This window comes from Microcebus murinus, chromosome 3, assembly GCF_040939455.1.
Source record: "Microcebus murinus isolate Inina chromosome 3, M.murinus_Inina_mat1.0, whole genome shotgun sequence".
NCBI lineage: Eukaryota > Metazoa > Chordata > Mammalia > Primates > Cheirogaleidae > Microcebus > Microcebus murinus.
This window is the reverse complement of record NC_134106.1, coordinates 87,604,970-87,893,327: the sequence shown is the minus strand read 5'-3', so window position 1 is coordinate 87,893,327 and position 288,358 is coordinate 87,604,970. Positions and strand designations below refer to the sequence as shown.

At 40.9% G+C, this 288,358-nt stretch overlaps 2 protein-coding genes across 3 annotated transcripts; both read left to right on the top strand.

The window, feature by feature from the left end:
* The first annotated feature begins 114,462 nt into the window (after positions 1 to 114,462).
* Positions 114,463 to 219,437, top strand: CLNK (cytokine dependent hematopoietic cell linker). The gene is made up of 19 exons (XM_076000455.1): positions 114,463 to 114,591; positions 117,397 to 117,548; positions 120,425 to 120,496; positions 130,598 to 130,626; positions 141,535 to 141,572; positions 144,950 to 145,094; positions 146,325 to 146,431; positions 158,059 to 158,104; positions 173,698 to 173,723; positions 174,275 to 174,294; positions 175,504 to 175,590; positions 187,255 to 187,282; positions 191,059 to 191,077; positions 193,208 to 193,289; positions 196,956 to 196,996; positions 202,508 to 202,641; positions 206,209 to 206,286; positions 210,581 to 210,736; positions 219,210 to 219,437. The coding sequence occupies exons 1-19, from the start codon at positions 114,463 to 114,465 to the stop codon at positions 219,354 to 219,356; spliced, it is 1,536 nt and encodes a 511-aa protein (XP_075856570.1). The 3' UTR covers positions 219,357 to 219,437.
* Positions 219,438 to 244,883: 25,446 nt separating this feature from the next.
* On the top strand, positions 244,884 to 268,693 carry ZNF518B (zinc finger protein 518B). Of its 2 annotated transcripts, XM_012737593.3 has the most exons (3): positions 244,884 to 245,007; positions 247,318 to 247,704; positions 256,372 to 268,693. In XM_012737593.3, exon 3 carries the CDS (start codon positions 256,568 to 256,570, stop codon positions 259,829 to 259,831), a length of 3,264 nt encoding a protein of 1,087 aa, XP_012593047.2. In that variant the 5' UTR covers positions 244,884 to 245,007; positions 247,318 to 247,704; positions 256,372 to 256,567; the 3' UTR covers positions 259,832 to 268,693. The 2 variants fall into 2 exon arrangements, with proteins under 2 accessions (XP_012593047.2, XP_012593050.2); XM_012737596.3 differs by lacking the exon at positions 247,318 to 247,704.
* Positions 268,694 to 288,358: the final 19,665 nt, after the last annotated feature.

Genomic DNA, 288,358 nt, shown 5'->3' with positions numbered 1-288,358 from the left:
AGATGCTTACTGTGTAGTATGTGTGTCTTACCAATACTCTGAAAAAAGCTTTATATAGACTTTGTAAAGTTGGGATTATTCTCTTTGTTTTGTAGATGAGGAATTAGGTGCTCAGAGAGTCTGTGACACTTGGCCAAGGTCATTCAGCTGGGCAAGACCTGAACTGTTCCGAATGAACACTGAGGCATAGGCTGGGGACATTCACGTGATAGACATTCATGAAAGGAGCAGGGGTGGTACTGACAATCAGTAGATAGTAGAAACACACACATTATTCCTCAATGAGACAGACAAGATTTCACGGATGCTGTGTTAGCCAAAACTGGAGCACAGAGGTTAGCTCACCAGTTAGGTATGATTGTGAGTCCAGGATGGTAGCTCTGGAACTACTGAAATCCCCCTTTCCTGGCTCAATTCTAAAAGCTCTGGCTATGGTGAGGAGGAGACCCAGAGCAGGGAGCAGGCAAAGCTGCCAAGTTCCTCCCACGCTGCCAGGAGGCCTATCCGGCCCTTGTTGCTCACTTATCCTGTGTGACATGCTGGGGCTGCTTAACCCCTCATGGCAGAGCCAGCTTTTTTTCAAAATCTTGTAGACGCAACAGGCGTGGTGAGGATTTAGACCCAGCCATCTGAAGTGGTGCAGTCTGTGCCCCTTCACTCTGCTGAGGTGCTGGCAACACACTAGCTGCAAGTTCTGAGTGTCAGGTCAGCCGACCTTCCATCAGGTGTGGACACAGCTTCCTCCTCAACTGCAAGGCAGTCTGCCCTCATCCTGGGCCAGGATGGCCCCCAAACCCAGTCTCTTTCCCTCCTCTTGTGATTGGCAATCAGATTGCTGCCCTAACCCTTGGGCCTGAGGCTCTTTTAAAACCCATTATTCGGGGCCAGGCGCGGTGGCTCATGCCTGGAATCCTAGCACTCTGGGAGGCCCAGGCTGGCGGATCGCTTGAGGTCAGAAGTTCAAAACTAGCCTGAGCGAGACCCCATCTCTACTAAAATTAGAAAGAAATGAATTGACCAACTAAAAATATATATAGGAAAAATTAGCCAGGCATGGTGGCACATGCCTATAGTCCCAGCTACTTGGGAGGCTGAGGCAGCAGGATTGCTTGAGCCCAGGAGATTGAGGTTGCTGTGAGCTAGGCTGACGCCACGGCACTCACTCTAGCCTGGGGAACAAAGTAAGACTCTGTCTCAAAAAATAAATAAATAAATAAAAAATAAACCTTATTATGCCCATCATCCCCAATCTTTCAAAGTCTGAGTGCTCGCCTTTCTTTCCCAGCTACCCTTCTATCCTCAAATAGGAGCTTCCATTAAAGCCAAATGTGTCACCTAAGCCCAGCTCCTTAATGAGACAGCTGACACTATTACCTGCCCACCTGCTAATTTCTAAGCCTTTCCTGCCTCATATTCCTGTTACTGTCTTTCCCATATGTCAAGCCTTATTTTATTATCTTACACAATTCAACCCTGATTAATAAACAGCACCAAAGCCTGGTACTTTATAACCTGCAGAATGAAGTTTCAACTTTTTAACACAGAGAGAGTATGCTCACATGACATGGACTTCAGCACCCTCTCCAGCCCCACTGCCTCTCACCACCTGCTGTATCTGGGATGACCCAGGCCCACCAAACTGCTTGGACTTCCATGAGCACACCTTGCTTTTCCTACCTCTGCCATTTACATTTTTGGAGATGTTCTTTTTTCATTAAAAAAAAAAAAACAACTTTATTGAGGTTTAATTGATATCCAACAAACTCATGCATTTAATATATACAATTTTATGATTTTAAACATATGCATATACCTGTGAAACCATCACCACAATATCAAGGCAATAGACATATCCATCACCTCCAAAAATTTCCTCGTATCTTTTGTTTTTATTTTATTTGTTAATTTGTTTGGTAAGAACACGTAACATGAGACCTATCCTCATACCAAACTTTTAAGTCCCTAGTACAGTACTGTTGACTACAGGCACTGTCTCGTCCAACAAATACCTAGAATGTATTCATCTCAAATAATTAAAACCTCATACAATTTTTTTTCTACTTGTTAAGCTCTTATCTGTCCTTCAAATCTAGAGCTTACTTCACCTTTCCTAGGTAGGTGAAACTTGCCTTGAGGGATAATGTGTGTGTATCTACTATCTACTGATAGTCAGTACTACCTTGCTCCTTTCATGAATGTTTGTCATGTTATTTGCCTTTCTGGAGAGTTCTACCCAGTGGGTGCACTGCCAGGCATGGGAGCTGAAACCCATTTGACTGGTTAGCTAGCTTATTCCAGGGCTATAAAATGACAGTCCTGGGGGTCTCCGTGGTTGTCAGACATCTCTAATCCATCATGGTGCTCTTCCCTACTGAGCCAGGCCATGATCTCAGAACACTTTGTAAAGTAATGCTCCCGGCAACCACCACCAATCAATATGAAATGAAATATGAACTTCTGTTTATCAAAAGATACCATGAGAGCAGTGAGAATGCAAGCCCCATCCTGGGAGAAGATATCTGCAATGTGCATAACAAAGGATCAGCATCCTAATCTTATATAGAATACTGACATATTAAAAAAGAAAAGAAATAGCACAGCACATTCACCACATTTGGTCTAGGAAGATTCTTGGGGGCAAAAAAAAAAAAAAAAAAAAAACAAAAAACACCTTGAGTTTCCAGAGCTCAGGGTTTACCTTGATGGAATAAAGAACAGGCACCATGGGAACTGTTTGATGTCAACAGCAGGTGTGAGTCAAGCCTGTGGCCCTCCTCTGCCCACCTGCTTTGTTTCAGAGCCAGCAGAGTTCCAGCTCGTGCTGGCAACTTCATGTCCCCGTGAGTAGCAGGCAGGGGCTTGCATCCCGTCTGGCTCTCCTTCCCCACTGTATTCATTCATCAAATAGACCAAGACCCTTAGAGCCCAAGATCCTTACAAGGGAGCCAGGAGAGAATGAGCTTCTGAACAAGCATCGATGTAAATATTAGGCCTTTTGACAGCAAAGAAATGTTCATTACGACAGCTGGGATTTGGCCATAATCTAGAAGTTGCATGGTGAATGCAGTTGCAAGTCATTTAGCCATATGTCTTACTAAACTGCTACGCCTTCAATGGTAAGTCTGTTAAACTTTTCTTTTGTTATATTTCCCTTAACTACAAAAAGGACTAAATTGTCAACAGACTGACTCCAATAAAAGGGACCTGAATTATTTAGCAAAGAGGAGGGAAAGATTGGGCTGGGTAATGCCTAGATTCTCTCACTGGACAGCACAATGTTACTGGCCTTGCTGTAATGTTGAAAAAGGTGATAAGTGTTGCCCACAACCCGGAATGGAGAACTGTAAGACCATCAGTAGCTTTATAGCATCGCATGCAACGAAATGCCCAGGTTTTAGTATCAGTCGGGCCAGATTCAGGCTTTGCAAATCCTTGAATTGGGAACCATTTCTTAATTTCTCTGACCTTTAGCCAATGCGATTATAAAACCCAGGTGAAGGATGCCTCTTCATATGGTTGTTTTAAGGAAAAAGATGAGATAATGACTATAAAACTGCACTGAAGCTCATAGTAGATGCTTATTGAGTAGCAGTTTGTCTCTCCTCCTTATTACCACTACTAAAAAAAAGAATGAAAAAGAAAGAGAGATGTTTATCTAATGGGCTAGTAAGCCATAGACTAACTTTACAAATGCACTCAATGGAAGTAAGCATTGGCAATACACATTGAGAACGGACTATTCAGGAGAACGGCACCTACGTGCGGTGCACAGGCAGGAGTATCAGCTCTCTGGGGGCAGGGACATCTCAGTGTATTCTCTGTAGATCTCTAGCACTTAGCTCAGCAGCAACACAGAACTAATATCTCTGAAAAGTGATAAAAGCATCTCTGGACAAACTGTAGCAGGCACTGAGTGAATAGTTCCTGTGAACTACAGCCAGCAAGAGAAGGTGACTGCCTGGTGCCTGACATATGACAGATGCTCAGAATGAATAAATTAGCAGGTTTTTGAAAAATACATAGATACATGGCAGACCAGGTAGCGCATAAAAATAATAATCCCAGAAAGTAGTATGTTATCATTCCTTGATTGTGCTAGGTGTTTTAAAACACTTGTTTCTTCAATGAATGCCTAACCTAGAAAAAAATATTAGGATTCTAATCCCCATTTTATACACCAAGAAACTAAGGCCCATGGAGGTTCCTTAACTTACCAAGTGTAACATGGTTAATATATAATGAAACAGAAATCTGACTATCTTCAAAGCTATTTTTCTTAAGGCTAACTCCATCCAGGACTGATGGGGACAGAGTCTGCATGTGCAGTAAAAGGGAGAAGGTGGGCTGTGGTCAGGAATGACCAGAGCAGTGGTGGCCTGAAGGGTTTGGTGACCAAGGGTTGGGTTGTGGCACAGGGTTCATGGGCAGACACGAGGGCTATAGTGGCATCAGGGCTTCTGCTCCAAAGGAGGTCAGAGCACACGCTGGCAGACACACCCCAGACACAGGCAGCTGGGGAGTCAGGAAGCTGTGGATAAAACCTGGCACATAGAGAGAGGCATAGATGCCATGGCCACAATGGCAGCCATAAACAAAAGTGGGGTTTGGGATGGCTGGTGGATTATTTTCCCTCCTATTTGGAGCTTCTCATTAGTCTTCCTAATCCTGGGTAGTGCTCTCTGAAATCTCTTGCACAACGAGTTGCCTAAAGTAAAATGTTGCAGCATTTACTGTTCTAATCACTCCTGCCAAAAGGGAGTGGTATAAATAATTCACATTGTCCTCTTTAGGATCACGTTGGCAAAAATAAATTAGCAGATATAATTGTCTGACACTTCGAGGAAGTGATACTTCAAAAATAGGAGCCCCGAGGAGGGAGAAAGAGAGAGAGAAAAATCACCTGACTCATTTTGCTTCCTGTGGCTATTCATTTTAAAGATAAGGCTTTTTCTTTGTCCTTAAGTTGCTGGCATATTTATATATTTACTTATAATGTGCATGACACCATTTCCAGGTTCTTAATTCATCAGTCCTCATCTCTTTTGCCTGTCCTCTAAAACTTCAGTCTTTCTTTCACTATCACGGAACTTCAGAGTCGGAAGGATTGTAAAGGGCATCTATTCCCCATTCTGAGAGTGAATCTTTCTCAGTGTGTGTTTGCTCACACACAAACAAAACCACACAGTGACATCAGGAAACGCCCCTTCTCCACAACAGGACTTTCCCAAGTATGGTCTGATCATTTCATCTTACATTTATTTTTGCGTTGTTTGCGTTTTTTTCTTTTTTTTTTTTTCTTTTTTTATTTCAGCATATTACAGGGGTACAAATGTTTAGGTTACATATATTGCCTTTGCCCCACCCAAGTTAGAGCTTCAAGCATGTCCATCCCCCAGACAGTGCGCACCGCACCATTAGGTGTCAATTTACCCATCCCCTCCTTCCCCCTCTCATCTGCTCAGCACCTAATGAATGTTACTACTATATGTGCACTTAAGTGTTGATCAGTTAATACCAACTTGATGGTGAGTATATGTGGTCCTTGTTTTTCCATTCTTGTGATATTTCACTTAATAGAATGGGCTCCAGCTCTATCCAGGATAATACAAGAGGTGCTAAATCACCATTGTTTTTTGTGGCTGAGTGGAACTCCATGGTATACATATACTACATTTTCTTAATCCACTCATGTATTGATGGGCACGTGGCTGTTTCCATATCTTTGCAATTGTGAATTGTGCTGTTATAATAAACATTCTAGTGCAGAAGTCTTTTTTACAGATGTCTTTTTTTCTCCTTTGGGTAGATGCCCAGTAATGGGACTGCTGGATCAAATGGTAGATCTACTTATAGTTCTTTGAGGTATCGCAACATTGCTTTCCACAGAGGTTGTACTAGTTTGTAGTCCCACCAGCAGTGTAGGAGTGTTCCTATATCTCCACATCCACGCCAACATTGATTGTTTTGGGACTTTTTAATAAAAGCCATTCTCACTGGAGTTAAGTGATATCTTATTGTGGTTTTTATTTGCATTTCTCTGATGACTAGAGATGTTGAGCATTTTTTATATGTTTGTTGGCCATTATCTTCTTTTGAAAAGTTTCTGTTCATGTCCTTTATCCACTTTTTGATAGGGTTGTTTGATGTTTTTCTTGCTGATTTTTCTGAGTTCTATATAGATTCTAGTTATCAGCCTTTATTGGATGTGTAGCATGCAAATATTTTCTCCCATTCTGTAGGTTGTCTGTTTGTTCTTGTGATAGTTTCCTTGGCTGTGCAGAAGCTTTTTAATTTGATCAGGTTTCACTTATTAATTTTTGCTGTTGCCATGATTGCCTTTGGGGTCTTCTTCATAAATTCTTTGCCTAGGCCAAGGTATATAAGAGTTTTCTAACATTTTCTTCTGGAATTTCTATAGTTTCAGGCCTTGGGTTTAAGTCTGTTATTCACCATGAGTTGATTTTTGTGAGAGGTGAAAGGTGTGGATCCTGTTTCAGTCTTCTACATGTGACTACTATCCAATTTTCCCAGCACCATTTATTGAATAAGGATTCTTTTCCCCAGTGTAGGTTTTGTTTGCTTTGTCAAAGATAAGATGACTATATGAGGATGGTTTCATATCTGGGTTCTCAGTTCTATTTCATTGCATTTATAAACCTATAGATTATTCACTTGTTATTAAGATGAAGAGCGGAAAGCTGTAACATCTTCGGCAATCTCCCTCTCACCACAGAGCCTTTGCACATGCTGCTACCACTGTGTCCCCCAAACTTTGTTAAATCCACTCAATCTTCAGTGGTGTGCTGGATACAGGTTTAATGGGTTCAGAAGGACTGACTTAAATTTTCATGAATTGTATCAGCTGATTGTTAAACAGTTATTATTAAAAATGAAATTATATAATCTCATGAATTATATATTCATTATATTTAAATATAATTATATATTCATTATATTTAATGATTAACAATTATATTTAAATATAATGAATATATTTAAATTTTATATAAATTTTAATATAATGAATATGTTTAAAATCATATTAAAACTAAAGTAATAAATACTCAAAACTCATTACTTACTAATTATTTTCGCTATATTGTATTATATGCTCCTGATGTCATTTCTGTATGGTAGAAATGCTATATAATGGTGCCTACTGTACCTGTCTTCCCAACTCCACATTCAGACTTGCCACGTTAGCTTGAAATTGGCCACAGTGGGAACATTTACACCAAGGAAATTCGTGAATACTACACATCAGGGCTTGTCCCCCGTCCCCACCTCCCAGAGACACCTGTTAAACCTTTAGCAGCACACCACTGCTTCAAACTCACCAAACTTCAAACTTCAGATTTGTATGTGATGTGATTGCATAGGACTGAATTCCTTTCTTGCAAAGACTTCTCTTTTTGCAATTGTACAGTAACAGTAGATGACACTACTAAATATGTAGATTCTATATTCTATGAGAATAGAATTATTGCTGAGTTTTGTACATAATCATGATGTCCCTAACAACACAATGATTCCTAGCTTATAATTTCTCAATAAATAACTGCAGGGTAAACATCAAACTCAAATTATTGGAAACATTTAACCTGAGTTAAAATCTCCAGCCCCTTTTAAGGGATAATAATAATAATATATTATCCCTACAGACAAAGGAGAGCTCCTCTTAGGAAGAATCTGTCTGCTTTGGGAGTAGCATTTATAAGCTTAGGTTAAAAAGAAGGCTGAAGACTGACTGGCTTTAGTGGAAGTGAAGACACAAAGGATATGGCTAAAAACCTTGGCATGAGAGAAGAGGAATGGGTGGCCCAATGGCATGAGGCTGGGGGACCAGGAGCCCTAAATTATCCAGTGAAAACCCCCCTGTGGTGGCATTAACAGAAAGTGTTTAAGAAAAATATTGTCTGTTATATCATTTGAAGTTTTTGTTGATGAAAAGAAAATGATTATTTTTTAAAATGAATATGTAATGATTTTACAAATTTCTGGAGAAGTTGGTAAATGGGTACAAAAATACAGTTAGATAGAAGGAGTAAGTTCTAGTGTTTGATAGCACAGTAGGTGACTATAGTTAACAATAGTTTATTGCATATTTGAAAGTAGCTAGAAGAGAAGGTTTGGAATGTTCCAAGCACAAAGAAATGATACAATGTTTGAGGTGATAGATATCCCAATTAACCTGATTTAATCATTATACTATGTGTGCATGTATCAAAATATCACATGTACCCTAGAAATTTGAAGCTTTCTTTCCTAGCTAACCCTTAGTAAAGTCCAGATACAACAAGATGTGTGTATGTGAGTGTGTGTGCACATGAGTGTAAATTAATCAAAAGACTACATTTCATGCTTGGATTAATGCCATGTGGAATAGATACAGAATGCATATGATGACAAAAAAATCATAAACTGAAATGGTTAAACATATATAGGATCTGTGGGCTAGAGGTGACCATAATCAAGTAAAGATAGACATGTACAGAAATCTTAGTGGTTCTGAATTTCTGGTTTGTGAGATATGTAGGATTTTGTTGTTATTTTTTCCTCAGATCTTAAGGTGCTAGGAGAATGGGAACATCTATTTCAGTGGCGGTCCTATTTCTAAACCTACAGAACAGGACATACTTTATTTGTGGCTGAAAGTATCTTTTGAGGTAGGGGAAAGGGAAATTTTGGAGCCAGCCAGAACTGCATTCAAATGCAAGATTAAGGCCAGAATACTGGCTCATCTCAGTGCTTTTGGAGGACGAGAGAGGAGGATCACTTGAGTCCAGGAATTCTAGCCTGGGCAACAAAGCTAGACCCTGTCTCTATGAAGAAAGAAAGAAAGAAAGAAAGAAAGAAAGAAAGAAAGAAAGAAAGAAAGAAAGAAAGAAAGAAAGAAAGAAAGAAAGAAAGAAAGAAAGAAAGAAAGAAAGAAAGAAAGAAAGAAAGAAAGAAAGAAAGAAAGAAAGAAAGAAAGAAAGAAAGAAAGAAAGAAAGAAAGAAAGAAAAAGAAAGAAAGAAAGAAAGAAAGAAAGAAAGAAAGAAAGGAAGGAAGGAAGGAAGGAAGGAAGGAAGGAAGGAAGGAAGGAAGGAAGGAAGGAAGGAAGGAAGGAAGGAAGGAAGGAAGGAAGGAAGGAAGGAAGGAAGGAAGGAAGGAAGGAAGGAAGGAAGGAGAAAAAGTAAAAATGCATTATCTCAGTTCAAGGTCAAGTATATTCATCCAGTGAGAGATGATGGAAGCTGAACGGAATAAGTAGCGGGGAGAGAGGCGTGGGCACATTTTCAGATATATTTTTGAGGTAGTACCATGAGTAAGACTTGTCAATAAACCAGTATTAAGGTGAGTGAAACAGAAGCCATGCAATGGCTCTCAGATTTGAGGGGCTGGCAATATCACTTAGTCAAATGGGGCAAAACAGCAGGAGTATCACAGCGCAGAATGAGAGTCTAATGTTAAGTCCCATGGTACAACGATGAGCTTCTATTAATACTAGAGCAAGGATGGCCATGGATGATGGCTGTGCAGACCTCTCACTTAGCAGGTGGGTACCTAGAAATACTCTTGGTGACGTGGCGTGACTAGTGTCCCACAGCCACTGCCAACACACCCACTGACCATCTCTGCTGGTTTCTGCTCTTCAACTCATATCGTGGGGCTCAGCATCTTGTTAGTTTACTTGGATAAACTGAGAGGTTTGAGTCACATTAATAAGTGTCTATATTACAAATCTATTTGTTTTTCAAAAACAAATGGAAGTAAAAAATATTGACTTGAGACTGGATGTAGTAACTATTCTTCTGGGAAATTTCCAACATGTATCTTTCATGCTTTATTTATGTAACCTTTCTTACTTGCAAAGACTATAACTTAAACAGAGAATGAAACATCATCACATCAAGTAAATATCATGAGGAAAAAGGGGCAGAGTGGGCAGGTAATTGTATTTGGATTATCCTTTTTCAAAAGTGTAACATTGTTCCTCAGAGTCCAGAGGTTTGATGGACATCAAAAGCAAACCATGGCACCAGGAAAATACAATCCAGATGTGACCCAAAAGAAGCTACAGAGACACCTGAATTAAAAGGTCCAGAGTGCCAAACAGGACACAAAGAGACAAACTCAGAAGATAGAGCAATCGTTCTCATTTATCAATGACTCAAAGATCAGAGTGTGAGATTCTAACAATAATTATGAACTGTCAGGAAACAAACAGAAAGCATAATATGTAATGTGCATGTGGGTTGAGGTTTATGGCAAAAAAACAATATGGTTCCACAGAATAATTAATTGCTGAATTAAGTGATGAAACTTGGATATGTTTAGTTTACAATAAGTCAAGAATAATATCATATGTATATGCTGTAATTATAAGAAAGAATATATCACAGATCAGTGACCACTGAGTAGAAAGCAAACCTGTGGCAATTAGTTGGTACCCAGGTGCCTGTTGGCCAAGGTGAAACCTGGACATTTTGGTTTAGGCATCAGGTCAAGTTACTTGTCAATACTAAGGTCAACTATACAGATGCTTTTAGTTATGAACACACACACACTTAAGGACAAGATGTTTTTTCATTAATATTTGTTCTCCAAACAGAACAACAGAACACCTAATTATAATATTCACCAATTCTTCTAAACACAGCTTGACAAATACTGATTTAGGGGACATGAGAGTGGTTTTGTGAAGGAGAGGCATCAGGCTTCTCAGTGTCATTGCTACTGACACTTGGAGCTGGAGGATTCCTTGTCGTACAGTGCTGTCCTGCTCACTGTAGGGCGCTCAGACGTGTCCAGGCTTCCCTCAGTAGATGCCATTAGACCTTCCCCAGTTGTCTCGACCAAACATGTCCCCAGACATTGTGAAATATACACTGGAGGGCCATAATCTCTTTAACTTAAGACTATGAAGTTTTAATGTCTATTCTTGTGTGCCTCTAATGTGGCAGTTCTCAACCTTGAGCATAGATCAGAATCCCCTAGAGGGCTTGTTAAAACAGATCATTGGGCTCCAACCCCAGATTTTGTGACTCACTGGAACTAGAGTGGGGCCTGTGGATTTGCATTTCTAATCAGTCATCAGGTGATGCTGACACCTGCTGCTGCTGGTCCTGGTACCACAGTTTGAGAACCACGGTTGTAATTCATTTCTTCTAGCAGCGGTCTGCTGTCCCCCATTTGCATCCTCAGTGTTTCATTCATTCGTTCTTCTAGTGATGCACAGCCTGGCTGTCTCCGTTGCCCTCTTCCTACAAATGATGCTGCGTCAGTGTTCTTATGCGTGTCCCCTCCCCCGACTGGCGTGTGACTTTCTCTGGCTCTATACCCAGAAATGGCATCGCTGGCCCGTAGGATGCTCATGTGCTTTCTATCAGTGAGCGCTGCCTGAGCACGCTACACTCCACTCCGGAGTAGCTGAGCCCAGTTTACACTCCCCCCAGCTATGCGTAAATAGCTTTATCCCCATGTAACAAAGCAGGAAACTATAAGTCAGGAAGTTAATTAAACTGACCCTCTCTGACCCCAACCATTAACACAGTTAGTGAGATAAGTGTCTGCAAACCTCGGTCCGGCTCCACCCTGCTGGTGTCTTATAAAACGGTCTTTCAGAGGGTTTGAGCTCCAGCCCACAATTTCCCAAGCTGACCTTTGGTGTTCACTCCACCTGTAAAGTGTGCTCGTTTACGCTCCTTGGGCCTCATGTTTTTAAGCTGGCAAAAAAGACCAATCACTTTGCTGAGAATTTTGCCGGTGAAAGAGTAAAGGCACTTGCTCTTTCTGAGCTCTGCACGGAGTTGGTTGGATTTCCTGGGTCAAATTTCAATTTTTTTCATGGCCTGCAGATCAATTGTTGCCATGCGCCACAGGCCTACTTGTAGGGTCTCAGCCTCCTGCCTGGGCCTCCACAGAGAAGGGTGACAGGGACAGTGCTGTCTGAGGACTTGCTGTGGTGCTCCACAGATAGCCTATATTTGCCTGTCACTTGCTATGTTGACCACTTACCAACCCTCTAGCCCCGCTGCCCCCGCTAGGTAATGCCAAGCAGGTGTCATCATGCCCGTGTGAAGGAAGAGCTTTGCAACAAGACATTGAAGCATCTCTGGGCTTCAGCTTTGCCTTTATAAAATCAGAAAGTTAAAGAGGTTGTTTTTAATCTTCAACAATAATGACTTTATAATTGAAATCCTAGTTGTATCCAGTGTGGGTGGGATTGTATCCCTCAAAATTCGTACGTTGATGTCCTAACCTCCAGGACCTCAGAATGTGGCCTTACCTGGGAATCAGCCCATTGCAGGTGCAGTTAGTTACAATGAAGTCACAGTGGAGTAGGTTGGCTCTCTTATCCAAAACAATTGGTGTCCTTATCAGGAAAGGGACATAAGAGAGGAAATTTAGACACAGATACACACACGGGGAAAAGCCATGTGATGGTGAAGGCAGAGATCTGGGGTGACACGTAGCAGAAGCCGAGGAGCACCAAAGATGGCCAGAGGACCCCCAGAGGCCTGTGGAGGCCTGAATGGATTCTCCTTCACAGCCCTGAGAAGGAACCAACCCTGCCACACCTTGATTTCAGCCTTCCAGCCGTGAGACAATATATTTCTATTGGTTAAGCCACTCGGTTTGTGGTATTTGAGTACGACAGCCCTAGCAAACTAATGCACACCCTAATGTGTCCACAATACCACATGTGGTAGGCCCCTCCGATTAAATTTTAGTTCCTAAATGTTCTACAGACCGTCTTTTTAGCTGGGTGGGGACAGGGAATGAGGGTGAGGGTGGAGCTTTCTCTTTCTACAACCAGGATTCATCTGGGGTTAGTCGCTTCTCATTGCCAAGGAGCCAGCACAGGTGTCTTTGCAGGTGGCATCCAGGCCAAGATGATGGGGGCACAGGTGATCTCTTCTCCTGTTCCAGACACATCTTGTTCACCCACCTTTGCCTTGAATTCATGCTGCACCCAAATGAAGGAGGGTGTCCATGCAGCCTGGCACACTTACCACGTGGCAACAGGGAGGTGTGAGCCTTGGCACGATGCAAAGCCCGGGGAGTGGGGATCCTGAAAAGTGGAGAAGGTGCACCCCATAAAGGTGTTATTAATAGAATTGAATGTTCTTTACAAAGAATGCCTCGCCCCACCAGCTACAGTGAGTCAGCCCTGGACAGTCAGGCCTTTACCAAAAGGATGCTGTCCTCACGGTGTTACGGGGCCTGGAGAAGATTATGTCCCTTGTATAGTTCCCTGGCTCTTGTCCTGCACAAGGGAGTCAGGCTGTGAGCTCAGTGGATAGAGGCTCAGAGATGCACCACGTGTGCCCCTCTCAGACCTCACCCACAAGCCTCTCCCCTGATCCCTTCTCTGCCGGTGTCCTGGACTCCTCCTTCCTCCCCAGAACCCACCAACCCTCAGAAATAAGACCCATCACTTCTCCCATGACTGGCCTCCTGGGTCTTGGAATTTTTCAATCTTTGACAATTATGTTTGAACGGGCTTTCTCTTCTCCCTATCACTAAGCCTCCACTGAGGTCTGCTGGGTCATCAGGAGAAGTGGAGAGGTTCCCTTCCTGCAAGGGGGTAGGGGTTTAGGGCAGAAAGAATGGGACAACCTGAGCCCAGGGCTGTATCTGACCGTGCTCTTAGGAGGATCTCCAGGCAAATCCTCTTTGTCCTAAAAGCTATTTCTTCCCCAAAGCCACATCTAATTTATTCTCTTGTTCACCCAATTTGGGGCACATACTGGGTTCCAGGCACTGTTGTAAGCACTTAGCATACAGCAGCTCCACGATCAGGAAAAGGTAGAGCAAAAAAGAGGAGGATTAGAGTTCTTGCAACAGAGAGGACAGGTTGTAGAATCAAACAGGGTGGCAGGATAAGCCTCTTCAAGAGGGTGACATTTGACCAAAGACTTGAGGGATGAGGTAAAGGAGTTATCCCTGCAGGTGTCAGGCAGAGAGCATTCTGGGCATATGACATAGTGGGTATGAAGGTCAAAGATGGGGCAGTGACACATATATTGTATACATTATATATATATATATATTATATATACATATATTTATATAGTTATAGAGCTATATATAATTTTAAATATACATAATGCATAAGCCTTTGTACAGTTCTCTTCCTAATAATAAGAAATTATGCTGAGAGCGTCCCCCAACCCCACAGCCCCCTGTTCTGAAATATCTCACAAAGCATCCTACGCTGTCTTGACAAGGAAGAGCTCCATGTTCAAATGGCTGCTTATTAATTCCTGGGCAAACTCATATATCCCACTCACATATAAAAATAACCAAAGCCACACTGCCTTACCTCCTTTCTCTCTCTCTGTCTCTCGCTCTCTCTCTCTTTCTGACCCCTCTGATATCCTCAAACCTCTCCAGAGAGCACTAGAATTTCAATGAACATAGATTAATGCGATCTAACTGGAAGAGACACAAGAAGTCCTGCAATCTAGTGATTTCCAAATAAGATGTTTCACCAAACATTTATTATCTACTATGTACCAGTAAGTAATACGTTGCATGCCAGGGGTGATTATCATTAGTAACATCGTTATTACTGCACAAGGGTCTCAATGAACAAGAAATAGTCCTGCCTCAAGTGATAAAGGAAGTGGATGGAAATACAAAAAGGGTTTCCCATAATGCCATAAGAGCTAGCATTTCCTCAGTGCTACCTACATTCCAGGCAGTTTTCTAAACGTTTCCCATGTGTTATTTCTCTTAATCCACACATCAGTTCTGAGACAGGAGCCTACTTCCAAGGAGACCTTGCAAGCTTCCCTGAGTTAATACAATTAGCAAATGGGAAAATCGGAATTCAGTCTCTATCCATTTGATTCCTGAGCTTCTTGGTACAATCTCCTGGCATGTGACTAGAACCTTAACAATACCTATTCATTGGCCCAGTGGGATCAGAGAGGAACAGGTATGTTATTCTGCGGAGTAACAGAAAGTCATAAAAGCCACGTAATAGAGGGGTCATTAGGTTTACAAGTGGGGCAAGGACATTCCTGTGGATGACTCGGTGGGAAAATGTGCGGAGAAAATGGAAAGTGCAAGGAACCCACCTGAACTACCAGGAAATGGGTGGAGAGGGGAGGCTGGAGCCGTGCTGGTGAGAGCCTCTTGCATCCTATTTAGGAGCATAAGAGCTTGGATTCTGCACTGGGGGTAATCGAAATTCAATCTCAGTGAAGCTGTGATTTGACATGTCCCTCTGCACAGAACTCATAATTGCCCCCTTCCCTATTCCATGTCTACCTTATCTTATTTCCTGGCTTGTTAAAAGGTTGCTGATTTGACACCAACTTCATGCTTCCCTTAGGGAGTCTATAGCTGTTACAAAAGTAAAGACATGATTATTCATATTTTTTATGCCAAGCAGTATGGCTAGCTTTGGGGATATAGTAGGCACCTGTCAACATTAGTAGGTTGGTTGGTTGGTTGGTTGGGTTGGTTAGGTTGGCAGTGTACGTGGTTGACAAAATACATAAATAAATTACTGTGAGCTCTCTAAACTCAGAGGTCCTGTCATGCTCCTTGCATTCTCCCAGTGATTAATACAATACCTAATACACAGTTTGATAATTATGTTTGAATGAGAGTAAGCAAGTGAGTGAATACGTTTATCAATGAATGAATGTATGAGCATCTAAATGAGTGGAAGAATTGATTGCATCAACAAATGAATGGAAAAGAATGTGTCAACGTTCCACCCTCTCTATGTCTTTCCCTACAAGGAGTAGAGATTTTACCTGCACATCCATACACTGTCTACACTACTTTCCACTGTAACACAACTCAGAAGTAGCCGATATTCCTGGAGAGAGGAGTATGCCAATGTGTTCTTTTTAATTAAACTTAAATTTTAGATGAATGTAGAGTGTCATGCAGTGGTAATAAGTAAAAGACAGCCCTGGTGTGCCCTTTGTGGCAATACTTGCAACGCTATTGTACAGTATCACAATCAGGATGTGGATACAGTGAAGATGCAGAGCACTCCCATCAACTCCAGGATACCTCTTGTGCCCTTTTTTAGAGCCTCGCCCACCTCCCTCCAGCCCCTTCTCCCTCCTCCATCCCTGGCAACCACTTGTCTGTTGGCCGTTTCTATAATTTTCTCATTTCCAGAATGTTATATTAATGGAATCATATAGTAACTAAGCTTTTTCTGTTGGCTTTTTCCACTCACCATAACACTCTGGAGATTCATCCAAGTTGTGTGTGCGTATCAATAATTCATTCTTTTTTATCGCTGAGAAGTATGTAACGATACAACTGTACCATGGTTTGTTTAATCATCCGCCAAGTGAAGGACATTTGTGCTGTTTCCGGTTTGGGGCTATTATGAATAATTTGTGTAACGGTTTCGGTGTAAAGATAAGTTTTCATTTCTCTGGGATAAATGCCCAGGAGTGCAATTGTTAGTTATTAGTATTTTAAGAAAGTGCCAAACTGTTTTCCAGAGGCTCTGCAGAACATTCCACCAGCAATGTGTGCCTGGTGCCTGATCCAGTCTCTCCACATCCTTCTCAGCATTTGGCATTGTCACTACTTTTTTTTTATGTTTATTTTTGCACAGTTCTTTATTTTCAGCTCTCCCTTGGTTCTCGTGTACTTAATTACATTTTTATGGTATATTATCAAGTAAATTTGACAGGGCTTTTTAATATTTTAGCTATTCTAATAGGTATGTAGTGATACCTCATTGTAGTGTATATTTGCATTGTCCTAGTGGCTAACGGTGTTAAACATCTTTCCATGTGATTACTTACTTTCTGTGTATCCTATTCTGGCGAATGTCTGTTCATAACTTTAGCCTATTTTTTAATTAATTTTGTTTTTCCTTTTTGTTCCATTGAGTTCTGTACTTGTTCTTTGTCAGATACGTGGTTTGCAAATATTTCCTCCCTGTCTGTAGCTTGCCTTTCATCCTTTTAACTGACTGGGTCTTTTGTAGAGAAAAACTTCTGAATTTTGATGAAGTCAATTTTTTTTTCTCTCATGAATCATGTTTTTGGTGTCAAGTTTAAAAACTCTTTACATAGTTCTTGATCCTGAACTATTGATTCAAATGTTTGCTAAAAGTATTATAGTTTTAAGTTTTACATTTAAGTCCATAACAAAATTTCACATACAGTGTGAGACTTAGTTGAGATTTTTGTCTGTTCGTTTTGTTTTTGCCTCAGTGTGTCCAGTTCCTCCAGCACCATCTGTTGAGATTGCTATCTTTCCTCCATTGTTTCACTTCTGCACCTTTTTCAAAAGTCAGTTGGGTATATTGTGTGTATCTATTTCTAGGTTCTGTCTTCTGTTCCATTATCCTCTGTTTCTATCCTTCTGCCAACACAGTCTTGATTACTATACCTATATAATATGTCTTATAATTAGACAAATTGATTCCTACATTTTTTTCTCTTTTTTCCTCCACAATTGTTTTTACTATTCTATTTCCTTTGCCTTTATATTTATATTTTAGAATAATCTGGTCTATGTCTATAAAAAAATTTTTGGAGGATCTTGAAAATGAGTGTGTTAAACCTGCATATCAAATTGGAAAGAACTAAAGTCTTTACTACATTGAATCTTGTAATTCATGAACAAAGTATGTCTGTACATTTATTTAGATCTTCTTTGAATTTTTTCATCAGCATTTTGTAGCTGATGAAAGTCCTGCACATGTTTTCTTAGATTTACACCTAAGCATTCTTTTATTTTTATAATGATTTTTAAATGGTATTTTAATTTATGTCCATGTGTTCATTGCTAGTGTGTAGAATATGATTTTTATGTTTATCTTGTGTGCTAGGACCTTGCTAAACTCATTTATTAGTTCTAGGAATTTTTTGGTAGATTTTTTGGGTTTTCTGTATAAACAATCATGTCATCTGCACATAGGTACAGTTTTACTTCTTCCTCTTTGATCTGTATGACTTTTTTTTTTTTTTTTTTTGGCATATTATGGGGGTACAGATTTTAAGGTTTCAATAAATGCCCATTTCCCCCCCTCCCCCCAAAAGTCTGAGTCTCCATCATGACCATCCCCCAGATGGTGCACATCTCACTCACTATGTATGTATATACCCGCCCCCCTCCCCCCTCCCACCTGCCCAATACCCTATTACTGTAGCACCTATGTGTCTACTTAGGTGCTACTCAGTTAATACCAGTTTGCTGGAGAATATATCTGGTGCTTGTTTTTCCATTCTTGGGATACTTCACTTAGTAGTATGGGTTCCAGCTCTAACCAGGAAAATATAAGGTGTGCTATATCACCATTGTTTCTTAGAGCTGAATAGTACTCCATGGTGTACATATACCACATTTTATTAATCCATTCTTGGATTGATGGGCACTTGGGCTGTTTCCACAGCCTTGCAATTATGAATTGTGCTGCTATAAACATTCGAGTGCAGGTGTCTTTTTTGTAGAGTGTCACTGGATCATTTGGGTAGATGCCCAGCAATGGGATTGCTGGATCAAATGGTAGATTCACTTGGATCGCTTTAAGGTATCTCCATATTGCTTTCCACAGAGGTTGAACTAGTTTGCAGTCCCACCAGCAGTGTAGGAGTGTTCCTCTCTCTCCGCAACCACGCCAGCATTTATTGTTTGGAGATTTTTTGATAAAGGCCATTCTCACTGGGGTTAAGTGATATCTCATTGTGGTTTTGATTTGCATTTCCCTGATGATTAGAGATGTTGAGCATTTCTTCATATGTTTGTTGGCCATTCTTCTGTCTTCTTTAGAAAAATTTCTGTTCAAGTCCTTTGCCCACTTTTTAATGGGGTTATTTGATTTTTTCTTCCTAATTTTCGTGAGTTCTAAGTATATTCTAGTTATCAGTCCCTTATCGGATGCATAGGATGCAAAAATTTTCTCCCATTCTGTAGGCTGTCTGTTTACTTTCATGACTATTTCTTTGGCTGTGCAGAAGCTTTGTAGTTTGATCATGTCCCATTTATTTATTTTTGTTGCTGCTGCGATTGCCTTTGGGGACTTCTTCATAAACTCTTTGCCCAGGCCGATGTCTAGGAGAGTGTTTCCAACTTTTTCCTCTAGAGTTCTAATAGTTTCATATCTTAGGTTTAAGTCTGTTATCCAGCGTGAGTTGGTTTTTGTGAGAGGTGAAAGGTGTGGGTCCTGTTTTAGCCTTCTACAGGTGGCTATCCAGTTTTCCCAGCACCATTTATTGAAGAGAGATTCTTTTCCCCAGCGTATGTTTTTGTCTGCTTTGTCAAAGATGAGATGGCTATATGAGGATGGTTTTATATCAGGATTCTCACATCTGTTCCACTGGTCAATATTCCTGTTTTTGTGCCAATACCATATTGTTTTAATTACTACAGCTTTGTAGTATAGTTTGATATCTGGCATATTAATGCCTCCCATTTTGTTTTTGTTGCCTAGAATTGCTCTTGATATTCGGGGTCTTCTTTGGTTCCATACGAAGCGTAAAATTATTTTTTCTATATCTGTGAAGAATGCTGATGGGATTTTAATAGGTATTGCATTGAATCTGTAGATCAGTTTGGGTAGTATAGACATTTTGATGATATTGAGTCTGCCGATCCACGAGCATGGTATGGATTTCCATCTGTTTACATCCTCTGCTATTTCCTTCCTCAGTGTTTCATAGTTCTCCCTGTAGAGGTCTTTTACCTCTTTGGTTAAATATATTCCTAGGTACTTTAATTTCTTTGTTGCTATTGTGAAGGGAATTGAGTCTTTGATTTGGTTCTCAATTAGATTGTTGTTGGCGTATATGAATGCCTCTGATTTCTGTGTATTAATTTTGTATCCTGAGACTTTACTAAATTCATTGATCAGTTCCAGGAGTTTCTTGGTTGAATCCTTGGGGTTTTCTAGATACAATATCATATCATCAGCAAACAGTGAAAGTTTGATCTCTTCTGCCCCTATTTGGATACCTTTGATTCCATTTTCTTGTCTGATTGCTGTAGCCAAGACTTCTAGCACTATGTTGAACAGAAGTGGAGATAGTGGGCAGCCTTGTCTGGTTCCAGTTCTAAGTGGGAATGATTTCAATCTTTCCCCATTCAGTATGATGTTGGCTATGGGTCTGTCATATATGGCTTGTATCATTTTTAGGTATGTCCCTTCTATGCCTATTTTCTTAAGTGTTCGTATCATGAAAGGGTGTTGAATTTTGTCAAAAGCTTTTTCTGCATCTATTGAAAGGATCATGTGGTCTTTGTTTTTGCTTCTGTTTATGTGGTGAATTGCATTTATAGATTTACGTATGTTGAACCATCCCTGCATCCCTGGGATGAAGCCCACTTGGTCGTGGTGGATTATTTTTTTGATAAGTGTCTGTATTCGGTTAGCTAAGATTTTGTTGAAAATTTTTGCATCTATATTCATTAGGGATATTGGTCTGTAGTTTTCTTTTTTTGTTGCATCCTTTCCTGGTTTTGGTATCAGGGTAATATTCGCTTCATAAAAGGTGTCGGGGAGGTTTCCGTTCTTCTCGATGTTGTGGAATAGTTTCTGCAAGATAGGTACTAGTTCTTCTTTGTAAATATGGTAAAATTCAGGTGTGAAGCCATCTGGACCGGGACTTTTCTTTTTAGGGAGATTTTTAATTGCTGTTTCTATTTCAGCTGTTGAGATTGGTCTGTTCAGGGAATCTATTTCTTCCTGGTTGAGCCTAGGGAGGCTGTGTGTTTCTAGAAATTTGTCCATTTCCTCCACATTTTCCAGTTTGTGTGCATAAAGATTTTTGTAGTATTCATAAATTGTATCTTGTATCTCTTTGGGATCAGTTGTGATATCTCCTTTTTTATTCCTGATGGAGCTTATTAGAGATTTCTCTTTTCTGCTTTTCGTTAGCTTAGCCAACGGCGTGTCAATCTTGTTTATTTTTTCAAAGAACCAACTTTTTGTTTTATTAATCTCCTGAATAGCTTTCCTGTTTTCAATTTCGTTTAGTTCTGATTTGATCTTGTTGATTTCACTTCTTCTGCTGGGTTTGGGGTTGGTCTGTTCTTCTTTTTCCAGCTCTTTGAGTCGTTTCATTAGATTGTCTATTTGTGATCTTCTTGCCTTTTGGTTATAGGCATTTATGGAGATAAACTTTCCTCTCAGAACTGCTTTAGCTGTGTCCCAGAGGAGTTGATAACTTGTCTCTCCATTGTCGTTTTCTTCATAGAAGTTTTTTATTTCCGTCTTGATTTCTTCATTTACGAAGTAATCATTTAGTAGGAGGTTGTTTAATTTCCACGTTTTTGTGTAGAAATGTGAGTTTCTGTTAGGGTTGATTTCTAGTTTTATTCCACTGTGATCTGAGAAGGTACATGGTATGATTTCTATTTTTTTAAATTTCTTGAGATTTTCTTTGTGTCCTAGGATATGGTCAATCTTAGAGAATGTCCCGTGAGCTGATGAGAAGAACGTATATTCAGTGGATTTTGGGTAGAATGTTCTGTAGATGTCTGTCAGACCCAATTGTTCTAGAGTTTTGTTTAAGTCCATTATTTCTTTATTAATTTTCTGTTTGGAGGATCTGTCTCGTGCCGTCAGTGGGGTGTTGAAATCCCCGGCGATTATGGAGTTGCTATTAATCCATTTGCTTAGCTCCAGTAAGGTTTGCTTTATGAATCTGGGTGCACCTAAGTTGGGTGCATATATATTTAAAATTGTTATCTCTTCTTGTTGGACTGTGCCCTTCACCATTATATAATGACCCTCTTTGTCTTTTACTACTTTTGTTGGTTTAAAAACTAAATCGTCTGAAATTAGAACTGCCACACCAGCCTTCTTTTGGCTTCTATTTGCTTGGAATATTGATCTCCACCCTTTTATTTTTAGTCTATGTGCATCCTTGCAGGTTAAATGTGTTTCCTGAAGACAGCATATACTTGGCCTGTATTTTCTTATCCATTCAGCCAGCCTATGTCTCTTGAGTGGAGAGTTTAAGCCATTCACATTTATTGAGAGAACTGATAGGTAAGGTAGATTACTGATCATTCTGTTGGGTTGGATGTTGTTGCTATGATTTCTGTCTTGAGCCATTGTAATATCTGGCCTTTAATATCTTTGGGTTTTGGTTGTTTTTATATCCGTGGATTATTATTATGATGTTCCGCGCATAACGCTGTTTTAAGTACTTCTTGTAGGGCTGGTCTTGTCTTGGTGAATTCTCTGAGCCTTTGCTTGTCTGCGAATGTTTTTATTTCTCCTTCATATATGAAGCTTAGTTTTGCAGGGAATAATATTCTAGGCTGGGCATTGTTTTGTTTCAAAAGAGTGAGAATGGGGCCCCAGTCTCTCCTTGCTTGTAAAGTCTCATTAGAGAAGTCTGATGTTATTCGAATTGGCTTTCCCTTGTATGTCACTTGCTTCTTTTGTCTTACAGCTCTTAGAAGGTCCTCTTTAGTTGATACTTTGGTCAGTCTGATGACTGCATGACGTGACGTCTTCCTGTTTGCATTGAATCTCCCAGGGGTCCTCTGGGCTTCTTGAACTTGTATATCGAGATTTTGAGCAAGGCCTGGGAAATTTTCCTCTATTATATCTTCAAAAAGCTTGTCCAGCCCTTGAGTGTTGTCTTCCTCCCCTTCGGCTAAACCTATGACCCTCACGTTAGGTTTTTTCACATAATCCCACAGCTCTTGTAGACTTTGGTCTTTTCTCTTGTTTCTCTGCTGTATTTCTGTGACTGATTTATTTAATTGGAAGGTGTTATCTTCAAGCTCTGAGATTCTTTCTTCTGCTTGATCTACCCTGTTCTTGAGACTTTCCACAGTATTTTGTAGTTCTCTGAGTTGATTCTTCATCTCCAGGACTTCGGTTAAAGTTTTCTTCACTGTGTCAATCTCTTTGTTGAACCTTTGTTCCATTTCTTGGAGGTTTTTTGTGTTTTCTTGGTGTTGGTTATTGAGTTGTTGCTGCAGCTGGGTGAGTGTTCTTATGATCCACATACGAAATTCCTTTTCTGTCATATCGGTTGCCTGATTTTGGTCGGTGTCCGTTTCTAGGGGGCTGGTGCTCCTCCTTGGGGGTGTGTTTTCCGTTTGGTTCTTCATATTTCCTGAGTTCTTTCGCTGATTTCTTCCCATGTCGATCAGTTGTTGTTTCTTTCCTTAGGTTATTGTTTGGGTATTCACACACCTTGTTTAGTTTCTGAGGCGTTAGGTGTTGCCTGTGGGTGAAATTGGACCACTCCCTGTATATTGAGTCAGTGGGTGCCGTGGAAAGGCTGTGCAAGATGCCGTCCCTGTCAGTAGGTGGTGTTTGCTTGGAGGAACAGGCTATGGTGTTGATTTTGAGTCCTGTTATCAGCTCTCGTTCTGGGCGGAGCTGGGTTGGGTAAGCCTGCCCTCAGGCCGTTAGCAGGGGTCAAAGTTCTGTTCTCTGCTGTCAGGGCGGGGCTGGAATGGTCCCGCTCAGCCAGAAAGTCTGGGTGTGGGGGTGGGGCTGTCTGAGACCCACAGTCTGCAGCAGGCCTCGCTTCTTTCCACCCTCCCCAACTCCGCAGCTACTCCTGGGCCTCTGCCGGCAGGCCAGACCACAAGCCACCAGGCCTCCCCGGACTGTGATGCCGGCAGGGAGGTTCCCTGCACAGGAATGCCACCTGGGTTGGGCACACGGCCTCCTCCTGGGAGGAGGGTGGCCCTCTAGGACGCCGATCCGCCCCTGGAGGCACACAGACCTCAGTAGGCTGTTCACGTATAATCCCTCTGTGCCCCGGGCAATGCTAGCCCTTGGTGCAGGGGATCTGGTCTGCAGGTCCGACCTCTGGGTCCCAGAGTTCAAACTGTATTCCCACCAGGGAGAGGGTTTCCGGTCCTAATTCACCCACAGGGAGCCCAAGCTGGGTCTATGTCTCTCAGCCTCTGAGTCGGCACCGTTTTCCTGGGAACACGGTGCCAGCAGCACCTGGGAGGGCGGGCGGGGTCCCAAACGGGAAGGTCCCGTTCCCTGGAGGTGCCTCCGGCTGGTGGCTGTATTGTCTCTCTGGGCAGCCGCGGGTAGGGTCGGCGGAGGGGGGGAGGAGGCAATATGGCGCCTGCCACGCGGCTCTCCGTGCACACGGAGGTGCCCGGAGGAAGTTGGGAACCTGGTGCCACGTCTGCTACAGGCTCACCGTTGGCAGGCGGCGGCAGTCTCTGGGCTGATGTCCGCAGGTCTCTCCACCCGCTGGGGAGCCCACCAGCAGTCCCGAATGCAGGGGAGGGGTAACAGCAGATCCACCTACCCTTGCCGCTGGTCTCCGGGCTGCTCCGGTGGTCTCAGCCTCCAGTTCTCCTCCGCAGCCTCCTCCCGTGGAGTCTCCCGGGGTCTCAGGTACCCCTCCTTCCGGCCCTTGTCCGCTGTATGCTCGTCTTCTTGCTTCTTTCCTCTAGTTTCTGCTAGAATCGGTCTTTTCTGCAGAGACCCTCTGTCTGGCGGTGTTATTCGTCCGCCATCTTGCTCCGCCCCCCCCTGTATGACTTTTATTTCTTTTCCTTGCCCTATTGAGCTGGCTAAAATTTCCAGCACTATGCTGAATAAGGGTGGTGTGAACAGATATATTTGCTTTGCTCATGATCCTAGGGAGTAGTTTTTTGTTTGGTTAGTTGGCTGTTCTTTTTCTTTTCTCTCTGTCCTTTTTTTTCTTTTTTGTAGATATGCTTCATTAACTTGAGGAAGTTCTCCTCTACTTCTATTTTTCAGAGAGTTTTTATCATAAATGGATGTTGAATTTTGTCAAATTTTTTTCTACAAATAATTGATATAATTGGATGATTTTGTTTCTTTAGATTGTTAATATGGTTGGTTAAATAAATTGATTTTTAAATATTAAATCATCCTTATACTCCTGGAATAAACCCTACAAGGTCATGGTATATAATTCTTTTTAAATATTACTGAATTTTATTTGCTAATATTTTGTTGAAGATTTTTGCACCTACATTCATAACGGATATTCATCTGTTGTTTTCTTATTTTTTATGATGTGTGTCTGGTTTTGGTATCAGGATAACACAGGATAGGACTGGTTTCATAAACTGAATTGGAATGCTTTTCCTCCTCTTCCATTTTCTGAATGAAATTGTGTAGAGTTGGTATAAATTCTTCTTTAATGTTTGATGGGGTTCACTAGTGAAACCATTTGGGCCTGTAGAGTTCTCTTATGGGAGTTTTAAAATTACATAACTACAGTTGTAATTTTCTGAATATTTATATGGCTATTCAAATGATCTGTTTCATATGGAGTGAAATTTTTCACTTTTTTAGGAATTGGTTCATTTTTTCTAGGTTATCAGATCTACGTATGTAGAGTTGTTTATAATATTCCCCTATTATCAAAAGGAGTTTGTAGTGATATTCCCTCTTTCATTCCTAATAATAGTAATCTGTTCTTTTTTTCTTTGTCAGTCTGTCTAAAGAAATTTGTAAATTTTATTGATTTTTTGACATAAACAGCTCTTTTCCATTGATTTTCTCTAATGTATTTTTTATATTTTTATTCTTTGGTATCTGCTTTTTATTATTTCCATTCTGCTTTCTTTGGGTTGATTTTGCTCTTCTTTTTCTGGGTTCTTGAGATGTGATATTATAATAGATTATTGGTTTGAGATCCTATTTTTTTAACATATGCAGTCAGTGCTGTGAATTTGCTCCTCAGCATTTAGTTATGTCCTATAAAATTTTTATATATATTATAAATTATATAAATTTTTACATATATTGTCATTCTCATTCAGTCAATGTATTTTTTTTTAATTTCCCTTGAGACTTCCTCTTTGATTCATGGGTTATTTAGAAGGGTGTAGTTTCATTTTCAAGTGTTGAGATATTTTTCTTTTATCTTTGTTACTGATTTCCAGTTTGATTCCACATGGGCTCTGTATGATTTTAAGTATTTTAAATTCATTGAGGTTTGTTTTAGGCCCAAGATGTGGTCTGTCTTGACTATATATAGTTTATGGACACTTGAAAAAAATGTGTGTCTTGCCATTGTTGGATGGCATGTTCTACAAATGTTGATTAGATCCTGTTGTTGATGGTATGGAGTCCTTCCTTTTCCTGGAAGATTTTCTGCCTGATTGTTCTACCAATTGCTGAGAGAAGAGTATTGAACACAAATTGTGAATTTTTCTACTTTTTAAAAATTTTGGTTACTTTATTTTTACTTCCAAAATTTCCATTTGGTTCTTTATATATTCTATTTATTTGCTGAAACATTACATTTCTTTGCTAAGACTTATTTTTTGTCATTTGTTTTAAGCATGTTCTTCATTATTCATTGAAGCATTTTTGTGATAGTTCTTTAAAATCTTTACCAGATAATTCTAGTATCTCTTGTCATTTCTGTGTTGGCATCTATTGACTGTCTTTTTCTCATCAACCAAAACTTGTTCTTGCTATGATAACTGATTTTTGGTTGAAAACTATACATTCTAGATATTATGTTATGAGACCCTGAACTTATTTAAACCTAATGTTTTTTGCTGTCTTCCCCTAACACCATTCTGACAAGGGAAGGGTAGATGCTTCCATGTTACTCCCAGGGGTAGTGGAAATGTAGGGGTCTACATTCCCAACTTGGCTCCATTGATACCTCCATGTTTGAGAGGGGTGGGATTGCCTCGTACCACTCCCCACTAGGTCTCCTCTGATGCCACCCCAATGAGGCAGGAGAGAGAGACATCTCATTACTGATCAATGAAATTGGAAGGCTGGGTACCCCGAGGAGTGGTCTCTACAGACACTGCCACGGGGTGAGGCTCACGATTGCATGGCAATAAGGGAAGTCTAGCTTCCTATGCAGCTTCCTCTGACACTATCCTAGCAGGGTGTTTGGGGTCCCTGCTTACAACCTAGCAAGGTAGAAATCTACACTTCCCACACAGCCTTAGCCAGTGTGGCTGGGCCAATTTTTTCACAGTGTTTGGCTACAGTGGAGCAGTTATTTTCTAAAAGTTATCTGTCTTGTTAGCCTACCTCTTTCCTGTACCCTTGAATAAAGACAGCAAAGCTTTTGTTAAGGCTTTTTTTTCCATCTGCACCTATTGGCATTTCCAGGTTACAGGCTTCTTGAGCTTCAAGTTTAAGACATGTAAAACAGAAAGAAAATTTAGGGAACTTACCACATTATTGTTCTTTGGGTCTAGAGGTCCCTAGCCAGTCTTCTACTATCTCCCCATATTTTAGAGCTTTCTTATTATTTTTAATATAATGTCCAGGGTTTTTAGATGTAATTAGTGGAAAGAATAGGTAAAATTACATATATTCCATCTTCCTGGAAGCAGAAGTCTCAATGTGTTCCTTATGGTTCTCCTTTAGAAATATTAAATTACTAACACACCTGCCTCAACCGAGACATACATGTATTTATTATTAACCTATTTACTTAATCTTACCAGAATCCTAAACCTTAAAGCCAAAAAAAGTAAAAAAACAAAGAAAAAGAAAAAAAAAGTATACAAATTTTCCTGGACTAGGAGAGTTAATGTTGTCACTTCTAAAGAAGAAACCTCTTGAGAATTAATTCAGCTAGAAACTGCTTATTGTTGATTTAATATTGCTGAAACCTCGATTCTGTGGCATTCACTCAGAAATCCCAATTTTAAAAATAATCTTGTATGTTCAACTTTTGGTTAGATATTAAAAACTTCCCTACCTTGTTAAACAGCAGAGGCTCAGGAAAAGAATTCAGCTCATCTTGATGACTCAGATCCGCAGTCTAAGCAGCCAGGGCAGTTTGCTTTCTCTTTGCCCTGCAGCTGCAAACCCATAATGCATTTTCCCTGCAGCTGCCCAGCCTGCATCCCTAACTCCTGTTCATAATGTTCTTGGGCCCTAAAAATGAGATAACCATGTATAAAAAAGTCGTGGGCAAATTAAAAGCCAAATGCGTGGGCTAAGGACACAAGGCTTCTCCTACCAACCAACAAGTAGAGAATTAGACATAGGTGATTTTGATAATAATTGCAGTAATACTAAGGTAATAGCAACCTAATTCAATATTCTTAGTTGTAATCCAGGTAGCTGAAGTTGCCAAACAAGTAGATGTTGAAGAAGAAGAAGAGAAAAAAAGAGAATAAAAGAAGGAAAAAAGAATTGTCCTGTTGGAAATAACATTTGTAGAGTATTCGTATGAGTGAAGAGAGTACAATGGATCCACTATAGATAATATTATTTTGAATAAGTTCCACTTTGCAGAGTTGTGGTAGAGAATATTACCCATATTTTGAAAATGTGAGAACTACGCTGGGAATTTAAGTAAATTGCCCAAGGTCACGTATATTACAATCAAAATAGCTAGATTAAACCCAATCCTGCTCTTATCCATTCCACCATGATGGGACACAGGTAGGAAACACAAGGTCTAATTAAACACACAGACAATAAACCCCATGCTAAATGTCACAGAGCTGCCTAATAGTGTGCTTCTCAATCTCTATAATCCCCAGACTACTTCCATGTCACTAGGTCTAGAGAAGGCCTTGGGGCTCTGTATTTCTAACAAGGACTCCAATTTTTCTGATACTGCTGGTCTACAGACTATAGTGTAAATAGCAAGGATCTAAAAGATCCACTTTGCTAATATGTAAAGGATAGTAATTTGATCTTTAATTGAAGATATTTGGGAAAATTCATTATTTTTTTCCCTTTCAAAAGAAAATATAGTCATGAAATTACATGGTTGTACGATTACCGGTGCTGAAACCAAAAAAGGATGTTGATTTAACGCAGAAAAAAAAAAAAAAAACCTTAAGGTACATAAATAAATTAAAAAATTAAAAGCAAAATATCTGATTATAAAAAGAAAAAACTAAACCCTTACCTCTCCCAGCAGCTCTAGCTATATTAATCATAACTCCTGAATCAAAAGTCAAAATATATAATTTGATAGTTTGAAAAAGGACTAAAAAATGAAATCAGGATTTTATTAAATAGGATGAATTTTCCATTAATATCTGAAATACTCTAATTGTCATGGAATAAACATTAAAATAAATCACACACACATAATTCTATGGATTTATTATCTAAAATATTTAAGACTAAAAGAGATCTAAGGACCAGACAATGCGTGTATATATGTATATATATATATCAGCTTCTGTCCTGATTTTTGGATCTTCTATTTGTTTAAATCAAACCATAACCCTCTGCATATTTATCTAAAAGAAAACATTTAGTTAACTGAACAACATATACCTAAGTATGTTCAAAATGATTCTATTTTTTTTCTGGCATATGAATTGGTCTTCTGTGATAAAAAGAAGTTTGTAGAGAAATAAGTTTGGAAAACCCAGGTCAAAATTAGCAAGCTTCTTCGCTGGAGAACTTTTTAGAGCATAAGTTGCTGGATGTGAGCACAAAACAAGTTTATGTTTTCCCCACTGTTTAAATTTCTCCTGGGGGCTAGTTTTTTCCCTGCCCCCATCTCTCTTACGGAACACAAAATATTTCACTCAGTTTAAGCCACAAGCACAATCTTGCTTTACTGTTTAGTTTGTTACCATTAAAAAGGCAAAATCCCAGCCTTGGTTTAGAGTCTCGGCCTCTCTCTTCCTGGGGGAGATCTATGATTTGTGGAGCCAACAGTAAAGGAAGGGGGCTCTGGATGGTGTTTGCTCTGTCTGCTCCCCAGCACTTCCCCTGAACAGCGGCTGTCTCTCCAGCTTTGCAGCAGCCTGTGAAGAAATAAGAAAGGGAAAGAATAACAGGAAAGTTCGTGTTTGGCCACTAATGTGGGCTGTGCCTGGGTTTGGCAGCTGTAGACAGCCCATGAAGTGCCTAAAAGAGAATCAATGTCAGAGACCCCTCTCCAATCCCAGGTCTTTCCCTGCAACATTCTGATGTGGTGATGCCCTCACCTCCCCTTGGTCCTTCCTCTACCTTCTCCGCCTCCTCTTGGCTGAGGTCTTTCTCCCCTCCCTCCCAGCGCCATCTTGGGCAGGAGGAAAGACGACTCTACACCTGCTCTCTTTGGCTCACGGCACTAATTTTGTCCATGAAAAGGGCTCACTCACACATCCTTTTCCCAGAGACATTCTTGGAGTGCAGACACTCAACACTCCTGCCTCCTACCCACTCCAGTGTATCTGCACACAGCTGGTCAGCTCATTGCTTACTCTGCATTTGTCAGGGAAGACTCAGATTCCAGAACACTCTGACCCCCACCCCGCCCCTCTGCAGGAGACTTACACAAAATTCCGTCAGGGATGATCCCCACCCCACCCCTCTGCAGGAGACTTACACAAAATTCCTTGAGGGATGACCCCCACTCCCACCATCACCAGGCACCTCCTCTCTTCCCTCATTGTGAGATGCAAGAATCCCACGGAAGAGCAATATCTTCTCCAAAAATACGTATTCAGAAAAATTCTCCTTCCCATCCACTCTGCTGGCCCTTTTGCTACCCTGGGCAAGGGTGAAACATCTAACTAGTTTTTGATCACCTACTTTGAACCTTTTGTATATGATCTAACACCCCCTTTGAAATGCTATATCCGTTGTCTCCTGGTGTCTCGGCCAATATTCCTATGTTCACATTCTGTTAAATATGCTAATGGACCTCCGGAATTCTCACGAGTATTTCTGAAATTTCTCTCAACTTCAAACCTTCTTTTCATGGTGCAAATCACAGGACTAGTTTGGAACGCTTCTTGTAAATACTTCAGTAGGATATTAGCATTGGACAAAACTTAAGATATAATCTATTTCGATTCCTTCCTTTAGCAGAGAGGCAGACAGGGGTCTTAGAAAGTTTCTTGATAAAGTCAAGTCACCCAAGTTCGCAGTGAGAGAGCTAGAACAAGGCCAGCTACCCTGAATTGTAGACCCTCCAACACTAAGATCTGGGAAACGACAGAGGTTTCAATATTTGAATTTTTTAAAAAATTGAGGTAGAATAAAAATATCTTCTCTTTTTTAAGTGGCACAAAACCAGTCTTTCAAAACAAAAAGACTCAGTGAAGAAAATATGAACAGTATGTGTTTCTAAAACTCTCTGTTCCAGTGTTCTCTGAGACATTTTGTTTTATGGATTCATATATACTTTTTATATTTCAAAATTATTTGGCAGTTATTTTTGGGAGAGAATGTTCTGTGACTCAGCACCATTAGGCCAGAAGGTCTTCTATGAGGTTGAAGACTCAACTTAGAAAGTACTTGTTCTTGCAAACAGAAATTGATGTTTTCTGTGCTCATATTGGATACCAGACCCTGCATGGCATGAAGAAAGAACTTCAGAGACCTCTGTTCCTAACGCCATTGACGTCAGTACAATGAAGCAGCTAAGAGCAGGTATGCTTTAGTGTCCCAGTCGTAGGTTTGGCCACCTGCTCCCACATTTGGAGAGAGAAAAGCATGTTGCCCACAAGTTCTGAATTTGTCACACTGACCTGCAGATTTTTCTCTTCGCTAAGATGCTGAGACCATCACACCTTGATCATGAAGCCAAGTGAGACCCTGGAGCTATAAATAGCACTCATCTCATGCTGAGAATCAAAGACCTCAAGCCCAGAAGGTAACAGTCTTACAGCATTGGGTTTTAAATTCAATTCTCCTACCTATGATGTTCTCTTCATGGAATCATCCATTTGGCTTTTGTAGAGAGCAGGTAATATGTAAAGAGGACAGAACTTGAGCACGAGGAGGGGACAATACATATTCAGAAATGGAAATACATATTCAGTCAATGGAAACACAGACAGAACCAAAACATGATCAGACAATGCCTATAGTGGTAATTGCCCTCATCTAGCAGGAATTACTCTAAGTATCTGGGAGACACCATGGCGGTTCAGGAGACAGACAAACTCTGACTTTGGAGTTAAACACTCACAGCTCTGTTTCCAATGACGCGCTTCCTCAATCAAGATCCTTTGCCTTCAAAGCAACAGTCTCCTCGGCTATAAAATGAGGACAAGAACAGTGCTGGCCCCAAGGAGTGGTCGCGAGGATGAAATGAGTCCGTGCTTTCAAATGAGCCACAGCCGTGTCTGGCGTATAATCAGCGCTTGAAGAACTTTAGCTCTTATTAGTAGACAAGGCTATGATGAGAAACACATGCCAAAACAGCACACATAAAGGCTGGTGTCCTTTCATTTTTTTAAACTAATGTTTCCTTAGCCCACTTTTTTCATCTTTTACATTTTAATTATGACCCAGATGCCCAGCCTCACTTCTGCCCTCCTCCCAAGAGGCTGGATTTCCTTCCACCCCCACTGCCCAGCTCTGGCTGGTCTTTCTGGGTCCTGTTCCTCTTCGTCACTCATCCAGACTGACAAGTACAGAGCACCAACCACTATCACTGCCTCACTCCTCTGCTCAGAAATCCATAGGGCTTGCCACTGCCCGGAGCCCAGATCTGCAGTTTTCTAAGTTGGGACCCCCCAAGAGAGGGCGACCTGGGGTAGTTCTCTTTGCCTGGTTTGTGTACTTATCAATAGAGCCCCTTTTTCCCTTTCCTGAGTGTTCCAGTCTGCATAATCAATCAAACGATTGTCATATCAGTTAGCAATAATGCTGCCTAACAACCCCAAAACCAGAGATTGAAAACACTAAGCAGGTGTTGAGCTTGTGACTTTGAGGGCAGGCTGGGCAGTTCTCATGGTCTGGTCCAGGCTGCACTGATTTCAGCTGCCATCACACCTGCATCTGTGATGTGACAGGGATGTCGGCTGATGATGGAGTGACCTATGATGGCCTCACATGTCTGCAGCTGTCAGCTGGGATGATGAGGCTACGTGCAGGGCCATGAGCCTCCCATCTTCCACCAGTCTAGCCTGGTGTTTTTACTTGGTGAGTTAACAGGGTTCCAAGAGAACCAAGAAAAGTGTGCATGGACTCTTGAGGCCTGGGCTTGAAACGGGCACAGCCTCCTTTCTGCCACATTCTACTGGCCGGAGCAAGTCACAGGCAGCTCAGATTCGAAGAATGGGGAAGTAGATTTCACCTATTGATGAGAAGATCTATGAAATCTTACCAAAAGTACCTGACTGCAGAGAGGAATAAAGAGTTATAGCCATTTGGGCTATCAATGTACTGATGTCATCAGACCTGAAGAACCAAAATAAGAGTTTTAGAATCAGAAGATGCATGTTTAAAATTAGTTGTAAAATCTTGGAAAAATGACTTAACCTCCCTGAGACTTTGTTTCCCACTCCCTTAAAATGGGGCTAATAATCACATCAACCTTGCTGATGATTAAACAAGGACATTGCTATGAGAGTAGTATCGGGACATATTCACTATTCGACCACTTGACAGGGATAGCTATGGGGTATCAGAGGTGATCAACACATATGAGATTTATACATATTCTATATAAATTACCTTCCAGTGAAAAACTTACTTGAGTCTTTCAAGTGCTGTATTTTACAGGTGAGAATATAGAGTCAGTAGAAAAATGGGTCAGAAACACAAGATTCTTAATTCCTGTCTCACACCATACTGCTGTCTGTGATTAATGGAATCTGATTAATATGAAGCTGTATTTACTAAAACAATTAAGTGGGTCTCCTCGCTTAGGTAGAGTATTTCAGTGCTATTTTGTGTGTTCATCCAAACTGATTTGTTAAGCCAAGCTTTTCAACAGACCTTGTTCATTTTGCAGAAAATCCCTGGGTTAAAAGAAAAAAAAGTCTTTTTTTAATAGAAGTAGCCTCCTTGGCATTTCCATGGCAGAACCCCTTGACAGTTCCAAGTTGAATCCTGGTCTCTCTTTCTTTACAATCTGTGATTCTTCTGTGATCCTGTAAATGCTATGAATAAAGGGTCTTGAATTCCTTTCAATATACATAAACTGTTCTCCAATATCCTTCAAACAGAATGTTCTGCCACCCTGCCACCTGAATGATCATCCTAGAATGAAAATCTGACCATGTCCTGCCCAACCTTCCTTGAGCTCGCAATGGCCTGTGGCAGGGGTCCTCAAACTATGGCCCGCAGGCCACATGCAGCCTGCCAAGGACATTTATCCTGCCCGCTGGGTGTTTTTGCCCCGGCTGCCTGTCCTGCTTAGCAGCCGACTAGTCCCAGGCCCACAGTGCGCATGTGTGGAATGTGCACTGCACTCTCCAACAGCCCTCCAACTCCCCCTGTTTAAAAAAGTTTGAGGACCCTTGGTTGTGGGATGAAAGACAAGTAGAGCCCTCGCCATCTGCTCAACAGCGCCCCCTCTGCCCTACTGCATGCTCTGCATGTGCTAACTGCACACACCGGGTGGGAGCTGCTTCTGGATTCCAGCTCTGCCACACACTAGCGTGTAACACTGGACAAGTTCCTTACATTTCTCCATTCAGGTTTCTCATTTGTAAAATAGGCAGAATAATAGTGTTTACCACCAACAGTTGAGAAGATTAAACAAGCTAATATGTATGAAGCACTTAGAATAGTATGTAGAAATACTAAAGATTATACTACTCTTCTTATTGTTATTCCATATGATCATCATGAAAGTCTTTTGATGCCAAACTCATATTCCTGTTTCTGGATGTGAAAAGCTGGTCTCTGAAAGGTTAAGTAGCAGCAGGAAGTGACACAGTTGGGTCCTTCAGGCCTGAGCATCATCGAGTGCTGTTCACTATTCCAGGCTTTCTCCTGCCACTCCCTCCTATCACAGGGAACCACTCACAGTTCTCTGGAAGTACCAAGGCACCTCAACTCTGTGCGTCCTGTCTCAGGCCAGTAAAGGCCTACTTTGCCTTCAGCATTCAGGACACTTCTAACCACTCCCCACTGGCTCAGGTGACATCTTCAGGTCTGAGACATCCCCTGCACTTCCGTGCCCTGTGACCCTTGCCGCACCTACCCTTATCACTTCTCTGCCGCTCTGCTGTGAGATGTGTAACAGTGGCTGCCAGGGCTTGTTTACTCTCCTGTCCTCTTAGTGAAGGAATGGAGGAATGAATGAACCTCACTTGTGCCCTAAGGAAGCCTGTGTTCCCCCCAGTAGGAGAAGGGATAGATCAGAGACCCCATGCAGGGAAGGCGACGCATGGTGGCTCGGCCTGTTCAAATGTCCAGCTGGGTGGGCCAGGCTTCATTTCACCCATACAGAGGACATCATAGGACTCTTCCTGTATACATGCCAAGATGTGGAGGAGGGATTGAATGAGGAAAATACATGGGACAGTCAGGACACTCCACCCATAAGTGATGTATACAGATGACATGTACATATTTTCTCTTCTCTGAAGTACCCTCAGCTAATATCAAACAGACGCTAGATGTCTTCTGAAATTGCCTTGGGAAGAGTTGAAATGAAGTCTGTCCCTTGCCCAGTGAACTCCTAGTGTTTACTTTGGCATCTCTGCTAGTACACCAGGGAACCCAGGCATGTGGCCCTCCACTGGGAACTTCAGTGTGGAGTCAGCTGAGCACAAAAATAAATCCTAGTACTGTCTCAACATTTCCCCCAATGAGTCCCCTTAACCTTGAATTTACAGTAATAGTAGCACAGCCCCTGGGAAGACACTAGAGGATTGGCAGTTCAGACTGCATGTGACACCTTCTATAGAGGGCCAAATTGAGAATCACTAACAGGGTGTCTTGCCCAAAGATGCTCTGAGATCTCTGAGATCCTGGGACAGTTGGTCTTCCCACCGTACCTGAGACAGGTGGGTTTTACACTGTACCTATTTCCTACTTTCTTCCCTGTTAGAGGGTGATACCTAGAATTTCTTTGTAAACATGCAAGTATGTCGCTCCAGCTAAAGAACAGAGCAAGGCATCAACACAGACCCATGCTAGTTCTTTCTGCTTCTTCTTTCCCCCTCCCCAGTTAGTTCTGTCATCAGATGGGGCTGCTGACTTGCAGGTGAAGAAACAGAGCACGGTCAAATAAAATGGCTTACCAGGACCACACACGTTTAAGTGATGGTGCTGCAACCAAAGGCTGTGGCTTCTCAGACTAGTCTAGCGCCTTACACCTTTCCTGTGCCCCTTACCCATTATACACATTACGTTTGCTTTTGTGCAGTCGTGCCTGTGGAAGGCAGAATAACATCCCCCAAAGATGTTCATTTATGTCCTAAATCCTGGACCCTATGGATGTGTTGCTACACGACAAAGGGGAATTAAGGTTGCAGATGGATTCAAAGTTGGCTAATTAGCCGACCTTGAAATAGAGAAATTATCCTGGCTTATCTGAGTGAATGCAGTACGGTCTTGAGGGTCCTTAAATGTGGATGAAGGGAGCAGCAGAGGACGTCAGAGCAGTGCAACAGGAGAAAGATTCTCAGTGCTGGGGTTGAGGGTGAAGGGAGGAGCCAGGAGCCAAGGAACACAGGTGGCCATCACAAGCTGGAGACAGCAAGGAGGAAGTGGATGGGCCACCAGACTCCCCAAAGGGGAACCCAGCCCTGCTGACAGCTGGATTTCAGCACAGGGACACCCATCTTGGAGTTCTGACCTCCAAAACCATGCGATTAAAAAAGTTGTTGTTTAAGCCATTAAATGTCTGGCAATTTGTTATAGCAGCAAATAGAAAAATAATGTCGTGCCTGAGTGTAACTAGGTCTCTCGAGGTCACACCAATTGGTGAAGACAAATTGGCTCTCACAGCGTAAATGTGTGTTTTGTTTCCTCTCTCGTGCCACTTACTGCAAGAGTACAGCCTGCAGACCCTATTATTTCTGGCAGTTCCCACAGAGTGTTTTGCATGAGCTTCTATGTAAATGCTCATGAGGCCTCACACAAATCCCCCCATGCAATTCTGACCCTGGACTGGCGCCTGCTCCACAGACCACCCCTCCTTCTTTGGAAAGCGCCCCTCTTGCACCTGCTCCTCTCACTCGGGCCACACCATTGGCCTTTCTGCACTCAGATGTCGCACTGGCCACACTGGTCCCATTGGACGCATATAGGACTGCATTTGAAAGAGGAAGAGGAAGAGGTCAAGTTTGCAGTAACCAGGTCTGATCTGATGTGTAAATGCTGCAAGCCTACTGGGTGCAGGGCATTTTACCAGACACTTTAGATAATGGTGTCATTTATTTTTCCTGGTTCAGGGCTCTGAGCTTCGAAACATGCCTGGAATATCATGCACTTGAGACTTGACCCTGTGGGCAGAAAGTCTCCGTCAGCACCAGCTGCCCTGGGCAGAGGTATCATGTCTTGGGTCCAGGGGCTCTGTGCTGTCCCAGCAGCTCCACCCTGCCCAACCTGGGGGTGCAGACATGGGCGTCCCCCGGCATATGGCTGATAGGAGTGGAGCGAGGAAAGAAGCTGAAGGCAGCACCCCCACACCCAGGGCTCAGCGTAGGCAGCTGGGATCAGCCAGCATGAAAAAAATACATTTTTTAAATGGCAAAAGAAAAATTAAACTTGCAGTTCCATTGTTTCCTATAAAAAAATCAAGAATGAAAATAAAAATGGTTCTAAGTTATTTTATTCTGAATTTATTTTCAATGCCAATGACAACAAAAAAGCTCTTTTGCATGAGTCATTTTACAAAATAGAAAACATTATTTCCTGAAATGGCATTTTACAGAAGCTTAAAAGAAACTACTATTTTACATGAAAAAGATGGAATGCAACTGACTCTGTTCACTTGGTCTCTCTCTGTGTGTCTGTCTCTTGCTCTCTCACTCTCTCCCTCCCTAGAATCTTTTCCTGTCTCTGTTCTCTAGCTACCTCTCATTCTTTCTGCAAATCTCATTTAAACTATTACTTCATTAGTGAGGTCTTCCCTGATCACCCCTTCATTTTAAATAAGGCCCTCCTGCTATACACTTAAGAATATTGTGCTATTTCTACATAGTACTTAATGAAATTATGGTAATTATTCTGTATGTGTTTACATGACAGGTGCTTAGGATATGATGAAGTATAGTTATGCATCCCTTAACAAGGTTTTGGTCAATAATGGACCACATACAAGATGGTGGTTCCATAAAATTATAATATCGTATCTTTACTGTGCCTTTTCTTGTTTAGATACACAAATACTTACCATTGTGTTATAATTGTGTGCAATATTCAGTACAGTAACGTGCTATACAGGTTTGCATCCCAGGAGCAATAGGCTATACCATATAGCCTAAGTATGTAGTAGGCTAGACCATACAGATTGTGTAAGTACAAACTGAGCAATGACAAAATCATCTAATGAGGTACATTTCTCAGCACATATACCTGTTGTTAGGTGACATGTGACTGTGTAGACCCAGGCAAGATCCTACTTTCTGGAGCTTACGACCTAATTGGGGAGCGAGATAGTTTCTGTGTCTGTCTCGGTTATATAGTAAGGAATGCAGAATCCCAGCCAACGAATGGCCTTGAGGCAAGAAACATGAGCGAGCCCAGCAGGGGACATAGGAAAATCATGCTTAGATGTTAAACAAACACTTAGACAGCCAGATTCATGTCTCTCCTTGGAGACATTGTCTGTTCTGTTCATTCTATGTTCCCACCAGTTGATTCAGTATTGAATTGCATTAGAATGCAGCCCATTTCTGGCAGGTGGACAAATAGTGTAGGCAATACCTCTGGCTCCAGGTTCAGATTTGAACCCAACAAGTCTAAAAGGTAGACATTTACACTGTGATCACCAGTGATCCCCAAAGCACATGGCTACTCCCATCCTTCACGTGGGTACCAAAGCTGATTAATCATTTTTCACCTTTCACCTTAATTGTCCTTTGGCCTGAATGCTTCTGTGTTGACACCTTCTGCTTAAAGAAACACACCTATGTGGCATGAGGTTCAGCTGGAGTTCCTCTTCATATCTGCGTAGTCCTTGTCACCATTGTCCTCAGATGTTTCTAAGATGCTGGAGCTCCTGGGGTGTCTCTCTCTGTCCTTCTGCCCAAGACCAGCACACACCAAGTGAAAAGGAAAAGCTCAGCTTCCATCTCAATGGGGGTTCATTTGCTTGTTTTACTTGTTTAACAAACACTTGTACATGCTAAGCACTATTCTAGGTGGTTTATAAATAAGTAATATTAATAATTCATTTAAGGCTGATCACTTCCACAACTTAGAGGAGAAGCCTGGCTGGAGACCGAAATCCAGACTCCTGTCCACAAAAATGGCAGCAGGTTAGTGAGGGACTGCAGTCCAGGGGACTCTGGCTGCCCCACAACCTCCTCCAGCACCTTATTCCTTGATAAATAGTCAAATGTCCATCTGGCTATTCTATAAGCAGAGCTGTGAGAAGCCCTCTGTTAGTGTTTCCATGCAGATTTGTTGCTTCCACCAAAGCTGCCGGGTCTGCAGCCCCCACTGTATCCATCCATGATGTGTGTGCATCATTCCAGTCAGCTCTCCCAGCCCTAAATATCTCAAATAGCACTGACATCATCCTCCTCTGCTTGAGCTTAGATGTTTCTGTCGACCCCTCCAACCTGGCCAGGGTTCTCAGCACCTCCCTCTTCTTCTCTTGCACAGCCTGTTAATTTTGTCTACTTCTTGAATTCCCAATCCGTCTCAGGCTTTCTGTGATGTCTTTCGGTTCCTTGGTATCTGAACAATTGTGACAACCTCACAGCACAGCACATCGCCTTCCTTTCTTCAGGTATTCACCCACAAATTTGCTTTTCTGTGCCTCCTCCCAATGACCTGATGTATAATGAAAATTGGCCCATGCCATTCCTCTGTGTAAAATCCTTCAATGGCTTCTCATTGTCTTCAGAATAAAGTAGGAAAGTGTTTACCGTAAGGGCAAGGTATGTATGCTGACCTCTCTAGCCTCACCTCTTGGCTTCTGTGTGTGCACACCTGTGTGTCGCAGGCATTCCAAGCCAGAGGTCTCCACCTCCGCCTGGTCTTCTCAGTCCCTTTGCTGTGGACAGGCAGCTCTATCTGTATGGAATGTGCTTCCCACTTCCTCTGACTGCTTAGCCACTTCTCCCATTGACCACTGCTGCCGTGATACAGGAGTGCAGCTAAGAGCAGGGGCTCTGGTGCCAGTCTACCTGGATTTCACTCTCAGCAGATGTACTTGTTTGCTGACCTCATGTCACCTCACCCTTCTGTGCCTCAGTTTCCCCATCTATAAAATGGGAATGATACAACCTACCTCACAGAGTAGTAGTAAGGACCAAATGAGCTCATATATGTGAAGCCCTTACTATGGTGGCCTGTGCAAGACTTGTGTGAGTGTTTACTGTGATCAACCCCTGCATGTCACCAGGCTCATTCCCAGACCCCTTTATGCATATCTCTATCTTTCCATTCACCAAGCAACTTCTATGTTTATTTTCAGTCTCTTGCCACACAGCAATCTCCTTGAGATTAAGGACTGTGTTTTATTTGTCCCTCCAGCATCTACCATAGAACATGGCCACGGCTAGGAGTTGAGTGAAAGTTTGTGGTAGCAGCAAGTGATGCTGGTTTTCAACTGTGTTCTCACACACCCAGCCTAATACAGAGAGGCCAGGACATCCATGTTTAGTGGGGCCTCCAACCACACTGGCCAGGAGAGAGGCAAGAGAGGGAGTGTTTCTAAGAAAGGCATTTTGTTTTATGCTCACAGGCAATAGATGCAACCAACCCTGAAATAGACAATGTCTGTTTGCAAAATCTCTAGCACAATTTTAAGCATTTCCTTGTCAAAATATTAGCAAAGAAATAAAACACATACCTCATTTGTGGCCTGGAAAGTTGGAGGGTGATAGCCCCATGAACATCTTTGTAGAAGAAATGGAAGAAGTGGCTGAGGGCTTAGAGAAACTTCCACTAAGCAAAGGTTAGAGAGCTCGTACAGCTTTTGTGGGTGGAGAAGGTGAGCACCATTTTCCACCAAGTTGAAAATGTCACAATTTGCTGAAATATTTCAAGCAGTAAAACAGGAATAGTTTTATTTGTGAAGACAAAGCCTCAGAGTAGTTACATGAGAGTCATTACACACACACACACACACACACACACACACATACTCTACAATGGCACTTGCTTATCAGTTTGCCATTGTTTACACAAAACCATGTTTCTTTCCTTTATAAAAGACACAGGGAGTTTTGCAGGTAATTTACCCCACCCATGCTTGTGGCCTTACTGGTTTACATAAGAATCTAAACTCCTCCAAGGACAAACTCTGCTGAACAAAGGGGGAAGTGGGAGGCTTGGAGTCAGAGGGCCTGTGCTCAGACGTGACAGGTGCATTAAAGCTGCAGCGCTAACAAATCACTTCCCTTTTCCAAGTCGCAAGCTTCCTTTCTACCTTATTTGTAAAATTAAAATCGAAACCTACATCACAAGTTGGGTTCTGAGAAGTGAATGAGGTCATCAGTGTTAAATACTTGGAAACTGTGAAGCCCCGTGAATGTACACTAGGATCTCATTTAAGTCTTTCATGCAAAATAACAGATAATTTCAGAGTCTCTATAAAGTCAGCTTGAACATTTATTTGTTTAGTTTTTGAGTTAGAAGGGCTTTGATGCCAGTTCATTTTCCACACACCTGAACCACATTTGGTGACCTTGGGTTTCTTGTAGACTAATCCTATCAATCTCATAGCATTTACTGGATATCTATGGTGTTGGAAATATTCTGTATACTATCTCATTTCATCGTCATCGCAATTGTCACCTTCTTTCCACCGAAAGTCATCACCTTCACCTCCTTCTCTTTATGCCTTGCTCCATAGCTGGCAGTTCTTCCCTTTGCCACCCCTGTTTCCTCTCTGATTTCTACTGAAATGCAAAAACTTTGGGACAGGAGTATAGCAGGGTTTTCCACACGAACAGAACTAATAAAAGCTACACAACCACCCCATTGTTACACACAGAGTTGTGCCTGTGTATCTGCAGATTCCACAAACCACAGATGAAAAATATTCAAGAAAAAATATGACAATAATAAATGATACAAACAAAAAAATATAGTATAACCCCTATTAATATAGTATTTGCATTGTATTAGGCATTATAAATAGTCTAGAGATGATCTAAAGTACATGAAAGAATGTATGTAGGTTATATACAAATACTGTGCCATTTTATAGAAGAGACTTAAACATTAGTGAATTTTGGTATCCCATGTCCCATGGCTACTAATGTATGTGTATGGTATGTGTGTGTTTGTGTATACATATGAGAGAGAGAGAGAGAGAGATTATAAGGAGTTGACTCATATGATAATGGAGGCCAAGAAAAGGACCAAGGTGTGCTGTCAGCAAGCTGGATGTGTAGTTCCAGTCTGAGTCCAAAGGCCTGAAAACCAGGAGAGTCAATGGTGTAAATTCTAGTCCAAAAGCTGACAGCCTAGAGACCTAAAAAGAGTCAAAGTTTCAGCCTGTGTCTGAAGGCTGGAAAAATACCAGCATCTCAACTCAAGACAAAGTGTCAGACAAAGAGTTCCCTCCTACTCAGCCCTTTCCTTCCATTCAGCTGCTCAATGTATTGGCTGAGGCTCACCCTCCCACACTGGGCCTGCAATCTGCTTTACCCAGTGCACCCATTCAAATGTTTTTTCCTTTCTTTTTTTTTTTTTTTATTTGATGATACCTTCCTTTTTTATTTCAGCATATTACAGGAGTACCAATGTTTAGGTTACATATATGACCTTTGTCCCACCTGAGTCAGAGCTTCTAGCATGTTCCAAATGTTAATCACGTTCAGAAACGCCCTCACGGGCACACCTAGAGTGAGGTTTGGCCAAGTGCCTGTGCTCTGGTGGCCTAGTCAAGTTGGTACATACAAGGATACTCTGTGACCTTTCTTTGCAGATTTTGGTTGGAGGGTGAAAATATCTGAGAAATACGAGGGTTTGGGGAGAAGTTCTATCAAGAGACAGAAGGGACAAGTGGATCTGAGTATGGAAGGAAAAGGCAGAGAACACCAAGAACAAAATTAGCTTCCCAGATTTTCAGAAATATGACCAAACCTGTTGTAGACATATTGTCACATTTTAATTTTCCATTAGTCATCCTTTTATTTATGCATGTATTCACTTAGCAACTCACATTTGCTGACGGTACTATGATGGTCTAGGTGCCACACCAGGTACAAAGGCCAAAGAATCAACCACAGTATGGACCTTGCCCTCAGAGTGTCCCTAGAAACTTACCCATGTTTATAAATGTATTCAGAATGATGTTTCTGAATCCCTAGAAATGCTGATCTGGAAGTTGCCTTCAGTGCTATTTACTCTAACCCACCTCCATCAAGGATACCCCTGTCACCTCCATGGGTTTCCAATCCACAGTCATGTGCCTACATAGACAAGGAATCACGAATCACTTCCAGAGTTCATATTCTATTGTCATTCAGTGCTGATAAAGATCTTAATTCTAGACTAAAATCTGCCTCTTGTAGCTTTTCCCTCCACAGTCCTATTTATGTCACAGAAATCAACACAAAATTATCAACGCTGCCATAGACACACACCTCGTCCCTGTCTTTGGTCCAGTTTGATGATCATGATGAAGAAGATGATGAGGAAGCTTATCTATAATTCTTTTAATTCATATTATATGCCATAATGCTTTTATAATCAGCCTCATTTTATTCTCACGATTCCCAAAAGCTGAAGCAAGGTGCCCATTGTCCAAATCTGAGTGAGTGCAGTTTGTTCAATGTCCCCAAGATAGTGAGGAGCCAAGCTAGGTTTTGAAGCCATTTCTGTGTGACCCACTAGTCCATTCTCCATCTACCTCATGAGCCAGCTTCACCAAAGAGGGGCCAGCAGAGAGAAAATTAAAAGCAAATCTATTCTTCACACCCCCGGGGTCTCCTAACTACGTGAAGAATGTGCTCAGGTATGAGAAGCCATTCTGGTTGTACCCTTGAACTTAGGGAGTGAATTATTTTGAGGAAAGGAGGTAATAATTATTTTCTCTCTCACATTGTCATCCACTGCCATAATATTGTTTTCACTGCACTTCCACTGGCAAGTACCACAAGTGACTTCTTTTGCTCACCGAGAGAGATGATGGATTGGAATTCCTTGGAAATCCCAACACTGACTCCAGAAGGGTCTTCCTAATTAAGCCAGTCACGCAGACTCTTACAACACTGTCTTAGTTCTAAAGGAGCCCCTGCCTGCTCAGGCATGTGTGTCTCTGAACTCCAGACATTAAATGAACCACACCAAGGCTCAGCAATTCCTCATGGGTACCTTCAGGGTGGGAGCAGAATTGAGCTCATCGAGATCACCGCCTTGAATTACCATGGCATCCCCTGGTGACTCCAGGTGCACAACTGACTTTTCTTGAAAGAACTTTAAGATTTCTTTTGCAATCATGCATGTCTGGAATCATTCACCTGTGGCAGAATATACAGCCTAGGTTGAGGGATGGATGACAGGTGGGTTTTCTAGTCATAGTTAGATATTTCTCCATTGTTCCAGCAAATAGGATGTCAAAGGTTGACCACATACCCTGCCCTTCCTCCTCAGTCTACCCTAGACTAAACCACTAGTCCTCAGGCTGTAATGTGCAGAAGAGTCACCAGGAGTACTTATTTAAAATGCACAGCTCTATACTTGAAACCCAGACATTCTAATCATTGGCAGGGGTGGGACCCTGGAATCTGCATTTTAACAAGTGCCCTGGTTGATCCGTAGAGAATAATGTAAACACAACCATAGAATGAGCTTGTTTTAGCCTGGGTTTCCCAGAAAACAGAATCTAAAGCATTTATGGTTGACTACTTCATTAGAGAATGCAGTCCTCTAGCTGCTAGGATGGGGACAAATGGTGTGTGGCAGGCTGGGAAGGAGAGCCAGCATGAGCTGGTGACACTGAGCTGGCCAAGTGCTTTAATTATACTATCTCACTGTCTCATGGTGCTATCTTCCTAGGGGCCTTACAACTCACCATGCTCTAGAGAGTCTCTCTGGAGGTTGAAAGGGCAAAGAGTTTGTCTGCCAGCTCATACCTCCCAATGTCAAAGTTAAAACCCACGGGGTTTTAACTCCCCGACACTTCCAGGTGGCTCATGCATGGGCTCCAAGCAAGTCCTGCAGCATTTCACGCCTCAGCAGCATCTGAGATGCTCAGTGCTGGACACAACAGGCTCAAGGTGTGGATGTCAGGCCCGGTGCTGGCATAATGTAAAGTACACATGGAGGAGATGCAGCAGAGGTGGCTTTGAAGCTCACATAAAATGTGACTGTAGCCATAACTGGGTCTAAACACCTGGCCAAAGGCCAATGAACAGTGAGGCCAGGAGGCCCTGTGGTGGCGCATAAGACATCAGATAGGGACTCCATGGTCAGTGTCCTCCTCACTGCACCAACTTAGATAAGAAACACTAACTGTGGGCAAGGAATTCCCAGAGACAAACCCGGGGAATTGAACTCTCTGTGGGTGGGTAAATGACATGCTGATCTGAAACTTCTCTCTTCTTCCCTCTGTGCCATGCTCACCTGTTTGGGACAAAACAGATTTGGGGGGGGGGGCACATACTTGGGAAGCCAACTTGGACCAGGGTGGCAGGACAAGGAAGCAAGCCCTGGAATGTGACTGTGCCCCTCCCCTGCTTCTTATCTCTCACCTCTGCCAGCATAAGGTCCAGGAGGACCTGCAGGCTGGACGGGCTCAGAGAGCAGGCACAGAGCATATCGCTGAGCTTAGTCCAGGAGGAAAATCGGAGCAGGGAAGGGCTTGGAGTGGACCAGGTGAGGGATAGTTCAAAATCAGACTCAGTTATTTTCTGATTTTGTAACATTGAAGCTCTCAGAGCTTCAATCTCCTTCTTTTTATTTATTTATCTCTATTTTTGATTGACAAATAATACTTGTATATATTTATGGAGTACAGTGCGAGGTTATGATACATGTATACAAGGGGGGATGATTAAACCAGGCTAATTACCATGTCTATCACCTCATGTCTATACTTATCCTTTCTTTGTGATGAGTACATTTAAAATCTATTCTAGTAGGATTTTGAAATATGCAATCCATTATTATTAACTATAGTCACCATGCTGTGCAGGTGATCACTAGAACTTATTCCTGCTGTTTAACTGAAACTTAGTGCCCTTTGATCAACAGCTCCCTTTCTCAGTCCACCCCTCCAACCCCACCAGTCCTCTGGTAATCACCATTCTACCCTCAACTTCCATGAGTCCATTGCACCATTATTCACAGTGGCCAAGCTATGGAAACAACCTAGCTGCCCAAATGGATAAAGGAAATATGGTGCGCACACGCACACACACACACACACACACACACACACACACACACACTGGGATACCAGTCAGCCTTAGAAAAGAAGAAATTCTATCTCTTGTAGCAACATGGATGAATCTAGAGAATGTTACAGTAGGTGAAATAAGCCAGGTACAGATGGGTGAATACTGCATGATCTCCTGGTTTTTTTTAAATGGGAGTAAGTCCTTCCCTGAGAAATGGTGGTATTATCTCAGCATGAGATAATACAGTCACCTATCACTTAATGATCGGGATATGTTCTAAGAAATGCATCATTAGGCAGATTTGTAGTTGTGCAAACATTGTAGTATGTACAACACAAACCTAGATGCTATAGCCTACTACATACCTAGACTATATGCTATGGCCTGTTGCTCCTAGGGTACAAAGCTGTATAGCATGTTACCGTGCTGAATACTACAGGCAATTGTAACACAATAGTATTTGTGTATCTAAACATATCTAAACATAGAAAAGATACAGGGAAATACAGTATTATAATCTCATGGGACCACCATCGTGTATGTGGCTCATCATTGAGCAAAACGTTATGTGGTACATGACTGTGTGTGCACAGACTAAACAGATGCTCAAGCAATCAGTGTCTTCATTCCTTAACTTTTGGCTCAAGGAATATAAAGGTGTAAATGATAAGCTGAAGGCCCATACTTGGTCCCACATAGTAGGATAGAAATTAAATAGAATTTGGGAATCTATATGAATCAGCAAAAAGGGGGATATTTGGCCATACTTACGACATTGGTGCTTATGCTGCTGAGAAGACTGACATGGAAACTGTAGGGTCCCAGGGTGTGAGTCAGGAATGGGGCTTAGGAATGGTCCCCCACCTCTACCACAACCAATAGCAAATACTGGAGAAGCCTGTGTACCTTGTCCAGAAGATAATCACATAGTCTTTTTGTTGGAAAGCCTAGAATAGCTGACTACATTATCTCCAGTGCTATGTAAACAAATTACAGCTTCTTTTCATGGGATCTCTGACCAGCAGAGCTGTGAGATGGTTTCAAACCATGGTCTCCCTTCTCTACAGCATATAGTTATGGTCTCATTCCTAAGAAATCTCAGATTATTTAAGATCACACTTAACAAAACATTGTCTCAATGAGGATAAAAAGTGGTACAGAACCAAACATGTATACTCTTTCAGTATGAAAGATGTTTTTCTACAGGAATTTCCAAAATAATGGTGTGTTGAATGCATGGCTCATGGCTCTGTATTAGTCTCATAGGGCTATTGTAACAGGTTCCACAAACTGGCTGTCCTACAACAACATAAATTATTCTCTCAGTGTTCTGGAGGCTAGAAGTCCTAAATTGAGGAGTTGGAAGGGCCATGCTCCCTCCAAATCCTCTAGGGGAGGAAATTTCCTTGCCTCTTCCAGCTTCTGGCAGCCCAGGGCATTCCTTGGCTTGTGGCCACATCAATCCAAACTCTGCCTCTGTCCTCACATGGCTGTCTCCTCCCTGTGTGTCTCTGTGTCTTACATGGTGTTCCCCTTTCTGTGTGTGTTTGCTGTTTTTAAAAGGATGCCAGTCATTTTGACTAAGGCCCACCCTAAGGACCTCATCTTAACTTGATTACATTGGCAAAGACCCTTTTTCCAAATAAGGTCACATTCTGATGTACTGATGGTTAAGACGCCAATATATCTCTTTGGGAGACAGAATTTAGCCCATAATAGGCTCCCAAACCAAAAATTCACTGAGCAAACCCAACCTTTAATTATACCCAACTTTCACTCGTGAGTGTTTTCTCCAATCAACACCATCAGAGTCACTATCACATCGTGTTTACACTTTCTCATTCCTTTTGCACCCATTGTTATGACGTGCCAGGCTCAAAGATACCAAATAAAGTAGCAGTCTTGCAACCCCCACCCCCTCCCCGATGGCCCAGAATCAGTGCTACTTCCCAGCTGAAATTCATTACATATACACGAACAGGCCTGCAGTGAAAATTCTGTCCCTGGGTTAATGGATTAAAATATATGCTGAATCCACATCAGGCAATCTCTCAGTACCGGAGCTATACTTTTATCTAAGACCTAGTGTTAACTAACTTGGCTTAATAGTCAAATTATTTGGCATAAATTGGGGAGTCTACTTAACCCTCTCTTTTTCTCTTCTTCATCTCCTAATCCACAAGGCTGAGCAAGCGCTATTGCAGGTGCTCTGAACCCAGCATGAACAATATGGATAAATCCCCAGCCTCTTGGAGGTTCTATCATTCCTTTGTCAATATTCACTGAGCACCTCCTATGGGCCTGGGAATGTTCCACGTGGCAGATTTCAAGGAGACAAAACCCTACCCTCTTGGAACATGCACGTTAGGAACTTTTCCTGGTTCTCTCCTTAAAGCGCCTTAGAATCCTTTCCTCCACAATTGTGCATTTTTATAACCTCCTTCTTAGGATCTTAGTCTGCTAGAAAATATCTTCAGGATTTTCCATGTATGGATCCAATCATCAGGGAGCCACAATCCCACTGCCTCTCACAAAACCCTGGGGTCTCAGACTGCTCCCATTGGAGGGGAGGCAGCCAGGGGCTGTGCAGAGAACTCCAGGCTTAGGATCTGAGTCACAGGATCGCCAACTGCTGACTGTGAACACGATCCTGACTTTCAGCTTTGCTGTGTCTCCTTTCCTCCTTTAAAGACAGAAAAAATACCTCAGGGGCAGGTGATCCGAGGGTTAAAGATCTGAGCTTGCCCTTGCCCAGAGGTTCACCAGCTGCAGCACCCAGGCAAGACTCAAACTTCACTTCTTTGAGTCTCAAAAATTATGCTGAGGGGTTGGTGCATCGTAGTCTAAACTGCAAATGAAAGCAAACAAAGAACAGAAGAGCAGTGTTTGAAAAGTATGCTACTCTACGTATACCTGCTGCTAGTATTCCTATTCGCCTTAAAGACAGGAAAGGCATTGTGGTCCCCTTCACCTTCTTTCTAGAAAAAAAAAAAAGAAGAAGAACGTTTAGAAAGAGAAAGGCAGGGAAAGAGTAAAAGAGAAAGTTTAAAAGTCCTGTCCTTACATAAAGGCCAAAGGTCCAATTTTATCTTGAGTGTTAAACTTGGCTTCCTTCCTCTCTTCTATTTTAGGAGCCCTTCCCTGTCCCACCCACAGACTGTTAATCATACCTGCCAACTTGAAGCCCATCAAGGGATTCCTCAGTGGTGTTTTTTGCTATTTTCTTCATTCTTAATATGATTCTTGCTTCAAGACCTAAATGCAGCCAATGTGAAGACAGATGGCAGATGGCGTGGGGCCCTTTACCCTGTCAATTTAGAGACCCTGACAATGATTCAGGCCCTGCATGGAGAGCAAATAATTTTGCCCACATGGTTTAAAAATACTACAGTGTTTTTAACTTCAGGGAAAAGTGTTTGGTAAATAGCACGTAGCAGATTTTTTTTTCTTACGGATGATGTCACACTCCCGGTCAGATTTGTCTAAACAAGGTTTTACTTAGATAAATTGCTAGCTCTGGCCGCCACTTAAATGCAGAATTAAGACATTTTGCAGAAAGACATTGCAGAAGGATATTTTGCTTAACACGCTGGAATTTGGGCCTGTCTTGGTTCTTCTCCCCACTCACGTTGGAGGTCAATCACTCCACCCTATTAGGACTCTACCTCCTTATTTGAAAATGTGAGGTTTAGACTAGAGTCAATCTAGTTGAAGTGTTGCTGAGTGATACAAGGTGGATTCTTAGTACTGCAACGGATTCCAAGATGAGAAATAACTATGGCCATCTCAAGGAATTTATAATTTATTAAGACAAATATGCCCCCAAAGTTGATCCTTGCCTTGGAAGGATTCCCTCTACTTGGAAATCTCTTTCCTCCAAAGCTATGCCTGGCTGGGTCCTTTCCATCACTCAGTCCTTGACTCCAATGTCACCTCTGCAGAGATTCGAACTCAGACCACCTTATGTAAGGAATAGTCCCCACCCCATACATCCCAAGCCATTCTGTATCCATTATCCTGCTTTATTCCTTCATTGCACTGAACTTCTGCTTATGTATTTATTTATCACTGGTATTTATTTATCACTGGTATCACCAGGTACTGCAGCCTATGCCATTACCTTCTTCCCCTGCCTCAGTAGAATAGAGCCACCAATGCTCTGGAGTCCTCATGGTGCCAAAGCTGACAAGGGACTCATGGAGACAATGAGGATGAATGAATCTATCACCAATGTTGTGAGAACTTGGTGACTCTCAGGTGCTGCTTTTTGCAAATGTGTAACAGCAATAGTGATACCAATATGAAGGTATCACTGTAATGACTAAATTATGGATTTGTACAAAGTCTCTAGGACAATTACAGCACACACTGAGGTCTTAATTAATGTTAGCCCCAAGAAACCCTTCTGGGGAAAAGTAGTGTGAGCACAGCAATTAATTTGTAATTAGTGGATATTTATTAATTGATAAACTACCTATCATTTCTGTGAATGAAGAACTTGCAGAGTTAATGGAACCTGCTGTGGAGATTTTAGGAGAGAGCTTTTTGTACATTTACTTATCACCTCTGCCTGTGTGAGTTCCAAAGAACTTAGACATGAATGCAACAAAACTAGGCTAAGAAATAAATGCGAAAGCCAGGAACCATGTCATGGTCAGAATAATCCTTCCCCTCTGACCAGTGAGTTCTTACACTGAGCCTTGGATCTACCCATGTTGGGTTCTTCCTTCCTGCAGGATGCCACAGTCAGGGTGGCCGGGCCAGGAGAACACCTTTGCTGGAGAACCTCTATCCCAACATAGTTCCCCAGACCTGAGCAGATGTGTCCAAATGCCAACTGTTTTTATTTGTTGAGCTTTTGGCCAGGAAGTTACTTCTTAGCAGTCACAAAAATTATCGAACTGGTGCCACAACAGGGCCAGTTGAAATTCAGCACATCTGAAATCTAGCAGAGGATATGACTTAAACTCATGCAGAAAGACCCATTTCAAAAACTCTGGTGTGTGGTGAAAGGGAGATGACAGCTAACTGGGGTAGGCTTCTCGTGTGTCCTGAAGGAGACAGGCTACAAGCTGAGAAGGGAACCACAATTAGCGTGAGTTGAGTCCCTCTTGGGAGCCCAGAATAGAACTACCCGAGGCACCAGTATAAACAGGTGGTAAACTACAATAAATCAGAAATGTTGGTGCTAATTAACCTAGGTCTCCACTCATATAATTTGTAAAACAAAACAAAACAAAATGCATTCATTTTGATCCACTGCAGGAGACATAACTGTCAACTAAAGAATTTATAAGAACAAACACACCCTTCCTTGGTCCTGTCTTTTGTGTTTGGTGGGGTATATGTATGCGTGTGTGAGTTGCCTGGCACAACCCCAAGCCTTGACACTGGCCCAAGACCAGCTGTCTAACAGGATCCAGAACTTAGTAGTCACTACAAGTCAAAAAGATGAAACCAAAGGTTAAGTGGTGTCAGGATGTTTACCCAGAACCAGGGATTTTTATCTTTTATCACCTAAATTTGTCTTGCTCAAAAGATCACAAAAGAAAACTGAGAAAGCCAAAACAGCAGGAAAGTGATGAGGTTAGGTAAGGTTTTGCCGTCTTCTATTTCTCTCCCCGGCACACTGCCTCAGCTTTAGAGAGAGGAAGTGAATGAATTAAGAATCAAATCTGTTTCTGCACGAAATGTTTATTCATAAGAAATCAGTTTCTCTGAGGGAAACTGGGTGATATGTGCTACATGGGACCTCTCAGTATGTTTTTTTTTTCTTTCTTGTGAGTCTATAATTATTTCAAAATTAAAAGGTTAAAAATAATAAAATGATATTTAAAGTGCAGATAAAAATGTCAGTGTTTCCTCATGTGCACTAAATTCACAGTAGAAGTTGAAAAAAATGTTAAAGCTCTCCTGTCTGAATAGATTCTAGGTTGCTAACATAGGTGTTGTGCCCATGTGTTCTTACCTACTGTATTCGTAAGATAATTTTATCATTTCGTGCACTTAATAATGCGAGGAGGTTAGTAGTGTCACACTTCTTTCTAAAGATGAGAAACAAGAGAATTGGTTAAGTTAGATAACTTGCCTAAATTCATTCAATTCATCTGAGTGGGATTTGAATTAAACTAAGCCAGTGTGATTTTAAAACCTGACCACTTTTCAAAGCAGCCTCCAGCAGGCTGTGCAAGAACAAGTAAAAGCTTTCTTTCTTAGGAACCATGGCCCTGCCTGAATATGATTGGCCTTAAAATTCCTGTTTGTTTTGAGGGGTTTTCCCCCCTTTTTTTTTTTTTCCTCCTTGTAATTCTTCCATATGCTCTATCCAAGAGCTTCATGCCTTTCCAACTTCTTTCTTTCTTTTTCTCCTTCCTTTTTTTCCTCCTTCCTCACTTCCCTTCTCTCCTCTCCTCTTTTCTCCTCTTCTGGTCTAGCAAATTCCTACTCATGCTTTCTTGTTACCTTTCCGAGACGAGTCTTTCCTGAATCCACAGAGAAGGATATATTTTCCTCTTATATGCTTCAGGACCTTCTTTGATCTTGCATCAGAATACACATCAGCCTCGTCATGATTTCTTGTCCAATACCTCTCTGCCCCATTAGGTTCCAAGCTGCATGAGGGCAATGACAAGATTTTTCTTTTTCACCTCTGTAGGTCCTGGCAGATAGTAGCCAGATGATAGCAGTGACTGTTTGGTAAATAAATGAATGTCTGATCATGCACTATTAGTTGCATTATCACAAATTGTAGTCTTGTATATATGTGCGAAGTCTATTCATTTATTTTCTTTCATCTTCATGAACTGTAAGCTCCATGAAGACAAAGATTAGGTATGTCTTTCACCTAGTATTTTTAGCACTTAATAGAGTCCTTGATACATAATAAAATTTCAATAAATAATGAATGAATTATATTCCAGGAAAAAAAGAAACTATAATCATCACTTATACTGTTACCTACATTCTTGCTACACCAAACAGTCTTCAATTGTTCCTTGATAAAAGCACAGGGATTTTTATATCATCAGACTTGGGTTCTCATTGCAATCTAGCCACTAACTAGATGTGAACGTAGATTTTAGACTTTTTGCCAATAACTGGCACAATAATTCACTTTTCTGTATCTACCCCCTGAGTCATCTTCTCCCACATTCACTCTGGACTTGGCCATCTGACTTGCCTTGGCCAATGGGACCAGAACAAACGGAATATAAGCAGAAACCTGGAAAAGGCCAAAGTGTTGCGATTTCCCTTCTCTCGCTGCACGGGAAGCCCAAACCCACCCTGTCAATGGGCCAGGCTGGCCTGCGGGATGATGAGAAGCCACACAGAAGAGGGCGGAGGCACCTGGCTGATATTTTGCCAACCAGCAGACACATGAGCATGACAATTCTGGATCATCCAGCTGCCCACCAACCCACCTGCACAGACCAGGCGATCGGGTCCTGTCATGGGCTGAACTGCGTCTTCCCAAAATTCATATGCTAAAGTCCTAACCCCCAGTGCTCCAGAATGCTGTCTTATTTGGAGATAGTGTCTTTACAGAGGTAGTCAACTTAAAATATGCTCATTAGAGAGGACTGAAATCCAGTGTGCCTGCTGTTCTAATGAGAAGGGGGAATGTGGACACAGACACAGGGAGGATGCCGTGTGAAAAGGAAGACGGCCATCCACACACCCAGGAGAAAGGCCTGGAACAGAGCCCCCCCTTAGTGCCCCCAGAAGGAACCAACCCTGCCAACACCTTGACTTCAGACTTCTAATGTCCAGAACCATGTGACAATATGTTTCTGTTGTTCTGGCACCCAGAGTGTGATATTTTGTTATGAAAACTCTAGAAAATTAATACAGGTCCAGACCAAAATAACTGACCAAGTGACACACACAATAGTGGACTAAATGAAATAGTTCTTGCTTTAAGCCCCTAATGCAGCAAAAGCTCATTAATAAAGTGGGTAAACTGCTTCAATCTCTCTAGGCTTTGGTTTTCACAATTACAAAATGGGATTAAACATATTTTCCTCTCATGGTTATTAGTAAGATTAAGTAGGATAATGTTTGCAAGTTGCTTAGCACAGTACCTGACACAATTAATATTCAATGAGTGCTTCTGCATTTGAATTTATTTTAAATAATCCTGTAGTTTATTATGGAATTCAATGTAAATTTATATAAAACTAGAATATCAAACACCCAGAAGAGGCCAACAGGCACTTGGCAAAGCCAGTTTAAATGGACCCAGATTAAGGCAGAAAGAAATTAAAATATATTGAGCACCTAATATGTACCCCAAACATTGCTGTATGCCTTTATTTATAGTATTTTATTCATTTATTGGAATTTTTATAAAATATAAATATTATTATTCCTTAATCATAATTGAGGAAATATTGTTTCCTCAATTAAGAAATATTATTATCCTCAATTATTCCTCAATTTTTTGGAATGTTTCTAAAATATAAATACTATTATCACTCAAACTGCTTGAAAAATAAACTGCAATGTGTCTAAGATCCCACAGCTAGTAATTAATACAGCAAGAATAAAAGGCATGCATTTCTCCTCTCAGTCCCCACATTCTTTCCCTAACACCAGAGGGATTTGGTCCATGTGCCTGGGGTGGTCTTAGAAAGCCATTACAACATCACCAAAAGATAATTAATTCCCGATATGCATGTGACTAGCAAAACCTACCTTCCATGGTCTAATGTTGCCCAGCTCAAATGTTGCCCATCTCTTATACTGTGTTCTGGTCATTGTCAAGTGCCACATAAGGTCACCATGTGTCTTTAAGGACACTCTTTGGGTTGGAAGAGCTCATCCTCCCAGGGTTTCATTTATTGCACTACAACTCAAGAAGAGGAAGTCCTGCCTGCCCTCAGGTCAGACCTCCCCAGGTCTGTGGCTGCATTTTACAGGAAACCAAACCTAAAGATCTACGAGGAGGTTTTCTGCTGAAGAACACTGCTTAGCACTGAGGACAATTCAACTGACCGCCTTACAGACTACCAGCTCCCTGATTTCTCTGTGATGTCGCCCTACCTCACAAGAGACAGCCATCTCAGCCAGGAGCCTTTGATGCCCTCCACGTTGTTCAGGTAAACTGTGGAGTCTAGCTCCATCTGAGTGGGCATCTCATGGTCATCTCGCTGTTATAAATGATCTTTAGCAAAGAGCTACACACCAAGCAAAAAGCATTTTCCTAACGTGGAGTGCTGGACTTCTACATAGCAACAAAGGAGCAAAAAGAAAGCCAACTCCCTTGACTCAATTTTTAATGATTCTTTCATTCTGCTGGGAGAAGGAATCAAGATACCTACCCATAAGAAATGAAAAGGCTAAATGTTTTCAATCGTCTCTTCCTGACGCTTGAGCTCCCTGACTCTTTGCTATAAAGATCTCAAGAGTAGACCGGTTGCTGGCTTCTTGGCTGACCTTCAGCTGCACAGCCCCTTAGAAAGGCAGCCTCAATTCAATGTAGGTCATTCAAAGTAGACATTAACTCTTAGAGCCTCTTCTAAATACATTTTTAAAACTTTCTAAATTAATACGGCTTTCTTTCTGTTATGGTGTAAAGGAGATGGGGGCTTTGGAATCATGCAGACCTTCTTACACTCACAGAGGCCAGAAGCCCAAGAGTGAGGTTAAAGTTGGGATAAATGCTTATTCTTGAATGGTGCCAGGAGGAGTCTCTTCCAGGTTTTTCAAGGATAGAACAAATAATATACTGGAGTGAGACAGAAAAGAGAGCTAAGTGTCATCAAAATCCAGATATTTTGATTTTAAAAGATATTGATGTGTCTGGGCTTTATCAATGACCACTTTATTGTTGTGCACCCACGTTAACCTACCTATCTGGCTATGTCTCTTTGTCTACACTGTGGCCCAGCCCCTCCATGGGGTTGTTCTTGGGCTTCCCAGGAGCCACCTAAATCACAGGGAGAAGTCATTTCAGAGATCAGGACAACAATGATAGGTCCAGCTAGGTGCAAGCCTACCAGAGAAATGACCAAGCTTCAGAAATTCTCTGAGAATCTTAAGATAAAATATGTCCTAGAGAGGCAGGAAGGGCGATTGGTATTTATTTAACTGTGTTTCTTGCCAGTTCATCGACGTGCATTAACTCACTTAATCCTTACAGTCTTGAGAGTTGAGTATTACTTCCCTCGGTTTACAAATGAGGAACTTGAGTGGTCAAAGTACCATGTTCAAGGTTGCCCGTCACTAATGTCAGTAATGTCTAAACTAAACTGATTTTCACCCGAGCCTGACTGATGTGATGGTGAGCAGCGTGTGTTTGCAGCTTCGTACAGCTTATGCGGGAATCCATTCCTAGTTGGTTTCTGACACCAGCCATCTTAATGGTGGCATTTCTTTCTTCTCTCCATGGAGTCCTCTCAGATGACTCCGTCAACAAGACCACTCTAAAACCAAAGCTGGTAATTTTCTGTACCATCGGGCCAGCTCTGACCTTAACACCTGGGGATTCGTTTCTTGCTCACTTTGCCCTGAGGCAAGAGTTTTCTTAGAAAGACTGGAGGATTTGATGCTGTCCAAGTTGGTCAGGATTGTAACTCTGTCACCCGGACCAGGCATGATCCTTTATCTCTGGTCTTCAGTTCCCACATCTGTGTAATGGAGCAAGATCACATGAGGCTTGTAGTGACAATTCTTTGGCCTCAATAATATGATATTTTATTAAATGAAATATGGTGTGCCCTTAACACTTAGTAGGTATTCAACGAATCTTGGCTCTTTCTCCATTACTTTCCTCTCCTCACCCCAAATAAGCTCTGACTTTATTCATAAAACATGCCTATAATCACCCTAGAATTTATAAATACACATAAATCTATGAATATTGATTTTTAATAATCTTATTAGATAATAATATACCACCATGTATAACCTTGTACAGTCTATAAGACCTTTGGATACAATGTTCTTCTTTAATGATCTTAACAATTTAACAAAGTAGGCAGGGAATAGATGAGAGCATTTAAAAAATGTTGAAACTGAGGCTCAGGGAAGTTGATGAGGATGAGCAACAGGGCTTTGAGATTAGTCAACACTGGATATGAACCTAGTGTGTGACTTCATTGTGTGTCTTTAGGTAAGTGGCTTAAACCTTCTGATCTTCAATTGGCTGTTGTTGGTGTGTAACTTGAAGCTGGGTAGAATATATATTTTTGGGTTGCTGCGAGAATAAGAGTGAATGCACAAACAGTGTCTGACACTCAGTAAATGAATAAATGGCAGCTGTACAACACTGTACCCAAGGTCATGTGGTAAATAGCAGCACTAGATCTGGAAGTATCCTTTTCTGAATCCCAATACACAAAGCATCTACTATCAGAAGTATCTACCAAAAAAAGAAAAAAAAAGAAGTATCTACCAAGATCTGAGTTCTAGAGAGTTCTTCCAGGCTATATCTACCTCTCCTAGCATGAGAGAGACATAGAATGTTCCAATTATTAATACAGAGATGAGTACTTGAATCTAAATTATATTTAAGATTTTTAACAGATTGAACCAAACTGTTCAGTGATTTTGCAAAATAAGTTACCAATATAACTGAGAAGCATCAGGTTAGATAGATATCAGCAACTTAATAAAGAAAAAATAACCACAAAATATAGAATTGTGGAAAAGAGCTATCATAGGACTATTTTATTTTGGTGTTTTCTATTTCTGTTACTTTTGTGGGCAGAATACTTTGGGAATTATAATTAGGATTATTCTGCTTAATTTTAATCATATCCTCTAAATAGTAATGACTTGTAGATTGCCATTTGAGTGCCTGCTGGCAGGCAATAAATGCTGATTGTTTCTCATCTTTTAGTAAATGTGCTTATTCTTACTTTATAGAAGAGGATGCTGAGGTTCAGAGAGACTCCATACACTGTCCATTCCACGCAGTGAATGGGAGTATAAGCTAGAAATGAGACCCAGGTCTGCCTGAGTCCCACGTTCCTGCTCTTTGCAGAGTGCTCCATCAGTGCCCTGCTGCATGTGTTCAGAATCATGACCATAGTGACAATCATCACTTTATTTCAACCTAGCCAATAGTGTTTTTGGACTCCCAGATATACCATAAGTGTTAGCAAAATATGTATGTGAGTTTGTTTGTTTGTTTTTTAATTTCATTGTTGATGCTAATTGAAACATTGCTTCCCAAACACGCATGCATGAGAAACCAAATCCCTCTGTGTTTAAATGGTGCCGTGCTTTGCCAGGTGAACTGACATGAGCCAAAAGGAGTGGAAACAACCCACAAATTTAAAAGCCATGTATTTGGTTCATGATATTTTAATTGTGCTAAGTTATCTGTTGAATTTTGCGTGAGATAATGATGAGGGCTGGCTGTCAACCCTCTGAAAGGCTTGAACCTTTGTAATGTGCCAAGCGAACCACATTCTGCCATCAGCTTTGCAGATTCAGAAGGCCAGTGTCATCCAAGATACCCAGAGTTGGTGAGGCTCAGGGAGTCGTCCCACTCTAGTATCCTGGCCCATGCATCCCCCTTTTGTGATTTTGCTCCAGTGTACTCAACTTGTAAGTTCAGGTAATCAGCACGTTCCCTCCCAGGAGGTAAATGTACACAGGAAAGTAAATTACTGTTGGGAGGCAGCTTTGTTAGCACAAAGTCAGAGCTGTGCAATTACAGGAGCTGAATTTGCTGAGCTTGGGATGATCCGATGCCTTGATAGGCACCTGGGACCCAGTGGGCCCTATGTCTACTCACAGACATTTATAGACCAGGTCACCCTCACTTGTAGGCAAGCCTGGGGATCTCTTGATCAACTCTATCTCTCTGGGCATTCCACATAGAGCATCTCTAGGTTCCCTTCCCTCCCCAAACCCCTACTTCTGTGTCAAGCTTTTCAACGACACTACACCATCCAGTCTTTGAGAAATGGACAGCCTGGGTTTAACATCAGACTGATACTTCGTAGCAGTACAGTTTTAAGCAAGGTATTTAACTTTTCAGAACCTCTGTTTATCATTTTAAAAATAAAATTAAAATACCTACTGTTTGGATTTGTGGTGAGAAATGAGATTCAGTACATAGAAATTGCATATTATAGTGTCTAGCAATTATTAAGTGCAAAGTAAATGACAGTGGCTATTATTATCACTGTTAGCATTATTGTGAGTTTATCTTATATATTCAGACAAATCATTAGATTCTTGGACTTTTTCCCCTTCTTAATAATTTTGACCTAAAGAAGTTCTATTTTAAGATGATTTCCACTGAAAGCTAACCTCATTCTATTCTTATTTATTTTTATCATTCACCTATCAAAGCCTGTGGATTTTACACAGGTATTTTACAAATCCTCAAATGTGCCAATCCTCTGAAAATATTAAGATTTAATGAAAAATGATAGAAATTTCTTTAGAACTCTTTCCTTGCTGATTTCAAATCCTCAGGGTCCTTCATGGTACTGTTACATAGAAATTACTTAATAATGATCTGGTGAACTATACTCCATGACAGTTTATAGTTTACAAAGTACTTGCACTTTCATGACCTCATTTGGTCTCCACAATAATCCTCTGAGCAAATAGGGTGAGCACTCCCCATTTTGCAGATTGGAGAAATGGGGACCCAAGTTGCACAGTTCAGCACACATGGGCTGAGAGACTCACCTCACATCACGCTAGATGAGTGATCCTGAACGAAAGGCGAGACAGAGAAAGAGTTAATTATACAGGGGGAGTTTAATTCAGGAGTGAAGTTCTAAATGTACTTGAAGTTATAAACGAACCGATGACCTCATCTGGATCCACGCTGTGCGTTCGTTCACTAGACAGATTTGGCACAGGAGGACTCTCCCTGCACAAAGTGACAGAATCGTTCAATATTGAAAAATCTGGGTCATTTGGACTATTGCCGTACAATGGGATCTAAATTAAACAGTATGCCCTACATAGGGTTCTGGTACGCAGTAAATGGTATCATTATTATTATAAGTTATATTACTCTTTGTCTGGTCTTGATTAGACTACCTGGGCTCTTGTGTTCCTCCTTTGGATTTTAAGTTTCTCTCAAACCTCTTTACAGCTCTTCTTATCACGAAAATCATGAGTATACAGCAGGTGCTTAATAAATGACTGTTGAAAGAATCACAGTGTTTTCACCACTAGCCTTTATTTGTCCATAGGGAACACAGGGACAACTGGGCCTATCTTCACCCCAGGGTCAGCCTGTAAGTTGTGGTAAATATATAGCAATCCCAGCATGTTAATTGATTTCCTAGTGCCTTTCTTTTTCCTCAAATCTGCCTTCAGTACCCGCCCCCCATGCATTAATCAGTCAATGGAGAATCATTCTGAGTTGGGTATGTTCTGATTAACCTCTGCCTAGAAGAACCTACCCCTATCAGTGTGATTCTGCCTTCACTACTGAGAACCCAATGGAAACAGAGGCCAGACAGAGATAAACTTAAAAAAAAAATCTAATCAGGATCTTTAAATGTGGAGGCTATTTTGTTCTGGTTTCATTTTATCTGAATAGTAAAATAACTTTAATAATAAGAGCAGAGAGAGGGAAGATCCGAGGGAAAGAGAGGAGGAAAGGAAGGAATGTGAGAAAGTCACGTGATTGGGAAAAGTAGAGGATAAAGGAAGTTCTATTCACTTCACTACAAAATGGAATAAAAGCGGAAAGAAAGGATCTTTCCAGTGAAGGAAAGGCACCCTTTCTGCAGAATAAGACAGCCCACGAGAAAAAGAAAAGGGCTTTTGAAAACAAAACACACCAGGAGTAATAAATTCAGAAACTATAGATTGCATCAGTTCAATAAGGGTTTTTCAAAATCCTTTAAAATAAAAAATGGATCAACAATCACATTGCCTTGAGATACTTAAGAGAAGTTCCTTATAACCAAGACAGTTGTGAAATCTTTTTTAAAAATATGCCCTACATAATAGCAGAAAAACTAGGAAAACAGTCTCCCTCACTCCTCAAAAAAAATCTATAATAATCCATTTGACTTCAAATGCATCCACTCAATGGAAAAACTATAAAATTAAATGTTATATTTAATTAAATTTAGCTGATTGACCTAACCAGGGTAGAGAATTAGAAATCCAATCAGCATATATTTTCCTCTAAATAAGAACATCTCTAAAATGTAACTGTCATTCTTGATATGAAAATTGAAGAAAATTACATACAACTTTGAATTGTAACCAAATTGGAACCAAATATCTGCATCTCAGAAATCTTAATTTTTAACATGTTTACCTAAAGCTACTACATGTATGTTCACAAACACACACTCCTGGGCCCCCTTTTCCAAATATACATCTCTCAACTCCACAAAACACCCATCATTGTGGATATGTTGGATGTGATTGTGTAGAGAGGATCAGGTGTGTGTTGTGTGGATTTCATATTCGGTTCTTTTCCTGCTTTTCTATTTTAACAAGAAAAAGGCATCGAGCCTTAATTTAGACCTTATCCTTCAGCCTTGACCCAGTTTTAGCTGCACAGCTACATCTTGCCTGATTCAAAGATTCTCTTCAGCAATTTGTAGTTTGCTTTTGGTCATTTCCTGTATCTGGTCAGGTACATTGTCATTATTAGAATGAAATTTCTTAAACTTTGAAATAAACGGAGTCTTGTATTTTTATAAATGTTATCTCCTAGGAATAAGTGAGAAATGTTTGGGAGCAAAAAAAATTTCTTTACTCTAAAGCCATTTTTTTTTCCTTCATGAAAGATTAATTTTGGATCCGGTGAAATGCAGTAGCAATATTTATGGTAAAATGATTCTTTGCAAACTCAGTTTGGTAGTGTTGGTGAATTCCCAGGGGACAACAGGCGTTCTCAAGGATATCAAGCAAACACAATTTGTTGCATTACATATTTCCAATTGTTTAAACTGCTTATGATACCATAAGGGTATTAATTATTTTTGGATTAAGATCTACATGAAAATTTAGTCTATTTATAAAACAAGTCTTTGCTTCCTAGCATATTCACTCAGACCCCAGGTGGCTTCCAAGTGCAGAAGCAGACATCCTGGCTTTAAAGCTCAGTTCGAATGTATGTTATTTGGAAATCTTAAACATGCTTTCATCTACAGAACCTCGTTCTCCATACTTTAGTTTTCTGAAATATTTATGTGTTTTCTAACCTTCACATCCATTATCTTTTCAATTTTTTTTTTTTAACCCACAAAGTGCTTACTGAGCTGATCAAATGTAATCATTGGGACTACCACCTCCAAAGCTGTGGGACTGTTTAGTCAAAATGGATGGCTGTCTATTTATAGTAGAGACGGGGTCTCACTCTTGTTCAGGCTGGTTTCGAACTCCTGACCTCGAGCAATCCACCTGCCTTGGCCTCCTCGAATGCTAGGATTACAGGCGTGAGCCACTGCGCCCAGCCAACTAATATATATGGAAAAAAATTAGCCGAGCATGGTGGCGCATGCCTGTAGTCCCAGCTACTTGGGAGGCTGAGGCAGTAGGATTGCTTGAGCCCAGGAGTTTGAGGTTGCTGTGAGCTATGCTGACGCCATGGCACTCACTCTAGCCTGGGCAACAAAATGAGACTCTGTCTCAAAAAAAAAAAAAAAAAAAAAAAAAAAAAAAAAACATGGATGGCTGAGAGTGTGAACCTCTCTTTGACACGACCCTCTTTATCCTTGAAGGACAGCAAAGTAAGCCCTGGCGGGAGGCAACGTAACATAAAACAGTGTTTCACAAACTGGGGTTCATTTTGTATCCCCAAGGAGCTCCAGAGCAGGGTCTGTAAATTCCACCAGCACTCCATCACAGCATATACAAAAGCATACTTTTCCATCCCAAAATAAATTAATTATGAGCATATTCTGGCTTTTCTTCCTAGGCTTTAGAGCCTGATATACATTCAGGCAATTTTAGTGTCCGAGTTGGCATTTAGGGTTAGATTTGCATTGGCATCCAAGGCTTAGTGCAGTGATAGTTTCCCTTGCTGGAGAAATAAACAGGCATTATGAGAAGAGGCAGCCTCTCCTCATAGATGGTCAAAAGACCTGGGCTCTTTTTGTACCTCTGTACAGCTCCACCAGACAGTCTCCTCCTGCCCTGTCCCCACCCCTGGCAGCAGAGTGGGGCCTCCTCTCGAGACCCTCAAGAGCTTCTTTCAGCTTCCCCAGGAAGGGGCAACTCTGCACATAGTATTAACATCATCACTCTGCCAAGGGTCCTCCTGTGACTCTGGGTTCCACAAGCAGGACTGACAGATGGCACCTCAGTGTCCCTTCTCTTACCAGTGAAAGCCAAGCATGGGCTTTATTTCTGTGGATAACCAGGAAGAGAAACTGAAGTAAATGCCCCAATTCTTATAGAAAGTGAGTGCACAAAACACAAGGAGATTTTCCCTGTTGATGGGGCTCTCCGCCTTCTCCTTGACTTCTCTGAGTCAAGGCAAGAAAATGGCATTTACTCTTTTGTCCTGGACAACAGTCCCTTGGAGAAAGACTTGCAGGGCTGGGGGCTCCTGAGCCTGGAAGTCCTGTTCCTTCTTCCACTATCAAGCCCCACGTTGGGGTCAAGGCTACGACTCAGGAGAGCTGCACGGGAGCTGGCAGGGAAACTGTTCCATTAACTGCATAAGAAGCAGTGCGGATCCCTCTGAATGTGTCTTCCTCTGTGCTTCAATAACACCCAATGTTCCTTGATATTTTACAGATACACATTTAATTTCACTCCATTATAATCATTTATAGAACTATAAAGAAAACAGATAAGTACTAGGAGGACAGAGACCTTGCTCTATGTCTCTTACATACGCTCCTCTCTGCCTATTAAAGTACTTGGGTCATTTAAACAGTATCCTCACCTGGGTTCTTCCCAAAAACAACTGAATTAAATTTTCTAGGCAACTCTAGGTAATTCCAAGGGGCAGAGACAGATATGAGAACCTGTCATTATGCCACCATTGGTTGTGAGCTGCAGGTAAGCACCTCTCCTGTGTAGAGACAATAACTTAGAAGTGATATAAGGCATTGAATTAATCCTCAAGTTCAAGTTCATATTATTCACTATTTGCCCATGTCTTAGAGACTTTACTTTTTCATGTAATCCCTACAAGAGCCCTACAAGATCACTGCTGCATTACCCCCATTTTACAGATAAACAAACCGAGGCTCAGAATGGGTAAACAGTTTTTCCAAAGCATAACTAAAAAGTGTCAGGGCCAGTGGGTTTGAAATACCAGCCCATTATACTAGGGCGTGTGAAGCCAGGCACTTAACATCCGAGAATGTCAGTTCGGTTTTGTATGAAATAAGGATCGTAATTCGGGTCCTATGAAGTTACTGCAGTGGGGGCAGGGGACACATAACAGGCGATCAATGTTCATTCTCTTCTCTTTGAAAATGCACACGACAGGAAGGGAAGGGCTGTGCCTTTTCTATAATATATTACCTTCATAAAACCCGTGGACATAAAACTCTTTCCGATTGTCTCACTCTTCTCACCACATCCTTTACAAAATGGCCAAGATCAGATAAGGTTGTGGTGCTTTCAGAAGGTCTCCGGCATTCTGAGTAGAGCAGAAAGCTGTTTGCCTGGAAGTGTGCCATCCTTCTGTCCTGCCTGTGATACTGCTTGGTTGACTCACAATCTGGTGTGGGTCACAAAAGCCCCAAATTTAGCTTTTCACAAAATGCCAGGAAAGTTTGGGCTCTCTTTGTAGTATTTTAAAACTTTTTATACAATAGATTGATCCTATCTTTCAACTGCTGCTAATAGAATGTATATTTTTAAAATTTTTTCTTTAAATTGTAAAATACTAATAACCAGTGATGTAACAGATCAAATAACTTACAAAGGCTTATGTACAAGGCAAAAGTTAAGGATTCCCCCTGATCCCTCCCTGTTATCGGATGTGTTTGCAGTTTGGCAGAGTCGTAAGCAATTTGGTTCTACAAGGAGCTCTAGTTGAGAAGACAATAAAATATAAGAAATGTAATAGCATATTCTAACTTTTAAACCATTTTTTGTCACCAAATATTGATGGATTATCATTTTTTAAATTAAACTATTTTATGGAAATCTTTGAGATGGAGGAGATCAATGTGGCCCAACTTGCTCATTTTTCAGAGGTCTCTGATGCCTTCTTCAATGCTATACAAGCCATGGCAGGGCCAGGGCTCACAACAGCCTCCCTGGCCACCTTCCCAGGCCTCTGATCTGAGGCCATAATCCTTACAGGGATCTGTCCTGTCTCTCTGGTTTCCTCACTCTGTACATAAGAGCTGGCCAAGAAGCCAGGCGCATAGGTAAAGATTGGCTTACTTTATTCCATTTCAACAGTACTCAATGCATTCAGAGGAATGAAGTAGCTGTATAAGCAACTATCTTTAAGTAGTAAATACTTTCAAGGGGGTGAGGAGAAGATTTGTCCTGTATGACAATAATCAAGTAATTTAATCCCTCTAAATAATAGTATCCAAAAATTGGTGTCAATAGCCCTACATAACCAAATATAACATGACTTGTGTTAAAGCAACTTGCAAACTTTGCTTTGTTATACAAGTAATTGTAAATCGATATTTCATAACATTTTATAGTTTTTAAGACATCTTCTTATAGGACATCTTTGTATGCATCAACTTATTTGACACTTATGACAACATGTAAAATAAAGATACTACCATTTATAAGTGAAAAGGGACCAAGTGCTCCTCCAAAGCCACACAGCTAGTTATGGATAGTGCTGGAACTGAACAGAGGTCTCTCAACTTCCAGCCTAGGACCCTTTCAGTATTGGATATACATCATTTGTATTGTATTGAGGAAGATTAAGGTTCTCTTCCCCACCATCCTGATGGAGATAACTTCCCAATGAGGCCATGAGCGGGACACTCTCCACACTGTCCAGGGAGGACCCTCAGTGAGTAGAAGCCTAATAGCTGCCTCCCCCTTCCCTGTTGTCATTATCAACCTACAAGCATAAGATGAGAGGATGTGGTATGCAGTACTATGCATACCATAGGTCCTCAGAGGACCTAAAGTTCAGTTCACGTTCTTTGGTAACTTTCCTGCCCGTATGGATCCGAGATCACACAGTCCAAGTCCAAATCCCATCCCTGGGTGTGCATGATCCTTGACAGCCACAATCCAGTGGAGTTTCCCAAGTTCTTTTTCATGCACCACCAATATCAAGCCTCTGACCTCCGTGGTCCCACCAAACTGTGCAAAGCCACTCTGACACACGATGCACTCTGACATCTTCACACCTGTGCAACGCTGCTCCATTTGCCTGCAACACCTTCCTTAATTCCGAACCTGGAAGACACAGACTTATGTGGCAAGACCCAGCTGGAGTATTATCTCCTCAATGCAGATTCCCCTGGCTCTCCAAGGCAGAGTTAGGATTTGTCATGTTTTGTTTTATATGCATCTGCTTCTATTGTACAAAGCAGTTTAATCACAGCCATCATAGAGAGATACAGAGACTGTACTATGCTTAATTTTAGGAGTGGCTTGAGGGCAGGGATTATGTCTCCCTGGACACAATATTTGCATAAAATAAGTTTTCAGTGACTAGTGGTTAGATAGACAGATGGATGAATGGATGGATAGATAGATGGCAGCATAAACTAGAAGTGCTAAGGCTCAGTGGGGTGCAATATGCTGACAGGTTAGGAAATAGAATTTCTAGGTCATCTGGATCTGGGCTCTTACTGCAGATGGGTGTTCTTGGGCACATGATTTAATCTCCCTGGCCCTCATGCTCTAACTGTGAAATCACTCTGTACCCTACTACACTTAGCTGTGTGCCCCCCCAGAAGTGTGAGATGGGGATTTTAATTCCACTTGCCTTAGCTTCCTCCCTGCAAGTCCCACAACTGAGAGCTCCAGCCCCTCTTCTTCCAGCCCTGTTTCTGTGTCCCAGTGACCCCACACACCCTTAACCCCTCCAGGCCCAGGCATGGTAATGGCATCCCTTTGTTACCACCCCTAATACTTCTCTGTATTTTGTGAATTCCCTCTGCCCTGCCCATACCTTTTAAGTGATATCTTCATTAAACTGTTCTCAAATTAACCAATTTGAAGGTGCCATCTGTTTCTTGCTGGAACCCCAGCTGATATAGTGGAACACATCCTTTATACCTCTCAGGGTCTTTGAGTAGATTAAATGTGATCATAGATAGAAAGCTCTTTGAAAGACTCTCGGGGTCTCTGCTGCTAATTTATATGGTGAATAAAGCTAATGATCTCTCCTATGTGGGTGAATGCAAAGCTCCAATAATATGTTGCTTACTCTGGTAAAGTGGTTTATAAATCTAACTTCCAGCAAACATTTCATGGTAAAGTCACACTCGGAAATGGAGAGCATCCCTTCTGCACGTCCTGGCTTGGAGCAGAGCCAGCCGAGCCTGGGCTGACGTGCCCGCGGTGCCCAGGGGAAGCACACAATTGCACGCCAGGGAAAACCAGGCTCGGTCTACGTTTGCTCCACTCCCGGGGGCAGATGCAATGGATGCTGACAGAAAGAGGACAGCATGTCAGGGAGAAAGTCCCCTCCCCCATCTGCTCCAGAAACAAACCAATTATTGACCAGGATTGATTCTCTTTCTGTTAGTTCCTCTAAAACAACACCTGGATCCGATTTTAACAAGAAGTGACAGTGGCAGGTTCACCAGAATTAAAATGTGATGCGTAAAGTCCAGTAACGAGTTTGCTTTTGTTTCCACAGGCTGAGTTGAAGATCCCTCTTATTTTCCGGGTCCCAAGAACTATGAACAGACAGTAAGTACTGGGATGTCCCTGTGACCCCAGCTCCCTTCTCTTCCTGGGGACAGGAGTCAGGTCCCGGAAGACAAACTGAGGAAGGGTGCAACGTGGTCTCCGCCCCTACGCGGCAGGGAGGGGATTTCCTGAAGGGACAGGGTTGAGGTGCTTTGGTGTTCAGAGAAGTCCTCTTCTAGTAACAGCACTTTGCCGTGAGCAGACCACTCGCTCTCACCCAGCCTGCTGAGACAAGATATCCCAGCACCAGGATGCCAGAAGGGCACCCAGAAATGCCCTCAGTCACTTCACATCCAAGAATGTGAAGGGACAAGGAAGAGGACAGTGATTTATACACTTTTTCTCACAGAAGATAACCCAGAGTCCAACTTTCTCTTTGTGGACACCTTGAGTGTCAGTTTAGGATTAAAAAGTGTATAAACAAACAAACAAACAAAAAAAAAAAAAACAAAAACACCATCCTGTACCTGATGTCTATGAATATAGTAAAAAGATAGCAGGCCTCAAAGGTTTAAGAAATGTTTGTAATATTAACTTCATAAACTAATTAAATAAAAATTAGGATAAGTTGCATTCTTTAAATTATCTTCATTATCAAAATATTAAGAAAAGATATTAAGTAGATTCTGAAATCAGCTTACTTCAACTCTACTTTTCTTTTCTTTGGTTGCTTATAAAACTTTACCAGGCTTTATTGATCAGAAATTGTTCTATTCTTTTGAGTAAAAATATAACACAAAGAATGACTTCTTTTTTTTAAAAAAAAAGAAATATTTGTAATGAAGAAAGAAAACTTTTAAATTGAGAAGATTTGGTGCACTAATTTTAAAATTAATCTACTTCTCTGTTTTACTGTGCTAGTTGGAAAGATACCATTGCTATTCTCCTTTGGTGAGAAATGAGCAGGAGAGAGATGGATCTAGAAAGAACATGAGTTTCAGAGTCAGACAGACCTAGTTGAAATCCATTGTCCCGTCACTTTACAGCTGTATGATATTGGGGACGTTCCCTCTGGACATTCAAGGAGTTACTTAACCCTCTGGAAAACAAGATCTGGCCCCAAGGAGAAGCCTGTCTCCTGTGTGGATCTCCTGGTCCCAGAAGGGGCCTGGAGGCAGTGCGGGGTGACCAGGCAATGGCTGTGTCCCTCAGGAGGGCACTCGGTGAAGAGCTGGGGTCCATAGAGACATGGAGGGAGCAGCAGGGACTATAGCAGCCCAGCATCTCAGCTGCCCACAGACACCCCCGTGTGTCCAGGCTGAGCAACCTGCCTCCCAGCCAGGCCCACGGGGTGGTCAAACTGGGTCTAGTTCGTTTCCTCTTGCTGTGAACAGTGTATCGGGAGTTCCTGGCACTCAGTCCACAGATGAGTTCCTTGTGTGACGCAGAACTGAACTCACAAGCACCTCCTCTGTGCCAGGTGCTGTGGCCTCCTTTTCCTCTTCAGTCCTGACAGCGGGACTGCATGGCAGGTGTTGCTAGCTTTTCTGGGCATTGGCTTCCTTGTCTAGTGACTCGTCTGAGCTGGCACAGAACGTACTGGTACAGATGGGGCTGGAATTCAAGTCTTCCTGACTCCAAATCCAGTGCTCCTTCCATCACCCCACTCTGTGGGAAACAGAGAGGCAAAAGCAAGGAGTCAGACTAGTGTCTATCCAGGTGAGATGATAGTTAATCCGTGGTTGCACAACAAAGGGGATGAATTCTCAGGTCCACAGTTGTAATTAGGGTTAAATGTGGCAAACAGCAATTTCAGTAGAAGCTAGATGAATTAGAGGTTCGTGCTGATAGAATAAATAGTAAGGCAGGTATGTGATTGTCCTAGGGCAGCCATAGCAAATGACCACAAACTGCGTGGCTTCAAACAACAGGAATTTACTCTCTCACAGCTCTGGATGCCGGAATTGCAAAATCATGGCGTCAGCAGGGCTTTTCTCCCTTCAAAGTCTCAAGGAAAGAATCTGTCCTTGCCAATTCTAGCTGCTGGTGGTACCATGTGCTCCTTGGCTTGTGGCTGTGTCGCTCCAATCTCTGCCTACGTTTCACAGGTGTGTCTATAGCTTTTCCTCTTCTGCCCATCTCAAATCCCCATCTGCCTCTCTGTTACAAAGATACTTGTCATTGGATTCAAGGCCCTCTTGAATAATCCAAAATGATTTCTTATCCAGATCTTAACTACATCTGCAAAGACCCTATCTCCAAATATGATCACATTCACAAGAGCCAGGGATTTGGACATGAACATATTTATTTTAGAGCTACCATTCAATCCACTGCAGCAGGCTTTATTTTCATGCTCACTCCCCTCTTTGGGGGCAACGTGGAATCACTTTGACAATTCTGGCAAATATTTGCTATTAGCTTCCTTCTGCCTGTGTAGTTGAGACACCCCCCGACCCTTCTGTCTCTGCCTCTATATCTTTTGGTGATTCTAACCTGTGCCAATGGCCTAGTCTATAAAGAAAATAAGTCTTTCCCTTTCATGAGGTCTTCATTTTTTAGCCAGAAAGTTGACGTCTTCTGATCATGCTTTCCAAAGGGTAGAGTTATTATTTCAGCTTTACCATCATCTCAACATGAAGCAGGCAATGTGTGCACCAGAGGAGAGGCCAAACCATCAACACTTAACAAACATCAGCTTCCTTTTCTTAGATAGAGCCAACGTGGAACCTACACATTTGACTATCTCATACCACAATTTTAGGAATGTGCCTTGCTAAATAATTCTTCTCCTTCCTTTACAAAGCTCCGAGCATCCTTTTCCTTCTCTGGTCCCCATCAATCGGAATCTCTCCTTTACTCTTTTGTCTTGTGCAGCCTCAAATCAGCCAGTCCATCTAGGACCGCTGCTGGCCTGTCTCCAAATGAAAAGTAAATATTAAAATTAGAACCCCCCTCCAATACACTTACACATTAAAGGGGAATGCAAAAACTGGTACCGCACGAATGAAAAGCCAGCTATCCTAGTATCCTGCACATTTTATTCTCATCCTTCACGATTTCCATTTTTCCACTGTGCACTGATCTGCGAGATTTTGTTAGTCTAAGTGCAGACTGTGCATCAGCAGCTTAGGCGTCACTGGGGGCCTTGCTAGAAATGCAGAATTCCAGGTGCGCGGCCCAACCCAGACACACTAAAGCAGAATCTGTACAAGATCCTCAGTTGATTCCTGGGCACATTAAAGTCTGGGACGCTCTGAACTGAAGCAGTGGCTCCCAGCACCATTTCCTTGCTGACACACTCGAAAAGTTGATATGACTCAGAGAAGGCAGCCGCATCTCAGGTTTGTGCAAATGTAGTTTGGAAATGTGTGCTCCACCCCACCCCATACACGGGAAGAGGTTTTGTTCCGCTGTGCCTTGTGGGTGAGCACCCGCTTCCTTTGTGAAAATTTGTAATCCAGTTAATTCAAGAGAGTGGATTTAAACCTGATGGAACATTAGAATGATCAAGGAAGCTCCAAACAGAAAACAAGTTCAGTGTCTTTCCCCAGATCAAAAAAAATAATAATAAGAAGAATACCTGGACATTTGTCTTTTTATTTTTTTTAATGCTCAGCTGAATTTATTCTACAACCAAGGTTGAAAAATGATGTCTTACAATTCTATAACCTGGAACCCTGAATGATATTTGTAATTATGACTAATTCCTCACTATCTGCCTCAGTCTGCTTGGGCTGCTATAACAAAATTTCTTAGACTAGGTAACTCATAAGCAACAGAAATTCATTTCTCATAATTCTGGAGGCTGGGAAGTGCTAGAGCAAGGCACTAGCGGATTTGGTGTCTAGTGAGAGCCTGCTTTCTGGTTCATACATGGCCGTCCTTTTGCTGTGTCTTCAAATGGTAGAAAAAGCAAGGGATCCTTCTGAGGTGTCTATTAAAAGGGCACTAACCTCATTCATGAGTGTTCTGCTGTCATGACCTAATCACACCCCAATACCCTGCCTTCTAATACCATCTCCTTGAGTGCATATATGTGTTCTTATGCATGTATATGTGTGCACATATATATGTATACACATATAAGTATATGCACATGTATTTTGATATAACATCATCAGTTCAGTGAAAAGCATTTATTTACTGAGTATATAGTATGTTGGGCACTGAACTAAGTGAGACACTGAGTTCACTTATAGGAAGTGCCTCCCTTATAAAGATGAATGAGATCTAGTCCCTGCCCTCAAAGAATGTTAGCCATTTTAGTATTACGTAGAAAGTGATGGAGAAACTCTACAAGAACTAAGAAAAGGCCTCGGTGTCATGATTCTAAATTGCTTCTGAAATTAACTGGCTACTTCGCATTGACTTTCCATGCAACACAACTCTCAGCTTCCCTAACAATCAATTAAGCTACGTAAAGCCTCAGTTCTCAGAGTACATCGAAGCTGCCAGAGAAGAGCAGACATTACCCCATGAGGGCTGGACAAAGGAGTCTTGGGGTTTGGTTTCCAGGATCTCTTCATCATTCTGGACAGAACTGATAAGAACCTTGAGGCTGTGGTTCTGAGTGTTTTGAAAGAGACAGGGTCATGAGAGTGATTGCATCGAGCCCCTTTCCAGGAAGCCAGGGCCCTGCACCAGCTGGGCTCCTGGGAGAACTTGAGTGGAAGTCACTCCCATACACCCCACATTGGGGACCAGTGGGAGAAGGGCCCCCCAAGTGTCCACTTTGAAATAATGCTTAAAAAAAGGCATGAAAGCAAACTAATTGTGTTCATTGGCAAAATTATCCCTAGTTCTGATGGAAGTTTTGGGAAATATAAAAAAGTACAAAGAAGAAAGAGAAAAATTACCAATTATCCTCACACCCAGTACTACCTTGCTGCCTAAGATTTCTCAGGTCATTTTTCTTTTCTTTTTTTTTTTTTATTTCGGCATATTATGGGGATACAGATTTTAAAGTTTCAATAAATGCCCTTCCCCCCCTCCCCCCAAAAGTCTGAGTCTCCAGCATGACCATCCCTCAGATGGTGCGCCTATCACTCGTTATGTTTTACCTATGGGTAAGATTTTAAAATTTTAGAAAACCTAATTTGAAAACTCATATTAAGTCATTCATTCAATAATACTGTTTTATATTATGAGCATTGTCCTACATTATTAATTTCTTCAGAATCACAGTATGCCAAAGCTACTACATAAATAAGCTTTGCAACCCCTTCTCCATAATTTCAAAGTCAAAAAGCTTGGAAATACTCAAAGATTTTTGTACCTAATTTGACAGCAAAACCTGACCTGCAAAGGGGTGAAGTCATGTTCTTCATTTGAAGTGTGAAGTGTGTTCTTCTTCAAATGAAGTGTGTTCTTCATTTATCCCAATTAGTTGTGACCATCCACATGTTTCACTACAGAAGTATTAGTGTGTTTAATGGTCAGGGGTTTCTCCAGTCCTCACTGGGAATATTGCGTAGTGTACAGTGTATGCACTATAGTACTTTTCTAAAATCCACAGATTCTGAATTCCTGGCCCTAAGAAATTTGGATCAAGGATGGTGAGCCTGTATTTTATCTGGCGGTTTACTTTATCATGCCCTTGGCATTGGACATTTAAGTTGTTACCTATAGAGTTTTATGAGGCAGTTTTATGACCAAGATTAAACTTAACACTATATACTCTAGGAGTATTCGAGCAGGCTGTGTTGTGATGCTCCCCAGCAGGCAATGCCATGTGAGCTGTTACACGCTATGCAATTCTGCCATAATAGTCTAGCATTACATGAGAACACAGGTTCAAATTATCTGGCAATAACCTAGTGTTTCTTTTCTTGCATCAGGGAACATATCTTTCATATTTTCTTGTTTTAGAAAGAGTTTTGATGGAAAAAAAAAAGAAAAAGAAAACAATAAAATAGAGATTTAAAGGCAGAGAGAGTCTTGTTGGGATGGGAGTCTACCTTCCACACATGGCTGTAATTCCCTTAGCGATAGTCCTGTGAGTCAGAATTGAGACTCCGCTCAAACACGCTTTAGGATAAAGTGCTGACGACTTTGAGGCAATGGGTCAGGAAACAGCGAGAAAATGTTTCTTTGTGTTGATATCAACAAAGCTTACTACAAGTCAATATTAATTATTGACCCTATATATTTCACTACGCAAAAACAATTATACTTCCATGCAATACTTTTTTTATTTGAATTCAATGTCCAGTTATGAGAAGGAAAGTGTAAAGAGATTACAAAAATAGTTGGCCTCCTCTTCTGGTCATTTTGCTAGTCACTCTGCATGAGGATCTGGCTCTTATTTTCTGGATGCTTGGCACTAAAACACCCTTCATATGTTGCCACATAAGACTAACCTTAGGGTAACAACTTTCCCAAATGCAGAGTCAAGAGTAAAACCCACATCTTTCTGACTCTAGAATCCAAGATCTTGTGCCATATTGAACTGCTTCACGATGACTAAGAATATCACTCCCGTGTATTTTTCATCAGGGACGCATCACCAAATTAAATGACTGTTTAGCTTATTAGAAGCATGTTTTCCCTTCAAAACCTCACACAGTAAAACTTATTCCGTCCCTGGGTGGGGATTCATATAAGCTCCTCTTGAAAGGACTTGGCTCAATGTCTGGTACACAGGAGATGCCCAATAGATGATTTTTCTCTCTATACGTACAAATGATAATACTCCATGTAAACTCCAGGTCATTATTTTCTTTCATGACATGTGTAAATAACCCCTGCCTTCAACCTCAGGGAACATCTTCATTTTGATTTGCAGGAATTAATAAGTGTAAATCCCACAGAATCTAGGGAAAACAAGAAGCAGCAACTCTGGCACCCTGAGATCATAGTCCTACACCCAGCTGAGTAGTCAGGATGGCTACCCTTCTAGTTACCCAGAAGTAATTATGAACCAACTCTCAAGCCAACCAGGCCTGTCTTCTGATGCTATCAAAGTCACATAGCTAGGATTCAGCTTCGTGGTTGGCTGGTAATTAAAAAGCTGCAAGCTGTGAGAGAACATGGCTGAGATCCAGGGAGAGAGTTTGCCAGAGGTTGCAGACATGGCCAGGGATGCGTTTGCAGGAGCAGCAGGTGGGGTTGGCTCTGAGACTCAGTGGAGATGCTCAGGGATGGGGAGTAGAAAGTTTTAAGATATCTTTCCTTCTCTCCTAATGGCAAAATTACCAGCTGGTGTTGGAACTAGCAAACTTAACTAGCTTATCACCACTTGGGAAAATCTCAGCTAAACAAACTTAGTGTCCTACTAACCGTCCCCAACTTTTGACTTTTCATGGTTATGGTCTTTTATGTCACAAAGAATAATAAAGGCTGTGATGTATTTTATATTTGAATTTGTTGTTATCACATAAGTAATGCATATTTATTGTAGGATATTTAAAAATATTAATATATACATTAAAAACTATAGCCAACCAAACCATTGAAAAACAGTTACCATGATTAGGCATTTTCTTTTAGGCATTCTTATACAACTATGCATTATATTTTGTTTTTTAACTTAATGCATCATAAGTATTTTCCAATGTTACTAAAGTCATTTTTATAGCTATCCAATCTTTCATCATTTAGGCATCCTATATTTATATTCTTCCACTGCTCAAAAACAATACAACTCATGAACTAATTTGACAAACTCTATTAATATAATCATTTCCAAATGTTAAAATGCTGTGTTTTATTACCTGGCAATCAACAAAAGTAATCACCCGAGGAAATATTATAAGCTAGGCCTAATTTGCAGAACCTGATCCACAATGACAATTTATAACAAAAGCATAGTATTCGATTATGCAAACATACAGAGAAATTGGGAATAAGGTCCAACATTTATGGTTGGGTACTCCACAAGGCCAAATCAGCAGTCACTTGCATGCCTGTACCTTACATTTAGCCAACATTCCCCTACAGATAAGACATAGGGAGAGAGGAAGGTTGGTGCCATGAAAAGTTTTGGTCAAATCAAAGTGGAACCTGATACCCAAATGACCAAATGATTAACAAAAGTTTTGGCTAGATATGATTTGGGGCCAATATCCGGATGTTCTAGAAAATGTATCCATTGGAAAGAGAAAACGGGATTTCCTAGAGGCCTGGCTGCCTGCAATTTCAGAATATTTGGTGAAGACCAGGTAACAAAAAAAAGCAAGCTTGACCACAAGCTAAATGTCAGTGCAACCTGCTTGTTCTTCTTCTATGATTTGGATGGGGGAGGGCTTTTATTTTGACATTTTAAGAATTCTGTTAAGTTAATCCATGAAAGGAGATAATAAATATTTATTTGTCCCCCATGGTGGAGAAAATAAATACTTAAGTGACTAAGAATGTGGGCTCTGGAGTGGTCTGATGGAAATATCAGCTCTGCCTCACACCAGCTATGACATTTTAGCCACTTACTTAGCCTCTTTGAGCCTCGTTATCTTTATCTATTAGGTGAAAATAGTAACTATCTCAAAGGGCTGTTGAGAAGACTGAGAGACTTCGTGTATACAGTATGTTCAGCACTATCTGGTACATAAGGAGCTGCACACATGTGATAGCTGATTACACTTTCCCTCAATGGCTACAGCAATATTTCCCATCCCACATGCTTTTCTGCAATGTGATCTGGACACTCCCTATTTAGAGGTGAGTCTATTATATATGCATCCACCTCCTTTAACTGGTGTGGGGCTGCAACAATTTGACCAACAGACTGTGACAGGCAGGTCACTGTGTCAGGTCTGGGTGTAGGCTTTAGCTGGCCGGCTGCTCTGCTTCCTGCCTTTGCAGCCAGCTTCCGCCAAAGCCACAGACTGTAACCACCCTGCTGAGAGAAGCCCAAGCCAAGTGGAGAAGCCCTGGGGAGACACCCCATGCAGAGATAGGGAGTTTGGGGGGCCCTGGGCACCTGACGGGAGAGTCAAGGAGCTGGTCTGGGCATTCAGCCCAGTTCAGCCTTGAGATAACCATCCAAATGAAACCACCAGAGAACCCAAGAGGAAACCACCCAACGGAGAAGCGGAGGAGATAAAAATAAATCGTCATTTTAAGCTACAGTTCTGGAGTGGTGCGTTAGGCAATAAATGACTGGAGCAGGTATTATCTGCTGTTTTTATGATCATCACAATCATTGCTTCATGGAAGGCCCTTGGCTGTTGGATATTCAGGATATATAATTTAGAGATTCATATGACTCCATGTTCCACCTTGAAAACATTCATTCTAGATGAGAATGACAATGAATTTACAATGCATATTGGGTGAGTGCAATGCTAACAAGAGGTCCTACGATTCAAGCATGTGCAAAGTGCTAAGGGAACACAGAGGAGCGACTGGTTATTCCGTTAGCGAGCAAACGCTGGGGACGGGTGTGTGGTAATAGAGGAGACAACCTCACAGAAGAGGTGACATGTGAGCTGACCTTGGGGAATGTGAGATGTCACCAAGCAGCAAATGGAGAAGACAGTGGGGATAGATTTTCATAAGTAATTACAGCAGCTGGAAAAGTTCTATCCGGATTTAATGTAAAGAGTAACATTAAATTGACTGATAATTTGACTTTTGCTGCTTAAAAGCTGATTCTAAGTAATTGGAGAGATAATTTCTTGACTACTTATGATAGATGATGGAATTTAATTTTTCATATCTCTCTATTGGAGGGGAAAGGAAGGAGGTGCAGTGCAAAACCAGAAAGAGAATAAAAGCCTGAATTTGAGTGGTAATTTTTTTTCACTGTGGCAAAATTATTTATTACATATAAAATACTCTTGGCAAGCAAAATTTTTTTATCTCTTATTCTATGCTCACCAAGTACATAACTGAACACAAGTCTTCTGAAACTATAAAAAGTGAAAAACTCAATATGCAATAGATGCCTTTTTTCATCCTATATGAAACTGCTGAATTTTGATAAAAATTCAATATATTATAATTGTGAAACCCTGTGGTAATTTTTAAAATCCTATGTTGGCGGGATAGATTCTGCTGCCCTGCAATGTTTCTTTTTGGATAGGCTGCAATTAGAGGCATTTATGGTGCCATTTGTTGCAATTGTTGGGTTTTTTTTTGAACAAAAATTCTTTGAATAACGAAAATTCTACATCCAGTTCAGCTTCTGTAGACTTTTCTAAGAGTCTATCTGTGAAGATCCAAGAAGTTTTATGAGAAGAAACATGAAGCATTTTTTTTTTACCATCTCTGGCAAGGTTTCATTTTCTTTTATTTTTTAATTGCTTTAAATATTGATTAGATAAGAAAATTATAAAATATGCATAAGGTATAAAGAACAATGAAACAGTTAAGATATGTGTACCCATTTTCTGTTCTTAAAAATGATCATTATTTTTGGTGGTTTCATTCACTCTTCCACAATCACAGCCCCTAATGTGGGGAAAAACGATCCTGAATTTTGGGTTAATTATTTGCTTGCTTTGATTTTTACTTTATATCATTAAAAATCTTTGGTTTTGCTTATTTTTGAGGATTTCAGCCAAGAGAATCATATTGCAAGATATATTTTTCACCCAGACTGCCTGGCTTTGACAATTATTCTACCAGTTATGAGCTGTGATATCTTGAGCAAGTTAGTAAACTTCATTGTGCCTGTTTTCCCATCTGCAAGATGGAAGTAATAATAGCTTCTTCTTTGTAGTGTTCTTGTGAGAACTAAATGAGCTAATTTATTTAAGATGTTTAAAACAGTGCCTGGAACGTAGTATGAGCTATATAAATATTAGTCATTATTGTTTTAAAGTCTGTTTTATGATTGCCCCAATTTACATTCCAAAGATAATCCATGCTATTGTGGATAGCCATAATTCCTTCATTTTCATAGACATATAGTATTTCCTTATGTGAATAGAACACTATTTATCCCCTGTCCAGTCAATGGGCATTTAAGCTGTTCCCTGGATATTGCTTACACCAGTGTTGCTAAGAACATTCCAGTGTGAGTGTCCTGATGCACACATTCCTGAGTATCCGTCTATAGGGTATATTTCTAGGATGGAAAGTTCTGGGGCTCGGCGCATGCATACCTCCAACTTTACCAGGCAATGTCACAATTTCCAAAGTCACCATGTCATTTTACTCCTTTTACTGTGTGTGTTTAAGTGTGTTTAAGTGACCCGGTAGCTTCATGACCTTATCAACCTTCCATACTGGCAGTTTTCATTTTTACCAAACTGGTCGACAGTTTTAATGTGTATCTTGTTGACTATGGTATGGTTAAGCATCTTTTCAGATATTTATTAGCCATTAAGTTTTTCTGTTCTGCAGACAATGCTCGTGCAAATGTTTTGCCCATTTTTCTGCCAGGCTTTTTGTCTTTGCATGTTGATTTGTATGCATTATTTATTTATTTTGTATGCTTTTCCCTGTTTATGATTTGAATTGTCATTCTCTTTTGATGCTTACTTTTTGTGCCCATAATGTCAAGGCAATGGGTCATAACAAACTTTTCTTTATGATTCATTCATTTTGTGTATCGTTTAAAGAAACTTGTCTTGGCCAGAGATCATAGCTTCCTATACTGAATTCCAAACACCATGAAGTCTGCCTTTCACTGCTATGTCTTTCATCAGCCTGGAGTTGATTAATTTGTGTATGGTATGAACAGGGGTGGGAGTCAATTTGTTTAGTGTGGGTAAATAATCTACTCTTTACAATATAGCAAAGATGCTTTCCCTTCTCCACTGATTTGCAGTGCCAGCTCTGTCATAAACCAAGGTTTTTGTTTTTTGTTTTTATACAAGTGAATCTTTTTCTGGGCTGTCTCTTCTGTGCCGTGTTTACTGTGTCTACTTCATGTCACTTCACAGGTACTAATCCGTGTAACTTTATTGTAACTCATGACATCTTGGAATTTGTATCCTACCACTTGTACTTCAGCAGCCAATTGGCTCTTAAAAGCTTACTCTTTAATGGAAATATTAAAATACACACACACTAACCCTATTGAGATTTTGACTGGAATTACTTTGACTCCACAAGTAACTTTAAAGAGAAATGACATTTTTATGATATTGAGTCCTCCAGTTCATGAGCATGTTATACACCTCCAGAGAGATCAAGGGATACAGAGAACATCTCCAACATAATCTCATAATGTTTTATACTTTTCTTTCCAAAGGTCTAGATTTTAAAATCCTTGAAGAGATTTGTTTTTAGATATTTTACATGTTTTACTGACATTATGAATGCTAAGATTTCAAAACTTTATTTTTTCATGTTTGTTGCTGGTGTGTATTTTTTACAGATGATATGTGCAGGAGGCAGAATTTATCAATGCTAATCATCTGTCTATATATTCTTTCAGGTTTGTTATGTAGATAATAATATCTGTAAGCAACTAAATTTTATTTCTTCCTCTTCATTTCCTTTACTTTTTTTCTTGCCTAGCTATACTGGTTAGGACCCCCAAAACAATCCTCAATTAAAGTGGTGATGGCAGGTACTTTTGTTCTAAACCTTAAAGGGAGTGCTTTTAATGTTTCACCACAAAGCACAAGGCTTGTTTTCAGATTTAGGTAGGCTTTGAATATCAGCTTCAAGACTCTAGCTCAGGTATCCTCAAACCATGTGGCCTGCGGGCCACATGTGGGTGTTTTTGCCCGTTTGTTTTTTCACTTCAAAATAAGATATGTGCAGTGTGCATAGGAATTTCTTCGTAATTTTTTTTAAACTATAGTCCATCCCTCCAACGGTCTGAGGGACAGTGAACTGGCCCCCTGTTTAAAAAGTTTGAGGACCCCTGCATCTAGCTTGTCACGAGTCTTTTTAATATATTTGTGGTAAATAAGTGTTAAATTTAATCAGTATTTTACTGTTTTTACTGAGATGATTATATATTTTTCTTCTCCTTTTGTTAATGTAATGATTTATGTTAATGGATTTATATTATTTATATTAATATAAATTATTTATAATAATTTATATTAATGGATTAACGCTAACCTAAACTTGAATTTCTGAGATAAATTCAACTGGTTATGACTTATTATTATTTAATATATTGGTGCAAGGAATCATTACTGAATACTCGTGAGAATGGCCAGCAATTTTCCTTTCTCCTACTGTCCTTGCTGGATATTGGCATCAGGTTTGTGCTGGCCTCACCAGGTGAATTAGAGAATATTTCCCAATTTTCTATTCTGGACAAGAGATTATATAAGAGGAGATAATTTGTTCTTTTAGCAATAAAACTATCTTGGACCAGAATGTCCTTGGGGGAAGATTTTCAACTCTTGATTCAATACTATTGTTGGTTATAAAATTCAGTTTTATTATTCCTTCATGAGTAATTTTTATTGTTACATATTTTTCTAGATATCTATTTATTCACAAATATTCTTTTATGATTTTAAACTCTATTATGCCTATAGTTATGTTTCCTTTCTCATTTCTAATTTTGTCTGTTGATGTCTTCCCTTTTATTCTCGATCAAGTTTGCCAAAAGTTTATAAATTTCATTAGTCCTTGGTATTGCAATTTCATTTTCCATATGAATAACTTCTTCCTTGTCTTTATTATTAATATTTCCTGTTGTCTATGTTCTTGTCATTATGGTTTTGTTATTTCACTGATCTACCAAATTAGGTGTTTTGGTAATTAAACTGTAGCTGTCCTTCCTTTCTATTATAAATATTTTGGTTATATATTTCTGCATTATTATTCAATTTTAAGTATTTTATTCCCATTATTATTTATTCTTTGACTTATCACGATGATTTGCACAAATGTTCATTTGTTTCTACCTTGTTGTCACTAGTTTCTAATCTAATCATATGGTGGTTGTAGAGAATAATCTACATGCTATTATTTTGTGAAGTTTTTTTTTTTTGAGAACTTGCTTTATGGGGCATCTTTCAATATGGGGCATCTTTTTGCAGTGCTCCATGTGCACTTGAGAAGAAAGTATATACCACCATAATGGCATGCAATGATTTAGAAATATCCACAAGAATTTTTAATTTTTCTATATTTTAACTAATCCTTTGTATTTTTTATCAGTTACAAAGACTGGATGTTAAAAATATTTTAGATGATGGTAAATTTGTCTTTTTCATAATACTTATTGCAAATACATATATTAATAGGATCATAGAATTTTTAAATTATTACATCATCTTGGTGAATTAATTATTTTATCGTTATTTAGTGACCAACTTAGGAAAAATGCTTTTTCCTATAAAGCTTATTTTGTCTGGTATTTATATAGCAAAGCCAGCTTTCCTTCAGTTAGAATTTTCATGGCATATCTTTTATATCACTTTATATTCAAACTTTCCTATTATTATGTATTAGACATATCTCTTTTTTCTGATTTTTTTTATTTCAGCATATTATGGGGGTACAAATGTTAAGGTTACATATATTGCCCTTGCTCCCCCTGACCCCTCGAGTCAGAGCTTCAAGCATGACCATCCCCCACATGGTGTGCATGGCACTCATTGTGTATGTATACACCCATCCCTTCCTCCTCCCTCCCATCTGCCTGACACCCGACAAATGTTATTCCTATCTGTCCACTTAGGTGTTGATCAGTTAATACCAGATTCCTCATGAGTACATGTGGTGCTTGTTTTTCCATTCTTGGGACACTTCACTGAGTAGAATGGGTTCCAGCTCTATCCAGGAAAATACAAGAGGTGCTATATCACCATTGTTTCTTATAGCTGAATAGTACTCCATGGTATACATATACCACATTTTATTAATCCACTCATGTATTAATGGGCACTTGGGCTGTTTCCACAGCCTTGCGATTATGAATTGTGCTGCTATAAACATTCGAGTGCAGATGTCTTTTTTATAGAGTGTCTTTTGTTCTTTGGGGTAGATGCCCAATAATGGAATTGCTGGATCAAATGGTAAACCTACTTGTATCGCTTTAAGGTATATCCATATTGCTTTCCACAGAGGTTGCACTAGATTGCTGTCCCACCAGCAGTGTATGAGTGTTCCTATCTCTCCGCATCCATGCCAGCATTTGTTGTTTAGGGATTTTTTGATAAAGGCCATTCTCACTGGAGATAGGTGATATCTAATTGCAGTTTTGATTTGCATTTCCCTGATGATTAGAGATGTTGAGCATTTTTTTCATATGTTTGTTGGTGATTATTCTGTCTTCTTTTGAAAAGTTTCTATTCATGTCCTTTGCCCACTTTTTGATAGATATGTCTCTTATATAATTAAAATCATTTGGCTAAATGTGAATGCTTAGTCTAACAAAAGACAAAATTGTGTTTTAAATAGAGAATGTACTCCATTTACAATTATTGTATTTACCGGAATTGGTCTCCACACTACAGTTTGTGCTTTCTATTTCTCCCATTTTTTCTGTCCCTTGTTTTCCCTCTTTTAGTCTGATGTATGTGCATGTATGTTTGTAGACATGCACATATATACATGTATTTTTTCTTTCTCCATTTTACCTCTACTAGTATGTTAGTTATACCTTCTATTTCTATTTTTGTGATTTCCTTAGACATTTTAATACATAATTAAGTTATCAGCATCTATAGTTAAACAATATATTTACCATCTTTTAGAATAGGCATTTCAACACTTTAATTTTGATCACTCACATAATTCATATACTACTGCTGTCATGTACTTTAATTCTGTTATTTGTTAATTTCTTAAGACTTTAGTGTTATTGTTTTAGTCAGTGATTTTAAATATTTACCCAAATATTTAGCATAATATTTGATCATATTTCCTTTATATGTCAAACTTTTCATTAAGGAGCACTTCTTTTCAGTATGAAGAACACAATTTAATATTTTCTTCAGTGAAAGCCTATTATAAAAAGACACTTTTTAGTGCCAATAAAAGGTATTTATTTTTGCCTTCATTCCTAAAATGATAATGCCATTGGACATATAATTACTGATTGACAGTTACTTTCTCTCAGAAGCATAGGGTTATTTTTTTATGCTGTTTTGCAAACAACAGGTATTAAAGAAACTCAGTTCTTTTGAAGTTATTTCTTTTCTGTCTGTGTGCTTTTAAAATCTTCTCCATGTCTTTGGTTTTCTGCACTTTCACTATGATCTACATAGATGTGAATTTCTTCTTATTTATCTTACTTTGGGTACACTGAACATCATGTTTCTCTTGTTTGATATTTTTCATCATGTCCAAATACCCTATGTCATTATCTTTTCAAATGTTTTTTCATCTTATTCCCTTTCTCATCCCCTTTTGAAACTTTGATTAGAAGTATATTAGACTTCACATCTCAACCTCTCCTTTGTAGTTTGCATTTCTTCACTCTCTTCTGAATTCTGAATAATATAGTGTAAGATCTCTATTTCAATATTATTTAATTATCTTTACTTATGTCTAAATAGTCTTAAGCCCCATAATGTAATTCTCTTCCAAAATTTATCTGATTTTATAATGTCTCCTTTTTATTTCTCATGTTTAAAACCCTTATTTTTTAGACATAGTATATGCATCCAGTTTATATAATATGTTTTGTCCGATAATGTTAACATCCAGACTGAGCAGCTGAGTCTTGTCTATTGTTTCTTCTAACTCTCACTTTGGTGTTTTGTTATCTGAAGGGTTTTCTGATCTTGTCAGGATACTCCTATTTCTTAGGAATTCATGTGTGGAAATTCTCTGAGGCCTGGGTTGAAGGTGTGCTCCTCCAGAGAGCATGTGTGTTTGTTTTTGCCAGGTGCTTCAAGGAACTATTAAAATCGGACTTCCTTACATTATTCAGGTCGAAGATTTCTCAACAATCTAGACTGAAAACCCATCTGTGTTTATGAATTCTCAGAGGAAAAACATTTTCCCCTAGGCAGCAATGTTTGAGAGTACAGAAGGGAGTCTTATCTCTACTTCACTCCTACATGGAGGCAGGGGCTCCTACTAGGTGCCTCCCAATAGACTTCACACTGTCCACACTCCTACTGAACTATTTCATGGTATAGAGTATTTGAGCTGTGTTTCAAGTTCCCCATGTTCTGCAAAGCCATGAAAATCAAAGATCATTTTCTCCTACATTAGCAGAGCTACCAAGGAGAAATTGGATTTCTGTGCTCTGGTTCCCTTTCTGGGTTCTCACCTTTATGCACCTTCATTTATATTTCAGGCTCTGAGTAGTCCTTACTGCTTACCAGCTAGTAATTGAAAAATTAGTTGCTTCTTTAAAAAGAAAAACACTGTTTTCTATGAAAGGTTTATTTAAGCTATCTAGTTTATTATGCTGTAAGAAATTTTTTAAAAATCTGCCTGTGAAATTCAATATTTTAAAATTTTATATTTCAATAAAATTTTAGATAAAAATAGAAGGAAAGAGGATTTCAGGTTTTCAGTTCCATTAATGGTGCTCTTATTTTTATCTAAAGAAAAATAACTCGTCCCTGGGATTAGGGTGTTCTTTGCTTAATGCGATTCACCAAAGTTTTGCAAATGATCGTTGAATGAGCATGAATTAAGCTATTTCTACGTGCCAAACTTTGTGCTAGTCTTATTTGAATACATTAACTCATTAGATTTAATCTTCAGGTATAAAGGATTCAAGAGCTACCCTAAACATTAAGATGGGAAAACCAGATTTCTATGGTTTGAGGGATGAAACTGAGAGCATTAACTGAGGTTAATAAATAAACCCATTAAAACTCTCATACTCAGGGAAATGCACCTCTTCGATGGTGCCATCTTGAAGTTCTCAAGGTAGATAAGAAGCATGAGATGTTGATATATCTTTGAGAAGAATTTTGTATTCAGCTTCGTTGTTCTCTCAAGATTTAGGGGGGGAAAATGGCCTAGGATAGAACAAAAGGGGAACCATCATCAGAACCAGCAAGCCTGAGCCCTCCTTCTCTCTCTGGCCAATCACAAGCAAAACCTTTACTCTATGAACCGTGGATCCCTTTATATGAAAAAGGGAACTAATATCCCACACCAGTTTTCACCCTTATCTTTCATATGCCTGATGCTTGAAATGGCACAATGTTTTGGTCATGAGGATAGATGATGATGGCCACAGACTGTGAAAAGAGATTAAGCCTTGAAGTCAACTGGGCCACAATTCCAATCTCTCCTCCATCATCTGCTAAATAAGGGTTACATGATGTAAGCGTGTAAAACACATGGCAAATATCTGGCATCAAGTTCCCCTTATTTGTAGTTCTTGGAATGTGGAGTCATAAGACAATAACAGTTCAAGCACTTAGTGGCATTTGAGACTCAGATAAATTGGCCAATTTCCTCATTTATAAAACAGAGATAATAATATATGTCTCACAGGACTGTGGTCCTCCAATATCACTTGAGTTGATACATAGAAAAGATCTTAATCAGTTCAAAGGAACCACAAAGATATGCTATCTCATTACCCAGAAATTTGTACAAAAGATATTTAGCTGAGAATATCAGTAACAAGACGGAGAGCCTGTCCTATAACACCAGCATGCAAATGAAACACAAAACACAATGCCATATATTTCCAGTTTCCAACCTATGCAGGAGGGGAATCTTCTAGGATCGGCTATTGTCCAGAGAAAGGTCACAGTGGGAGCAGTTGATTTGACACAACTAGATGTAATGGAATGAGCACAACTTAGAATCTGGAAACCTTGGTTTTAGTACAGAATCTAACTTGTGCCAGCCTTTTGATGATCAGAGAAGCATCTATACATTTTAGGACAGCTTACATATTCACTACCCAGAATAGCGTCTCACATGGGTCAGCTAAATGAATAAATGATGCTATTTTTCAGTTAGTGTCCCCTCTGTAAAATGGTGATTATAATGTCTACCTCTGGGAATTAAGGAAATACATAGGAAACGCCTCCCTTGGGATATAGTAGATACTTGATACAGAGCGCTCATCTCCCTATACTGCTGATATGAAGCTCATATCCTAGATGGATTTCATATGTTTTCCTACAAGTGACACCAGAGAGCTCAAGCATATGCCCATCAAATGAATGTCCTTCCAAAAGACTATGTCTTAAATTGCCTTCTTTTTCTTCACTGGAATTAATAACAGCAAACAAAAGAAAATAACAGATCTACTGGAAAACTCAAGACCCAAAAGGGACAGATGTCTAGCTATTTCCCAGCCCTCAAAAACTTCAAAATCCACCAGCTCAGATGCCTCATAAAAAGTAATCAGATAGAAGAAAGGAATGGAAATTATTTCAGGTCCCCCAATAAGCCTGAGATTCTGTGACTTCAGATACTAAGTTCCCATTTTTCACCAAAGAGTCACAGAGAGAAATAGTTGAGAAAAGGAAGGATCTCTTGATGTGCAACAGATTTTTGGTGCTAACTTCAGGGCCAGCCTAGGATGACCTGTGTCTCCTGTGTATCACACAGAGCCTGGACACCCTGGTAGGTGTTGATGAAGCAAGACTCAGCTCTTACCCTGAGGCTCTGAACAGTATAAGGAGGTCTGAGAGGCACAGAAATGACAGTATCGCCTGGGGAACACTGGGATGGAGATATATACAATGTTCAGTGATGCCAACAAGAAGAGTGTGGGGAAAAAAATCTACTCAAAGATAGAGTGTCTTGAGCATGTATTTCTTCAGTGAAGTCTTGACAAGAGCCTAAGTTCAGCCTTAGTCCCTGAAAAGCATGCTGGGTTTGAACCAGTTGCTATAAGAACACATGCATAAAGTCAATCCTATGTGGTAATAAGTAGGAATAATGGCTTGAATTCTGATGCTTGAGCATCATAGGCAGTGTGCTTGTACATCATAGGCAGTTATCTTTACCCATAAACATGTTCAAGTTTGCATATAGGAAAAAGGAAAGAGCAGGTGAGAGGAGATAGCCCTTTTCTACCCCAATCACAATGGGGCTGGAAAGTCACACTCCATGCTGAGAAGCTGACAGCTTGGTGGCCCATTTCTGTCTTTTCCACTTCTGTCTTTCACAGGCCAGTTTCACTGATAGTGAGGAATTTCTTCCTGGCAAAATGCATTTGCTTGGGCACATCTGCTCCAAAGCTGATGACATGTCCTGGAAACCCATCATCAAGCCACTTTGCTTTGCACTTCAAGTCTTGGGTCTATTTCCTCAGCTGGCACATAAGTGACATAGATTGTCCCTTCAAACACCAAAGCTCTCTGGATTTAAAAATGAGCCCTAATCTTGCAAACTTCAGCCTCTAATTCTTTTGGTTGTGTTTTGCTTTTTTAAAAAAGCATTCAAGTTGGCCTTTATCAAAAAATCTCCAAACAATAAATGCTGGCGTGGTTGTGGAGAGAGAGGAACACTCCTACACTGCTGGTGGGACTGCAAACTAGTTCAACCTCTGTGGAAAGCAATATGGAGATACCTTAAAGCGATACAAGTGAATCTACCATTTGATCCAGCAATCCCATTGCTGGGCATCTACCCAAATGACCCAATGACACTCTACAAAAAAGATACCTGCACTCGAATGTTTATAGCAGCACAATTCATAATTGCAAGGCTGTGGAAACAGCCCAAGTGCCCATCCATCCAAGAATGGATTAATAAAATGTGGTATATGTATACCATGGAGTACTATTCAGCTCTAAGAAACAATGGTGATATAGCACATCTTATATTTTCCTGCTTAGAGCTGGAACCCATACTACTAAGTGAAGTATCCCAAGAATGGAAAAACAAGCACCAGATATATTCTCTAGCAAACTGGTATTAACTGAGTAGCACCTAAGTGGACACATAGGTACTACAGTAATAGGGTATTGGGGAGGTGGGAGGGGGGAGGGGGGCGGGTATATACATACATAATGAGTGAGATGTGCACCATCTGGGGGATGGTCATGATGGAGACTCAGACTTGTGGGGGGAGGGGGGAAATGGGCATTTATTGAAACCTTAAAATCTGTACCCCCATAATATGCCGAAAAAAAAAAAAAAAAAGAAAACTAACATATTCATCATCTCACATAGTTACCCATTTGGGTGTGTGTATGTGTGTGTGGCAAGAGCAGCTAAATTCTAATTATTTCAAAAAAATCCTAAATAAAATACTACTTTATTAACTAGAAAAAAAAAAGCATTCAAGTTAACTGAAATGCAAATTAAAATTTGAATTTGTTTCTTTTCATTTTTTTTTATTGACATATAATAATTGTACCTATTCTAGGGTACATGTGATATTTTAATACATGTATGCAATGTTTAATGAGCAAATTAGAGTAATTGGGATATCTATCACCTCAAAAATTTATCTTTTCTTTGTGGTAGGAGCATTACGATTCTTATCTTCCAGCTATTTAAAAATATACAATACATTATTGCTAGCTATAATTTCCCTACTGTGCTATTGAATACTGGAACTCATCTCTTCTATCTAACTGTAATTTTATGCCCATTAACCAACTTCTCTTCAAAGCAGGTATGCACATATACAATTATAATGTATGTATCTGTGTGCATGTGTGTTCATGACATTTTTAAAGTGCCCACTAAGTACTTAGTCCATATATTATGGCATAGGATTATCCTAAAGATTGAATTTGGATTAAATATATTAATATTATTATCTTCAAAGTGAAATATCAGGCAGTTAAATATGTAAATTTAAGTCTATCTGACTTCAGCCCTTGTGTCATTTCTACTTTTCCATGCAGATTTATAAGGTTCTTACCCTCAGAGAGAAGAATTATTAATATTTCAGGATACATATGGAGTCTTAAAACAATAGGGTTAAAAGTTCCCTTGAAGCACATTTATTCATTTCATAGGCATTTAGTGACATCTTTACTGAAGGCTTAGCAATGACTAGATAGTGAGGCAGTGATATGAGTCATCTCACTCTGTCCATCATTCATTCAATGTGTCTTCACACCTTATCGTTAGCTACTAGAGGCAACAAGTGCTATGACAGAGGATGGCACAGGATGCTTGGCATCATGGAGAAGGACGCCTACCTCAGGCTGGAGTGGAAGCCCAGAGAGGAGTAGGATGAGGGAATGCTTTTGGAAGAAGTATCTTTTCTCACCATTCACCCCCACTCCCTTCTGGGGGCCCCTCTGCCTAGAATGACCTCCCCTCCCCAACCCATCCACCTGTAGGATGTAAATTCAATGACTCTCTAGGAAAAACTTGTTGCTTATTCTTCAGGCCTCATGGACCGTCCTCTCTGTACCTGTTCACTCTCACTTTGCATTTGTTCATGTTACCTCTGTGTTTCAATCGGAGGTCCCTGAGGGCAAGTGCAATGTCTCTACGTGTCTCTACGTCAATGTCTCTACATCTCTACATGTCCCAGAATGATTCAGGGGCCACTCTCTTCATGTCTCAGAGCATGCCAGAGGGAACTGGACATGAAATCAGAGGGTATATAGCTGTGTCACCTGAGAATGGTAAAAAACTGTACATATGTCACATTTGTTTATTTATTTTTACTTTTATTTATTTATACCTTGGCCTTTTTACAAAATTTGACTTACAAATTTGTTTCTCATATGTTAGTTAATATAGTTGTATTCTTGAAACTGCCAAGTTAAGGGATGATGTACTTGAAGGGTGCATTATTGTCATTCATTCATTCACTCAGATGAAGAGTAGCTGTCTAGAAAAAGCTCTCCCAGCAGCTGTGGCATTAATCTCTCAGTCCCAAAGGGGGATACAGGCAGCACATGACAGAGAATCTCGGCATCATGTTTGGCCTCTATACCGAGGACAATGGGTGAACCATTGGAGAGAGGGTGGTATCAGCAGTTTATACTCTACTTCATGTAAACTCTTGTTCCTGCTGAACTCATGCTGAGCCCTTGGTGCAGCCCCAGCTTATCAGTAACCCAGATGATGGGAACCACCTGATGTGTCTCTGCCTTCACTGCATCTTCTACTTCAACCAGCACAACTCTGGTAACGCCATTGCAGCTCAGCAGCACCCCCACTCCCCCCAGTCCTCCGGCCCCGGCAGGCTGTGAAACCCCACTCAGTAAGCCCTACCACACCCTGAAGCAAAGCTCTCAGGTGCCCACTCCAGCTGTCCCCCAGAGAGCCAATCCCTCTCTACTCAGGGGTCTATAGCATGCTTGAGAAAGCTCAATCTTATTCCCCTATAATTTAAGATTTCCAAGACAAAAATCATGCATACTGATCTAATATTTATTATATGAAAATAGCCCTAACATGCTCTGAGGTTGAGGGGTGGGCAAGCTTCCAGAAGCAGCTGCCACCATCCCCCCAACTGTGGCTTCACTTCCAGCTGTAGCAAGGGCCCCTCTCAGAAGCTTGAAGTGCAGGCTCCCAGCTGGGCGCTTCCTGCTGGCTTCCAGAATCTGCTTTTCATCTGCCCATAAGTAGGTTTCACGTTGCTGTTTATAGTTCCTTGCTAGAAGGACAGTTCTTGGGCGGGGAAGCAGAAGCTTGCAGCGCTTGGGAGAAGGGCAGAAGCCTGAGACAGAAGAGTAAGAACAGCTTGTACTGATACAGCTTTTTGCAGTCTGTATCGTAAGTCTGGTGATAGGAACTAACAGCCTGGCAGTAGGATCCCTATTTTGTTCAGGAAGTAGATGTGAAGCATGTTTATGGCAGCTTCCGGAATATTGCACAGCAATTAGCAATAGAGGAAAATTATAATACATGAGGGGTGTGTGTGTGTGTGTGTGTGTGTGTGTGCATTTGAGAGAGACAGAGGAGACAGAGAGAGACCTTTAAGGCCTCTTCAAAAATTTTAGTCCAGTGCCTTGCTCAATGCAGCCATGCCCTGAATAACCTTGTTGACAAATTTTCCAGAAACCAGAAGCTCGCTCATGACCTTGTAAATTTGACTAGTGTTGTTGACTCTAATGACTGAATAGAAATAGTCCATCATTAAACTGAAAATAGAACGTAATGTGGTATGGTGAAACACAGCTCAGCTTTAGAAATTGGGCAGTTCTGGAGTTGAGTCTGTTACTCCACTTTATGTGTAACATGGAAGAAGTAACTTAATATTGTGATGCCTGCAATGTTTCACCTGTGTAGTAATAATTTCCTTCACGAAGGAATATTTGTGAAGCGCTCAAAGCCGAGCCACCCAGTAGAGCCTTCTGTGATGATGGAAACATTCTAAATCTGCCCTGGCCAATTCGGTAGCCATTTGCCACACGTGGATATTGAGAAGTTAAAATGTGACTAGTACTACTGAAAAACTGATTTTTTTAAATTTCCAATTAATTTTTATTTTCAATTAGGTAGCCACATGGGCATGCGGCTACTATAATGGACAGTGAAGATATAGAAACTACAAATTCATGGTCTTATCTGTTCTCCATGAAAACGTTGAAAGTTATATGATGCAGAAAGTCTTTTCTCATTTTATTGATGAGAAAACTGAGGAGACCCCACTGAAATCTCACAGGGGCATGTCATGCCATTAGTTGGCTCCTAAACTAGGGAGCTCTAGACAGCCCCCTCCCACCCAGCTCAGCAGGGCACATGCAAGCCCTAAAGCCAGTTGATCACCGCCTGAGTAGAGAAAGTGCTTTGCACAATGAGCCAAAGCCACTGACAAAGTATTATTCGTTGTGTCAGTGCTAAGGCATCCTGTCTAAAGCATTTCCCATCACCAACTGCAGAGGACTGGCTAGGGAAGAGACTCGGAGCCATTCAGTCAGGTTCATGCAGCTTCCCTCGGCAAGAAAGGACTTGAAATTTGATGCTAGATTCTGCATTATATTGGCTGGAAATATCTCTGACTTATTTTATCATTAATAATCTTGAAATTCCTTCAATACAATGGTTTTTGGCCTTGATAGATACGAGCAATTGTGGGGTAGGGGAAGGCACTTATGTGCCGAACTGGGCACCCCACCATCCCCCTTGCAGAATTGATATCCTTTAAGCCCAAACCCCTAGCCCTCTGAATGTGACTGTATTTAGAGATAGGGTCTTTAAAGAGGTAATTAATTTACAATGAGGACGTTAGTATGATCCCTAACCCGATGTGACTGGCGTCCTTATGAGGAGAAGGAATTTGAGCCCAGATGCACAAAGGAAGACCATGTGAGTACACACGGATAACAGAGCCAGCTGCAAGTCAAGGAGAGAGGCCTCAGAAGGGACCTTGATCCCGGACTTCTGGCCTCCAGAATTGTGAGATAATAAATATCTGTTGTTTAAGCCACCCGGTCTAAATGGTTCTTTGCTGTAGCAGCCCAGCCAAAATAATACAGCATTTATTTGATAAATCTTCCCAGATAATTCTAGCAAGAAGCACAGGTGGAGAAACCCAGATTTAATTCACCAAAAAAGGACAATCATAACAACACCAATGTTAACACAGGGATAAGAATAAATGAAAGCATTATAGAGGATCACAATTAATACACTTTCACATACATTTTCACAACATTGTTGTAAGGATTAATCACTATTCCCTTTTTAAAGATGAGCAACTGAAACCCTCCAAAGCAGTTTGTTCAAGGTCACAGAGTCCATAATTAATAAAGACAGGTCATAAACACTCCTTCCTAGACCCCTCAACTTGTGAGCAAATTCAAATTTCATCAGATTTTCTTCTTTTCACTAAAGCCACTTTTTAAAACATTCTTTTTAATTTCAGAATATTACAGGGGTACAAATGTTTAGGTTACATATATTGCCTTTTCCCCACCCGAGTGAGAGCTACAAGTGTGTCCATCCCCCAGGCAGTGCGCACCGCACCTATTAGGTGTGACTATATACATCCCTTCCTCTCCCTGACCTGCCCAACACCTGGTGAATGTTACTACCATATGTGCACGTAAGTGTTGATCAATTAATACCAATTTGATGGTGAATACATGTGGTGCTTGTTTTTCCATCCTTGGGATACTTCACTTAGTAGAATGGGCTCCAGCTCTATGCAGGATAATACAAGAGGTGCTAGATCACCATTGTTTTTTGTGGCTGAGTAGAACTCCACAGTATACATATACCACTTTTTATTAATCCAGTCATGAATTGATGGGCACTTAGGTTGTTTCCACATCTTTGCCATTGTGAATTGTGCTTCTATAAACATTCAAGTGCAGGTGTCTTTTTTATAGAATGTCTTTTTGTCCTTTGGGTAGATGCTCAGTAATGGGATTGCTGGATCAAATAGTAGTTCTACTTGTAGCTCTTTGAGGTATCTCCATATTACTTTCCACAGAGGTTGCACTGGTTTGCAGTCCCACCAGCAGTGTATGAGTGTTCCTATCTCTCCACATTCACACCAACATTTATCGTTTTGGGACTTTTTGATGAAATACATTCTCACTGGAATAAGTGATATCTCATTGCAGTTTTGATTTGCAATTCCCTGATGATTAGAGATATTGAGCATTTTTTCACGTTTGTTGGCCATTAGTCTGTCTTCTTTTGAAAAGCTTCTGTTCATGTCCTTTGCCCACTTTTTAATGGGGTTGAGGGTTGAGCTTGTAAGTACTTGAATGGGAGAGACTAAAGCCACTTCTCATTGGGATGGCCATGTGTCCCAATGTACTCAACACAGTTCAGGTTCACACTTGATTTCCCAGAGTAATTATCAATAGTGCCACGTTCACTCCCCAAAGCATCTTGGTGTATATCATTCGTTACATGGCCACTCTACATATAAGCCACATTTAACACTAAAACTTTCCTGGAGCGGTTATGAATTCTCACCAGAGCACAGAGGCTGTCAGTGTGGTAAAGAGGTGTCAGCCTGCGGCCGGTATTCTCGCAGACACACCTGTGAGACAAGAGCAGTCTGCATGTCAGGCTGTTGTACAGCACAAGACGCAGTGGAAGGCCTCAATTCAGGAGCCCAGTGCCTTGGTTCGGACCTGCCACCTGCTTACAATGAGAGCTCAGGTGAAATGAGAGAATCAAGCTAGATGAGCCTGAGCTCACTCCAGCTTTAATCCTCCAGTTAATTCCATAAACCCTCAATGTATTAAGGGAGCACACCATATTAGAGGCATGACAGACATGTTCACAGAGCTGGGAGTCTTTTGACATAAAAGAAGGACATAAGCGTCATTCTGATATTTTGTTCCGAAACATCTGAAGTATATATTAGTTCAGTTGTTAATGTGTTACTGTAACAAACCCAAGAAAAATCAGTTGCTTACCACATAAAGGTTTATGACTTTGGTCACCCCAAGTTTGCTGTGAATACAGCAGTTCTTCCAGGCAGATCCCTTCCAAGTGGCAGTATAGGGGTTCAGTCTCATGTCTTGTAGCTTTACCATCTAGAGCAGGTGTCTGAGGCTGGAGGAGGAGAGCTCAGGGATGACCTACACTCCCTTTTGCTCATAACCATTTCCCTGAACTAGCTGCATGCCACTGTCTGTCTTCAAGGAGGCTGGCAGATATGGTGAAGCACATGGATTTTCCATAAGCCATGAATGTCTCTTCTAAAAGCACGTGTCATTATAGTTTGCTATTAAAAAGCAAACTCCTTGCAGATAAGCGACACTCACAGAACCCAGAGAATGATAGCAAAAGACTTATTTGCTGTTCCTGTTGCCTCCTTGGCAGCCTTGCAGTCCATCTCTGATGTGCACCTGGGAGGCCCAGCTCCACACCGCTGCACCTGTGTGGGCAGAGACACAGTACTGTCACCCCAGGTGCCACTTTTGGAGGACTGCTTCTCTCCTCAGAATTGGAAGCATGCTTGGAGTCTAAATAATGAGAGGGCAGAAAGTATTAACAGTAGAGGGGTGTATTTGTATAAAGGTTCTCTACGCTGAAGAACTAGGAAGACTTAAAATACCTGCCCTACAAAAGCTTTGTTGGGAAGGGCAAAGTGGGTCAGCAGTAGCCAGGTAGCACCTTTACCTGGTAACCTCCATCCTCCAAAATTCAATTACAATCAAGCATTTCAACCTCACAGTTGCAATGTCCTGCCTGCAAGCCCAGGTTCCAGACACTGCCAAGTGCATGGTATGGGAGGTTGGTGTGCTATTATTGCCTCTCACATGCTCTCTCCCCATCCCTCTGCCCAACACCACTCAGACCTCATGGTCCATTAGGTGTCATATACTTGTGTCATTTTCCTAGGGCTGCCATAACAAGTTACCACAAACTAGCTGGAAACAACAGACGTTTATTCTCTAGCAGTTCTGGAGATCGGAAGTCTGAAATCAAGGCTGCTGGCAGGGCCATTTTCTCTCTCCTATCTCTAGTGTTTGTTGCCAATCCCAGGCAGTCCTGGACTTGCAGCTGCATCACTCCAATCTCTGCCTCCACCATTCCATGGCCATATATCCTCTATGTGTCCATGTCTTCACATTGTATTCTCCTCTCTGTGTGTCTGTCTCTGTGTCTGTTCTTCTCTTCTTATGAAGACACCAATTACATTGGATTAAGGGACTCAGCTTACATTTTAATTGCATCTGCAAAGACCCTGTTTCCAAACAAGGTCACATTCAGAGGTACCAGAAGTTAAGACTTCAACAAATCATTATGGAGGACGCAATTCAACCACACCAGTACTTGAGATGTCTGCCCAGCCACCCTTGAACAGAATTACTCCCTTCTCCCTTTCACCTCTGTGCTCTCATGGGTCATGTATCATGAGCATAGCATTTGTTTCCTTGCAGGAGTTAGTGGCTTGCACACCTTTCTTTACCACTTTATGAAGGAAAAAAAATGCGTGTAAAATGTCTTATGTACCCTTTGCACCTCTCTAGCAACATCTTTCACAATGCCTGGTGTTGTGCAGAGCAGCCTGGCCTAGAAGAAGGAACGTGGGCTCAGAGAAGGGCATTGCTTTCAACCACAAACCTGCTGTCTCCTAACCATGTGACTTTGGGCAAAGCATTTAGCCTGTAATATTTCCAGTTTCTTTAAGACAGAATGATAACCCAAGCAATCCCACATAAGCCATAAAAAGAATTTATTGGCTTATAAAACTGGGAGAGTCTAGATTTGATCTAGATTCGGGCAGAGCTATATGCAAGGACTTAAGGAATATCAGCGGGCCGCCCTCTCTTGCTCGCTTTCACTGCTCTGTTTTCCTCAGTATTATTTTTATCCCCAGAATCGTCCCTTTCCACATGAGGCAAAAATGGCCAACAGTATCTAAGCATATATCATCTCAGAGAACATGCCATCCAGGGAGAGAAAAAAACCCCTCTCTGCCCGAGTATAGCCAGAGTCCTGCCAAGAAATCAGTGTCAGAGCCGGACAGGACCAATCAGTCATTGCCCTAGGAAATGGAGAGATCTGATTGGCCAGGCCAGACCACCTGACAGTTCTTTGTCAGGAGAGGCAGGTCATGTGACTGAGAACCCTACCAGTTGGGGAAGTCGCTGGTCACAGTGGGGCAGTCAACATGAGTAACGTGCGTCCACTACAGAACCTCAAAAACTCGGGAAAATTAGGAAGCCTCATAAAACAGTTGTAGCGCCCAAGTTTGCTCACTAAATTTTTGTCAAAATAATAAGTAAACATGTAAGTCGGCATTTCACTAGTTAGAAAAAATGTCATCAATCTAGAGAACAGATTGGAAGAAGTCTCATAGGATTGTCATCTCTTTTGAAAACAGAAGTAGCCAAAGGGCTGTTGTGGTGGGAAAAGCTCTAGACCTGCAGTCAGAGAGCCAGGTGCCCACCTGCCCCTCCGCTAAGAAGCTGTGCGACGGGGCAGAGTCCTTCTCTCTGAGCCTCAGTTTCTTCCCTGGAGTTCCAGGCCCAGGCTAACTGTGCATTTTACCAAAGTTTTTTCCCAGTGATGATATTCTTGGATCTTTCTTCATCTGTAATGACTTTCACAAATGTGAATGAAACTGCATAAAAAAAGTGAAGTTGTTTTTCAGGAGGGCTGCATGAGAAGGGAGCAAAAAAGCTTCAGATGGCCGAGCAGTGACAGGTATTTCAAAAATACAAAGTTTGGTTGGGAAAGCTGGAAACGCAGAGGTGCCTCTGAGAAGCAGGAGGGCAACTGAAAGTGCTTAGCGTAATTAGGGCTAAAACTGCACAGTCTTCGGGAGAGCAGCATAAGCCCAGTAGGCAGCATCCGGAGGCAGGGTGGTTTGCTCTTTCCTTAGATCAAATGTGGAGAGGTAGAAAGCGTGAAGTTTGAGTTGCAAGGGAATGACAGGCAATTGCAGTAAATAGAACTAATTAACTGCAGCTTCATTCCCCAGATTACACAGGGCCAAGTGTGCGCGGCAAACTGGCCAGGAAATAGCGGGGCCTCTAGGCCTGACTACTGACCCAGGCGAACATGGGGGACACCTCCCAAAGTGAGCACTTAGGCATTTCCTTTTATAACCAAAGCTTCCTGTGGGCCACTTTTGCAGAGAAAATATTCAGTCTTCCTCCCCTAGCCTCTGCTCAGTGTCCCCTCTCACAGGCCTTATCTGACGGTTCTGGTGGCCTCTGTCCCCCTTCTCTGAGCTCCAGCACCTTCAAGAAGCAAGCTCTGGCCAAGGAGAGGGAATGTCACATGATGGTGCAGGGCAGGGCTCGGGACAAGCCCATCCTCCCTGGGTGGGTTTGGACAGGTAGACCCAGCTCTCCCTGGGTGACCTTGGACAGGTAACTTCACTGCACTGGGTCTCACTGTCTTTGTCTGCAAAATGGGAGTTCTAATTCTAATTCTGACCTCACTGGTTGTCCTAAGTATTAATGGGATTGTGTAAACTCAGAACATAGCTATCCTCATTATGTGACTGAGCGCCAACATTATTTAATCTTTTCTACTCCAACCTAACTCAAAGGGCTGACACGGGGAACTGATGAAATGTTGTACGTGAAAGTGCATATAGCAATATCAAAGACTTTTATATTGTGATCGCCAATCCTATTACCATTATGAGGTACCATTCTGTCTGCTTCTGTATATACATCCTTCAGCCCAATTACATCCTGCTATTTGTTTGGTATGGCGTGGAGCAGTTATAAATCCTTGGTTTCAGAGAACTTGCAGACACACACCCAAGAGGACATTGTGATCAAGAGGAAAGGGCATTGGTTCTAAGACCAAACATTCCTGGATTTGGCATGGATCTCTGGCAAATTGTTCATCTCCTTTCCTTCACCTACAAACTGAGATTGCAGTTGAACTTGCCAAATAGGGAATGAGACTCAAATGAGAGAAGGCAGGGCTGGGCATGTTGGCTCAAGTCTGTAATCCCAGCACTTTGGGAGGCCAAGGCAGGAGGATCAATTGAACAGGAGTTTGAGATCAGCCTGGGCAGCATAGCGTGACCTTGTCCTTAGAAAAAATTAAAAAATAAAAAAATAGCTGGGCGTGATGGCCAGTGCCTGTGGTCCCAGCTGCTCAGGAGACTGAGGTGGGAAGACTGCTTGAGCCAAGGAGTTTGGGGCTGCTGTGAGCTATGGTCTATGATCATGCCACTACACTCCAGCCTGGACAACAGAGCAAGAACTTGTCTCTAAAAGATAACATGGGACAATGTGGATGAAGTGTTAACATATCATCTGGCTGGCACATAGTAAGTACTCAGTCTATGTTAGCCAGTGTGCAGCAGATTCTTAAGAAACCCACAAACCACTAACCAAGCTGATAAAGATGCAGCCATAATAACACACACAAATTATAACACCCTTAACCTAAGAGAATGTACAGTCTCTAAAATTAAGAACATCCATTTAGCTTTAATTCTATCAATGAAAGGAGGTTTCAGATTAAAAATTCTTCTGTGATGAATGGGTTTGTCACATGGGCTTAAATGGACCCAAGCTTGAGGTATTTTAAAAATAGTATTTAGTTCTTAAAGAAGTGATGAATGAAAAAGTAGTGAGAGCATTGAAAATGGTGGAAATAAAAATTGAGATTTTTTTTAAGAAAAGTGAATAAAAATGACAAAGATAACATGGGTGTGTGACATGACTCTTTTAATAGTAGGGACATTCTGGAAGACAAACAGCAAATCTTTGTGTTTGAAACATGTGGTCATCGTGCACCAATGGCATTTAGCAAGAGATGAGGAAAAGTGATTGTCAGGCACTAGCTAGACCCAGGGACACCATGATGTACAAAGCGAGATGCTCCTGCCCTTGTGGCATTACACTGTGGCAGAGAAAGCATATTTCATAAATAGCCTCACAAATGTTGTAGGTGCTAAAAGAAAGTTGTATGTTATGATATGTATGAAATGCTAGGCAGAATGTGTAGCTATCTGGGCAGAGTCAGGAGTCCCTCACCCTCTTCTGTTGTATTCCTTCACATGGAGCCCTGCCAAGGGCTAAGGACAGTGTCTTCACTCTTCAGGGGCCTAGAGACAGGCAAAGATGACGGTGAGTGTGGCAGAGGACAGATGGAGAGAAGTGCATAGATCCAAGAAACAGTTGGGAGAGAAAGTCTCCAGGATTGTTTATGAATTGGCCTAGAGGAATGGGATGATCAAAGATGATAGCTGGACACCTATATTGTACAACTGGGGACAGAAGGTTCCTTTTGTGGAACCAAGGAAGTCTAGAAAGATGGAGCTTTGAAAGGTAAGGTTAACACAATTTTTAGATGCTTGTAGACATCTGATTGGAGACAGCAGGTGGACACCCTAGATAAGAGCTATTTGTGTCTTCCACCGCCATGTAATATCACAAGTCAGTCTGTGAATCAGGTAACCTTCTGTTCAGAAAAAGAGGCTGAGGGTTCCAATGAAAGACAGACCTCAGAAGCAGACACATTCGAATCCTTACTCTAGTGTCCAATAGCTGTGTGACATCTGAAGGACAATGGGGAAAATCCTGTTGTCTATTTGAGCTTCACTAAAAAGTAGAAATGATTACTACTCGCAGAGTTGCTTTGAGAATGAGAAGAGAGAGAAAATGTTCTAACTGCTGGACACAGTAGTTGAACTATTTCCGCTCTCACTTGTCCATTTCCCTTTTTCTCCTCTACTACCATGATATTTGGGTATGGGGCTCGGGTGAATAAATACTAGACCTGTAATTCAAAGACCACTGAAATTGTTATGTAATGCTAAAAAATTATTTGCTTTCCCCCAAGCTACTGACCAGGGCCTACAGATGTCTAGATTGATCTATCTATCAATCCACCACATGTTCTCGTTAGAATCGATGGATCAAGCCCAACTTAATACTCTATGTTGCTAAATAGAAAGCTGTTCCAATGCTATTAAATAGGTAACTATACAGAAATCTTACAAAGCTAATGAGTTTTTTAAAGTATTGTTTCCTCCAAAAGCCAGAACAGAGGGAGAAAGGGCAAGGTTATGGAGGAAGGATTCTCACTCTTTTCAGGCTCGGAAGTCCTGGGCTAGCAGGCACTCTCAGGGTCCCAGCCGTGCGGGGCCAGGGCTGAGGTGAGTGCGATTCGCTTCCTCTTCTGTGTAAAGGAGGTAACTGTGTTCTGACCCCTTGGACAGCTTCCAGCGCCACAATCCTGTGGTTAGTCCTGGCCCTGCGAGAGGCGTCGTAAAAGTCACAGTTTTCATCCAGCGAAACAAACGTATTCTCTGTAGCTATCAATCTTCCTGTCAACAGCTTCAAAGAAAAAAAAAAAAAGTTTAAGTCTTTTGAAAAGGAAGGAAAAGCTTCCCTGGACATCCTTTTGGCCTCTCTGCCTATGTACTATATGCTTGGGTGAGGTTGACAGAGCAGAATATCATGACAGCCGGGTTTTAGTGCTAGTCTATGGAAGAAACATGGCACAAAAGCTCCCCCTGTTTTGTAGGTGAGGAAACTGAGGCAGGAGAGGATAAGCAGCCAGCTCAAAGAGCAGCTGAGTAGTGAGAGGGAGAACCAGGAGCGAGGCATAGCCACCGCGCAACTCTGCACGCCGGGCAATAAAGCGCACACCGCAACCGTGAACTTGGGAAATTGCTAAAGACACATTATAACACCCCTGTGACAAACTGTTGTGCAGCCATAAAACGTGATTTCATACAGTCACATCTCATAATGCACATATTTTTTACCAAAAAATTATCACTTCTGCCTGTGTGTGCTGGAAACGAGAACATGACACACGTATATTGCACGATTTTAATTTTCTTGTTTCTCCTCATACTTATTTTCTCCATTTTCTCCATGTTTTAGCTTTGTAATAAAAAAGTTCTGTAAATATAGACTTAAAAAAACAAATTTGAAAACGAAAGGAAAGAGGAGAAGGAGGAGGGGGGAGCTGGCTTTCTCCCGTTGTCTCAGAAGGAAGGAAAGAAGGAAGGCAAGAACTGGGTGCAGGTAAACTAAAGGGCATGCAAGAGAATCAGAGGAAATTAGACGGGCTGAGGGAGGTAGTGAAATAAGAAGAGGGAGAGGCAGAGAAGGGATGGGAAAGAGGAGCTGCCTGTCTGAAATCCAGGACTCTGGAGGATCAAAAGCAATCAGGTCACTGCCCTTGGAGAAATCCTCATTTCATAGATATTGAAATTGAGGCCAAGGGCTTGGAGGCCATTTCCCCAAGACCACAGGCACAAGGTAGCTCTGGCCCCAGACAACCGGTCACTGCACAGTGGAAAGGGTATGAGCTATGGGGGTGTGAGGACCTGAGTCTGAAGCCAGCACCACCACGGACCAGTCGGAGTGGGTGGGTGAGTCGGGGAGGTCCCCAAGATTCAGTTTCTGCATCTGGAAGATGAGAGTTACCATTTCCACACGCGAACACTTCTGCGAAGGTTAAGTTAAAAGAGCAGCTGAAGTGAACATGTACGGAGCAGGTCACCACGGCTGGCTTCCTTTCCTAGCCTCGAGTACTCTCCCCAGATGGCACCCTCAGCCCTGCCGGCGCCACACCAGGCTCACAGGTGTCAGCCGGCGTGTGAATGATATGGGCCGGACACAGCGTCGGCAAAGAGGAGGCTTGGCTTGGGCCTCTCTCTGTCTCTCTCTCTCTGTCTCTGTCTCTCTTTTCCTGTCTACCTCTGTCTCTCTGTCTCTGTATCTCTGACTCTCTCTATCTCTATCTGTCTCTCTGTATCTCTATCTCCGTCTCTGTCTTTGTCACTCTCTTTCCCTCTATTTCTATTTCTGTCTTTCCATGTCTCCGTCTCTCTGACTCTATCTCTGTCTTTCTCTGTGTCTCTCTGACTCTGTCTCTCTCTTTGTCCCTTTCTATCTGTCTTTTTCTGTCTCTGTTTCTCTCTGACTCTCTCTCTTTCTGTCCCTCTGTCTCCGCCTTTGTCCTTTTCTATCTTTTTCTGTCTCTCTCTCTCTCTCTCTGTCTCTCTCTCTCACGCATGCCCCCTGTCTCTCTCATTCCCCTTCTCTCTGTCTCTCTCTCTCTCTCCTTCTCTCTTACACACAAGTATGTGTGGACACACACAACCTTAGTACAGTAACTGTCTGGCACTCTTCATTTCCAACATTTATTAATGTAAATGATCTCACTGGGTCTAAAGAACCGTCCATTGGAAGGACAGAGACAGCCCAGAGCAGCCAAGCCCAGAGTACAGGCAGTGAGAAAAGCAAACTCCAATTGTTGGAATAACCTCCCGGTGGTTGCTCCACTCTCCCTTTATACGCCAAAGGCCTCCCTCCCTCCGCAGAGAGGAGGACGGCTCTGCTTTCAATTATGTCCGTTAACGTTTCCCTGTAATGGTGGCGCTCAAATCCTGTCAGACACCCCCAGGGCCTGGTTGATTGGTCTGTTAAAATCTTGGGTGGTTTTACAGCTCCACAGGCAGGAGATCGTCATATCAAAGGCCTCTCTGAGCATAACGCTACTGTGATCTTAGTAAGCCTGGGGCTTTGGGGATGAAAGACACAGTCATACTGGCACTATCATGATGGTTACTGTCCTACTGCCCAGTAAAACTGTTGTAATCTGTCCTTCTTGGAAACTACCAAGAAAGACATCCCAAACTCCTGGAATCTGTGTAATCAGTGAAGTAGAACCAAGGAAATGTAAGTCCAACCTGGGTTTCCACCAGCCAGTGTGGAGATGTCGGGCTGATCACTTCCCTTCTGTGGGTCTGTGTAGTCACAACTAAAACACAAGGAGTTTGGGGAGAATCGCCATTTCCCAGTGTGTGTTCCTACAAACACTAATCATCAATATTCTGCAGAAGAATAAAATGGGTTGTTTCATAACCAAATAATATGGAAAGCAGAACAAACTCTTTTGAGTTTCATGATGCTTATTAGTCTATTAAAGATCCTGAGAGGCCTTGCAGGAATTATGCTGCTATGTTTGATGTCCAATGGGTTCAACACAACTGCCTGACACTTAGTAGGTTGCCTTTCTTCCAGGAACTTCTGTTGTTTAACAGGGCTTGAGGGTAGGGTCTAGCACAGCGCATTAGTGCATACCTTTTCCAGTGTCTATCAACATCCCTCCAGCTTGTATGCTCCGGGTTGTTTCAATGATGTAAACCCAAAACACTCAGGCTATGCACTTTTCCACCTAGGGGTGGGGAAGGCAGAGAGTGCTCCAGAATGCTGGTTGCTGCTATCACTGTTGTATTCTTATTTCACAGGAATTTATGTCTCAGGCATATCTCAACATTTCGAGTTAAATGCATACCTTGCTACACACAATACTCAACATATCTTCCCTTCTTCACTTGTCTACACTTCTTATCCATCTTCACTTAGGTACATGTCTTATCCTTTAAGACTAGACTTTGCCATCCTGACTTGGAGTTCCTGGAGTTCTACAGAAGGTTTTCTAGGGTTAGGTTCTCCTTCTGTGGCGACTGTATTTTCCACCATCTGAGCACTTTTCACACTGAATTGGATATCTTCTTTATTTGCCTATTTCCTTGCTAAACTAGATGTCCCTAGAGGTCAGGGCACTTTGTGCCTGACACAGAAATAATAATATCTAAAATTTACATGAGATGTTTTATATATATATAATTTATTTAAATATTATAATGTGTCAGGAACCATTTTATTTAATCCCTTAAATTATCCAGTGAAATAGATGCTGGCCTTACACTTGATTTATAGACAAGGAATCTAAGGCTTAGAGATGTCTTCAGGCATTGCCTAGGGTTAGGGGCTGAGATTTGAACCCAGGCAGTCTGATCCCAGAACTCTTAATCTTACCACCATATTATAGTACACAGAAGCACTGAGGAGATGCTTAACAAGTAGTTGTTGAAAGAGAAATGAGAGAAGCTTTATTAAAGGAATATTCTGTGAGAGGGCTGCATCTCAGGTGTTGCATACTCTGAATCTTGAAGCTATTGGTCTATAAACTCTCTCCGACCAGGGTATCTAGCTGTAAAAACTTATAGAGGGATTTGTTAAGTCAGGAGCACATTAAGCCAATCAATGAGTTAATTGAGTAAAGGGGGACCCCTATTCCCTGGAATGAGAACTGAATGTAATATAGACCTTTTATTAATATTTTAATAGCTTTACTGAGGTATAATTTACTGCTATGGAGTGTTTGTATTCCCCCAAATATTGAAGGCTCATTCCCAATGTGACGGTGTTTATATGCAGGGCCTATGGGAGGTAATTGGGTGTGGATGAGGTGATGGACATGAAGCCCCATGATGAGATTGGTGCCCTTAAAAGGGATGAAGGGACCAGAGATCTTTCCTTCCACTATGTTGAGGACACAGCAAGAGGGGAGCCCTCACCAGAACCCGACCATGCTGGTACCCTGATCCCAGATTTATAGCCTCCAGAACTGTGAGAAATGAATGTTTATTGTTTAAACCAACCAGTCTATGGTATTCTGCTACAGCAGCCCAAGTAGACTAAGACATTTACATAATAAAAAACATTGAAGCATACACTTAAAATAGGTGAATTTCATAGTATAAATTTTGTATGCGTTTGTACTGCCATTCCCTCCACCAAACCATGACAGCAAGATTTAATACCAAAGTTATGCTCTTTCTAGATAAAGAAATGGCGGAAACTTCCAGCCAGTGTGGAGTCCCTCTCTCTGCCCTACACTATTTCAACTGGGGTTGTGCAAAAACCCTTTTTCCTTGGCAGGGTGCTTGTGCATATATTATAGTTATCCATGAGCTGTTGTAGCCAGTCTTGTCTCCTCATGAATCATAAACTCTCAAAGAAGGACATCTCTTTTACATCTTGAGATGAAGCCAAGAATGACCAAAGTAACATACTCAGGGCTTGAAATAGGGTGACCAAAGTTTGCCAGCCAGCATCACTCCTTGACCTCGAGCCTCAATTTCCCCTTCTGTATAATGGGAATAATACCTGTTATAACCCCGTCTTCCAGCTTGCCTATGCCCCTGAAAATCTGTATGATATTTATGAAATAAAGGGGTAGAGAGCTCAAATACATGTAGTATTTTCTACTGCTTTAAATCTTTGATGCCTAGATTTTAAGGACTCAAATTTTCAAACAAAAACTTTTTTCCTAGTCTCTAAGCAGCCATTGTTCCCAAACCACTTGCTTTTATGACCTAGACTGCAAATACCAAGTCCTGTTTTGCTCAGATGAAAGAGTGATTTGAGAACCATTTAATGGTGTGCATTTTCTCAGCATCGCAATCACAGAAATACCTGGGCTAAATGGCTCAGTGCTGATCCACTGTGAAAATTTGTGGAGTGTTCAATTACCCTTAGAATTGTTCATCTCTTACCTGTGGAGCCCCAGAGTCTAATCACAGGACAATAGGCTACAGTTGGGAAAATTTTTGCTGCACACAAAGAAAGTTCACTGAGAAGCCGTGGGCCCCAGACCCCACGCAGAAAGTGAATCGTCCTTCGTTTTTCAATACACTCATCATCCTTTTCATAAAATTTTGTTTTTAACGTCTTCTTGGAGAGGACTTAATAATGACAATTAATCTGACCATTGGTTTCGCAAATCTAAGCATAGAATGAATTTGAGGGCTAGAGATCCCAGCGGCTAACGTTTGTGGGTCTTACCTGGAACTGGCTTCAGACATGCATCACATTTCTAACAACAAGTCTATCTATCAAAGATTATGCTGGGGACAAAAAATGCCCACTGGAGGCCAAAATGGAGAGACCCCAGTGACACTTAGCTTTCTCAGATTGAGTTATAGAACTCTTCGTTTATTCCTTATTCAATGAATGTTTAATGACTGTCAACTATCTGCTAGTAACTATGCTAGGGACAAGGAATCAGAAGCCAGATCGGATACAGTTCCTGCCCTCAAGGATCCCTCCCTGTCTCTAGCTGTATTGCTACTATTCTGCCCTCTCCAGGAGATGATTCTATTGTTTCAAGCAAGCTGCACAGTAAACATGAGAGAAGTACGCACAAAGCACCACAAGACTGAGGGGGCCATCGAACAGGTTCATACAGGCACGGGGCACTGAAGAAGGCCTACGGGGCTCAGGAGGTGTCAGGGAGCCCCACAGTCTTGGCAAGAGAAACGTGACAGACATGAGATGCTACATGCCACAGGTGGAGTGAATGGCACCTTCATAGACAAATGTAAGGGGGCAGGAAGAGGGATTAGAAAGAGCCCCATGGAGCAGCTCAAGATAAAATCAGCAACAGTTATTTGACAGTTAAGTCAATGCCTGAGTGAGGTGACTTTATGATAGGTGAGTTTCTGGCATTGACGTTGACATGGACACTCTAGGTACCAAAACCCCAGTGAAAAGGATAAAGCAATTGGTCCCAAATAAAGGGACAGCCTCCTAGTAAAATGGCACATCTCAGGAATGGCAGTAGCTATGGCTATTGCCGAATTGTGCGACTTGGGTGCATAGCTTCCCATTTCTGGACTTCGAGTCTTTCATTCACAATGAGGAGCTGTGAGTGCTCAGCTTCTAAGAAAAGTGGGAGAATGAGTGTAAGAAGATGAGCTGCATGCTCAGTTCCCTTCCCTTTTCTTAATACACAGAATTTCTCAGTTGGCCCTGAAGACTGGGAGAGAACGAGTGTCCAGGCTACAGATTTCTCACATGCTTGTGTGAAAGAAAACAAAGGCTAGTTATTGAGGTGCCCTCTGTCTGTACCATTGAGAACTCACTTGTGGATATTAAGACAGAGCATTATGGAAAGAATCCTGGACCTTGAGCCAAACGGAAATACATCTGGTCTACAGTAATCACATATTTCTATGTGATTGGGACAGAGTATTCACCCCCGTTAGCCTCAGTTTCTTCGTCTGCAAAATGGAACTAAGCATGTCAGCTCCACAAGATGCTACATGATGCTGAACATCTTTTTATTTGTTGTTTTTGTTTGAAAATTATATTGATCTATTCAACCCATTCATTTGCCGAGTATCCATTTTCCTTTCCCTTTTCTTTCTTTTTCTTTTTCTTTCTTTCTTTCTTTTTTTTTTTTTTTTCTTGAGATAGAGTATCCTCTGTTGCCCAGGCTAAAGTGTAGTGGTGTCATCATAGCTCACTGCAACCTCAAACTCCTGGGCTCCAGTGATCCTCCTGCCTCAGCCTCTTGACCACAGGCACCCACCACCATACCCAGATAATTTTTAAAAATTTGTTATAGAGATGGGTCTAACTATGTTGTTCATTCTGGTCTCAAACTCCTGGCCTCAAGTAATCTTTCTGCCTTGGCCGCCCAAAGGGCTGAGATTATAGGTATGAGCTGTTATGCCCAACCTTCTTTTCCTTTCTTTTCATTTTCCATTCCCAATCTCTCTTTACCCACGTCTTCCACTCCATCCCACCCCCCCACACACTGTGTTTCCTGCAGAAATGAAGCTAATTCTAATAACCAATTAGTGAAGTCATGGTCACACAGAGAGCGGCCAAGGTGCTCGAGAGGGACGGTAGCTCATAACATTTAATTTTACTTCCAACAAGGTTAACCACATCATTATTACCAAAACACAGTCCCAAAGACTCCATCTGTCTCCCATTGATGTCTAGCCCTGGTTTGCTGGCAGCAGTTCAAGGAGTCTGGCCGGCTTAAAAATACAAGGCTTCTGAAACCAGAGTGAGTTTATTTTTCTAGCAGGTGATTACTATGCTTAACTCTAATTTAGCGTGAAAAGGCTCCAGTGATTGCCTTTTGAGATAGCTGGGCGTTGTTAACATGAATTGCAGCACTTGGTACATGGGTGTTCACCTACCTGCAGGTACAGCTGCAGAAGGACCAGAGTGTTATCAAGTTTCAGCAGAGGGGAGCAACCGGGGGTGTAGAACACAGAGCGACTCACAGCTTTGCTCTGGGCAAAGGCAGAGCCTGAGACACTCAGTGATGATTAATCAAGGCTAAAGGGGGTTGGCAACATGTACTTTTCTCCTGAACTTTCTTTTCAATATACATGTATTTCAGCATATCTTACAAGTCATGTCTATTTCAAAGTGTACAATTTAATGATTTTTTAGTAAATTTACCTAGTTGTATAACCATCACCATAAATCAGTTTTGGAACATTTCCATCAACCCAGTAAGATTTCCCATGCCCATTTGTTGTTAATCCCAATCCCCCAACCCCCACCCACTTCCCCAGACAACTACTGATCTACTTGCTTCCTTTATAGATTTGCCTTTTCTGGACATTTCATATAAATGGTATCAAACAATAGGTAGTCTCTTGTGTCTTTTACTTAGCATACTGTTTTTGATGCTTGTTGATGTTGTAGCATGTGTAATAATTCATTCCTTTTTATTTCTAAATAGTATTCCATTGCATGCTTATACTTTATTTTGTCTATCCATTCACCAATTGATGGACATTTAGATTGCTTTCTATTTGAGGCTCTTATGAATAATACTGCTAAGAACATTTACATTTGCGTATAAGGCTTTGTGTGAACCTATATTTTCACTTGGGTGAATTCCCAAGAACGGAATTGCTATGTCACACGCCATATCCACATTTAAGTTTTTAAGAAACTGTCTCCAGAATCTTGATTCTTTTGCACAAGCTCATTTCCCCTTTGCTCCCCAACTAAAACACTAAGGATTCTGACATTAGAACATACCCTGCTCACACCTCTCCCTCTCCAAGATAAAAAATAAAAACAAAAGCCCCTCTTTCTCTCCTGATTGCAGTCATATGGGAAGAAAAATTAAGAATTTAAACCCCAAAGTGAGGCTGCAAAAGAAGTAATAACATCTTTTTTCCCTCCTTTTTTTTTTCTTTTCTGGCCCTATGATGCAGGGAAAACAAAATAACTGCGGAGATACTGGGAAGTCAAACCATGAGCTTCGAAAGGTTGGCTTGACTCATGAGTCACTAAAGCCTTTATTGTTAATGCTCCAAGCAAAGATTAACTATTATGTAATTACAATTTAAATACTAGGAATTTAGGGTATCTACTAAGTGCCTAGCTCAAAAATAGATAAAAGTAGGAAAGAAATTTCAAGTGATCAGCTCATAGTCCCATCGATGAGAAACTCCTGCCTTACAATTGCACATCACATTGTAGCTCATGAGAAGATTTTGGATCGTGTTTCCCCTTTTGTTCACATCAGTCCTGTTGACAAAGGTTCTTTTACATGGAAAGAGCTATGGACACTTGAATTTGGATTTTCCCTGGGTTTACATCTCCTCCAGTTATAAGCAATAGATGCTGGGGAGTTGAACTTGGAGAATAGCAAAACAAATATTGAAGATATTAGCATATTAGGGAAGGGAAAAGAAGGCATCTTAATTTACATAGACTTTGGGATAGGAGAGAGGAGGAAGGTGTAAGAAACGGGAGAAGGTTCTATGGGTTCTGTTCCTTTTGTGTTCCTATACTTGAAAGGAGAATAGAATTAACTTTTACTGTGCACCCAGCCTCATGGCAAACCTACTAAGACATTATTATTCTTCCCACTTTAGAGATGAGAAGCATGTGACTGAGGCGATGAAATCATTGCCCTAGGCCAAAAACCCAGGGTTTAATCCTAGGTGTGCTATGTTGTAGCTATTTCTGGACCCCAGTCTGAACCAATTCTACCATAGGACACTGCAAATGGCAATGATTCAAGGTGGATTAGCAATGGTGTCCTGGTGAATTTGTAACAAAATTTTAGTTAATAAATAAATTTTGCTTAATCAACAACTCTCTGGGAAAAAAATGTATGCAGATATATGTATACAAGTTTATTATAAATTTTACTGATATAAAAGATGTACAGTATATAATTTATAAATAATAGTGAAATAGGCAATATTCTTTATTGAAAATTCCATATAGCCAATTGATTCTCTTAGAGTGATTTCATTGACTTTTGCTGAACTCTTATAGCTTTAGCAAATCTATGGTTGCAATTGACAAATGAGTATAGGTCTGACATCGATAATGGTTGATATTTTCCTTTATGCTAATGAGTAGAACAAGTGAAACAACAAAGGAATATGAGAACTTCACTTGTTTGTCAAGGATGTGAGCAACTTCATTGCTAAATCAGAGCATAGTTTTGCTTACTGGAAGAATATCTCCCCAGTTTTTGTGCTATTCACTGTTAAAGCTCTGCCCACACTTTTAAGTTAAATCTGTTTTATTGACATTTCCTCCATTATTTTCTTAAGTCTAATCTATCAATGAAACCATAAATCAAACTCTAATTTGTAGCATGTGCCAATATCTGTAATGTAAATATTCCCACTATGGCCAATGTCAGGCCACCAATGTAACATTGCTAACTGGAGAGTGATGAGAAGACAGATGGACATTAGCGTATTTCCACCATAGAGATGCAATAGATGCAAATGACATCAAGTCTATAGATAATAGTGAAATGTAGTAAAATAATTAGAAAGCGATGCATTTTGTGTATGTATTATCTTTGCCTTTAATATAATTTCGTCAATTGTAATTTTATATAATTTAACTTTTAATAATGACTGTGTTTAACAACACTGGTGTGCAAAATTCCTGAAATTTTGGTGCAGAAATCAGCTCTGCTGTGCCAATGTAAGCCGGCTCCAGCTCACCACTGATACCCAAGGTAGCCACTGCTCACCCTCTTCTTTTCCATGCAGGTCTGATGTTGAATGCCTCCTTCATTACTGACTTTCTGTCGAAGACTTCTGGCTTTACTGAACACTTCCATTTACTAGTTAGTGGACCTTGGGAAAGTGGTTTGACCTCAGCGATGCATGTCCTTATTTGTAAAGCAGGGATGCTTGTACCTGCACCGTAGCATCACTGTGAGGGTCAGTAAAGGGAGGAGCACTGTGACAAGACAGCACACCTGCTCAGGAGCTATGAGCTCACACTCTCGTCTGCCCATTGTAAGTCCTAGGGGTCTACACCTGATGCAGGTGCATGGAGAACTCCACTGGCCCCTAATCGCCCTTCTAATTTCTGTCATTAGAACTTACAGTGACCAGATGACCTCTCTGATTAGGAAGGAGGGTACTCATTGGAAGCAATAGCAACAAGGCTTTCCATGTATTAGTTCTTTCGGTCTTCACAACAGTTCTGTGAAGGAAATGTTCCCATCAGTTTTATTTTGCAGATGAGAAAAATGAATCCCAGAGCAATCACATAAACTTTCTCCAACTTGAGTGTGCCCACAGATTTCATGGCCTTTCATTACAATGCAGGCTCTAGCTCAGTAAGGCTGGGGTGCCTGGGATTCTGCAGGTCTAGCTAACTAGCTTTTTGGTGGTAATGCTGCTTGTCTGAGGACCATGTTTTGATTAGCAAGAAACGGGACTACGTAGAGACTGTAAAACAGATACTGCTACTTAGCCAATTTCAATTCCCATGCTCTCAATGCCCATTATATTTAACTGTCTGAAAAAGAAAGGCAACAGTCTACTGGGCAGGGTCTCTGGAAACACAAGGGCATCATAAATATATGCAGAACCAAGGAAGACATTCGGCTCTACCTTAAGGGGAGCTGAGGTCTATGTGGATAAATCTAACAGACCCAAGTCACCTGGTGTCTCTATAATAATGGTTTACCATTATTTGAGCCATTCATCTACGTGCTGCTTACCACACATCTAACATCTTATCTAACATCTCACAAAAATTCATTCTCTACCAGCAGTACCAGTAGGCACCATGCAGACATCTCACCCAGACATCTACCAGGGGAGGGGGAAATTTAATCACTGAATCCACTGAAGTTTGAGTCAGAAGAATCTCTCAGTGCACAAACAATCTAGATTCTATTGCACAGCTGGAGAAATCTTGGTCTGGAGAGGACAGGCACACCGTGAGGCAGAGACTGCTCTCCCATCCTCCGGCTGGTGTGGTGGTCGCCACCAGGGGTGGCCTGAGCTTCAGAGCACTTGGTCAGTCCCTGGCTCTCTGCTCCCCCTGGAACCCAAGGCACAGTATGGTCCAGGCTCCAGGTGCAGCACAACCTCTCCAGCAGCCTATCAAAGACAAAGCCAAGTAGTTAGATACACTATGCAGGGCAGAACAAAGGAAAACATGAGATGTTGGAAAACTTGCTTTTTTTTTTTTAATTTTTTTTTTGAGACAAAGTCTCACTTTGTTGCCCAGGCTAGAGTGAGTGCCATGGGGTCAGCCTAGCTCACAGCAACCTCAAACTCCTAGACTCAAGCGATCCTCCTGCCTTAGCCTCCTGAGTAGCTGGGACTACAGGCATGTGCCACCATATCCGGCTAATTTTTTCTATATATATTAGTTGGCCAATTAATTTCTTTCTATTTATAGTAGAGACGGGGTCTCACTCTTGTTCAGGCTGGTTTCGAACTCCTGACCTCCAGCAATCCGCCCGCCTCGGCCTCCCAGAGTGCTAGGATTACAGGTGTGAGCCACTGCGCCCAGCCAAAAACTTGCTTTTTAAATGCTTTCTGTGGCAACAGACATCAAGGAGAGGTTAATTCTGTGGATGGAGTTGGGAGAGGTGATGTAGGAGACTGCCACAGTCCCCACTACTATAACTATGGTAATGACATCACCCTGCTCCCACCCCGGTCCTAGCTAGCATCATCTCCTGCTACCGCAATAGCATCCCAAAGGTCTCTCTGCTTCCACTTTATCCCTCCACACTATACCTATTCCCCAGGCAGCAGTCAGAGGATAGACTATTGCATCATAATTGATATCACTGTGTTCTTCTGTCTGAGGCCCTACCATGATAATGTCTACAGGGCCTCACCATATCTGCCTTGATTCCCTCAAAAAGCTCTTGGAATGTCTTTCCAATCCATCCCTGCACTCACCTCAGCTCATGTGGGCCTCCTTAGCTTGACTCAACTACTTAGCCAAGCTCTGCCTTTGAGATTTTCCTGCAGACACCCTGTGGCTGATGTACCCAGTGCCCTTCCCCTGCCCTCACCCCTCCAGTGAAGCCTGCCTTGACCACACCATGGAGTAGTCACACCTGCCCACCCACGCCAGGTGCTCTGATCCCCCCCCACCTGCTCTACTGTTCTTGCAGAGCACTTTGTCACCATGCACAGTCCTCATTCATCCCGTGTACTGTTGGTGGGGGCCTCCTCTGTTCCCTGGGCAGAGGTCCTCATCTGCTCTATTCCATGGGAGGTAGGAATCTTTTCTCCATTCCCTGATATATCCTGAGCACTGAGAACATTTCCTAGCTCATACTTAGCACTGGGGCGGAGGGGAAGTGTTGTTGAATTAATTTTGATAAAGACTCCCATCCTATGTATTTGTTGAGGATCGTTCTATTCCAAGCACTGTGCTAAGCATTTTGCATGCATTATCTCATTTAATTCTCACAACGTTCTTAAAAGACAGCAAAACCTAAACACCCCCAGTGCCAAATGATGCTATCAAAGAGTCCCTGGGAAGCACAGATAAGATGTGTTGTAATGATTGGCTCAACCCGGGCTTTCCAGCTTTGATTATCTGTTGATCAGTACTTTGAAAATCGCTATTGCCAGATGATATGATAAGACAGATCTGCTGCGACTCAGAGCTCACCAGCATGGGAAACCAACTGTGTACAAAGGACAGCGTATAATCCCCAGGGTGAATCTGGGACCCTGGCCACTCTTCATTTCCATGAATCCCTGCATGATACCACAGAAAGCAATGGGCTTTGGGTCAGACGTGTCTGGTATTGAACGCCACTCTACATGTGCAGCTGTGCACCTGCAGGCAATGTACTGCACCTCTCTGGGCTTCTTGATCACCATCTGTGAAGTAGGAATGAGGCTTAACCTGTAATGCTATCAATAGGAGTAATTGAGAACAGTTGTTGATGTATCCCAAGGAAGATGCTGTGCAGGTAGTATCTTTCACAGGTGAATTAGTCCACTATCATTTGTTTCAGGTACTGATTCCAAACTCAGCCTTCTTCCTCGGGACCATGATGTTGGTCAGATCTCATATTAAAGTTCAGCTCTGACATTTCACGCCAATCTGTGTCGAACCCTTCCTGTGGGTGGGGCCCTGTTCTAAGAACTGGGGATATGGAAATACAGTAAAAGTCATTTTTTTTCCCTGAGAGATGTGGGCAGGTTACTTCAGCTCTCTCAACACTCCCTTACTGAGAGGATCAGATGAGGTGGGTCTGAAACAGAAAATTGCATTCAGTGTTCAGCTGTGGACCTTTTCATGGTAGACACTGTGGGAAATGCAGGAGGTGACTTAGGCTGCTTTCGCTGCTTATAGACACGGATTGGAGGAATCAGGCCCTTTCTGGGACAGGCTAGTTGTCCATGCTCACTGCCCTTTGGGACAAACTGGAGGCCGTAGGGAGAGAGTTGAGACAGTGTCAGGGACCAGGCCATGGAAGGCCTGTGCTCCATGCTCCAGAGACAGAGGGGAAGGCCTGGCAGTAGGAACACTGGGTTTTAGGATGAGGACCCTGGCAGCAACGTGGAGAATGAATTGAAGAAAGTGTGAAGTTGACTGAAGGGAGGTGGGGAGAGCTCAAGGGACAGAGGGCTGGAGTCTCCGCACATTATAGGACCTTCCCCTCTCTCCTCTCCTTTCCATTCATTCCCTCTTTTCTCCCTTCTTTGCTTTGGACCTTGTGGAGTCAGAAAGTGTTGGATCCACAGATGGAAGAAAGGTTGTATTCTTGGACAGCCTCCATCTCTGGGAGCCCTTCCTACATTGTCAGAGTGGGGCCCCTCCCTGCATTCCCAGAGACAGAGGAAGGTCCACTGTGTCTCTTTCACTTGGGTTTCTTATGGGGTAGCTACTCACCAGACACAAATCAAATTTGGGTTTTGAGGGTTGGTTTGTTTGTTTGTTTGTTTTAATCATTGCATCTATTGCATTGCCCACATTTGGATGTGAGTCTGATCCATTCTCTGTCCCGTGGGACAGCTGAGATGTTCATGGTATTAGTTTCCTGTGGCTGCTATAACAAGTTGCCACAAACTTGCTGGCTTAAAACAATAGAGGTTTATTCTCTCACAGTTCTGGAGCCCAGAAGTCTAAAATAAAAATGCAGGCTGGGCAGTCTCCCTCCAAAGCCTCTAGGAGAGAATCCTCTCTTGCCTCTTCCAGCTCTGAGTGGCTCCAGGTGTCCCTGGACTTGTGACAGCATCAGTGCAATCTCTGCCTCCGTCTTCACACGGGTCTTCATGGGGGTCTTCACACGGCCTTCTCGCCTATGTTTTCTTCTCTTCTCTTAGAAGAACACCTGCCATTGAATTTACGGCCCACTTTAATTCAGGGTGATCTTATCTCAGGATCTGTAGTTTAATTAAATTGTCAAAGACCCTTTTCCAAATAAGGTCACCTGCACAAGTTCCATATATTTTAGTATCCACCATTCAACCCACTACACTCAGTATAAACTGATTCAACTACACTGCACGAGCTTCCATTAGATCTACACGACAAGCAGGGAGGGTCTGCAGGAAGCAATTTCACAGGCAATGAGAAAGGGACGGAGCTAGAAAAAGCATGGAGGAGGACATGATGGGTTTTATTGTCTGGTCGTGTAGGTGGGCAACACTAATGGGAAAAGGAAATCTAGGGTGGCTGCAAAGAGCTGGGAGGATACCAAAGAAGAGAGGCTGGATGGCAGGGGTGATGTGCTCTGTTTGGGGAGAATGTGAGGTTATTGCAAGAACTATTCATTGGCTGATCCAACCGAGGACTCTTTGTGCCTCAGTTTCCCCACAAATATATGGCACTTCCAGCTTTTCTGGGATGTGCTGAGTTCTCTGTGCAATAAATTAACCTGGCTTTCTTCCTTGGAGGACACTTAACCAGAGTCAGGGACAAGCTAACAGAGCAGCAGTTACAAAAATACTGATTTAATTTATTTTACTATATGGATGGCATGGGTTGAGTGGCCCAAAGGAAAGATTGCTGGTACCATGAGGTCATGTAAGATGACGTGCATCTACTTACTATGGTAAACAGCACTGTTATCCCCAAGTGCAGTGGCCAACTTGGGAATGTTAAGCATCCCTTCCAAGGTCAGATCTCAATGCAATGCAAAACAAGCAATGTTGAGCTCTTATGACTAACACTCTTTAATAACACTTTCTGTTATTAAATTATGGGTGGAAACTATCATTCTTTCAACATTTCTAAAAAATATAAACATTTTTTTAAAAAGTCTCTAAAATCCAAACACTAAAGAATGATTTAAGGCAGAGAGATCCGCTAGCAGGAAACCTGCTAATGCATGATGCTCTTTGTAAGTATTTTTAAAACAAACAGACTTTAATTACTCACTGTCCAGGTAGATGGCGATGTATTTGACAGCACTGTTAATATTTTCCCCTGTAGAAAGAAGAGCCCCTCCTCTCCATGCTCCATTCTCCCTACACCCCACCCAGTCTCTCATGGGTTCCTCAGCTGCTCTAGCCAAGCCTGGCCCTGAGCAGTAAGCAATCACATGCTCTGGCATCCTCTGCAGCACAGCTGACATACACTGGGCAGGAGATTAGTGACCTGTAGCCCTGGCTTTGCCACCAACCCCGCCTGGTCACTCGGAACGGAATCTCCACTCTCAGATTCCTGGTTCCTTCTCTGTAGCACAGAACTGTGAAGGATGCCCGCCAGTTTACTACTACTGAAGGTTGCTGTAAAAACGAAATAAAAAGAAAGTTCGACTCTCTTCTTAAAGTTAAAAAAGCTAAAGCTGATCATCTAGAAGGGTCAGAGGTAGCCCCAGGGCTGTTGGGGTTGTGAGGCACCAGGAAGAGACAGAGGGAATTCCCAGACTCTTTCCCATCCTGCTGACATTGGACTGGTCAAAGCCACTTAGGTGAATGTTACGTGGGCTGTCAGAGCACAGAAATCCAGAGACATGATAAAATCGAGGGCTCCTTCTCAATGCAGGAATAGGTCAGAATTCCCTTGGCATCAGAGAGATTCAAAGGACTCTGCACGATTAACTCCATGGTTCACTACTGGATATGAACCCAGACTGGCAGCCATTGATCTGTTATTTATGTATCTATTCCCTATCTTAGAAACATTCCTCCTAGCATGAAGGCATCAGTTAGCCAGTGTTCTAGAATAAAAATAGATGCCCAGCATGTGGCCCACCCTTAGGAGGCTCCTACTAGAAGGGAACATGAACATATATATGGGCATGTATAGGGCCGTATCATAAAGCAATGTTGTTTACATGTGTATGGCCTGTTTCCCCAAATACAATAAAAGATCCATGAGGCAGGCTCCATCTTCCATCTTTAATCTCTGTTTCTCATTGCCTAGCATGTTGCCTCATACAGAATAGGCCCAATAACTATCCTTTGAGAAGTGAATGAATTGACTCATGAACAAATGGAATGAATGGCAAAACCGAGGTGTGCAAAAGTACTAAAGGGACTCAAAGAGGAAGCACTGGGAAAGAACTCATAGGAAGAAATATTTGAACTTGATCATGAAAAGTGGAAAGTATTTTGCAGATCCAAAGGAGGCAAAAGGGATAATCTGATCAATGGTATGAAAGCATGAAAGAAAAAAGCAAAGTAAGGCCCAGAGGCCACAGTGTGGGGAGTTTAGCAGGGAGAGAGCGGCAGGAAATGAGGACACACAACAGAACTGGATTCAAGACCACTGGGGCGGGGATCTTGGCTGTCCTGGTTAACAGTTTGAGTTTTATCCGACAGAATGCAGAACTGTGAGGATTTTCAAGCAAGGAGGTGCCTTGCTAATGTTCTGCTAAGTAGAGAGGTTTATCTTGGTGCAGTTTGGTGGGTGGGTTGGGCTCCAGGAGGCCAAGGAGATTAGAAGGGGTGATGTGTGCAGCCAGGCTAGAAATACTGAAAGCAAACCTAAGACTGAGTATAGCTTATGGGGGAAGAGAAAGGGACAGAGTCCAGAGGCATTGGGAGAATTTGATGGTTAGGAACTGATAACAGACCAGAGAGATGGTAAGGACGGAGGGGAGGAAAGGGAAGACTCAAGGTTGGTTCCCAGGATGCTGGTTTGGAAACTGTATGGGCAATGGAACTTTTACTGGGAAAAAGGCCTGAGTTTGCTGGAAGAACACCAATTAGAAGGGCCTAAAAAATAGTCTGATGTTCATGTCGAGAACTTAGAAGAGAAGACAGAGTACAGATATAGGTTTATGAATCAAGCTCTACCCAGATAGGAAAAAGAAAAACAATGAGTAATTAAATTCACAAAATAATATCATAATAAAATAATTTTGAAATACTTAAACAATGGAAAAAATAGAATGAGTAATAATGAAATAATGTCATCATCTTTCTAGGTGGTCAATTTACACAGTGGCAAAATATATCCAAACAGCTCACTGGTATTTTTTTCTATTTATCACATTGTATTCTATGGGCTATGCACAAAATCCCAGACGGAGAGAGAGCGTCAAGTCATCAGGAAAGATCTCCCGGAGTCCTTTCGTTGTGTGCACATTCATGCATGTCCACCAAGCTCCACTGTGGGCCAGGCACTGACCCAGGCTCCAGGAATGCTAAGTCCTGCAAACCTCTGCTCTCATGGAGCAGAGACATGAATACAAGCTACAAGTTAAAACAAAAGTAAACTTAAATCTCAGACAAGTGCTGTAAAGGAGCCAGTCTGAGAGGTCAGGAAGGGTTCTCTGAGAAAGTAGCACTTGAGCTGAACTCAGAAGTATGAGTTGCAGTTAACGAGAAGGAAGACAAGGCCGTCCGAGAGTGAGAGAAGGAACAGAACCTAAAGGAGCCCTGTGGGAAAGAATAGAGAAGTTCCCAAGGACCGAGAAGAGGCAAGTCTGGCTCATACAGAGAGAATGGGAAGAACGATGAGGTTAGATGAGCTAACAAGGTGGTTGTCAAGAAGCATTTGTCGAGGAAAAAAATCACCAGCCAGCGTTTGATAGAGCTCACAAAATGCCTGCAAAAGAAAAGAAAGTATGTTAAACTTGGCTAATTAAATGAAGTAGGGATGCATAACAATGATGGTTTATGATAATGAATGTATTTAATGAATGTTAACAAATTAACTCAATGTGAAATAATTTAATCTTTATAGAAAGTGCCTTAGAAAAGTACCTAAATTATATGGGAGTTCAATAAATATTACTCGAGTCAGAGTTTCTATTGCTAAACAGTCTGCCTTCCTACATTGGGTAACCTTTGCCAGACAGTTTTCAAACTCAGCTAAGATAGGTGAGCATCCAGAACATGACCTGATTCATGGTTAGCGTCCCTTCAATACCTAAACAGCATCTCATCAACCACGTGGCAAAAGTATGATGCTCTTTGTCTGACAGATGAGACAGATACTGGTGGAAGGTACCAAGGTCACCCTGCTGTTGTGGGCAAGGCAGCCCGGATACTCTTATTGAGTAGGATGCTCCTTCCGCCCCACACTGCTGCCCCCTGCAAAACAAAGCTCTTACATTAAAAAAAATAATAATAATTGCATTACTTTAAACACAGATTTTTTAAAACCCCAATAGAAATGCAAAGCGAGATTCAGAATTATGTGTGAGACGTAATTACTTAAATCTGGGTGGTTGTTTCTATGAATGAATGCACTTAATTAATTTTTCCTCCTAGCTTCTTGCTCCTTCCCAGCTATAATCTATTTTCTTTCATCCCAGGGGCAATGGAAGGACAACAAAAGAAGGATCCAGTGATTTGAAATTCCAGAACTTCGCTCTGCCGAAAAATAGGTCAGAATATTTATTTGTTTATTAATAGAGAGTAAAAGTTTTAATTCTGAGGCCAATAAGCTGACCATCACACACAAACACGTTCACACACACAGACAATGTTCATGGGATAGAATGGCGCTGCTGGAAGTGATCTTAGAGGTTGCACAGAGACCAAGGTGCGGGAGAAGGGACTTGATGGGGGTTAAATGCCAGCCGATGTGTGACACAGACCCAGCCTCCCCAGCGGGGAGCCCCCAGCATCCACAGCTTTGCAGGCCAAGCCTATGCCCACCAGCCACCTAGGTCTCTAAACAGCTTTTCAGGCCAAGCCTATGCCCACCAGCCACCCAGGTCTCTAAACAGCTTTGCAGGCCAAGCCTATGCCCACAAGCCACCCACATCTCTAAATAGCCCAAGAGGGAGCCACTGGGGGGGAGGCGTCCATTCCTCTGGCAGAGAATGACTGAAGCAATGGTCATGGGGCAGACCACGAGCCCCCCATGGAGTCTCACAGCAAGCATCTGAGAGCCAAGTGCCCGTGTCATTCTTTTTCTTTGTCCTTCAGTTGAGGAAATCATTTAAGAAGCGGTTATGGCATCAAGACTTGCGCAGGCTACTGAAAACACACAGACAAAAGACAAAGCCCTCCCCTCAAAGGGCTCACGGACTAGTCAGAATCAGAACTGATATGAAATAGGAACTAACTTGATTAAATCACTGATAAGAGAGCAAGCCCAGAGTCAGATTCAGTTCTGCATTGACCTGTACTGACCAGTGGACTGACCCTGGGGACCTCCTGACACTCAGGACGCTTGAGAGGTCTGTCCTGCACCCAGCCGGCACTTCCTGGCCAAGCCCACCTAGAGACGGCCAAGGGGCCCTTTGACTTACCATTGGTCACAGCCCAATTGAGTTCCACTCAAGTCCACCAACCAAACATCCTTCAGTCCCCACTATGTGCCAGACACTGCAAGCAGTCTTGGGATCCTAAGATGTGCTAGAATATTCTCCCTAAGCAGCGTGAATAAGACAGAGTATTTGAGGTATTTTTCAAAACCACTTTAACTAAAGGAAAATTTGTGGCTGTTCTCAGACTTCTTTAATGTTTACATTAAATACATTTGAATAATGCATTGCAAGTCCATTTTTCTTATTTCTTGACAATAGCAAGAGATGCGAGATGGAAGGGTTAGAAGCCTTCCTTCAAATGGAGTGGGTTGAAGCAATTACATACATCAAAGTAATATTTACAGTTACATTTGGGGGAAAAAAAAGACAGAGGGAGAAGAGCAGTGCTTTTTCTCCAAAGCAAATTATTTCAGAATGTGTCATAGCATGCTCGAGATATATTAAAAAGAGCAACAGACGATGTTTCTGAAACCTGTTCCAAACCGTTTATAAACCCAAATTAAAAAAAAAAAAATCCCATATACATACAAATCTCTATACCACTGAATATTTTATAATGAAAGTATTATATGAATATAAATTAGTATTTGGGATATATAAATCAAACTAAAATGTCTGAAAAATACATTTTTGGTTCAACCATCTTCCTTTCATAACTATTAAGCCAATGTATCCATCCCCATAGAAATTATAATTATTGGCATTTAGCGATGGAGGTAAGGAGGAAGATATTGACGGGCAGCGTTGCGGTGCAGAGTGAGTGAGTGCAGGGGGCCTGGATTGCAATCTTGGCTGACCAGAAGCCTCCTGCCCTTCCAGCTCCTCTTGCTTAAAAATGATATTTGAAACAGTAGACTCTCTTGTCCACCTCTGAATCCCTTGAACCCATAGCAGGGCCAGTGTTTGGAAAACAAAAGAATGCCCCCTGTAGTGTGCCTGGAACATAGTACATTCTCAATAAATAGCACAGGCTCATAGTCACTGAGTGCTCACTATGTACTAGGCTCTGTTCTAAGAGCTTCATACGCAGCTCTCACTAGATCCCAAAACTCACATTCTTATTAGTCTTCATTTTCCAGGAGAGAAGAATGCAGCCCAGAGAGGGTGAATAACTTCCCCCAAGGCTAAATGGCTAGTGTGGTATGGTAAATGGTAGACATGATCGTTAATCCTATGAAATAACACGTTCAGAACTCCCGGTTGTCCATGCTGCTGCCCTCTTGCTAAGTGGAGTGTGGCAGTTAACTCTCCTGGCAGGTGCAGAAGGCTGTCCCACCCCCAGGCCACCCGCCCCCAGCTCTAACGGGCACTGACCTCCTGCTACCATACAAAGTAAAATGCTGAGTGCTGGGGCCCCACCCAGAACACACGGACCCAGAGGTTCTCCAAGAACACAGATCAAGTGCACATTCATTGTCTGTGACCTCTCTGCAATAAATATGGAGATGGATGTGTCCTATAATGTCCCATGGAATTCATCTGACTAAATCCCCTATACCCGCTTCTATTTTGTGCTGTCCCCCATGTATATATAGAACCGTAGCAATCGATCTTTTCCAATTAAGTGCAAACTCAAATCAATAATTGAGCACCTAATGTGTACCAGACACCATGGAAGGAACTTTGGCATCCACCCTTCACAGCAATGCTCTGAAGTAGGTATCATTGTTCCCATTTATAGATAAGGAAAACCGCGCTGAGAGAGATGACATGTTTTGGTCACCAGCACAGAGCTAGCAAGCGGACTTAAATTCAGAGTGTGACTTCAAATCAAGCGCTCTTTCCGGGTTCTAAGTAACAAAAACTTTGTATACATATGAATTTAGGTTTCTGTTTCTGTGGGTCACTAATAGCTCATGTTGAGAGTCCCCCGGTGAAGAAGGGGCGTGTGCATTGCACTCTTGAAAAGCACAGCCACGTCTCTGATGCAGCGCTGCCTCGTAGAGTTAGGCCTGGGTCCAGCAGCATCAGCATCTCCCAGGAGCTTAGAAATGCAGATTCCCAAACTCCGACCAACAGCATCAGAAAGGCAAGTGCTGGAGCCGGCACCTGTGTTCGAACAAGCCCTCTGGGTACAGTCTGATCGCACTGGTGTTTGGAAGCTTCAGCTGGAACCATTGTTACCTCGAGTGCAAGATTTGGAGCTGGGGGAGAGGCCTCTGGGCTCACATAGTGTTCTGCCCCCACTGGCTGAGGGACAGTAAGTGGGAGGGAGGGAAGAAGAGAGAAGATGGGGCCAGGGAGATGGTGGGTGTGAGAGCTGTTGTTCCCACTGGGGAATGTCTGACCTCTTACATGAGTGCCCTAAAGGCCACTGTGTTGAGCACTGGGAAAATCAAAGATGAACAAGACAGGCCCTGCCATCAGGATCCCCGTCTATGGCGGGGACAGGAGAGTGAGCTTGGAACCACAAAATGCCACCTATAACAGATCATAAAGCCATGCCACGTGCCGTGGCTGAAACAGACACAGGCCCAATGGGGACATGAGGGACATAGGATCAAGGAAGTGAAGGACTTTAGCGAGCAGCAGAGCCAAGGTTCCAATCTATGGCTTCGTTTTCCAAGTGCAAGCCCCCCTTTCCTACTCCACTCTTGACAGCGTCAGTACTAACAGTGCCGCCATTCTCACTTTCCACGTTCAGACCCTTCCCAGTGCATCACCTCACTGACTACTGACTTTTTTTTTTTCCTTCTGCCACTAGCACCTGCAGCAATGGTTAATTCCAGCGGGACAAGGTGCAGGTGGCTATAATTTCTAGGGGCCCAGGAGAGGCAGTCCTCATCCTTTGGAGACAGGAGGTCTCTTCCATTCTGTGCACAAGGAGCCCTCTCCTGGGCCCCTCTAGCCAGGCATGCCTGGGAGTCCGACGGCCACTGCTGCCTGTCTGCCCTCCTGACAGCTCTGGTCTTGCCCCACCTGCTCTGCAGCTGCCCTGGGACTCCGTAGCACTGAGAGATCCATAAGAGACGCATCTGTTGCTCTGGCCCACCTTGCTATGCACAAGGCAGTGTCCTCCAGAAAGATCTCACAAGCAGAGAGCTTTATGGCAGCCCCATGGTTCTTCCACACAGGATGTATCAAATGCAGCATAGTGCTCCACACACCTTCCTGTAATTTTCCACAGGGGCTCCTACATGATAGATGCTCAGTAAACATTGGCTGAAGAGAGGGGAGGGAGAAGGGAAAATAAAGTCAGGACCTACTAGGGTTTTATGGTGATGATACTCCAGGGTGTTGGTAGCTTGTAGTATACCTAGAGCCTCGTACAGTGCCTGAAACTTACTAATACTTAAATAGATGAGAAAAGAAACCTAATGGGAAAGAAGGATGGAGAGAAGAGGAGTTAGAAGGCAGAGACCAAGTAAGGGAGGGTAAGAGAGAGGGTGGAGGAGAGTTTGGACTCAGGAGTTGTTCTGCCCACCTGGGCTAAACAAGGCATGGCAAATCATCCCGCTTCTCTTATTTGTCTGCTGTCAAACCCAGTAAAATGCCAAATATTTTTGTTTTCATGTTTTAATATTTGTCAGGAGCATTGATAACTTATATGAGAGGGATTATAGCGTACAAAGACATGTTTTCTATCCTCAAAGAACTTAAAATCTAGTTGAGAAAAGAAAAATAAACAAGTAAGATTTAACAATATGAGATTCAAATAATAAATTCATAATTATGTACTTACATACCACCTTCTATGTTTATTAATTATATTATTAGAGCAAGAAATGGCCCAAGAGCTCAGGGGAGGGAAGAGTCCAGGTGGACCCGGGAAAGGGCAGGTTCCCGAGGAGGTGGGAGTGGGGCCGGCCCTTGCGGAGGTGTGAGTTCTGTTACAGTTCTGGGTGGCACCAAACACGTCCAGTGTTCTCCTCAGGATCATTTCAGGGAGTTGCATGCCCCAAATATTTTTATAAAACCAAAATAGATTTAAAAAGTGGGTTCATGAAACTAATTGGAAAAGTCTTTAACAAAGAATGAAACCATTTATTCACTTATTAAGTATGAACCTTGGCCTGATTCCACCTTGGGGTGAGTTGCATCAGTCAGGCGATACCCTCCAATCCGTAATTTGTAACAAAACATGCAACTTATTCCATGGCAAACGTAAGTGGCATTTGTGTACACACACTGAGTCGGCTCCTACTATGCGCTAGGCATACCGTTGGCCTTGTTGGGATAGGGCAGGCCTGTGTATAGACCCAGTCAGGTCTGCATGGCATCTCTAGGTATCTCGCTCTTGGCGTGCTCCTCAGTTCTATGCTTCTCTGTGCATGTGTGCGTGACATTCACGCATTCATACTCTTTCACCAGCACACGGGTGTGCACATGCTCTGGGCACTGCATTAGGCACTGGGTCTCCCTTTTAGGAAGTCTGAGAGCTCAAGTTGGCTCTGTTCTAGTTATGTGAGTGTGAGCCCAATGACATAGGTGTCAGGGATGTGTACCCAGGTGATGAGAAAAAAGCTTTGGTGGCTACCTGGGAAGCAAGAAAAACACCATCCAGGTTGTCACTACCTTTCCTCTGGACTTTATAAAGCCCAGTCCTTCTCTCCTCCCCAATCCAGCCTGTGTGTTCCTACATTACTTTTCTGAGATGCAGTTCTGAGCATCCTTTATCCGTATGCCTGGCAAAGCTCCACACTGCCCCCAGGATGACACAGACCTTGCTAGTTCATTCCCCAGGTTCCCTACTCTCTGAGTACACTGTGCATCTCCAAACTGCAGCCCCACAGCTCCCTGATGAGAACTCACCACCTCTGAGTGGTGGACAGGAAGGAAGCTGAGATCTACCATCAGACAGGCTGGCTGTGGCTCCCCGGGGCTAACCTCAGTCAATCCATCTGTAAAATGAAAGGGTTAGTTCATAGTCTGTAATGTCCATTTGGTGCTAGTAGTATTCTACAATGGCCCTAAAATTGAGATAAAGGTGCTGCCCGCCAAGAATTGCTATGAGGTTTGGGTAAAATCATTCTTGTAAAGTGCTCAGTTCCCAACACAATACATTCAAATAGACAGAGGCAGGGAATGAATTTAGAAACATTAGATCCTTCTTCATTTCTCTCTAGATCATATTAAAAATGAGGTTAGTGACTCTTAGAAATATCAATTGTCTTTCAAAAATTGGGGGATTTTATTCGAGAGTAGCCTTCTAATTTCCAGGGCAGAATTTAAAATGAAACGTGTAGTTGAGCCAGTTAGTCTTGGAGGTTTGGGAAAGACAAAAGGCTGGCAGAGTGAAATCACCCCGATCATTTCCCAAGGGTTTTGCTGCCGAACTCAGGACCCAGGCAGTGCCTGGGGAGACCCAGGGAAGACCGCACACCACACTCGAGGGGGCGATGAGTTATTCGTCTCCATGCCAGGAGCTTGACCCTGGAGACAGGGCCAAATCCCGTCTCTATGGGACCCGAATAACACACCATCCACACTTTGTTCCCATGGATAAATGGAACACAAGTACACCCTGCCTACTTCATCAAATCCCGTTCTACCAGGCAGCAGGAGAGAAAACGAGTTTACTTCGGTATCCTTTAAAAATTATTAAAGGTCTTAAATTATTTAAAAGTATTAAAAATTAAAAATAATCTCGAATTAAAAATCCGTATTTGTAATGAGCTTTAAATATTGAAAACCATAGACCTCCGAGGGTCAGCCTTATTTGTTTCCCGTTCTGTAAACTCCCTCGCCACCGTGTTGACACCTGCCTGTAGACACCGGAAATACAGAGGAAGGAAGACCTGCTTCCCTTGGGCCCAGATGTGGAAGGGAGCAGGGATAAGGAGGGCAGGAGTGTGGCTGCCAAACCATAATGCCATACAGCTGTGGCCTGTTTGCACGTGGCCGTGTTATGATGCTGATGAAAGGCAGCTGGGGGTGCCTCCTTGCAACTCCCTGGCAAGGCTCGCTAACACGTGGGCCTTGCCCGAGCACAGATAGAGCACGTCACATCTGCATGAAGTTTGCTGGCAGCATCTTTCATTAATCACCCCGGGCTGTCATGCTGCAGAGTGTTAACACAGGAGCCTTTTCAGAGAGCTTGTTCGCTGCTAGTGTTGAGACACCGTCCTTCTGTACACCAGACAGACAAATCCGCCGTGTTGGGGACACCTCCTGGGCCCTGGGCGGCTGGTTCCCACCTTCCTCTCCGCCCTCCCCCCCTTTGTTTCCCCAGGTCTCGCTCACAGCAGCGGGCTCAGCTGGAATAACAACACGGCCCGGTTTTGCTGATGCTTCCTCTGCTAATTCACTTGGCTTGCATTGACGCAAGGAGAGCCCCAGGGTGCATAATCCCAGAGGATGTGACATATGAATGAGCGCCATCAGTCCGGGGCCCCACTGAGAGGCAGAGAGGATCAGATAAGCCACTTTCAGACGGCCTTGACAATTGGGAGGAAGCTCCCAGATGCAGAGAACACTGCAGTCTACAGGCTTGTAAATAAGTAGGGATTTAAGGTTGGACAAATCCCAGCTCTGCCAATTCCTTGCTGTGCTGCTTCAGGCAAGTTGCTGAACCCTTCTAAAGTTTTAGTTGCCTCTGCAGAGTGGAGCTGCAAATGCCCACCAGCTGAAAGCTGTGCCACAAACCTACCCAGCACCTCCGAAAGTTTCCTCCCACCCTCTGTATTTATCATATGCGTGTGTGTATGATGAGAACACAACACAACACTGACTCTCTTGCACAATTTTAAGTATACAATAAGGTATTGTTAACTATAGAAACTATGCTAGCCAGTGGCTCTCTAAGACATACTTATCTTGTATAACCAAAACCTTGTATCCTTTGACTGGTACCTCCTCATTTCTTCCTCCCCCCAGCTTTTGGCAACCACCCTTCCACTTTGCTTTTATGAGTTTCACTAATTCAGATTTATTGTAAAAGTGGTATCATGTCATATTTATCCATTCACAGGTTCATACTTATCTTCAAACTCATTAAGTTGTAGACATTGACTATGTACAGCTTCTGTTTGTTAAAAAAATTAAATAAAAAAAGTCGACTTGGAAAAAAATAAATTGTGAAGATAAATGTAAATGAGTGGGTTGAACCGGCCCATGAGAATAAAATGGCTACCAACCAGACTTGAACCTGCCTCAGTGCCTCAATAAGTGCTCGAAAGTACTGGTTCTTCTCTTTTGTCTTTGGACTCTTTTTAGATGTCAAATGACCTTGGTCCTGCCTTTAAGAGTCTGAGACTTGGAATGATGCTCTAGCAACTCTAGGCCCCAGTTTAGAAAACTAATGAGTTGGACAATATCACTTCCAACATGCTTTCCAGTACTGTCTTTGATTCTAAAATCCAGATGTGGTCAAGATCAGAAGAAGGCCAGAACCTTAATTTAAAAGCCAAAGTTCTTTCTAGGATCCCAGGAACTGTTTGCCTTTTCATTCAAAATCCCTGGATTTCCACACTGCCCGCCCATGTTGGAATTTTGCACACTGCCCGTGTTGGAATTTTGCACACTGCCTGTGTTGGAATTTTGCACACTGCCCGTGTTGGAGCGGCCGCCTCGCTTCGCAAATGGGACGACTCGCCACACTTACGTTAAGCTCGTTGTACGCAGTCACAACATACCATTTTCACTTCACATGTCATGAGTTACAAGTCTGAGGAGGCTTTGGGGGCCTTAATCAAAGACCAAGACATCATGGAAGAGACCATATGTTTAAAGTGTCGAGAGAGCTCTCGGGCCCAAGATAAATGATTTGCTCCTCACCGGCTGATTTCCTGTTAATTTCTGCAGAATCGCAGGCAACTTGAAAGGACGCCAACAGCTAACCACAGGGGCTCCCAGGCCGCAGCTGCACGGCGCCTCTGAAGCCGACTGGCCGCCTCCTGCAGGCCACGGGGCAGAGAGGCTGCTGCCAAATCCCTCACTCTTAGTGGCTCTGTGGACTGGGCAAGTTTGAGCTGTCTGAGTGCCTTGTTTCCCCTTCTGTGAAGCTGAGGCCCTGACAGCTGCCCCACAGGGTCGCTCTGAGGATGAACATGCTGAACAGAAGGCGACAGAACAGGCTGGAAGCCGAACCTGTTAACTGGGGTCTCCTGGTTACTAACGTCTCACTGCTTAGCTACTCTGTGCCCGGTGTCCCAGCCACCAAATAGGCCTCATAAATATTTACACCTGATGTGTGTTGCGATGCTCAGTTAATTGCTCCTGTGACGCACTTTGAGAGCCTCGGAGGAAAGGTGTAATGCAAGGGCCGGGATTATTAAAGACACAAACAAGTCGGCTCCTGGAAGCAGCATCCTTTGGAGCTTTCCACTGCCTTGGGGCTTTTTCTATCACTTCCCCAAACCTAGGGAAAACGTGCTTCCAAAAGCATACTGTCCCGGGGCGAACACCAAGGCTCTGCAAAGACCTTGTCGGAAAATGGGCAAAGACTCGTACAGACAACTTACTGAGGAAGGAACGCAAATGGCCCAAAACCTTTTGGAAAAAAAAAAAAAAAAATTCAATCTTACTAGACATCAAGGAAGTAAAATGGATAAAATAAGGAATCAAGGGGCAAGTAGGCAGTGTGGTTGCAAAGTATGGATTTAATGATGGTCAAATACAGAGAGATGGTTACTTCATCCTCTATGGATGAGAATATAAATTCGTATGAATTGACTCAGCCCATCCAGAAAGCAACTGAGTAATGTACAACAATGGGACTCGAATGTTCATGTTATCTGACCCCTTCATTACTCTTGATAAAGTCTCTCCGTAGAAATTTTCAGAGATGAGATTTAAAATGCAAGAATAAATGCACATTACAACATAATGTACAATAGTCAAAACTAGCAAAACCTAAATGCCCCCCTGCGAAATATTATTTAACCAATAAATATAACCTTTTTGAATAATATTTAAAGATACAGAATATATTTGTAACATCTAAACCCTATACATTTTTTGTATTATTTTTATACATACATATATTTAAACGTACGCATACATCTTCATACACAGATACACGTATGTACATGAAAGTCAACCAAAATGTAACCTGTGGTGTTGATTTTTATTTTCTTCTACATGGTTTTTTTTTTCCTATTTGCTATATTCTCTATTAAAAAAAATGTCACTTCTGGTCTACAATAACATAAGCATGAGGAAAATTCATAGGTTGATTTGTGAAACAGCGTTTGATGACTGCCCACCCTGTGGGGCAGGTTGGTGAACTCCGGGCAGCTGACACTCACGTTGTTCTCTTTTCTGCCCTAGGTCATGGCCGCGGCTCAATAGTGCCACAGGTGAGTCAGGGTCCCCAGTCATCTAAGCAGTGGGAACGCCAGCGTGGGTCTGCTGGGCTGTTCTTTCTGTTCTTTTTGTTTTACTTTCCATAAAACTATTGGCCTGTTTATAATGAAATTAGCTACTTGTGATCCTTCTCTCCAGTTGTTCCCAGGGTACAGCCTGGTCTGTGACTCTCACAAGCGTTGGGCGCTGACAGATCAGGTGGGGATCCTGGCTCTGCACTTGTTAGCTGTGCAGCCTTGAATGAAGCGTAGGTCCCTCTGAGCCTGAGTTTCTCCATCCGTGAAATGGGTATAAGTGAGCCTCAGTGCTAGTATTGTGGCTACTCAGTCATGTTCAATCAACTAAACCTCTGTAATAGTTTTTCCCCAAAACATGAGTTGAGTGAAAGAATGGTTCAGAAGCCACATTTTATGCTTCTCTTGTGTCTCTTGGGAGAGCCTGTTTCCTGGTACCAGGCACTTCATAGGAGCTCATTTGAGTCTGAGTAAAAGTATGTACCGTATTGGTCTTGGAAGGTTGTCATCTCAGGAAAAGTCCCACCCAGCTTCCTTAGAAAGCTGGTGGCTAGATATGATGACAGGAATGAGACAGAAAAATTAAGACATGGTCCAGAGAAAGTGTGCAAAGCAGAGATAAAATCATAGGAAGTTGTGTAATCAGCAAGTGAATTTGAAAGCTCCATCACAGAGCAGGTCGGGGTATATAATAACAGGCACTCGGCATGCCCCAGACAGCAGTGAGAATTGGGCAGAAGCAAAGCAAAATCGTGAAGTGTGACTTTAAGCGGGGAATGAGCGCCCACCTCTAACCCCTCTGACAGAAAATGTTTTTATTAAACTCCCCAGTCGGGCCTAACAGAGGTTGTGCTCTTTTTAGGTAGACGCTTCCTAATTGAACTAGAGTCTTTAATCTCAAATAGACTCTTCTTACCTGCCTGCCCTTCTCATTGCCTCCTGCCATCCTCAGGAGTCCTGGAGGAAACTCTAGAAAATTCTAAGGGGGGTGGCAAGTGGGACTGAAGTTGCTTATCTGATGCAGTGGCTGGTGAATTCTAAACCACACAGGTAAAATAGAGCAGCCAATTCCTACCTACCTGTACCCTCCCCTTCCATCCTGCTCCCCACCTTGGGTAAGGCAGAGAAAAACTGGCAGGTGGGCGTTCCATTTCATTGACACCATTCTAGAGGCACAGGCAAGGAAAAGAAAGCAAATCAAAATCCCCGAAAAGTCAGTTGAGATAAAGCTGCCCAGGCTTGCCTGTGCACGCTAGAATCCATACCCTGCCAAAAGTGCTTAGCAGCAAATCATGCCATCCCAGCCTATGCATACTTATGAACGGCTACAAATGCCTACTAAAATATAGCAGAACCTGATAAAATCAAGGATGTGCATAAAGATTTACATGAAAGAATGCTCATCACAGTGGCATTTGTAACATTCCTAGATACTTCAAGTGGTTTCCAACGTTCTACCATGGGAGTAGTTAAAAATAGGGTAGGGCATCCATGTGAGAAAATACTCTGTAGCCATTAAAAAGTGATGACATTGAAGCATATTCATTGTCATGGATAGGCTGATATGTAGTTTTGCAAAAAAGCCTGGAAAAGAGCAGTATACACAGTGTGATCACATATGTATAGTCTCTCTATATACATATATAGACTGTATATCTGTGTGTATGTGTATAGATAGTCTGTGTGTGTGTGTGTAGTGTGTGTGTGTTTGTGTGTGCATCTGAGTGATTTGGCTATAATCAAATACAGTGCTTGTTTTGGCATGGTAACATTATAGTGATTTTTATTCTCTTCTTTTTTTGCATATTCATGTCTTACACTTTTCCTCAGTAGCATGTATTTTAGTATACTAAAAATAATCTATCAAAAAACAAATTCTTAAAAAAAAATACTCCAGACCTAGAGAAGAAGGCAAACACATATTCAAACTGGGACAATCCATCAAAGTCAATACCTTCTCAGAGGCCTATGTAGAGAACAGCACTATGTTTTTCCACAAAATAAACTCATGAGTTTTTCTCCTTCCACTGAATAAAGAATGAAATTTCAGGAGGTGCCCTATTTAGAAAGTGGGTCCTTCTGTCTTATGTGACCACACACAATAAAAACCCCGATAAAAATAGATATTGGCTGATTCCATTAGAAAAATTTCATCTTGTCAAGAAAAAAAATATATATATATAAGTTTTTTTAAGGAAAGCAGTCTTTAAGGTTACTTTTAAAAGAAAAATTAGTAAGAATTTTAGAACTAGAGGGAGAAGTCAAGTATAGAATATGTGAGTCTGCAATGCCCCCTGCTGGCTGTTTCTAGATGTTGCGATGCCTGTCTTTCACAGAGGCTAGTGTCAGCCTGGTTCTCCCCAGGATGTTGGGACTATTGGTGCACATCAACAAATAAAAATGGACAGTTGAATTGCTGAGAGACACAAAGTGTTTGCCCAGTTCTTGTAAAACACAAGCCAGGATTTCAAATCATGCCAAAATTAGTAAACTCAAGAAGTTAACCATTGTCTTCAAAATTCAGTGTGTTTTAGAATCACAACAGATAGGGTTTATGTGTTAGCAGGCCGATAGTGAGGCCATAGCATCCTTACTTTTAAGATAATTCCAATGCAGGTAATTCTAGGCTGCTCTTTTGAGAATCACTGGCTAAGAAAGAATCAACACTGTGCCCGTCAAGAAGCTGCTCTTAATTCCCTAGGTAGCAACTGCTTCGGTGTATTTCACCTGAGTTTCTGGAGAGCCCAGGGAATGGGATGGGAGACAGCTGCCCTCCCTATCGCCACTCATTCACTCATCTATCCACCCATTCATTCCTCCAGTTTGTGGTAGGTCCATATAACCACAGTTGGGCACAGATTTTTAAAAGAGAAAAATAAAAATGAAAAATCCCGAGGACTCAGTTTGTCTGAGGTTGTAATACTGTACTTTGCTGATGAGGAATTTAAGAACTAGAGAAGGGAAGTAAATTTCCCAGGGCCACCTAGTGAGAACATTTAGCCTGTTCTTCAAACTCCCATTAAATGTTTCCTGTGTAGCTATTTCTGTGAGTTTGGACTATTTGTGGCTTGAAATTTTTTTTTAATCTTCATCGAGTTTATTAGTGTCATTTATTTCAGGAGAACTTTGTGGGATTCCTCAGGAATTACCTCCTGCCTTATAAAATGGGAGTGTTGAACAAGGTCAATTCTCTTATCAACCTCATGTCTTTTTTTTATACGTGTGTGGCTTGAAATTATTAGCTCATAACCATCAAGGCATTGGTTTAGGGAATAAACTGAAATGCAGAGAGACTGAGTCTCTTTGTCCCCTGTGTATATATATGCAGTCATGTTTCACTTAATGACAAATACATATTCTGAGAAGTGCGTCATTAGGTGATTTCTTCATTGTGTGCACATCATAGGGTGTAGTGACACAAGCCTAGGTGGCATAGTTTATTACACACCTGGGCCACATGGTACAGCCTATTGCTCCTGGGCTACAAACCTGTACAGCACGTTACTGTACTGAATTCTGTAGGCAACTGTTACACAATGGTATTTGTGTATGTAAACACAGAAAAGATATAGTAAAAACACAGTATAAAAGATTAAAAATAGTACACTGTACAGGGCGCTTATCATGAGTGGAGCTTGCAGGGCTAGAAGTTTCTCTGGGTGAGTCAGTGAGTGAGTGACGAGTGAATGTGAAGGCCTAAGACATTATTGTACACTAGTGTAGATTTTATAAACACTGCACTTAGGCTACACTAAAATAAATTCATTTTTTTAAAGTTTTTTTCTTCCATCATAAATTAACCTTAGCTTACTGTAAATTTTTACTTTATAAACTCTTTAATTTTTTTAATTCTTTGACTCTTTTGTAACAACACGGCTTAAAACACAAACACATTCTACAGTTATACAAAATATTTTCCTTATATCCTCATCACCTGTGTTCTTTTTTTCATTTTTAATTATTTTTCACTGTTCTTTACTTTGTTGTTGTTGTTGTTAAAAACTGAGACACAGTCACACACATTAGCCCAGCCAGCCCTACACAGAGTGAGGCTCATCAATATCACTATCCTCCACCTCCACATCTTGTCCCACTGGAAGGTCTTCAGGGACAATCACACTCATGGAGCTGCCATCTCCTTTGATAACAACAGCTTCTTCTGGACACCTGCTGAAGGACAGCTGCAGGCTGTTTGACCAGTTAACTTTTTTAATATACAAGTAGAAGTACAGTACACTAGGAAACAAGATAAAAAGTATAGTATAGTAAATACATAAACGAGTAACATAGTCATGGATTACCATCAAGTACTATGTGCTGTATGTAACTGTTTGTGCTACACTTTTATATGACTGGTGATGTAGTAGGTTTGTTTACACACTCACCACAAACAAGTGAGGAACATGTCACACTACAGCATTATAACACCTGTGGTGTCGCTAGGCAATAGGGATTTTTCAGCTCCATTATAATCTTAGGGGACGACCATCATTATTTGGTCCATCATTGACTGAAACATCACTCACTATGTGGCACTTGACAGTGTGAGTATATATTTTTCTATATCTTTATTTCTATTTTTCTCTTCCTCCCTCTCTTCCTTCCTCCTCCCCAAGTATAAGCCACATAGTCAAAGATCTTTGAACATCATAATCCTTCATTCAGAGATAGTGAAAAGGAACATAAGGAATTTTATTCCTGCATTTTCCTACAGATGTGGATTGATGCCAAACTGAAGATGTTCTAAAGTTTGGAACCTGCTAGGGGGAAGGGTGTGGACTGTTGTCATACTGAGATGAAAATCAACTCAACTCCCTCTATCCCCAAATAAGTTCCAGTTCCTAAAAGGTAAAGACTGAGGGAGGCAGCACCGCACAGAGGAAAGAACCTGGGATGTTAAGTCTGGAGCCCAAAATTTGAATACTGGCTCTCTTGTGACACCAGTGAGCCCTGGGACCTGAGGAGGAAGGAAAAGGAAAGAAACCAACATAATAAAGTCCTGCGTTTGTGCCAAGTTTTTTACAAAGTTGTTTAATTCAGCTGCACGGTACTGATTTTATTATACTCACTGTATAGACAAGGCAAACTGGGCCTGAGGGAAGTTCAATAGTTTGGAAAGAAATCATTAGAGAACTCCATCACAACGCACTTGCTGTTGTGACCCCAACAGTTTTGGTCTCAGGCTTTTCACCTTCTAATGAGGGATCACCCAGATGATGTGCGCCACTGAGTCCCTGTGCCTCACAGCTGGAGGGGACCCCAGCTTGAAGAACCTCGTGCATAATCAGCAGGTGGATGCAAACAGAGTCGAATGCTGAAAAAGCTGCACATTTTGCTTAAAAATGAGCACTAAATAACAAGCAAGCTCCTAGCATAGATTTGAAAGCCGTGCTAAGACCTAGACTGCATGAGAAAGATTTGGCCATGAAGGTGAACTTGGAAAGACAAACACAAAACACAGCACCTTGTTCATGGCCACCAAGCCTGGGAGTGTCCACTGGAAATTGTGGGTGGATTTTCCACTTGATTCCATTGACCAGAACTTCTCAGCAGCTATTAGGGAGGAGATACTATTATTTCCATTCTACAAGTTAGCATTAGTTCATGGAGTTTTGTAAGCGATGGGGTACAGCTGAGGTCACAGGGCCCAAACATGACAGAGCCAGGATTTAAACCTAGGACTTCTCATTCTGCTTGCATGAAAGACGCATTGCCTTCCTCGTGCCTTTGATCAGCAGCTCTGCTCCGTTACTGGCAAACTCAAACACTGGCCTCCGCAAGGAGATAAAACATCAAAGGCTACAAGTCACTAAAAAAATCCACAGAGTTTAAAAATTATAGCTGTTTATTTTTCCTCCCCATGTAAGTCACGTCCCAAGGCAAGCAGTCCAAGGCTCTTTGGCCACTCTGCTCCTGGAAGCTGTTGGAGACCCTGCTCCTCCCATCTTGTTGCTCCCTTCCTGGTGTTGGCCTCCATCCTACAGCCTAAAATAATGACGTCTGCACTCCAAGAAGCAGAGTAGAGAAAGGGGAGACAAAGAAGAAACAAAAAGTGCATAACTTAAGAAAGTAACCTGGAACTTGTGAGCGAATATTCCACCCAGATTCCATTGACCAAAGCTTGAACTCATGGCCATGTAGCTGCAAGGAAGACATTCAGCACTAACTCTAGGTAGCCACAGACCAGTATCAAGGGATTCTAATACTTGAGAAGAGAGGGAAAACAGGTGTGGGGAGACATGCAGCTGCCTCTGCCAAGGACTCTTAGTGGCCCCTCGATTTTCACCACGTACTTATTTATGAGTAAGTCCAGCCAGTGGCTTCTAAAGTCGGAGCCAACTCTGACCTTCACCACTCCTCTCCTCCCTTCCCCTCTTTCAAGTCTTCTTTTGTGACTCAAATGAAAACAGAAGCTGGTTTTGCTTGGGGAACCTGTCAGGTTGGGAATATCTGAGAAACATGACTTCACTTCCTAAAGAAATTGAAAGTTCTAAAACCCTACAAGCTTCCTATTTTTACTTCTCTTCTCACACAGGACAAACATATTCTTGCCAGGGGGTCCACTGGGAATTCTTCCAACTGGTGATGTCCTTTGAATGTGACTATCCTATGGCAATAGTACTTGGGGGCTCAGGCAGTCACTCTGTCCCTATGAGTTACTATTAATAAATAAGGAATAGGCGAAGGCACCAGCCTTGTACCTCCAGAGACATGAGCTCACAGACGTGTTTCCACGTGAAAATACACCAAGAATCTCTATATCTAACTTGCATGGCCTGTCTGCCATTGGAAGGGACTCAGAGCTTCTAGGCCAGTGGTTCTAAAACTTCACAGTGAATAAATATCCCTTAGGAGCTTGTGTAAAAAGCAGACACTGATTTAACTAGTTTGCACCAGGACCCAGGGTTTGCTTTGACTTCTTTTTTCTTAAGCTCCTGAGGTGGGTCTGCTGCAAGTGGTCCGAGACCTCAGTTTGCTGGTATCGGCGTGTGCCTTGTCATCCTTGGCTCTGCCTCTGTCCAGGCTGATGGCCACAGGGCTGGAGTAATTGCCTTCTGCCTGTCAGGAGACCCCCTGGGCTCTACACCATGCACATTCATCTTCACTTCCATCTTAAAAATGACTTTCAATGGGATGTTGTTTTTTGTAAAAAGATGTTTCCTCGAGGGGCACACAGAAGTCAGTTGTTCTCTGGAGCTGTCTGGTGTCTGTGGTGATGAATGGCCCTCCACAGAGAGACACCATATAACCGTAACTCTCCCAGGACGGTGATGTAAAAAGCTATCGAGCAACTCCCTTCCTCTTTACACAAAACGGCTCTGAGAAGCCAATCTGTCTTGCAGGTCCAGGAGACGCAAAGACCTGGGAGGGCCTGGGTGGGCCACTTTGTCGTGCTCGAGCTCGCTCAGCAAGGAAGGATGCCGGGTTCTACTTGGGCTTCTGAGGTTCTGTCGCTGCTTCCTGGGTGTGGTGTGTTTCCAGTGTGCCATATGCTGATCTGGCAGCCGACTGTTTACCCACTGTGCACCTGCTGTTTGCCAGCCTCTGCTGTCTGTGGGTTACAGGAGCGATCAAGGGCCTGCAGTCCTGCCACTGCCCTGGGGATGACAGGTACCGCAGTCTGTAGTTGGCTTTGGTCCTGGATACTACAGAGAAAGTGAAAGCAATGTATTGATCAGGGAGGTGGAAGGACTAACATCTGTACTGAATAAACTACAAATGTTAGTGGTGGAATAAAATAAAGGTTTATTTCTTGCTCACATTGCAATCCGATGTGGATAGAAGGAGGTCTTTTTCCAAACACTCATTTGGATTCACTTTTCTTTTACCTGATGGCTTCCATGATCCTCAAAGGGTCCTCTGTTTCTGCCCAGCCACCAAGGCAAGGGCAATGGGACAGAGGGCCACATGGGCCAGCCTGGAGTGGAGTCCATCACACCCGTCGTGCCCTGGGGCCGGATGCCATGCCACGCCCACCCAGGGCAGGGGAACCCAGGAAGGGTACACCAGCCTGGCAGCAGGGGAAGGGAAGCAGGCTTGGTGAGCACACCTGGTACAGCTTCCTCATGGCCACACCAGGTGCTGGGGGAGTGAGGAATGGGGCCGGGAAGAGCTCTTTCATTTTTGCCTGAGATTGGTAGTCAGAGAAATCACCCCCGCTCAGGAGAGATGACACTTCAGATACAATTTGATGGTGAAAAAGGATGCAGGCAAAGGTAGAGCCAAATAGAGAATGTTCTGGACAGAGGGACAACAGATTGTAAGTCCCTGCAGCACAAGGAGCTGGGGGTGCTGGAGAGACTTGAGACCAGGCTGATGTGGCTGGAAATGAGAGGTCAGAAAGAGGTAAAGAAAAAATGTCACAACACCTATTCAAACAGTAAGGGAGACTTTACTCGGGACCATTGCAATAGGTGTAGGAGTTACTGCAATGTGTGCAGTAGGGGAGAGAGATCGGGCTCAACTCAGAATACAACAAGGCAAAGTGGGGATTTGCAGCCAAGGAGCAGGATGGGGTCAGTAGATGGAAAATTACTAGGAGGATTTCTGGCCAAACTGACCTCACAGGACTCTTGCTGAAGGGAGGCCGGGGTGACCAGACATCACCAGGGGAAGATGGAGAGTGAGGCCCTGATGAGATTAGATGTGGGTGGTGGTCAGACGGGGGTGAGGAGGACTCTCGCTAAACTGGAAAGGGGTGAGATCCAAGGACGGGGCAGGAGCAGGCTGTGCTGGCCCTCAGGGCCACTCGGGGAATCTGGACTGTGTGTCCTGATGTCATGGGCAACAGGTCACAGGGACTGACATACAGTCTTAGAACTATGCTTTAAAATGACATTTGCAAAACTCTGCACTGATGGCAGCACAGATAGGTACCGCAGGAGAGAAAAGACAATCCCTTCCCTAGGATGGATATGTAGAAACACAACAAAGAAGTAATCATACGCCACCTGTTTGTGTTTAAGTGTCCTGGCGAGTGAGACAGAAAATGAGTACTTTAACAATTCCAGGAGACTCGTGTGGCCTGGAGCAGGCAGAGAAGTAGGGAAATGGGATCTGAAAGGACGCTGAGCATACAGGAGGATGCGAGAGGCAAAGGGGAGGTGAAAGGGGCAGGACCTACACCGGAGGGGCAGGAAGCGTGTTTGGGGGTGCAGGCGGGGAGTCTCAGGCTGCAACACTGGCCTGTGGTGAGAAAAGAGACTCCGCAGCTCTCCGTGGGGATGCCGGCCTAATGACTGCATCTGATGAAGCCAATTTCCTAACACGAAATTATATCGAACCCTGAATTAGACAGCGGAGCTGTTTCCCTGGATGACGAGAGCCAGAGCAGATCCCCAATAATTCTGAGCACATTTGCTCTTTCCGGGCCAGCTGGTCTTTAATGGGTGACCTTATTAATTTAACGCAGTGCATGAGAGAGTACAAATTACTACTCTAAAGGGCTGGAGAACGTGTGGGTTTCTCCGCCAGGGATCTCAGTGGGGAGGTAATTGCGCCGGGTCAGGAAGGTGTCATTAGTGCCTGCGAGCTGCTACCCCACCACCAGGACGGGCAGGGGGAGGAGGCAGGTGCTTCTCACAGTCCCTTACGTCAAGGAGATGAGCTCTGCTAGTTGGCACCTCCCCTAGGTACTGGTCCGAGGCAAAGTCCAGACAACTGTGTTCCCATTAAGCCAAATTTTCGTTAATTTGCACGTTACACCTTACAAAAGACTTAAACATACTGACATAATTAACAAATATTTATTTTATATTTTGATATGGTAAGAGCATTCAGGGCAAAAGGACAAAAGTTTAAGAAAATAATAAAACCAGAACAAGACGTAGAAATGTTTATCACACAGGATCCTCTACAATACCTGGACGCAGCTCAGAAATTTGTCCCAAAGTTTTCAGCAGCCAAAGGAAGAAGGGAAATACAATTTCTTACAGAAATGATGTTTTCCTTAACTCCAAGCAAATTAATTGCTAACAAGCATGCAGCACCTAGTCCTAAGTCCTTCAAGAAACTTCCCACATGCATGCTACTAAAGAGAATGTGATTTAACAAAAAAAGAAAAAAAATTGCTTTTAATGCTCCTCAATACAGACTAATAGCACATAACTACTATGTGGCATCGGAAAATTAAGTCTATGAGAAATCAAAAAATCTGTAGGGCACATCATTAGTTCTTTTGTGGTTTTGCACATAATCAGAAAATAAAATTTAAAACAGAGAAAACTGAGTGACTGAATGGTCTCAGGCAATCTTTAATAAAACAAGTCCAAATAAGGAAGCTGAGAGTTGAGAAACCTCAATCGAACGATATTTATTCAACACACATCTACCAAGGACTCAATTGTCCAATATCAGGCCTTGTGCCTGGAGCTGGGGCTAGATGAATAAATAGAAATAACCCCTGCCCTCAAAATACTTACATTTTGTTGAAGGAGATGGATGTAGGGACAGATTATTGCAAATACAACATGCTGTGTCATAGGAGGAGAGGAGAAGAGAAAAATAAACATCATTAGCTGAGGTGCTGCTGACTCCTGACTTTGGGAGCGATGAATGTGAGGGGTCTCTGAACATAACCTCTCTCTTTGGATGAGAATTTGAACCTGCTATAGGAAGAGGGAGGCTTCTTGTCTCCAGGGTCACTGTCTGGTTTGAGTTTGGTTGTCTTCCCTCCCTTTCTATTGCTGCCCCTGTTTTGCAAGAGCAGCAGGTACAATGGGAAATAAAGAAAAATGCACTTCAGTTTTTGAAAAATTATAATCAAGAAAAGTTATTTAAAATGGGCACAAGGTTTTCTAGGGGGGGGGGGAAACAAGGGCTCATTCTTTTCAATGTTTTGAGCTAGCACAGCGATTGAAATAACATTTGGTCTGTTTTCCTTGGCAGGCCTGTACCACAGGATAAATGAGCCTCTTCCCGACTGTGTAAGTCAGCCGATTCCCTTATCTGTGTTGTCAGTCTTTAATATTTACAGAGTAAGTGGCTTTTTTCAAGGTACTCGGTGAATTAAAAAAATTAAAAAATTAAAGAAGTTTTAAAAATACATTTCCAAATAGCATACTTTCCTGGCAAGGAAGCCTGCATTTTGATTCCTGGGTATAAACTGCATTCCAATTCCTCAGCTATAAAATGGAGATAAAAATTAATTCAAATGGTCATCGTGAAGGTTAAATAAGGGAAAATACCAATATGTTGTGCTGGCAAGTGCATTCTGAGAAATGCACTTCTAAACACTTAACAGTAAAATTTTAAATTGAAGCAAACTTTCTTGACAACAATTAGTCAATATTAACTAGGCAGTATAAAAAAATCCATATTTTTGGCCCAATAATTCATGGTTGGAAATTTAAATGAAGAAAATAACCTAAAATTTATACTAATATTTAAACATGTTCACTGATATTTTATAATACTATATTTTAAATGGCACCATATTGGAATCATGCCAAATATGTAATAATACAGAAATAACTGAATGTTATGATATATCCATTTCATGAAGCCATCTGCAACATTTACAAAGAATTTTAACACTAGGAGACAAAGTTTAAAATTTATAACATTAATTTAAATGTCTTATATTTTAAGTAATCATATTGTTAATGTATACATAAATAAATAGCTTTCATTTAAATATCTACAGATTAGAAGGGTAGATAAATAATAGATAGATAGATAGATAGATAGATAGATAGATAGATAGAATCTGCCTATTAACTCATTGTTTCTTATTATTTGAGGTACCTCTTTAAAATTATAACTAAAGCTATGGACCCTTACTCAGGAACACACAACTTGCCAAAATAAATTAGAGAACTAGAATATTGCAGAACTAGAAATTAAACTCAGAAAGGTTTAATTCCAGGCCCCTCCACTATAATAGAATCACCTCATCAATTTTCTGCTTATACAGTTAAATGAAGTACATAAAGTACTTAGCATATACTAAGTACAATTGGACCTCTGTATCCACAGGTTTTGTATTTGTGGATGCAAACCTCCTCAGTTTGAAAATGTTCAAAAAAATAATAATAAAACATAACAACACAATAATAATAATACAAATAAAAAATATAGTACAACAATTATTTACATAGCATTTACATTGCATTAGGCATTATAAGTAATCTATGATTTAAAATTTACAGGAGGATGTAAATAGGTTATGTGCAGATACTATGCCATTTTATACCAGGGACTTGAGCATCTGCAGGTCTTGGTATCCTCAGGGGTCTTGGACCCAAACCCCTGCAGATACTGAGGGAGAACTGTACTTTACAAATGTTAGAGGAACTTTAAGAGGAGGAGAGGAAAGTAGGGTTAGTAGACAGTTTTACCACCTCCCCTGATGTTCTTTAATGGTAGCAGTTATAGCAGTAGCAGTCATGGCAATATTTACAGCTAACATTTACTGAGTATTTATCATCAGGCATTTTACTCAAAATTTTACATGCATTGTCTCATTTAAGACACTTCTTGTTGCCAAAGTCACTCTATAGCTATATGTGATTGTATTCATTTAGTGTTATATGCAGCCATTTAATTCATAAATAAGTTTGAAGTGATCCCCAATAAATATACCTCTATGACAAGACAAAGTACAACATTAATTAAAAAAATTAAATCACACACATGGAAATAATTAATCCCTAAAGGTAGTTAAAATCTATTACTTTATGCACTTATTCATCTATTTTCTAAGTATATCCTAAAAATCTATCATGTACAAACAGCAACAACACAGGTATAGTTAAGGCAATAAATCAACAACTTTGACTGTGGGGCAAGAGTAGTATCTGAGGCAGGCCCAAGAGGGGATTAGCTACTTCTACCCATGGAGCCAGGTCCCTAAGACAGGGGTCACCACAGAGGATAAGGAAATTGATAGGCAACAGAGAGAAATAAAAGAATACACAGAGACTAAGGTATAGTTTATAGTTATATATATAAAGATCAAATATAACACAGTGGGGAGCACCTAGGGGACTGGTAGATCTCCATAACCACCAGCACTATGGTCAGATTCATACGGGTTTTTATAATCACAGACATCAATTACCAGTTGTCAGGGTAACATATTTGCATATCAGGGAATGCAGTTGCTAGGTGATACAGGTAGTGGGTTAGGGTCAAAAGTCCTCTCAAGGGGAGGACTAATTTCTCTAGGTGAGCAAACAGGTACAAAATCTTTCAGGGGCTAACTTCTAAAGAGGTAGTAGTTGTCAATTAACAAAGTAAAACAAAAGAGGTATAGTGACTCTATATATATTTTTTTTATTAGTTATGGTGAACTTAAAGGTAGACAAACAGGAGAGAGCAGGAAGCCCTTCTCTAATAAAATAGGTTGTTTATAACCACCAGGACGGTTCTCTGGGCAAAGTGCATTCATTGTCTCCGGCTCCCATCCTGTGGGCCATAATTGTCTTGTCTTGTCTTTCAAGACACAGGGAAGCTCACAGATTTTGAGATACCAGGAAGCCTTTCTGGAAAACATCCCCACCGGAGATTTGAGAGCTCTCCCATAATAGCAGCTTCTAATAAGTGAACCATTGTGTCCACACATTCCTTCAGGGAAAAACCCTACAAACTCCTTTTTCTGTCTTTAATATAGTAATATTGGGTTATACAATAGAATAATGGACTTATGAGCCACATTTCATTAATTCCTCAATCATATTTCCCCAACATTTGACTTCAAATTTTCAGCTATTGATGATAAAAAAACAAAACAAAACAGAAAAAACCCTGCGAGTCCAAAGAAAGAGTTCAAGTGCTGCCCACAACCACATAGCCCGAGCTCAGGCTCCCTCTGTTCACCATTGCACTTGCTGTGGTTTGACTGTGTCCCCCAAATGTCATGCGCTGGAAATTTAACCCCCAAATTCTTATGTTGATGGCATTTGGAGGCAGGATCTTTGTTGGTAATTAGCATTAGATAAGGTCATCAAGGTGGGGCCCTCATGATGGGATTGGTGACTTTATAAGGAGAGGAAGACAGCCCTAAGCTGGCATGCTCTTGCCAATTTTAAAGCTGGCTAGTTAGTAACCTCAATTACATTTGCACTGTCCTTTCACAGCAGTACCTAGATTAACGTTTGACTCAATAATCAGGAATGGAAGTATTGGTGGACATCTTTAGAACTCTGCCGAGCACAAGAGTTAAACCACAGACCCCAGACTCTGAAATCTTTACCTTGCAGCTAAGAAAACCTACATCACTCCCTTAGCTAGCACTGTAGCCTGTAATCTTTGTCAACATCGTATCTTCCTTTAACTCACTTGAATGTTCCTGCCTACTTAGGAAAGAAACTTTGCTGCAATCCTGGATGGAACAAAAGGCCACAGTGATGATGATGACTATGAAGACCCTGAGCTTCAGATGGTCGAGGCGTGGCAAACGATAAAAATTTTACCAGCCCGGCCTATAAAGGAATCTGAGTATGCAGGTAACACTCAGGGGTCTGCCTAAAATCCAAAGACGCATATCCATGCTGCCATATTGCATAGTAATTAAAGGTGCAGTTTCTGAATTAAACAACCCTAGGTTAAAATTCTTCTTCCAAGGCTTACTAATTGTGTGATCTTAAGCAAGTTTCTAAAACTCACTTTCTCTATCTGAAAATGGGGTTCATAATAATAGAACTTACCCCAGAGAGCTCTTTTGAAGTTTATGTGAAAGACGTATGTTGAGTTCTAGCCAGAGGACCTGGTACAGAGTCAGAGGTCTATAACTCTTAGCTAATATTATCATGATGATACTTTTCTTGAGGAACAACTAATGAACATGGCACAAGGTGGAAAAGATGTATTTGGGCAATAAGGGAAATGTTAAGATGGAGTTTGCATATGGGGGAGTAGAGTGGAAGAAAAGACTTTGTAACTTGGTTGATTCGTTTTGCAGGTAGCCATCCCATAAGCAGTACCAGGGCATGGCAGTAAAGCCACGCTTGTTAGGAGTAAAGAAGACCTAATTTCATAGTCACCTTTGTCTCTTTCTAAATGGTGCACATAGGGCAGCTTTAGTAAGTTCTCTGAACTTTAGATATGACATACCATTGCAAGGGAAAAGAGGAAGCATTCATGATTTCTGAGGGCTTGACCGCTGAAATGAATCTATAAAAGTTTCTTTGGAGAGAATCCTCTTGTAAATAATCATGGCATTCCTTTGTTCATTTATTCAACAAGCATTTACTAAGTATTTACTCTGTGTCAGTTAGATTGATCAGGGGACACAAAGACAAACAAAGCACAACCCATGCCCTCAGGAAGGTCACAATCTAGTCGTAAAAACAGACAGATCAAATGTGATAGAATAGAATATATTAAGTGCTTAATGTAGAAAGGGGAGCCTTGGAGAGGTATAGGTAGGAGATACATAGGAAATTTTTAAAGGATGTGAAATAGCACAAATATTGAAGGATTAGTAGAATTTCTTAGGTGGATAAGAAAATGAAAGGTGTTCAAGTCCAGACTTTGGCATTTATTTGTGTAAGCCAAGAGGAGTAATTTCTCCTCTTCACGCCTCAGTCTCCTCATCTGTTAAGTGGAAGTGTAATTATCTGCCTCATGCCTACATTGTGATGATTTAATGAGTCTATAAATATCCAGATATTTTGTAAATTATAATGTGCTGAGTCCACATAAAGTATGACTTTAATATTTTTCTGTTTGCACAGATACACGCTATTTCAAGAGTGTGATAGACACTCCCCTTCCGTCAGAAGCCAAGACCTCTAGCCCCACTGGGGAGCAAAGCTGGAGCATGCAGATGAGACTGAAAGAAGTGAGTAAAGGCTGGACCCTGGGAAGCAAACAAGCGTAGGGCACTTCCCAACCGACTGGGAGCTGCCTCATCTCTTGTTCCCTAAGGCACCTCTTTAGGTTAGGAGCAGGTCAAGCTTACTGGGAGAGGAGCTGACTCCTAAGACTGGTGGGATCATGGTCCTACTGAATAAGCATCTAGCAGAGAGGAGAATTAACATTTGTTAAAGATTTACTATGAGCCAAGCAACAGGTTAAGGACTTTAATCTGATGCTCATTGCGTTCTCCAGAATCAGAGTTTGAACTCAAGTGTTTCTGATTATAATACACCATTTTATCGTGATATATTGGCCAGCTTCTCAGCCCAACATTGCCAACTGTGAACGGGGTGATAGTAAGTAAGTCACACAACCTTTCTGAGCCTCTTTGTAACTTCATCCACAAAACAGAAATACAAATCTCTACCATGCTTATATCCAAAGGCTGTTTGGAGGCCACAAAAAGATAATTTTATGAAAATATCTTGTAAATTCAAATGCTCTAAGCATATATATAGAATTTTATTTATAGTAAAACATTTGCTAACATTTAATTTTCTTAATGCAGAAATGCATAAAATACAAATTTAATCACCCTTGGGATTGCAAACTTATTGGTCATAACACTTTGATGTATTTCATGGTGCATTTTATTATTGGTCTGTCTGTTTCATGAGAGAAGGGAATTGTGTGTTCGCTGACCTGTCCCCAGAGTCCATAATTGTGTCTGATTCTAGCAGGCACCAAAGACATATTTCTTGAATAAATTTATTGAGTGGATGTTGGCGTGTTTAGCTTGGTGCCTATATAAAGAGGACGTGTTCAATATTTCATCCCTCATCTTACTCGCTCAATCTTTATCAGAAATATTGTGTGTAATATTTTCTAAGCAAATATATGTTATGGAGGGTATCCTTGTTTAGTATATATCTGGTTTTCTTTTCTTTTAACATTAAGTTCTGCTTATAAAATACTTTCCAATGTGATAAACAAACATGCATAAGTGTAACTTTTTATAGAGAAAGCATACTCCATTGTGAGATTTTTATTTATTTTACTAAACCATTTAGTGGAAACATTTTAAAGGCTTTTAGTATATACTGTGAAATTTTCCTTCTCAAAAATTGTTTCCATTTACATTCACAGAAGTTTTATATGGGAATGTCCACCTCATAGACATCTCACCAAAAATAGCTATTATTTTTTTAAATCATAATTTAAAAAAATATATATTTTGTTGTTCTTTTATTCGTCTGAACCACACTTATTAGCAAGGTGAACATACTTTTGAATATTCAAATTTCTTCCTTGTGCATTACATGTTCACTTTGTTTATCTACTTAATCTGAGTGCTTTTGTTAATTTTTATTTATTTATTTATTTTTTATTTCAGCATATTATTGGGGTACAGATTTTAAGGTTTCAATAAATGCCCATTTTCCTCCCTCCCCCCACAAGTCTGAGTCTCCAGCATGACCATCCCCCAGATGGTGCACATCTCACTCATTATATATGTATATACCCGCAGCCCTCCCCCCTCCCACCTGCTCAATAACCTATTACTATAGTATCTATGTGACAACTTAGGTGCTGTTCAGTTAATACCAATTTGCTGGTGAGTATATGTGGTGCTTGTTTTTCCATTCTTGGGAAACTTCACTTAATAGTATGGGTTCCAGCTCTAACCAGGAAAATATAAGATGTGCTATATCACCATTGTTTCTTAGAGCTGAATAGTACTCCATGGTATACATATACCACATTTTATTAATCCATTCTTGGATTGATGGGCACTTGGGCTGTTTCCACAGCCTTGCAATTATGAATTGTGCTGCTATAAACATTCGAGTGCAGGTGTCTTTTTTGTAGAGTGTCATTGGATCTTTGGGGCAGATGCCCAGCAATGGGATTGCTGGATCAAATGGTAGATTCACTTGTATCGCTTTAAGGTTATCTCCATATTGCTTTCCACAGAGGTTGAACTAGTTTGCAGTCCCACCAGCAGTGTAGGAGTGTTCCTCTCTCTCCGCATCCACGCCAGCATTTATTGTTCGGAGACTTTTTGATAAAGGCCATTCTCACTGGAGTTAAGTGATATCTCATTGTGGTTTTGATTTGCATTTCACTGATTAGAGATGTTGGGCATTTTTTCATATGTTTGTTGGCCATTCTTCTGTCTTCTTTAGAAAAGTTTCTGTTCAAGTCCTTTGCCCATTTTTTAATGAGGTTATTTGATTTTTTCTTCCTGATTTTCGTGAGTTCTAAGTATATTCTAGTTATCAGTCCCTTATCGGATGCATAGAATGCAAAAATTTTCTCCCATTCTGTAGGTTGTCTGTTTACTTTCATGACTATTTCTTTGGCTGTGCAGAAGCTTTGTAGTTTGATCATGTCCCATTTATTTATTTTTGTTGCTGCTGTGATTGCCTTTGGGGACTTCTTCATAAACTCTTTGCCTAGGCCGATGTCTAGGAGAGTGTTTCCAACTTTTTCCTCTAGAATTCTAATAGTTTCATATCTTAGGTTTAAGTCTGTTATCCAGCGTGAGTTGATTTTTGTGAGAGGTGAAAGGTGTGGGTCCTGCTTTAGCCTTCTACAGGTGGCTATCCAGTTTTCCCAGCACCATTTATTGAAAAGGGATTCTTTTCCCCAGCGTATGTTTTTGTCTGCTTTGTCAAAGATTAGATAGCTATATGAGGATGGTTTTATATCAGGATTCTCACATCTGTTCCACTGGTCCATATTCCTATTTTTGTGCCAATACCATATTGATTTAATTACTACAGCTTTGTAGTATAGTTAGATATCTGGCATATTAATGCCTCCCATTTTGTTTTTGTTGCCTAGAATTGCTCTTGATATTCGGGGTCTTCTTTGGTTCCATACGAAGCGTAAAATTATTTTTTCTATATCTGTGAAGAATGCTGATGGGATTTTAATAGGTATTGCATTGAATCTGTAGATCAGTTTGGGTAGTATAGACATTTTGATGATGTTGAGTCTGCCGATCCACGAGCATGGTTTGGATTTCCACCTGTTTACATCCTCTGCTATTTCCTTCCTCAGTGTTTCATAGATCTCCCTGTAGAGGTCTTTTACCTCCTTGGTTAAGTATATTCCTAGGTACTTTAATTTCTTTGTTGCTATTGTGAAGGGAATTGAGTCTTTGATTTGGTTCTCAATTAGATTGTTGTTGGCGTATATGAATGCCTCTGATTTCCGTGTATTGATTTTGTATCCTGAGACTTTACTAAATTCATTGATCAGTTCCAGGAGTTTCTTGGTTGAATCTTGGGGTTTTCTAGATATAATATCATATCATCAGCAAACAGTGAAAGTTTGATCTCTTCTGCCCCTATTTGGATACCTTTAATTCCATTTTCCTGTCTGATTGCTGTAGCCAAGACTTCCAGCACTATGTTGAACAGAAGTGGAGATAGTGGGCAGCCTTGTCTGGTTCCAGTTCTAAGTGGGAATGATTTCAATTTTTCCTCATTCAGTATGATGTTGGCTATGGGTCTGTCATATATGGCTTGTATCATTTTTAGGTATGTCCCTTCTATGTCTATTTTCTTAAGTGTCCTTATCATGAAAGGGTGTTGAATTTTGTCAAAAGCTTTTTCTGCATCTATTGAAAGAATCATGTGGTCTTTGTTTTTGCTTCTGTTTACGTGGTGAATTGCATTTATAGATTTACATATGTTGAACCATCCCTGCATCCCTGGGATGAAGCCCACTTGGTCGTGATGGATTATTTTTTTGATAAGCGTCTGGATTTGGTTAGCTAAGATTTTGTTGAAAATTTTTGCATCTATATTCATTAGGGATATTGGTCTGTAGTTTTCTTTTTTTGTTGCATCCTTTCCTGGTTTTGGTATCAGAGTAATATTCACTTCATAAAAGGTGTCGGGGAGGTTTCCATTCTTCTCGATGTTGTGGAATAGTTTCTGCAAGATAAGTACTAGTTCTTCTTTGTAAGTGTGGTAAAATTCGGGTGTGAAACCATCTGGACCGGGATTTTTCTTTTTAGGGAGATTTTAAATTGCTGTTTCTATTTCAGCACTAGAGATTGGTCTATTCAGGGAATCTATTTCTTCCTGGTTGAGCCTAGGGAGGCTGTGTGTTTCTAGAACTTTGTCCATTTCCTCCACATTTTCCAGTTTGTGTGCATAAAGATTTTTGTAGTATTCATAAATTATATCTTGTATCTCTTTGGGATCAGTTGTGATATCTCCTTTTTTGTTCCTGATGGAGCTTATTAGAGATTTCTCTTTGCTGCTTTTCGTTAGCTTAGCCAATGGTGTGTCAATTTTGTTTATTTTTTCAAAGAACCAACTTTTTGTTTTATTAATCTCCTGAATAGCATCCCTGTTTTCAATTTTGTTTAGCTCTGATTTGATCTTGTTGATTTCACTTCTTCTGCTGGGTTTGGGGTTGGTCTGTTCTTCTTTTTCCAGCTCTTTGAGTCGTTTCGTTAGATTGTCTATTTGTGATCTTTTTGTCTTTTGGTTATAAGCATTTATGGAGATAAACTTTCCTCTCAGAACTGCTTTAGCTGTGTCCCAGAGTATTTGATAACTTGTCTCTCCATTGTCGTTTGCTTCATAGAATTTTTTTATTTCCGTCTTGATTTCTTCATTTATGAAGTAATCATTAATAGGAGGTTGTTTAATTTCCATGTTTTTGTGTAGAAATGTGAGTTTCTGTTAGGGTTGATTTCTAGTTTTATTCCACTGTGATCTGAGAAGGTACATGGTATGATTTCTATTTTTTTAAATTTTTTGAGATTTACTTTGTGTCCTAGGATATGGTCAATCTTAGAGAATGTCCCGTGAGCTGATGTGAAGAATGTATATTCAGTAGATTTGGGGTAGAATGTCCTGTAGATGTCAGTCAGACCCAATTGTTTCAGGGTTTTGTTTAAGTCCATTATTTCTTTATTAATTTTCTGTTTGTAGGATCTGTCTTGAGCCTTCAGTGGGTGTGTTGAAATCTCCATTGATTATGTAGTTGCTATTAATCCATTTGCTTAGATCCAGTAAGGTTTGCTTTATGAAACTGGGTGCCCCTAAGTTGGGTGCATATATATTTAAAATTGTTATCTCTTTCTTGTTGAAGTGTGCCCTTCACCATTATATAATGACCCTCTTTGTCTTTCACTTTAGTTTAAAAACTAAATTGTCTGAAATTAGAACTGCCACACTAGCCTTCTTTTGGCTTCCACTTGCCTGGAATACTGATCTCCACCCTTTTACTTTTAATCTATATGCATCCTTGCAGTTTAGATGTTTTCCTGAAGACAGCATATACTTGGCCTATATTTTCTTATCCATTCAGCCAGCCTATGTCTCTTGAGTGGAGAGTTTAAGCCATTCACATTTATTGAGAGAACTGATAGGTAAGGTAGATTACTGTTCATTCTGTTGGGCTGGATGTTGTTACTTTGATTTCTCTCTTGAGCCATTGTAATATCTGGCCTTTAATCTTTGGGTTTTGGTTGTTTTTATATTCGTGAGTTTTTATTACAGTGTTCCGTGCGTAACACTGTTTTGAGTACTTCTTGTAGGGCTGGTCTTGTCTTGGTGAATTCTCTGAGACTTTGCTTGTTTGAGAATGTCTTTATTTCTCCTTCATATATGAAGCTTAGTTTTGCAGGGAATAGGATTCTAGGCTGGGCATTATTTTGTTTCAGAAGAGTGAGAATGGGGCCCCAGTCTCTCCTTGCTTGTATAGTCTCATTAGAGAAGTCTGGTGTTATGCGAATTGGCTTTCCCTTGTATGTCACTTGCTTCTTTCATCTTATAGCTCTTAGAAGGGCCTCTTTAGTTGATATTTTGGTCAGTCTGATGACTGCATGTTGTGACATCTTCCTGTTTGTATTGAATCTCACAGGGGTCCTCTTAGCTTCTTGAACTTGTATATCAAGATTTTGAGCAAGGCCTGGAAAATTTTCCTCTATTATATCTTCAAATAGCTTGTCCAACCCTTGAGTGTTGTCTTCTTCCCCCTCTGGTAAACCTATGACCCTCACATTAGGTTTCTTCACATAATCCCACAGGTCTTGTAGGCTTTGCTCTTTTCTCTTGTTTCTCTGCTCTATCTCTGTGACGGATTTATTTAGTTGGAGGGTGTTATCTTCAAGCTCTGAGATTCTTCCTTCTGTTTGATCTACCCTGTTCTTGAGACTTTCCACTGTATTTTGTAGTTCCCTGATTTGATTCTTCATTTCCAGGAGTTTGGTTAAACTTTTCTTCATTGTGTCTATTTCTTTAGTGAACTTTTGTTCTAGGTCCTGGAGGCTTTTTGTGGTTTCTTTGTGTTGGTTATTGAGTTGTTGTTGCAGGTCGGTGAGTGTTCTTATGATCCACATACGAAATTCCTCTTCTGTCATTTTGGTTGCCTGATTTTGGTTGGTGTCCATTTCTAGGGGCTGGTGCTCCTCTTTGGGGGTGTGTTTTCCATTTGGTTCTTCATATTTCCTGAGTTCCTTTGCTGATTTCTTCCCATGTCAATCAGTTGTTGTTTCTTTCCTTTAGGTTTTTGTTTGGGTATTCACATGCCTTGTTTAGTTTCAGAGCTGTTAGGTGGTGTCTGTGGGTGAGATTCGACCACTCCCTGTATAATGAGTCAGTGGGTGCCCTGAAAAGGCTGTGCAGGATGCCGTCCCTGTCAGTAGGTGGCGCTTGCTTGGAGGAACAGGCTATGCTATTGTTTTTGTGTCCTGTTATCAGCTCTTGTTCTGGGCAGAGCTGGGTTGGGTAAGCCTGCCTTCAGGTACCTCCAATGCCGTTAGCAGGGGTCAAAGTTCTGTTCTCTGCTTCCAGGAAAAACTGTCAGGGCGGGGCTGGAATGGCCTGCTCAGCCAGAAAGTCTTCTTGTGGGGGTGGGGCTGTCTGAGCTCTGCAGTCTGGAGCGGGCCTGGCTTCTTTCCACCCTCCCCAATTCCGCAGCTACTCCTGGGCCTCTGCCAGCAGGCCAGACCACACGCCACCAGGCCTCCCCGGATTGTGATGCTTGCAGGGAGGTTCCCTGTGCAGAAACGCCACCTGGGCTGGGCTTACGGCCTCCTTTTGGGAGGAGGGTTGCCCTCTAGTATGTTGATCTGCCCCTGATGCCACACACACCTCAGTAGGCTGTTCACATATATCCCTTCTGTGTCCCGGGCAATGCTAGACCTGGGTGCACGGGATCTGGTCTGCAGGTCCGACCTCTGGGTCCCAGAGTTCAAACTGTATCCCCACCAGGGAGAGGAGTGCCAGTCCCAATTCATCCACAGGGAGCCCAAGCTGGGTCTATGTCTCTCAGCCTCTGAGTCTGCACCGTTCTCCTGGGAACACCGTGCCAGCAGCACCTGTGAGGGCTGGCGGGTAGGGAGCTCACAGTCTGAGTTCCCCTGAGTCAGCTGTAGGGTCCCAAAAGGGAAGGTCCCGCTCTCTGGAGGTGGGTCCGGCTGGTGGCTGTATTGTCTCTCTGGGCAGCCGCAGGTAGGGTCAGGGGAGGGGAAGAGGAGGCAATATGGCGCCTGCCACGCGGCTCAGGTCTGTGCACACAGAGGTGCCAGGAGGGAGTTGGGAGCCTGGTGCCGCGTCGCTACAGGCTCACCGCTAGCTGACGGCGGCCATCTCTGGGCTGGTGTCCGCAGGTCTCTCCACCCACTGGGGAGCCCACCAGCAGTCCCAGATGCAGGGGAGGGGAAAGGGCAAAGCCACCTACCCTTGCCGCTGGTCTGCAGGCTGCTCCGGCGGTCTCAGCTTCCAGTTCTCCTTCGCAGCCTCCTCCCGTGGAGTCCCCCCCGGGGTCTCAGGTACCCCTCCTTCCAGCCCTCATCCGCTGTATGCTCGTCTTCTTGCTTCTTTTTTCTAATTTCTGCTAGAATCTGTCTTTTTTGCAGAGACACTCTGTCTGGTGGTGTTTTTTTGTCCGCCATCTTGATCCTCCCCCCTGCTTTTGTTAATTTGCATAAGAAAAGGAAGCTACAAATTTTACCAAGCAATTCCATTTTCGCACAATATTTCCAATAGAGATTGAGAAAGTTAGACGAGTGATGAAATATTGAACACTTCCCTTTTATATAGGCACCAAGCTAAACACGCCAATCATCCACTCAGCAAATGTATTCAAGAGATATGTCTTTGGTGCCTGCTAGAATCAGACACAATTATAGACTCTGGGGACATGTCAGTGAATAACCAATTTCCTTCTCTCGTGAAACATATAGATCAATGATAAATAAGTAAATAGCAGACACACAATATGGCAAGGATTAGTGGTTTGGAAAAATAATTAATGCAGGATAAGAGAAGTCAAGAAAAAATTTTCTCAATAAAGATTGCGTTGAATGAATGAATGACATTTAATCCTTAAAATAGTCTTGCAAGAAGAACATTATAATTCTCATTTTAACAGCTCCAACTTAAGTAACTCTGTGCCTTTAGGCCAGTTACTCGCCCTCTCTGAAACTTCATTTTCTTACCTATAAAATCTTGTGATGCTACAGAGAGAGCACCGTGCCTAGCACAAAGCAGTCAGTCAGTAGGTGACATCTCTATGAGGACAAGGACTACTTTAGCCCCAGCACCTAGTTCCTTTATGTAAGAGGTTCTCAGTAGATACTGGTTAAATGGATGGAAATGAACATCCTGGAGGACATTTAGGGGATTAAAAGAAAAAGAAAATGAATAAACTTTCGATTATTTTAACTCTATTTAAAAAAATAAATAGTTGTTTAATAGGAAATGAGACAGTCTTTCCCCAGTTCAACTTCTGTTCACAAGGAACACTTCTTCGGTCTGCCTTTTAAAATTCTCCTACTTTTCTATTCCTACTTGCTGCTATCACTAAGATCTGCAACTGGGAAAGCCCAACCAGGGACTGTCTCAAAAGGAAGAGGACATTTCAGCATACTAACCATTAGAGTAGGAAGCATGCTCAGGGAACAACAAGAATTGCAGAGTGATTGAACCAGTGGGTGAAGATGCCACACGTTCTGGTCTGGTTATGCAGGAGTTGAGAATGCTTAGCTAAAAAGTTGGGCTTTCCTTTCCCTAAAAATCACTGATAATCCTCTTTTACATATACATAAGCCTTCATAAATAGAAATTTTTTAGGAAGGATAATTCTCATTTGAGTTTTTAAAAACAACTATGCCAGCATTCAAGCTTCTATTCTCATTACTTTATATTCCTTCATATTGTCTTTGTAGCTTCCTGTCGAAACAAATTTCTTCCTTTAGCTAGTTCACTTTGCAAATGGAACTACAGTCTCTGTATACTAAGTCCAGTAAAATCACGTGAGAAAAAGGATTTGGAAGGCACAAGCAAAATTTTGGCGAGGAGAGAAAGTTGTCTTATAAATAATTAAACAAAGCCTTGGCCTCAATTTAGATTAAGAGGGAGGTTGTACTTGTGTAATCAGTATTTGAATAATCAAGTTTTTATGGCAAGCAGATTATCTCTTTGGTTATAACCCCATTCTCAGGAGTTGCTTCTTACTAGCTCTCTGTGTTTATGTTGAGGTAAAACTATCTGTGAAATGGATCTTCAATAGTCCTTACAGAGGCTAGTTCATTTCTAGACCCCTTAGACTGGTTACAAGTGTCTTGCCCTAAACCACTGTTCATCCTTCCATTTATTGAGCATTTAGTGTATACTGAGCACTGTGCTGAACAATGGGGGTAAACAGTGCCCACAGTCTAATGGAGGTGGCAGTGACCCTGATTGGCGGCTTGATGCATTCCCATGTGTGAGATGGAGGTGAGCACAGGGTACAAAAGGACACCAAGCTACATGGCTGTGCCTAGCTAGCAGCTTTGGGAAACTACTGGAAAAAAGCTATGCAGAGCTATAACACATTGCATTGTAAATGGTGGTTCTTAACGTGGGGAAGATTTTGCCCCGCACAGCACCTCTGGCAAAGTCTGGAGATATTTTTGGCTGTCATGACCAGATAAGTGCTGCCGGCATCTAGTGGGTGCAAGACATGATGTTGCTAAACACCTTATGAGCCACAGGGCAGCGCCTCACATCAAAGCGTTATCCAACTTCTGATGGCAATAGTGCCATGATTGAGAAACCTGTGTTATAATCCACACGCATGTATGTCTCAGTCTTCCTTTAGAACCCAAACTTTTATTCTTCTTTGTTCCCTTATAATCGAGGATTGCTGCAAGTACCTGGTAAACACAAATAAGTATTTGTTTGGTATAAATTGGGAATAGCTCCAGGGGAGGGTCAGAAAATACTCCTGGGCCTGGGATCCTCTACTAATACCTACTGCTGGAGAAGATGCCAAAAACTCTCTTGTGCAAAAGATCCACCAAAGACACAAAGCAGAATCTGGCTGCCAAAGGGAAAAAGAGCAAGGAAGCCCCAACCCTATGACCCTAAGCATGCAAGGCCCACCTGCAATGGGGACAACAGGGAACCTCTCCTGCCTCCATGATGAGGCTAGCAATGGAGAGGGGCAAGAGCACTGGAGGATCCCACTGAGGGGTGGGCCACACGGAAGACTAACAGGCGGGAATGCAACCAGAACACTGAAAAACCTTCCAGTATCACAGTCCCCACAAGGTCACCCTGGGGCAGTTGGAAGCTGATGGTACGATGAAGAAGACCATGGCCACAACCCAAAATCCAACCAGTGCTCAGCACCTGAGCAGACTGACCAGCAGAAGAAGGGCCCTGCCCTTTCCAGGCTTAAATACTGCAGTTCAATGTTCCACAAGAGGATAGGAGAGAGCAGGGGGTTCAATGACACCCCACATCCACCTTGCCCACCTCAGCTCAGCTTAGCCAATAAAGAGTAATACTTAAGACCCCAACATAAATCTAGGCTTAAAGGCTCTCAAAGACATGAGGCACCTTTATGATACCTTTATCATCTTCTTCAGCCTCGTGTCTTCCAATTGTGCAGCCCCTAATAGTTCACTAATGTCTTGAATGATCTTAATAATGACACAATTATTCAGTGTGGTTAGTGACACACCATGTTTGTTCAAGGCCCATCGCAGGGTGTGTCACATGTCATCCTCCAATCCTCAAGAGATATCAGTATTTTTGTTACCTCCATTTCACAGATGAGGAAACTGAGCCCCAGAAGGTTAAGTGGCTTGCCATGTCCTCACAGCACATGATGGAGCTAGAATCCCAGCCCAGGCTCTGATCTGGGCCACATTCTGATCTGCCTGCGTGATTGCTTCCACGTACCTGATAGTGGACATCAACCTTCAATATTAACTCAACGTTTAATATTAACTCAGAAATCTGAATTGACTGAGTATTTCCCCAATTATAAAGATGAAAAATCTGAAGCTCGTAATATGCTAAATGCTTTTTCCAAAGTTTTACAGCAATAAGAGGCAGGAATGGATCCCAACTCCAGGTGTTTTTATGCCAAATACCACCTAGGCCACTGCACCCTTTCTTGGCAATAGCACATGTATTTATACATATTTACTGACTGCCAACCATGCATGTATGGCATTCTTGAAGAAAAGTGAGTCCATGGATTTACACCTCTACCCTTGGGAATCTAACCATAGAGAGTGTCAAGACATTAGATGGGGTCATAGTCGCAACTTAAGAGATAATGGTGTCACTTTGTCTTCTACAGGTGGACAAACCCATTTCCAAGGACATCAGAAGCCAACACGTCAAAGGTAAAGTCACATCACAAAAAGTTTGAAATAGAAGTATAAGAACATCTGCTTTGTTTTCAAGATCTTCCAGCATTTTTGTTTGTGGTCATGGATTATCTTAAACAAGGTGATCCATTGAATTACCATCAGGAAATAACTATCTCATTTTAGAAAGTGTCTCACACACCTTATGCCTTTTTATTTTTTTACCTTATTGATGGAAAAATTGACTGTGAAAACTCAAATTCTGTGCTGTGCAATTTTGAAGTGGAATTGTTTTGAAACATATGGATTGCATTGAATATATGACTCTGTTACTTCTCTGAGCATACCCTGGAAAAATCACATGATAGAAATCTAATTTGAAAATGTTAATTAATTAATATAAAAACAGATTTTAAAGCTTTAGGCAAAACAACTCAATTTGAAGATGACAATACAGGTATGTGCCTGAAAGCAAATAATCAATTTCAGTCCTGCTAGAAGCACGAATGGACCACAGCCAAAGAAATTTAATTGGATAACATCCGTCATGGCTTCTCTCAGCATTTTCCCTGTGCCCCATCTCTCCTCACAATGCCCACTGGAAAAGATGACAATGCCATGATTTACTTTTCCCAATAACTGAAACATATCAAATCCACCTTTTATGCATCTGATGCTATATCCCACTAATAATCCTATAATCCTAATATATTACTAATAGCACCTTTTCTCTAATGAGAAAGTGTAACAGTTAGGGTCCCAACAGGAGGCAGATGGCACACTCAAATTAGGATAATTTAAGGAAGCTTATGACAAAGGCACTATTCACCCAGTTGTCACTGTTGGGGGGTAAAGTAAGAACGAGGGGAAGGATGGCACTGGAGCCGTGGCTGACAGTGGTGGGGACATTGCCAACCCTAGGCCAAAGAGATGAGGAGAAAATTACCAGAAACCACAAGGAGCATACCACCTTGGTCGAGGGACACTGCCAGCCCTGGGGGACTTCACAGGGAGGACCCTAAGGAGATAAACACCTGACCTCTCTCCAACCTCCCTCTGGCCCTTTGCCAGGGCTTCCCAAAGGCTAAGCCCAATCAGAAAGGGGAGGGCAGTGCAGCCCACATATGTCCATACTGTGCAGTCTCCCCAGGCAGAAAGCAGGGTGCAGCAGAGTGGAGCATGGTCCTGCAGGGGCAAATGGAAGATACCCATAGGAGGAGGCACAGCTCTGTGAGTAGAGCTAGGAGAGTCTCCAAAACCAAGGCTCTGTCACTCCCTGGCTGCAGGACCTTAAGTGAGGCACTCGACCTTTCTGAGTCGGACTTTTTCCTCTTCTTTGAAATGTGAAATGAACAGGGCCTCCATGACTATTCACATCAGTTGCACTGGAAGGGGAATGGATCTTGCAATGGTGGAAGCCATAGTCGTTCTGTAGTCCACTGCTCCCCTGCATCCTGCATGCACAGCCATCAGATTCCTGTCTGCCTTCCTTCCATCCCACTCCCAAACCCGCACAACTTAGGGAAGTTGCCATAGCTGGGCCTCTGTAGTCCTTAAAAATGTCAATGCCTTCAACGCACACAGCATTTGATTCAGAGCTCTTCTCCGTTAACTGATGTATTTTCGTTCGTAGAAACACTAAGTGATTAGGCAGAGAAATTATTTTCACTCCTTTCAACAGATAAAGGGAAGAGAAGCACAGAAGGATCACAGACCAGACCACAATCATTTGATATAATGTCCTAGGTCATAATAGGTATTCATTGAGAAATGAGTCCTGGGGAGAAACAAGATGAGAAATGAACTTCACAATTGCCATCTCATTTATAGTTCACTGTGGACATCCACCCTCACTTCTTTGGCCACAGAAGTTTCTTTGGCCATTATTCCACATGTCAATATGTCTGTTTATTCATTAGTATGTTTACGTACACCTTGCCAAAGTTCACGAAGATATTGGAGTAGTTAATAAAAACTTGAACAATAAAATAGAAAACAAAAATCTACATATAGGATATGATTCAGATAAAGATAAAATTTAGTATCTTCCAGCACACATCTCTAAATTCCATTAAAATTAAACTGTTAATTTGCTTCTGAGCTTCCTGGTAGTCTAAGCAAAAAGGGAATTAAGCTCTGGCTCCTTTATGAGATGTGAATTTCCCATAACAAAAAAGCAAAATAATTTCTCAGGGAGAGTAACAAGGACAGATCTTTCATGATTAAGTTAGTGCTGTCTATTTCATAGAGGGTATTGGCTCATTATACGGGTACCATAGCTGAAAAACTATGAGTGTTCTTTAAATCAGATGCCAGTGTAAACTGAGATTGTAACTGCAAAGAGGACCTCAGTGAAAGCAGGGCTTATAGAAGCTTGTGCTTGTTGGAGGTCAGGGGAAGTTGTGTGGAAGACTTCTTTATAAGGATTATTTTCTTTGCATCTTTGTGTTCTACACTTCCATAATTGATAGTTCTCCATTAACTCCCCAAGCTCTGTGGTACTAACTAAACAGAGAAGGAAGCTGGAAGGAGGAAAATTAATATGAATGCCCCCCATTTTTAGGATCAGGCATCTTGCTGAAAAATGTTTGGATGATTTATGTGTTTATTACAAAACTCTATTTTTGATGCAAACACATTCCCAGATAATTTATTCACTCTCACAAAATGTCACAGGAGAAAACATATCTGTTGGTTCAGTAATGGCAGAATGTTATGGTGATATTTTTCATCAAGTTGAGCAGTTATAGATTTATGTTAATGTACATTTCATGTCATTTTTCTTGCAATCATATTCTGACATTATCCGGAAACTGTCAGATTTCAAGAACTTATCTTCCCTAAAGCTTGACTTTTTCTTTTCTTTTCTTTTCTTTTTTTTTTTTTTTTTTTGCATTCCTAAAAATGAGTAAAGGTTTATTTGAAGGCAAAGCATTTACAATATAAACTGTTTGTGATGAACCACTAGCATCAGCCACAGATCCAGAAGAAATCGTCTTATTTTCAGATGAGGATAGCTGTAATTTTCAAATCCGTTGTAGCTTATCTTCCTAGAGAAACCAAAGCTGAGAGTAAGGCAGGCTAAATTGCATTTCTCTTTGCCCTAGATGTGAACCAAGCATAAACTCTAACCCAAGTCTCCATAAAGTGGCAAACATACATTACACGACAGTGAATGTTTAAAGAGGTACAATAAACCATCCAAGAAAAGAAAAAGATTATACATAGGCTATTGAACATGTATATCCAGAAACACAAGCTTAGTTGAAAAGAAGCAAAATAGAATTCCACAAAATTCCATCAAAAGACCTTTACGGTAGTTTGCTTTAGGACAAGTTTTGATGCCAAAGAAATTAGAATCAACGATGAGATTAGAGTTAATCTAGTTCAACTCCCTCAGTTTATATGAGGAAGCTTAGCAAGGGAAGTGGCTTGCTCAAAATCATCAGCGAGAAGTCAGAGCCCAGACCCAAGCTAGTGTTTACTCAACGATGGTAATGTTTCCAGGGTTTTACTGTATTTGCTAGTGTATAAAATTCATTCTGCAAACTCCCTCTTTGTTCCCTAATTGATAGCCCATTCATCCAAAGTATACAAAGTTGAGAGCTGAAGATGCGAATTGAGAGATGACACTGCCCCCTAGTGGCCGGACTTGGCAACACAAAACATCCCAATAAATGATGAGATTTGATATCCTATAGATTATATCCTTCACAAAAACAACAAGCCTGAGGTCAGAGTTTATCAAAAATAAATTTAATATTATTCTTTTACTATTTTAGATTTAAATTTATTTCAGTCACAGAGTAATGCCTCAAAAGCAACAGAGGCATTGATACAACACTTGGCTCATAGTTAATGCTATAAACTTAATAAAATTACTCATTAACAAGGCTACAGAGCAATATTTTGTCTCACCATCACACATGAAAACTAATACAGCTCAGAGAAAAGGGAAGAGAATCTGATAGCTGCTTGACATAGCAAATATGTTTTTTGATAGAGAAATATAAAGTATCAACAAACAGAAGAATTTAAAACAAGGTGTTTAATAAAAGAAGCTCATACAATCCACATCCCCCAAATAAAAATTTCCCAATGAAGATCCAATTCCCAAAAGAATTCCAACATACAAGAACTGTCTTTACATAAACAAAAACATGTTCCTCCCCATGAAACTATTTCAGAATCACTTAATATATATGCATAATGAAAAGCACTCTCTTTTTTCTTTGTAAATTTGGGATGTTAACTAAAATCAGCCACCCCAGTTTGCAGTGGACTGAGGGGTTCCCAAGAAGTAAAATTTTCAGAACACCAGAGACACCCCAGGCAAACTCAGACAAGTTGGTGACCCTAGATGTGGCTTCTATACCCACATGTCTTGCATGCATGGCAGCAGAACAAAAGGATTATTTGTTTATTCAATCAAAAGTTTTAAAATAGCACAATATCCATCCAACCACTCCTTGTAACTGAGGCATGGCATTCCTCACAGATATTACAGTTATTAAATATGAAATGTCCAATTTCCTTAAGTACTGAGTTTGACCGTTGATATCTTTGACGTTTCACTTTGGCACTCTTGTTTTATTTTTATTGTGAAGGTACATCCTCAGTCTTGCAAACACACATTGGCTTGTGATTATCATTCACATTTTTTTAGAGCAATTTTTGTGAAACCATGTACAAATCAAAAATTTGTGTTATTTTCAAATGAGTTCCATTGTGGAACCACTGCTGCATAGACAGCTCGAAATATCAACAAAGTGTTTAGGAAGGATGTGGCTAATGAACTCACAGTACAACCGTAGTTTAAGAAGTTTTGTTCTGGTGATTTTAATCTTAAAAATGAGCCATGTGGGTGACCTGAGACCAAGGTGGATAATGATGACCTGAAAGCCACAGTGGAAGCGAATCCATCGGGACCTATGCATGAATTAGCAGCAAGCTTTTATGTTACTATTCCAACAAGTTTGGACCATTTGAAACAAATGGGCAAAGTAAAGAAGCTGGATAGATGGATTCCACATGAATTAAATGAGCATCAACAGAGAAATCATCTTGAAGCTGGCCTTTCTTTGCTGTCACTACATAAAAGGCAAACGAGTTCTACGCTGTATTGTTACGTGTGATGAAAAAGGGATTCTTTTTGATATTCCAAAGTGGTTCGGTACACTGGTTGGATAAAGATGGAAGTGCCGAAACACAGTCCAAAACTGAATATTCATCGAAAAAAAAAAGCTAATTGTGTCTGTTTGGTGGCCCAGCGCTGGTATTATCCACTACACCTTCATGAAAGCTGGTCGGTCGAGTACAGCGGATGTCTACTGCAACCAGTTGGACAAAACAATAAGGATGCTTGTGATTAAGCAGCTGAGACTGGTCAATAGAGACAGGCCAATCCTCTTGCAAGACAGTGCTGGACCAGGTCACACAAACGATGCTGCTCAAACGACAGAGGCGGGACTTGGAAACTCTCTGTCACCCACTGTGTTCACCAGACCTTGCACCAACTGACAACGACTTCTTCCAGGCTTTGGACCACTTCTTGCAAGGAAAAATATTCAATCCTCAACAGGCTGTGGAAAATGCCTTTCACGGTTTCATCACCATCCACTCTCCAGGCTTTTTCGCTGCTGGCATAAACAAGCTACCGTTAAGATGGCAACACTGTGTCGACAGTTTAGGCACATATTTTGATCAATTCTACTGCTTCTCATTTGAGATATAATAAACTACACTTTTGATTCAAAATCTGACATTTCATATTTAATGACCTACATTTTTGAGTGGGTCTAAGGCCTCCACTGCCTTCCCAGGCAGCCCACACCACCTTTAAACAGCTCGGGGAACAGCGCTGTCTTCCTACAACTTCCTCCCATTGGTTCTTGCTCCAAGTAGCTCCAAGTACAGTTATCTTAAAATAATTGTGTGAGATGTTGAGTCATATTTTAAAAAATGGGGACTCTGGATGCACTAACCTTGAGAAACACTGAGTTAAACAAAAATAAACAGAGCTCTTTATTGCCCAATTTTTCAATTTTTCAGAGGATTGTGAATTTCCAAGAGGGAGTGGGGGCATGGAGCATTTGCAACTATAGGGTCCATGAAACTGCTTTTTCTTGGATCAGCTTCTTGGGCCCACGCTCCTTAGAACGCCCTTCAGAAAAGCCTAGACTGATTCAAACATTAGTGCTATTTTGTCCATTTTGTACATGTAGAAATTTAAACTTAGAGAGTTAGGTTGCTTGTAGGAGGTCTCATATTTTGGAAAGTGGTAAATCCAAGATTTGAAATTGGGACCTTGGGTCAAATCTCGGCTTTACCACTTCCCAAAATATGAGACCTCCTACAAGCAACCTAACTTTCTAAATTTAAATTTCTACATGTACAAAATGGACAAAATAGCACCTGCATCCTAAGGTATTTGCTTTGAAGGTGGTAACCAACACAAAACCTATGGCATAGTCACTGACACTTGGCAGACCCTGGACAAGGGCACATTGAACTGCACTAATGACTTCCAAACCCTTTCCTCCCTCTGTTACCCCCTGACCTTCTTCAGGCACTAGAAAGTTTTCCTGACCCTCTCTGAGCACTGACACCATCTCATGCTCTCTCTAGATTGTTTTGCAGCATACAAAATAAATCTCTCATAGATGAATATATAAAAATAAGCTAGATGCCTCTATCACAGAGACCATGCTTTATGTAACATTTTTTTTCCTACAGCAAACACATAGCACCACATTGGGCACATGGTCGATGCATGGCAAATATTTATCAAATTAAATCTGCAAGTTAGTCTTTTTTAAGAGTTTATTAGGTAAGCGTTACTTCTCAGCCAGGTGCCATAGACCCACCTGCAGACAAGCCTGTGGCCTCAGTCACATGTTCCCATTAGGTAAAGGGCTACAGAGAGGCAAGTCAAGCAGCATGAGTGGCTTCTAGCTCCGTCTCTGTTTCTGCTTCTAAATGTAAGCAAATCATATTCTTTTGCTGGGTCTTAAAATCCCATCTATAAAAACATAGCAGAATTTAATGGTCTCCAGCATTTTGTGAATGCATGAATATGATTCATATGTACAAATCCACCCACCTCATTACCCACATCATCTCCTTCTCTTCCTTCCTCCATTCCCTGAGACACCCAGGTCAGTGAAAAAGAAATCCCCTGGGCTTGTTTTGGAAAAACGTTTCTATCCCCCATCCGTCACTAATCCCAACATGAAAGGTGTAGAAGTGCATATTCCTGAGAAGTTGCACTTTCTGATCTTTTATGAGGAGCTGCTAGAGCAGGTGGGTTTCTTCCACATCCTCAGCTTTGCCTAACTTTCCCCTCCCCACTGCAACTCAAAGAATGGTTTCAGCAATTGATTGCTGTGATTAATTTCTGAAAGTTTAAATGGACTTGGAGAGTTTTCTCAAACAGGTCTTGCCAAAAATACATTATTAGCCACTTGGATCATAAGTTGCTTCTTTGGACTCTCTCATAATTAATCATCAGGATGTGAAATCATAATGGTTTGCTTTCAGATATCATAAAACCCTTATATACAATAAATTTGTGATTGAGACCAGATTTTAACCCATTTTGTCCAAAGTCTATGTCTTTAATTGTAGAACATTACACTGATGGCCTATTTCTGAAAGTACTGATTTGCATGATCCTATTTTATAGATAAAGGGTATTGCATATATTTAGCACAAATTGAATGGTAGCTAAGTGAAAAATAAAAACAGCAGTTTTCCCTTATCCTTGATTTCACTTTCCACAGTTTCAGTTACCTGTGGACAACTATGATCCAAAAATATTAAATAGAAAATTCCAGAAATAAACAATTCATAAGTTTTAATTTGTGTGCCATTCTGAGTAGCTTGATGAAATTTTATGCTGTTCCTCTTCATCCCACTGGAGACATCAACCATTTCTTTGTCTAGCATTTCCACTCCATATACATTACCCATCTGTTAGTTACTTACTAGCCCTCTCGGTGATCGGATTGACTGTCCCTATATCATAGTGCTTGTGTTCAAGTCACCCTTATTTTACTTAATAATGGCCCCAGAGTGCAAGGATAGTGACACCGGCAGTTCATATATGCCAAAGAGAAGCCATAAGGTGTTTCCTTTAAGTGAAAAGGGGAACATTCTTGAATTAAGGAAGAAAAAAAAATCATATGCTGAGGTTACTAAAATCTACTTGATTTTAGGTGGAACCAATCTTCTATCTGTAAAATTATGAAGAAGGAAAAAGAAATGTGTGCTGGTTTTGCTGTTGCACATCACACTTTAGCATAAGTATGCATGTGTAGGAATAAACATAGTATATGTAGGGTTCGCTACTATCCAGTTTCAGTCTTAAGTGTCTTGGAGCGTATCCCCCAAGGGTAAGGGGAAACTACTGTAACTTAAGTGTACATTTATATAATTTTTTGATAATGTCTGTATTTAACAACCAGGCTATAACATTCCTGAAAATATAACAACCAGCTTTTATAACCTGGTTCAAGCCACTCAAAGGAGCAGGTGTCTTAATCCTTCCTCCTTCTCCAAAAGCCTTGCTTTACCGTCCCAGAACACTGTGAAGTTGACAACTTCTTCATGGTTTCACCATAATAAGTTGTGGAGGAAATAGTCAAGCCAAGGCTCATCCGATTCTACAGCCATGCTATGCTCACCTCACTACATTACCTCCCAAAAGCAATAACTCTGGAAGCCAATGTGAGATCTATCTCCTCTTTTGAGATTGAGAAGCGAAGTCTCAGGGCAGATGGTGCTAATTACACCTCTGGCCACCAGATGGCGAGCACGCCAGCCTTCTCCAGGTGAAAACTGCTGGGATTTTAAGATGGGAGTGACCTTGAAGAACAACTATTTGGATCCTTTTGTTTGATGCGTAGGGAGCTTCTCAGAGCATTTGAGAATATTTGTGTACTTCATCTGGAGGGTAAATTTCCATTTTCCCTCTAATTTTCCATTACATAATAGCAGTAACTGCAGATGTGCCTTAAGAACGATGCCTTGAAGTGCATTAACTCATCTGTTCCACATATCAATTTCCATGAAATATCAATCATCCATTCCTCAACCCATTTGTTCACTTCACAAACATTTATTAAGTACCTGCTATGGGCCCTGCCCATAATAAGTAGCAGAATAAAGATTCAATTTGAAGAAATTCAGCTCCAAATTTCATCCTCTTTTCAATATTACAAATAACTTAAATTGTTATCACTTCATTTTAAAAGGCTCTGGAATAAAAATAAATGCTGGATTTTATCTGAATTACCATCAGAGCTGTATGATCGTAGACAAGTTACTTCTCCTGTTTCATTCAGTTTTCTCACTTGCAAAGTCCCTTAAATTCACTTTGTCCTCCCCTTACTTTGAAGGATTTTGGTTGTCTAAGTGGTGATTAAGTGAAGTGCCATGGCACCAGTGGTTGCCAGTGGGCATATTTGATGTGGCCAAAACCCTCAAGGATTGGTGCTGCTACTGCTGATAGCATCACAACCAAAATATTTAAAGTGAGGGAGGAAATTAAGTGATGCTAGAGAAAATTTTATATTGCAGTGAAGACCCAGGACACGTGGAAAGTGTGTCAAAAAGATTCACCATGGTTAACACAAAAGACTTTGAGTGGCCAAGGCAATCTTGGATAAGAAGAAGAAGGCTAGAGGCATCACACTTCCTGATTTCAAATTAATTTACAGGGTCAGGGCAGTGTGGGACTGGCATAAAAGCAAACACAGAGACCAAAGGAGCAGAGTGGAGAGCCCAGAAATAAGTTCTTGCATAGAGTAAACTACTTTTGGTCAATGGCATCAAGAATATACCATGAGGATGAGACAGTCTCTTCAGTGGATAGTGTTGGGAGAACTGGATGTCAATATGCAGAAGAATAGGTTAGTGTTTGTCTCACACCATGAAAGGAGATAAACTAATTAAAGACTTAAAGGTAGGACCTAAAACTTTAGAACTCCTAGAAGAAAACATAGGGAAAAGATCCCCAACACTGGTCTTGGCAATGACTCTATGGAAATGAGACCAAAGAACAGGCAACAAAAACAAACAAGTGGGGCTGCATTAAACTAAAAAGCTTCCGCACAGTAAAGGAAACAATCGACAGAGTAAAAAATCACTCTCTGGAATGTGAGAAAATACTTGCAAACCGCATACCTGATGAAGGGTTAATGTCCAAGATATGCAGAGTACTCATACAACTGAATAGCTGAAAAATGAGCAAACTTATTGGAAGATGGGAAAAGGATCTGGGTAGACATTTCTCCAGGGAGGACATATAGTTATATACTGGGGGGCACTCAGCCTTTTGGCTCAGCCTCCCTGGTCATCGAGGAAATATGAATCAGAGCCACAGTGAAATGTCATCTCACACCTGTTAGGATGGCTACTATTTAAAAATATAAGATGACAAGTGTTGGGGAAGATGCGGAAAAAAAGGGATCCCTTGAATGCTGTTAGCAAGAAAATGTAAATTTCTTTATATATCAACCACACCCCAGTGGAGTGATTAAAAAAAGATTCACTATAGTTAAGACAATGTTCTTACCCTAATGTATAAGATCCCATGTGGTCTGGACACTCCCTTCCCTCCAACATTACCTCTAAGGCCTTACTTCCCCATGTGTCTGCTAGGGTGTGAATGTCTCCTTCAAAACTCATGTTGAAACTTAATCCACAATGTGGCAGTATTGAAAGGTGGGGCCATTAAGAGGTGATGGGATCAGGAGGGCTCATTGTTAATGGGTTATCATGGAAGGGGAACTGATGGTTTTACAAGAAGAGGAAGAGATTCCTGGGTCAGCACATTAGCAAGTTCAGCTCTTGTTGTCATTTGATGCCCTGTGCTGCCTCAGGACAGCACAGAGTCCCAACCAGCAAGAAGATTCTCACAAGATGTGCCCCCAAGACCTTGGACTTCTTGGCCTCCATAACTATAAGAAATATTTTTTTTTTTGTATAAATTACCTGGCTTCAAGTATTCTGTTATAAGCAACAACAACAACAACAAAAAACAGACTAAGACAGACAATTGGTACCAAGCAGTGGGATGTTGTGGATAATGAATATCTGAAAATGCAGAAGCAGCTTTGGAAGTAGGAAATGGGGAGAGGCTGGAAGAATTTGGAGAAGCAGACTAGAGAAAGCCCAGCTGATGAGGGCTTGGAATACAATAAGACTAATGAATGTTTCAAACTCCTCAGAGATTGGTAAATTGGTCTTGACCAGAATGATGCTAGACAGATGGGCAGCAAAGGCCATTCTGATGAGGTTTCACTTAGAACTGAGAAACAGGATATCGGAAACTGGAGTAAAGACCATCCTTCTTGTAAATCAGCAAAGAACTTGTGTCCATGCCCAAGGTCTTTGAGGAAGGTCAAACTTGAGAGTGATGAACTAGGGCAGGGGTCCTCAAACTTTTTAAACAGAGGCCCAGTTCACTGTCCCTCAGACCGTTGGAGAGTGCACACTGTGGTCCCGGGAAGAGTCAGCTGCTAAGCAGGACAGGCATCTGTGGCAAAAACACATAGAGGGCCAGATACATGTGCTAGGCGACCCGCATGTGGCCCACGGGCTGTAGTTTGAGGACATCTGAACTAGGGTATCTAGCAGAAGAAATTTCTAAGCAGAATGTAGAAAAAGTGGCATGGTTACTTTGGGCATCTTAATTGCTGAGATTTGGGAGCAAAGGAATAATTCAAAGACAGAATTTATGATTAAAAGGAAATCAGAATGGAAAAAATTTGCCACATAGATAGATTTAAAAAATTATTCAGGAGAGGAAATCAAGGATGTAGCCCAGCCACCCTTTGCTAAAGAGATGACCATTTGCTAAAGAAATTAGCACATTATAGAAGGGAGCCAGACACTATTCTCAAGACAATGGAAGAAAGATTCCCAAGGCATTTCAGAAATCTCAAGGCTGTCCCTCCCATCACAGCCCAGTCACAGGCCTAAGAGAGCAGAATGTTTTTAGGGGACAGGCCCAGGATGCTCTCCATGGCTATTTTCCCAGGGCCACCTCAGGAATCCGCCCCCCACACCCAGGCACAGTGCTCCACGGCTGCCCCATGTAAGACTCATGCTGAAGCTCTGGAGGGTACAAGTCATAACTCTTGATGGTCTATGTGGTACTAATTCTGCAGGCTTGAAGAAAACAAGAGATGTGGAAGCTTGACGACCTCCACCCAATGTCAAAGGATGTCTTCAAAAGAGGCCCAGGCAGAGACTTGTCACAGGGACAGAGGAATCAGAGAGCCCCCCCTAGAGCAACCTTGAGTGGAACTGTGGTATTGGAGCAGCCACAGAGAGTCCCCACCAGGGCAACGCCTAGTGGAGCTGTGGGAGCAGGCCCACCACTGAGACCCCAGAACTCCAGAGTTATCAGTGTGTGATGCCAGCCTGGGAAAGCTGGGTGGACTAAGCCCAGCCAAGCCACAGGGGCAGGGCTTCCAGAGGCCTTGGGCACCCAACCCCCACACCAGTGTGCAGGGTCTTAAGGCCCAATGTCTGCTCTCTTGGGTTTGGGACTTGCTTAAGGCCTTTAACTCCTTTCTTGCCTATTCCTTTCTTTTGGAATGGGAATGTGTGCCCTATGCCTGTCCCACCATTATATCTTTGAAGTAGATAACTCATTTTGATTCCGCAAGCTCTCAGATGAGACTTTGGACTTTGGAATTTTGAGTTGGTGCTGGAATCAGTTAAAACGTTGGTGCTACGGGGATGGAATGAATGTATTTGTATGTGAGAAAGGCATGAGTTTAGGGGCATCAGGGGCAGAGTGCTGTGGTGTGAATGTTCCCTCCTATACTCAAATTGAAACTTAATCCACAATGTGGCAGTATTGAAAGGTGGTGCCTTTAAGAGGTGATTGGATCATGAGGGCTCTGCCCTCCCATAGAGGTTAATTAGCTCATGGATTAATGGGTTATCATGGAAGGGGAACTGGTGGCTTTATAAGAAGAGGAAGAAAGACTTGAACTAGCATAGTAGCAAGCTCCGTGCCCTTGACACACAATGCCCTATACCACCACCTCAGAACATCACAGAAAATCCCCACCAGCAAGAAGGCTCTCACCTGACATGCCCTCTCAACCTTGGACTTCTCGGCCTCCGTAACTATAAGAAATACATTCGTTTTCTGGATAAGGCATCCAGGAATTCTGTTTTAAGCAACAGAAAACAGACTAAGATATCACCTCAGGACCTCTGCACTCGCTGTCCCCAGGTATCACATGGCATGCTCCCTCACTTTACTCAGGCCCCTGATTTCAGCCTCTAACTGGAGACACCTCCTCAGACCTGCCTAAAAACAGCAGCCCCAGCCCCACCTCTCACTCTCCATGCCCTGCTATCCCCCTTACCTGGGCCATTTTCTGTAGCATTTGTCACCACCTGTGATTGTTTATTTATTTATGCTTTTGTTTATTTTCTATCTTCTGCCACTGGGATGTAAGTTACGTGCAAATAGCAACTTTATTTGTTGGTGGTATATTCCCTGACATCTACATCAATAAAAATATTAAAAATTAATCCATGTCTGACATGTACTATGCGGTCAATGATAAATTAATGAATAGAAGGAAGACAGATGTCTTATTCTACACTCAGAGCCGCTGAAGCAAACTGAATAGGTATCTCTGAAACAGTAAATGGGAATGTTCCCATTGGATTACAGGAACTCAGTCTCTTTACTGAACTTTTTCCAGTGAATTGAATTGATCCCCAGTAAGTATGGGGGTACCTATGAAAAAGGACCTCCTGGAAAGCCGAAATCTGGTTTGACAGGGCAAGTCATCAGCACAAGCAGCAAGCAGTCTACCAGGGACCTCCGAAGGTGAAGCCAATGAACAATAAATTGAGAGGAAATTAATTTTATGTTTTCTGATTTGGTGCCTTCAGCAAGCATCATGTGGCCTAAGCTTTTTTGTGGCTACCATTGAAATAGCCAAAGATCTCACGGTGACTAGATGGCTGTTGTTGTTGAAGTTCATTCTGGGTCATATTTTGTGTTTTTACAATGCCAAGAACATCTATTATTTCTGTGTGCAATCAGCGTTTGGAATTCATATAAAGAAGACAGTCCTACCCATTTATAAAGTGTTTTCCAAAAATGAAAACAAACAGGGAGAATGGTAATTTTATTCAATCAAGTAATCATTGTAGAGTCAGAAGAGCCATTAAAATCACCCAGACCATTTCATGTTGTGTTGTGCTATTTGGGGGGGGGGGCGGGGAATGGACCTTTTACCAAAAGAAATCTCAAGAGGAGACACAACAGACAACGGGCTGAAGTAAAGCTCTACCAACCCCACCCCTCCCGTGGATGTGGTTGGGAGCCAGAAACCAGGCCCACTGCCCCAGGCTCCTTGGGGTTTCCAAGGGGCAGTCCAGGGGTGCTTCAGAGCACAGGGAGAAGCCACTGACTTAGTCCAACCTTCTTGTTTCACAAATGAGGAAAGGAAAGGAGGCTGAATTTGTCACCACCCAGAGAGTTTTTGGTTGAGGTTTAAGTCTCCTGTAGTAAGAGGATACATATTCTCATTGACTTCCCCCATAGTCCTATAAAACAACATTTATTATGCCACACTTATTTTTTAGAGATACACAAATATTACTTCCTCACCAAGGCTTTTTGTGATGTCCCAGACTAACTTAAGTCTCCCATATATTCCTTTAATACCATGTCCTTCTTTCCTTGAACTCCCCATCACATTAACTGTTCATGATGTCTCCAATGCATGTCTACCCACTTAGGAATAATCCCTACAGCAACAGGGACAGAGTCAGTCATCTTCACCACCACGTCCCCACTGCCTGAGCTCGGCCAGTAATAGACCAACTGTGGGCGCCTTGGGAGGAAGGACCCTGTTGTATTTCTCTTTTTAGCCCCAGTGACTGGTATTGTGTTTAGCTCAGAGTAGCAGCTCAAAATTGTCTTTTAACTGAATTGAACTGTGGAAGTAAAACTACCTAGAGATCAGAAAATCTGGTCCAGGCCTCACTTGGACTTTTTCTAGGGTCAGTGGTCTTGAGAAATTGTCTCACCCAGTTTGCCCTTAGTTTTGTCATCCATCAAATAAAGGAGTTGGATTCTTGGGTCTTCAAAAATTCTTCTACATTGAAAATTCTGTGATGCTATTTTCTCTGCTTATAAACATCCCATGAAGAAGATGCTAGGTAGAAACTTGAATTAATTACATTTATATATGTAAATATATATATGTGTGTATATAAATATATATATATATATAATTCCAGACAGGAAATGGGAATCAGTGGTTGCAAGGGGACTTTAATAGTCACACCATATGCAATGAAATCTTCATTCTGCCATTCACTAATGGGGTGACTGGTAGGTAAGTTATTTAACTGATCATTCCTCAGTATCCTCATTAACAGAACAAGAGTGAGGATCTAATTAGACCACACAACTAAAATGTTTAGCATAATGCTAGGTACCTAATAAGATCTCAACAAATGTTAATTGATGCTATCATCAATATTATTAAAAGTAGAAATGATTTCTATTTAAGCATATGTAAAAATAGTGCTTGATGACATTTTCCATAAATTCACTGGTATTTCCTCTTACATTTTAGGAGACAAATACATAAAAAGGAACAAGGTAAGAGAAAGCATTAAAATGCATTTATTACTCTTTACTTTAAAAGTATAAAGATGTAGGCAAGGCGAAGTCTTAAATATCACCTGAAAAATATGTTCTAGAAGTTCATAATCTCTGTTTGTAAACCAAAAATTTGTTAACCATTGGCCCTGCTCAAAGAACAATAATTTTTTTTTTTTTTTTTTTTTTTTTGAGACAGAGTCTCGATTTGTTGTCCAGGCTAGAGTGAGTGCCATGGTGTCAGCCTAGCTCACAGAAACCTCAAACTCCTGGGCTCAAGCAATCCTTCTGCCTCAGCCTCCCAAGTAGCTGGGACTACAGGCATGCACCACCATGCCCGGCTAATTTTTTCTATGTATATTAGTTGGCCAATTAATTTCTTTCTATTTATAGTAGAGACAGGGTCTCGCTCTTGCTCAGGCTGGTTTCGAACTCCCGACCTTGAGCAATCCTCCCACCTCGGCCTCCCAGAGTGCTAGGATTACAGGCGTGAGCCACCACGCCTGGCCAAGAACAATAAATTTAATTTCTGCTTCTCTTTCCTTTTACAGACTCCTTTGCCACCTCCTCGGTAAGACATTTACAGCAGTGTTTTGTTTTGCTATACACTTAAACGATTTGCACCAGCACTTGAAAAGAGAAACAAACATTTGGCATTGAAAACCTAATACCAGTTGGTCAATGAACAAGATTAAACAAGCCTTCATTCATCCATTTTATCATTTACTCATTCACAATTATCTACCCAATATAGCTACACTCATCACTTCCTGATGAATGTATTTCTTCTCTATTGCTTCCTCTTTCTCTCCCTACTTTTAGTACAGAAATCTGCCACATCATATGATGGGTATATATCTGGCATGTGCAGATTCATATGAGACTGTGATATGCCCTGAAGAGACCTAAAATACATAAATATGTAGTTATTTAAGTGCATATATTTATGATTATAACACATATATAAATACAAATATTATTACACTTGTATATGTGTGTGTGGATATAGATATAGATATAGATAGATATAGATATAGATACAGATATAGATATAGAGAGAGGCAAGAGCAACGGACTTGACCGCTGAGGCTCTGGGTGAGCCACCACTCCTGTTGCTGTAGGTGGACCCTGTGAGTACCTCTGCCGTAGCATGCGTGACACTCTCTGGCCATCATTTCTCTCTGTCCCCTCCTAGAGGGAAGCATCTTAAAGCCAAGCACTGTGTCTTTTTCCTCTCTCAACCTCCAGCATCAACCAAAGTGCCCAATGCCCTTTATGAATAAATGAGTGAACGGGTGGAAAAAATAGCAGAGTGAGGCATTCGTTGGCTTTCAAACATTTTCATATTTCTTTGGGGAGTTTTAAAACCTCAGGTCTTCCAGTCTGGCATAAATGGAAGGCTGTTACCATATTCACCCCAGGCCTCCTGAAACCCAAATAGGCAGCATATTAAAAAGCATATGAGACTCTGTAGAAAATTATATCAGCCCCTTTAGACAAGAGCACCAGACCAAAGAGAAAGTCTCAGGGAGCTAGATTTAGACTCTAATTAGAGGAATAAATAGTGTAACATTCAAAGGGACTTGAAATAGATCAAGCTGCTGCATGAGGTAAAGCTGGCATCCCAGAGCTGAAGTTTCCACCCCAAAGCTGGGGACCCTGGGGGCAGGGGGGGAGGGCGTGGGAGGGGGGGGGAGGCGGGAGGGAAGTGGGGATTCAGGCTCAGAGGAGCCCTGGTGCAGCAAATTTGCCTGGGCTCTGATGGTGACTCTTCCCACAGTCCTCCTATGTCGGTCCTGAAGAAGTACCAGCCCTTGCCCCTGGAGCCAGAGAGAAGCAGGTCAACTTTCCCTCAGAGAGGGCCCAGGTGAGAAATTTGTTATTTCTGCTGGAGAAGTGACCAAGAGAGAGTAGGTGTGGGGGAGGGGGACAAGGGAAGCCAAACAAATCACCTCCTTGAGCCGCTCCCTCATGGGGTGGGGACAGAGAAAAGAAGTCTTAGAAGAAGCCTGTGGTTTGAGTCTTTGCAGAAAATACATTCTGTGTAATAAAATGAGTTATTGAAAGAATTGCTCACTTGCAGCCTGAATTAGTTATTAAAGAAAATGTCAAATGCCAGTACAGAGTCAGCGTATTTTATGTAAAAACTGAAAGGGGTTCAGGCTATTCCAGAACCAATATTGGCCCCCAGCTTCCCATCATCCAGGTTGGAGAAATATAACCAATCTTGAAAACTCTTTTATCAAAAACATGATTGCCTTTTTGACAAATAAATATTATAAAACCAACCCTCTGGTGTTAGGTCCTGATGACGGATCCCCACTCCCAAATGAGTGGGACATTCAGCAGCTGACTCTAATCACAAAATGTGACTAACTCAAATGAACTTTTTTTCCCCCCACAGAATCTACATTCCCCAAATTACTTTATTTTAGCAGTCAGAACAGACATTAGCATTTCCTTCTGTTGCTGTACAGAATGAATGATGCTTTCTTACTGCAAGCTTGAATCAGCAGTTTGGGGCACAGGGCATTAGTTAGGAAGCCTTTATCATGAGTACAGAAATTCAAGATATCAGGCTCATTCTGAGCTTCTATGGAAAACCCATTCATGACTGGCTCTAACAGGAGACATTAAATAGCCTAAAATGTCATCCCTCACTCCTAGTTGACCAGCAAGTGTCTCTTCATCTTTTCGTCCTTTACTGCCCCACAAGAACATAAGTCCTCTGGAAACCCCTTCCTCCTCCTCCTCTCTGCCACAGAGCTTCCTCTCTTGTCTGTCCCTCCCTCAACCAGCCTAGCACCCTGGGAGGGATCACAGGCTCTGAAGTCTGGATTCAAACTACCCAGGTTGAAATTTATGTTCTACTTCTCATGAGCTAGTACAGTGGTCCCTAAGCTTTTGGGCATCAAGCCAGTTTCATGGAAGACAATTTTTCCACAGATAGTGGAGGGGTAGAGTGGGGAGAGGGTTTGGGGATGATTCAAGCACACTACATTTATTGTGCACTTCATTTCTATTAAATATTATTATTACATTGTAATATATGATGAAATAATTATACTACTCACCATAATGCAGAATCAGTGGGAGCCCTGAGCTTGTTTTCTTGCAACTAGATGGTCCCGTCTAGGAAGGAGTGATGAGAGACAGTGACACCTGAAGTGTGTTGCTTATGTCCAGTCTACTCCATAACCTCGTTTTGGTTGCTGCCACTGCAGAAAACCCTGCTTCACAAAGATAGGATGTTGGAAATGGAAGCAGGCTTTTCAGTGCTTTAGTGGCAATCTCAGGATATTCTGTCTTGTCTTTAATCCAGAAGGTATTGAGATTTGAAATTGACTCAAAAATACTTTTCAGGCCAGTATCATTGGAGATCCCAAGCAGTTGATCCTCTTCTAGCGTGGAAAAAGTTAATTCACCTGGCTTAGTCACAAATGGGTCACAGATTCATTCCTTAACTGTTCAGTGGTCTTTTGTGGTTGGGAGGTAATGTTCAAACTCTTTTGAAAGCTGAGATAGGTGATCATGCACCATCTGGGAGAAAGAAGGCCCTAGTGCAGTCTCTTTCAAAATCTCTGCCAATGTTTGAAACGTCAAAAATCCCAATGTTCACTCGCCACCCCCATAAATCTAGTTTGGCTTTGAATACAGCCACTTTATCTGATGACACGAACACAGTTGCCATTTTCCCCTAAAGTGACAGATTGTGTTCATTGAGCAGATTGAATACATCACACAAGTAAGCAAGTTTTACAACCCATTCTGTGTCACTGAAATGTGCTGGCAATGGTGACTGGTTTTCTAAAAGAAATCTCTGGAGTAGCACTTGTAACTCGAAAACTCTGGCCAGTGATCTACCTCTAGAAAATCATCTCCCTTCTTTTTATAAGAGAAGATGTGTGTGCTCTGCATCCATCTCTTCACAGAGCTACGTGAACAGATATGTGGTTGATGACATGTCAACATGTGGTTGAGGACACATCAACATGTGGTTGCTAATTTTAATCACATCCTGCAAAACATTCTTTAGTCTAGGTGACATTTGTCAGTCTACATTTCTCGATAGATGACACAGTCACATTGAGAAGCAACCACCTTGACCTAGAATTGAAACCAGAAAGCCGTCCAGTCATGGCAGCTGCTCCATCCATCCATATTCCAACACAAAATGACCAATTCAGTTTTCCTGATTTGTACACATCAAAGACTTGAATAGTTCTGTAGCTGTGGTGTCTGTTGGTTGGCAACAAAAGTGCATGCGACATATCCTTGTGCACATCCTCCTGAAAAACATATCGCACAAAAACGAGCATTGTTGCCTTGTTGTTAACATCGGTAGACTTGTCCACCTGGTTTGCATACCATGGTGACTCATTAATCCTCTCTAACAGTCATGCTTCAATATCCTCTGCTATTTCATCAATTCATCTAGTTAAGGTGTTAGCTGAAAGAGGAACACATGCCACCTTTTGAACTGCAGCCTCTCCTAAAAGTTGACAGCAAATGTCCTCAACAGCAGGCAGGATCAACTCGTCATCAATACTAAAGGGCTTCGTAGCTTTAGCAATGCAGTTAACCACTAAGAATAATGCTCTCAGTGCAGACACATTTGATGAAGTGGTGGCCTTCAGTAATTGCTTCTGTTCTTCATGTTCACATTTTTTTTTTCTTTTGAAAAACTCCAAAGGCCTGTCTTTTAATGCAGGGTGCTTGGTCTCCAGTGGTGAAGCAGTTTTGAAGCTTTCATGACATTGTTGGATAGCTGGTTGTCACATATTATACAAAGTGGGCTTGGAGAATGTGAATCGCCTGTTGCAATGAACCTGTTATTTAAGTAGGACTCTTATTATTTTATTTTAAATACACCTTTCAATTTCTTGGCAGTTCCGCTGTCTCATCATTGGGTCTTTCCCCCTTTTCAAAGATGCTCTCAAGCAACATTTGTTTTTTACTCATTTTTGCTCAGGTTAGCTTGTGGGCTTACCAAAACTGTGACTGAGACAAGTGCCCAGTGCAAGAAAGAGGCATGGATGGAAGTAGCAAATAAAATAATGAGTGGCCCATGTACAGATTCTGACTTAAAGTGTCAGATTCTGACTTAAAGCCTGCCACCAGATGCAGCTGTACAATTGAAGTACATCTACTCACTTGCCACTATAAAGCCTGCCACCAGATATAGTTTAATTGTCATGTGCCACTCAGATAGGGTTTTGATATGAGTCTGCAAGCAATTGATTTATTGTGGTTTCTGTGCATAATAATCTGTATTTGCAGCCACTTCCCAGCACTAACATGACTGCCTCAGTTTCACCTCAGATCAGTAGGTGTTAGATTCTCATAGGAGAGCACAACCTAGATCCCTCTCACGCACAGTTTACAGTAGGGATCACTCTTCTATGAGAATCTAAAGTCACTGCTGATCTGAGCTGATCAGGAGGTGGAGCTCAGGTGGTGATGCGAGTGGTGAGGAGCAGCTGTAAATACAGATGAAGCTTCACTCAGTAACCTGCCATTCTCCTGCTGTGTGGCCCAGTTCCTAACAGGCCATGGACTGGTACCAGTCTGCAGCCCAGGGTTTGGGGACTGCAGAACTAGTGGATTTGGGGAAGTAGTTCTCAACTGGGGGAGACTTTGTCCTCCCTCTCCCTAGGAGACTGTTAGCAATGCTTGGAGACATTTTTGGTTGTGACACCTTGAGTGAGGGATGCTACTGGCATCTAGCGAGTAGAGGTCAGCGCTGCTGCTAAACATCCTACAGTGCACAGGACAGCCCCACAACAAAGAATAATGAGGCTTAAAAGGCAAATAGTGGAGAGCTTAAGAAACTCTGCTTTTGCTGGAACTGCTAAAGCAATTCCAGCAAAGTACTAACCTTTTCTGAGCCCAAGGTATTTGCAGTGGCAAAGTAAGGATGATATTAATATCTCCCTCCTACCTCATGGGCTACTATGAGAATTAAATGAGATGATTCCCATAAAGTGCTTACCAGTGCCTGGCTGGCACACATTTATAACCAACATTTATTGCATCTTAACCCTTTGCACTCAGATGTCGAGTGTGACTCGACGCGGTTAGCATCGGTTGCAGCTCGTATGTTGAGCCATACTCGACCTGTAGTTTCACCGAGGGGGGAAGGGGGATTTTTGTCTATTTTTCCAGTATTTTTCTTGTTTTCATTAGCATGAAAGGACAAGTAAAATGTAAATGCCGTCTCAACTGATGCCACCACCTAAGCTTGTCTTTTGCATAGGCAGCAATCTTGAGTAGGAGGGTCCAAGGCATGAGTCGTTGCATCATGCCTTTTCGAGCTTGCATCATCTTCCCTTGGTAAAGAACCTTCCTTATCTTTTCATCTCCTAGGTTTGTTTAGGTTTCTATTAGCATATTACAGATGTTGTCCTGACACAGGGTTTAGTTGGATGATTGGTTTGCCCCCTAGCAGTCCCACGTTCTGAGTGAATTTCCCCCCTCAGGAGGGGAAAACAGGAAAAAGAAAAGTGGACATCTACCTCTGTGAATGACAAAGAGCCTAGCAGAATCCCTTTCTCCACTGGTCAGTTACATGTTGGACCTCAAGTTCCTTCTGGATGTGCCACACCAATAGACTTTTTTCAGTTGTTTTTTAATGAGACGTTGATAAAAAATGTAACGGATGAGACAAATGAGTATGCTAGGCATACAATTAGCCAGAAAGAACTATCCCAGCGATCCACTGGGAATAATTGGAAAGATGTGACGATAGAGGAAATGAAGGCTTTTCTTGGTGTAATACTAAATATGGGCGTATTGAATCACCACAACTTGCAGAGTTATTGGTTCACGGATTTTGAGTCTCATACACCATTTTTTCGATCGATTTTCAAAAGAGAAAGGTTCTTGCAAATATTTTGGATGTTACACTTGAAAAACGATCAAAAGTCAAGTAAAGATTTAAGAACAAGAACCGAGAAGGTAAACTGCTTCTTGTCACACCTTGAAATGAAATTTAAGGAGAGATTCTGTCCTGGAAGAGAGATTGCTGTTGATGAGGCTGTTGTTGGTTTCAAGGGAAAGATACACTTCATCACATATAATCCTAAAAAGCCAACAAAACAGGGTATTCGTTTATATTCGCTCTCAGCTTCAAAATGTGGTTATGTAAATTCATTTGTCCCTTAGTATGGAGGAATAACATCTGAAACATTGGCCAGACCTGATCTCCCTTTTACTAGCAGAATAGTTTTAGAGATTCATAAAAGATTGAAGAACTCAGTACCTGGTTCTCAAGGTTATCATTTCTTTACTGACAGGTATTACACCAGTGTCACTCTTGCAAAGAAATTGTTCAAGGAAAAAACACACTTGACAGGGACAATAATGCCCAATAGGAAAGATAATCCACCTGTTATCAAACATCCAAAGCTAAAGAAAGGAGAGATAGTGGCTTTCAGGGATAAAAATGTAATGCTTCTTGTGTGGAAAGATAAGAGGATAGTCACAGTGCTCAGTACATGGGATGCTTCAGAGACCGAGTCTGTGGAAAGGAGAGTGTGTGGTGGTGGGAAGGAAACAGTTCTCAAACCCAAGGTCATGACCAACTATAGAAAGTTTATGGGGGGTGTTCATATAGCTGATTGCTACACAAGCACATACTGTTTTATGAGGAAGACTCTAAAATGGTGGTGTACATTGTTTTTCTGGGGGCTTGAGGTCAGTGTTGTAAATTCCTATATATTGTACAAAGAATGCCAAAAAAGAAAAAATGAAAACCGATAACGCATGTGAAATTTATTAGGAAACCAGTACATGATCTTGTTGGAGAATTCAGAGATGGTACACTAACTTCCAGGGGTAGATTATTATCCACTAACTTAGAGCAACGATTAGATGGAAAGCTCCATATAATCACACCTCACCCTAACAAAAAAAACACAAAGAGTGTGTTGTTTGTTCTAACAGAAAAATCAAAGGAGGAAGAAGAGAGACGATTTATATTTGCGAAACATGTGAATGTAAACCAGGTCTTCATGTGGGTGAATGTTTCAAAAAATATCACACCATGAAAAATCATAGAGATTAAAATTACTCTTTGAATGTATCAATAATTTGAAATATAAAAAAATCCAAATAAATAAGTTTGTATGAAAAGAAACTCCAGTTTTTTATTCTAATGCCGTGCTTTGTAAAATCTGGGGTATTTAAAAAATTAAATCCCGAGTAGAATAAAGGAATCGAGAAAAAAGCGAACGAGTTCAAAGGATTAATACCATGAGCCCTTTCCTATTGGAGTCTTTATCACGCTGCATAATATATCGAGTACAAGTCTGATTCTTCTACCCCAAGAAGAGGGACTAACTCATTTCAGTATCTGCATTTCCTAGTACAGTGCCTGATGTTCAGTAGATGTTTGATAAATATGTATTTCCTTCCATGGCTTTCAAAGGAACCTCACCAAGCTAGAGTCATCAAATTTGCTCTCTTTTGATTTCCATTTTCAAACAGTGAGAAACTGGGAGGCAACAACAATAATAAACCATCAAACCTATGAAGTGGTGTCATCAGAACTGGAAAAATAAAACTTACCATCCCTAAAACTCCTGATCAATTGGTCTGATATGTTAAGGACCAGTCAAACCACAGAGAAGTAAGGAGACAAAATAGGACCAATAAAATATCAAAGGTGATGAGGTTGTTAAGTGTGGAGAAAAGAGGATTTTATCTTCTTTCTGTTTCTTCATGCTGGAAAGAACAGTATCTTGGGACCCAGCAGAACAGAGCTGGGATTTCAGTTGAGCCACTTCTGGCTGTTTGATTTCAGAAAACTCTTTAACAGTTCTGAGTCCTGATTTCTTTATTATAAAAAGAAAATAACCATCCCCATGGGATAGAATTGTGATGTGAAGGTATGCAGTTTCTATAAAGTGCCTAAGATAATACCTGTCATAGCACAGAAAAGAAAGAAAGAAGAAAGAAAGACATTAGCTAGCTTCTCCTATATGTACTCAGCAGAATGAGCCATAAACCTGTTTTGTTTCTGAAATGGGCTATATTTTCCTGATATTTCTCATCCTGACTTTATACTAAAATAATTAGAAAGCTTTTTAACAAGTACTATCCACCATATCTACTTTAATTGCTCTGATGTGGGACTCAAGCATTAGTATTTTCCAGACCCCTTTCAGGTAGATCTAACGTGCAGACATAACTATGTACCCAGAGGGAACCAGGTTCTGCCACAAAAGCCTTGAAAGTCATTACACCTTATCTATGCCCAAGTTTCCAATGTTATGCTCCCTCAATTGCCCAAGGAATCCCTCTGAAGCCCGAATCACACCAGTCTATTGTGCCATCATCCTGGTGCTATTGACATCTTTAAAAGTTGGCATTTTTTATCGCAGGGGTTCCTGTAGTTATCGTTAACATTTATTTATCACGTTTAGATGTGATAATAATTGTGTTGGATCTCTTCACCGCAAACACTTCCAGAGAGAAATCAGATTTTATCTCACTGAATCCTTTCAGCAGCACTGTAAAGTATGGTTTTCTGAGCCTTGGAAGAGTAAAGTGCCCAGGCCAGTGGATAGCACTCAGGTGCTCAGTAAACATTACTTCCCCACCTGTTAGGCATAAAAGGCCGAGAAGGTTCAGAGAAGTCAGGTCACTCAAAGTCACAAGGTCCTCATATGACGGTTGAGGGGACAAAAACATGCACAGCCCTATAGGCGACACTGGGAAGACCACCAGAAATAAGAAAATAGAAGAGTTTTGCTTTAGGAAGAAAACTGTGCTTTCAAATTCGCTGTCGGCAGGGCGCGCGTGGATAGTCAGATCATTGTTACTGACGCCCAGGTCACATGTAAATAACCACATGAGGCTATTGCTCTGGAAACAGAAGGAATATTGGAAATCTGAGCGTCTGAAGCTGACCTACGCAGAACAGCACCTGCTCGCTTTCTGCCAGCTGTTCCGTAGGGCACTGCCAGTGAAATAAATGTCTATCCCAAAAGCAAAGGCCATGGTTTACATCTGGCCATCAACTGCATCAACAGCAGACAGCCCGACAGCCGCAGCCCTGTGCAACTGGCTGTTCTCACCCTGGATGGTGACCACGGGTCCAACTATTGTGTTTCAGCCCCCATTTGTCTCTGTCACATCTGCCATTCTCTTTTTTAAAGCTAAGCCTTGGCTTCACAAAACAATTGCTGAATCAAAGCACCTCAGTGAAGGAAAACATCATGTAGATCATTCATTGACAGCTCAAAACTAGAAGAGAACTTTGAAGTTTAGGGAATGTTGGTTAGACATCCTCAACCATTTATGCACCATCATTTTGATTTTTACAATAGCTATGCACTTAATATTTTTTTTCTCAGCCCATTTTTTTACTAAAATAAATTTGCTTAAAAGAAAGATTAATATCATTACCATAAATAACTACAATACAGTTACTTTCAGACCAAAACTTTGAGCCTAGGTAATTTTCTCTCTGACAAAAAATAAAATAGGCAAATATTAGAACGGTTAATATATATTAACCACCACATTGAGACTCTCTTCTTGACATAATCTAAAAGAGAATTAAAAAGGAAATAATTTTTTAGTATGTACCCACTGCAATTTTAATACCATGTCCTGTGCACCACATATAATCATCCTAAGTAACAATAAGGGTAATCATCAACGTTTTCTGAGTTCTAACTACACAGCAGACCCAGTTTGGAGTCTTTTGTGTGGATTTGCGTATTTAGTTTCACAACAGCACTGTGACAAAAGCAGTATTAACATCCCCAGTTCACTGATGAAGACACAGATATACAGAGACTTCACTGTGCCACCATATGTCCTTAAGCTTCAGTACACTCAATGGCCCACGCTGCAGGGTTCATCCAAAATATCAGTTAAATACAGCACCTGATATTTAAGAAACAAAACACTCACTTGCCTAACTTTGGCTTTCCCTTCTCAAACAGCGATGCTGGCTGGCATCACATCAATTCAAGCAATCGCAGTGGCATAAATATATGCTCTGATGATTTCAGAAGTGGAAAAAAAATCTTTATAGATATCAAGAAACCATAGTCTCTTGAAAGAGAGAAACCATGGATTATGAAGATACACAAATTCTCATTTATGAATGGAAACTACTGATCTTAAAGTGTAAACTTTATTATTATGGTTTTCCAAGATGTTGCCACCAGGGGAGACTGTGGAGAGTGTACACAGGATCTCTCTGTATCATTTCTTACAACCTCTTGGAAATCTATAATAATCTCAGGCTAAAAAGTTTAATTTTATAGAATGGGTGAATAATAAAGTGTTCTGCAGATGCAAAGTGTTATCCCAAATATATATATATATATGAAATATATATATAAATATATATTTCATTACAACTTTGAACACTCCTCTTCATTACTCTCTGGATTTATGCATCTTACAGCCGGAAAAACTAAGCCTTGGAGAGGGAACTTAACTTTTCCAGCTTACAGAGCCCACAGAAGACAAAGCAAAGACTCAAATTCAATTTAGTTAAAACTAAGCCAAAAAGTAAGGGGTGCTTAAGAAGGCCTGTATTTATCGTAAAAGGTCATATCCTTATATTTATACTGAGTACCTATTATGCATAGGAGAAAATGTGGGGGGAAAAATCCTATGTAATTAATGATCATGATTTATTGGCCATCTCCAGCAGACAGAACTTGGACGAATGTATATGTTTAAAGCTCTCAGGGAGTCTATGTGGTAGTGTGGAGAGGACCCAAACGTCAGGAGACCAGAATTTCTCATCCTGCTCTTCACAGAAAGCCCTCATTATAATCACTTTGGTTCTTGCTTTAAATGCAATTTATTAAAGTTACAAATTCCAAAGCCTTGCTTTCCTGATGCCTCAAATTTCAATCTAGAAAGTATACTTCTCTATTTGTCAGTGGATTGCATTACTCATTTGTCAATTGTGATTTTGTCTAAACAGAGAGACAATCACTCTGCTTGTTCTTCAACAAATGTTAAACTAACTCAGGTTAGAGAGGTTAAGGAATCTTAGACAGTAAGACTTATGTACAAAATCAGTTAATCCCTGTAAGCATTTGAAACACCATTATAAATTTAACTTACTTGATTTTTAAGTATGTCTAATGCTGACAAGGCAGATTTCAATCCTAGCAAGCAGAACTTTAACAACTTTTATAAATGTAATGCAGTAAATGTACAGATATAGAAAAATTCATGTTCTCTTAAATAGTTCAAATTCTTTACAAATAGAGTGAAATGTCTTGACTCCCATAATATAAAATCACCATTCTAAAATCAGTTATACATTTTAAATGGAAGCCACACAGCTGATCTGTCAGTATTCCCGATACACCAGAACCTCTTAAACATTCAAAACACTAGAATTCAGGGCAATTTAATCCAAAATAATTCATACTATAGGTGTTTGTTCTACTTCATTAACTCCAGTCAAATCTGGAGTTAAATCTGAAGATAAAGAGAGTCAAATCTCGTTATCTTCTCCCACGTCCAACTAAAAGGGGGAGAAAGGGTAAAGATGTACTGTCTCAGATGGGCTGATATAAGAAGTTTAAAACGGGAATCTCAGTATGGTCGCCTATTGCTTAGAGATCTGAGTCTGGGCTATAATGTCTGTGCATGATATGCTTCTGGGATCCTCTTACTTGATACAAACAGACCCTTCCAACTCTAGATCAGCAGCTTTCAACTGAGATCAGCATTGCATTCTTCAGATCCAGTCTTTCATTGGCAGCTCTGTGTGAATGGAACGTACCCCCTCACCCATTCCCTTCAGAGTTGCCTTACCTGATTTTGACCACATTCTAAAAATAGTGTCCACCGAATACCAAACATTTTTATTTTTATCTCTGGCAATTCACACAGTAACCCTCCAAGATGAATACTCCTATTGCCACTTTGCAGACGAAAAAGAAATGAGGTGTAGAGAAGTTAACTGACTTACCAATATAATGAAAGGCTTGGAGTGTATTCTGAGACCTTTCCATTGTCCATATTATCAAATTCCATGTCCAGTTATCTCCCTGTCATTTTTTTCTTGCCTCAGATCTCCTTTTGGTATCAGTGTCCTTTCTCTTACACATGCCTTCCCAGGATCTCACTACCTGACAGCTTCATATTTAAAACTCTTAACATGTCCTCAAAGCAAAAGATTAAGAGCTTTAAAATCAGGTTAATAATAGGCCCAACTGTGCCAATGAAACTTTGACATGACAAATCAAGTGTCAGGAGGAATGATGATGTTATTTAAATTCTCCTAAAATGAGAAGCAAGTTTATTCATGTCCTTTCTATCACCACCTTTCATATTGGCTCTTAACTTCTTCTTTTCCTTAGAAAATTATGAGAAAAATAACCTGGCTTTAGTTTTATGGAACAGTGATAAATATCACACTGGACTATGGGCTGTTAATTTGGCAATGAAAATGTAATGAGAGGTTTGTGAGGGCTCAGAATGATTTTACCTTGGTCATTATGAACTTGTATTTTATGTAACACCGTATTTCTTTCTCTTGCAGACAGATAAGCTTAAAGGACTTAAATGAAGTAAGTAGCAATTTTGTCCTGGGAAGCAAACAAGAGAATTTTTATGCATTGAGTGTCTGTGATGGGCAAGATGCTATTCTTCGGTTACTTTGTCACACTTAATTCTCACAATAGCTATGCTCAAAATGTACTTTTATCCCTATTTTAAAAATGATAAATCCAAAGTAAAGCAAGTTGAAATCCAGGTTTTAAACCAGGATCCTATTGGCCTACGATGTTCATTCAGTGTTTACTTTTACAATAAAGAACACACCCAATTCCACACAGAAGGCAAAGTCTCCACTGATGGCCTCCAATCTCCAGCATTGCAGAAATAAAATGCTGGAAACTGCATTGTACTTTGATCTTTGTTCTTCATAAGAAAGACAGAACTGCAAAGTAGAAGGAATATGAGATTCAGAATCACACAGACCTGGGTTTGAATCCTGCTCTGCCACCTACTAGTTTTGTGAACTTTGACAAGTGCTTCTACACCCTCCCATTTCTATTCCCTCAGCCATAAAATAGGGATGGGTACATTTCTTTACACAGTTGTTGTGATAAAGGCAAAGTAAATTGAAGTAAGTACACAAATGGCCAGGTGACTAGTAGAGGCTAAATAAATACTACAAGTCATGTAAGATGTAGAGCCCTAAGGGTGGAAAGTGAGTCACCCATGACTGATGGAAAGTCTGAGTCCGACAAGAGTGGCCTCACCTCACTCCCACTTGACTTCTAAGGGATTTGGTTCTTGTCTTTGTATATGACCTATACTCTTGCATCTTGACCATAGAGGGTGATTTCTTTCCTTATTTTCTTTCTTTTTTATTTGTTGGCTTTGTCAGAATGTTAAAATCAAAAGTCACATATCCAGTCTGTCACTCAAGCAACATATCAAATACCTCTAATCCCTCTAGTCCATAAAATAATCATGTCCAGAAGGATGACATACATAACTGCTGGATGAGAGGACGAGCTCTGGTTCCACAGAGGACTTCACCAGGCTCACGCTCTTCTGGGAGCTGTTGGACTTCCCAAGTGCCACCCGGAAGGAGCAAGCTGGGGGTGATTCCCAGCTGCTGGGGGAACCTACACATCTAAGGTGCCCGAACCCAGGACTCCACTCCTTTCTTCCTGTGGGTCAGGCTCATATATCTCAAGTAGTAATTGGCTGCCACTCAAGATGACCCTAAGTCTATGGACTCATTGGTCAGTTTGACAGAACAGTAGGCCCTCCGAGCCTAAACAAGCAAAAGCAAAGTGGCGAAGTCAGCCTTAGACTTCAGGGAGCATGCAAGACTGCTTGTTTCCTCTGCCACTTTGGTTGGCATTCTGCTAGAACTTGATATCATCTAAAGAACAAGGTCTAGTGGAAAAATACATTCTTCCTCCTTATCTTTTGCTGAGATATTTCCCCCATTGTTTGTCTGGGCTGAGATTCAAGACCATTTTTCCATTTCAAAATCCCATCTCGTCTCCAAGTGCAGTGCTGCCCTTGTGTGTGTGTTAAGTGCTTGCTTGAATGCTGTCTTGCTGGCTAGAATCTGTTCCAGCAGAAATGATGTGCTACCTACCCCAACTCAAATTCACAAGGCACTTTAGAGTCGTCAAAGAAAGTGGAGACTCGCTGTCTCAATTTATCCTCACAAAGACCTAAGGAAAGAATAAGGAGAGGTGGCAAAGTTGGCCAGAGTCCCCACAGCTGGCAAGAGACAGAGCCAGTCCAGGAAATCGCAAAGTCCAGGTCTCCTCCCCACAGCCATGACTCTCTGCCTTAAAAAATACAGAAACACCTCTGAGATAAAGTAATAAAAAAAGAAAAAGGAAGGCAAAGATGACAGGAGGAGGGAGGGAGAAGAAAAGAAGGGAAGGCAGGGAGGTTGGAGGGAAGGAAGACAGAGGAAAAACGGGAGACAGAGGGAAGTAATAAAGGAGATATCACTATTTAAGTTGAATGTGTTTATTTCCTAACAATAAAAAAATTAAAATAGAAAAACTAGAGAGATTTCACTCTGCTTTTCTAATTGCATTTGATTTTAAATTCAGAGCCCTCAAGCAAAAAGTTGGCTGGATCTCAATTAAATAAAATATCTGCTCTCCAGGCAGAGGGCTTCTCAGCAGTATTTACAGTTCTGCTTTCCCGGCCTTTGACAAGCCTGAGAACTGCTGCTCCATCTGATTGAGCACTTTGAACTGCCAGGCTCAAAGTCCTGGGGAAGACTCAGTGGGGAGACTCTCAAACCACTCATTAGAATGGATTCATTACCCTTTTTACTTAGCCTATAGATTGGCTGTTGTCTGTTGTCCATAATGAAATGTACATCCTCTTTCCAGAACCCTAGGGGATACCAAGGTCTTTGAAACAAAAAGGCTTCTTCTCTGTTGGCTAGCTTCAGACAAGACATACAATGCCTCTCTAAGCAATTTGTTACTAAAGGTTTCTTGGCAATGAAGCAAATGTGAGTCAGGAGAGCGGGGTTCAGGGTCAGTTTAGCCTCAAAATAACTATGGGAACCTGGGTAGACGACATCACCTCTTTGGACCTTATCTGTAAGCCCATGGTTTTTAACATATTACGGACCTCGCACCTCTTTGAAAATTTTGTCAAGGGTACAATAAACCTTCCTCACTGCAGGGGAAAAAACACATATACACATATTTATAGAAAAAAAATTTTGGCTTTTCATTTCATAAGGTTCACGGATCACATGAGGCCATTCAATGACCTCTTTCATCCCCCAGGTTAAAGAAGTTTTTTATCTAATAAATATATAATAAATGATACCTAGGGTGAATCTTCAGCTGATGCCATATGGACTTCATAAAATTATTTGCAGTCACATAAACACTCCATCAAATACTGCACCTACTGTAAGGATTTCTGATTTTTCAGGAGTGGGCCCCCAAAGATGTGAACCCAATAAACATGTAGATATTCATAATAAAGCTTGATTAGGAATTCTGCCGCCATTAAAGAAGGAAAGAGAAAGGAAATGTTCAGAAAAATAAATGGCTACATTTAAAAAGAATAATGTGAATATTTTTATGCTTATTTCTTCAAATAAAAATTTCAGAACAAGTATAAAGAAAAAATTAACCATAGCCTTATTGTTTACACACAACCTCTAATATTTTATCATATTACTTTAAATCATTTTTTAATACACACACACATATGCATACATATAAAATGTAGCAGCATGAAAATATATCATGGGCCCAGTTTTTATCCTGAACTTTTTATGTAATATTGATGCATACTTATAGTGATCATCCTACTTCATTCTCTACATAAATACTTACAATGCCTTCATAATATTCCAATAAGGGAGGATAGTACCAAAATTAACTTAATGATTTTCACTTCTCTGGGCATGTAGACTGTTTCCAATAATTTGACACTATAAAAGTAGGGATGTACTGAACATATTTGTACACGGAACTTGGTCCAAAATTCAGGTTGTTTCTTAACTGGTCTCATCAGTGGAATTACTGGGATAAGAATAGAGCATTTCTAAGGCTTTTTATAACTATGGTCAAATTGCTTTCCAAAAGAGCCGATGCAATTTATAGTCTCATCAGCAGACTTTGTACTTGTCTGTTACATCACATAGAGTCTAAAATTTTAGTTTTCGTTTAGTCTTTTAGAGAATTGTCGATTTTTAATAAAATCTATATTAACAAAAACTTTGCCCAAACTCTATTAACCAAATGATCTAAAAAAACACATGGTATTACATTTAATTCTCTATTACCATGAGTCATTAAACATTATTATTTTTTTTAATTTAATACAGGTCCTTGGAGCAGAAAAAGGTAAATTGTTTACATTTGTTTTCTTACCCTAATACTATTAGAATAAGTTCTGTTTCTAGATCTATAGTGCTAGTCATTATTTAAAAGGTTGGTTGTTTTGAAGCCTGGGATGTGTGAGGGAGGGTGTGTGTGTGTGTGTGTGTGTGTGTGTGTGTGTGTGTGTGTGTGTGTGTGATGACGTGATCCAGACAGATCTAGGACCTCACAGTCTGTTCAAGAATTCTCTAATCTAAACGGGATGATTTAAATCAGGGGTGGGCGAGAGGTCTTTCTTTAACCACATGCTACTGACCAAAAGTAGTCCTACTATCACTCTCTGCCACTTTAGAAAGACATTGTTGGCCCCCTCCTCCAGGGAAGCTCTTCATGTCCCTCTGCCTCTGTTGTACACACATATATGTCTCTTTTATACTCACACATACACACACATGCTCCTGCAGTGTTGCTGTCATTTCGGAAACATGCATTCTAACACTCACTCACATCCTAAAAGGCAGGATGTTAAGCAGGTAGTCCCTTCATGCTCACCTTTAAAACACTGTTCTCCATTCGCTTAGAATGAAGAATTATGCCCAAGGCCAGAGGGCCTGCGTCATGGTCTATAGAGTTCACAAGAGACAGCATAGCTCAACGGAGCAATGTTGGGTTAGGGTTTCAGAGGTTTGCCACCAACTCACTGTGTGGTTGGGTCAAGTTGCATTTGCTCAGTGGATCTCAAGTTGACTCTTCTCTATATATTGCAGAAGTTAAACTTGAAAAAGGGCCTAACCTATGTTTGTGGATTCCCCAAGGGTCACTGATGGAGTTATGGGTGTTTGTTTCCAGGTCTATATAATTTTAAAATCTAATGAAAACCATGTCCTTTCTCACAATAAGGCTTAACATCCTAACTAAAATGTCCAGGTGTTATATCAGGGCTTCCATGATTATTAACACAACGTTTGGCTCAAGAGGGACAGGTGCTCTGGGTAGCTGTTGATGACATGAAATACATTTATGAGTTGAGTAATTAATGGACCAGCCACTGACTCACATTTCAAGTAATCACAGCCCTCCAATCAAAGGCGGCCAGTTCATGATCAACCTTGGATAGAGCACAGAATAACAACCAAAATTAAGACACGTAGGTGTCTGTATTTATTCTTAGCTTTATTATTTACAGCCACAACTGGGAGAGTGTTTTATGGAATTTCATATCATAGTATTATTACATGCCCTTGGTAATTCTGGGTGGCTGGTTAAACTCTATCTATGATAAAAAGGAAATAAAAAGCTGTAACACCAAGGGCATATGGTATTACTAAATAACTCCAGTTTGTATGGTTGGCAGAACTTTCAAAACTTGATGATCAAGGGGAAAAAATTGAGAAAATGTACCCCTGATTGTAACCAGATGGGGACTGCTGGCATACATCAGAACCCTGGGAGCTCACCTGCCCTGTCATGGGAGACCATGAGAATACAGGTGCTAAGAACCAGCATTAAGCATCCTCATTCCCTGCATCACCCCGAACAGGTCTATGTGTGACTTTCTCCTCAGGTGCCCTCTCTCAGAAAGGTCTTCCTGAACCACACACAGTCACTTTGTAACCCAAAGTAGCACTTTGTTTTCATTATACTGTCTGAAATGCTCTTTTTGATCTACTTGCATGCTTATTTTCTGTCTTCTTTCAATATAATGTACAAACCATGTCTGTCATCTTCTCCACTGTATCCCAGATTCTGGCAGAGTACCTGTCTCATAGCAGGTGTTCAGTAAATATTTGTTGAATGATATAAATGAATGAATGAATGAATGAGAATGATGCTAAAAGTCTTTTAAGTTAACTGGTGTAGAATAATCCTAAAATATCTTCCAATGTATTAATAATATTCTGTACTTCTGAGAAGTCCAATATTTTCTAGGTTGTAAATATCCAAAGCCAATTGCATAGCCGCAGGGAAAACTTACTCTCAGGAGTCAGGAGAGTTGTAGAATACGTGGGTTACAGTTTTCGCTGACCACCAACAGCCCCTTCCTAATAATCAGAGATAACTTGGATGAAATTATAGTCATTCCAGTGGGCTTTAAATGGTTCTTGTTCATTTTTGTTTTGCAATCTGACCATATAACGTCACTGTTTCATATAGTTCTTCATCACCAGATAAAGCCTGAATCATCTCATCTGTCACAAAACAAAAATACTCAAGAAATTCCACCGGCTATTACCAGGTAAGGAGCCAGGAATCCCTCATCGGGTCCTAGGTTGAGGGTCAGGTCATATACTGCTTCGAATAATGACCACTAAGAAAATATTTGGCCTTTGTTTCTGAAGCCGAATGATGAGGCCCACAAGAAACCAGTGAATCACAGCTGTTATTTAATTTAATGATGTCCATTATGAAATTTATAAGTGGTTGAGTGTTACAGAAGTTTGGAGGATTTTAAGGATTGAACATGAACTAGAGAGGACTGACTGGAACGGATGCCAGTCAATCTGAAGGAAAGGTTGGTTGTTTCTAGCTATTCTCATTTGGTGACCACACCAACGTTTATCATTACTTTTGAACAGCACTTTATGGATAGACCACCAGGTATTGAAAATGGCATTAACTGATTAAATACTTGCCTGATGAAGTTATTGTGGCAACTGTCAACCCAACTGAATAGCTGAGTAAGCTAAGTCTCAAGCAGGTGATTCGTTGACCAAGGTCACTAAAATTAGTAGTGGCTTTTTTAAAAAGAAATCCAGGGCCTTCAGTATGAATGCTGTAGGCTGTCGTGGTCTCACTCTGACCAGGGGCTCTCACCTGACTTCAAACTGCTCTCTCCTCCCTTTCTACACTGCAGCTGCATCAGACCCAGCTGCCACAGCCTCACTTACTGTACGACATCTGCCCAAACCATTCCCCTGCCTCTGACACTGCTGCATGCTTGCTCCTATCCCTACCTGGAAAACTCCCGGCCATCTGTCAGACCCCAGCTTAAAACCATAATGAAACCAGGAGTAGTTCTTATCCACTCCTCAGTAGAAAAAGCTGAGGCCCAGAAAGAATGGGTCCTTTAATACTTGAAGTCAAGCCCAACCTCAAATCCCAGGCACTTTTCAGCTGCCAATGCTGCTTACAATGACTTGATTCTAAAAATGCAGCCCATGAATCCTGAGTATACCTGGGTGCCTCTCCATGGCTAAAATGCTGCCTTTTATTTATTCAATAAATATTTAATCTGTGAGCATACCATGTTTGTGGCAGAATAGAACAGCAGTTAGTCGAGATCCACTGAGGTCAGACAGCCTGACTTCATCACTAGTGAACCATGTGATTTGGGCGACATCGCTATCTTACATGGGAAACTTGGGGCAGGATCAGGCATGTTCCAAGAGCCCAATAAAAGTCAGCTCTCATTGCTGTTGCCAGGCCCTGTGCATCAGGGGCGTGACCACCATACCACACGTTTGCCCTCCCTCACTGGCTTCCCTTTTCCTAGTGTGCACCTTCAGTAACTTCGTTCCCACTCTTCAGCCTGTGCGTATTGGGACTATGGCTTCATAACTCTTACCAGGCTTTTCACTGTTTAAGTCCCCAACTGATTAAAAAAAAAAAAAAAAAACTCTTCCTCATACCACAATACGCTTTCTTAATGTAATTTCCTGAAAGGGAGGGAAAAAAGTCTATCATATTGTAGTGAAAAAAATAATGAGCTCTCCAGTTGGACTCATATGTGTAGTAGTTGTTTAATGTGGTTTTGGCTGCTTCTGTCTGTTCAATAAACTAAACAAACAAAGTCTCCTGAATTTTCTTCCCCTCTTAACTGGCTGCTGCCACTAAGTCCTCATCTTGGAGTTTTTCCCCAACTGACCTCTAAATGATGGTGTTCCTCAGAGCTCACCTGAGGTGCTCTTTTCTATCAGTGAGGCCCACAGAGTCACATCCATCCATGGTGTCAAATGTTAACCCTGTTTGATAATGCCCAAATCTCTGCCTTCTGCCCAAACCACCTCCCTTGGCTCCAGACCTATACATCTAATTACCCACAGAGTAGTTTCCTTTAGATAGATCCTGGCCATCACAAACTCAAAATGTTCAAAACTGAACACTTCATTTCTATTCTCATTCCCAAACCAACAATATCTTCCTGTAAACGTCCTCACCTCAGTAAATGGTAAATTCTCTTTCCCATCCTCACTCTTCCTATCCAATCCATTTCCAACTCCCAAAATTCTACCTCCAAAATACATCTTGAATGTATCCATTTCTTCTCCATTTTTCCAGCTCCTAGCATAGACTGGCCACCATTAACTTTTGCTTGAACTATTGCAGCAGCCTTCTAATGATACTAACCACCTCTACACCCCACCTTTCATCCATAAGGAATGACGTTCTGGTGTCTTGCAGAATAGGCCATATTTTCTTGCCTCTTTGTGAGCCTTTGCACATGCTGCTCCTTCTGGGAGTGCCTGGAACATACTCTCACTCCTGTTTGTCTTTTGGGGAGTCAGCTTAGTGAGCATTATTCCAAGGAAGGCATTCCTGAGACCCAAAGCAATTTTCTCTGTTTTAAATGTCCTTTTACTGCCACAGAACCTTGTGTTGTGCTCATTTGTACCATGGCGTTTACCCTACATTATGATTATGGTACAAGGATTCTCGCCTCCATAAACTAAGTTCCATTAAGGCAAAGGCCATGTCTTATTCATTTTATATTTCCCCAAACACAGCATGTGCCTAGTAAGTGTTCAGCATATGTTTGTTAAATGAATCATCATTTTTATTTTTCTGTTTGCTTTTTTTTTCTTATTCTGTTCTTATAAACTATATACTTCTAGAATATTATCAGAGAATATTTCTATTCCTTCAATTATTTTCTAAAAATCCTGAAAAAATTAGGGCAGAGAAATTTTACTATTCATTTTTTCCCAGACATTTAACAAACCGTACACTGGCTTCTCATAAAGGGATTCTGGTTTTAACAGCATCAAAGCTTGAATATCAGTAGAAATCTGACTACTGATGACTGGTGATGACAGCCCAGTCTGGTGGTTGGATGAACTGGTAGCATTTCTACCTACAGAGCATGCTGTAAGACTCCAGGCTTTCGTGGAGATAACGAAAACCAGATATATACTCAGTTGATTTCATCAGTGCTAGAAAAGAGTCTTGTTTTATCTAATTAACCCAGAGGCTTTAGTCAATAGGACAATCCTTGGTACAAAGTATGCCCCATGTAATTAGATTTAACTGTTGTAGCACCTGGAGTTTATTCGGATGCTGACCACAATACAAAATGAATTGGAAAATTAGAGCTAAGTATTAAAGTAAAGCCACTGATGAACTGTCTTGGTAACATCATTTTTGGTGTGTTTAAACATGCATATTGTTATTTTGTTTGTCTTACATTTTTATAATCCCTCTTTCTTTATGGATTTTTCAAAATAATCCATACAGTCCTCTTAGCCCACTCATATTTCAAGAAGGAATAAAATGATTCCTATACTCTTCTTCCATGCTATGGTTGGCTCTCAGTTGGTAAACAGTTCTATAGACTATGAGCCCCCAACCAGCCAAATATTATTTTCTATAGCAACTATACCAACAAAGCAAGTCTAAACTCATGGCTCCAAAAATTAAAGAATCATGATATGTGCTCCCTGAAATGAGATGAGAAGAACTTATATGGATCAGTCAATTTGTTCCATATCTAATATTTGCCAGTCTTGAGAAAGGAAAAGAATCAGCCTCTTAGTGCCAAAGCAAATGATTCCTCTAGAATATCCAATAAAATATAAAGTGCTTTGTGAATGTGACTTCAGACCACTATCATTGACCTTGCCTCTGAGTGGAATTTTATCACCAAAGGAAATACTAACATTCTTTCAATTCTAACATTTACTTTTAGCTCTTCATTCATGATGAAAAATCCCAGTGTGCAAAACAGAGGTAAGAGCACGTTACACAACAATTACAAAATAAATAGGTAAGTTATCGTACTATGATATTCATGCACTGTGACTTAACTTTCATGAACCCGAGTCACTGAGCTGATGTGTGTAGATGTAATTAACTCATGTTCATCGATAGTGTTCCATTGTGTTAATATGACATAATTTTGTTCCATAATTATATATGATCTCTTAGGTAGTTTCCAGTTTTTTTTTTCTCATCATTATGCCCTGAACACTAGTGCAGATGTCTTCCCATGGACACGGTATGATAATTTCTCTTTGTAAGAGTGAAACTGCTGTGTCTTAGGATCTGCATCTCTTCAGTTGTCCTAGATGTGTTTTCCTAAGTAGACCTTTCAATTAGTCTCACCGATAGTTTATGAGCTCCCCTTCCTCCCCATCCTCTCCAACAGTTGTTTTTGACAAACTTTTAGTTTTTCCCAATCCAGTAGGCATACAGTAAATTTATCTTAAGAAACATCTGTGAAATGGAAAAAATAAAACTGACCCCTTTGTAAAGATAAAAATCATAAGGATACCATGTCTGTGGTGATGTTTAAAGCACTGTATAAATAGAGTATCATATAACTATTAGTGGTATGTTAGGATACTATTACTATTATTTTGTCCAAATTAGATCTATCATGTCTGTTTGTCTTTCTTCCTTTGCTCTATACACCATAAAGATTCTGTGTTCTTCTGTTGAGCCAGAAAAGAGGGTTTGGGGCCAAAGGAAGCAAAGCCCATGGGGTGTACAGGAAGGGGCTCTGCTGATCTTCACCCCAATTCTGCCTCTCTCCCTACAATAGGGTCACCTTGAGCAAGCTAATTCTTTGGGTTTCACCCTCTCCTATTCATAAAATTAAAACATTAACTCATATATTAATATTAATATAACACATGCACACACACATAGCCCTCTGCTTGGCACATACTAGGCAACTATTATATTTTAATATCCTTCTTTCTTTTCTGCATTCCCTTTTATTCTCTCTATTCAATTGACCTTAATAGCCAGAGTTTTCTCCTTGGCTTCCATCATGACTTCATTTCACTTCTGCCATGTGCCATTTGGGCCTTAGGTTGGAAAACCAATCTGATAAACTCATTTCCCCTAATGTACACATTGCTAATAGGTGTTTCCCAAGATAGGGTTCCTTTATCAAAAGGTGCCCAAAGAGGGCTGTGATTAACTCAATGGACTCAAACCCTAGGCATCAAATGTCAGAAATAGGATCTGGGTGGACAAAGATGAAATGGAGCTGAACAGACCCAGAAATGGCACTATTTATGAGGTTCTGAATATATGTTGCAGGGATGGGGAAGCAGAATCGTAGTTTAGAGAGGAATCCAGAGTCTTAAACTTAACCTGAAAAACAAAATCATGCACAAGTTAAAAAATAAAGAGCAATTGAAGAATGGAATAGAAATGTTAGTGATGGGGACAGCCTTCACAGATAAGAGTCCAGTCAAACATCCTGGGGCTGTGAGTGTGTCATTTGTACCGGGCTTGTTTTCCACTCATTTCAGAGGAAACAAGGTTGATTAAAGAGGACTGGGATGGATGGGGAAATGTTTTGGCTTCCATTAATTCCTCTTTCAGTAAACAAACATCCACCAAGCACATGGTTTGTACCCAAAATCAGGCTGGGCTGGAAGAACCCAGAATAGAGACACCCTTCTACTAACCAGCGTTTAAGCTCTTAAGATGCTTCCCCATCAACTTACTGAACTGATATATTCACTCTACTGGGTAAAAATTCATCTCTGGATCACCAGTACTTGGTGATATTAAGTACAATACACAATTGCTACCCTCCTAGAATTCTTATTCTAGTAGGCTCTACATAGATTACTGGTTTTATTAAATAATTGGAATGCTTCAGGTGTGGGCATTCACATGGAATAGTGAAATCTATACCTCTGTAGATGTAGATATTATTATACTTATTCTACAAATAAGAAAAGAATTTTGGAAAAGTTCAACTATTCTTATTAGTTCAGTTACTGATGGATAAACAGATTTGGCTCAATTCTGTAGTAAATGAATTCAGACTAAACTATTAGGATCCCAAGCAAGGAGATCTCGGGGCAAAAAAATATTTTGATGTGTTAGAAGAGTGTCCAGAAAGGCTTGGTTATACTCCAAAATAGTAACAATATCATTCTCTAAATTGGGATTATGGGTGATTTATTTTCTTTTTTTTTATTTTGGCATATTATGGGGGTACAGATTTTAAGGTTTCAATAAATGCCCTTTCTTTTCATTTGTTTTTAGGTTTTTTCCACTAATGGTTTTATTTTATTTAAAATACATGGCTTTATTTCTTATAAAATTGTTTTTATAAATTGTGTGTAAGGGAAAATTAAAATTTTCTAATAAAAATTTATGGTATATTTGCTTAAAATAAAATTCTTTATTATAAGTTGCAACATAAAGATTTAGAGCTGCATTTCTCTAATAAGATGGGCAACACTCACAGCAGCATTTATGGAGTAACAGGTATGGGTCAGGCATTGTACTAAGAGCTTTACCTACATAAGAGTTTTAAAATATTAGTAATTATTGATATCAGTATAATTTTCAACCCATGCCTTTTTTATTAGGATATACCGCCTCAAATTTTATTGACTACCTATGCTATGCTATTCCCAATGTTTTTCCACTTCCCTTGTATCTTCATTTCTGTGACTCCCCTTCCTCCATTCTCCAACTAGGAGAGTCCTATGAGTTATAAAGTGTTATGTAAGAAAAACTTTCCAAAGATTCGCTGTTTCCATTATTTTCCAACAAAATCAATTAACTACTTAAAGTGGGTTACAGGCTCAGAATTTCATTCATTCATTTATTCATTTATTCATTTATTCATTCAATAAAAATCAACCCAGGCCTGTAGGGAAAAATTACTTGGCAAAGTTGTTCTTTTTATTTCTTTGTTTTGTTTTATTTAACTTATTCTCTGAATAGACTGCAATGCATAACCATTTCCAATTGCTCTTTTTTCAAGTAAGACTTTTTAAATATTCAAACAAGGCACTCAGAGTTAAAAAATAATAAATCAGTTGCTATGATATCATGAAAAATTCATAATCACTGAACACTATTATGTATGCAACACAGTCTAAGTGATAAGAAATGCTGATAATGGTTATTTTCTCCTCTCAAGTACGTTCTTATTGCTTCAATCCATGTTGAAAAGTTATTTATGGCCATTTAAATAACAAGCCTCTACCTACTGCTTCACTATAATTTAAAACAAAGTTTTTAATTATATTCTATTTTGTATTAGTATAGCTCTGTTATTGGCTAGGATTTTCTTAGGGTACAATTCTCCATCCTTTCACTTATGAGTTCACTGTGTTATTAGACTTTAGATGTGCAATTAGTATATAACTAGAATTAAAACAACCTGATTTGATCTTTAAATGCTAAGTTTGTACTTTTGATATTTATTGTGAGTTACTAATATTTTTAGATCTGTTCTGACATTTTTTGTGCCTCCCACTTACCCTGTTTTGTATTTACTTTTTTGTTTCTTTCTGCCATATGTTAGATTTATCTCTTTATTCTCCTTTCTTTCTCTTTCTAGGAAATTATACATTCTAATATTATTCTTATTATTACTCTAAACATCTTAAATAAAAGCATGCTTGAATTTTAAAAATCCAAAGTTCATATCTTCATTCCAAATAATATAAAAAACTTGGAATGCTTTAATTCTGATAGTATGGATTCTTCAGTGTGTTTGAAAATTAAGCTTCTTTACATATAAAATAAAATTTTAAAAGAGGGAATATCTCTAGCTTTATTCCTATTTTTAAGGTCATAAAGTGGTGGGCAAAATTAACTTACCATGATAAATGGAATTTAAACTTTAAATGATTAAACAGCTTTCTGCAACAAATATTTCAATACACATAAGCTCTCATAATAAACATTCTTAGGCTCAACAATAAGAGCTACAATCCTTGGTACCATTAAAATAAAACTGCCAACATCTCAGGAGTATGGTTTATTTTTCTTAGTAAACTTAGAGAGAAATTTGTTTTTTTGGTGATAAGAAGCAGAATAAATAGAGTTATAATCTAAATGTTATGGTAACTGCCATGTAAATATTTGCTACTGTTTTATTTAGTATTTCTTCTCAAAAATTTACTGGGTCAAAAGTAGGCCATCCTGTCAAAGTTCTTGTTAAGCTCCTAACTGGGACTGTAACTTTGGTTATATTTTTTCAACTGAATTATGGCTGTAAAGCTTATAATTCAGTCTTCACATGGATCACCTCTCTTCCATTTTATATAGTATTTTTCTCCAGCATTTTATTTACATATTGTTTTTATACCCTCAAGGTTTTATGAGTTTTTTAAACGGTTAATCCTTGCATAAAATTACCAATGTATTTATAATTGTTTTGCTTGATATTTCTCCTTACAATTCTCACTTCAATTACTGGAAGGACATGCAATGGAAACATGTTATTTTGATTGAATTATATAGAGAAAATACCACATCAAAATTTGACAAGTGGTATATCTTAAAACTTAGGTGCCATGTGAAATCAAAATTTATCAATGAGCTTTTGTATTCTGTTACTTTAAAATCCACTGGTCTGCCTTGTACTTGAATTTATCTTCTACCCAGGCATGATTTGGCAGCATCATGCACTGGTTCACTTGGAAAATAATGGTTCATGACATGAATACATCTTCCAATGTTAATATATGTTATTATATAACTCTTTAAAAATCACCTTTGCAAGTAACACCACTGGTTTCATCAGAAAAGTCTAACTATTGGAATTCTGCTGTGTCACAGTGGCAGATACAAGCTTTCCCAAATTCCACTTGGCATATGCAAAGTCTAATTTTATGATTGGCAACAAATACTTCCCCTTGTTTCCCATAAAGTAACAGGCTCGCTTTGTTCAGTTGTAATATCTGCCAAACATCCAAGTCTGAATAATGATAGTTTGTCTGTCATTCTTTCAGGTTAAAAAAATGATGTTTCATTTTCATAAAAAAATTATTCCTTCAAGTTAAAAAACAAACAAAAAATGTTTCCTAGTAAGGAATGAGCTCAGCATGTTTAAGAAACTGAACAGAGTTCACTACAGCCAGACTCAAGTGGAAAAATGAAGTAGTGATAAGGATGAAAAAGGAGAAATAAGAAGAGATAGGCTGTTCAGAGGCTTATGAACAGAAGGAAAATGTTTAGATTTTCTTCCAGGAGGAAAGGAAATCACAGAAGGAATTTTCCCAGGCAGGGTAGCATAGTAAAAATTATAGTTTTGAAAGATTCCTCCAGGTAACCTGTAGAAAGAGAGGGGAAAGGGCAAAAGCCGAGGCCAGAGAACCATCAGACAGGACTGTACTCACTGAGTGAGCTGATGCGGTGTAAACCAAGAAGGTCCCCACAAGGACAGGCAGAGGGATGGGCTTCCTGTTGTCTGCAGATAATCTGAGTCAGTAAAGAAACCATATATAAATGTAAATTTACTCTTCCCAGATCATAAAGGAAGCATGCAGTCCTGTTCTCCTCAGAGATGCCGGTCTCCAGCCAGCTATGGGCCTCCTGAAAATAAGCCATTCTGTAAAAACACAAACTGGAGAAAACCTCTCCCTGCAAGGTCTGATGAAAAGGTAAAACACACTCTTCTCTGCCAAGTCGTTCTACATGCACTTAGCATCTAAACAGGGCTTTACTGAATAATGCCCAAAAGGAGATTATTTATGTTTGGCTTTAATTTTCTTCCCTCTGGCTATATATTATTGAGTTTTAATATTTGTAAAAGTATTTTGTTGTACAATGTATTATATTACTCTTTCACCAGGTTCTTTATCTTACATATCTCCAGATTTTCAGTGGTTTTTTTTCTTTCATGAATCCAAAAAATAGGGATATTTGACTTATGTTTTAGATTTACTGGCTGTTCAATAATCTCATGGGGGATTAACTAGGATTTACGTGTTGCAATCCTTTTTCTAACACAAGATCCACGTATTACATACTCATTTCAGTTGAACAGTCCAACGACCATTAATTGAGCAGTCATCATGTGCCAGACAATGTGCTAGAAGTCATGTTCCCTGCCCCAGGGAGACATAGAGAAGGGAGAGATGCAGATTTTCTTCTTTGTCCTTCATCTATTTTCTGATTTTTTTCCAAAATATGCTCCATCCCTAGAATCATTTCATCTTGAACCGTTTTGCACTTATCTTTCTCTATGGTGAGGGGATTAAGCTTTCACTATAGCTTGTGTGCTCTCTCCTCCATCACCTTGGGACATTATAATACTTTTTAAAGTCTTTCACTAGGAAGCACTGGAGGATGTGCTTCTTCTGGGTCCCCATCCCATATCATGTTATTACTCAGTGTCCTGCCACAGAGCTTGCGAAGGCTTTCAAGCAGAAGCAGACTGTATAGGACATCTCTGGTCAATTCCTCATAATTCCTACAGTATCCTACAGGTCTTTTTTTGTCCTTATATCTGTACTAATTTTTACCTCTTCTAAAAAGGGTCTAATACTCTAAAATCAGATCCTAGGAAATCTGCACATACTTGCTCCTTGCCATGTGCTTAGCTTCCTTTTGCTCCGTTACCTTCTTCATGAGCACTGGGATGCTTTGGTTCTAACTGAATGTCTACCAAAGCCAGGTCCCTCCCAAACCCTGGGATTCTTCACAGGCATGAGAGAAGCTTGGGCAAGGTCAGGATTGCCCTGATTTCAACTATTTAATTTGTAACATATCCATGTACTATTGATAATAATATTTACTTAATACTCTTTGTGTTTCTTCTTTGCATCATTACTCTAAATTTAAGAAAAACAGTATTATTATACACCCTAGTTAGAAAGTAGCCTTAAAAGCAATTATAGCATTCCACTTCTGAGTATATACCCAAAAGGACTAAAAGAAGGGACTCAAACAGCTATTTGTACACTTATGTTCATAAGAGCATTAGTTATGAAAGCCAAAGGTGGAAAGAAGCCAAATGTCCATTAACAGATGAATGATTAAATAAAATGTTATATGAATGGAAAAACAAAGTATCACACACACACACACACACACACACACACACACACACACACACACACACGATGGAATATTACTCAGCTCTAAAAAGGAATAAAATTCTGACCCATGCTACAATATAGATGAACCTTGAAAACATTATGCTAAGTGAAATGCCAGACACAGAAAGACAAATATAATAATGATTCCACTTGTACACAGTACTTAGGATAAACAAATTCATAGAGACAGAATGTGGAATGATGTTTACCAGAGGCTGGGAGAGGAGGTGGAGGTGGTGGAGAGTTATTATTTAGCAGGTACAACATTTCAGTTTGGGATGATGAAAAAGTTTTGGAGATAGACAGTGGCAAAGCATTATGTAGGTACTTAATACCACTGTATTATACCCTTAAAATGGTTACAGTGATGAATCTTATATTATGCATATTTCACAATAATTTTTTTAAAGTCACTGCAGCATAAACAAAATAATGCTATTAAATTATAGCAGGACCCATCATCTGCTAATGGCTCTCAGCATAAGCACTGTTCTTCTGTTAAAGGAGAGATTAGAAATATCAGAGAAATACTAAAGACATATTAGCACCATAATGAAATCTTCCTCTTATCAATGAGATTTTGTATTCTGTATTCAGAGGGTCAGAAAAAGAACAGAAAGGGAAATATTTCTCCCTCCCCCTGAGTGATTTAGAGTTAGATAATACTGTTCTTGAGCACCACCTAAACTCACCAGCCATCCTTCATGACCACATCTGGAGAAACACAGGACTGTAAAATCTCTAAGTATCTTCCAACTTGGATAAATAAATAAAATCAGAGCAGATGAAACACACCATGACTGAGCTCTGTCAAGCCTGAGGTTCCCTTTGTCCCCAGAGACTGGCACATGGCTCTGCTGGAGCAAAGCAGGGCTGGTCCTGCCACTGGACCCTCCCAGCACCATCTCTCTCCTGAGGATAGGAACTAGGTGGCAAAGTTTATTACAAAGGAGACCTCAATTAAGAAGTGACTTTTGTTTCCAATCTTGGTGGAAGAGAATGGCCAAGCTGGGTAGGCAGGCAGGGTGAGGACCAGGAGGAATTCCAGGCAGAAGGGCTAGTTCTTGCCAACCTCTGAAGCTGTGAGTGTCCAGAGAACAGCAAGCACATCTGGCTAGCCAGACCTATGTCCTGAGACAGGCAGCAGGATGTGAGGCTGCAGAGGTTGGAGCTGGTTCATGCCTTTCCAGATGGTGTTCCCATGCTCTGGGTCTCCCCATTATCGGATGGATCAAGTTTATGCTGGGAGGAACAGAGACTTGGATTGACAGACCAAAGACCTGATGTCATATTCCTAACTCTTGCCAACCACATGACAGATTTCTGAGCTCCAGTCTCCGTCTTCACTAGGGCTAACACTACCTGACATGCTTACCTCACACAGGAATCATAGGGATGGATTGGGATATTGAACAATTCCTTACAGGTGCTGGACTCACACAGTGCATTATTTAATTATGATGCCTGGAACCCTGTGAAGGAATTGCAGGCCCACAGTACATCTCGCTGACTCCCCTTCCTGCTCACTGTTACAGTGCATTTTACAAATAAAATAATTTAAAATCATTTGACATCTATATAAATAAGGTATTGTGGCACAGGGAGAAAGCCAGACACACTAGGGTTCCAATCCCAATTTTGCCACATGTGCCTCGGTGCAAGCAGCACTGAGATGCTCTATATTTGCAACTGTCTCTCTCTCTCCCTGCTGTTTTTAGGATGACCAGGGTAGTGCAAGCTCCACGAACAATATGCATCCCACCTCAGCAAGCGTCAGCAGGTGCAGATTCAGAAAGCACTGAGAGCTGGAGGGTTTATTATCCATGCTGAGGGTGGTGCCAAAGGGCCTTGGTCAACTGGTAAAGTGCAGTTTCTGGTTACATCCAATGACAGACTCTCTCATTCCCATCACCTTCTGAATTCCCCAACTGCAGTTACTTTTTCTGTGTCTCTCTTCCCCAAGAGTCTGTGGGCTCCTCCAGGTTCAGGGACTAAATTTTATGTATAGAATATACTAAATGTCTGCTATAAATTAAACTGTGATTGGACATTGGTGGAACAAAAGTAAATTTTGAATTAATAAATAATTAGTACTTCCCTTCGACTCTGAAATATTGATCACTGCAGGATGCCCAGAACAGCGAATGGTACATTGGAGAACACAGTCGCCAGGCGGCAGAGGCAGCGTTAATGAAGGAGAACAAGGTAATGCCATCTGCAGGGCCCATCGTCATTGTTTCTGTAGTCATCTTAGGGTTTTCTGCTAGTAGGTCACAGGACGTGACAAGCAACGTGCTCTGATGTAGTGGTCCCACATCACCCTGTGTTTGTCAGCGCTGGGTAGGTTGTAACTGAAAAGGGGATTTGAAATGGAGAGCTGCAGATCAAAAGCTTAGTTGTGCCACACATCAGCTGTGTGACTTTCTCAAGATTCTAAATAACTTTATGTCTAGGTTTCTGTATTTGTAAAATTAAAAATAGCAAAATTGACCCTGAGGAACTATTCTGAAGCTCAAATGTGGAAGCTAGGGTACCAAAGTCACAGTGAAAACGCTTCCTCCTGCTTTCTTCAAGTTTCATCTCCTTACTGAAGTCTTCCCAAGGTACAGTTAGGTCTTTATGTCTCACTGCTTCAAGAAAAGAGAAGTGATTATAAATACTGTAATAGTCAGGCTATGATAGGTTATGCTGCAGCAACAAACAATCCCAAGATTTCAGTTGCTTAGCACAATGGAATTTTATTTCTTGCTTACATTCTGTGTCCAAGACAGGTTTGGGTGGGTAAACCCAGGTTGCTGGAGGCTCCATCTCAAGGGTGTGCTTCTACCTACACATTCTCATGCTTAACACATCCTGTCTACGGCCATACCACCCTGATCTTAGAAGCTAAGCAGGGTCAGGCCTGGTTAGTACTCGGATGGGAGAAATAACATACTTCACCTCTACTCACTTATCATTAATCAGAAAAAGTCACATGACCAAATCTAACTTCAAAGTAGTTAAGAGTACCAACCTGCCATGTAACCAAAGGGACAAAAGAACTGGAATATGTGTAATCAGGTCAAATGACTCCCACAACTGTCATCCCAAACATCTCTAGGTGCAGAGAATTATACTAGATTGCTTAGATGTGATAAAAAGTCTCTCAAAGCTGATGCAACACCAAAACCTAACCTCAACTAGCCAGAACAATAATCATTGATGAATGAGGAACCATAAAAATGAATGAAATAATTAATTAGTGAATAAATAAGAAGTTTCTGATAAATTTTAAGAAAACCCAGCCCTCAGAATTGATGCTTTAAATTAAATAAAATAAATTATATCTTCATTGCTATGATAAACAGAATCATACCCCATCAAATGTCCACATCTTAATCCATAGAACCTGTGAATATGTCACCTTACATAGAAAAAGGAACTTTGCAGATGTGATTAAGTTAAGGATCTTGAGATGGGGAGGTTATCATGGATTATCTGGATGGGTTCAGTGTAACTACAAGTATCCTTAGAAGAGGGAAGCAGGAGTGTCAAAGAAGAGATGCTATAATAAAAGTAGATGTCAGGCTGATAGGGGAGGGGGCCACAAACCAAGAATTCAGGTGCCCTCTAGAAATTGGAAAAGTCATGGAAACAGGTCTTTTCTATTGATTTTAGCCCAATAGGATCCATGCTGGACATCTGACCTCCTGAACTGTAAGATAATACACTTGTAGGCCGGGCGCGGTGGCTCACGCCTGTAATCCTAGCTCTTGGGAGGCCGAGGCGGGCGGATTGCTCAAGGTCAGGAGTTCAAAACCAGCCTGAGTAAGAGCGAGACCCCGTCTCTACTATAAATAGAAAGAAATTAATTGGCCAACTGATATATATATATATATATAAAAAATTAGCCGGGCATGGTGGCTCATGCCTGTAGTCCCAGCTACTCGGGAGGCTGAGGCAGAAGGATCGCTCGAGCCCAGGAGTTTGAGGTTGCTGTGAGCTAGGCTGACGCCACGGCACTCACTCTAGCCTGGACAACAAAGCGAGACTCTGTCTCAAAAAAAAAAAAAAAATACACTTGTGTTTTAAGCTGCTAATTTCATGGTAATTTGTTAGAGGAGCAGGAAACCTCTGCCATTGCTAACAAAGCATCTTGAACATATAAGAAAGAAATAGAACTACCTTATTTCCCAGATCAGGAAACTGAAGCTAAGCCAAAGTCTTGGTCACAAAGTGGCAGAACGTGTATGCCAGATCAGTGCTCTTTTCACAAAACCACAGCTGCCTCTAGTCACCATTACAATTCTTTATAGCCTTGGTGGAGGGACACAGGTGGTGTTGGCTGTTGTTCCATCTCAAGGCTCTCCACTTCCTCTCTCCATGGAATCTGGCCCTGCAGTGGCAGAATGGAAAGCATGGTGGGTGGGAGACTCCAACCTTGGCTTCCCTTCATGGCTGATCAGTGCTCGGTTCACCATTGCAGTCTCGGAGTCTGTTTTCCATCAGAAAAATGACTCTCAGTAGACCTGCCTCCAGGATCTCCTGTGTGGACTGTGCTAGAAGAGCAGCATATATGTCACCTCATGTCCTTCTGGCAGCATTTTGGCACTTAGCAAATGTTCCCTTCCTCACTTTCTGTGTGCCTACTTCTGCCTCTCCCTAAGTAATGTTAAGAAAATAAAATCTCAGTGGAATAACTTCATATTTTTCCTTTTCATATTTTCCTTTTGTTTGTCTCAGCTTTGTCAAAATGTGTTTCCTATTTATAAATGATAATTTAATTTAAACTGCAGGATTGCCCAGATTCATTTTGACAAATTTATTGCAAGTTTAAGATGATAAACCCAAAACCTGGCAATGAGTTTTGGCCTCCTCTCTTTTTCTGATCTTTGGCAATGTTTTGTGATTGAGTATTAAGGGTTCATTATCGCTAAATGTTTTAGGCCAAACAAGTTCCAGAAAATTCCTCAATCCCATTTTTATATATTGGGAGTAATAATTTGGTTTGACTTTTAGGTATTCTGTTTTATTCACTGGAATGCTTTAAGGGATTCACTTAAGCTCTTAGACTCTTATTGCCTTAGCTTTAAAATGAGAATAAAATACCTACCTCGACATTTATTTAAAGAACAAACGAGATGATGTGTATAAAGTGCTTGGCACCTTGAGGGCAATTCTCCATGCAACTGCCAGCATCATCATTAACATTACTATGGTGTTACCACATTATTTACAAATGTAGTATACTTAAAGTATTGTTATATAGTAATAATACCACTTTTATAGATCTATAAAACCCATACATATTAATTATAGATAATATATATAAGTATTATATATAATCTATATAAGAGAGATGATTATATATCATAATTATTATAGATATAAATCATATATAATATTTATATCTATAATATCTACTCCTTAGAGATCATTTATAACCATTTACACAATAATGCATACAACCACAGGTACAGATTTTTCTGTCATTTTCATCATGGAAATGACACAATATAACCACAAAACTCAGCCTGGTTGGCACATGTAGGTTCAGAAGGATTGCTCCATATCTCAGTCTTTGATGACCAGGCCTCCACCCTGAGCTATTCCCTGGAGTGTATCTGGTTATTTCTGATCCACATCCTATCCTCAGCCCTTGGGCCATTTGACACTGCTGACCTTCTTTTGGAAACCCTCGCTCTCCTCCCCTTGGCTTCTGTAACGCTGAAGTTTCTGGTTTTCCTTCATCTCTCAGACATCCCTGATGCCTTTCCTGTCTCCTCCTCCTTGCCCTGCACTTGCCTTCACCTCACATTAGGCCATACTTCCTCTTTCCCCAGAGGGTCTTTCCACTTATTTTGATAACAGTGACTTCGAAGCCCCCACCTCTTTCAGGAACCCTAGTCCTGCATTGACATTTCTCCATACAGAGGTCCAATTTATTAGGTTAAAAGTTTCTCCTGTGCAAAGCCTGTGATGGCTCCCACTGTCTCTAGAATAATACCCCAGCATCAGGCAGAACAGGAAATAGGTGAACACTGACAGATGAAGAGGAGCACACTGGGGAGGGGGCAGGAGAAGAGTTTATCCATGCAAGGAGTAGCACATGCAAAAGCTGGGATCCCCAAAGCTGAGGGTGCCTTCAGGAAATCGAGGCTGGGCTGGAGCCACGAACCAGGGGCAGGAGGCTGCAGGAGCGATGAGAGAGCAAACCACAAGACAGGTTGGCACATTTATCCATGAACGTCATGCTAAGGCTGCAGGCATTATGCGGAGGTCGGGTAGGGGATAATGGAAGAATTGGAAGAAAGGAGTGTCACCATCCAACTGGTAAACTTCCCAGAAAATGACAAGAACCCTATATATACAGACACTCCATAAAAACTTACTGAATTATTATAGTTTGCTAAAAACTAAGTCCATTTGGGATTCTTACACATGCAAACATTATTGTCATCATCACAAAGGCGGGGTGCTGGTGTGCCTGAGAAGGTGACCATTATTCCTTTTGCTTCAGGATGGTACTTTCTTGGTCCGGGATTGTTCCACGAAATCTAAGGCAGAGCCCTACGTTTTAGTGGTGTTTTATGGGAACAAAGTCTACAATGTGAAAATCCGCTTTCTGGAGAGGAATCAGCAGTTTGCCCTGGGGACAGGACTCAGAGGAGATGAGGTAGGTAAAACTTAACTGCTTCCCTTTTCCAGGCTGAAAGGAACAAGTAAAGGGAGAGTTTGGAGGATGCTGGCAGAGTCTTCACATCCCCATGATCACGGGATAGGAGAAGAGAGCGCTGCCCTGGAGGAGGAGGGTGCAATCTGACCCCTCTATCCCACATGTCTACACCAGCAGGCCAGCAGCCAATCCTGACCCTTCCATGCACCCCCATCTAGCTTTGCCTTTTAAATAAAACTCATTCTACAAAACACATCTGAATTCTGCCTACCAGGAAGCCTCCACGGAAGCCCATGCTAAGCCCCTCCCCAGTGCTGAAACGCCCACTGCAGACATTTTCTGATGTCTGCCAGCATTCTGGATCTGCAGGTGTGTGTCCCCAGAAGGAATGTGAACTCAGTCACAGCATTCAGGCCATGAGCATGCTTGTCCTCAGCACAGGCCTGCTGACAGGAGGCTAGGTGAAAGAATAAATCATTAAAATGTTCATTAATAACCTTTATGTGCCAGGCATAGTCTATCTGCATAATCTTATTTTAATCCTCAATAATTCTTTGCCATAATGATCATTCTTATCTTAGATGGAGGGAAACTGAGGCTCAGAAAATTCAATAAATAGCCAAAGACACACAGGGAGTATGTGAGAGGGTGAGTTGCTCTTTCAGCTCTTCTTTGGATGGATGGATGGATGGAAGGAAGGAAGGAAGGAAGGAAGGAAGGAAGGAAGGAAGGAAGGAAGGAAGGAAGGAAGGAAGGAAGGAAGGAAGTTAGTTAGTTAGTTAGTTAGTTAGTTAGTTAGTTAGTTAGTTAGTTAGTTCTGAGTCACCATTAACATGGGAGGTGAGCTCAGGCCAGTCTCTGAACCTCTCTGGGCTTTAATTTCTTCAGATGTAAGTCTTCTTCTAAAGTCTAGACTTTTATAATTCAGTGATCCATATTTAGCATCTCCAGACCTCAATTTTATCTGTGAGAGTATATTAAGTGGCTGAATTGGGTCCCCAAAATTCCCCAAAATTCACATGTTGAAGTCCTAACCACCAGTACTTCAGAATGCAACTGTATTTGGAAACAGGGTCTTTACAGAGGTAATTAAGGTTAAATGAGGTCATGGAGCCCTAATCCAATAAAAGAAGAGGAGAATAAGACACAGACATGCACAGAGGGAAGACCACATGAGGACACAGGGAAAAAGCAGCCTTCTGCAAGCCAAGGGGAGAGGCCTCAGGAGAGACCAACCCTGCCAACACCATAATCCTGGACTTCCAGCCTCCAGAACTGTGAGAAATAAGTTTCTATTGTTTAAGCCGCTTAGTCTGAGGTACTTAGTTCTGGTAGCCTTAGCAAACTAAGATAGTACAAAACCAGAAATTTCACATAGATGTCAATTATCTTCTATAGATAACAAAATAGGGAATATTGCCAGGGCTGCCAAAGGCTTTAGGTAGGCACTCATGTGAAAATCCTGCTTGATTACAGCTTAAATCCAGTGTCTGACTCAGAGCCCTTTTTTAAGACTCACACATGGCTCGGAGAGGAGTTGTCAGCACCCATGAGCAACAGCATCAGTTCATCAGCCTTTGCTACACCCCAGGAACATTTTGGCATTGAGCAAGTGCATGAGTGAATAAATAGATTAATACACAAATCTGCCAAATGCAACCACGTTGAGAAAGCGTTATGTCAAAACTAAAAACAAAAGTGGCCAATTCTTCGTTACGTAGTAAGGACTAGCCAAGTTCATAAATGTAAAACGCTCAGAACAGTGCCTGGGCCCTATCAAGCCAATGATAAATATTAGTTATTCTATTTTCATTATTACTACTGAGTCATTTTAATAACTAGGAGATGGCTCCCCGAGATGCCTATGTCCATGGACTTTTCAGCTCAATTTTTCTTTATCCTTCTACATCTTCCAGCTCATAGAATTTCTCATTTTTAAGAAAGCATTATATGATGTTTAAATGCTTGGGTTTAAGGATTCCTTTTCCTTAGAGAACATGGGAAAGGGACATGCATGTGTCTTCACATGCGCTGTGCCCTCTGCCAGACACTGTTTCATTTGCTCTCTCATTGGGTACCTGATAAAGCTCTGGAAGGCACACATCATTGAACCCCACTGACTGGTAAGGAAACTGAGACCTGTAACATCGTCACAGCTTTTTTTTTTTTCCCAATATGCCATATTTCGGTCTGCTAATAAAAGAGAGGAAGCTGAGCAGCTCTGTAGTAACATCCTAATAGCATTCGATCAGACTGGCAACAGTTCACTCACCGACTGTCCTCACAAAGAAGGAGCCGTCTCCTACAGCAGCCCATGGATCAGACCCTCCATGTCCAGATGAGCTGCTCTAATTATTGTCACCGAGGACCCCTTAGGGAATCAAACGCCTGTTTTAAAAAGCCCATTTTTGAGTTCATCTGGAATTTTCTCCTCCCTTGCATCTCCCAATCAAGACTTTCCTTTTCACATATGTGTTGAACACTTACATTCATTTACATAGGTGAAAGAATGAATCAATTAAAGCTTTCATCAATAATATAAATATATATAAACAAATCAATCAGTAAGGAAGAAATCCAAGGCAGAACCGTGGGTTTTGATTGTGTTTTACATGCACAGGCATTATTCTGTGCAATTAACAATTATTAACTAACGTCATCTGTTGAATCCTCTTAGCCACCCGTTGAAGTAGGTGCTGCTGATATCTTCATTTAGCAAATGGTGAAACTGAGGCACCGAAATGCTAAGTAACTGGCCCAAGGTCACAGCTGGTAAATGGCAACACTGGGATTCAACATAACTTTGCAAAAATACTGACTTCCTCATACCGTCTCAGATAACATCATGGCTAAGAGCAAACAGTCCCCCCACCTGCTTGAAAACATTGCAGGCTGAATCACAGTTGAAGCATAGTTAACTTGCATGGATCTTACTGGGTGCTGGGGTCTACAGGTAGTTCTTCCTGGCTTTCCTCTGAGGAAGCCAGGCCCTGGTATAACAGTAAGATGGTCTGGATCGTGCCTGTCACAGCCTGAGCCCTTTGTCTTGCTGAGGAAGAATCTCACATCTTTAATTTAAAAAATAATAATAATTTGATACAACAAAGCTCTGCTAAATGCAAGCCAACTATGAGCTACTTCATCTAGAGCTCGGATAAAGAAATAGCATCTTCACCCAAGTCAGCAGGAAAAACTTAATGGGAAATAGCATTTTCAAGGATAATGTTAATTTCGTGTGTGTGTGTGTGTTTGTGTGTGTGTTTTAGCTTTCTCACAAACTTTAGAATTTAACCACACATGATGCAGCAACACTTAACTCATGGGAGTTATTGTGAGAGTAAGATGAGATGACGCAAATAAAGTGGCAGACATAGTGAGGCAGGTGCTTAGTAACTATCAGTTCCCCCACAAACTGCATGGCTTAAAACAACAGAAATTTAGTCTTTCACTGTGCTGGAGGCTAGAACACCAAAATTAAGGTATCCCCAGGGCCATATCCCTGGAGGCCCCAGGGGAGACTTCCAGTTGGCTTCGGGCAGATTTTGGTAGCTGTCAGCAGTCCCTGGCTATGGCCACATCACTCCAATCTCTGCCTGTGTGGTCTCATTGCCTCCTCCCCTTCTCTGATTAAAATCTCCCACATTTTATTAATCCACTCATGCTTGGGTTAGTATACCATGGAGTACTACTCAGCCACAAAAAACAGTGGTGATCTAGCACATCTTGTATTATCCTGGATGGAGCTGGAAGTATCACAAGAATGGAAAAACAAGCACCACATGTGCTCACCATCAAATGGGTATTAATTGATCAACACTTATGTGCACATATGGAAGTAACATTCATTGGGGATCGGACGGGCAGCTTAGAGGGGGATCAGAGCGTGGGTAAATTCACACCTAATGGGTGTAGTACGCATGGTCTGGGAGGGGCACATTCGTAGCTCTGACTTGGGCAGTGAAAATGCAATAGATGTAACCCTAACGCTTGTACCCCCATAAAAATTTGAAATAAAATAAAAGTCTCCCACAACTTCTGTCTTATCAGGAAACACATGCTTGCTTCTAGAGCCCTAGGGGATAACAGATAAGCTCCCCCTCTCAGCCTCCTTAACTCAATCTCATATCTTACCATATAAAATAATATTAACTCTTTTAACATATAAGATATTATTCATAGATTCTGCAATTAGGACATGGACATATTGATGGAGGGGGCGCCATTCAGCTCCCCTCTCCATTTACTCATTTATTGGCCAAGCATTAACTTTATGCCTACAGTATGCTAGACTCAACACTCCATTCTGAGAACACAGAACAGAGTGCAGTAGAGTCCCTGCCATTTGGGTGGTGCCCTGTTAATCTGTGGCGAGCCGTACACATGCACATAAGCAAGAATGAGGTTGGTAGAACACAGGCCCTGGCCAGCCAGGGAGGGACCTGCCTGAAACACCTTGTAGAGGTCTACCTGCCACCAAATGTCAGCCTGGAATCTAAGTTTTATAAGCCATGTTTGTCAACATTTCTGTGAAATCTCATAGAAAGGAGCAATTTCAATTATCAGACCTCTCCTTATTCTGCAAATGTTTATAAGTTTCTAAAAATTATGATAAAATATTTATTTAATAAATTAAACTTTAAAGACTAGGAGACCAAGACAAACAACCCATAGGTTTGTTTATTTCTCACTTCCCTTGTCTGCTTCCTTGTCCTCTTTCTCTCTTGCCATCTATATCTCTTTCTCTTTTACTCTAATTTCCTTCTTCCACTCCCACGTGTATGTCCAAACAGATTTATTTACTTTGCTGGCAAGGAAACATTGCCTACTGTTCATATGTAGGATAAACACAAAGGATTTAAACAGATTTTAAGATTTAATATTAGGATGGCATTTTCTGTCCCCTTGAAAAAATAATTTAATACAAATATAAAAGCTTAATTATAATATTATTAAAAAGTCTCTTCGGGACAATATTTCAGTATGAGTTCGGCACTAGAATCCAATAATAAGAAATGACAATATGATTGATTGCGCCTGCCTTGCTTCCTACTACCTGTTAAAATTATAATTTCATGTAAAATGTCATTCATGTAGTTGATTATTAAAACAATTAATATTGCCTTTATTATTTTGGGACAATCCTAATAAAAATACAAATCAAGCATGTCCTCTCTGAAGATTGATACCAGGAAAGATTTCCTCTTAGCAATGTGGGTGACCAGTTTTGTGGAAGAGTTCTACATGAAAAGTTACTTTTCATTAATCACACGTTGTTTTGTCAAGAGGAAGAAGACTTTGTCCTTAGTTTAACGTTGGAAATGAAATATGGAATATTCTTTTCTTCCTAAAAGCTTACGATAACAGTCTATAAACTTCTCGAGTGATTTCAATGCTGTCTCATGATGTTCTTGGCAAACCTGGAAGACAGGAGGTAATGGCAATGCCTGGCATTTCCTGGTCACCCACTGTGAGTCGTGCTTTCTTCTGAGCACTGCACCGTACATGTGTCAACTCAATTCACTCTTACAATGAACTTCAAAGGTGGCTCCTAATTGTTACCAACACTGTCCATAGATAGAGAAACTGAGGCACAGAGAGTGTAAGAAACTTACCCCAGGTCACACAGCAGTGGATGGGAGAGACAGGCTATAAACTGAGGCACTGGGGCTTCAAAGGCCCACACTACCCTACTGCGGTAGAACAATTACTATCCCCATTAAACAACTAGGAAACTACCTTCCCTTTGCATCAGGTAGGAGCTCATATTTATTGTATACCTATTGGCAGTGGTGCTACAGTCTGCATGTTTGTGTCCCTCTAAAACGTGTGTGTTGAAATCCAAGGTGTTGGTTTTAGGAGGTGGGGCCTCTGGGAGGCAATTAGGTAATGAGGGCAAGGCCCTCATGAATAGGATTAGTGTCCTTATAAAACAGGGCCTAAGGAGGTGACTTGCTCCTTCCACCATGTGAGGATACAGCACTATCTATGTGGAAACCAGCCCTCACCAGACACTAAATCTGCCTGTTCCTTGATCTTAGATGTCCCAGCCTCCAAAACTGTGAGAAATAAATTTCTGTTGTTAATTAGCTGCCCAGGAGCCCGAATGCACTAAGACAGGCTTACACTTAGGTCGTCTCATTGAAAACTCTGCCACAGATCCAGTAAAGGGCTCAGAGGGGTTAAGTGGCTTACAGATTTAATCAGGACTCTTGATGTTTTAAAAAATGAGCTTAGGTGGGAGTGGGGAGATTTGTTGACCCAGGTAACCAGAAAGGACAGGAATGGGTAGGTCCAGAGACTCCTTAACACCAAGAAACATCACTCCACATGTCTTTCCCCAAATTTTTGCCCCCAGGGTGGTGTCTCTTTGCTTTTCACACCCTCACAGGATGGCAGGAAGGAGATGACCATGGAAGTCACAGGTTCCTAGCATTTCCATTTAGTGCTCCCCTGACAGAAAAGAATGTTTCCTCCCAGCAGACACATGCAGACCCCAAGGGAATCCCTCAGGAAACTAGTGAGGTTCTTAAGCCCTGAGCTGATAATTTTCACAACAAATATCCCTATATTAAATTATTTGTTTATATGGGAAGTTATTTTCTGTCTGCCCCCACCAGAATGTCATCTCCAAGAGGACAGGGACCTCTTCTCTGTTGGATATCCCTGAGGCCTTGCAACATTTCTGCACCTAGGATGTCCTGGGCAGAGGAAGGAGTAGACAAAACTAACTCAGAATCCAAGTAGCACCCCCAGGTTCTTTCCTTCAGCCTGTGTCATCTCTACACTGCTCTGTTGGAACACCAGAGGCCACAAGCCACAGGCAAAGTTGTGTAATGGAAAGAACAGACACGTGTCCAGAAAAGGGAGGCTCCATTCCTGGTCTTGGGCCTCTGGTTGTGTAACTCTGAGCAGGACAATCCACTTCTCTGCCCCGAAATGCCCTTAGCTCTTGGGAAAGGTAAATCGACATGCCCTGCTCACCTCACAGGCTTGCTAAGGGGGATCAAATTTGTCTTCAAACAAGGGAGACAGGTTGAGCAAGCTCTACATAGTTAGCTCTCAATATTCTCCTTCAGAAACTCATCCAAAATCACCTAATTGGAATTACTGTATCTACTCAAGTCTTCTCTACACCTGCCCTTAGTCATGCTCTGAACATCTGCTTTCAATATCTTTTTTTTTATTTTGGCATATTATGGGGGTACAAATTTTAAGGTTTCAATAAATGCCCTTTCCCCCATGCCCCCCACAAGTCTGAGTTTCCAGCATGACTATCCCCCAGATGGTGCACATCTCACTCATTATATATGTATATACCCGCCCCCCTCCCCCATCCCCCCTCCCACGTGCCCAATACCCTATTACTATAGTACCTATGTGTCCACTTAGGTGCTGCTCAGTTAGTACCAGTTTGCTGGTGAGTATATGTGGTGCTTGTTTTTCCATTCTTGGGATACTTCACTTAGTAGTATGGGTTCCAGCTCTAACCAGGAAAATATAAGATGTGCTATATCACCGTTGTTTCTTAGAGCTGAATAGTACTCCATGGTATACATATACCACATTTTATTAATCCATTCTTGGATTGATGGGCACTTGGGCTGTTTCCACAGCCTTGCAATTATGAATTGTGCTGCTATAAACATTCGAGTGCAGGTGTCTTTTTTGTAGAGTGTCATTGGATCTTTTGGGTAGATGCCCAGCAATGGGATTGCTGAATCAAATGGTTGCTTTCAATATCTTTAATGACCCCCTTGTCTACTTGTCTAGGTGACCCATAACATAGAGCCCATTTCAAGTCTACATACTTGACAAAGCACTTCCTGATTTCCCTAAACATAAAATAATCTTATTTTCCATTAAATTGCCATAGCACTTTATCTGTATGTCACTGCAGTCACTTCATTATCTCACAAGAAGCCCAGGCAGCTAAATTGTCTAGGCAGCCCTGTGGTTGTCACCATTCTTTCTGTGCATACCAGACTTCTGTAGAATGGGAGGGTTTACTGGAAAGAAAGCTCACTGCAGTTCTAACCTGGATCTTCTACATTTTTGCTGGTCAGAGTTAGGAGCAAGGTTAGGGAGGCAATAGAGATGCCACAGGCTGTTTGCTATGCAATTCACACATCTAGGTGGCATAGGATAGAAAAGCTGAGATAACAATAGAGTGGAGCTTGACCAACATGATCTGATTCCATTCTGCGGAAAACTCAGTGGTCAGGAAACTTAGGGAGCTGACATAGGGTTCACTTTTGGTCCCCCCAAGCACTTTTATTTTCCTGTGTCATGTTATCATTCTTATCATTCATCCTTCAAGAGCTTATTTGCCACAGCCTTTAAAAAAAATCTCTTTCTGAAATGCCTTTACAATACAAAAATGTTAAATGGGTTTACCTCTTCTCTAAGCACAATGAAACCTACAGACACAAAAGAGATTTTAAAAATCATTAACTTTTTTTTTTCTGTGTTTCAGAAGTTTGATTCGGTGGAAGACATCATTGAACACTACAAGTATTTTCCTATTATACTAATTGATGGGAAAGATAAAACCGGAAACCACAGGGAACAATGTTACCTAACTCGGCCTCTCCCTCTCACCAGACACTTCTCACCTCTGTAGCCTGGTCACTGTTTTCTCTTCGGTCCAGCGAGTCCAATGCTTCCATAGTTTTCCATTTATTTCAAAAGATTATTTTCTATGTCTTTCAAGGGATGACTTTTTTGACTTTGTAGAAAAGAAAAACATCCTAAAACAGAAATTGGAAAAATCAATCATGGTTTTGAAAGTTCGAATCGCAGAGGAGGTATTTATAGAATGCAAAAATAAAAACTGGGTTTTTAAAAGTAGCTTCTAAACAAAAAAATCTATGCACATGGTCATTGTGTTCACATTACAGATGAGCAACAAAGGTCACAAGAAGCTGTTGCGGAAACGTTTGAAGCTAGTGCAGGACACATCTATGTGAAATTCCTAAATCTATGCTCTTTACAAGATGTTGCACTGCATGCCTTTATTTCCGAGTTGTTTGGGCTTGTGCATTTACAAGTGTGTCTAAGTCCTTATGCTAAAGATGTTGGTGAGCATTAGCTCTATTTTATTTGTAATTCTAGAAATTCAATTATAGGGAAGAAATGTGGTATGGAAAACAAAAGCATTTGTGAATATCACCTTAAAGACAGAAATTGAAAATACTCTTACTATGGTATGAAATGGCCACAGGATCAGCCTTCAGCATACTCTGCTTAGAGCAGCTTTAAGCCAAATGCAATTAGCAAATTTATAGTAAAGAACTCATATGTTATATTTTATTCCAGCCTAAGGCAAGTACACATCTGAGTTCAAGTTAAAAAAAATTAACTATTCCAATTATGGACTTGCATTCCAAGATAGAGAAGACTTGTCTTCAAATTAGTGTTGATCCTTGCAGTAACATTGCAAATGTCATGATATTGCCCCCTCACAAGGTTAAGAGGATTTAATTTTACTCCTGTTTTATAATACAGATGAGGAGGCAGAAGTTCAAAGAAGTTATTGATCTTACTCAATATAAGTAGAGAGCCCAGATTGTAATCCATTTAGTCTGGCTCCAGGCAGGTACATCTTCCCAGGTTTATTTCCTGCCCTGTGGGATTTTATGATCAAGTTGAAATGCTAATTCTTTAAAAAAAGAGATATAGAAAGAATTTGAAAATACAGATTTACGCACTTTAAAATACAAATAATATAATAAAATAATGGTACACAATGTCTTCAAATGGTACCAAAGCCTACATGGGAAATTCATAGGGTATTTATGCAATTGTAGCTTTAATGTAAAACCAAATAGAACTAAAAGGAAAGAGAATCAAAGGACAACAATACAAACAAATGCCCAGGATTATCTCTTCTCCTAAAATAGCAGACAATGAGCTCTCTGGGAAGAGCTCTTAGCTTCTACCCACCACTTCAATACCTGCTCAGATGCTCTCCTTTCACAAAGTCAATGTGAAGTGATGCCTCAAAGTTAGGTCTAGAGCATTTGATGAAGAAGCTCTTTGTAAAGTTGGAACTCTTGATACCCAACTGAACCTATCTTAGAGTGCACCTGCACAGGATTATATATGCATCAAGACATAATTGTGTTTAAACTGGAGCTTGGCTACTAAGGAGCTGACTGGTCAGAGCTGAAGGCGGTATGGGGGCTGGTCACTCTCGACTGGACTTCAATAAGCCCAGGCTAGCATGGAAACAAGGACTCTACAGAGAGGTTCCAGGCTCATGTCCAGAAATAATCTGACCCTCATATTAAAAAGCTACAGGAAGATTACTAGGAACTCCAATTCACTGATTCCCTGGGGCCATGCCATTCAATGTCATGGTCTCAAGAAATGTCTCTGAGTTTTCTGAAGCACCATTGTTAAAGTAGATGAATATCTGGTTGTGGTTAGCATTGTATGAGGCATATGTTTTTTAAAATCCTTTATAATCTCTTCATAAATACATGAAATAATTCTAAGAGGAAAAAGAAGCAAAAATAAGCCATCTTGAGATTAAAAACTCACAATACTTATACATATGAAATATAAAATTCAAAATATTGAAAGAGGTTGCTTCAGATGATTGGGATTTGAGGGACCATGTCGGTCGAACTCAGACACCAAGATGAAGTTAGAAGTACAAACATCGATTGAGAGTTAATGTTTGAGAAAGATAAAGGAGAAAAGAAACAAAAGTAGGATATGTGGGAGGACAGAGGGAAGGAGGGGGCAGTGAATAGGAAAAGCAAGAGATTGAGGCATACCTCTGGCAGAGTCTTGGCCAGCCCATGGTGAGGTCCAAAGCAAAGACTGCACAGAATAAAGAGTCTCACCCTGGGCAGAAATGGCCAGGTCTCAGTGCCCCACCACACCAAATCATTGCCTGGAACAGCCACCGTGGAACAGCATATGACCTCCAAATGCTATGGCAGATCCAGAGGGCACTGCAGCTGGAGGCTGTCTGCTGACTTGCTGGTCATCAGTTCTCACCTCCACACCTGCCACAGTGACATTCAGGTTTGCAGTGTTTTCAGTGCCAATTGTAGTAAGGACATTTTGCTTGTAACAGATGATTGAAGAATAAAGATATGTAAATTTTAATTGTATTTGATTCTTACAACAGTTCTATAAAGAAGGCAGGGCAGATATTCTTAATGCATTTTATAATTGAAGAAATAGTGCCTCATTGGCCAAAATCTCACAGTGATGTAGCTGTGACTAGAACCGAGGTCTTCATACACAATTCTCCTATTCACTATATATCTGCTTTATTGGATCCGTAACTGAATATTCAGTGATTTGGGTTTAGCATACCCAAATTCCACACAGTTTTAATTTCTTTTCAAATATTATCTCATTTTTAGTTTAAAAGTGTCACTTGATTCCTTGCCTCAGTAGAGTAAGGGGATTTTAGCTTTTATATAAAGCTAAAACAATTATAACATCTATGCATTCCAGATAGTTCTGTTGGACTAAATAATTACCATTCTGGATACATTACTATCTCCCTCATCTTTAATAATACTTTTATAGCACCTGTTTGTGTACTATATGTGTATTCATTGCTAGGCACTGAATATAGCAGTGAATAAGGGAGACAAATGTACAAATAAATAAGATAATCTAAGTCATTACTTTGTTGTACTTCCATTTTAACATTTATGACTGAGTGTTTGTAGGGTGGGGCCAACATTACACATTTTAGTGAAGTTCCTTTGAGATGGCTTTGAAAAGTCCTGAACTGAAAAATTTTAAATTTTTCCAAACTTACCTAATAGAAAACACACATCCCCTCTTGGAATGTGTGTGTGTGTGTGTGTGTGTGTGTGTGTGTGTGTGTGTGTGTGTGTTTGAGTAACTGCATCATAGCTATAACCAATTAAATCTTCTGTTCTAATTACCATAAATGGAATAAAATTTACCCATTGTCAAATATAGGCCATTATCATGTGTATGTGTTCACATACACAAATTTTTATAAGATAGCCTATATTGTATAAGAATAGCATTATATTCAGGTATCTGTTTTTCATCTTGAGTAAGATTTGTTCTAGCTAAGTACATTTACTTTTTTTGAACACTGGTGATTTAAAGCTGTGCTAACTTACATGAAAGCAAATATGTAATTAAATAACATTTTCTGTAGTTAAGTATTGAAAAGGGGGATCAGGACATATTTTAATTTTGTTTCATGTCCTATTACCTCTAAAGCCTTTTTGAAATTATATTTATTACAAATTTAGGAAAAATTTCTAGAAAAATTATTGATGTATGAGAACTATGCTAGATTTTTGGGATAAAGATGAATAAGACAGAATCTCTGTGAATGACAGTTCAAAGCTTGGCAGGCAAGATACAAATATAATAATCATCTCAATAGGAGTGAGGTGCTATCTCATTATGGTTTTGATGTGCATTTCCCTGATCATTAGTGACACTGAGTACCTCATATACCTGTTTGGCCACCATCAAAAACCAAAAGTGTTGGCAAGGATGTGGATCAATTGGAACCACATACACTGTTGGTGGAAATGTCAAATGGTGCAGCCATTCTGGAAAAGAGTATAGAATTTCCTCATAAAATTATCAATAGAACTGCCATATCCAATAATCCCACTTCTGGGTGTATATCAAAAAGAATTAAAATCATGATCTCAAAGAGATATCTGCACTTCCATATTCATTGCAGCATTATTCACAATAGCCAAGATATGAAAACAACCTAAATGTCTGTCAATAGATAAATGGATAAAGAAAATGTGTTATCACAAATCAGAGGCATTTATATACACCAATAACAGTCAAGCTGAAACTCAAATCAAAAATGCAATACCTTTTACTATAGTCCCAAAGAAAATTAAATATCTAGGAATATATTTAATGAAAGATGTGAGAGACATATACAAGAACTACAAAACACTAAAAAATGAAATTTTAGAAGATGTAAATGGATGGAAAAATCTACCTTGCTCATGGATTGGTAGAATCAATATCGTTAAAATGTCAATATTACCTAAAGTGATCTACAGAATTAATGAAATTCCCATCAAAGAACCATCATGATTCTTTACAGAACTAGAAAAAATAATTCTTCACTTTGTATGGAACCAGAAAAGACCTCATATAGACAAAGCAATCTTAATTAAAAAGAACAAACTGGGAGGTATCAGTCTACCAGACTTCAAGCTGTACTACAAATCCATAATAATTACAACAGCTTAGTACTGGCACAAGAACAGAGGGCACAAGAACAGAGACATTGATCTTTGGAATAGGACTGAGATTCCAGAGATGAAACCATCCACATTAGATTACCATACAGTAATCTAATCTTTGATAAAGCAAAGAAAAATACACATTTGGGGATAATATACAAAATATACATTGGGGAAAAGAATCTCTTCAATAAATAGTACTGGGAAAACTGGATAGCTACATGCAGAAAAATGAAACTGGATCCCTACCTCTCACAAAAATCCACTCAAGATGGATAACAGACTTAAAACTAAGGCATGAAACCTTAAGAATTCTAGATGAAGATGTTGGGAAGACCCTTTTAGACGTCAGCCTAGGCAAAGAATTTTTGAAGAAGACCCCCAAAGAAATTAACGCATCAACAAAAATAAATAAATGAGATCTGATCGAATTAAAAAACTTTTGCACAGCCAAGGAAACTATCATTAGAGCAAATAGACAGCCTACAAAATGGGAGAAAATATTTGCTCTCTACACATCCGATAAAGATCTGATAACAAGAATCTATCTAGAGCTTAAAAGAATCAACAAGAAAAAAATCAAACAACCCCACCAATAAATGGGCAATGGAAATGAACAGAAACTTTTCAAAAGAAGACATAATAATGGCCAGCAAACATATTAAAAAATGTTCAACATCTCTAACATCTCTAATTTGCATTAGAGAAATGCAAATCAAAACCACAATGAGATATCACCTAACCCCTGTGAGATTGGCCTCTATCAAAAAAATCCCAAAACAACAAATGCTGGCAAGGATGTGGAGAGACAGGAACACTCTTACACTGCTGGTGGGACTTTAAATTAGTGCAACCTCTGTGGAAAAGAATTTGCAGATACCTCAAAGAGCTAAAAATAGACATACCATTTGATCCAGCAATAGCACTATTAGGCATCTACCCAAAAGAACAAAAAACATTCTATAATAAAGGCAACTGCACCTGAATGTTTATGGCAGCACAATTCACTATTGCAAGGATGTGGAAACAACCCAAGTGCCTGTCAATTCATGAGTGGATTATTAAAATTTAGTATATGTATACAATGGAATATTACTCAATTATAAGAAATGACAGTGATCTAGCACTGCTTATATTTTCCTGGATTGAGCTTGAGCCCATTATCCAAAGTGAGGTGACACACGATCAGAAGAATGGGCTCCATATGTACTTGCCATCAAACTGGTACTGACTAATTAACACTATGGTGCTCACATGGTGGTAATGTTCTCCAGGGATTAGGAGGTTGGGGGTTAAACTCACAACTGAGGGATGCAGTGAGCATTATAGAGGGGGAGGGCATGCCTCTAACCCTTGCTGGGGAGAGGCAAAGATATAAAATGTAACCAAAACATTTGTCCTCTCATAATTTCCTGAAATAAAAAAAAAGTGATTAAAAAGAAAACAAGAAAACTGAAAAAAAAAATGTGTTATATACATACAATGGAAAATTATTCAGCCTTAATAAAGAAGAAAATCCTGCCATTTGGGACAACATGGGTAAACTTGGAGGACATTGTGTTAACTGAAATAAGGCAAGCACAGAAGAACAAATACTACATGACTCCATTTACAGAATAGTTAAACTCACAGACACAGAGAATAGAATAGTGGTTGGCAGCAGCTAAGAGGAGGGGGAAATGGGGAGTTGTTGTTCAGTGAGTATAAAGTTTCAGTGACACTAGGTGAATAAGTTCTAGAGAAATGCTGAACAACAGTCTGCCTATCATCAACAATAATGTATTAGACCTTAAATTTTTATTTAGAAGGTAGATTTCACATTAAATGTTCTTACCACAAAAAAGGAAGTGGTACAAGAGGAAATTATTAAAGGTTATGGATATGTTTATTGACTCGATTGTGGCTATGGTTTCATGAGTATATGCATATCTACAAACTCATTAAATTGTACACACTAAATATGTCCAGTTTTTCTTATATTAATTATACCTCAATAAAGCTTTAAAAAAAAAAGAAAAAAAAACAAGAAGATACAACTGTTATCAAGATTATACCACGCAGAATAATAGATCCAGTAATTCCCTGGTACCACCACAGCACCAGTAGGCCGAAATGGGATGTGTGGAGAGGATGTAGTCAGGGCAAGTTTCCCACAGGAAATATTCGGACAGGGACTTGGAGGGTGCTCCTTGAAGGCAAGTTCTAGAAGTACAAGTACTCTGTCAGGCTACTTTTGAGTAGTCTTGCCTTAGGAGTACCTTCTAGGCCATGGGGAATGGAGTAGTGACTACCTGTTGAAGGGGTAAGTGAATACGACAGAGGCAGCATCCATGGAAAAAGGACAGATGATTTACTAAGTGACTCTGGGTAAACGGCTCACCATCCACGAAAAAAATCACAGTTCCATGTCTACCTCAAATCATATGCAAAAATACATTCTACATGAATCAAATAGCTAAAAGCAAAAAAATAAATTTCAAATTGAGTCTTGCATTTTCATGTAACAATTTTTATGACTTTGGAATTAGGGAAAGAGTTCTTAAACAAGACAAAAACATAAGTCATAAAGAGAAAGATTGAGAGATTCATTATACCAAAATGTAAAACATTTGCACAATATAAACAAATCAAAAGGCAATTAAACAACCTAATATATAAACTCAAAGGATATAAATAAGTAATTCACACACAAAAAAAGAATAGTCCCCATCCTGTAAGTGAGGACTTCCAGCCTTGCTACATCTGTGGCTGTCACAACTAGGCAAGGATGGAATTAACAGCAGCTGCCAGTAGACACTGTCAAGGGCTGGAGCAATCTTTAAAGACAAATGACTTGGAGCCCAACGGAGCAGAGCAGGAGATGGAGTATGGCTGTGCAGGTCCCTAGCCCCACAGCACAAGGCAGTCGACCCACACAGTGGGAGATTTTAGCCAAAATGCCTAAAGAGGGGCTGAGAGTGAGCACCCCTATAAGAATGGCAAGTGGGTTTCCTGGCTACCCATTAGATGAAAGCAAAATGCACAAATGAACCCTAGAACACTCCTCAGTGCTCACTGGGGAGCTCAACAAAGCAAAGGACAATCACCCAGGAGCCTGTCCCAGTATTTCCAGGCTTCATGCTTCTTTGACAGCTACTCCTACAATAGCAGCCAGAGAAATACTAACTGAAATAGCATTTACATAGTACCTTTCACTCATCACACTGGCAAAAATTAAAGATTCAGATAATTTCAAAAGCTAGAGAGGATGTAAAGAAATAAAAACTCCCAACTACTAGTTGGAACATGAAACAGTATAGCACTTTGGGAAGCTGTGTGGCAGTATTTAGTAAAATATAACATATATGCACCCACTGCAATAAGACTTCCAATTAAAATGTGGCTAAATGTGAACTTACCTTTGATCCCCCTGGAAACTTCATTATGATCACAGCAAAGGGAATGAAAAGACAAGAATATAAGATCAAGGAAATGGAAGAGGGCAGGGCAGATGAAGAGAGATGTCCACAAAATTTTGGGTAAGGTAAATTAAACGAACAAATGGTAACTGAGTCAACAAAATAGAGACAATTAAAATGTTGGCCTAGTAGCAGGAAATTCAGCAAGAAACAAGCTGAATCCCATGACACAAATCTGGAAAGGGTTGGAAACTGGAGTCACTATTTATCCTTAAAGGCTGGTAAAGGGAAAGAGTAAAAAGAGAAGTGTTCATTGACAGTCATAAGAATCTGTTATTATCAACCCATCCCTCCCCCAGGAACAAGAGATTTGTTTATCCAGAGTACCATCCCCCCACAGCCCTGGTGAAGAATAAACCTCCAGGAAATATTTTGAATTAGGCATGTAAGATACAGCAGAAAACAGAAGGTAAGTACTGTGCTGGAAAATGGGGTTTAGGTGAAAGTTTAATTCCAAGTGTTTAGAAGCACAATCCCTCCTAAACACTTGGTTCCCAGGAGGAGCTGATAGAACTATAGCCCTAAGCAAGAGAACAGAGTGATTATGCTACAAATACCAATGTGTGCTGCCTCCCCCAAAAAACAGCCAGACCCCCACTCTTTCATACTGCACTGAAGCCCAGCACTGCATACAAGTGTCAATCTGCAGGTTTGTGTCTCACTCTTAAATAGGAATAGTCAAGAGCTTGGAGGAAAGCTTCTTAATAAGAAAGACATTTTTTAAAAAGCTAGAAACCGGAAAAAGAAAAGAACTCAAGGGAGATATAACATGAGATGCTGAAGAAAACGACTAAGAGAAATATAGTTAATATCATCAGTGAGATAAGACATTGAAGCTATGAAATATGAATAGAATGTTATTTATATAAATATTCAGAAGTAAAAATTGAGAGAATTGAAAACAAAAAATAGACAAAACCATAATCCCAGTTGGAAATTTTAACACACAACTCTCAGAAACTGATAAAGTAAGCAAGCAAAAATGAATAACGATATAGAAAAATTTAACACCACTAGCAACCAACCAGACCTAATTGGCATTTACAGACTAGTTCACAAAACAAATACAACCATATCTCTGAGATATTGCAGGTTTAGTTCCTGACCACCATAATAAAGTGAATATCACAATAAAGCCAGTAATATGATTTTTTTGTTTCCCAGTGAATATATTTAATAGAAGTTATGTTTATACTATATTATAGTCTAAGTGTGCAATAGTATTAAAGCTAAAAAATAATGCATACAACTTAATTAAAAATTACTTTATTGCAAAAAATGCTAATGATCATGGGAAACTTCAATGAGTCATAACGTTTTTGCTGATGTAAGGTCTTGCCTCAATGTTGATGGCTGCTGACTGATCAGGGTGGTGGTTGTAGAGGTAGCTGTGGCAATTTCTTAAAATAAGACAACAGTGAAGTTTGCCACATCAACTGATTTTTCCTTTCACAAGAGATTTCTCTGTAGCATGCAATGCCATTTGATAGTAGTTTACAGAGAGTAGAACATCTTTCAAAGTCGGAGTCAAATCTCTCAACCCCTGCCACTGCTTCATCAACTAGGTGTATGTGATATTCTGCATGCTTTGTTGTTATTTCAACCATGTTCACAGTATCTTCCCCAGGACTAGTGTCCATTTCATGAAACAACTTCCCTTGCTCATCCACAAGAAGCAACTCCTCCTTTGTTCAAGTTCCCTGGTAAGATTACAGCAATTTCAGTCTCACCCTCAGGCTCCACTTCTAATTCTAGAGTTTTTTGCTTTTTCCATCACACTGTTACTTTCTCCACTCTTGAACTCTTCAAAGTAATCCAACTGTGTTGGACTCAACTTCTTCCAGCTCCTAATAATGTTGATATTTTTACCTCTTCCCATAAATCATGGATGTTCTTAATGGCACCAAGAATGGTGGATCCTTTCCAGAAGGTTTTCAATTTATTTTGCCCAGATTCTTTAGGAGAATCACTATCTATGGCAGTGATAGCCTTGTGAAATGTATTTCTTATATAGTAATTTTGAAAGTCAGAAGAAAGGAAATAATAAAGATTAGATCAGAGATAAATGAAATTGAGGCTAGAAAAACAACAGAAAAAAATTTTTAATCATTTTTTTAAAAAAGATTAACAAAGTTGGCAAACTTTTAGCTGTACAAGCTAACAAGAAAAGAGAAAAGTCTCACGTAACTAAAATTAGAAACGAAAGAGGGGATATTAAGCTGATGCCATAGAAGCAACAAGGATTACACAGAGGACAGTGGCTCATGTCTGCAGCTTGTAGTCCCAGTTACTCTGGAGGCTAAGGTGGGAGAACTGCTTTAACCCAGGAAGAGCCCAGCCTGGACAATAAGAGTGAGACCCCTTGTCTAGAAAAAAAAAGGATTATAAGAGACAACTATGAACAATTTTATGTCAACAACTTGAATAACCCAAAAGAAATGGATATGTTACAAGGAACATACAATACTGAATCATGAAGAAATAAAAAAATATGGATTAGATGTATAACTAGTAAGTAGATTAAAGAACTCATCAAAAACCTCTCAATAAAGAAAAGCCCAGGACCAGACATTTTCACTGGAGAATTCTACCAAACATTTAAAGAAGAATTAACACTAATCCTCCTTGGACTCTAAAAGAGGTGGGAATACTTGTAATCTCTTCTCTGAGGCCAGCATTATCCTGATAGCAAAACTAGACAAAGACACAAGTGAACTACAGTCCAATATCCCTAATGAATATCAATGCAAAAATCCTCAGGAGACTACTAGTAAAATGAATTCAATAGCACATTGAAAGGATTATATACCATGACCAACTGGATTTATACTTAGAATGCAAGGATTGTTCAACATATGGAATTCAATCAATGTGAATAACAGAATGAAGGATAAAAACCTCGTTATTATCTCCATTGATACAAAAAAAATCATTTGACAAAATGCAGCATAGTTTCATGATAAAAACACTCAACAGACTAGGAGTAGAAGGAAACTACCTCAATATGTTAATATTAAAATCCATATATGAAAAGCCCACAACTAACATCATACTCAACTCAGAAAGACTAAAAAGGTTTTCCTCTAACATCAGCAACAAGGCAAGGATGCCCACTCTCCCCATTAGTATTGTTCAATCTAGTAATGGAAGTCCTAGTCAGAGTACTTAGACAATAGTAATTAGACATGAAAAAAGCACCCAAATTGGAAAGGAAGAAGTAAAATTGTCTCTGTTTGCAGATGATATGATCTTAGATGAGAAAACTCTAAATATTCCACAAAAGAACTGTTAAAACTAATAAACAACTTCAGTAAATTTGCAGGATATAAAATTAACACACAAAATCAGTTGTGTTTCTATATACTAATAATAAACAACTAGAAAAAATTAAGAAAATAATCTAATTTACAATAGCATCATAAAGAATAAAATACTTAGGAATAAACTTAAATAAGGAGGCAAAAAACTTGTACACTGAAAACTACAAAATATTGCTAAAAGAAATCAAAGAAGACATAAATAAATAGAAAGATAACCTGTGTTTGTGGATTGAAACATTTAATATTGTTAAAATGTTCATACTACCCAAAGCAATCTACTGATTCAATGCAATCCTTACCAAAATTCTAATAATATTTTTTATAGTAATAGGGAAAAAAATCCTAAAATTCCTATGAAATCTCAAGCAACCCTATATAGGCAAAACAATTTTGAAAAAGAACAAGTTGTGTCTCACACTTCCTGATTTCAAAATCTACCATAAAGTAACAGTAATTAAGATAGTATGGTATTGGCATAAAGATGACATATAGGCCAATGAAATAGAATATAGAGCCCAAAAATAAAGCCTTGCATATATGACCAAATGATCTTCAAGAAGGTGCCAAGGCTACACGATAGGAAAAGAACAGTCCTCCCAGTAGATGGCTTTGGGAAAACTGTACATCCACATTTAAAAGAATGAAATTGGACCCTTACCTTACACCATATTCAAAAATATAACCTGATTTAAAATGGGCAGACATCAATACAAAAGTGGATTAATAAAATGTGGTATATGTATACCATGGAGTACTATTCAGCTATAAGAAACAATGGTGATATAGCACCTCTTGTATTTTCCTTGATAGAACTGGAACCCATTATACTAAGTAAAATATCCCAAGAATGGAAAAATAAGCAGCACATGTACTCACCATCAAATTGGTTTCACTGATCAACACCTAAGTGCACATATACGAATAATATTTATTGGGCATCGGGCAAATGGGAAGAGGAGGAGGGGATGGGTATATACATACATAATGAGTGTGACATGCACCACACTTCAAGCTCTGACTGGGGGGGGGAGGGGCAATATACATAACCTAAACATTTCTATCCCCATAATATGCTGAAATAAAAAAAAATACAAATAAAATTTCAGAGAGAGTTTGTACTCCATGTTCATTGCAGCATTATTACCAACAGCCAAGAGGTGGGGGCACCCTAAATGGAATTTGATGAATGAATAAGTAAAGAAAATTTGTTATACACATACAACGGAATGTTGTTCAGCCTTTGTTTCTTCAGAAATGAAGGAAATACTGTTATACTCTACAATAGCCATCTGCAACCTTTTTGGCATCAGGGATTAGTTTCATGGAAGACAATTTTTCCATGGACCGGTGGGGTAGGGGGGGTGGTTTCAGGATGATTCAAGCACATTACATTTGTTGTGCACTTCATTTCTATTATTATTACATTGTAATATATAATGAAATAATTATACAACTCACCATAATGCAGAGTCAGTGGGAGTCCTGAGCTTATTCTTGCAATTAGATGGTTCCATCTAGGAGGGATGAGAGGCAGTCACACCTGAAGCGTGTTGCTTATGTCCAGTCTACTCCATAATCTTGTTTTGGTTGCTGCCACTGCAGAAAACTCTGCTTCACTAAGATAGAATATTGGAAATATTCAGTGCTTTTGTGGCAATCTCAGGATATTGTGCCTTGACTTTAATCCAGAAGGTATGGAGATTTGAAGTTGTCTCAAAAACACTTTTAAGCCCACTGTCATTTGCGATCTCAAGCAGTTAATCCTCTTCTAGCATGGACAAAGTTGATTCACCTGGCTTAGTCACAAATGGGTTGCAGATCCATTCCTTAACAGTTCAAGGGTCTCTTGTGGTTGGGAGGTAATGCTCAAACTTGTTTGAAAGCTGAGATAGATGATCATGCACCATCTGGGAGAAAGAAGGCCCTGGTTCAGTCTCTTTCAAAATCTCTGCAAATGTTTGAAACATGTCAAAAATCCCCATGTTCACCTGTCGCCCTCATAATTCCAGTTTGGCTTTGAATGTAGCCACTTTATATGCCAGCTTGAAAACAGTTGTCATTCTTCCTTGAAGTGACAGATTGTGTTCACTGGAGCAGGTTGAATACTTCACACAAGTAAGCAGGTTTTGCAACCCATTCTCTGTCACTTAAATGTGCTGCCAGTGGTGACTGTTCTACTAAAAGAAATCCCTGAGGTGGCTCTCATAACTCAAAACTCATAACTCATACCTCACTCTTGGCAGATGGATCTACCTTCAGAAGACCATCCCACTTCTGTACATAAGAGAAGACGTGTGTGCTCTGCATCCATCTCCTCACAGAGTTGTGTGAACAGACATGAGATAAAGGCATGTGGTTGAAACTTTTAATCACATCCTGCAAAACATTCTTTAGTTCAGGTGACATTTTTTAGCTAACCAGAATTTCTCCACAGATTACACAGTGTGTAGACTCATGTTTAGAAGCGACCTTCTTGACCCAAGTAGAGAAACCAGAAAGCCATCCAGTCATAGCAGCTGCTCTGGCTGTGCATATACTGACACAAAATGACCAATTCAGTTTTCAAAGACTTGAACAGTTCTGCAGCTGTGGTGTTGGTTGGCAACAAAAGTACACAAAACACATCCTCATTCTCATCCTCCTGAAAAATATGTCACACAAAAACAAGCACCATTGCCTTGTTGTCAACACTGGCAGACTCATCAACCTGGATTGTGTATCACAATGACTCATTGATCCCTTCAACAATCATGCCTCAATGTCCTCTGCTATTTCATCAATTCATCTAGTTACGGTGCTAGCCGAAAGAGAAACACGTGCCACCATTTGAACTGCAGCCTCTCCTAAAAGTTGACAGCAAATGTCCTCAGCAGCAGGCAGGATCAACTCTTTATCAATAGTAAAGGCCTTCTTACCTTATCAATGTGGTTAGCCACTAAGAATGATGCTCTCAGTGCAGACACATTTGATACAGTGGTGGCCTTCAATAATTAATTGTTTCTGTTCTTCGTGTTCATGGTTTTTTTTCTTTTGAAAAACAGCAAAGGCCTGTCTTTTAATGCAGCATGCTTGGTCTCCAGTGGCGAAATAGTTTTAAAGGTTTCATGGCTTCATTGGATAACCAGTTGCCACATATTATACAAAGCAGGTTTGGAAAATGTGAATAACCTGTTGCAATAAACCCATGATTTAAGTAGGTCTCTTGGTATTTTCTTTCAAATGCAGCTTTCATTTTGTTGCCTTAGAGTCTTCTGCTGTCTCATCATTGGGTCTTTACCTCTTTTTAAAGTTCTCCAGTGATTTTTTTTTTCTCATTTTTGCCCAGGTTAGCTTGTGGGCTTACCAAAACTGTGACTGAGACAAGTGCCCAGTGCAGGAAAGAGGCACGGATGGAAGTGGTAAATAAAATAATCGGTGGGCCTCGCACGGACTAAAATAAGTATCAGATTCTGACTTAAAGCCTGCCACCAGATGCAGCTTAATTGTCACTTGCCACTCACTGACAGAGTTTTGATATGAGTCTGCAAGCAACTGATTTATTATTATGTCTGTGCAGTCAAACCTATCTGCTAATGATAATCTGTATTTGCAGCCTCTCCCCAGTGTGAGCATCACCACCTCAGCTCTACCTCCGTCGCACTCCTATGAGAATCTAAAGTCCTTGCTGATCTGACCTAATAGGAGGAGGAGCTCAGGTGGTGATGCAAACAATGGGGCGTGGCTGTAAATACAGGTGAAGCTTTGTAGGCTAGCTTCCCTGCCATTCACCTCCTGCTATGTGGCCTGGTTCCTAACAGGCCACTGACCAGTACTGCTTTGTGGCCTGGGGCTTGAGGACCGCAGCTCTACAACATGCATGAACCGTGAGGACATTATGCTAGGGATATAAGTCAGTCACAAAAAGACAAACACTGTATGATTTCACTTATATGAGGCATCTAAAGTAGTCAAACTCATAAAAACAGAAAGTAGAATGTTTTTACCAGGGACTTGAGGGGAGGATAAAATGGAAAGTTGTAGTTTCATGTGTATAGAGTTTCTGATTTACAAGGTGAAACAATTCTAGAGATTTGTTGTGCAATGACTTACATATAGTTAACACTATTGTTGAGATGGTAAATTTTATGTTATGTGCTTTTTACCAAAAATAAAAAAAACAATTATCAATATATATATTATATATATAAAATAAGCAATATATAAAAAATGGTATCTCATGACCAAGTAGGATTTATCCTAGGAATGCTATGTTGCTTTAACATTGGAAAATCAATGTATTTCACCACATCAAATTGAATGAGAAAAATTATTTGATCATCACAACAAATGCAGAAAAATTGTATGAAAACAATTTATCACCATTATAGTATACTACTAGTAAACTAGGAATAAAAGGAAATTTACTCAGTCTGATTAAGGGGATCTACAAAAACCCTTCAACTATTATGACATTTACTGGTGAAATATTGAACACTAAAATGGAACAGATTGACTGGAGTCTACAGTCCATTTATCCCTGTTACCTGGGAGAAGCTCCTGGAAAAGACAGAAGACAGGTGACCTGATCTGACCGCTTGTAAACATGCAAAGACAAACCTCCTGGCAAAGAAGCCAGTGGTATTTGCTAGGAGGAGAATCTTTATGGAATATGGATTTCATTTAAAAATCTAATAAATTGGATTTAATCAAAATGTAAACCTTCTGCTCTTCAAAAGAGCCTATTAAGAAAAATAAGTGGCAAGCCCCAAAATGGGAGAAAATATTGATTCTACACATATTTGATGTGTATTTCATATCTAGAAACTTTAAAGAACTTCTAAAAATCCATTATAAAAAAATAAACACTTCATAAGATAAGCCATGTAAATGGCCAAGAAGCATATAAAAACATGCTCCAGATCATTAGTCATCAGGGAAATAGAAACAGCTGAATATGTTGCCTCTGGAGAGCCAAAACAGAGAAAAGAGATGAGGAAAAAGGAAGAAAAGTGACTGTCATTGTCCATACCACAATAATACTTTGGGGTACTATATGCCTTTCCAAAACTAGGTGTGTGTGTGTGTGTGTGTGTATGTACATGTGTGTATCTTTTTATTTTTTATTTTATTTTTTATATATAACATTCATTGTTCGAACTCCTGACCTAGAGCAATCCGCCCGCCTGGGCCTCCCAGAGTGCTAGGATTACAGGCATGAGCCACCGCGCCCGGCCTATAACATTCATTTTTATTTAACACCTACCTTCATTAGATGTTCAGTGAAAAGAGGTTCGCTATAAGCTACAGATAGGTGGGGTGTGTATATCTTTTTAAAGCAAAAGTTACATTTTAAAAATGAGTGTGCCCTAGGAAGCCGATATATCGATCTGTGTCTTGTAGGAAATAGAATTTACCCCAAATGTTTGAGAGACGAGTCCCTGATGAAGACACTACTTAGTGAACTTTGGCCAGGATGAAGGAACCAAACAAGGGATGGTGAGGTGCCCAGAAACCAGGAATAGTGGGAAGCTGTTGCCATAGTTAGAGATGATTGGACAAGGAGAGGAAGTAGAGACAGAGGTGCCAGAGTCCAATCAGAGCTGGGACAGGGCATGGGAGCTGAGCGATGGAGCTGCAGTCACAGAGGGACAGAGCTACTGCCTAACACAGGGCATTGAAGCAAAGAGATGAAAGACAAATTGAGGAGGAAGCTCATACCTCTCCTTTCTGCCCTCTAATCTGCCAGAGTCTCCCCCCAGTTAAACTCAACAGGAAGGCAGCAGGCGGTGCAGTCCACGGGGATCAGCACCCCAGGGCAGAACAGACACATTAGGATGGAGATTGGATTAGAGAAAGCAAGTGGAGAATAACAACCAGTAAACCCAGCAATTAGGAAGGGGATGGACCTCTTTGTAAGGCCACTATTCAGCCTACTACAGCTATATAATCTTTTTAAACGTCCAGTGTGCTCACTTTCTAAAGCAGCCAAGATAGAGAGCACCATGAAATCGCAGAACTGGAAAGCATTTTAACTTCTCTAGCTGCAGGAAATTTCCATCTGAACATCTTGTGGGCCTATAAATATGTCTACAAATCAGAACTGACCATTTTTTTGTGTCCATCAGACTAGTTCTGTCATCAACTCTGCACTCCCCATCTCAGGAAATGGTTCAAAGATCTATCCACTGATGCAAGGCAGAAACATAAGAGTCATCCTAAACTCTTTCCTCTGCCTCATGCCCCACTCCCACCCCCATTTCAGACTAATCATCAAGTGCTGCTCTAAAAATTTCTAGAATCTGTTTCCTCCTTGCCATCATCAGGTTTACATCCTCATCTCTTCTAATGGTAGCCTTGCCTCTATTATCTCTCAATTCCAATACATCTTCTAAAGATCCATAAAGGAATATTCCTCACAGCAGAGTTCAAACACGAGGTAACTGGAAATACCTTAAACATCTGGGAATAGACAGGCATACATGTGGTATAGTCATAAAATGGAATCTCACGCAGCATTGAAATGGATGAACTAAAATTATGAGCCTCAAAATAGAGAGAGGTTAAAAATATGATGTCGAGTCAAAAACAGGTTGCAGAATATGTATGCATTATAATTATACGTAGATTGATAGATACAATCATATATTATACATTGCATTATATTACATTATCAATGATAATATATATACATATGAGTATAAAGTTAAACACATAAAACATAACTATTATTTAAGGATAATACATATGTAGTAAAAATACACACTCATCAAAATGATCATCAAAAAATTCAGTATAATGTTTTTTCTCTAAGGAGAGAAGGAGGAAAATGTACTATAAGAGAAGAACAGGTGACTTGAGAAGGATCATTAATGTTTATGTTTTATTTTGGAAAAGGAGGAGGAGATAATGAAGCAAGTATGTTAAGACATTAGAATCCCCTATAGCTGAGCAAAGCATATGTGGATGTTTGTTAAATATTCTGACAATATTTTAAAGTATCTCATGATATGAAAGGAAATGGAATGCCCCAAGAAGAAAGAAATTCACATGCTGATTTTGGGGATCTCCTAGTGTACATAAAGGCTCTGACCCAATCAACCAAAAGCAAAGCTTGCCAGTCATCAGGCCCTGCTATGTACCCCACTCTTCCCATCAGCTTTTAATGACCTCACTATCATCCACAGAAGACAAGCAAGAATCACTAGACATTTGAGGAAAACCTCCCCTTTGAAAGCAAGAGAACAGGTGGTCTCAGAAAAAAGAAATAAACTCTTAGGAAAAATTCTAATTAGAATCCTCGGAGAAATGAGAAGATACATTGCATCCATAATGTACATGATTCTATAGAACAGGGATAACCAGAAGACAATGAAATACAGAGTCTTGGAAATTATATAAATCTTGGAAGATAAAGTCAAGGAACTCTTCCAGAAAGTAAATAGGGGGAAAAAAGTTAAAAAATATGAGCAAAGAGATTAAGTGACATAGAATATCAATCCAGAAGTTCCAATGTCTGAATAATAATGTAGTTGTAAAGATGAGGACAATGATGATAGGAACAGATAGTGTAAGAAAAACAAGAATCAAAAAAATTACCAAAAACAAATTCCAGAATTCAAAGTCTCTAGATTTAAAGGTTACATTCATTGCAATAAATATATATTTAAACATAAATATATATTTATATATGTATATATATACATATATATATATATATCCATCCACATCTAGATACAGCATCACAAATGATAAAGAGAAAAATCTAAAAGTTCCAGAGAGAAGGAGGGATAATAGTTTACTTATAAAGGCAAGGGAAACTGGCACCAGAATTTTCATTCATACTGAGCCAAGAAGACAACACAGTTCTGCATCCAAAAGTTTGGAGAAATATTATTTTCAACCAAGAATAACATTGTTGAAGTAACAATGTTCCCATTCTTCTTCACTTTTTTGCCAAATAATTTATAAATGGTCCAAATTTTTCTTTACAGCATTCCTGGATAAACTGGAAAGATAAATACTGGAAGCTATAGTCCCCATACTAGTAACATAAGATATACTTGCCCAAAAGTCATCGAATCAATAAATATTGTGCCAGCCTTTGTACTAGGAGCTCAGTATATATAAAAGGTAAACAAAATAAACATATTTGTTCTCATGGATTTTACAACCTAGTACTATCTAGTACATTCAGATTTTGCAGATAGTGAACAAGTGAACCCCAAGCGACCTGTCACCAATGCATTCCTTAGACATGAAGTAAGGGTGTGGGACTATATCCAAGAAAGGGGAGGGGAGTCCATGCTGAATATCTTTGTAAGCTCAGCCCCACCCCCCAGAGTTTTGTCATTTATGATGTTTATGAAGCTCACAGTATACTAGAAGAGAGACTTCAAGAATGAATAACAATAATAATAATAGCTGTTACTGTCTAGAAAATATTGCCAGTTTGCCAAGGCACATGGAGGAATGACAATCCTCTATCCCTTGTAGTTGGGTGTGGTCATGTGACTTGCTTTGGCCAATTAAATGTGAGTAAAAGTTATTTGCTACTTCTGGTTGGAAATTTTAAGCTACTGCTCAATTAAGCCAAACTCTTCTCCCTTCTGCCTTGGGAACTGGCAACACATCGTGTCTGCCTGTTTTCTGGACTGAAGATACCACGCAGCTGAGTCCTCAACCAATCTATGATGGAGATATAGTGTAAGAGAAATAAAACCTTTGTCTTTTTAAGCCACTCAGATTTGGGGGTAGTTTAATCCTGCAGTAAAACCCAACCCATCCTAACTGAAGAAATAGCTAAATCATACATGGCTCTCAATATGAGCATCATTTTAAATCTTCTCATCCTCATAGCCACCTTGAGTCAGACATAATCATTCTCCCCATAATTTTCTCAAATGAGAAAATTTAGAGATGAAAGAAAGGATGAATAGTTAAGTGTTAATATTCAACCCCTGGGATTTCATGTCTGCTTTCATGCTCTGGTCACCCAAACTACAGATTTTTCTTAAATTAATAAATAGTAACTCAACTGTCATGAGTGTCTATTAACTGCCATGCTCTCTGCCTTAGGTACTGGGAATATAAGGGTAAACAAGACAGAAAATAGCTTAGTTCATAGTGGAAAAGAATGAAAAGACCCACGTAAACAAGTAACAAACAATTTTGGTTTATTTTGAAGAACCTAAAACACAGAAATGAGAAAATGAGGAGAAGTGATGATGTGGTTAGAAAGGCCTCTATGGTGGTGATTTCTGAGTTGAGAGGAGAAAGATTAAGAGATGTCCCAGGCAGAGGGAACACGTGCAAGGGTCCTTCTACAGGAGAAGCCAGGTCCATCAGTGGTGCAGAGGGCAGTCAGTGTTGCAAGAGTGTAGGAAGAGAGGGTAAGAGATAACCAGCCAGGCAGGTCATCTTGCAGGACCAAAGGCTCCTGCAAGGACTCTTGAGCAGGGCAATGAAAGTATTAAGTTTGCTTTCTGGAGGGACCACTCTAAATGTTACGGTATGGATGACAGGCGAGTGGATTCAGGGACATGAGCCAGGAGACTCCTGCAGCTGCCTAGATCTACCTGTGGTGAAGGACCAGGTCTTCCTCCACTCCTATCCTTTTTGAACCTACAGGCGTCCACGCAGTCTGAGTCACAAGCAACCACTCCGAGTTCGACTACACCCCACCAGAGTGGTCCTCTACCCTGTTTCGCTGATCCCACATTCTGACTCCGCAGCCTTGTCAGATTACAATGAAAGTTTCTAAACCGATTCGGGGACGGGGCCCCTGACCCCCTCTACATTTTGCACAGCCCTGGTCCAGCCAAGGGACGCAGGAGACTTGGACCAGATTGGCCCTGGAAGCCGGGCCTGTTCTGTGCCAGGCACCATGCTAGGTGCCGGGGCTTCAGCGATGAACAAAACCGACGTGGCATGTGTCCCGGTGGAACCTACAGCCCAGAGGCGGTGGCGCACATTTACCTGTATGGCTAATAAAATGGGTGGGGCGGGGCGCTGTGAACTCGTCCGGAACGGTCGGATCCGGCGCCAGCCTGGGTCAGGACCCCCCCCCCCCACCGAGGCCTCAGTAAGGCTGCGCCGGCGAGTCCTGCCCCCGACACTCCTGCTCCCAAGGCATAAGCGAAACGAAAGCGAAGCGATACATCCCCAATTCTCGGAGGCGAAGGCCTGAGGTGAGCGGGAGCGAGGGAGGTGAACTGGGGGCGCCCCAGGTGGCAGCAGCAGCCGCCAGGTGAGCGCAGGTCTGCACCGCCGGCCCGCGCCGGGTAGAGCTCTACTCGCGCCGAGCTGGGCGTGCCTTTCGCGCAGCGACGCCAGAGGCCGCGGGTGGTACTGCAGCGCGCAGCGCGGAGAGTGTCCCGGCCGCCGCCCGGGCTCCAGCGGCCGCGCATGCCCAGTGCGCGGTTCCTGGCTCCCTCCAGCCCCTCCACGCGCTCGGCCGCTCCACGGGCTGCGGAGCTGGGTGTGATTTGCCCAGGGGCCGAGAGAACCCAGCCGCGCAGCTGGGCGGGAAAGGACGGCTGGGACGTGGGCCTAGCCTCCGCCACTCTCCAGCGCATGACGAACTCCACAAAAGGTAGGTCCAGTTACTCCCGTTTTGCAGTTGAGAAAAAACGTCTCAGAGACTGGCAGTAACTTGCCCGTGATCACACAGCTGGGAGACATGGGTTACGAGATCGGGATTCAGATTCCACAGTCTCCGCTCCCTGCGCCCCAGGACTGCGGGGAGAGCTCAGCTTGAGTTCCAGGGCCTAAAGAGGGCTTTATCCCTCTTTAACAGATGCGCAAACTAAGGCTCAAAGAAGTTACTAGAGATTTCTGAAATGTTTTAAAAGGGGGAGGGGAAGCACTTTCTTGTATGTACATAAAGTCTTTATGTATGCATAAAGTCTTGAAGGGCCTGAGATTTGTACATCGGTGGCTCCCAAAACTAGCACAAAGTTCCTGAACTGGATGTTAGAGACCCGGCCCTTTTCCAAGGAACGATGGGATTTTAATCAAGTAATATAATTAATATTTGGGAGTGCTAGAGGCCAGGGAGAAAATAAAGCTGGATAATGCAGTATGGAAGGGAGTGCAAGGCAAGAGAAAGGATGATCGATCGATTTGCAAGGCTCCCAGAGGCCTTCCTCTGAGCCACGCGTTCCTTACTGCCAGAATTCGGTAAAGGACTTCCTATGATCACACAGTTTGTAAATGCCTAGGATGATGTAAATCCACACTGCCCTTCCTTTTCTTCCTCAAACATGCCCAACTCTTGCCCACCTCAGGACCTTTGTGCATGCCCTCCCCTCTGTTGAGTGCTCTTCTCCATCTTCCTGTGGCAGGTTCCTACTCAGCTTAGGGCTCATCTTCAAAGTCCTCTTTATTGAGCTTTACAGATTTGTGGTCTAGAACCTCCAATGAAACAAATGTTCCCTGAGTTTTTTCTTGTTCCTCACTCCATCCTCAGCACTGAATAGGCGCTCAGTGTTTTGTTGAATGAACAAGCAAAAAAAATGAATGTTGGCTCCTAGTTCCTATAGTCAATGACTGATTCACATCATCCTCTTCTCACCTACATCTTAGGCAGTCACAACTAGGAGGTTATTTTAGGTTCTTAAGGCTGCTGTAACAAATAAAAACTTACTGTCTCACAAATCTGCAGGCTAGAATTCTAAAATCAAGATGTCAAAAGGACCATGCTCCCTCTGAAACCTCTAGGGGAGGATCCTTTCCGGCTTCTTATAGTGCTTGGCTTGTGGCTGCATAATTCCCATCTCTGCCTGTCTTCAATGCAGTCTTCTCCCTGTGTGTCTCTGTCTTCACATGGCATTCTCCTCTCAGTTGCCTCTTCTCTTCTTACAAGGACACCAGTCACACTGGATAAAGACCTACCCTAATGACTTCATCTTAATTGATTACATCTGTAAATACCCTGTTTCCAAGTAAGGTCACGTTCACAGGTGCAAGAAGTGGGGTGGGGGACGGGGGAGGTAGGACTGCAACATGTCTTTCTAGGAAACATAAATCAACTCTTAACAGAAGTGATCCATGGAACACTGAAAAGAGAATTTAGGCAGACTAAGCTGGAGGGTAGGAAAAAGACATGAAGAGCTATGTTAAGTGCAGGAGGTGTGCAGTGGCTCACATTATTTCTGGGTGAACACTCTCTGTGTCAGAAGACTTTTGGGGGACAACACTCAACTTTAAAGTTTCTGCAGAAGTGGTTTCTATCCCTTCTCAGTCCTTTTCCAGACTCTCCAGTACCTCCAGTACTCTCCAGTACCTATCCCATTTCCAGACTCTCCACAAAGTATTTTCTCTCACTGAATTTGGGCTCCTAAAAACTATGAGACTAAGGTACTGGTCACTTCCTATCTGCTAGGCACTGTGATAGTCTTGACGTGATTTCTCTCGTTAAATCTTGACCACTTGCCTGTGCAAGATCCCATTGTTCAGTGAATTTTTCATGAGAAACTGAGATTCAGACAGGTTAGGGAGTAGGCTCGCAGCTTCTACAGCTTCTATGTGCCTGAACTGGGATTTATAACCTGCTCTAACTCCAGAGAAACTTCCAAAAAACCCAAAGGTATGCTTTCCTCAATTCTATATGACTTAAGTGGGCAGAACTGTGTGTGATGCATGTGTGGAAGTTACAAGAAGAGGCAACAATTTGGATTTAAATTTAGGAAAAAAATTCTCTAATAATTAGAGTTTGGATTTTCCAATATTTAGAATTAACAGTTTTTCCTGATTTGGCTCCTTTTTGCCACTAGAGATTTTCAGGCAGTGGCCAGTTTAGATTTTCAATGCCCATCCCAATTTTGCCCCACTCTTGTGGGAGATCTTGAATTCTTGTCATATTCTTTCTGATATGAACCCTGCACATAAATGTATTTTTCTGAGGAAAGGTCCCTTAGTTCCTCTGAGCCACAGGAGATAGAAGACCAGGAGCCTAATAGTTCCCTAATCAAGATGGAGATGCACCGCAGCACAAGGCAAGGGGAAGGGCTTGCTCTCTGGGCTGATGTCCCCTCTGCCCATCTCCTGATATTTTAGTGGCTGCGGCTGCCGGCTGCCGGTTTTGTGGTCAACGCCCTCTTCCTGAACTCCACTTGTCCGCCTTGCAGCATTGCCCCAGGCCTGCATCTCCTCCTCCGTGCAGCTCACTGGCCACTGCTGACCTCCAGCAGTCAACAGGAAGTTGTTGGAAACCAGCCTCGCCCCTCCCTCTTCCAGAGCTTTGAAATAAACTTCTGGCTGTTAATCCTGAAGAAACTGCATTTTCTGGTGATGGTGCTGCTGTGCCACAATCTGCCCTTGCTGAGGAGCAGATTTACTTTGTGGGGGGCAAACAGGTCACTGATTATGGGGACCCTGGCACTATGGCCCCCTTCTTTCCTTAGGGAGGGCCTGTTCTATTATAAATAAGTCTTCCAGAAGATCGTAGGCGCCGGTTTACGTGGAGGGGTGCTGGTTCCCTGAAAACAGTACTAAAGTCCAGGAGGCCAGGAAAAAAAAAAAGCATTAAATGAGATCACACCATCTCCAGGCTCTACAATTGTCTTGCCTGACCCTCACAATAACCTACGTGCTAGATGAGGCTGTAGGCCTCAGGTATGGTCTTCCCCACCTTTAGAAACGAAAAGACTGAGACAGAGAAGTCAAGGGATTTCTTTGCCCTAGGTCCAGCGGCTAAACTGTAAAGGACTCGGGAGAGTAGGGATTCGAACTCAGGACTCCGAGGCCATCTCCTTCACTGAAGAGAGCTTTAGGGAGTATACATTTGGAGGCACAGCTCCTTTTCTCTCGCTTCCACTCACGCGCTGCCTCACTGAAAGCTCCCTGAGGGCAGGCACCAGGCCCGCCCTCCGCTGCCCGCTGCCCGCCGGCGCTCACGGAGGTCAGCGGGGCCGAGCGCTGAGCCAGAAGCCGCGCTGCTTTTGCATGGGAGGCGCCTGAGCGTGCGGGCATGTCTAAGTTGCTCGCTGCTACGCGAACGCCTTGGGTAGAGCTCTACGCCCAGAAGCCGGTCTGGGCCGGTTCTCAGCTCCTCCTCGCTCTAGGTGGCGCCGAAGCCCGGCGGGGGCCGACGCAGCCTTAGAGACCTCAGGCGCCGGCCTTGCTGTAGCCGCCCAGCCGCGCCGCAGAGCGCACGCGCGGCGCCGGCCCGGCTCCGCCCCCAGGTAGGGACCTACAGCGGGCGCGGCGGCGGCGGCGGCGGGCTGCAGCCGGCGGTGTAGACGCCCCTTCGCTGGGACCTTGCACCGGGGACAGGCCGGCCGGTGAGTGGCGGAGCGGGAAGGCGCAGGCGCCGGACCCGCGTGCCGGGACAGAGCGCCGGGTGGAGCCGGGAGGCGCTCAGCCGCGGCGGCGGGGGCCTGACGGGGCCGGGCCGGGTGTGAGCCCGCGGCCCCGCGTGCCCCGGCTGCTGGCCGGCGTCGTGGCGAGCAGCAGCACCCGGGGGAGCTGGTCGCGGGCTCTGTCCGGGGCTGGGGCGCGGCAGGCGGTGGGCGCCTGCTGGCGGGGTGGGGGCGACAGGCCGCGGGGTGAGCAAGGCCACGGGCCCGGCCTGAGTCGGCCCGGCGTCCCCCCGCCCGCCTTTGTGCCGCCGCGACCCCGCGGCCTCGCCGGACGCGCGGGGGGCACCGAGCGCCCGCGGAGCCCGGCCTCCTCCCCGCCCCCCGCGTTTTAAATGATGCCTGGGCTCTGAGAGTTCCTCCCGGTCGGCCGGAGCAGGAAGTGTCGTAAGGAGGCCATTTTTAAAGCCTCCTGCGGGCCTCGGAGCTGAGCGTTGACGATCTTTGGTTTTCTTCAGTTTTAAGAAGCCCCCGGACGTCCCCGGGCGACAGCGATGTAATCTCGGTGTGCCCGCGCCTTCCCGTCCTCGCGCCCGCGAGGTTAGGTGTGGACTCGCCCTGGATAATGGGTGCCATCGGTGGGAGCGTGCCAACAATAAACTTGAAAACCAGACTGGCATTGTCTTTCCTTGGGAGCGTGCGAGTGTGTCCAGGGATGGGCTTATGCATTGAGGACCTTGGGGGTCTTTTGTTGGGAGAAAGTGTTAAGGAGGGACAAGTGGATAAATGGTGATGGTCTGAATTGTTGCAGATGCTGATGTCGTTCTTTGTGGGCCCTCCCCATCCCAACCTGCCCTTTTTATCTTGTTGCCTTTGGGGTCTAGGGATGTTGAAGGTCATATAAACTATGTGGGGTTCAAAAGAATGCAAGTTTCTTAACTGGAAAGGGAAAGCCAAGGAGAGAATAAGGAAAAAAAACACTTAAGTCCTTATATATAAGTTGGATTTTTAGTGTATCCCATTCAAATAACCCTGACTTTAAAAACTGGGATAATGAACGATTTGTCAACGTAACCTTTAAAAAATAGTAAAGTGGAATACTGAGCACTATATCTTGTTTAAAAATAGAAATCTACTCAGCTAAACTGTAATGTTGTGTTAGAATCCTTAAAACGTTGTCCCTAAATTTAGAATTGAAATCACCAAGAATTAAGACATACTTTAGTCTCTAGAATCTTGACTATTTATCCTGTAGAAGAGCAGAGAGAGAGAGAATGGGAATGTGTCTCTTTATTTTTCTCTGAGTCACATATGCAGAGTTCAACCCAGCCTGTAATGTGTGTTCACAATAGGAAATACCAACCGAGCGTTCAGAAAATACTATTTAGAAACCAATGTTGTATACCATAGACTCTCTAAGTAGAATACAAATAAAATGTTTGTTTTTTTAAATTGTATGATATTGATACCTTTAACCTAGGATGCATTTTTTTCAAAAACAGTATCTTAGATCAAATATAGCCTTGGAAAATAATACATTTGTATGTATCCAGTTTTGTTATGCTGATAACATCCATTGCAAGTGCAACTCAGAAAAAGACAAAGGAGAGCATTACTTTATTGGGATTACTCCCTTTATGTGTTTTGCCAAACTTAAGAAGATTTTAAAAAGGCAAAATGGTAATTTAAAAAAAGATCATACTTCAGTCTCTCCAGGTCTGTTTGCCTTTAAGTAAAGGAATCTAGGCCAGTTTTTGTGCAACAGGAAGAACAAAGAATATTTTTCTTATTATCACTATGAAGGCTTCCATTTCTTTCATTTACTCTTTCAACCAATAAACATGTTATATGTCTTCCTTGGCCAAGCCCATTGCTAATGATTATAATAAACAAGGTTCTCCAGAGAGAGAGGGTTTTCCCAGTCTTGATTTTTCTCAAACTGCCTATTGTCTACTAGAATTTCTATGTGAACCCAGCCAACTGCAATTTCCAGGATTCATCCTTGGAGTGAAAGCAACTACAGTTCATCCAGTCTAGACATTTTCATCATGAAGTGGGGGTGGGGAGGCATTAGAATCACCTGGGAAGAATTTTAAACCACATCCCAGGAAAAGAGTGATCTGATTAGGAATCCTTTTTTCTTTTTTTTAAATAAAAACTTCTGGGTGACTTTGCCATATACCCCTGCTTGAGAAGCATTTCTGGGGCTCATTCCCCTTAATTTTCAATACATCCTGAAAAACCAAGGCTGTGCCAGTCCAGGACTTAAAACCAAGTGTGTGGCTTCTGTTGCAGGCCTCTCTGCAGCACCTTGCTGCCACCCAGAGTTCTGAGTGGAGAAGCCTACCACGGCCTGAAGTTGTGAAACCGATAGCACTTGGCATCTGAGAAGAGGACTAAAGGGGAAGGAAGAGCCCATGGACTTGCCATGTTTTTGTTATAGATCTGCAGCTGCAAGGCTCCAGTCAGGAAATAAGAACAGTGATCAAGTGGCAACAGATCCCGACTGTCATGTCGGTTTACAGCCTCACACAGTAGGGTAGCAGAAAACAAAGAATTTAGATTGGACACTGGCTACTGCTGTTCACCATCTGTGTGACCTCAGAAAAGCCATATAACCTCTCCAGACCTACTATCTTGGAAGAAGCAGATAATTGAAGGCTGGCTTTGAGAAGTATCAAGGTAACATATGAACCTACTTGTGCAGGCACCCCTTCCACCTAACTTGGGCCAAAATATTCCAGGATTGACAAGCAGCCAGCACTGAGAGAGCTTTCTGATCAGATCCTTGATAGAGCATTTACCACTTCACTGAAACTACCCACTCACATCTCTCCATCTCCTATTACATGCCTTAAAGATGGCCACCCATAGCAAGTGTGGGGTAAAACAGTCGTAGTTGGTCCTCATTGCACTCACTCACTGCCAGGCACTGTGCCACGAACATTCAAGTTTCTGAGAATCTATAGAATAGATAACTGTCATTATGCACATTACAGAGAGGGTTCCCTTGTCCTGCCTCCAAGCACCCACAGGTAGGTTAGGTAGATAAAGTATTGTACAAGAATGTTGATACTATGCCTGCTGCTGTTCCCACATGCACCTGTAATATCAGGTGATTTTCAGCTTGGCTGCCTATTAGAATTACGTGGGAAGCTTTTAAACCCCTACCACCACCACCACCACCTCCCCAGTTTAATCGGAGTCTTTGGGAAATGGAAGCCAGGCATCATTTTTAAAGATCCTAGAAATTCCAGTGTGCAGTGGGGTAACCGACTGTCCCAGGCATCTCCTTTAAAAAATAAGTTTAATATCCTGGGCAGATGACAAATGAGTTGCCCTAAAGCACCCCAAGTTAAAAACCACTGGTTTAGTAAGGAATATTTCTTCTGTTTTTTATTATACTTTTGTTAAATTCTTAATCGATTTCTTCAATATTTTGGGTTTTCATTAAGGCAAAAAAAAAGGAGTAAAATGGAAAAATTATGTGTCCCTCATTTTTAGCACATTTAGAGACCTGAAGCCAGCCTGTGTTTTATGACACAGGCTGTTTTAGAATTTTGTAATGCTATTTGTAATACTACCATATTTTTACATATATGTGTGTATATGTATTTTAATCCTAATGAGCATATTTACTCTTTCACATTTTTTCACATATGAAACTAAGTTTTAGGCTTTAAAAACTCTAGCACAGGCCGGGCGCGGTGGCTCACGCCTGTAATCCTAGCTCTCTGGGAGGCCGAGGCGGGCGGATTGCTCGAGGTCAGGAGTTCGAAACCAGCCTGAGCAAGAGTGAGACCCCATCTCTACTATAAATAGAAAGAAATTAATTGGCCAAATAATATATATAGAAAAAATTAGCCGGGCATGGTGGCGCATGCCTGTAGTCCCAGCCACTTGGGAGGCTGAGGCAGAAGGATCGCTTGAGCCCAGGAGTTTGAGGTTGCTGTGAGCTAGGCTGATGCCATGGCACTCATTCTAGCCTGGGCAACAAAGCGAGACTCTGTCTCAAAAAAAAAAACAAAAAAAAACTCTAGCACAGCTTATAGTTTTCCTTTTGAAAGGTTTTCTCTTAAACTGTTAAAAGCCTATAAAATAACTTCCCTTGTTTTTTGATGTGGACTCAATTGATGTGTTCAATGTTATCAAGTCAATCCCCAAAGAATTATCTATAGACAAGGTGTAAGGGAGAACTCCTTCCCCTCCTCCCCACTAATGAACTCCTGTTGATATAGGCCTTTATCTCATCATGTTTGTTAGATAAGCTTACCAGTTTTTTGTTTCTCTGGACATTACTGAACACCCTATATGTGAAGAAATCTCAGAAAAATATGTTGACTTATTTCTTGACAGAACATCTACTCTTTGCCAAATATAAAGTTACCTTCCATCTGCATATACCTTTTGCTTATTTATCATCACATCAGCTCTGTAAATTAGGCAGTATTGTTCTCATTTTACAAGTGAGGAAATTCAGACTCAGATAGGTTAACAAGTCCAAAATTACAAGGCTAGTAAGCCATAGACCTAGATTTTGAACCTTGTTTTTGATATCCCAAAGTCATTAGTCTTTTCGCTCTGTTACACTGAGCTGCTTTCACCCATAAAGCAAAATAATCAGGCAAGGGCTGTCTCCTGAAGGCTTCTTGCCCCATTTTGTTGCCCAAGCAGTACACTTGTTTTCAGAAGGAAATCTAAGATCCCAAGGGTGGTGTGTTTGTCAGCAACATTCAAAAGTACTTTTGTCCTCAAAAGCAATCAGTTTGCATTGTATTCATTTCTAAGTGCAAGGTAGTTTGCCATAAAGATGGTAATGCTTAATTGAAGTTTTTCTCTGTTTAGACCTGTTTACCCTTTCAGTTCAAATTCTGAGTCATTATAATGGTCTGAAAAAGCTCTTGCTGAGGCAACAGTTTTTTCATAAATATCACCCGTTAGGGAAATATTGGCAGTTTACATGTATAATGTTAAAATTTTTCCCTGCTAAAGTATTACTTGTCTATGTGCCACTGGACATTTCAAGATAGAATTGTTTTAAATTTTTGGTTACTTGGCAAAGTTAGTCAGACAAGCCTTTGCTATGGCTAAAGAGACAGAAGGAAGGTAGGTATAATTTGTCATCAGCCTTGCTATTAGGCTGAGTGCTTTGCATACATTTAGGTTGCTTCACCTCATCACCCTTTAAGTTTCATGATAGCAAAGCCTGTTTCCTTGCCTCTCAATGCACAGAGAGAAATCACTTGTCTAAGGACCCTGCAGATAAAGAACAAGATCAGAGTTTGAACTGCAAACCTTCCAGCACCATTCCCTTTGCTCTTCATGGGTACAGCAGCTATATCCTTGCCTCAACAAGTGTGGTAGAAGCGACATTCAAAGGAGGATTTCTAGTTCAGAATTCCTGAAAAGAGCTGCCTAAGTTGCTTCTCCATCCAAAAAGGATGCAATCAGTCAACTAATACTGGGTTTGCTAGGCATCTCTTGTGAACAAAAATGTATGTGATGATCCATGTAGCATGCATGTGATATAATTAGCCAGCCACTTTTTTTTTTTTTTCATATTAACATCTGGCATGGAAATGCATTCATTTGCTACAACCTCATTTCACAATTTGGCTGAGCTTTGAGAGAAGTGGGTGAGGAAAAGGTAGTTTAGTAACTAGCTTATACATAAACTAAAATCACAGTGAGTACTCTAATATTTGGAGTGTCTTCCCTATGGTGATTATGAGCGGCTGTTAGCCTTTTTGCTGTAGAAACTGAATAGGTGATTTTGCCCCAGTGGTGAATTATCCTTTAAGCAATACAGCCAAACAAATGTGATTAAAATTATAAAATGAAATGTAGTATATGTTGTGGAAAGAGCAGATTCCAGAGTCAGGCAGCTGTGAAGCCTGTCTTTTAGCCCCTCTGACTATGTGATTGGTATAATTTCTTCATTAACAAATGGGAAATAATATTTTTAACAGATATGTCAGTTACTTATCTAAAAGCACTCTTATATTATGCCATTGAATCCTCATGATACCTGGGGTAAGCCCTGTTACTGTCTTATTTTACAGGTGAGAATCAGTTTGGTCCCCAGATCAGATACCTAGAAAGCGATATCACTAGGATTTTCAACCTTATAATCTGATTCCAGAGTCTCTAAACATTATTTTCCCACTATTTCTCTTCTAATTTTACTGACATTGGATATTTCCAGTATTTAGAAATCAAATGTTTCCTTTTTAATAGGCACTTAAACAATCTTTCATGTTTTTAATAGCCTTCAATGTGACTGACCTGGTTTCTTCCAAACTCAATATTTTTTTCCCGTATGCCCCCATAATAAGTCTTTAAGAAAACAGGGCAATAAGCTCAAAATTAAAAAGAAAACCCACCAACAGTGAATGTAGTTAGGCTTTTATCCTGGCCTTTCTTTTGAAAAAAAGGCAAGAACAAGACTCAGTCTAGAGAACACATCTACAGCATACTTGTGTGCCACTTCCCTTTGTGCATGGCAGTCATCTGTGGCTGATGCTGTAGATCAAGGGTCCTCAAATTTTTTAAACAGGGTACCAGTTCACTGTCCCTCAGACTGTTGGAGGGCTGGACTATAGTTTTAAAAAAACTATGAACAAATTCCTATGCACACTGCACATATCTTATTTTGAAGTAAAAAAACAAACAGGCAAAAACACCTGCATGTGGCCCACGGGCCGTAGTTTGAGGACACCTGCTGTAGATAATTCTACATTAAAAAACTCTATGCTATTAAATAATTTTTGGAAAACAGACAAATTAATATTAAATTGACATTTATTGTGCCATAAAGTTAATAATAATATTTTCTGTGTTTTTGAGAGCCCTCCTAAATTATCTGAAAGAATTTATGTTTCTAGTCCAAGGAGGTCAAAAATGCAGAAGCTTTTGTAATACTAGCATTGCGAGTTGGGAAGGCAGGTGAGCACTGGCCCTGATGTTGATGGTGATTTATTGAGTGCCCTCACAGCATCAGTTGCACCTGTGCCCAGACTTTTATCTACAGTGTCTTGTAATCTTTGGTCATCACTGGGCAGTGACTTGCCAAGAGGTCTTAGCTTCATAGGTAGTTGTACTTGGATGTGAACCAAATGGAGGAAGTTGTGTCGAAGGAATAGTGGTTTGGGAGCCCATTACCCAAATGTGCCTTCTGCACCCTCAGGAGCGAGTGTCCACGTGTAAATACCAACATCAACGTCATCTTCATTCTTCCATGCTGCTGCATCTGTTATCTTTGTCCGGGAGCATTACATCTGAGATATCTTTCCCCTGTTAGTAGCCATACAGGTTGCAAAGGCCAAAGAGAACATCACCTGCTTGTTTTGAAGGAACCTCACATTTTTTTTAACCTGGACTGAGGGAAGTGGCAATGTAGTCACATTGCATTATTTTGAGAATAGCTAAGAAGCCAAGAAGATATTTTCTAACCCAAGTGACATAATTCAATCATGGCCTAGATATCCTGCCTTCCACATAAACTGCATTTGCTAATCACAGCCTTATGTTTCATATGGGCACTTGTTCCTGGATTCTTAATTCAAAATAACTGCTGAGAAAGTTTTGCAGAGGCTCTTCCAAAAGGACTCTGCCTTCCTCAGGCACTCTGGCTGGCTTGGTTAATTCTCCAGGGACTTTGCTTTGTCACTGCACTCTCCACTTCTTGCTAATGGACATGATCTTACTTTCCAGTCTATCTTAGACTTCCAAGTCTTCAGTTTTAGAAGGAATGACACCCTTCAGTTTTTAAAAGGACTTAGAAAGTGGCAAAACTGCATTCTGTGATTTTTTTTAAAAGAATTCTTAGAGACTGGGAAAGGGGCTGAAAAATGAAAATGTGCCAATAGAGTCCTGGTTTGGATGATTCTTCAAATAGAGGAATCTTGTCCCATGATTTATTTGAGAATTTCTTATAGTTAATATATAAAGTGTTGAAACAATCTGGAAGCAAGTTGTACCAGGCAAGTAAGTTAGTTTCTCTCTCTCTCTCTCAAATACATACACACCCCAGTAGAGTTATGAGGCTGGTAGATCAGAGCATGGCATACATATTAACTGGTATGCAAATCTTTTGAACAGAATTGAAAACTAAAGACTGGATGAGAGAAGAGATGTGCAGATTAGTAACTGATCTATCAAGAGGGATTAAGTTGTTTTTTGTAGCTCCAGAGTCAAGATAGAAGAAAGTAAGTTATAGGGAAGCTGATTTTGGTTTCATTTATGGGTAGATTGGTTATAATGAGAACTATGTGGAAATAGAATTAGTTGCCTGTAGAAGAAAAGAATTTTCTGCTTATGGCAACATTAGACATCAACAGCATGGTCAATTGGTAAAAATGTTTAAGGATTTAAATGTTGCTGGAAGCTTCAGCCAGTGATTTTGAATGCTGGCTTTTCATCAGCCTGGGGTGCTTTTACAAACCACAATAGTCTCTTCTCTAATCCTCCCTTCTGAGATTGACTAGCTTTGGGATGAGGCCCAGGAGTGTCCATTTTAGCTGTGATTCTGAGGCGCCTCCAGATTCAGGACCATTGGACCAGTTCCCCCTTATTACCTAACGTAAGCCTTATGTTCTTTGAGCCTGTTGTTTTCTTAGACTCTGGTTGCTGCTAAGGCCTTTGTTTTACCTGGATAAAAATGCCTACATGACCATGTTGATGATAGTAGCATTCTTAGATGATAAAGTCTGTGATTTCAAGATCAGCAATGTCACGCTGGGCTTAGAAAGCAGATGCAGATGGGTGCCCTGCTTGGGGTCACTTGATGAGCAGCAGAAGTTCTGAGTATCACTTCTATCTCCCTTCAGTAATCTCTTTACAAATTGGGAAACTAAAATGTGTGTCAGCTTTTCCAAGTGACTCCTCTGAAAGTTCTGTTGTCTATAGCACAAGTACAGTGGAATCAATGTGAAAGCTCTTGTCTTTTCCCATGTTTATGTGTTTGCCAGTTTAAGGCATTCGCGTGTCCTATCCAAAATCACTGTCCCTTGCCTGGGTATGTGTTTGAACATTGAGGGAATAGACAGCCCCTTGCGACTCCACAGGCCTCCATCTGCTTGATGTCTAAGTATTATATGCACACTTATGGTAGGGCAAGACTGACTGTGGCCCTAGATGTGGCATGGCTGGGTTGCATGCCTTTGAAAGAAGGTAACTATTTTCCCAAAAGCAAAATAGGAAAAGACAATACTGCAGCTTGTCATCAGATGTGATGTGTTCTTTTGGTGTTTTCCAAAGCCGCTTTTGAAAGGCATGTTTTAGGCCAGATCAGAATATGTGCCTGTTGTTTCTCCAGACACCATGGAGAAGCCTTTCTGCTCCCCAAGTTAGCCTTTCACACTCACTTTATGTGGCTCTTGTGCCAGAAGGCAGCTGCCAGTTCTCTTTCGTGTTTCTGACAAACACTGACTGAGTGCCTCTGTGTGCTTCCTACATTCAGAGAAGCACTTGGGATTCTCACAAGTGTCTCCTTACCCTAATCATGGCAGCTCTGGGAGAGGTTGGGTAAGTGATGCTAGTTCTAATTGCCAGATGGAAAAATAAAGGCTCAGGAGATTTAAGTGGCCTTTTAAAGGTCATGGTAGAAAGGCTTTTAGCAGATTCCAAACTAGAATTGTTTTTGTTTGGCTCCTAGTTGTTTATGTTCTTTAAAAAATTATCTTTAAAGATTGTTTAAAAACTAATCACTGTGTTACATGCATGAGTGCGTATTAGAGAACTTACTTGCTCTAGACAATGTTTGTCACCTCTTCTGCCCCAGTCCAAGCTATTTGTGGTCTCCCTGCTGCCATCATTTGCCCCTCACAGACTCTAGTCCTCACAGCAGCTAGAGGCTGTTGTTGGAATATAAATCAGCTGCCCCTTCTACCATGTCCTGAGGATATTGTGTTGTAGATCTTCCCTGACTGTATCTGCTGCCACCGCCCCCCCCCTCACTCCTTTGCTTGTTTCCCCCAGACTTGGAGCCTTCTTGCATCCCCCATATGCACCCACTTCCCCAGACCTTTGCCTTTTCTCTGCTTGAAACACACCTTTCCCAGACAGCGACAGCTCTCACTCTCTGGCTGCTCCCAGATCTCCACTGAAATGGCAACTTGAAGTGAGGGATTTCCTGGCTTGGTTAATTCTGCAGGGACTTTGCTTTGTCACTACACTCCACTTCTTGCTGATGCACGTGATCTTACTGTCCAGTCTATCTTAGACTTCCAAGTTTTCAGTTTTAGAAGGAATGACACCCTTTAATTTTTAGAAGGACTTAGAAAATGGCAAAACTGCATTCTGTGATTTTTTAAAAGAATTCTTAGAGACTGGAAAAGGGGCTGAATAATGAAAATGTGCCAGTAGAGTCCTGGTTTGGATGATTCTTCAAATAGAGGAATCTTGTCCTGTGATTTATTTGAGAATTTCTTTTAGTTAATATATAAGGTGTTGAAACAATCTGGAAGCAAATTGTGCCAGGCGAGTAAGTTAGTTTCTCTCTCTCTCTCTCTCTCTCAAATACATACATATACACACACACACACACCCTGGTAGTGTGTGTGACTGTCCTCTCCTCCATACCCAGCCCTCCAGCCTCATCACAGAGACATCCCCTCTCCCTCTTGCCTTGTTTTATGGTATTTTCTTCCAATTATCTTACCACCATTTGATAAATATGTAATCTGTACTTTTGTTCCCTGCCCTGCAGCACTTAGAATAATGCCTGGCACGTGATAGATGCTCAATAAGATGTTAAAGGAATAATTATTTGTCTTCCTAATATGTCAGTATTTTTGGCTTCTTAGCTCTTGTGAGAGCAAGTCTAGTGTGTGAGTGAAAGAATTGGTACCCAAGCTGATAATAAGTGTAGTGTAGAAATAAATGTAGTGTAGAAATAAATGTGAACAACTGGGCTGAAGCCCTAGCTCTACAACTTGATAACTAAGGTGTTCAAAAACTGAACTGACAGTTTTCTGTACAAGATTTTTATGAAGTTAATAGGAAATTATATCTCTGAAATTGTTAGGATGTGGTCACTGACACTTAAAAATTTAACTTTCACTGATCAAAGGCTATTCTGAATGGTTGCTATCGTGTCCTTGTTTCTGGTATGTGTTTGTTCATGATTGGTCTTAAAGTGATGATTTTTAGGGTACTGAGTGTGAAAATGTTTTTAATTTAGGCTTATTTGCCAACTCTGTTGTGTTATGTGTTACTATAACATAGGTATCCAAGTTCATATGTTGAGAGTTCTCATAAAATTTTCAAGGCCATTAAAATAGGGGGTAATAGCTCAACTAAGCCTTAAATTCTTGTTTTAATCATGCTTTATGGTTTTGTTTCCTTTAGTGTTGCCGGAAATATCAGAAAATTGAAAGCAATCATATTTTGTGATCCTGTACCTACTGTGGCAGTATATAAAAAAAGAATAAGTGTGTACCCAGGAACTAGCTGCTCCTCTACCAATCACAAACTGTATTGAAAGATGCCTCCTAAGGATTTTATCTTGTGAAATCTTCTGAATTTCAGTCAGCTATTTTTAGAAATGCAGATAAAGAAGATGAAGGATATTGGACAGCAGTTATATACTACACAAGTGAATGGTGGACATAATTCCTTGACCATGTCACCCAAACAACCTGATGCTAATGGAGCACCTCGACCAGATAGACAGGAAGTGCAAACTCTTTTGTATCAAGGCTCAGAGGCAGAGGCTGCCATGATGACCATTGCTACATGTGTAAAGTGCAAAAGTGTTCACAAAATCCCACTTCAAGATTTGAAAAAGGGTATGGGTATGGGGCAAAGCCAGAAGGAAGACATATATGTCTGCTTCAAATGCAAACTCGGTGTGGCCCCTCCCAATTTCCATTTTGTGAACAATAATCCTAGTGCTACTCATGTCGGAAATAAAACTGAAACCGTTTCAAGTTCTGTCAATAATAAATTTAAGGTAAGGAACTTTAAGCCAGGCAAATATTATTGTGATAAATGTCGATTTTCCACAAAGGATCCTCTGCAGTACAAAAAGCACACACTTCAACATGAAGAGATTAAATTTATTTGTTCTCACTGCAGCTACATTTCATATACAAAAGGAGAGTTTCAGAGGCATTTGGTGAAACACACAGGCATATTCCCTTATCGGTGTGAGTATTGTGACTATGGTGCTATTAGAAATGATTACATTGTCAAACACAGGAAGAGAGTCCATGAGAGGGCTGGTGCAAAACGGCCACCTAAAACTACTGCCAAGCTGGAGCCGAAAAGAGCCAGCACTTCAAAACAAAACACAGAGCTTTTGAAAGTTTCTAATCCAAAGACTGCATTTCAAAATAAGTTATCAGATCAACTTTCAAGGTTCTCTCTCCATGCAAATAAAGACAAAATGCACAATATCATGTTGTTACCTGAACCAAAGGAATACCAAAAAGATGTAGTGTGCATCCCAAATAAAATGGCCCTGTCTGAGCAAAATGAAGTCAACCTGTTTGAGAACAAAAATGTTGAAGTAGAAGTGTTATCTCCTGCAAAAGAACCAGTTCAGCCTGGTATGCCATTAACAGTTGTGGCACCAGCAGAACTAGTTGTCCCTGCAAACTGTTTAGCTCAGTTGATAGATGTGAAGGTTGTCAATGGTACACAGCAGGTGGTTCTGAAACTGTTTCCGCTGGAAGAAAATAATTCCCATGAAGCCAGCAGGGGTGATGGAGGTAATTTTGAGCGTATGACTAAAGAGAAGGGTTCAATTGAACAAGAAAAATTAGTTTCTGCAGAAAAAACAAAGTCAATAACAATTGAAGGGAATGTTGGAAAACTTGTAGGCATTGATAATCTTCAATCTTCAGTTCAGAAACAATTTAAAAATGTGAAATGGGTAAGGTCTTATGATTTTTTCATGTCGGACTCTAATGTTCACAAACATGTAGAATCCTTTCTCAATTCTGAAAGAGTTGAGGATTTACAGAAAAAAAATAATTTATATCCACATAGAACTTCTCTTCCTTCCATTGCCTTAAAAGGTCGTTCACCAGCATGTGTATTAAAAAACAGTGTTTTATGTGGTCTTGGAGGTGCATCAAACCCTTTTCCATATAAAGCTGCTGTTTCTTTTGCTGAGGATGGAAGAAGTTTACCCAGTGACTCACAGCAGTTACTCCCTCTTGCTGCATCACCTGCAACCATTTCCTTCTCTGGAGAAAAGGGCTTATTGCCTATAAGTGAAAATGACTTGGAATCTAGAAGTAACATCAGTTTTCCTGTAAAAATGGTTTCCTCTAATGGGAAGCTGGAAAATAACCAGACAGAGGAACACAAGGCAGTTTCAAATATAGGCCAGATGTCCTCTCAACATAAAAGTGAGTATTTACACCTAAATATGACTGGAGAAGATAGAATTAGATCTCAACAATCTGTGGATAAGCCTTTGGAATTAAAGAATTCCGAAAAGACTAATGACGCTTTTGATGGCCCTGTCATCTCATCAGTATTTTCTCTAAGTTCTGGATCTGAAAATGTCCCTGAGGGTGTTAAATGGAATAGTTCAACATCTAAAATAAAGTCAATTGAACTCTTGCGCAGAAAGATAGCTCAGTTAATTGAATCCTGTGGCAAGCCTTCATCTCTGGGTGCAAACAGTGCACATCGTCGTCGTTCTGTAGGACAGGCATCAAAGGTAACTTCAAAAGCTACTCCTGAAGGTATTCAAGAAATTAATGTGTCATTCACTGGCCCTGGTCATTCCATGGGTATTCTCCAGAAACCTCAGAATGATGGTGGTATTACCAGTAATGGACACTTTACTCATCAGCAAATGTATCCACAGTTTGTAGATGGCATTGATGGAAAAACTGAAAGCAGAGTGACCAGAAAGCCTCATGTTGCCACTCCAGTGTTGATCCCCAAAGGAGCTGTGTTGAGGGTTCTCAATTCCTCTGAGGATGCCCACATCATAGAGGCTACATGTGAAGCGCCTGTCAACATACCTTGCAATAAAACACAGTTAATAAAACCGCTTCCATTCTGCTCTGTGAAACAGACCGACTCAGTCATACAGCCTTTGACAAGTGAAAGTGGGCCAATAGACATGTCCCAAAATCTTGAGACATCTTTTCGGCTTAAACCAAGAAAAGACAGTGCTATCTATAGCATCACCCCTAAAAAAACTGGCCTGCTGTATGGACAGCCAGGAAGCAGTGAATTGGGGAGGCAAGGGAAACTACTTTCCAGAAATCTTTCTATAGCTAGAAATAAAACCAAACAAGTAAACTTATCCAAGAAGAAAAACAAGATTCAGGCTGACTCGAACCGCTGTTTCAAGGATCCTTCAATTTTTCAGGTTGCAAGACAACTTCGACTAATAGCAGCTAAGCCAGATCAATTGATTAAATGCCCCCGTCGGAACCAGCCAGTCATTGTGTTAAACCATCCTGACGTTGACTCACCAGAAGTGACCAATGTGATGAAGGTAATAAATAAATATAAAGGCAATGTCCTCAAAGTTGTTTTATCAGAGAGGACTAGGTGTCAGCTTGGCATCAGACGGCACCATGTCCGGCTCACGTACCAGAATTTGGAGGAAGCCAACCAAATTAAAAGGCAAATGATGTTGAAAATGAAGCTTAAAAAAGTTCATAAAAACAACTACCAAGTGGTAGATTCTTTGCCTGATGATTCATCACAGTGTATATTTAAGTGCTGGTTTTGTGGGAGGCTATATGAAGACCAGGAAGAATGGATGAGTCATGGTCAGCGGCATTTAATAGAAGCAACTAGAGACTGGGATGTGCTTTCTTCCAAGGGCAAATAAGTAAAAAATTGTTCTTTGAAGCAAGTTATTTTTCTTTTAGTTTATTCTGGTTTGGGCTGCCCCTGTGCTCCCTGCCTCCCCCAGATTCAATAGGAGAAATACAGACTATAGAAATGAGAGCATCACTAATTCTTCAAATCCCCTGTAAGAATATTGAGAGCCAGTGGTCTGAACCTGAGATATGTGACTGGACCTTGAATGTATATGATGTTCCTGAAATTGTACACACAAATTGATGTATATGCGTTTATCTGGAGAGAGGAAGTGAAACTTTCAACAAATTTTCAGTGGCATCTGAGATCTCTCTTTGTTTAGCACCCCTTTCTCTGAGTAGATAAAAATTTCTTGTCATCCATCCAGAGGGGCAAATTGAGAATGTTTCACACATACTCTTTATATAAATGCTACTGAAGGATTAAACCTATGTTTTGGCATGCACATCCACTTTGTTCTTGCTTTAACTTGTCTCTTGGATATTTGATACGGAATGGAAAGTATATTTTTTACTTTATTAACTATTTTAAATTTGGTTATAGAAAAATGGCCATTCTTTTTAATCTGTCTCCCACTCTATAATACTCATAAGTGTTCCACATAGCACAGAGAGTTTTGCTGTTCTTGGCCGTTTTAAAGAATATTTCCAAGAACTTGCCTGAACTTCTTCAACAACACGTGTTAGGAGAAGAAAGGTAGTATTTTCAAATATTTACCTTTTACTTTGCTTTAAAATACCTTGATTTATGACAATTGGGTAGAGAATGTGCCTTTGGGGGGGGGGGAGATGGTTATAGTAAAAAAATATCTAAAATTAAGTCTTTGTCCTTAGCTCTCCCACAAACATAAATCAAATGGCCAATTAAAATGTGAGGAAACAGGCATCTTACAGCATAGATAAACTGGGGAAGACAATTCAAGGTGAGCTTGTAATGAAAGTTGTGAAAGGAGTTTCATGTGACTTGTAGTTTTCATTCGAGACTCATCCAGAGACTGGACAGACGCTGCCTACTGTTCCGATCACTGTGAGTCACAGACACTGCTCCTCAGGGCAGGTCCTAGCTCCTTTTGCCACTTTTTTCTCAACAGGATGTCTTATGTACTAGGACAGCTTCCTTGCTCAGTTCAATCTCTTCCCTTCTGTGGTGTTGAAGCTCCTTACTGTTTTCCCTCATGAAACTACTAGAAACTGGCAGCATCAACAAAATGGGAACCTCCCACTGTCTTTCCTAAAGTTATAGGAACAGGAATCCCTGGTTTTCATTGATAGTAGGAATCTGCTTCTAATTTCTCTTAACCACAGTCATGCTTTCCCTGCCACTTAGCCTGCCTTCCTGGGAAGCAGCTCTTGAGAATACTCCTTCTAGTACCCCTCTCTGCCAAGAGATCTCAGGACTGTCCTGATGTGCACAGCACCTTTGTGTACTTTAGAAAAAAGTCCCCAGACACACACGGGCACAGCTTTTTGGGCAGATACATGGCTTGGCAAATGCAGCTCAAGAGTGGATTTTAGTCCTCACTTGCCCAAGTATCCTGGCACCAGCCTTCATGCAGAACACAGATAGCACAGCACAGCCCAATTCTCCTTTGCCTCCCTTCAGGGACTGTTCCTGCCTTAGGGGACTTACGAGGTACAATGAATGAAACTGGGGGGCTGTTACATCTGAAAAAAAGACATAGTGATTTCTCTTATTGAGTAGGCAGCTGGAAACTTCCTGATTTTTTTTTCACATAGAAAGGTCTTAGATTATCTTCCAATAAATGGAATTGTAACCCCGTTGTAGTTCTCATTACAGATAATCAACATTTCTTATGTATAATTCAATACATGATCATTAAGTTGGTTAATTTTTATTGAAATTTAAAACCTGCATTTTATATATGTGTATATATGTATGTGTACACATAAATATTTTTTACCATATGAAAATTGCAGTAGCTAATTTTCTGGCTTCCTATTTTATAACAATATGTGGGCTAGAAAAATTTAAAACGTTTTTATATTCTAGAAACAATTTATTTTGGAAGCACATTTTTATAATGGTCTGAATTCATTCTTAGAAAATGAAAGCACAGTAAGTGATGGGGTCTGCTTCATGTGAACAAACAGGAATAAAAACCCCTGTGTATCATTTTATTACAGCATTTAGTCCTTGTGCATTTTTATTTGGTGCTTTTTGGGAAATGGATCTTGGATGCCATTTCACTACATAAAGAAGCATTCTGAAGTTTTACCCATGTTACAGATTTGTACTCTTCCAGCATGAAAGAAAGCTCCCAAGACATGGAGAAGAGGAGAGAAGAAGAAAAAGCTGTGATGTATCTTTTTTGATTTTTGTAATAAGTTTTTCTCCTTCTATACCTCACCACTTAGTAGCTTTTTCCTGAAAAGCTAGACTGAGACTTGGCCAGGAATCAGGTCAGTGTTAAGTGTCAACATATTTACACTTTGCGCATCAGCTATTTTTCATGTATTACTCTAAAACACAACTTATATACTTTGGAGGTTAATTTTGTGAGTAGAATATGTAGCAAAATTTGGGGGGATTTTCAGAACTATCATACCTTTTAAGGAATTAAAATTGTCCCTGGAAGTCATTAAATGGAAAAGCAAAAAGTAGCTGTCTTCCCTGAATAAAGAGCTTTAGACAATAGCTTAACATGTAGGTATATGTTGTGAAATAAAGACATTTCTAACAAAATTGGAGGGGGTAGGGGCAGAGCTGTGTTGAGTATTTGTGTGCTTTTACCTTGATCTTGAAAGACCTCTGGTCACTATGTTTTGTTAGTACTACTAATAAAATTATTTTAAACCTCTTTTTTAAAGTAGACTTTTTTTGGGGAGATTAGAAATCAGCTTTTTATATTTATGATATGGACAAATAGACTAAAACATTTAAAAAGAACCACTGACTCAGAGCATACTCTGATAGATTATATGTTAATCAAATTTTTATCCCCAGTCCAAAACATTTTATAAGCCCCTATTAATGGGCCAAGTGCTATTTGTTGAACTAAATTGAATACATTAAGTTTCAAAAGTTCTATCCCTTTTTCTTTAGGACATATTTAAGCCATCCCAGAAAATGAACATGTAATGCTGCTTGGCCTTTGGAATAATTTTTAAACCCATAAATGTCTATATGAGCAGAAAACAAAACTTTGTGTACCGTGTGTTAAGCATTATTGTAATTCTTGTGTTAACAGTTTGTGTGTCTGCTGCTCTGATTTTGAAACACATTTGTATATCGATATAGAAGTTGGCGTAAATTTTGTTAAATAAAGCAACTGTAAAATTTTCTCTGCTCTTTCATTTCAAATGTTAAGTAAGGTGGCTACTCATTGCACAGCCCATCTTGTATGATACATTTGTGAATCACCTTAAGTAAAGGCATCGTTCTATGTAACGTGTTCTGAATTCTTCCAAGGTGTATTCTGAATTAGATTAACTGCTAGTTAATCATGCAGACCCTGGTAAGAGACCAGATTACTTTTTTGTTTTGCTTTGGCTTAAATTCACAAAAGTGCTGGTTTGGACAGCATTGGCCTCTGCAGAGAATGTATGTGGGCACTTCCATGTCTAGTCTCTCAGGTAGGAGCAGGGCTTGGGTGGAAAGTCTCCAAGCAGTGATGAGCCCCTGAGTGGAAGTGTGAGAGAATCTGCGTTGTTGATGTCATCTCTCCAAGTACAGTTGATCTTTTGCACCTGATTTCACATGTATTTGGGAGGAAGGTGTATGAAGATATTTAAAGGGTACACTTAATTTCCTCATTTCATTCCCAGGGCCCAACAGGTTGAAAAGGAAGAGAATAGAACTTGAAATGAATACAGGCAGATCCTGTGGGAAAGAGATGTGAGTTGCTTAAGTTCAGCAGTTTGATCAGTTTATATCTGAGTTGAAGTGAGTCATTATCCTTGAATCCTGTAGGATTAGTCTGTCACCTTTGACAGACTAATTTCTCTTCAAGATTACACTATTCTCATAGAGTGAGTTGGGTGGCTTTCTCTCTGTAGGAAAGCAGAGATAAATAAGGCAGTAGGAGCCTGAACAGGATCTGCTTTAGGCATGGACTACCAGGGGTGGCTATAGTGCAACCAATAGAATAGGGAACATGGGCAGAAATTGACTTCAAAGGCATACAGCTAGGAAGTCGCCGTCATTGATCCACACTATGTTATAGGAAACATTAAGAAAACTAAAGTTCAGGAAGAGTTATAACACCTAATTCACCAGGTTTACAAGAGGATGAATGAAGTAATGTCCAGGACAGTGTTTTGACAAGAGCACAATATTACCCCTCATACCTGTAAAGTCCTTTGTTTTGCAATATGCAGAATTCTTTCCTGCCACAGCCACACTTGGAATGAGTTCCCTTCTTAAGGTTCTGACATCCATATTTTGGATGAGATGCCATGCTAAGGACTTTAGACTTAGTGTAGGGCAACACAATCCAATAGAAATATAGTGTGAGCCAATTATAGTCACATTTTTTAAAAAAGTTTTTGTTTCCCAGGCTGGCGTTGAACTCCAGGCCTCAAGCGATCCTCCCACCTCAGCCTCTCAAAGTGCTGGAATTACAGACATGTGCCACTGCAGCTAGTCTTAAAATTTTTCATTAACTGCATCTATTAAGTTTATATAACTTATTTGACTTTATTTTCTTTTTAAATCCTAATGTAGTGTGTTATTTGAATAGATTCCTTCTCGTGTTTAATTCTTTTTATATTCCTATGATAAACCCTACTTCGTCATGATCTTTTTATATGTGTATATGGTACTGCTGAGTTCACACATCTAACATTAGAAAATTTTACATAAGTGATACTGGTCTGTTATTTCCTCTTTTAAAACTGTCCTTATACTGTTTTATTTTCGGCATTATACTATTCTCACAGAGTGAGTTTGATTGCTTTCTGTCTTTCTCTATTTGGTGCAGATGTTTCAGAGTAGAGATCAGTTGATCCTTGAAGTGGTATGCATCTCACCAATAGCAACACCTTGGAGGGATGTCTTTAGCAGAGAAGGAAAGATAGGACTGGGGTCAGGAAGAGGGTGGAGTGGAAAAGTCTCAAATACTGATTTGATTTCTATACTGATTATACATTTTTTTCAGATTTTCTATTTCTTCCTAAGTCAATTTTGCTACTCTTCTGGTTTTTTGGTAGCTCTAGAAAAATGCAAACAACAGTCATGTTTTTGACATACAAATGCAAGTTAGATAATGCACCTTTTATTATTTGGTGGGACACACAAATCTATATGCCATTGCCTTAGCCTGCTTCAGCTGCTATAACAGAACACCACAGACTGGGTAGTTCATAAATAAGTTTATTTCTCACAGTCTGGAGGCTGAGAACACCAAGATCAAGGTGCCAGCAGATTCATTGTCTGGTAAGGTCCAGCTTCGTGGTTCATAGAAGGCACCTTCTCACTGAGTCCTCACGTGGCAGAAGGGGATAAGGGACCCGTCTCTGGCCTCTTTTATAAGGACACTAATCCCTTTCATGAGGGCTCTGCCCTCTCGACTTACCTCTCAGAGGCGCTGCCTCTTAATATAATCACATTTGGGGATTAGGTTTATATGTATGTGTGTATATATATATAGAGAGAGAGAGGACACAAACATTCAGACCATAGCAGCCATTGTGTGCATAAACTACATCCCCCATCCATTAAATGAGTCAATAAAAGTTAAGTGTTTGAGTAGGTGTGCTTTAATAATATTCTTTTAAAAGTTTTATTCAATTCATGACTAAAGCTCATAAAACCTCTAAAACCATAGTTTCCTTATCCTGACCATGCTTAAAAACATGCCTTTATATAAAAGACAGAGCTAGAAAGCAAATGGCGCTTGTCATAGAATGAACCTTGACTAAGTTGTAGAGAACAGTCACTACTGCTGCTATTGTTAGTTTTTTCAAGTCTTCAGACGGTTCTCAGGGCACTGGCCATTCTCTTTTCACAGCCACAGTGCCTGGCATTATCTGGGCTGAGCCTGTTGACAGTGCTGAGGCATGCCTGAGCTAGACTGTACCTGGAGTGTGCTCACATTTAGGGATCCTGGGGTCCCAGATAAAAAGCTCAGTATACAAGGAGCTGTCTGATGTCAACACTGAGCCCATACTAATCAGGATAATCTGACAACAAAACTGAAATTTATAAATCCATATGTGAAGGCCACTGCAGGTTAGACAGAACTCTTGCCAACCTCACCTTAGGGGCACACACGTTTCAGATGGCAGAATACAAAACAGAGAAAGAGTGACACTAGCACTTTAATGCCTCAGCCAGCAGATGACACATGCCATGTTCCCAACAGTTCATTGGCCAGAATTAGGAATTAGCTCAACAGTTTCAACCAACTGCAAGGAAGATCGGGAAATGTAGAGGAGCATGTAGAATATTTGGTAAACAATAACTTGCCACATTAATTGTGTGATGCTGAGCAAGTAACTCAGCCTCTCTGTGCCTCAGTGCCTGTAGTATTAGCCCCAATTGTACAGCCAAAACTAACATATCTTGCAGGATTATTATGAGAATTCACAATAATCATGGTATGTCAGTGTTTAATTCAATAAATATTTGTTTACTAATAAATTAACATCTTTTCTGGAGCCAGGCACATGCCGTCTTGATATAACAGTGAATATAATTGTCCTTGTGTTGCCTAGAATTAGCTACTCAAAGAAAGGGTAGTCCTTGATCTGATAGCATGAGCATTACCTGATATCTTGTAAGAACTATAGAATCTCTGGCCCCATTCTGACCTCCTTAGCAGAATCTGCAGATCCTGGGATGACTTGTATGCAGATGAGAGTTTTCCAAGCACTGGCCAAGGACACTGCTCTTTCATTTCTCCCTTTGTCAAGCAAATCTTTTGTTTTCTGTCTCAAGAACACCTGCTCTGATTACCTCAACCACTCCACCTGGAGGTTAGGGATTAGATGTTGCCATGGCATTGCTAGTGCTCTTAGAAAATGAGAGGAAAACTAAAGTGCTTATGGTCCAGTGGGTAAGATGGCATTTCATGTTATTAGAGAAAGTAAGACCATAGGCAATAATTAATGGTAATGTGAACCAGAGGTATAGGGGAGGGAGGGACAAAGCAGGAAAAAGACAAGGGATGGAGAACTAAAGGATGGTGTCCTTGCACCAGACACAATGGGCCCTGAAACCCAGGTGGAAAACAAGTGAACAAGATGCTGTTACTGTCCAGCTCTGATAAGAGCTTGCTCCGAGCGGTTCTCCCCAGAGCTGAACACCTGTTTGTTGTGGCTGTCTCTTTATTGCCAGTTTACTGTATTGCTGGGACTGAGGGCTAAGACTTCTCAGGGCCTCGTGCATAGTAAGCATGTGATTTATAGGCTAAATGGACTTTGAGAAGCACCCACTTAACTGTGCATACAAACCACGAAGGATCTCGTTAAAATGCAGATGCTGAGTCAGTATATCTGATGGTGCCGATGCTGCTGTCCTACGGGCCACACTCGGAAATCCTAAAGTTCGCTTTTGTAAAAACAATAAGCAGCAGCTGTTGGGGAAAGTAGCTTAGAACTCAGCTGCTCAGACATTCTTGCTTATTTCCACTAACTGACATAAAAAGCAATTGTGTCCTTAACTTTGCAGTTTACTATTTGAGCACAATACATCCAACCATGAATTCTTCAATCTTGTTGCAGAAACTATTAATAAACGGCAAACAGCACATCAGGTTGTGGAATAGCCTGCTTTTTATCATCTCAGCATCCGTAGACATCCCAAGACATCCGTAGCTCACCCCTCGACGGCCCTCCCCTCCAATGTCATCCCTGAGAGTTTGGGTCCTTGAAGCTCTTAATAAGGTAATTTGAACCATAAATGTGTATCACCCAGGGGTTTTGAATAATAATTTATAATGAACTCCTAGAAACATCCATTGTGTGGTGGCCCCCTGGAGAGCTCTAAGCTGATCCCTTGGTTTTCAAAACCACTAGTGAGTCTGGGCAGGTGCTTCAGGGCTAAACAGGTGGCACTGGAGTCCCCATCCCACACTCCAGCCAGAACAGCTCCGATTTTACCTATTGTTGTTATTGCAATTGTTGTTTTTAATTTGTCTGCAAATGTTTTGAGGAAAAGAAGCAATCCAACCCTTTGGAAAACTTCTAATTCAGCCTCTCATCTGACCCCAGTTAGAGTGGCTATTATCCAAAAACCCAGAAATAACAGATGCTGTCGAGGATGCAGAGAAAAGAGAACTCTTACATACACTGCTGGTGGGAATGTAAATTAGCAGAGCCATTATGGAAACCAGTATGGAGATCTCTCAAAAAACTAAAAATAGGACTACCATATGATGTAGCAACCCCACTGCTAGAGTAAGGAAATCAGTATATCAAAAAGATACCTGCACCCCCATGTTTATTGCAGCACAACTCATAATAGCAAAGATAAGGAATCAACCTAAGTGTCCATCAGTGGATAGAGAAATTGCAGTATCTATACAGTGAAATACTATTTGGCCATAAATAAGAATGAAATCCTGTCATCTGCAGCAACATGGATTGAACTAGAAGTCATTATGTTAAATGAAATAAGCTAGGCATAGAAAGATCAATGTCACATTTTCTTACTCATATATGTGGAAGCTAAAAAATTAATCTCCTGGAGGTAGAGAGTACAATGGCAGATACCAGAGGCTGGGAAAGGTGTCTTTGTTGAAGGGGGATGATGAAGAGAGGTTGGTTAATGGGCACAAACATACAGTTAAACAGAAGAAATAAGTTCTAATGTTCGATAGCAGAGTAGGGTGACAATGATTAACAACAATGTATTGTATATTTCAAAATTGGTTGAACACAGGACTTGAAATGTTCCCAACACATGGAAATGATAAATACTCAAACTGATGAATATTTTAAATACCCTGACTTGATCATTACAGAGTCTATGCATGTAACAAAATGTCACATGTACCCCATAAATATGTACAAATATTATATATCAATAAAAATTTTAAAATTAATGTAACTGAGTCATTTCCTTTCTTTCAGCCTCAATATTGTATAAATCCCTGTGTTTTAAAAGATCATGTATTATGTTTAAAGGAAAAAGGGAGTTCTTTCTAGTCTATATTTATTGTGGAAGAAATTCCACTAAGAAAGCCATAAAAAGAATTATGATTTAGAACTCAGAGGTTTCTCAAATAAAATGAGAGAAGATTATTATGGTCACTTATGTTTGCCAGTAATTCATACAAATGTTCTCTAAAACTGGAAGTTATTCATGTGTTCAAATACAGTAAGAACTAAGAGTTGTAAGAAAGCTAAAAATAAACAGTTTAGCCATAATAAATATTTTAATGGAGCATTTATTCTAAAAGCAAAATAAATTTTTAATCTGTAAAAAGTAGAGGTTAGACTAGAGCATAATAATAATGCTATTTATTATTCCTATCATTGTTACCATCAACTAGTTCTGGAAGGGGCCTTATTGCATCACATCTAAACCATGTCCTCCAATGAGCTTCCTTCTGTGTTGGCCCCAGCTGGGCACATACTTCTGTCGACTGGCATGGTTGGGTGACTTCCGTTGACAGGCATAGCCTGAGAACACACAGGATGTGCCCTCTCCACAGGCAGGCAGGCACCAATCGAAGAAAGCCCAGCAGGTACTGATGCCCCCAGGTTCCATTCCTTCTCGCAAACTCACTAATTGCACAAGTCATTCCATTTCAGTGGGGAGGAGTGAGTGGAGGTGGGCACCCGTGGAGTGTCCTTCAGTGATATTCTAGTGGAATATCCATCATGGCAACGGGAGGGCCCCCGCTGTGCTGGATAGGTTCAGCTTGTTCACTTGCCACCTTGCTTTGTGCCCAGAGAGGCTGAGCTCCATGGACTGAAATACTTGGGCTCCCTGACCCCCTAGCTTCCATTCGGGTTTGGAGATCAGAAGTTGGCAGTGAGGAAGCTGGAGGAATATAGACCCTGACCTCTTTATCCTTCCGAGTTCTTCTACCTAAGACCGCAGCCACAGGAAGAACTAGTTTTGTAGCATAGAAGTTTAGATAAATTTTGGACCCTCCTCAAAAAAAAAAAAAATTTACAAGTATAAAATTAAATATCTATTTTAAATGAGAAAGCTCAACTTTCAAAATTATAAAGCTTACAAATAACTCTGTCCACCAAATCTGTGCACACCTCAATAATATCTTTTCTGTACACTTTTATCTGCCTTCTCTTCATTATCACATGAAAAGTTTTATCAGCTTTCTAACTTTTTCAACAAACTAAAATAATTTGGTTGTTTTTAGCTGATTAAACACTGTAATCCATGAATTGTTAGCATGACAAACTTCTCATGGGGAGTGTGAAATAGAATTTATTTCTAATAGGATAATATTTCAGTTTTGACTAGGAGAGTCAATGCAGACCGAACCCTGTGCTTACAATTTTGCACATCTGTTGACTGGAAGAATTTTCTACAGGCTCGCTTATGACTTTATACAACTCATATTTCTTCTTTCTCCTTCCCTGTCCACACACTTCTGGTAGCTAGTCTCCATAGGACACACATGTATGGCAATATAGCCTGTGGACCTGCAGCTTTGTGTCAGGACACTTGAGTGAATTGCCACAGAAGGTAACAGGAAGACTCCCAGAGGCCATCCCTGCATGGCAATGCCTGGCCATCCCTGCATGGCAATCCCTGCATGGCAAATAACTGTTCCTGAAAGTGTCTGGGTTTGGTGAGATATAGGCATGTAATTCATAAATTAAACATATCCTAAACTCAACTTCTGCTTAGCTGGACTCAGTGCACTCCAATATGACCCAACAGGAGGATGAAGGGAAAATCAGAGGGGAAAGGGGCAGAGATCTTATCCAATTGTGGTTAAAATATCTCCTATGAAAATTTGCAAAAATAAATGACCATGTGAACGCATTGCTAAATTCACTTTCCAGGGCTTTGTAAGGGTCTCAGGGAAGTGGTGTTCCTACACATAAGTTTGCTGGAGAGCCCTTGATCACACTCTGAAATGTGCCATCTGGTTCCTGCCAGGATTGGGACAGATGCACCCCCAACCCCTGCCCCACAGTGATAACAGGATGCACTGAGAGGTTATTTGAAGAGTTGAAATGATTTTTAGCAAAGGGTAGAATTTGTAGAGAACATTCTAGATAGAAGGAACAGCATGAAAAATGCCCAGTGGTGGAAAATTGTTTGGAGAACAGAGAGTAGTCATTCATTTGGCTGGTATAGGGTGGATTTATTCTTTCAACAAATATTTTCCATGGATCAATGTTATCTTAAAGTGCATGTGTTTATTTCCAAATCTTAATGTGAGATCATTTGCAATAAGAATACCCGAGGCAATAAAGACATTGATATTGAATTATGTTTCAAACCAGCTGCTATCTTAGCTACCAGGAAGGAATTGAACTCGTTTCCATACTGGTCTAGCTCTATGTGCAGCTTTCATTACACTGTAGCTGGAGAAATGTCAACATTTCGCACAGGTACCTTCTTCCTTCACTTCTACCTCACAAAATTCTTCTCCATAAATACAGGACTACTGATTAGGGGATAATTAACTCAAAAACACAAATGAGTTGACGCTCTTGGAGAAAGTTTTTCAACTATTGTTTTTCATTATGCGTGTGGTCTAAGCATAACCTCTCAGATGCCCCAATGGGTTATTAATACAACCTCTAGCACACACGTGGGCATGAGGAGAAAGAGGAGTTCAAGAAAGTGGGCTGGGAACATGTATGCCATTCATTTAATTTCATTCTCCTCTGGATAAGAGGCCACTACTAAACCTAGAAACCAGTTTGCCTAAAACCCCTGCTCTGGCTTCATTGTTTGCAGTTTCCAGCAGGCAAAAGAGAGTGGAATTAAAATCTACTCAACAATAATCCAAATATCCTGCAAAACTCTGGCTGAAAGCCCTCTTTTCCTTTGCCATAGTTCCTATCTTCTAAAGACACTGAATCTCAGGGAAATTCCTTTGTGTGCTGGACAGGGATAGGACTGTGAGGATGCAGACTGGAGCCCAGGGACATACAAATTGCTCTATGTAGGGAAGGGCCCTGGGAGGCTAAGGGAGGAGAAGGGTGTGGGGCTTGAGCCAGCTTGTGGGAGGAAGTGCAGAGGAAGGCCTGATGTGAAGGAAGAAGAGATAAGATGGCCATTAGGAGAGAATTAGGAGGGAAAGAATAGAAAGACTTAAAGAGAATTTTATGTGAAGTTCATCATGTTGCTTAGTATGTAAACCTCTTCCCTCTGTCACAAAATGTCCTGCAAAATATCAGTTCTTACTCATGAAGTCTGGAGCTGAGGCATTGAAATACTAAGTCTTGCTTTAAAGAAATAGAACGGCCAAAAGAGGATATTTATAAGGACAAAGAATTATTTTTTTACTCTCCAAGCATGGACTAAATTATCAGTAGAACTCAGGGCACAGAATCACCCTGTATCCTAACTAAAGCGGTCTCAAAGCCAAGTACAAGAGGTATCGAATGAGTTGCTTGTGGTTCTATAGAGGCATGAATTCAGACCAAATTGCCATTTACCCACAACTGGTACTTTAAGCGAATAGCAGTGAAGACCTCTTTCTGCATCCCTTGCCTTGTGAGCCTAGATCAGGACCTCACATGTCTCATCTGGGCGACTACAAGCAACAACGGCTCACCTGGTTCCTCCCTTACAGGTCCACATACCCTCCCAATCCCACCAGGGATTCAGAACCAGGCAAGAGGGCTGTCTCTGTAGATCCTACACTTTGGAGAGCCTCAAGTACTACAAACACATGGTGTTCATTAGTTTACTTAAAGAGCACATAGGAAGCTCTGTTACTTGGGATTTGAGGCTCAGGGGTGGCACAGTAACCCACAGCTCTAAACATTAATTCTCACAACTAACAACACTCAGGCCCCAGGGAACCACTTCTCCACACCTCCTGTCTGATGTTTTAAGAACAAAGGATGACTGAGACCCATGAAGATTTGTGGGCTGTGCTATTTCAGGGACTACTTCAGAAGTTGCAGAGGTTAAGACATGGAAGTGCTTAGGTAGGAGAAAGAATATAACTTAACAAATGCTTCTGTTCAAAAAGCATGAATACAATAAATTCTTGCATAACCACCAACCAGTTCCCAGTAGTGTAGAACATCTATTTCATTGCTTTTTGTTATTTGTGTGGTATTTACAAATTTCCATAATATGTATCCCATTACATGTGGTGGCTAAGAGACATTTCCCAACATTAGACAATTCATCTTGCTCCTACGTTTTATATATGTGGATCTAGATGTAATGTGTGTGAAGCATGGTACCAATTCTGTGCTTTGGCAACTGGATAAACATTGAATACTAGATTTGTAGTTAGTTTTATTCTTATATTTAAAAAATAATGTGACTCAACTATATTTTAAATTAAATGTTTATCTGTGTTTAAATAATTAAAATTTTATCTTCGTACAGCATGTACTTTTCATTGAATTCTATAGATAGTTGCTAGTTTTAACTACTTGAAAATGTATTTTTTTAATTTTTTACACTTTAATATGCTTAGGTCATTTCTGTCAATAAGCTATGTGAAAATTATGATTATAAAAATAGAGATTTAGCTAAATTAAAGGCAAGAAAAATAGATTATATAGATGTTACTTAAAAATTTATAGGTAATATAAATTTATTTTATTACTCATCTAAACACTGCAGGCCCATCAACAGAAACTTAGACATGTATAATAATGAAATTTGGTCATCTTTACTATTTTGCTGGTACTATTTTTATAAAAACATACATAACTTTAGACATTTTAAAAATATTTATTGCTATGATAGTATACTTGTGAAAGTAGCAGGATATTATATATCAATTGAACTAACAAATTAGGTAAATAACTTTTAAATACTTAGCACGTGTATCTGGCCTCCATCTGGCCTTTGTACAGGGACTTGCAAAATGCTGGGGCAGGCACCTTTCCCCTACTGTGACCTGGAGCCTCTCTGGGCTCTAGCAGAGCCCAGATCAACCTAAATCTAGTTCAGTGATCAATTTCTTGGCTTTGTGATTAGTTTACTTGAACTGTAATCCCCCCTTTGAGTATTTGTGCTTCTTTTTTTACTTACTGCTATTTCTTAGTTGACAAAACAAAATAATATTTGGGCTTTTTAAAAGTAAAAAACAAAATTCACTTCTGCGTAGTTAACACAATGGTTAAGGTCGTGTGAGAGAGTGTATGCACATGCATCAGTTTTCTAGAGCTGCCGTGATACAGTATTAATTCCATGAACTAGATGGGTAAGGACAGCAGAGATATACTCTCTTACAGTTCTGGAACCTAAAAGTCCAAACTCAAGGTGTCAGCAGGGCCACGCTCTCTGAAGGCTCCAGGGGAGAATTTTCCGGAATGCCTCTTCTGCCTTCTGTGGTTGCTGGCAATCTTTGGAGTTGCTTGGCTTGCAGATTTGGATGACTTCAATCTCTGGCTATCTTCACGGGGCCTTCTCCCTTGCGTGTCTGTGTCTCTATATCCACATTTTCCTGTTAAGAGGACAGCAGTCTTATTGCATTTAGAGTCCACCCTAATCCAGTTATGGCCTCGCCTTAGCTTGATTACATCTGCAGAAACCCTGTGTCCCAGTAAGATGACATTTATAGCTTTCAGGGCTTAGGACTTGGACATGCCCGTCTTAGGAGACACGATTCAGTCTGTAAGAGTGGACATGTGTGTAGTTTCTCTGGTTTCTATTTTTTAACTGTTAGTCTACAATGTAAACTTGAAAACAATGAGACAGAATATGCATCCCTTGCCTCAGTTTGGCAATGTTCACCAAGCCTTCTGGCCAGGTTGTCTTATTTAGCTTTCAGTAAACTGCTTTAAGAGTTGCATTTTAATTTTAGTGTTGCTCTGAAGCATTTGAAAATTAGTCATTCCAGTTTTCTTAAAACCTTTCTTTTCCTAGCCTTTCCAAATCAGTTTTTTTTTTTCTTCCCAATTTGCCTTCTACGTTTCCAAGTATCTCCTTCAAGTCTCCATCTGTGTCGGGGGTCTCCAAGACCACCCCCAGTTTTGATGATCCACAACAAGATTTCACAGGACTCAGCATATAAAATTTATCACAGTAGAGGGATACAAAACACAGTCAGCAGAGGGAAAAGGTGCATGGGGCAAAGTCCAGAGGAAACCAGGCACAAGCCCCCAGGAATCCTTTCATCCTGGAATCACAGTTCCCCCAGAGGTGAGTTGTAACAACACCTTTGAAGTGTCACATATCAGGGAAGCTCATTAGAGACTCAGTGTGAGGGTTTTTGCTGGGGGCTGGTGGTGTAGGCACTGTCTGCCTGGCGCATACCAAGACTTCAGAGGGAAAACACATACTGGGCACAAACCACATCATTTGCATAGAAGAGACACAATGAGCCACTCTTATCTTTGGGAGGAAACCTCCTATCAGTGGGGGTAGCTGTTTACCAGCCTGAGCAAGCAGACCTTTCTAAGATCAAGCCTGGGACATTAGCTCTTCTTCCACCCATCCCCACTCCCATGTGTCAGTCTTGGCCCCTCCTTCAGACTCCTCTTAGAGGTTTGTTCCTCCAGATGGATTAAATTATTTAGTTAAGTAACATTTCAACTAAACTTTTTTTAAAAATTGAGTTTGACTTGAGATTATAATTTGTTTATGATATAATATACAGAGAATTATTTCCACTTTTGACATGCTGAGAAAACCTTAAGATGAGAGGCACATCTTGTGCTTGCATGAGAAGTCTCAATATTAAGGTTTGATTCTGCACATTTCTTAGGCTTATTCTTATGTGTTCAATTGTTTTATCTTTGTACTATAAATATGACCTTTTCTTCCATTTTATGTTGATCATTTGTATATTTTTTTAAAACCCTACTAATTTCTGTATATTAAAGTTCCAATAAGCCACATTTCTGAAGTCAGTATTGGTAAATGATATGATTGATACCAAGAAAATCAGTACACATATTTAGAAATAATTATTGCCAATAATAATTTATCAAGTTCTCTTATTTTTATGTCTATTTTCTTTCTTCTGTTTTACTGCTTTGACTGATATATTCAGAATATTAAATACTGCTAGTAATGTCAGTACTAATATTAATACTAATTAATATCAGTCTGCTTTTGGTATTTCACTATCAACAAAGATTATTGCTTTAGAATGACAAATATACTGATTAGGAACATAAGACACTTGCTAGATATTAAATCTACCATATTCCCATATATATGGATCTACAAGTGAACATATACTATTCTATACCATTGATATTTGTTATTTTATTCCCCCTGTATTGCATTCTCAATTATTGAACTTTATAATGTACTTTAACATCTACTATCTAATAATTACTTTTCAGAAATGGTTGAATTTTTTTTAAATGTCTTTTCCACATTGTATGTTTTTTTTCCTCCTTGGGACTATTAATAGAGTCATTGAACCATCCTGAATCCATTTTAACGGATTGTATTATTGATACTGTTATTACTGTTTTTACTATTATTGATACTATTATTACTATTATATCTAACCAAATATAGTTTATATATGTGGTCATAGTGGGCCTACTAATATTTCACACTGATACAGAGACCTGCTACCAAAAGCATTTTTTCCTTAAAATCAATAGCAAATATGCCATGTCATCCCTATGTAGTTCAGTAGGCATCCATTTTAAAAAATAGACATACTTCTTATCAAAATGTTACTATACCTAATAAAATTGTAAATAATACCTTGATATGGTCTAATGCCCCATCTACATTCAAATATTCCCAATTGTCTCCAAATTTATTGTTCAAATTAAGATCTAAACAAATTCCTTGCATTACATTTGTTATTTCCTTAGCTACCTGAGTGGTTACTACCCTTGCTCTGTATACAACTGTAAACAGCATAAGCAGGAACTGAATTGGGGGCAGGTGATCTGGAGTTAGCTTCCTAGACCTACATGAAGCCTACAGGAATGCTCCGAGCCACATGAAACATAGCTGTCCTTTCAGATTAAAGTCCTGGCCCACAGATTAGCCTAAGAAGCATAAAAAATAGGAACACCTAGCAATGTCTATCTAGTTGGCCATGCAGGAAAGATTTGCCTATTTGGAAGGGAGCCTTAACCAAAGCTCAAAGATACTTTTCCTATCATATTTGCCTCAGACGCACTTTGCCAAGAGAAGGCACAAGCCCAAGTCAGTTTGGGTCAGTCACAGAGCATCACAGAGCTCCACTTCCTAAGTGTTAATCAGCCTGACCAAATAAAAACAGCAACTCACTAGTTAGCAGTGGAAAATAATCTTCTGTGACCCACCAACTGCTGTTGAACAAAAATCTGAGGTCTCAGGCCCTGGCTAAGCCCAAGACCTTGATCCTGCTTAGGCCTTTATTCCCAGCCACTAGAATTTGTGCCTCAAAGTCTCTGGCAATGGGTCAAGATAATATTATTAATTACTTTTCCTCAACTCACTCATCTACTCCCAAGTTTGGAATTAACTGAGTGACAACACAGAAATCAGACTGGTAGAGTTAAACACGTCAACTTCATTGCTGACAGTTCACACGTGTGGTCATAACAAGCCTTTTGATATCTCACGTTAATACAGAGACCTGTTACCCACCCAGTCATGGGCCCCAAGGAATAAGTACTGTCTTTTCTTACAGGATCAGTAAGACCCTGTAAGTGGCCCAAGAGAGAGAGCAGGAGTCAACACATGTCCTTTGGGCTAGAGCAATCTAGACCAAGGTGGCCAGCCAGGCATGGCCAGTTCATTATCCTAAACAAGACAGACCACCTCTCCTCTTCTGGACAAGAGTGAAGTCCCCAGGGAAGAGAGCCAAAAGTGCTCCTCATAGCTTCTGGAGAATGAAGCAGAAAGTCCCTTCTACATGTGAAAATGTGAGGGATGACAGGAGGGCTAGTAGGACATCTACCTTAGGGGAAATATAATCTGAAAAGGGAACTAGCAGTGACATTTTAGGACCAGCCTTCCCAGTTACTAGGTGTGAAAAAGTGTTAGGTGCCCGTATGTGCTGGCACTCTCCTGGGTGTTACATGTACCCTATAGGACTTTCTCCTTTCCAAAGCCCTTATGGGAAATAAATACTTACACTTAGTAGCTGGGTGAACCTGGGAAGATTATGTCATCTGCCTGACTCCTGGTTTCATCTATAAAAGGGTTAGACAAATGTTCAAATTCATTTCCAAAACCACTGTTTTTCTCATTATAAAAACCAAGCAGCTTTCAAAAGTCTGATTCAAACAAAGCTCACCAGTTGTTTTCCCTGGGCATTCTAGTTCCAACTCAGTAATTCCTAGAATTTGTACTTACCTGGGAATGTGTGTTACCCATGCATTCCCTCATGATCAGGGTGGGGGTGAAAGGCAGAGAGGATGGCGGAACCAAGCCTGTAACATTCCCCTAGACTCTCTTTCTTACAGAAAGCTTTAGAATCTTTGACTGGGCTTAATAAGTGTGCTGTAATAAGAGGAGATGTTGGCTTGATTTTTCCCAAACCATCATTCCGAGGCTGGTGAACAACAGGAAAAGAGCTGCTTTTGTTGGAAGGTAAGGAGAATGTCTGTCAAGTTGTTTCTATTCATTTGTATTCACAAGTCTCAGTCTCTCCCAATAGCTCACCTGTCAGAGCCTAACAGGATAAAAGCAGACAGGTATAATAGCTCTAAATTATGTGTATTGGGAAAAATAAATGAGAACCAGCCTGCAAGAGAATTCAAGGAGATTAATGTGGTTGCCGCTTAGTTCACTAATGTTCCCTGTCAGAGGCTGAGAAGGAAGATAACATTTCTATTCAATCCAAAAATTGTTAGGAGCTGGATATGCAAAGATGACACCATCTCAGCCCTTGAGGAGCTCAGAATAGATGAGAAGGTGAGTCTGATCCAGAATGCTAAGAGCAATGATAGTGACAGACCCAGGATGACTTAGAAGTGACTCCTCCACCCCAGGAGTCATCATCATCCAGAGATGACATCTGGGCTGAGTGGAGATTGGACAGCAATGAATAGATCAAATGGAGCAGAGGGACACAGCGACAAGAGCATTCTAAGCAAAGGAAATGGTGCAAACAAAAGCGTCTAACACCCACCAAGTCTTACTGCCTTCTGATGTTGTCTTTAGAGCTTTTCAGGATATCTCCTAACTCTCATGGCAACATGCTCAATGAAACAGCTACTATTAGCTGTCATCCCTATTTTTCAAATGTGACCATGAAGCTGGAGCAGTCAAGCAGCTTGCCCAAGCTGTAGTCGGTATGTACCAGAAGGAGGTTTTGAACCCAGTTCAGTATGACTCCAAAGCCTCATGTTTAATAGAGACAAGCTATCTGTCTTCCCAAGGTGGTGAGCAAAGGCACAGAGGTGGGTAACAGGGTGTTGCACATGGGTAATGACTACAAAGAATGCTGTTTCTGGGAAGTAATGTGGGAAGCAGAGAGTAGCTAAAGATTACATGCAAGCTTTTATGTCCTATGTGAATAGGGTGGATGTTATCCTGGGGCAACAGGATCTCAGAAGGTGTTTGAGCAGAGGAATACCATGGTCAGGTGTGGTTTACATACATCCATTCTCGTTGGTCCCACCACAGTAACATGGGAGGAACAAGACAAGAGATAGAAAGTCTAATCAGTAAACTCTAATTGTAATCCAGGATTAAGGTAGTAGGAGCTGAGATGGAGAAAAGTGGAGCAATTGGAGAAATAGTGGAGAGATAAGAACAGTAGGACTGGCCAGTCTAATGGGTGTAGAGATGATGGAGGAGTAGTTAAGGATGGCTCCAGGTCTTTAGTTGGCATGGAATTCAACTAGGTGCATGTCGGTGTCTCCAACTGAAACAAGAACACAGGGAGAAGATGTCTGGGAGGATGAGTCAACCTGTTGGGTCTCTATGGCTTGAAACTATGATTCCAGACTAAAGCAATGGGCTCCTAATTATATAAGCTAATTCTCATTGTTATGAAAGCTACTTTGAATTGTTTTCAAAATGCCTCATGGTTATACCTGCCACAGCTAGATCCAGGGACTCAATCGAAGTCACAAATAATTTTTCTTTCATTCTCACAGCTCAGATTTCCTGTTATCTCATTCTCAGTCTCGCTCTTTATGGTGGCGATAATGATAGACAACTCTATGTTTTATTTTCGAGTCATCAGAGCTGAAGAAGTTTGGCTTTTGGCAACCATGCCAACTCTTGGGAAGGAACTCTAACAGCCCTCACTTGGCCCATACAGCTGCCCCTTGAGAGTCACTGAGTGGTGGGGAGGGGACACTTTGAACAGTGAATATGGATTCCCCCGCCCTATGTCCTCTGGTGGGCATAGGGTCAGGGAAACCCTTGAAAGGAAAAGGAGTCCCATTACCAAAAGAGGATATTTGTCTGGTGGACAGGCCGAAACAACAGAAATCCACTCCATGGGAAAATTTCCCTCCTGAGGCTGAGTACATGACTGTGAAAAGTGGAGGGAGAGCTCAAGGTCAAAGGTACACACTTGGAAGTCATCAGCAACACACATAGTTAGAACTCGAGGGTACAGATATAAAAGAGATTGTTGGGATAAGGATTAAAGGACTCGGAACTTTACCATTTAAGACAGGAAAGGAAGAGAAACAAACTAGAGATAAAAAAGGAGTATGGGAATCACATGCCAAGAAATGTATGAATATTATCTCTTTATACCTTATAGGATTGTAGCAAAAATTAATTTAAAGTTTGGGGTGGGTTTTTTTTGGGGGGGGGGTTGTTTTGTTTTTCCATTTTAACAGTGGAAGAAGTTTAAACCTGAGCTATTGTTATTGCCCATCATCAAACAAACCTGACAAGTTGTGGAGCTGGGATTGGAACCTTTGGTTGTAAGCCTCCAAACTCCACTCTGCAGGAAGACTCCTGAGACTCCCTACCAAGGACCAAAGGGCTTAGGATGTGTGCTGCCCCTACATGTTTTCTCCTCCCATGTGGAATGATTTTATTTTTAAACACACACTCTCTTCTTGGCAGTAAATAACATCTTCGTGCCACAAAGAAATCAAATTAAAAACAGTCTGGCCACTCTTGCTTCAGAAGAGTTTATGCTTAAACATTCACAATCTGTCCTTGATTAAGTGGCCCTCAGTTACAGACCTGAGAAAAGTTAGAAATATAGAACATGATAGCTAGTAAGGTCACTAGAAATCATCCAATAAGGGATCCAGTGATGGATTTCTGTGGTATCTAGCAACTTTTGAAGTAAATACAAAATTATGTTTGTGCACAGTGGGCTTCTCTCCTCTGGGAAAGGATCCATAACTTTCTTTGGATTCTCAAAGGAGTTTATGAGCCCAAGTACTCTAACTTTGCAGATACGGAAATTGGTCATTTACACTCCATGGGCCTCAAAGTCCTTGATAAAAGGACTTTGGCCTTGACAGAATCAAATCTAGACTTTAGGTCTTTTGGTTCCCAGAGTATGACACTTTCAGGAAACCTGTTTGTAAAAATTGCCTAAATGTCTGAAAGAAAGGTTTCTGGCCCTGAGATCACCTATAGATTTTATGGCCAGCAAATGTTCCCCTTGTAAACAGTCATTCCTTGAAAAATGAAATTTATATTTATTAAACTGTTACACACAAGCACAAAGGTTGTGAGATGTGGACTCGACTATTCCAGGGATGGGAATGTCACAGAAAGCCAGGGATCTGTTGCCTTTCCAGCTTCTACTTCTCAATGTGTCCAAGAGGAGGAGGAGAGAGGACCTTCAACGTGGCAATCCCCACCTGCCAAGCCACTCCAGCGAGAACGAGCGTAGGAAACATCTCAGAGCCTGAGATGAGGATTTGTGTGTACATTGTTTATTAAAGAATTGCTCCCACAAGAAGCTGGGAAAGGATGACAGGGAAGGGAGGCTACAGCCTAAGGGATGAGATTTCCTTCGGTGTGAGTCTCAGTTCATCCCAATTCCAAGCCTGGAACCTGAGCGATTTGGAGAGTTTAACTTTCAGCACCTGTAGCTCTTCATGCTCTTTGTGGTGTGGGCAACACAGGCAGCTCCAGGAGCCCCAGGGCAATCCTGGGAAGAAAAGAGGCAACTCGGGAGCCATTGGAAGAAAACACACACACTGGGGAGACCACAGAGAAACAGAAAAAGGTATCTGAGGGACTGCACAGAGTATTGACAACATCCGCCAAAGGAAGGGCAATGAAAATTTACTGAAGATATTCTCTGCACTAGGTATTTCTTTCTCCCTTCTTTACAGAATTCAGAAGTAAGATAGCTACAGTTTCCCTAAATTAACATTTGATTAGGACAGATATAACTTGCTACAGCAGCACAGATATTATGGTACTCCATGCGATGTTTATTTATGTGGTTAAACCTAAGCTTTGGAGCTATAGTTGAGAAGAGCTGAGTAATAATCATTATTTTCCAAGAATAACATCAATATCCTGTGTCATGATGTATATGAGTAATTCTGCTGCTGCTAATCGTCAACATATATTGTACATTTACCATGTTCTAGGACCAGGAACACTCTACTGAGAATGTACTTATTTATTCTTCCCATCCAACCTCGGAGTAGATACTAACATACCTACTTACAGACGAGGAGACTGAAGCAGAGAGATGAACATCTTGCACAAGGGCACACACCTAGTGAGAGAGGGTGTGGGTCTTCACATTCAGACAGCCTGTTTCCAGAGCCACGAATGCTCTTAACCTCTGCATTGGGTACTTCAGTGTGAAAGGCTAGAGACCTTGATTTGTGCTCCAGGACTAGATGTCCACTCACTGTATACCTCTGAGTATTTTTAATTGTTGAGCAAATCAAAAATACAACTTATCACTCTTTTTTTGAGGATGAGCATGTTCACGTATCCGGGTGTAGATCTGTCCTTCCTATACGAAGAGGCTGCTACTGGAACATCATGAGAATGGGTTGTGAATTATTCTTTCCCCCATATTCACCATCCCCATCTGAAAAAAACACGCATAATGCATGTATTCAAATCACATATCTTATCAGTAACTTTTGAGGATGATGACATACAAACCACCTTATGTACATCTCTTGGGGAAAACAGTTCTTTTTCAAGTTTAACATCTGTTGCTTCAGATTCTTCAGATTGCAAAGAAAGGCACCTTTGAAAATGTCTTTCAGCCAAACTCACTGGGTTGTACAACGTATCTTTACTAGCCTAATGGATGCAATTTCCACTTAAAACTCAATGAAGTTAAATCTAGCTTAGGTCCCGGAAAGCTCTGGACAAATATTTCAGTTTCTGAAATAGCAGCTTTTGTCAAAAGGACCCCAATGCATTCATCTGACTCTCATTCATTTGAATTCACTACCATAGACTTTATGCCTTCAAATTTGCTTACTATGTGGCACTGAACAAGCCAACTCACTCCTCTCTTGATGTCCATAGACAGACACGTATGGACTAGTCAAGAAACACTGCAGTACATTTCCTTACTTCAGTCTTTTGAGAATAGAGGGACATTATTAGTTTTCGTGTTGAGAAGGGCTGATGCTTATGTGGGTTAAATTCCATCACTCAGACCCTAGACTATTTCTTAAGTTTGTTGTTACTGCTGCTGCTGTTTTAACCTGGTCTCCGGGATTCCTCCTCATACACACCATGGCCAAAGTCCTCTCTTCAACTGCTCCTTGCCACAACCCACTACTGGCTCCACTGGGTAAAGCTGTGAGTTTTTTTAGTGTGACCCACCAGCCCCCTCGTTGTGACCTTGTACTTCCATGATCTCATCTTTCTCTTTGCTTATTTTTGTGATCTTTTTCAAACTTTTTATTTTGATGTACCATCAACACTATAGAAATGTTGCATGAATAGTACAAGGAATTTTATAAAGCTTTTACCCAGATTCACCAACTGTTTACATTTTTCCAATTTTTAAAAATTTCTTCTGTGTGTGCATGTATGTAGGTATATACACACATATAAACACACATGGATACACACACATTTTTCCTAAACCATTTGAAAGTAAATTGAAGACATTAAAACTTTACCTGTAATCAGAAATCTCTTGCATAACCCCAGAACAATTATCAAATTCAGGAAAATATTGATACTACCTAATTTATAGTCTATATCACATTTCACAAATTATCTTAATATGTTATAGTTCCCATTACAGAATCACATGTTGCATCTTGCTGTCATGTCTTCAATCTGGAATAGCTCCTCACTCTTCCTTTGATATTTTTGAAGAGTAAAGGTCTTTTTTTTTGGTAGTAAATCTGTCAAAAAGAAAAAACACTTAGGTTTATCTTAGGGTTTTTTCCTGATGATTTGATCAAGTTATGCATGGCAGGAATACCTCAGAAATGATGGTGTATCCATCTAAGTGCCTCTTATCAGAAGGCATATGATTTTGGTTTGCTCCATTATGGGTAATATTAACTTTGGTCATGTGTTTGGGAGGTGCCTGTTAAGTTTCTCCACTTTGAAGTTACTATTTTCCCTTTTGCAATCAATAAACAATTTGTGGCAAGACACTGTCACCCACAAATATCCATTGCTGATATTTGAACTCCATCAGTTCATCTATATTTATTAGTCATTATTCTGCTGTAAAGAAGAGCTTTCCCCTCTCCCCATTTATATATTTACCCATTTAATTATTTATATACATATAGATTTAGGTATTCTTTTTCAATGTGTGCAGTAGGCCCTCGGTGGGGACTCAGTTCACGGTTGATTGAATCTGCAAATGTGAAACCCACAGATATGGAGGGTCTACTGGGGTCTTGAGCATCATCGGATTTTGGTATCTGCAGTAGGTCACAGAAGTAGTCCCCTGTAGACAGCAAGGGATGGCTATAATATGTTACTGTCATAATTTATTTTGCCATTCAAATTTTCCCAGGTTTGTCTAATGGGAACTTCCTTAGGCTGGCCTATGTGTGCTTTTCATATGTACCCATCATTATCTGAGCACTTCATTACTTTCTGGCACAGTTAGATGCTCCAAGCTCATCTTATTCCTGTCTTCATGCTAAAACCAACCTTTTCTCCAAGATAACATGATTTATTTTAGTTTAGAATGACATTTAGAAACCAAAATAGGGGGCGCTAGTGGGTTCATTGTTACAGTCATCAGTAGGCCCTCCGATAGAGATACACACACACACACACACACACACACACACACAGGATACATACTCAAAGTTTGAGAGCCATTGTCCTAGAACAAAGGTAGGCAAACTTTTTCTTAAAGAACAAGATAGTAAATATTTTAGGCTTGCTGGTGATATGGTCTCTGCCATTGTAGAACAAAATCAACTGTAGACAATATGTAAACAAATGATCATAGCTATGTTCCAATAAAACTTTATTTACAAAAACAGGCAGCTGGCCCAGGGATCAGGCTGCTCTAGAACCAGGAGATCTTCCAGTCATGTAGTCAAGCCATTTGTGGCTGCTGTTAATCTACTACAAATTGCTTTCTTGCTCCTGGGTCCCTCAAAACTGGCAGCCTTCGGAGTCATCCCAGTTAGAGGGTTAGAGTGGTATTTTCAAGCGTGATTCATGTTCTTTTCAAATCCAAAATATTTACCTCATATATATAAATATATTTTTGATTCACGGTAGAAAGTGCATGTAAGCTGCAATAACCAACCACTGTTCTACTACTAAAAACTTCACCAATATGGCAGGCTGCTGAAACTTTACAGGTATTTCTTCCACCCACTGGTGACATATACCTTATCTGAGTTTCCACAGTTATGTTTTCTCCTTTTTAGGTTAGGTTATCATAATATCATCAATACAATGGGTCAGCATGATATTCTGATAATATTCAGATGATACAGGAACCATTAAACTATATTGCTAAAGAGAGCTTTGTTAGAGCATAATTCCTTGGGATGAGACCCTATTTATGTATTAATGCTACTATTTGTCCCAAGTGAATGCAAAGAGCTTTTCAGCCTCTATTCCGATGGTATTGAAAAGAATGCATTCACCAAATCAATAGCCGCATACCAAGTGGCAGAGGTTATATCATAACTATCTGCTATAATTATGAAACGACAACATAATGATATAATAGTTATGATTGGGTTACCAATCAATCCATTGTGAGCCATCTAGTTTTTGCAGGAGCCTGATTGGTATATTAAATGGAGATATAATGGGGGCCACCAACCCTATAGCCTTAAAATCTTTGGGGATGGCACGCCAATGGCACTCATTGCCATTCTACCCCACACAATATGTAGTTGCATATGTACTATCTTGGTCTGGAGTTTGGGTAACTCAAAGGCTCCCACTTAGCTGTTCTTATTATTAATACATAGGTTCTACTCCACAGTTTAAGGACCTAGTGTGAGAGTTCTGCCAGACACTAAGGGTCCTTTCAAGAGGACCCAGACTTCTGTTTAATAAATGACTCAGTTATGTAAATTAGATAAGGAATCATGGCTTTCCACTGTGATGGCCGATATTCTCAGCAATCGTTTTGGTTGGCTGCCCATCTATCTCGTCCCTAGCAACCCTGCGGCCTATCAACCATCACCATCGACTCGTACAGGCGAGGCCTCCTGGTTGTGAGTCCAGCCTTGTCGCCTGTTTCCATGTTGTGTCCACCTTGTTTCTGACAGCATAGGCTGCCATCAGGCTCTGCTATTCCTAAAATCTACCAACCCCCTCAACGCTAAGCTGTCCAGCGCTGGGGCAACCTCCTACGCTGTCAATCCTGGCCAACAGAGGACACGGCTGAACTCCCTAGAAAGTACTTAACTAGGTGCTTCTCAAAACAAAGAAGTAAACCACATCTGAGTAGAACAAAGGGAGAGGTGAGGGGAATCACCAGGTGTTGTTTGTTTAATAAAATGACTTCTTTTCATTTGGGTACATACCCAGCAGTGGAATTGCTGGATCGAATGGTAGGTCCACATTTATTTCTCTGAGGAATCTCCATGCTTTTTTCCATGAAGGTTATACACACTTTGTCCCCATATCTCTCTGAGAAGCTAGGAATTGTCCCAATGACTGACTTTAATCCTGCTCTATCTCAAGCAACTGAGACATTCGAGCCTGAGCTTAAGCTTAACTCTTTTGGTCCCAGCTCACTGTCAGCAGTCACCTCTCGACACCTGTTGCATTGTCTGTATCTCTGGAGAAGCAAGGCATGTGCTTTTGTTCAGTAGGAAAAGCATTGGACAATCTTTAGTGGGATACCATAGCTACTGGGTGCAGTCAAGGTAGTGATGCAAGATAAAATACAGGATGCTCGGTTAACTTTGGATTTCAGATGAACAACTACTTTTTTTTAAATATAAGAATGCTCTAAATATTATGAGACATGTTTAACTAAAGAAAAAATTTTATTGTTTATCTGAAATTCAAAGTTAACTGGGCATCTGTATTTGTATTTGCTAAACCTAGACACTCTAAGGATGGGGGGGCTTCCATGCACACACAGGTTTGAGGCAAACCTGCAAACAAGGCAAACAAGCAAAAGACAATAGGTCACTGTGTGTAGCTAGATTTCCTCCAGATTTGGCATGGAGTTTAACTTGGAAAAATCTGCAATAACAATAGCTACGCACACACACACCCCAAACACACACAGATAGCTTTTATTGGCTATAGGAAACTAAACCTAAGAACTTGATGTGGGGGAAGATCCCATGGATTTAGTCAGGGTTCTCCAGAGAAACAGAAACAATAGAATATAGGTAGACCATAGGTATGTGCAAAGATAGATATATTAATAGATATACAAAGATATTTATTATAAGGGATCAGCTCACACAATTATGGAGGCTCAGAAGTCCCACAGTCTGCTATCTGCAATATGAGACCTTAGAAAAGCTGGTGATATGATTCAGTCTGAGTTCAAAAGCCTGAGATCCAGGGGAGCCAATGAGAACAGGAGAGGGTGGATCTCCCACCACAAGAAGAGAGCCAGTCTGCCCTTCCCTTGCTTTTTGGTCTATTCAGACCCTTGTCAGATTGGTTGATGCCTTTCTCAGTCTACTGCTTTAAAGGCCAATCTCTTCCAGAAATACCTTCTGACAGACCCAGAAATAATGTTTAACCAGCTACCTGGGCATCTCTTAGGATGGTCAAGTTAACTTATAAAATTAACTATCACACTATTTCTGTCATTTGTTGGCCATATGACATTGAATGCACTTACCTCTCTGTGCCTGTTTCTTCAACTATAAAGTGAGAATATTAAAAGTTCCCACCTCATGGAGTTGATATAAAGATTGAGTTAATTCACATAGCACACATAGATTGATACCTGGTGCATAATAAAGTCTCAATAAATGGCTAACTATTACTAATATTGTTGTTCTGTGTTTACACTCTGCTAAATCTGGAAGAATCTCATCTGACTTCTTTCATTTCCTTCCCTCAAATCTCTGTGGGAGAAGGAGGCTAATATGGAGTTTATTTCAAAGGTGCTAGTGAATTTTTAATTAACTTCCTTTATTTCTCCCCCATCTAAACTGCAAAAAACTATAGCTATTATTTGTTATATGCTTAT

Coding starts and splice junctions, on each gene's coding strand:
- CLNK (XM_076000455.1), top strand. CDS start 114,463: ATGATACCACAGAAAGCAATGGGCTTTGGGTCAGACGTGTCTGGTATT. Junction 145,095..146,324: donor AAAGGAATCTGAGTATGCAG/GTAACACTCAGG, acceptor CTGTTTGCACAG/ATACACGCTATTTCAAGAGT. Junction 158,105..173,697: donor CAGAAGCCAACACGTCAAAG/GTAAAGTCACAT, acceptor CTTACATTTTAG/GAGACAAATACATAAAAAGG.
- ZNF518B (XM_012737596.3), top strand. CDS start 256,568: ATGCAGATAAAGAAGATGAAGGATATTGGACAGCAGTTATATACTACA.